Source organism: Balaenoptera physalus (genome assembly GCF_965194825.1).
Source record: "Balaenoptera physalus genome assembly, chromosome: 12".
Taxonomy (NCBI): Eukaryota; Metazoa; Chordata; class Mammalia; order Artiodactyla; family Balaenopteridae; genus Balaenoptera; species Balaenoptera physalus.
Window position 1 is genome coordinate 26,474,571 of NC_138897.1, and position 288,358 is coordinate 26,762,928.

At 41.4% G+C, this 288,358-nt stretch overlaps 1 protein-coding gene across 5 annotated transcripts; it reads left to right on the top strand.

Moving 5' to 3' along the window:
- Positions 1-5,127: 5,127 nt before the first annotated feature.
- On the top strand, positions 5,128-112,584 carry SMAD2 (SMAD family member 2). Of its 5 annotated transcripts, none has more exons than XM_082416618.1 (12): positions 5,128-5,522; positions 5,794-5,877; positions 32,310-32,598; positions 63,856-63,945; positions 64,998-65,191; positions 66,002-66,136; positions 68,519-68,593; positions 92,247-92,300; positions 93,486-93,698; positions 96,798-96,935; positions 97,119-97,263; positions 100,504-112,584. In XM_082416618.1, exons 3-12 carry the CDS (start codon positions 32,363-32,365, stop codon positions 100,625-100,627), a joined length of 1,404 nt encoding a protein of 467 aa, XP_082272744.1. In that variant the 5' UTR covers positions 5,128-5,522; positions 5,794-5,877; positions 32,310-32,362; the 3' UTR covers positions 100,628-112,584. The 5 variants fall into 5 exon arrangements, with proteins under 5 accessions (XP_082272744.1, XP_082272743.1, XP_082272746.1 ...); XM_082416617.1 differs by having other exon boundaries at positions 5,128-5,467; XM_082416620.1 differs by lacking the exon at positions 5,794-5,877.
- The last annotated feature ends 175,774 nt before the right edge of the window (positions 112,585-288,358 follow it).

Below are 288,358 nucleotides of genomic sequence, written 5' to 3' on the forward strand. Positions count from 1 at the left end.
AGGGAAAATTATCGATCCATTCAAAGATATGTATTGAGTACCTCCAGGTATGCTTGAAGTAGGGATAATATATATGGTGAACGAAATAGACATGCTCCAGTAGGAATATTCTGGTGAACAAAACAGACATGTTTCCTGCTCTTAAAGAGCTTACATTCAGCAGGGAGAAGTGACAAATAATAAGTCACAGTACAGAAATAGTGGATATGATAATTCTAGATAATGATAAAGAGTTTTAAAGAAAATTTTTAAAAGGTGGTATGATAGTGTGACTGGTATGTGTGTGTGGAGGGGGTGGTTCTAATCTAGACTGGGTGGTCAAGGGAACAGAGAAGAGGTAGACGAAAAAGCCTTTTCCAGAAGGAGGAGCAGGTCTTCCACAGGAAGTGGCTGGGAGAATAGATGTGGAGATAGACATATTTGTCTAGTGTTGGGGTTTAGGTGCAGAGAGGAAATTTGCCCCATTTTAACTGTGAAATAGTTGGTCAGGACATATGCATAGAAGGTAAAAGGGAGATTGAAGAGAGTAGCAAAGGCATAGGTGAGGCTGTAGATCAGGGACAGGTCAAAGAGTCAGTGGGCAGTATCAGAGCAGGAAAGGTAAGACACTATGTGTATAACCCCTGACACAAAGTGGTCATGGGTCTTTGGAAAAGCCTGGGCCTCGGTTTCTTTAGCTGCAAGGTAAGAGCTTTGGTCAGGCTCCATTACTGTATGAAGGCAAGGAGGAGCTGATATGAAACTTCTATGTAGCTATGTAATTCACCCCTTGAAAGCCACCATTGAAGTCTTTAGAACCCAGTAGTAATTGCCTCTCTCCCATCATTAATTACATTCTGGCCACTCATCAGCTAACACAATTGTCAGACTCTTTCAGCAAAATGTCTTTTTCATAGCTGAGGACTCCTTACAGTAAGGACAAACAATTGGGGCTCATTAATTCAATCATTAGGACACTGATTATGCATCTATTGTCTACTCTAGTCAGTTATGTTAAATAAGCTCTTCAGTCTTCATCAGAGCAATTATGCTAATAAGGCTGAAATTTTCTAAGAGTATTATACCTTCATACACTTATCCTGCCTAGCAGCCGCCTGGCTCAGTCAATATTGTCACACACAGACAATTATAATCAAGGCATAAGGCCCTATTGTTGACATCTGACTACCAAGTTATCCCTCTCACAATAGAACTTTAAATAATTTGTCCATTGTTCTTCCAGGGTTTAGACATTGGCCCCTGTTTAGTTTTCTCCAAGATATGGAGATCTCAGATACCATTTAAATGCCTTTATGGGAGTGTTCATTGCACTGCATAATTTTCCAAGTAGTATTTGAACAATCATTGGATTAACTATCCAATGATAAATTATCTAGTAATTTTTTATGCTTTTAAATGTACAGACAAGAAATATAATATTAATTATCAGATGCCTGGAGAACAATGAGAAATATAACTTGTTTTCTCCAAATGTTTTTCTCTCAACCAGAGCCAGCTTCTGTCCCAATGTCATTATCTTTAAACTAAAAAACCTATTTGTACGTTTTATTTTCTTGAGTGATTTTGGCCATGGAATGAGGACTTTCCACCATGAAAGACCAATGCTTTTATGATAGGTACGTAACAGATACCTGATAAATATTTGCTGAAGTTAATTCTTTTTTCTTGTATATGCTATATTCTTGTCTCCAGCATTTCCCATCAGATATTAAATATTTTTTATCTTAATAAAAATTACCATGTGAATGAGGACTGTGTGTGTGTGTGTGTGTGTGTGTGTGTGTGTAGAGGCAGGTGGACACATCTTCAACATAAGTTCATTTAAAATATCAAATTTCATTGTATTGAGATAAAAATCCAGCTGGTGTTGGGTTTCTTCATTTACAACAAAAGTAACCCCACACATTTGTTCTTTAAATTTTGTACTTAGGTTATCTCATTTAATCAGTTGCAAATAACTGGATCCTTCTTTAAGATGTAGTAATACTCACTGCAACTTAGTTCCACGAGGATGAGCACATATAGAGATTGGATGTTGACAAGATACTCAATAGTTGTACTGAGGGTAACTACAAACTGGAAGGATGGGGCAAAGCTACGTAGAATGCTTGCAGACCTTTGACACACATACAGCCTTTTTCTGCCATACAAATGCTGTATTTCACACTTCTTCAATTACGTGGTATTTTTTATCTTAGGTTGTGGGGAAACAACTGAGAGCAAGATGCTTGCCGTCCTTGTCCTTCAGGAATCTGCAATCTAAATGGTGAGACAAAACACATGAGAAGTTAAAAACCCGCTCAAGACTAAACTAACAGATCAAGACATTACTCAAAGCAAAGTCATGGTATGTAAATCATTCTGACCATGAGAGAACATTTATAGGTGAGCGATATCCTTTGGGCTGGAGTAACCAGGAAAAGCTTTACAAATTTAGCAGAGAGTTCTAGCTTTTGAATATGAGTTCTAGCTTTTGAAAAATCAATACATGGATATATATATGTGTACATATATATGTGTGTGTATATATAAATACACATATATATCTTCTTTAAAACTCTACAGAGGAATTAATGATAAAATTTAAGTTTTCCACTCATGACTTCAAGGTTCTCTTTCTAGAAGCAACCACCACTACCATTTTCCTGATATGTCTTTCCAGTATATTTTACTACTTTTAAATAGATTCTGAATTGATTTTGATTTGATTTTTCAGTATCATGCACAAAAAAAGGTTAAACAAGGTGTCTATCCACATAAACATAAGACTTACTCAATATAATTTATACAATAGGGACCTACTGATAGGTCTTGAGATACCCTAGTGGATTTCCAAGTTGATTGTTGCCACGGCAATCCCTGCTCCATCTGCCTTCAGTCTCTATCTTGACCCACTTTGGCTTAGATGCATTTCTAGCTGAGAAGGGATGCTCCTTTTCTAAGCCTTTTGGGGACTGCATTGGTAGCCAGATTGCCCCTCCTCCCCTTTCCTCAATCCTACAAACCCTGGAAGGCTTCCTAAATGAAAGAGTTAGGGATCCAAAGTCTGACACTTTGGAGAGATGGTCTTAGACCTCAAGCATATTATCCATTGAATTAATGTGCCCCTCAAAGTACCTAACTCCTGTACTGGGAGCAGATTCTTCTGGAATTCCAGCCAGATCTGCTTCTGTTTCTATTTCTACTCACCCACATAGACACCCAAATGCACACCCTGGTCACATAGGAGAAAATACTTGTGTGACCCAGGGTAGCTTTTTATAGGCCATTTCATATAAAAACTGTTGGCTTGTGTTAGTAGGGAGAAGGACCAAAAACCATAAACAGCCCTCCTACTTCTAAATCGAATAGCCTTTGCCCTAGAACATCCTCTCTGGTGGCTCTCGGAAGCGGAAAGAGAAGTATTAGGAGGTGAAACAGCTCCACCAATTGGCTTCCTAGATCCCCTTCACAAGCTGTTTTTAAAAAGGGGTGAATAGAGTTGCCTCTAAACTGACAATGGGAGACACCACCCTGGAGGTAAACTTTTGAAGGTAGAATTTCTGCTGGATGGGTTCATCTTAGCATATGTGATGCAGGCCACAGAAGGGAAGAAAGGATAACGATTATTGGTTTTCTTTTAACTTAGCTCTGTGCTAGTCACTTTCATAATTATTACTTTATTTAATCATCACACAACTATATTTAAGTAGCTATCATTGCAGGTGAGTTTCACTTGCCAAAGGTCACATATTTGGAGCATGCTCTTCATCACAAACTTTCGATGAGAAAAGTACTTCCATGTTTGAGGAGAGAGATGGAGGAAATGCAGGAGATTTTTAACGGATATTTGGAAAACCTGTAAGACTCAGAGGATGACCAAATATCTCTCCAGATTCAACTGAAGGTACCCTCCTCAGGGAAGCCTTCATTTCGGAAAAGAATATATTTCAAGAAGTCTTACTGTTTGAAGTGGTCACTTGGTACTTCCTGCTTACTGATTTGCATTGCTAGTGCCGCTTTACTTGAGTCGCAGGTTAAATCCACGAAGCAAGGAGTACATGAGAATGAGTGCCAGCCAGGGAACCAAGAAAACCGTGTTCTAGTCTTGTCTCTGCCACCAACTACCTAAGTGAGATCTAAGTTTCTTTTCACCTTCAGTTCTACGGTGCTCTCTGCCTAACACAGTAGGTGCTTAATAAATGCTTGATGTGATTGGTTGGGTTCAATATTTCGGCAGAGGCTCGGGTGTCTGTAAGGTATAAGTGACAAAGTTACCCGATGGAGGTTATGACTCCACCAGCTTTGGGAAGCCACCGGCTTAGCGGCTTGTCGTGCAGACGAGCGAGGATGGGGCCTAAGAACAGCGCCTGAACAGTGCAGAAATGCAGGGGAAGGGAAGATAACTCAGCAATTGAGGGGCATCGTGCCAGGCACTTATGTTCTAGATTTCACAAGACCATTCAGAGCATGCATTATTAGCACCATTTTTAACGAAGACAGAATGACGGTTCCGGTTAAAGAAAAATACCTGGCATCCCCTTTCCCTGGCCCTACATCCCAGAAAACATCTCAGCCCTGGGCTTATTTACATCTCGGACCCCGCCCCCGTTTACCACCACGAGGGCCCCGCCCACTCATTCGCAGAAGGGCGCGCCCAGTGTGGGTCCGGTACCCGAGCTTCTGCAGAACCCTCTTCTGCCCGTGGCTCGTCCCGTCCTCTGGGCATCCCCGGGAATGAGCACGTATCCACTCCCGGCTTGACTACTGAAGGTGGGCCAGGCGGCCCCCGACAGGCCCCACCCAGTGGCGCTGGCGAGAGACCGGGAGGGAGATCAGGGCCGAGGTAGTGAGGGACGGGTGGTCGCTAGCGCAGCAGGTTACGTGCCTTCCCCTCCCCTTCCCAGAGCCTCTCGAGAGACCGCGCAGGAGACGAAGCCAACCCAAACCACGGGCATCACACCCTGCCTACTCCTTCACCGCCCCGCCGCCCGCCGGCCACGCCTCGCCTCACGCTCTACGGGGGAGGCGGGACCAATCAGCGAGCGACGTCTCCCTTCCGATTCGAGGCCCCCGACGCGCGGCTCACACCCCGAGCACCCCGTGCGCTGATTGGCTGCACGCGCCGCCGGTCCGGCCGGGAGGGCGGGGCGGCCGAAGGGAAAGGAGGTGGGGAGGTAGTGGCCCGCGACTCTCTGAGCTCCGCTCGTGTCCCGGCCTTTCCCGGGCGCTCGGCCTCCTTCTTTCCCTCCTCCGTTCTCCTCGTCTTCCGTACGCGCCGAGCGCTGCGCTCGGCCGGCGTGCCTCGCGCCCTAACGGGCGGCCGGGGGCGCCAATCAGCGGGCGGCAGGGTGCCAGCCCCGGGGCTGCGCCGGCGAATCGGCGGGGCTCGCGGCCCGGGGTGGGAGGCGGGTCTACCGCTCGGCCGCGGCGGCGGAGGAGCAGCTCCCAGCCAGCAGCCAGCGAGCGCCGAGCGAGCCGCCCGGAGGTGGGTGCGCCGCGCCGCTGCGGCCGGCAGCGGAGGGCGCAGGGCGGAAGCGGAGGTGGGCCGGCGGGCGCAGCGGGGGAGGGCTCGGCCGTCCAGGCCGCCCGGGGTGGGGGCGAGGCGGGCGCGCGCCCGAGGGGAGGAGGGGCGGTGGCGGGACGCGCGTCCCCACCCCCTCCTTCCCGCGGGCGGCGGCCGGGCCCGCGCCCCCTCCTCGCGCGCCGGGGTCGACTGCCGGGCTCCGGCTGGGGGGCGGGGCGGGTGGCCTGGCGGCCGCGAGAGTGTTTTCAGTTCCGCCTCCAATCGCCCATTCCCCTCTCCCCTCCCAGCCCCTCATCCCATTCGGAAGAGGAAGGAACAAAAGGTCCCGGACCCCCGGCTCTGACGGGGCGGGACCCGGAGCCTCGGTCCAGGTAACGCCGCGGCGCCCGGCGGGCCCACGGGGCTGGGGTGTGTCAATGTGGGGCTCGGGTCGGTGAGGCTCGCCGCGTCACCTGGCCTCGGGGGCCGGGGGCTGGGGTGTGGCGAGGTCGGGGCCGCGGGGCGCCGGGCCCTCGGGGTGCGGGAGCCCAGGGCGGGGCAGCCGGAGGGACGGGGTCGGCAGCCGGAGGGACGGGGTCGGCAGCCGGAGGGAAGGGGTCGGCAGCCGGAGGGAAGGGGTTGGCGCCCGGAGCTGCTGCCCGCCCGCGGCCCGGGGCGGGGGCCGGCCGTGGCCCGTCCCCTGCGCCGCGAACACACTCGGTAGTTTGTGGTTGTGATTTGCAAAGCCCGGAGGGACAGAGCTCTGGTTTCGGGAGTTGTTGAGAAGCCGAGTTAGGAGCGTGCGATACTTTGCTTCCACTTTTTTTTTTTTTTGGTGCTGTAACCTTTGTTAACCATTCTGGTCTCGGGGTTCAGAATCGCTTGAGTGTGCTCTCACACAAACACGCACACGGCTGATACTCTGTCCAGGTCCTTCTCTACTCGCTTGTGAAAGTTGCTCTGTGAGCGGAGCCTATTTGTTTTTATCACACGCCTTTAGAAAGCACGCTGATTGATTTCACGTATTTCAAACTTGGTTTTCAAATCTGCAACTTTGTTTTGTTCTCTCCTGGGGGATACTGCCCTTGGGTTGAGTACTTTTGTCTTTTACTTACTTAACCCTTTTGTGGTTATGGTTTCTTTTTGATCCTAAACAAAAGAAAGACAGTACTTAGGTTGGTTTTGTTATTTCTGCCTCCTGACCCTTTAAAAGCTAAATGCTACCGGTTTGTTGTCAACTAAACCTTTATTTAAAAAGAAAAAAATTACCAGGTAAAACGAAAATGAAGTAGCATTTTCCATCTAAGTCCTGGCATGTTTGTTACAGTTTGGAGTATCCTAAATTTTGGTGTTTTAAACTTTTAAAACGACGCAGGTAAAGTAATTGTCAATAAATAAGTGATCACGCAAACTCCATTTTTCCAAAAATGGTCCCTGAAATTTGAATTAATTTCCAGAACTCTGAATGATTAGTTCCTTTTCTTCTGATTTCATGTGAATTGAACCTTCACCACTGATTGTAAGGGTGCTTTCCTTGAGACTAATAAGATAATACATTTTCTATTATTCTGAAAATACATTAGCTATTTTTCTAGTTTTGATCCCCTTTAAAAAAAAAGTTTTCCTCACATACATGTGTCAGGTAAATAGTTAAATTAAATTTGGGAAGTTTTGATGTGAATAAATAAGCAAATATACACAGAGATGGGAGAAATAATGTAAAATGGATTTCATAAATGTATCATGGTTGGAGGATTTTTTTTTCATTTGCCTTAAAAAAACCCATACAGAGTATTGATAGAATTTTCTCCACCAAAAGGTCATTTAGAAAACATTTATATTAAATTCAGGAAGTAACACTGATTTTATTTTTAAAGTTACTTTGTTGTTTTTTTTTTTTGCCGTAAAATTAGCTGTGGTAGTAAGTAAGAATAGTTCAAGTCTATGGGCATATCTAAGGTGATTACCCACTTACACTCTTAATGTTAAAATTGAGTTTAAAGTAGTTCATTGGTCTGTTTTAATTAATGTAATGTGATTGGTAACATCCATTTCTGGACTTGTTTTAGTAAGAAATTGCTGTTAGAACTTGGTTTTTATACTTTGTAGCTATACTTTGTACAGTGATTTCACATTATAGGTGTTCAACAAAGTTTGGTTTTTCAGGGTTGTAAGTTAACCTGTGCCTAGTCATAAATGGTCAGATCGCTACACACACAATCTGTAAGGTTCATGAAATAAGAATCTTGTAAGAAACTGTGCAGAGTAATTTCCTGTTGTTTGTGGCTTGTCAGGCTTGGTGTGTGCTTTAACTCTCAAGTAGGAATTTGGGGATAGTTTTGTATATTTCAGCAGAAATTCTCTTTAGTAAGAACAAAGGTGGTTTCTACTTCAAGATGGCAAAAGGTCCCCTTTTCATTTTCATATTGTAGATATTACAAACATGTTGTTAAAATTTTGTTACCTCATATTGGGGGAAAATCCGTGAGTGAAAAATAGTTTAGTTACGTAACCTGCTGATCAAAGACCTATTGAATTTTTACATTTTGCAAATATTTTCAGCTTTGGCTTTTCTAAAGGTGTGAAAGCACTCCTTATTCTTGTTTGGTTTTGATTTTGTTGGTTTTGTACTTTAGGACTTCTAAGGCCTCGTTTTGTAGCAGCTTTTTTATACAGGTGTTTTTGTAATGCATATAAAAGTCATATTTAGTGCAGTCTGGCAGATGGAGTCTCATTCTTATTCTTGGGACAAGAGTCATTTTTAGATGATGGTGAGGGGCATGTCTTTTGATGGGAGTAGAGGAGCCATTTTTATCTGTAAGAGGAAAGATGTTTTCCACTAAGTGTTGTAAAGGTATGTCAGAAAATGTGAAATAAAAAGATTTCAAAACCAGTTCAGGAGAGGTTATGCATTTATTCAACAACTAACTTGTATTTATTGAACAGGTAACATTTATTCATTTATTAAACAGTAAAACAGCCTTTTGCTGTGTGTCAGGCCCTGAACTAGGCAGTGAAGTAACAGGGAACAAGTGTATCCCTGTTCCTTAATGGGATTAGAAAAGTGGAAAATCTTCATATCTCCTTGTCCTGTCCTCCAGTGTTTAGAGTAGGAAAATCATGTTAATGTACAAATTCAGGACTGAGCCAATTCCTAAAGTATGCTTGCACGGCTTTCTTTTGAGTGTAGAGGACAGCACTAGGGAAGGTGTCACGTGTTAACTGATATCGTCACCGGGAACAGGTAGGGTATTTTTGGGGGGTGGGGGAACTTGTCACCATTTTTGCACAATCTCTACAAATTGAAGATATGACTAGTCTTTCAGAAATATATTTGTTGCTGAGCAGGTGAACACTTGTAGAGCTAAGCCTAATTTGGCCTTAGTTTGATTATCCATTGCCTTTTATAGAAACTGGTCAGGGAAAGAAAGCAAACCTGAATCGGTCAGGTTCTGCTGAGAGTATGAGAAAGTATAAAAGCAATGAGCTAAACCAAGAAAAAGGATTGGGCTGCAATCTTGTGTAGTGGAAAGGCCCTGGGTTTTGGCGTCAGAGAGACCTAGGCGTACAGTCAGTTTCTCAGTCACTGTATTGGGCAAATTACTTAACTCCTGAGCCTTGGTTTTCTGATTGAAAATGGAGGTAATAACACCTACCTCTTAAGGTTATTACATACAAAGAGTAAATGCTTGTGATGAAGGTACCTAAGAACAGTGCCTCAGACTAAGGGTCTTCTCAGAAGATCTTTGTTCTCTTCTGGTTGTAGCTTTCACTTGTTTTCTAATTCAGATGATTTTCCTACACTCTTCTCCTTGACCTATTATAAAATACATTTGAGAAACAGACACTTAGCGAAAAGGCCTAAGGTAGGCAAATTGTCCAAGTCCATACCTTTCAGTTCTAGTCATAGGAGAGCCATTGTGACCCTTAATTAGAACCTGTTGGCATTTATTTCAAATGTTTCTAACAAGCAAAGTTATCTTGCTTCTAAACCCACAGTAGATTAGAGACAAGTAGATTGTGGGTCATGTGGGAGGTTGAGGGGAGTCTAGTGGGGGGTGGGGTAGGAGGATGGGGAACTGTTAGCCTACTGTCTATTTTAAGGAAACACAGATAACAGTCTGGTGAGGATAATGGAGATAATCTAAAAGACGCAAAAACGAATACTCAGAGCCTAGCTAGCATGTCTGGAACCATTCAGTGCAGGACCAGACCTGAAAACATAGTAATGAAAGTTCATCAATTAGATTAAATCATATTTGGGAAAATCTATTTAAAGAGAGCGGTAATCTCCATAATATACTTTAGATTGTCATTCAGGATGATTAACAAATGTTCTTAAAGGGGTAGAGCATGGTTCTAATGACTTTCTTTATGACAGATCCAAAGTACCTGCTCTGACCAAGGTGCTTTTCATTTGTTTTGCCATTCGGAGTGCCGTGATTCCAGACTGAAAAATCTTTCATGCTAGGCCAGTAGTAAAGAAAGGTGATCTAAAGGGTGTCGCACCCCTGGCCACACCTTTTCTTTGGAATAAGTCAGTTTTTTGTCAATCTGCAGGGGTGTCGTGTACAACTTTTCACTCAGGTTTTAGGATAAAGTATGCTAGAGATTTCTAGGACTGAACAAGTGTGGACAGTTGGCTTAGTCTGTCTGTTGAGGGCTTCGTGCTTCTTATATGTGACTTCTCTCCAATATTAGCCTTGGTAATTTTTTTGGATCCTCCTCTTTTCTATCTCAGGGTTACTTTCTAAACCATCTACTCCATCAAATATTAATTGGTCACCTTGTAATTTATAGCCTTAGCTATTTGGAAAAAAAAAATGGACTTTTTTTTTTAAACCAGTAGTGCAAAAGTTATCCATCCTTTTTTGTTTAAAAATGCACAGTTTGAGGCTTATTGCTTATCTCTGATCAATTTTTAAAATTTATTTATTTCATTTTATTTATTTTTGGCTGTGTTAGGTCTTCTTTGCTGCGCACGGGCTTTCTCATGGGTTTAGTTGCTCCGCGGCATGTGGGAACTTCCCAGACCAGGGCTTGAACTTCACTGTGTTCCCTGCATTGGCAGGTGGATTCTTAACCATTGCCCCACCAGGGAAGCCCTCTCTGATCAATTTTGATCATTACTCCAGGTTGATATAATTGTGATGTGTTCAATTAGGACATATTTCAATGCTGATTATAGGTAAACATCTCAAGGATAGCTCTGAGCTTCAATTTCAGTAATTTCATGTAGGGAGAATGTAATTTTGCCAAGCCAGATGGATTTAGGCCCTGCCTCTGGTTTGGCTAGTTAGCCTGAAATATTAAGGTAGTTAAGGTAATTGTGGCTCACATATGTGCCTTACATTCTAGAGTGTGTACGCGTTCCTCTTAGATATGTGAGCCACACTGACAGGACAGATGCCTGGTAATTTAGATCTTTAAGTTTGTGCTTTTAAGAAAACAGAAATCCTGAAGTGATTCATTCTCATTAAAATTTGTGAGTTTACTGTCAACTTGTCACGAATTCTTCCAGATAGTTCTGTAATTTTCAAAATCTCAGAATTACTTTGGCCTCAAGACTAGAACAGTGGAAAGTGAGTGCAGACTTGAGTTTTGATCTGTTCAGTACACATGTCCAGTTTGCATCTGAAAACCTGTAGTGCCCTACTGTGACCTCCCTTCTCTTTTGGCGGGAGGGCATAGCTTCAGGTTTAATGTATTCAGCTTGTGAGGAAGAATAACTGGGAGGAGCCACTGGAAGTTCATCAGATTTATTACCTTGAGTCTTTCAGTTCAAAAACTCGATCTGAGGAAGTAGCATAGTGAATCTGTGATCTTGTAGTTTGCCCGTTGAAGATAAAGTACATTTGCATATGCTGCTTCAGCTTTTCCAAAAATTCTATAAAGAGATAATGGTTATGGACTTGTAAATATTAAGGTAATGCTCCGTCTTAATCATCTTTCATTATAAAACGTGGGGCGGTGAATCTGGTTTTCAAAGTTCACAGAATAAACTCCTGATAAATGGTGCAACGGAAGCTGGGCCCATGGGCTTTCTTCCTTGATTTGAATGAACTATGGAAACTTTTTTGTTGACTAGAGGCGCTCTATCTATGGCAGTGAATGCAAATTTTTCATGTTTAGACCAACCTTTTACTTTGTAGACAGGTGGTTTAGGCTGTAGTTCATGTAAGCCGGCCAATTAAACTTTTCTTTATAAAATGTTTTAAGTATCAGGAGGATTCCGCTTTGGCCTGAGGTTTGTGCATTGGCCATTTTTGCTCTAAACCCGTTTTCAAACCTAATGCACACAACATACCTGTATGCACACAGCAGCAGCCAGAGAGAAGGCTCCTACCAGCAACAGCAACAGCAACAGCATTATGCAGAATCTCAAAATGTAAGGAAAGCGACAGTTGCTGAAGCCCTGCCTGCTCAGTTTTCCTCTCATTCTTTGGCCCCCAGGAAGCCTTTGAAGCTCTAGAGGAGTAATAGATCGTAGAGAAGAAACTTTCTGTAGACCCACACCATTCAATATAGTAGACACCAGCCACATGTGGCTATTTAGCACTTGAAATATGGCTTCTGTGACTGAGGAAGTGAATGTTGAATTTAATTTTAATTAATTTTAATTTAATAGAAAGTTGTGTTGGGCAGTGCTACTCTAGCCTTTGCTTTAATTGCACTTTTACACACTGAGGACTTGTACCCAATTGATGGTGTAAGTTGTTGCTTTAGCAGAAGGTCAATACAGACTCTGGGAGTTTTAAGAGAAATTGGAGTACTGAATATTTGTGCTGATTTGAGTCTGGGCTTGTGTAGTCTCTTAATAGTTGGATCCTTTTTCACAGTCCAGGGATGATAAACTAGTGTGTAATTTTATGTTTACAAGCTGAATATAGACCTATGGATTCCACACAACTCATTAAAGGTGAAAGGAATGTAACTCAAGTAAAGAACAGATAGACTCTCTTTATACAGCAGTCCCCATATAATGGGGACTTTCACTGAAGTAATGACCTGCTTTTAGGGTTAAATTCAAGCTCTAACATTACGTTTTAACAGTCCATAAAACTGAACACATGAATGTTTTCTCTTTGCTTTTAAAAGGCACATTACCCATCGCTCTCCATGGGGCCAACTTAGGTTTCCAATTGGCAGTCTTTCCTTACTAGCGTACAACTTTGGAAAAAAAGCATAGTTACAGTGAGAATTGAGAAATCTGGGTTTTTTTTGGTTGTTGTTCCTAAAACTAGTTTTTACTTTTTTTTTTTTTTTTTTTTAATGCTTTCTATTGTTGGGGTTTCTTTGACTAAAACAATTGTAAAAATCCAGGTCATTAGTAAACGTGTGATACATGTTTGAATGTGGATTGCCAAAAATCTAATAGTGATTTTATACTATTTCAGCAGGAACTTAGGTGTTCTTTATGAGGCAGCACCATCACATTTCAAGTATTTTATGTTGAAATATCTAACTTGATTTTCTTTTGAAATAAATATTTATATAGGTATTTGGAGAATATTTTGTATTTGCAATTTGAAGATATTTGAAATTTACATTTACTTTCTATACTTAATGACTTCCTTTGTTCTGAACTTGAACCTTGTGAAGTGTTTTTTGCCACTCTTTTTCATATCCGCCTTCCTGCTGCCCTTTTAGAAGTCATCACTGAATTCTGAACTGCCAAGTTTAGCAGTCTTTTCTCCATTATCATACTGCTTTCTTCAGTGTTTGCATCATTGACTATACTCTCTTTATCTAGATTTCTAAAAAATCACACAAAGAGACATAGATTAGGCCCATTCCTCCTGCTACAAATGTTGGATAAAATGTAAAACATTTTTGGTCATATATAGCTGATCTAGAGAGGGAGGGGTGGGAGGGAGAGAAAAGTCCCCAGGTACCAGAAACTTAGAAAGTCAGTTAGTGTCAAGGAAAAGCTGGCCTTGGGGAATTTATTAGATAATTCAGTAGCTGGGGCTGGGGTTGTAATGCCATTTGGGGAAAGGAGATAAAATTCTGGGAACTGTATACTAAAATATATATATCTATATCTCTGTTCCGATATCATTGAAACTTCTGTGGCCTCTGAGAAAAACAAGCCTCAAGCTTCTCTATGGAAAAACTAGAAAAACACTAGTTTGTAGTGTTTTTGTAGAGGGACTTAAATAGCACATGAAGGCCAAGCAGGGTAAATAAAAAGCAGACACTAGCTAGATGTAGAATAGTGGATTTTTTAAATAGGTGATACATTATTGTATTCAAATTCAAAATTCAAAATTCAAAAGATACAAAAGGATATACAGTGAAAAGTCTCTTTGCCAGCCTGTCCCTGCCACCCAGTTGCCTTTCCAAAGGCAAGTAGCATTACTAGGTTTTCTTGTATTGCTCCAGAGATTTTATGCATATGTGAGCAACTTTGTGCATATATTACCTTTTAGTACAAAAACTGGTCCTGTATTTTGCTTAATAATGCATCTTGTAGATTATTCCGTGTCAGTACATAATGAATACTTTTTAACTTTTTCTTTTGGTTGCACAGTATTCTTCTGTATGGGTGTCTATATTTCATCAGTCCTCTTGTTGATGGACATTTATTTCCAGTCTTGTGGTATTAAAAATAGTGCTGTAATAAATGACTTTGTTGATACATCATTATACACATACATAGGATAGATTTCTAGAAGTAGGTCAGAGGATATCTACATTTGTATTATTTATTTTAGGGAATGTACTTTATTCATTTTTTGAATAGGTAGTAAGAGCACATGGTGCAAGATTCTAAAGGGACAAAATAGTAAATAATGAAAGTAACTCTCCCTCAGATCTCTTAACTCCTGCTACCCAGTTCCATGTCCTTCTAGAGCTGCTCTGTTCAATAGATAGCCACTAGCCACATGTGGCTCTTGAACAGTTGAGCTGTAGCTAGTCCAAATTGAGATGGGCTGCATTTGTAAAATACATACTAGATTTTTAATACTTAGTTAAAAAATAGAGTGTAAAATATCTCCATTTTTAATACTGATTACACATTGAAATAATATTTTAGAGATATAGTAGGGTATATTAATAAAATTATTAAATTATTAAAATGATTACTTTTAACTATTTTTACTTTTTTAATGTAGCTAATAGAAAATTTACAATTATATGTGTGGTTTGCATTCTATTTCCGTTGAATGGCTCTGGCTTAAAGAAATTCCATATATATATAAACAAGTCTGAATGCATGAGAATTCCTCTTATCAGGCCGGGTTTTTTTTCCTTTGCATTATAATCTGTAGCATCAGAAATCTCGACGTTGGTTAAAACATACCAGGCGGTTCTTTCCTGTCACATTTACTCTCAACATTTACCATGATCATAGTGGGTCTCATCAGTGAAAGCCATGCTTCCATTGACTTTTACGATGTTTGTCTACTTTAGAGAGAAGGCTGATATTACTTTTTTTTTTTTAAATTAATTAGCTTATTTATCTTTGGCTGCGTTGGGTCTTCGTTGCTGTGCGTGGGCTTTCTCTAGTTGCGGCGAGTGGGGACTACTCTTTGTTGCGGTGCGCGGACTTCTCGTGTTACGGAACACGGGCTCTAGGTGCGCGGGCTTCAGTAGTTGCAGCGTGTGGGCTCATTAGTTGTGGCTCGCGGGCTCTAGAGTGCAGGCTCAGTAGTTGTGGAGCACGGGCTTAGTTGCTCCGCGGCATGTGGAATCTTCCTGGACCAGGGATTGAACCCGTGTCCCCTGCATTGGCAGGCAGATTCTTAACCACTGTGCCCCAGGGAAGTCCTCTGATATTACTTTTGCTACATGTTTTTGAACCTGCTCCAGTCTGCACTGGTTGCCTACACCTAGTACACAGCAGTTGTCCTCGGATCCCCCTTCACTGTCATTTTATGGGGTTCCTGTCATGGGGTTCACTGTCATTTTATGGGGTTCCTTAGCCTTTCTCCTTTGTTAGATCTCCTATTCTTTTGCTCTCCTTTCTTTTGATGAAACATATCCTTCAGGACTTCCTTTGAGAGAGAGTGTGTGTGGAAAATATTTGGAGATGTTACATGTCTGAAAATACCTTTATTCGATCCTGGGTGGGTAATAGAATTCTAGGTTAAAAATAATTGTTTTTTAGAATCATGAGGGCATTGCTCTGTTGACTTCACTTAGTGTTACTGTTGCGAAAATCAAATCCATTCTGATTCTTTTCTGTATGACCTTTCAAAAAATTTATCCTTGGAGACTTTTGGCTCTTCTTAGCATTCAGAAGTTTCATAGCCACCAACCTTGATGTGGATGTGTTTCATCCATTGTTCTGGGGTCTTGATGGGCCTTTTCAATCTGGAAACTCCCATCAAAAGATTTTCTTGATTTATTTGATATATTTCTTGATTTCTTTGACTGATAATCCCCCCCCCCCCCCCCAATCATCTCTGATGTCTTTCTGGAAGTTCTGTTTGGACATTGGACCTCCTGAACTGGCCTTCTAATTTTCTTCATTTTTCTCCACTATTTTTCATCTTTCTTCTTGTTCTGCTTTCTGGGAGATTTCCTATACTGTATCTTCCCACACTTCTGTTGTCCCCCCGCCACCACCCCCCCCCCCCTCCGTTTCTGCTATCAAGTCATCCAAGAGCTCTTCTTTTACACTTTGAATGTTCCCTTTGTAAAGTATGTTTCCTTTGTAAAACATGCTGCTCTTGCTTCAGGGTTGCTATATCCTCTCTTGTTTCTCTGGGTATAATGATGATTTTGAGGATGTTTTCTTTCTCTGTATAGTCTCAAACTTATTGAAAGTTGCATTTTTCTGTTTTTGCTTGCATTTTTCCTCACATAAACCAAGTAATCGTTGATTAAGAAGGTGGGGTCTAAAAAGCCGATTGGAAACTAAGCATGTGGGTCTTCTTTCAGTTTCACTGTAGAGTGATCTGAGTGGACCGTTTGTTGGTAAACTCTCAATATTAGTATCTGTATGTTTTTCCTCCTGGGTTGGTCAGGTAACCTGGAGAGGAGTCTTGATCTGACTAAATGGGTAAAGGTCTGGCTGTTAGTATCTTGGGAGCCAGAACTCAGTGGAGGAAGGGGTTGGGGAGTGTCTGCTTTTGGCATGCTTATGTTCATTTACCCCCTCTCTTCTCCTAATGGGACCCAGGCCATCTCCTAGCACAGGTAGACTGTTTTACTCTCTGCCAAGAATAAACATTTAGTCTTCTGGAGAGGGAGAGGAGCAGTTACCCAGTGGCATAGAGTGGGGAAGTGGAGCTAAGTATCTGATTGCTTCTCAAATATCCCTCACCCAATCCTGCCTATTTTATCTCCTTCCTCCTTCTGGCCCTCAGTTCCTGCTATGACTGGTGGTGTCTGCTACTTAGCCTTTTGAGAATTCTGCTGTGTAGATCAGGATGTTTCTCCACAGGTAGCCTAGAGTTAGTAAGTAGTCTCTGATCTGTTCACAGTTATTACTCATCCATCCATTTTCCAGTTATCAAAATTTTGCTTGTTTTTGTCTTACTCTTCTCCCTATCTTCATGAAATTGTCTTTTCTTTTTTATTTTTAAATTCCTTTATTGTGTGTTGAGTTTGTTTTTGTTTGCTGTCTTCACCTGCAACCCACTGGTTAAAGTTTTCCATTAAAAATTTTTAAGGATAACCCTCTGCAAGAATTGGAATAGAATGTGTAACTCCAGATCAGTGGGGATGAGGTGGTGGAAATAAAGACTATGTGATCATTCAACTAGAAGGCAGGAAAGGAGAAAAAAGAAGCAAAGAAATTGCTTAGGAATTAGAAAACAAAATAAGATGATAGAAAATAAGCTTAAATGTCTCCATAAACCAATGCATAATTTCAGATTAAGCTTGCTGGTTAATGGAGAATGAAAAATTAAAAATTAACTAAATGCTTTTTATTAGTAGATACACTTGAAACTATGATGACACAGTTTTAAAGTAAAGGAAAAAGATGCAAAAAGATGTACTAGGCATAAACTCCATTTGGGCTGCTGTAACAGAATTCCGTAGACCGGGTGCCTTATAAACAATAGAAATCTATTTCTCACAATTCTGGAGGTTGGGAATTCCAAGTTCAGGGTGCCAGCAGATTTGGTGTCAGGTGAGGGCTCACTTCCTACTTCATAGACAGCTGTCTTTGCTGTAACCTCATATGGCAGAAGGGGGCAAGGGAATTCCCTGGGGTCTCTTTTATAAGGGCATTAATCCCATTCATGAGGGCTCCACTCTCATGACCTAATCACTTCCCAAAGGCCCCACCCCCAGATATGATCACAGTGGGAATTAGGTTTCAACATGTGAATTTGGGTGCAGGGCAGGGCAGGTGTGGTAGGGACAGTCTATAGCAGTCTATACGGTAACATTAGCAGAATTACAAGGATAAGTCAACAAATGTGTAATAATCATTGTAGGAGATTTTAACATACCTCACAGTAATATAAGAAAAGATAGGTAAAAAATAAGGTTATACAGCGCTGGAAATGTGCAGTTAGCAAGCATGCAGCAATTACAATTATATTCTTTTCCGGTACATATGGAATTATACAAAACTTGGTTATGTACTAGACCTCAGAGCAAATGTTGACAAATTCCTAAGAATTTGTACCTTAAAAATCATGTCCTTGGACCCTAGTGCAGTTAAGTTAGAAACATAACAGGAGGATAGCAACAACAGCTCCCAAATCCATAGTTGGATGCTGAAAAAACATACTTCTAAATTTAAGAGCAACTCATAAAAATTAGAAAATGTTTAGGATGATGAAAATACTGTCAAAACAAAACAAAACAGCAAAAGTTCATTTGTCTATCTGGGAAACTTACAACCTTGAATGTGTATTAAAGAAGTAAGAATGTTTACTTAGTAAAGAAAAATAAGTTAACTATATACAATGTAATGAGTTAGAAAAAGGAAGGAAATAAAGTTGAGAAATATTAATAGGGGAAAAATAGATATAACTGGAACAACTAAACCTAAGGTGCTAAGTTGAAAAGACTAAGTTTGATAGAGGAGGAAAAGAAGGCACAAATGTGTTAGAAATGAAAAAGGGATAGGACTGCGGCCAAATTGAGATTTCAAAACTAAGAACACTGAGCAGCTTTTTGCTTTCAGATTGGAAAACAGGTAGAATGGAAATTTCTAGCAAAATAAATTACCAAAATTGGCTTAAGAATAAGAAACTTGATTAAACTTGATTAGATTATAATGTTAAAATTTAAATTCATAGTTAGATATTACACCAAAATGAAATTAAATAAAAATCCCCAAGCAACCCAAACCCCAAGTGAAAATTCCAGATGGGCAAGTTCTATAAAACTTATGAAGAACCAGTAATTCCAGTGTTATACAAAATGTCATAGAAAAAATCATTTTGCTAGGCAACTGTAATCTTGATACCCTCCCAGCCATCGAGACAAGTGTAGTACCAGAAGGGAAACATGTAGGCTACATCTCACTAATGAACATGGCAATAAAATTTTAGGTAAAAATGTTAGTATTTGCTCAAAACAAAAAAAACGCTGTGACTATTTAGGGTTTGTCTCAGGAATGTAAAAATGATTAAACATTAGAAAACCTGTAAATGAAATTCATCACATTAACACATCAAAAGAGAAAAGCCGTATGATAATCTCAGTGGGTGAAGGAAAGCGTATGATAAAATTCAGTACTTATTCTTGACAAAAATTCTTAGAAAACTAGGAATCAGGGAACTTGCCTAATTTGAGTAAATGGTGTTGGTTTAAAAAAATAGAAGTGTACCTATGGCATGATTCCAACTATATGAATTTCCAGAACAGGTAAAATTACTTTGATAGAAATCATGGGCGTGAAGGGTAGATTGACTCAAAAGGGATCCAAGGAATCTTTTTGAGATGATGAAAATATTCTGTATCTTGACTGGGATGGTGGTTATATGGACGTATATATTTACCAGGACTCACTGAATTATATGTTTAACATCTGTGCATTTTATTGTATGTAAGCTGTGCCTCAATAAAGTTGACTTTAAAAAGAATACAGTTGACTCTTGAACTGCATGGGTTTGAACTGTCTGTGCCAGTCCACTTCTATGTGGATTTTTTTTTTTCAATAACTGTGTACTACACTATTCATGGTTGGTTGAATCTTCACATGCAGAACTGATACAGAGGGCTAACTGTAAAGTTATGTGCGAATTTTTGACTGCATGGGGGGTCAGCACCTCTAACCTCCTCATTGTTCAAAGGTCAACTGTATATAAAAACCAGTGCATTACTATATGCCAGCAAGAAACAAAATCTAAATTTTAAAAAGCCACCCTTTAAAATGGCAACACAAACTACAGAATACCTAGGAAAAAATAAAAACACGTGGGACCTTAATGGAAAAGATTATAAGACCCATATAATATTCAATTAGAAGAAGATATACTTGTGTTTATGAATAGAAGACAGTATCGTGTCAGTTTTCCTTCACTTATTTATAAATTGTGTCATTCCAGTTAAAATCACAGGTGAAAGAGAATTCACTTTATCAGATTTCAAGACATATTGTATAGCTTTAATGGTTAAGACATGATGGTATTTGTCTCAGATATAGACTAATGGAAGGAAAGAAAAAAAGCCTAGAAACACAAATAGGATTTGTAATCACTAGGGAAAAGATTCAGTATATGGTGCTGGTGTACTTGATTATTTCTGTTGAGAAGGGGAAGATGCCTACCTCACACCATACACACAAAAAAATTACAAGTGTGAAAAGCAAAACTTTACACTTTGACTTTTAAAAGGTGACAGCATATGGAAGGATCTTTAAGAAGGTACAAATATATACATATGATTTAAAATACTGATAAATTTGAGCACATTAAAGTAAACTACTTAAGTATAAAAAAGGCCATCAAAAGTCACTTGCTAGGTGAAGATACATGTGATATGTGTAATTAACAAAAGATTATTATCCAGAATATATAAATAATTCCTGTGAATTAAGAAAAAGATGGTGAATGTGAACAAATGATTCAAAGGAATAGGATCCTGAAAAGTCAGTAAATATGAAAATATTCTCAAACTTCTTAGTAGTTGGGGAAGTGCTAAACATCGACAGCCCTCTGTGTTGCACCCCATCCTTTTGACAAAAGTTTGAGAGACCAAATAATGTGTTAGTGATACTGGGTAAAATAGGAACTCATATTTCCCTGGTGGGAATGACAATTAGTATAACCATGTTGATAGTATTTGGTAAAGTTGTATACGTGCATGTCCTACTATGCAGCATTTCAACTCCTTGGTATCCTAAGGCAGTGGTTTTCATATGTTTTTTTACAAACCTATGGTGGGAAATATGTTTTACATGAGACACAGACTGAATTAAAATTTTTGAAATAATTGAATATGCTCTGTTTTCTACTGTATTCTGTTTTCTATTTTTTTTCTTTTCTGTTCTTCTAAAAAAGATACTTCTCAGGATCAACTAAGTTGATTCATATTCATTAATGGTTCACAACCCTCAATTTAGAGAAATGGCAGAGGATAACATATGGTAAAATGTCTCTTTTAAGAATGTATGTGTGTGTGTGTGAGTGTGAGGTTGCAGTGTAAAATTGTATTTCTCGCTGTGGGGCTTCATTTTTGATCAAGAAGTTCAAAAGTTTCTGTCCTTAAAGAGCTCTCATATACGAATGAGAAGATATATGCCAGACTACTCATGGCAGCTTGTGAGAGTGGAAAATTGGAAACTAAAAGGAGACTAGACAGTGAACTGTGATAGAGTCATGTAATGGAGTGGTATATGACAGCTAAATGAATGCATTAGAGTTGAGGATTATATATTTATAATATATGCTGTATTATAACTGTCAGCATGGATAGTTATAATACTGAGTGAAAAAAGCAAAGTTACATGAGCAGTGTTTAAAAGTTTGACACACATTTATAAAATGTGCAAAACTTTATTGTATGGATACCATATGTATCAAAACCCTTTAATGACCATGGGGGAAAGTCAAGATAGTGACTCTCTGAGAAACAAGAGGGAGGAGAGTGGGATCATAAATGTGTTCATAGGAGACTTCAGCTATATCCATCTATCATGTCTTATTTCTTATATCTGATCAAATACTGCAAAATGCTGAGAGTTGACAGAGCTGGATGGGAGAGCCAAGGGTGTTTCAATATATTGATTTTTTTGTATGACTGAAATATTTATTTTTTTAAATAAACGTTCCAGCCACAGTAAAACCCAAGATGGAGGAATAAGCAAATTTAATGAGATGTGCAGAAAATTAGACAACTTATTGATGGGTATTAAGTCCAAAGTAAATGCAAATATCTCATTTTCATACACAGGAATACTCAATATCATAAATTAATATAAATTCATCGGACTTCCAAAGTGCTATAAGGTTTTGGTGGAATTTGACAAGCTCAAATTAAAATAACTAACATAAATTTGAAAAATGAGGGAGGGCTCACCTTGTAGGTATCAAAACTTGCTTGAAAGCAGTAGTAGTAGTAATAGTGTAGATATGAACAAGCATACCAATGAACCAGAATATAAAGTCCACAATCAGACATTTATTTATAGGGATTTGGTATGTGACAGGAGTGGCATTTTGAATTAGTAAAGAAAAGATAAGCTGTTTAATAAATGGTGCTGATAAAATAGGCTGTCCTTACAGGAGATATTTAGATTGCCATCTCAACCCTTAAAAAGAAATTCCTGATAAGTTAGACACCTAAATGTGAAAGGCAAATCTAAAATATCTACAAGAATATCTAGAGGGGGCAATATCTTTATAAAGTCAGGGTATTTCTTTGTGTCTCAGATTCCTCACTGGTAAATAATAGTACCCACTCCACTGGATTCTTATGAGAATTTAATGAGTTAATGCTTACCAGACTATTACACTAACATGTCATTGAGTAAGCACTCAATAAATATTTCCTACTGTATTTGGGTGCAGAAAGGGATTGTTTTAAAAAGAAGCAAAGTTGTGTCATAAAAGATTTTAGATTAAAATATAAATTTGTATATACTAAAAGACAATGTAAGAAAATGAAAACATTCTAAGGATTTGGAGATTTTTTTTGTAATACATATTCAGTGATAGGGTTTATATCAGAATAAAAACAGTACGCAAAGAACAGCAAGTTGAAGACTCTGCAAAGAAAATGAACCATAGTTTAATAAGACATGTAGAGAATGCTATTTGCAAAACTATTTTACAATTATTAATAACTTGAAGGTTTTATTTGCTAGTTCAGGATAATCAGACCTCTTACTTAACTGAAACTTTCCGGTGAGTAATCTTGGAATCCCAATTTTACTAAGGTATCACTTGATAAGCTTTCTTACCTAGCTGTAAAGATGGTCTTCCTATTCTGTTGAAACTTGTATTGTGTAAGTATCAGTTATAGCTGGAATTACAAACAGAGTTAGTATCTGAACTTATTTTTCAATTCTTGCAGATGTTGGGAAAACATTTCTAACTTTAGTAGAGAGCTTGCTGCCACACTATTGAAGGAAATCTGTATATTATGTAAATGACTCACATCTTGATAACTTGATCATAAATCTAATTTTCTTATTTTCTTACTCCATTTTGTCTTCAACTTGGAACATGGAGAAATCGATACCTTGTAAAAAACCTAAACTCAGTCTGTTTACATTTCAAAACTATTGGCTAAATATGATACCTTAGCTATTTAAAATGCTCAACTAATTAAAGTGTATTATCAGCATTACTGAAAAGTATTTTATTGCATAATTGAAAAATTCTCCAGGGATAATTAGCCAGGAGTCAGCCAGCCATGATTACTAAAACATGACACGTTAAGGCTGGTAACTTTAAATGAACACATAGTTCCAAAGTGGTCATAACTGCTCTTCTAAGACATGGGACATTGAAATCATGTGGCAATACTAGGTCATGAGGTTATTCAGATGACCCAGAATAGGCGTAAACTTTTCATGTTTTCATTTCCATGAAGAAAAAAATTTTTAAGATTTTATAGAAAGTTTTCAGATCCCCAAGAATACATCTTAACTCACAAGAAACATTTCTCCTAATAGAAGTCTAACAGAGAACCTGTTTACTCAGATTCTTCCTAACACTGGGAATCCCTTTCATTTTTGCTGCATATATAAAAGTTTAATTTTTATTCATTTTCCTAGGCTGACTTCTCATGGGTGGATTAATTAAACTAAAGTTATAGGCACTTTTAGATAGAGTCTTGTTATATTTGCTTGTTCTGTCAGTTTTTCGCAAGGAACAGGGATCCCTCGTGTAATGCAGGAAGAGTTTTGTTTTAAGGATAAAATCGGTGTGGGGCTGAAACAGCGCCCGGCGGAGCCCTCAGAATCCAAGCCTTCTCCACAGGACTAGCTCTGCCTTGCTTGGGCGTGCTCTCTTGCCCTGACTACCCTCTCTCCTGAGCCTCTGCTGTATTTTCTGCTGCTCCCTGGTTATGTGATGAACACAGTTACTTACGTAAAGCCATGTATTAATACTGACCTTGTAACCTTAGCCTTCCGATTTGCTTCTGTTTCTGTGTTCTGAATAGGGATTAGTGCATCATTCCACACTGCTCAGTTACATTGGTTAGTGGCTGTTATCCTCGAATCCTCCTTTTCCCTAAACTGTCCACATCCACTTGGCCAATAACATATGTGAATTGTTTCTGAAATCACTGAAGTAATACTAACATTAGCACTAACTTGTCTTCATTTTTTTAAACTGGGCTGCCTCACTCTCCCCTCTCTCCTACCACGTTGCTTCCTTGTACTCTGAGTTCTTGTAGTACCTACATTTTTTTTGATAACTCCTAAAACGTTTCCTGTCTCTTGAAAACCTGCTGAACTTTCTGCCTGGTATTCTCTCTCTCTTTCTCTTTCTCTTTATTCGCACTTCTGCTGTGTGTTGCTTTTGTGATACCTCTCCCTTCCAAAGGTTGAATTAATAAGCATGTTCTCTGTGCTTGGATAAGACTGTCACATGGTATTGAGGTTTATATAGCTGGCTCCACTAGAGCGTGCTTTGTGACACAAGAGTAGGAATTCAGCAGAGGTCAAAGGTAGCCAAATACAGCTTTTGCTGCCTGGTAGTTGCAAATGTCTACTTTGGTGGATTATTACATGTGTTTGATGTAGTTTTGTGTGTTTGCTTTATTTTGTCAAGTTGTAGTTTCATATACTATAGTATTTTTAAATTATAGTATTCACTATAGTGTACTATAATATATGGCATTTTTATATATACTTATTTATGTGTGTTATTATAGCATCTCCCACTCTAGACAGCTTAATGGTGCTACCTACTGTCAAGTTCTCGTTGCTGTTCTTTACTTACCTTACAGTTCCTAACTGGGCAAACCTCACTTTCCCACCATTTCCGCTGTATTGCTAAAGAAAGTCACATAATCCTGCTTTTTGGCTCCTTTCAGATTTTTAGCATCTAAACCACAGTTGGGCTATCAGGGGTGCCAGGGCAGCATTGTTATGTGGAATTCCAGAGATGTCCCTATAAAAGGGTTACCATGGCCAAATAAATTTGTGAAATTTGGCATGCTATATTACCTTGTGGGAGACCCTTGGGACAGTCTCCTGAATTGCGGTTGGGACCTGTTAATTGTTTTTCCCTTTTGAGGGGAATGAATATGATTATTAATTAGGTTGTGACCATTATTTTCTAGCAAACTGTACCAAGGCCTAAGTATCTTCAGTTTGGAAGACTATTTTTGAGAATGGTCTTTTGAGAATTCAAAGTCCTTTTTTGAGAATTACACGAACTTTTTTTTTTTTTTTTTTACGTAAATGTATACCTCTATTGCAGCAACCTTGCCACGGTTGCCCCAGATAAGTTTGTGATTGGATGTCATTTGGGCTCTCACTGTTTGTTCTCAAATAATAAAAAAAATCCCTCCCACATCCCCAGCCCTGTTCCCCAACATATACCTAGATGTGCTTGCAGAGGCTCACCTCCAAGCTGTGGGCAGACACTTGTTGGCTTACTTAACATCTTTGGTCAATTGCCACCTCCTCCCTTCTGAAACTTACAGTATGCGTTGGCATATTGAAGGTCTGATACGTTCTTAAATAAAGAAGTCCATTTAACTTTGCTTGTTTGAAACTTCTTAGTGTATTTGTTTAGATCCTTTTTAATTTTTTTGAATTGTAATTTACATTGGTAAATGCCCAAACTTTAAATTTTCAGTTCTGTGAGTTTTGATAATTGTGTACTCACATGTAATTACTTCTCAAAATAAGATAGAAAACAGTCGTATCACCCCAGAAAGGTATTTGTGCCTCGGACCAGGCATTTCTCTGTGTGTCCCTCGCCTTTCCTGAGACAGTCATTTGACTTCTGTCCCTGTATTAGTTTCCCCAGTTGTTGCAAGTCATAAGTGGAATCAGTATATATTTTGAGTGTCTTTTTCCCAGCATGATTTTTTTTTTAACATCTTTATTGGCGTATAATTGCTCTACAATGGTGTGTTAGTTTCTGCTGTATAACAACGTGAATCAGCCATACCTATACACATATATCCCCATACCCCCTCCCTCTTGCGTCTCCCTCCCTCCCACCCTCCCTATCCCACCCCTCTAGGTGGTCACAAAGCACCGACCAGCATGATACTTTTGAGATTCGTCCATGTTGTGAAGTGTATAAGTAGCTCACTCATTTTTGTTCCTGAGCAGTATTCCATTGTATGAATATACCACAATTGTTTGTTTTATTTTTTTCAGTTTTCCTGAGATTTGGGCTCTTTCCAGTTTGGGGCCATTATGAGTATGGCTACTATGAACATTCTTGTATAAGTCTTTTTTTGTGAACTTAAGTTTTCATTTTTCTTGAATATGTCTAGGAGTGGAATTGTGATATAGGGTAGATGTATGTTTAACTTTTTAGGAACTTGCCTGTTTTCCAAAGGCACTGTACCATTCATTTTACGCTCACATCAACAGGGTATGAGCATTTCCAGTTGCTGCATATGTCAGGCTGAATAATGGTCCCCAAAGACATCCAGGTCCTAGTCCCCAGAACCAGTGAATATTATTTATATGGCAAAAGGGACTTTCCAGATGTGGTTAAGGATCTTGAGATGGGGAGATTATTGTGTAATATCTGGGTGAGCCCAAAATGTAATCACAAGTGTCCTTATAAGAGGGCAGATAGAGGGAGGTTTGACCTGAGATGGAGAAGGCAGTATGACAATGCAAGCAGAGATTGGAGTGATGTGCTTTGAAGATGGAGGAATGGGGCATAAGCCAAGGAATATGGGAGGCCACTAAAAGCTGAAAAAGGCAAGGAAGCAAATTCTCCCGTCAGACCCTCTGGAAGGAAACAGTCCTGAGTATACTTTGACTTTCTTTAATTCATTGAAACTCATTTTGGTAAATCTGTGGTGGTTTAAAGCACTGAGTTTGTGATAATTTGTTACAACAGCAATAGGAAACTAATATATTCTACATCTTCACCAACATTTGACAGTGTCAGAATATTTTTAAACCATTCTAGATGGTGTGAAATGCATTGTGGTTTTAATTTGCATTTTCCTGAAGATTGTTGATATTAAACACCTCCTAATGTGCTTATTGGCCATTCCTGTATCCTCTTTCATGCAATATCTGTAATTTGTCTTTTGCCTATTTTTTAAAAAATGGAGTTCACTTTTTTCTTTGACTTGCAGTTCTTTATGTATTCTGTATAGTAGCCCTTTATCTCAAATATTTATAGCAAATATTTTTTCTCTAGTCTGTGACTTACTCGTTCTTTAATGGTGTCTTTTGGTAAGCAGGCATTTAAGTTTTGATGAGGTTTGTGTTATTTATATTTCTTTTGTGGTTAGTGCTTTTTATGTCTTAAGGACATAAAAGTATTTTGAGTTTTCCTCTAAGAGTTAAGATTTTGCTTTCCTATTGAGGATGGTATAAGATAGTGCTTGAGGCTTACTATTTTCCATATTTTTGAAAAGCTGTCGAAAAAATGTTGAAAATAGATTGACTTGGCGCCTTGGTAGAAAATGAGTTGACTGTATATGTATGGGTCTATTTCTGGACACTCTTCTATTTCACTATCTTTATTTTTCTCATGCCCACTCTATACTCTTGATTACTAAGGTTTTTTCAGTTGAGTCTTGAAATAAGGTGGTATAAGTCCTCAAAAATCCTTTTTCTTTTTTCAAGATTGGTTTTATTATTCTAGATCTCTTTTGTTTCCATAGGAATTTTAGCATCAGCATATCAGTTTCTTTTTTAAAAATCCTGCTGGAATTTCAGCAGGGATTACATTTATATATCAAACTGGGAAGAATGGACATTTAAATAATATTGAGTCTTCTAGTCTATGAACATGGTCTCTCTTCATTTCAGTCTTCTTTCATTTACCTTAGCAATATTTTGCAGTTCTTAGTATAGAGGTCTTGAGTATCTTTCTTCAGATTGACCTATAGGTTTTTTTGTTGTTGTTGCAGTTTTAACTGGTATTTCTTTAAATTTCATTTTCCATTTGTTCTTTGCTTGTATGTAGAGATACGCTTAATTTTGTATGTTGACCTTCTATCATGAAACCTTGTGAAATTCACTTCCTAATCTTACTAGTGTTTTTGTAGGTTCTGTGCAGTTTCCAATGGAGACAGTCATATCACCAGAGAATATACTTCTTTCTTTCCAATCTTTATGCCTTTTATTTCTTTCTTGCCTTATTGTGCTGGCTGGAACATTCAGTGTGTTATTGAATAGAAATGGTGACAGTGGACATCCTTGTCTTATTCTCACTTGTAAGGGAAAGGGACTTAATGTTTCATCATTAGATATGTTGCTAGCTTTAGGTTTTTCATAGATGTCGTTTTCCAGAATGAAGAACTTCTTCCCCTTTTCTATTTCTAGTTCTCTGAGAGTTTTTAATCATGGATAGATACTAAATTAACATTGTCAAATGCTTTTTTTTTTCCTGCATCAGTTAAGAGAATCATAAGGATTTTCTCCTGTATACTGTAAATGAGGTGCTTGTTTTTTTTAACTGTTAAACCAGTTTTGCTCCTTGGGATAAACCCCACTTGGTGATGATGTATTATTTTTTCTACATATGTTACTGGGTGTGATTTGCTAATATTTTGTTAAGGATTTTTCCTTCTAGTAGTAGCAGACCTTTGCTTTGTATTAGTGCAGGATCTTGGGCCAAAGACAGTTTCTTGCTCCTGGCCCGTTGTCATATCGATAGCTTTGCTTTCTATTCATTCCTTAGCATCAGGGTATGTTTGTCTGCCACTGGTGGTGGCAGTGTTTCCTGCCTTCCTCTAAGGGTAGACTGTGGTTATGTTACATGGTGAAAGGCTTGTTTGTATGTGGGAGTGGGGCAAATAGGTTCTGCTCCCCCCACCCTCCCAAGTAGTACACAGCTTTTGCTTTACTCTTCCCTTTCAGGCAGGGAAACTTTCCTTGGGCCCTGGGTGTGGGAGGCTTTCCTGCATCTCCTCTCCTGGTTGAAGGCTTTTGCTTCATGTTAGGTGCCACTTAAAGGGGAGGAGCTCTCTCCCTTCTCTTGCCCCATGCCATTCTTTTTCAAGAGAACTCATTTGCGAGCCTTTGAAAAGAGCTTGTGAATGAGTGCAGATTCCCCTTTTGTCTGGGTTTTCCAGGGATTCTTAACTGCCATTCTAGCTGACACTCAGCCATTATCTTTATTTTTATCTTTAATATTCAGCAGATTGACTACTGTATGTTTCCTTTCCGTCTGTGGGTTGATATCTGCCATCATGTTTGAAATGTTTTTGGCCATTATCTCTTCTTAAGCTTTTTCTGCCCCATTCTCTCTTTCATCTCCTTCTGGGACCCCAATTACACTCCACTTAAACCCCAATTGACATTTGGTCTTGGATGTTCTGGGATTTTTTCCACACTTTTTTTTTCTCTTCATGTTTCAATCTGGACATTTTAATTTGGCCTGTCTTCACATTCAGAGCTTATTTCTGTCTGTTTTTAAATCCATCTAAAGAAATCTTTAATTTCTGATATTGTATTTTTCATTTTTAATGTTTCCCTGTGATCTTTTTTTTATAGCTTCAATGTCTGTGATTAAATTCTCCATTTCATTATTCATGTCGTCTTTCTTTTGCATCAGTTTTCATCATAGTTATTTTAAAGTATGTCTGATAATCCCCAAATCTAGGCCCTCTCTGATCTGATTATATTAGTACTTTCATCTTTTGACTTTGGTTTGCTACTCTCTCTGTCTTGTAATTTTTGATTGAATGCTGAATGTTTGTGTAAAATCAGTACAGGTTGAAGTATATATTATCTACTTCCCCAAAATGGCCCATCATTTCTTGTGGGGCTAAGTCAACAAGATGTGTGCATAGTCAGCTAGTTCTGGGCTTATTTGCAACTTTATTTTGATTAATTCAAGTGTTTTGAGAGTAGGATTAAGACTTTACTTTCTGCAGTATTTGTTGTCTTAGTGTAATTTCAGTTATCTCTTTATGCTTTGTATCTGAGCCATCAGCTTTCTGAACCGTGGGTGATTTCTCTGCTTTACAGCCTAGCTGCTGGTTTCCTGGTCATTCTGGAGTTCTTTTTGCTCTCTAGTCTTACCCCAGGTTTTTGTGCCTAGTGAGATCTCTCTGTATGAGTAATACCTTCCAGTGCTTTCTCTCAGCAATCCTTTCCTACCCCAGCCTTGGTAGTTCAATTTCCAGAGTATCTGCATGGAAGTTTCTGTCTCAGCTCTCTTGTCCCACCTCCGCCCTTGGCAGCTGAATGTCTGGAGTCTCTTGGATTGATTTCTCTCACATCTCACCACCCCCCCCCCCCCCACCGCGCCCCCAACCACCTCCTCAGGGCATTTGAGGAAGACCCTAAGCTTCTTAGGCTATCTCTTAGCTTTCCTGCCCTGTCTTCCAACCTTTGCCATATTTTGGCCAGCTTGGTGCAGATCTGTGGGATTGAGTGGTTGAGTGGTACAGACTTGCTCTGTGGAATCCTTGGAATTCTAACATGTCTTGTCAGCCTACACGTTACTGTTAAAATGTACTAAAATTTAGGCTGATTTCTCCTTACCTTCACTGTGGTGGGATTATTCCTCCTTAGCCACTCCACCAGGAAAGAGACCATCTGTGGGCTCCTCTTCTATCAAGACTCAAAACTTTCTGGAATTTAGTTTCACTTAGGTTACTTTGCATCTTAAACTTTCTGATGGGTTCAGAAAAACCATGATTTTATAGCTTTTCTGTCTTGTTTTGATAGTTAGGGTGAAAGTGATGGTCTACTGTGACTCTATACCTCCTGATTAGAAGTGGAACGCCTTCATGGAATACTTCCTGATTTATAATCTGGCAAATACCTGATAAAGTTTGTTATTTCACTTCACCCTACTTGATTTTCTACCGTATTTCTCAGAGCTAGTTTTCGAAATGTTTTCCATTCTTCTCAAATCTGAACTCTCCAGTTCTGTCCTCAAGGGTAAATTATCTTATCTCTTACTTTGAGATTAAAGCCATTGACATTAAATTTTAATTGGGCTGGTGGAGGGTGTGGGAAGAATTTGTAGTAGGTGCTTAGAAAACTAGGCAAATGAAAAACTAACATAATTAGCTCTGGGGAAAGGAAAGAGTTGTATAAAAAGGGAAACATGATTATACAGTAGTTAACTACTAATCTCATCAGGTACAAAACTACCTGGGAGATAATTATTTTTAAGGTTGGAGGAAAGCAAGTGGTTGTGGTGTAAATCCTCATTTTCTGTAGAAAAATCGATAGGTATATCTAAACTTGCTATTTCAAGGGATACCATTACTGAGGTATAAATAGCAAGAATAAAAGTTAAAAGATTCTCTTGGTGTGAGAAGAGGAGCTATACTTGACTTTACTCCCTATGCATGTTGTTACTTAGATATAAATGAAAATATTTTTTAAAAGAGGTTTAATTAAAAGTCTTCTCAAGGGGTGGTAAAAGTGAACCAAATCTTTTTTTCACAGACTCTCTTTACCTTTATTTCTTTATTTTTATATTTTTTAACTTTTTTTTTTTTCTTTGGCTGCGTTGGGTCTTTGTTGCTGCGCGTGGGCTTTCTCTAGTTGTGGCGAGTGGGGGCTACTCTTCGTTGCAGTGTACGGGCTTCTCAGTACGGTGGCTTCTCTTGTTGCAGAGCTCAGTACGGTGGCTTCTCTTGTTGCAGAGCATGGGCTCTAGGTGCGCAAGCGTCAGTAGTTGTGGCGCACGGGTTTAGTTGCTCCGCGGCATGTGGGATCTTCCCGGACTCAGGGCTCGAACCCGTGTCCCCTGCATTTGCAGGCAGATTCTTAACCACTGCACCACCGGGGAAGTCCCTATGTCTTTATTCTTCTTGTTTACTTCACACTTCATGCCTTTTCCCTTGTTATAACTTTACATTTTACTTTATGATACTTGGTTATGAAACTTTAAAACTTTGGGGATATTGAGCTTGTAAATTTTTAAAAGTATTTTTGTTACGTGTTTTGAGAATAGATTGAAATTCTAAAAAGTGAGGAAAACTTTCTTTTGGTGAAGATATTTTATTGATACTATTAAAAGTTAAAAATAAAGTAGTATGGGTAGTGATAAACTTGTCCAGTGTTGATAAAGATAAAAGATTTTACTTGCAAAATTATTATATTTGTCTACTTATAACACGGTCTTGTTTTTAGAAGGATTTGTTTCCACAGTTCATTTAAATTAGTAAAGTCATTTTCAGGGGTGAAAAAGATAACTTCTGAATGTCTGTTGTGAAAGAAATAATTTGAATTTCTATTGCATTCTGTAATTTGCTTTTGATACTGTGTTGAAACAAGTAGTTGATTGTAAAGTTAGCCTCTAAATTATCCTTTCCATATCTTTTCTAGGTTAGATTAAGGAGGATATTTTCTTAGAGTGGATCGCTGCCTTTGGTAAGAACATGTCGTCCATCTTGCCATTCACTCCACCAGTTGTGAAGAGACTGCTGGGATGGAAAAAATCAGCTGGTGGATCTGGAGGAGCAGGTGGTGGAGAGCAGAACGGACAGGAAGAAAAGTGGTGTGAGAAAGCAGTTAAAAGTTTGGTGAAGAAGCTAAAGAAAACAGGACGATTAGATGAGCTTGAGAAAGCCATCACCACTCAAAATTGTAATACTAAATGTGTTACCATACCAAGGTAAGTGTTGTTAGATCAGGAATTTGATGGCCATACTGTTGAAAATTGCTTAAAGGAATCTGAAGGGAAGTTATTGAAATTTTGTTACTTTCAAGTGACCTGTCAATAGTGATTTTTAAAATATGACAGCTATTTTTAACCTGTCATATTAATTTTGTTTGACTCGTTAAGACTTGTTTATTTTACAAAGCATTTTCTTGAACAGTGAGAAGGTTTAATCAAGCAAAATAAAATACTTAGATTGTATTTTTATCTTCACTGTCTTTATTTACCTTCATTGCCTAAATGCTTCATTGTATGTTATCCTAATTTCTGTGATTGAATGACATTTGAATAAAGATTCAAAGATTTTTCTATCATTAGTGCCGTAGTGACTGACAGTTTTCTTCTCCCTTGGTCAGAACTTCAGTAAGGAGTTAACAGAGGCTGCTAACATTGTGATGAATTTTATATAGTTTTTGCTTGAGTTGCAGCATTACTTCTAACAAAGAACGGTATGTGAGACAGCTTCCTAGGTGTCATAGGTAGTCAGAACCTGTCTTGAAGACCTACCTCTTGTATTAGAAGGACCTATTACTTAAGAGGTTGAAGTTTTATTAGTGTAAATTTAATCATTTACAGATCAGTACCACTGTCAGAAATACTGTTTTTTAAAATAAAGTAGCAAGTGGTTTTTAAGTGTTGTAATGTGTACTACTATAGTTGTGCACATTACAGGGTTTGCGGGAGTGTTAGTTTATAGCATTTTCTAAAAATGATTGTTTTCGGTGTCATACACATAGGCTAGCATATGGCACGTAAAACCATTCTACTTGACACGTTTCTAATGAGTTTTGGGAAATACACTCTGGATGCTTGTTGATAATAGATCCTAATAACACCAGCCTGTCTGCTTGCAAATACTAACAGTAGAAGGTTTCCTCCCTTGTTTGGTAGGTTAATTATCCATTTCTTTTACCTCACTTGTTTCATGTATTTCTTAAATAAGAGTCACTTTTCCTGGTTTATTCTTTCGTTTTAGAAGTGTTTATGAATGCCTGCTGTGTACAAGGCACTGGTTTTAAGCACATGGGATAGATACAGTATGAACAAAACTCACAGTTCCTGCCCTCCTCAGGGATAGATGTACACAGTAAACAAGTGGACAATTAATCTAATTTGAGATGGTAATGAGTACAAAGAAAACGACGACTGAGGGGTAAAACTGCTTTGGATGGGATTGTGACACTTAAGCTGAGCTTTGAGAAGTAGCAGCTAGCTGAGGGAGGTCTTCTAGGCAGAGGAAGGAGTGAGTGTAAAGATGCCAAGTCAGGACATAGCTTCTTGTATTGGAGGACTTAACTGTATCGCAGTAGAGACGGAGTGATACAAAATGAGTACAAAACTTGGAAAGGGTCAGATCGTAGAGGGCATCGTAGGGCAGTTTGAATTTTAGTGTCAGTGTAATAGAAAGCAAATAAGATTTTTAAGTGGATTTTCAGATTTTAATCCATTTTTAAAGAATTTTTTACATTTATATTTTTACAAAGATCATTCTGGCTGCCGGACACACGTGGTTGGGGCTGGGGGTGGGTAGTGGTGTAGTGGTGTGTGTGTGCACGTGTGTGTGTAGTAGACTGGTATGGTATAGTGGTCTGCAAGTGGGGAAATCAGGAGGCTATTGAAGCAGTCCAAAATAGAGATGCCAGAGGTTGGGCTGGCATGGAGGCTGTGCTGCCACCGGAAGTGGATGGATTTGGTTGGAAGTTGAACTGACAGGACTTGCTGATGAATTGGTTAAGAATAAGTCAAGTTTTTTGTGTTCATTTTTCATTGTATAGTGCCTGGTATTTCAGTTCAGTAAACATTTATAAACATACAGTCTTTGCTCGTGAGTTGCTTACTTCCTAGTAAGGGAGGTAAACTTTAAAAAATAAGAAAGATAATTTCATAATGTGCAGGAGGTGTTCTGAAAGCTGTATGCTTAGGGAGCTGTGTCCAAAGTGGGGACCCTTCCCTCCTCTGTGGCTTGTGGAAAATTTCCTCCTGGAGAAAGATTGGTGCCTGAGTTGGGTGGAGGTAAAGGAGGAATTTAGTCAGGAGAAACTCCATTCATCCAGAGTGACCCTGGGGTGTTGAGAGGACTGGTGATGGGGGTCCTGGGAGTGTCAGGTGGGAGGTGGGATATGGCAGGACTCAGAGGCTGTGTAGTAGTGAGGAAGCACCACATCCTGCGCTGGGGGGTTCACACTGAACATGAGTGTGATTGGGGTGATGGGGGAGTTGTCAAAGAGTCTTAGGTAAAGAAATGAGGAAAATGGTTGTGAGACTGTCAAGAGTGGAGACAGGGAGACCAGTTAGTATGTTTTCTCCTCATCCAAGGGAAGACAGGGGGCCATGCTATTGCACAGCTTCATCTAGGGCTCCGGTGCCAGTGCAGTGAGGTTGTTGGCAGAACAGAACTGAGAGGAGAGTCATGCAGTCCTGTCTCTTAAGGAGATACAGTAGGAAGCAGCCTCATGATTGAAATGTATAGACCTTCTATTTAAACTGTGGAAGTCCCTTTAGTCGAATTTCTTTTCCTTATTTTCCAGTCTTCGTTTTACAGTCTAGTTTTTAGAGATTTTTTTTTTCATATTCTAGGGCTTTTTCATGATTTAAAGATTTTTTTTCCCCGCACTTTTACCTGAGTAATGAAAGTGAAGTGGTGCTTGTCCAGTATCTTGTTTTTCACTCTTTAAAAGTTCCTTGAAGCTTAGGAACTTGATTGTCTAATTTGGTGGTCTTTTTTTTCTAATATTTCAAGAAATGTAGATTTGTTAATATTGGCTGTTTATCAAAAAACTTAAGTTTCTTGCACTATATTTTGGAGCCATATATTTTATAAAGTTTGTTTTTAATAATAGAACAGTTATATTGTGTCAGATTATTAGTCATCTCTTAACTACTAAATGTATTTAAACATTCAGTCAATTCTTAATTATATAGACTGTAAAAGGTGGGGAATGGGTGTGGAAAGGGTCCATTATGGAGGAATCTGAACCATAGCTTAAACAAAATTATTTAAAATGTAATACATGGTGGATTTACTGTAAGCTTATTAACTTAAAATTGCAAATAAGTTGTCAATAAAATACCTTAAGGTATTGATGTATTCATCATGTATTAATGAACATGAAACATGAATTACTTAATTTTTTAAAATGACAAATGTTTTCTGTTAAAAAAAACCTGTTTCATTGACTCTTCTTAACAGTTTCCTTTCCTCCAACCCCCATCTTCTAATGTTAGAGTGGGACTAAATTGCAGATAGAAACATAGTCCTGACTTTATGTCCCCCCGATCCCCCTCACATAATTAACTCTGCCTTCATCGCTTTGTCTCTGAAGGGATAGAAGCTACTACCCATATGTGTCACTGCTTCCTTCTTACTGTTTTATGTGGTGACACAAAGTGATTCATGGGTAGATCTTAACCTATTAAGCTACAATGAGCTGAATAGTATAAAGTTTCATGAAGCTTTTCCATCTCAATTTTTTGAGACTAACAAATGGAGGACAACTCAGTCATAAAATCAGAATGGCAATTGATATTTAGGTAATGAATCAGTCAGAAGAAGAAAAAATGACTTACAGTGCATTTAATCTACAGTAAAGCAAAATCCAAACAGCAGTGGGGATGGAGAGCTTGTAAAGTTTAAAACAAGTGGCTGTGAGGTCTGAAATGCCAATTTGATAATATCCATTGTACATAAATGTGTAAGAATGAAGAATTTATTTTCATAAACATAAATTATAAGGGCTTTCCTAAGGTGGTACTTTGACCATATAATTACATTTTGATCTTTCATCTTAAGGAAATAATCAGGAATATGGTCCAAGATTTCTGGTGTTCATTTCAGCATTGTTTATAATAGCAAAGAATTAGAGAAACCCAATCCTAACCCACAGTTTCCTTAACTCTAATAATAAAGGAAACTTACCCAACTCATTTTATACCAGAATTGAAAATGAATAGTAAAAGTAAAGTTTATATCAATCTTACTCATAAAAACAAATGTAAAAATTATAAATGAAAAAGCTTGAATTATAAAAACAAAACCACAAAATCATGACTAGGTAAGGTTTATTGCAGGAATGCTAGTATGATTCACCTACAGGAAATCCATTAATATAAGATACTCTGTGTTTATATTTATGAACACTCTGATCTTGGTGGATCTAGAAAGAGCTTTCTATAAAATTCAGTATTCATGTTAACAAATTAGAAATAGGAATTTTCTTAACTTGATAAAGCAGTACTTCCAAAAATGTTAACACTTAATCTTGAAACTTTAGAGAAATACATCAAATTGTTAATAGTGATTATTTATGGATTACCTAAAAAAAGAAATGTCCTGTAATTTTTCCCTAATATTTATCTATGAAAGTATGTTTTACTTTTGCAGTCAGCATAATTAAATGTTTTTTTTTATGGTTTGTTTTACTTTATTATTTTTTTAATAATTTTTAAAAATTTATTTTTATTTATTTTTTGGCTGCGTTGGGTCTTTGTTGCTGCGCGCGGGCTTTCTGTAGTTGTGGTGAGCCAGGGCTACTCTTTGTCGCGGTGTGTGGGCTTCTCATTGCGGTGGCTTCTCTTGTTGCGGGGCACGGGCTCTAGGCGTGCGGGCTTCAGTAGTTGTGGTTCACAGGCTTAGTTGCTCCGCGGCATGTGGGATCTTCCCGGACCAGGGCTCGAACCTGTGTCCCTTTCATTGGCAGGCAGATTCTTAACCACTGCACCAGCAGGGAAGCCCAATGAGATGTTTAAAAATAACTTTTGGGCAATACTTAGACTATTCTTGGCTTCGCTTTTTTTACCCTTTAAATTAAGTCAATTTTTCTGTTAAAGGGCAATTATATTTTCATTTTCTTAACATTCTAATAAATGTATTTATATTTTTTCCTTCAAAAAGTATGTTCCTTAAAACAAAGTAGTATATGTACATGATTCCAAATTCAAACACAGATTATACAGTGGAAAAATGTGTCCCTCCCCCTCTTGTTGTCACCCATCTCCTCACCCAGTTGTATTACTAGTGTCTTATATATCCTTACAGGATATGTTTCTTGTTAATGCTGTTACTAACATTTGGATTTTGTTTTTCATCTTCTAAATTTTTAAATATCAGAGTAATTGAAATAAACTTTATGCAGATTGTCAACTTTTATTTTTGATTTTGTATTACTACCCTTTTACTTCTCTGGATAACCCAGGAAGAATTAAAGAGAAGTCTTTTAAAACCAAACTATAGTATCCTTCAGTTCTTCTTAAATTAGTGCTTTTTTGTTATTTCAGAAGGGAATAATTCTCTCTCCCTCGTTCACACATAGATATAGACTGTGTGTGTGAGGGTGTGTGTGTATGAGATAATATATATGGAATACTATGACAGAAAGAACTCTGAAGTTTGATGACTTGTTTTTGAGTCAGCTTCTTCAGTACTGATGAATGTGAATCCTGAGGCATGTGATTATACTTTTGACTGTTTCTTCATCTGTGAAACGGGTGGTACTATTTGAGTTCTTTCACAGTACTATTTTTGGGTCCTTTGAAATAATGTTCAGTTTAGTTTGTAAGCTATAAAGCACTACAGCCATGAGTATGATTTGTTTGAAATATTCACAGATATTCCATGTCTTCATTTTCCTTCCAGGTTTTCTAAAAGAACTCACATTAAATTGTATTGTCTATCTTTGCTTAGTTAACATTTCTGCCAGACAACTATCATAATTTAGTATAACATTTATTTATAAAATCAATTCATCAAAACAATGAAACATTTTATAAATGCAAACTAGAACTTTGAGATTATCAGCCTCAGCATCCAACTTGTCATTTTCTTTCTATATGTTCTGTGTATAAGTTGTGAAGGCGCTTGTAATGAGCACTTCACTATGGTCCTGTGAAACACAATTTGAAAGACACTTTGCTAAGACCCTTAACCTTCATCTGGTGCCTACATTTACAGTTCTTTTTTATTGAGGGAGCTCATGCTCTAGGACCCTGGTATTCAGAGCCCTTTTGTGTATATGATATATTCTTCCGTAGGGCATTTTTATCATTTACCTGATCAGGGAAAACATCCACCTGCCCTAGGACCTAGGTTCCTTTATAAAATTATAGGATTATTACCCAGATTAATTAATATCTATAATTTTAAATTTAACGCTCGATGCAACAAGCGTCATCCCCACTTTTCTTGTCCCATTCACGTAACGTATTGGCTTTAAAGAATTCATTTCTCAACTTAGAATCAACCTAGCTAAAATAATAAGCATTTAAAAAATTATAACCATCTTTTATTTTCTCAGCATCTTTGGTATCTTTCCAGTCTTATCTGGAACCATTCCAGCTTGCCCAGACTATGTGACTAACCATATTCTAGGAAGATCATTATTATTGGGGACAACATTGAACTATATTGTTTGCTCCTTCTCCTGCCTGTCTTGTAGTAGAGTGTTTCCAGGCCTATGTCGTCCCCGCTGGTGAAACGAGTAAATGTACCACTACCATCTAAGGCAGGGGTCCCCAACTCCCGGGCCATGGACTGGTACCGGTCCATGGCCTGTTAGGAACCGGGCCGCACAGCAGGAGGTGAGCGGCGGGCGAGTGAGCGAAGCTTCATCTGTATTTACAGCTGCTCCCCGTTGCTCGTGTTACCGCCTGAGCTCCGCCTCCTGTCAGATCAGCGGCGGCATTAGATTTTCATAGGAGCGGGAACCCTACTGTGAACTGCGCCTGTAAGGTATGTAGGTTGTGTGCTCCTTATGAGAACCTAATGCCTGATGATCTGAGGTGGGGCTGAGGCGGTGCTGGGGAGCGGCTGCAAATACAAATTATCATTAGCAGAGAGGTTTGACTGCACAGAGACCATAATAAATTGCTTGCAGACTCATATCAAAACCCTATCAGTGAGTGTCAAGTGAAAACAAGCTCAGGGCTCCCACTGATTCTGCATTACGGTGAGTTGTATAATTATTTCGTTTTATATTACAGTGTAACAATAATAGAAATAAAGTGCACAATAAGCGTAATGCGCTTGAATCATCCTGAAAACAGCTCCCCCACCCCCCCACCCCGGTCTGTGGGAAAATTGTCTTCCACACAGTGGTCCCTGGTGCCAAAAAGGTTGGGGACCACTGATCTAAGGGACCTGAAATTGACAGTACCACACATAGACTGTGAAGATGGAAACTAGTAGTAAAACACCAGTTTAGGATATTCTTCAATCTTGTGTTAAATCTTACCTGGTAATTGGACTGAAATGACTGGGTCCACATGTCTCTTATGCTCTGTTCTTTACATTCTTTTTGTTTTTCCTCTTTCAGTTCGGATATTTTCTATTGACCTAAGTTTGAGTTTACTGCTCCGATTTTCTGCTATGTTCAGTCTTCTGTTAAACATATTCAATAAGTTCTTAATTTAAAATACTATATTTTTCATTTTCAGTATGTTCCTTTGATATTATAGATTCTGAATCTCTATTGAAATTCTTCACCTGTTTTTTCTATTTTCCTGAATTTTCTTTAATATATTTATAGTAGTTATTTTATAGTCCCTGTCATCTCTAATATCTGGATCATCTTTAGGTCTGCTTCTGTTATTGTCTGTTCATTCTTTTGATTATCATCACATTTTCCTGCCTCTTCATGTGCTGTGTAATTTTGATTGTACGCCATATATTGCATACAAGAGAATTATAGATGCTGCAAATGATGCTTTCCCCTGTCAGGTAGATAGGCTGGATCACCTTAATCTTCTCAGGGATTGAGCTGGATTGAGGCTTGGTTGCCATTTTAATTTGATTTAGTCTACACTGGCACGTACCTTTTCTGCAAATAAGATTCTCCTGGGATTTTGCTTAAAAGCCTGGCAGGTCTCTGTCATCCACTCCCTCAAACGCTGTGGGAGATTCACTTCTACTCTTCTTCCATAGTTTGAGTTTGGCTCTTGAGCCTCCTGATGCTTGCATTTTTAAAATCAGGCAGATGTCTTTGAGGAAGGAGAATCTTGTGATTGTCAAAAGTTTGACTGTGTTATTTTCTTCAGTAGAGTTTTTCTTCCCAGACCGAGCCTGATGCTCAGCCTGTACGTAGAATCTGCAGGTGACCCCAGGGAAGGAAATGACAGACAATTGTCAGTTCACCAGAAAGTGTTCTCTCTTCTTGCAGTCTTTGTTCATTTGGATCTCATTACTTTAATAGCTCTCCATTGTCTTTGAATTAAGTATTTTTTGTTATTTTTTCCCCCCTAGTTGTTGCAGTAGGGAACATTAGCCTGCTATGACCTGCTTATGTCTTACCTGGAAGCAAAATTGTAACAGCTTTTGAAAGTGGGACTCTTCTGATATTTATTCAGAGACCCGAAATCTGAGAACAACTGATTGCAAGTAACCTACACTGAGAATTGATGTGCTATACCATTCATGCAGGACTATATATATATATATACACACACACACACACATATACACATATACATATATATATACATATATATACATATATATATATATATATATAAAATCTATTTGGGTGTGACTAGAACAGCCATGGGGTCTTTTTGAAATTTAATGCAGAAAGGAGGAAAACAGTTTGACAGGAGCTTGCGTGAGGGTAATGATATGGGAAGACTCAACAAATCCAGCTTTTTAAATAAGCTGTCTATATTCTCCTTTTGAAAACTTGGGAATCCAAATTTAGTGGTGCTGGGGACAGGTAGACTATATGGGGAGAATGGAGGAATGTTACATCTGCATGAAGTATGTAGCATTTTAACAGAACTTTTTTTCTAAACAGAAACCATCTGACCATATACCTGTTAAATTATCCAATGATGCTTTATTTCCAAAGAGACAATTTTATTACAACTAGAGTCTTCTTCTGTTACCATCACATTTTTTTCCCTTGAACTGTTAGTTTAATCTCTGTTCTCAAAATCCAACATTACTTTAGCTTTGCTTTTGGGTTATTATGGGAAGCACTGTGAAATGGTTGTCTTGAGACTCTTACGAAACTATGATCATGAATAGTGCTTAAATTAGAACTAAAGTATATAAGTTTTGATTAACTCCTGCATCCCAGACTTTTTTCTTTTATGAACTTTGCTTATCTTTATCACTTTTTAACTTAATGTAAGAAGAGGATATAGTTTTTCGCTAACTTAGTTTACTCCATGTTCGCTAGGCCAGTGGGGGAGAGGAGGTTAAAGGGAGGCTATATTTGTGTTAAGGATGCTGTAAAAGTTCAGAGTCAGATACTGAACAAAAATTTATAATGAAAAGTAATTTAAGTAACTTAAAATAATTTTTCCCCATAGTTATTATGTGATGGCTTATATAATTTACATTAACTTTATAAAACATTTTAACTTCTTCATGTGAAAGCACATTGTCAACTTCAAAGTGCTATACAAATGTGAGTTAATTTTTATTTTGTAGGATGCTAATATTAAAATTGTCAGATTAAAAAACCTTTCCTTTATAAAGCAGAAACTAACACACCATTGTAACGCAATTAGATGCTTTACATCCAATAAAGCAATTTAACATCCAATAAAGATGTTAAAAAAAAAACACCTTCTTTTACAACCAACTACAACATTTTAAAAATGTGTGATTAATAAGTTGAGTTTTTACAGAACTCTATTCTGTAGTGTGATCCTTGTTTTATGTTTTATGCATTTAATTTAAGAGATTGGAATGACCATGTACTTATATTTTCTCTTAGGATTTCTTTTGTCTTTTAGGATACTATTTAATTGTTAAAAACAGAGAATATATATTAAAATAAATTTAGAAAATCCATCAGCTATATTATTAAAATAAATGTTCCTGAGCCTATTTTGGTGTTAGCTTTTTTTTTTTTTTCTTCTTAAGTAAAAGTTTCTGTTTTTTTGGAAGGACTTGAAATATTTTGAGCAACTATTTTTAGAACTGATATTTAAATCTTTTCAATGATAGGGACTATTTTATTTGTGTGGGAGATATTTTGTTATTTTTCAAAGGCAGTAGAAACATCTAGCAAGATCTCAAAGTAGTGTTTTCAACATAACTTTAAAGGGAAAGGTAAAAATTTTTTCCAGTCATTACTTGGTCCTTTCTTCTGCTTCTAAAAAGAGCTGTTCCAAACCGAAGAAGAAGAGTATCAGTTTTATCTTATTGGACTCTATGGAAATTTTATTGTCTCCCCCTATTTTAATTTGGGAGTGGCTCTACTAATTTCCTTGTCCAAAGAGTTTTTTTTCCTGAGAAATTATAACTCTTACAGTGAAATCTCTAGTTTTTATAATTAAGCACATTCTATAATGCTTTACTTATCAGAGATTCTATACCAAAGTTATTGTTTTAATTTTGTCTTGCTATGTTTTTATTTTTAGTAAACTATATGAGACAGAATAGTGTTGGTAATTAAGAATGCAGCCTCTCTCCCCGCCACTTGCTAGCTGTATGACCTTAGACATGTCACTTGATCTCTGTGCTTCCATTATCTCGTTTGTCAAATGGGGTAACTGCCTAAATTGTGGGTTGTTGGAAGATTAAGTAATTCAATATGTGTACGGACTTAGTGCTATACTTGATATATAGTATGTGCTTAATCAGTGTGAACTATATGTGGGGTGGATCCCTCCCCAAGTTTGATTTTGATGTGAGACTGATGAAGCCAAACATATACTGAAAGGGCATGAAAAAGATTATTGCTCATATGATGAGGCTTTCTGGGGAAAGCAGGGCAGGCCCCCAAAGTGGTCCAAAAATTACTTGAGAAAGGAGTGACAGGAGACGTGGGGCTGGGGTGATAATTCCTGCACTCCTGTGTGTGCCCAAACTTGCCTGGTTTAAAATTCTCACCAGCCCCAAGGGCTTCCTTATCAGCTTGCTCAGATTTGAGGCAGAGGGGATGAGGACATGATGGGACTTGAAACTCTTAACAGTCATATATCAAGAATGGAGTCAGATTCCTCATTAAACTCAATAAGGATAAATGAAAAGTAAACCACACCTAGGTGCATCATAGTCAAACTCATGAAAGAGAAAGTCTTGAAAGCAGCCAGTGAGCAATGACATGTTACATACCGGGGAATGATGATGTGAAGGACAGGTGACCTTTTGCAGAAGCGAGAGGGTCAGAAGATTATAAAACGATATCTCTGAGTAGCCATAACCATAAATGTATATCTACTTAATAAAAAAAAGCTTCAGAATACATGAGTAAAACTGGATAGAATTAATGGGTCAAAATGACAAATTTGTGGTAATAGTTGGAGAGTTCGATTAGACCAAAAAAGTAAGTAAAGGCATAGAAGATCTAAATCTAAAATCAGTATAATAACAGTCTTTTCAAGTGCTCTTGGTAACATCACCAGCAAAGACTATTTGCAGGGCACAAGTCTCAATAAATTTTAAAGGATTGAAATCAACAGAGTATGTTCTCTGCCAACAGTAGAACAAAATTAGAAATTAATAACAGCAAGACATATTAAAAATGGAAATTATTATAATTCTTTGACCCGTGGGTCATTTAGAAGAGAACCAGGAGCAAAATTAGAATATATATCCAACTGAATGATAATCAAGTTATACCATATCAAATAAGTGGGATGCAGCTAAAACAGTGCTTAAAGGGAAATTTATAGCTTTAAATAATTATACTAGAAAAGAAAAGTTATCTAAGACGTCACCTAGGGAACTAGGAAAAAAGGTCAAAGAAAATGGAAAGTAAGTAGAAGGAAGAAATAATAAAAATAAGAGCAGAAAATCAATGATTAGAAAAGAGACAACAGAGATGATAAATCCAAAAGCTGATTATTTAGAAAGATCAATAAAATTGAATAAACACCTATAATGCTGATGGAGAAAAAAAAAGAGTGCCCATAACCATAAATTAGCTATGTATGAAATGAAAGAGATATTATTATGCTAGATCCTACAGGCATTAGAAGCATACTATGGATATATTTTAAACAACTTTATGTCAATAATTTGTAATAGTCAAATTTCTTTAAAAACATGTTACCCTGGCTGGTGCAAGAGGACGTGGAAGATTTGGATAGCCCTATAATCAATTAAAAAACTTGAATTCATAATCAAAATCTTTCCCACAAAAAAAACTCCAGGTCCAGTTGGTTTTACTGGTAAATTCAAGCATTTGAGCAAGAAATAACATCATTCTCATAGAAACTCAGAAAAACAGAGTTATTTTATGAGGTCAGTATAACCCTGATAGCAAAACCTGACAAAGATGGCACCAAAAGGAGAATATTTAGAGACTAATACTTGTCATGAACATAGGTTTAAAAAATTGTTAACAAAACATATACTCCAGCAATATACAAAGAGCACATCATGATCGAGTGAGACTTAGCTCAACAATGCAAGGTTAGTTTATAATATTCAAAAATTAATCAGTGTAATGCACAGCACTAACAAAGGAGAGAAACAATCTTGATCACTTTACTTGGTCAGAAGCATTTAACAAAAATTCATCCATTCATGACAAACACTCCCAGCTAATGAGAAATACAAAGACGTTTCCTCAGTCTGATAAAGGACATTTAAGAAAAACTGACGGCTTAAGAATATACTTACTCGGACTTCCCTGGTGGTGCAGTGGTTAAGAATCTGCCTGCCAATGCAGGGAACGCGGGTTCGAGCCCTGGTCCGGGAAGATCCCACATGCCACGGAGCAACTAAGCCTGTGAGCCACAGCTACTGAGCCTGCGCGTCTGGAGCCTGTGCTCCGGAACAGGAGAGGCCGCGACGGTAAGAGGCCCGCGCACCGCGATGAAGAGTGGCCCCTGCTCGCCGCAACTGGAGAAAGCCCTCGCACAGAAACGAAGACCCAACATAGCCAAAAATAAATAAATAAAGTTAAAAGAGACTGTCAAGCTGTTTCACAGAGTGGCTAAACCATTAAAAAAAAAAACAAAACAGAATATACTTACTCACAATATGTTTTCCCTAAGATCAGAAGTAGGACAAGCAAGGATGTTCATTCTTGTGTCTTCTTCAATTCATTATTTTAGTAGAGGACCTAGCCAGTGCAGTGAGGCAGGAAAATGAAATATAAGAGGCATAAATATCTGAAAGAATGGGTCAAAACTCTTGCTTTTTGTAGATGATATGATTATGTAAGAAACCTTAAGGAATCTACAAAAACAGTCACTAAAGCAAACAAGTAAATTTAGCAAGGCTTCATTTTACAAGATCAGTTGTATTTTCATAAATATTCATAAATATTAACAGCAGACAAATGGAAGTAATATTAAGAATTCTATGAATAGTAGCACCAATAAAATTAAAATACCTAGGAATACAGTTTTTTAAAGACATAAGATCTGTACACTGAAATTTCAAAACCTTAATGAGAAAAATTAAAGAAGACTAAACAAATGGGGAGAGAATTCTTCTCATATAGCCAGATATGCTTTTATCAGACTTAGACTCCCTCAGATAACAATTATAAACTCTGCACAAAATAAAAAGAAAAAAAATAAGGCAGTAGAGAATGAACAAACAAAATAGACATTTTGAAGGAGAGTTGACCCTTGGAAGAAACAAGTGACATGAGGTGAATTTTCTGTTCTCATAGCTTTTATCCATGCAGAATGTGCAGGGTAGCTACAATTTCAATATGAAACCCGCCTTTTCTGTCCTGAAGAAGCAGAGATCAGAGTTTAGGACAACCACAGTTGCTGAAGAGTGAGAGGAGAATTCTGGCATGGAGAGAGCCACAGAAGGGGAGCCCCAGATTTTCCTTAAAAACTTTGCTGAAATCACTAGGCTGGTGAAAAACTAATTGGAATTGTTCAAAGACAGAGTTTGAGTGCGAACAAGTTAATTGCCTGCCAAAACAAGAACAGTTAACACTTAGAGGAATATAACAGAATCTAGCATCTCCATCATGTAATGTTCACAGTGTCCAGCATACAGACTTTAAGTTTCTCAACGCATGAAGAGCAAAGAAAATGTGACCCTTTCTCAGGAGGAGACCAATGGAGACCAACCCTGAGACAACCTTCGTGTTGGAACTACCATACAATAAATTGACAGACATACCATGTTTGTGAATTGGAGCACTCAGTAGTATTAAGTTAGTTCTCTCCCAGTTTAATCTGAATCAAATCAATCTCCATCAAACCCTAAAAATATATTTGTTTTTCATAGAATATACAAACTTATCCTAAAATTTAGGACCTAGAATGTCCAAAGCAATCTTGAAAAAGATCAACAAAGTTAGAAGACTTAAATTATCTGACTTCAAGACTTTCTGTGAAGCCACAGTAATCATACATTGTGTTTCTGGCATAAAAACAAACAAACAGATAAATGGGATAAAATAGAGTACCTTAAAATAGATACTTATATGGTTGTTTGATTTTTGACAGATTTGCCAAAGCAATCCAGTAGGGACAGGAAAGTCTTCAATAACTAATACTGGGAGAACTGGATTCTCCATCTGGAAGAATGAACCTTGGCCCCACCTTAAACCATTCAAAAAAATTAATTCCAAATGGCTCATAGTTCTCACCTAAAAGTTAAAACTATCAAGCTTGTATAGGAGAAGATGTTTGTGACTTGGAAGTAGGCAAAGGGTTTTTAAAGGATATGGAAAGCAATAAGAGGAAGTTGTTAAGTTAGACTTCATCAATATTAAAAAGTATTTCATCAAAAACCATTAAGAAATGAATAAACAAGTCATGGAGTGGAAGAAAATATTTGCAAAATATATTTCTGACAAGAGGATTGTATCCACACTTTATAAAGAATTTCTGTAACTCAGTAATGAGAAGAGGAATAGCCTGATTTTAAAAATGGGCAAAAGATTGTCCATTTACATCACAATAGAAAGGGCCACTGAGCAAATGGAAAGTGTGCAGTATTGTTAGTCATCAGGAAAATGCAAATTGTGAAGCAGTGAAACACCACTGCACAGCCACCAGAATGGCCTATCATGGGAAAAAAAACCACATCAGTGATTGCCTTTGGGGGTGGGGGAGGGGATTACAGGGATTAACTGAGAAAGGGGTAGGAGGGAATTCTTGGCAGGACGGAGGGTTACCCGATTAATGTATTTGATAAAACTAACAAAATGGTACCATTAAGATTTGTTTGACACTATGTAAATGTTACCTCAAAAAAAGAGTGAGCAGTGAGCTCTAGTTAACAATATACGCATTCTTTAAGGTCTAGATTGGAAGTATCTACGACTTAATTTTGAATGCATCAAAAAATAAGATGGATTGATAAATAGATATTGGGGCAAGGACAGCATGGCTCAGAGCCTTTATTGGAGTTTTCCAGGGAAGGAATGACAGTGCTGGGTAGATATGCTGAGTTAAGTTTAGGATTAGATAGTTTTAGTAATTTTGGCCAGCCTCTGGACTGTAGGGGTGGTTCCTAGTTGTCCAGTACCTAGCCCTAGGGTGATTTAGGGCAGGAAGAATATTGGCTTGGTGTGTGTCAGAGTTTGATTAAATAGCTAGGGGTGTGAGCTCTGGATCGGTTGGTTTGTATTCAAAGGTGAGTTCTCAAGGAAGTCCCTTGCCATCTCTAGACCTGGGAGGGGTAGTCTCTCCAGGATCAAGGCTCCAAATGCCAGAGTATCAAGGATACAGAAAATAAGAAAACATAGTTAATACATGTTCCTATAAAATTTTGAAACTACAGATTTTAAACCATCATTTTGCAGAAGTATACCTTGAAAAATTTAGGCTTTTAAGCCAGCCAGAAGTGGATGTAAATCCTGGCTGTTACCTCAATAGCTTTGTGACCTTTTGAGTTATTTAGCTGCTCATATTTATTTCTTTATATGAAAATAATGGTCATGTTAATTCACTTTATAGGGTTGATATGAGTGTAAATTAGATAATACATATGAAGCACTTTGAATAGTGCCAGGTACATAGCAGATGCTTAAAATAAATGTTGGCAATTTGCTTAAGTTTTCTGTAGCCAATGAAAATTTCTTAATTGTTCACTTGTATCCTTTGCTAATTCGTTAAGAACAAGGTTGTACCTAAAGCTCCTTTCTTGGTGATGGAGTGAAGGTTAAAAACCATCTGGAGGTAGGCATTTTCTTTTTTTCCATTGCCCATCCCTCAGCTGTATAATGGTGATGAAGTGAAGTATACAGACACACGCAGTACGTATACTTACAGAGACTTTATTTTTTTATTACAGCTATCAGCTCTTGATTCCTGAGGTGATATAAACTTTTAGTCTTGCTAGTCATATACAAAATGGAAGGACTGATCTGTTATAAGTAGAAATAATTTTGAATGGGTGGGGCTTTCCTGGTGGCGCAGTGGTTAAGAATCCGCCTGCCAATGCAGGGGATACGGGTTCGATCCCTGGCCCGAGAGGATCCCACATGCCGCGGAGCAGCTGGGCCCGTGGGCCACAACTACTGAGCCCGTGTGCCACAACTGCTGAGGCCCACGCGCCTGGAGGCCGTGCTCGGCAACATGAGAAGCCACCGCAGTGAGAAGCCCGCGCACCGCAACGAAGAGTAGTCCCCGCTCGCCGCAACTAGAGGAAGCCCGCGCGCAGCAACGAAGACCCAAAGCAGCCAAAAATAAATAAATAAATACATTTTAAAAAAATAAATAAAAACAGGAATGCTTTAAAAAAAATTTTTTTTTTGGATGGGTGGTTACAGATTATTCCGTAGAAGTCCGTATTTCATGAGTACATCAGTAATCGAGCTGGAGCCTCAAGTGAAGTTTCTTTTGTTGAACCCTTTCATTTTACTCAGTGTTCAGCATTGCTTATATGGGTTTCCCCGGTGACAGTCTAGATCCTACTCCTTTTGATTTGTAGAAGAAATACACTCTTTAGACAAGAAGTTCGTGAAAAATAATGAATTAGTAAAACATAGTGAGGCTTATTACTTTTGACACTGGTGGTTTAACTGCTGCAGTAAATTGTGCAAATACTATAGGGACAGTACAACTTGTTTAATGGTTTATATGCTTCTGTGGTATGAGCCTTCAAAGTCAGTGTTATTTTCTTGAGCTTAGTTCACATTACTTTTCTTCTATCTCCTGATAACAAGTATACAAATAAATATACGTCCTTAATTCAAAAAGTATATTAATTAACAAACAACGTCTGTTTGAACCAAAGTTCAAAATGTTAATGTAGATGTGTGTATAAAATACCTATACATATATATGGTTGGTAAATTGTACACTAGATTTTAAATTTTAACTTTTTTCAAAGGTTTATTCTTAGATGAAAAAAAGCTTTAATGTTTTGGTTTTGCTGATAATTATTGTAAAAGTGATTATTAGGGCAATTCTATAAGGATTTCTTCCAGGTTTACTACAAAGTCATCTGGTTAGTCCAGTGGTCAATTAATATACTATATGCCATAGAGTTGTTTTTTTTTTTTTTTGGCAGTTTAGTGTCCTGATGATTTTAATAGCTGTTCCAGCCTCTTTTTCCCAGATTTTTAAAATTCAGTCTATGTAAGCAAGAAAGTTTCACAGTTGATAATCTGCCTTTAAGAAATTGTGTTCCATACAAAGGATTGCAGGACTTTGCATGATATTCTAACATGGACATGCTTGCTCATCTGTCTGTGAATTGATGCAGGGACAGCATCGTAGATGACTTATGGTCTATTACGTCTTATTTCAACATAAATTTATAATATTCTATGTTAATTGCATTGGTGAACAATATCAAATTTTGATCAGGCAGGTAGAATTTATCTGAGACCAATTTTTGTTTTTAACCAATTAGCATGGTATTTTTTAAAACTAAAGAGTTTTTAGACTGTCCTGAAGTCAGATAGTCAAATTTAGGAGATGTTGAGCTAATGTGTATGGGATAGTGCTATCACTGTAGTTAATTTTGTAATTAATAAAGTGTAATACTTTCTTTAGGATATGTGGATTTCACCTAGCAGGTATTTTTATGAGTTTAATGTTTTCAGACCCATCCTTCTCTTCCTTACTACTTGTCAACAGCTTGGTGTTGTGCAGGTTGATACGTTTCACGTTCAAGTAATGTACAGACATTTCTTGTGGACTTCTCAATGTTGTTTAAATGCTTATAAATTTATTTATTTATTTATTTATTTTTGGTTGCATTGGGTCTTCGTTGCTGCGCACGGGCTTTCTCTAGTTGCGGCGAGCGGGGGCTACTCTTAGTTGCGTTGCGTGGGCTTCTCACTGCGGTAGGCACACAGGCTTCAGTAGTTGTGGCACGCAGGCTCAGTAGTTGTGGCTCGCGGGCTCTAAAGCGCAGGCTCATTAGTTGTGGCTCACGGACTTAGTTGCTCCACGGCATGTGGGATCTTCCTGGACCAGGGCTTGAACCCGTGTCCCCTGCATTGGCAGGCGGATTCTTAACCACTGCGCCACCAGGGAAGCCCTGTTTAAATGTTTAGAAACATAATTTAGTGTAAACTTATGCTTATCAAAAGGTTGATTTATACTGAGTTCTATAACCAAGAAAATTCTAACATCAAGTTAATGATTTGTTAATATTGATTTTCTGTTTCCATTGTGATTGTGCTGCTGAATGACTAAGGTTCTTTTGAGGCCAGCATACTACCATGTGCCCTGTGTTGCTAAATTCTCTACCTCTTTTCTCTATGAAACATAGAAAGACTACTATGAAACATAATTTATTTAGCACATCCTGATATCATTTGGCCTTTTTGGAGTGATCTCATCATTTACATGTTAAGTCAATCTCTCTACTTACCTTTGGTGCTGAGGTGATTGTCAAACCCAGATCCAAACCCAGACACCGAGATGATGCAGCAGAACAAGACTAGTGCTTACCAGGTTATCCAGAATATGTGTTTAGAAGATTTATGTAAAGTTACTATTTACTCAGAATAAAAATGTAACTTAAAAAGTTATTGTAGGAACCAAACAGACCCTTGACACAAGTACTATATTTGAGGTGCCCAGGGATCCCCAGGTTTTAGTCACAGAAATGCTGATGTAGGTGGTGAGAAAGTAAAAGCTCAGAGAGCTCTTGGTGGAGTGGACAGCATTGTTGGACAAGAGTGGGCTGGAATCCTGGCCCTGCCACTTGTTAGGAATCTGACCTTGGTGAGATAGTTTTACTATCCCGCTGAGGCTCGGTTTCCTCAAATTTAAAGTGAGATAATAATGCACAGCTTACAGGTGATTATAAGGTCCATAATATATTTAAAGTCTTACATAGTACCTGACATGTAGTGGCTAACTTATGAAGGTAATTGCTATTACATATTTCATTGGTTTTAAGATGCACATTTTTTCACTTTGAGATGCATCATATAAATAAATTTGGAAGTTTTTCCTTTTAACACAAGATAATGTTGCATTTTAGATTTATTGAAATAAGGAATGTGCAAAAGACTTTTATAAAATAGTTGTTAAAAATCAGTGCTATTTCTCTAACATTTTTCCTGTGTTCGTTTCTTTTAATATCTTTTAGGAACTGTACATACTTGCAGTTGTAACTTGCCACTCCTTGTGAACAAACTGAAAACCTGAGAGGTCATTTTCCCCACTGTTATTTAAAGTATTATGATTTACTGTGCCTAGGAACGTTGTGGTCCAGTTTTTATGCTATAAAAATATTAATTTAGTCACCAGATACCTTGCTTGCTAGGTAGTAGGTATACAAAGACCTTTGGCAGCTCAAGGTCTTATGGGGATTATTTTCCCCATAAATAAAAACTTTGGTTAGTAAGAATCTTTAAGGAAGAGGGAATGATTAAAACCACCTGATTTAAATCCCCTAGACTACTAGGTCTTAAAAATTGACCTGGTTTGCTAGGCATACCTAAAAAAGAATTAGTAGTTAAGTCAAAAGGTGGCTAGGAAGGGGCCGTTGACATAAATGCATGTGGAAGAAAATGGGTACCAAAGGCCGATGTTATATAGAGAGGACATTTTGCTAGAAGAGAATAAACAGGGCTCAGGCTGGCATTTTATTATCTCCTTTAGTAATGCCCAAAGTGAGCTGAAATGACGCAGAATAGGAAATAACAATCTGTACTTCTTAGTTATCTAAGGTTAGAAGCATATCTTTTAATAGAAATGTCAAGACGACTTGACTTACATTTTATTCTGTGGTAGTATTCTTTTGTTTGATTTGTTTAATTTGGTAAAAGGCAGTACATTCACGTGGTTTAAAAATCTGTATATATTTTATGTGTACATGCATACATAAAAACAGAACAAACAGACATCGAAAAATTTACCCTTCCCTCCCTCTCCCCACCTCAAGTAACTCCTGTTCATGGTGTGTGTGTGTGTATCTTTCCCATATGCATGTGCAAATACTTAAAGATAGTTTTTATTTTTTATTTTTTTTTTTAATTTATTTTTTTATTATTATTTATTAAGTAGGCTCTTATTTATTTTTTTTGGCTATGTTGGGTCTTCGTTTCTGTGCGAGGGCTTTCTCTAGTTGTGGCGAGCGGGGGCCACTCTTCATCGCGGTGCGTGGGCCTCTCACTATCGCGGCCTCTCGTTGCGGAGCACAGGCTCCAGATGCGCAGGCTCAGTAGTTGTGGCTCACGGGCCTAGTTGCTCCACAGCATGTGGGATCTTCCCAGACCAGGGCTCGAACCCGTGTCCCCTGCATTAGCAGGCAGATTCTCAACCACTGCGCCACCAGGGAAGCCCCTTAAAGATAGTTTTAATTGTCCTTTTTTACACGGAGTAGCTTACTAAAATATTGTACACTTTTTTTCACTTAATTTATATTTTAGAGATCTTTCCTTATCAATTCTTAGGGAACTTTATTGTATACTAAATAAACATGAATTTTTTTTTGTTGCTACTTTCCATTTTGATTATTATTTCATTGTCTGAAGTTCTTCTTTTTCCTTGTTTGTATTTTTAGGTAAAATTTTCAATTGGTAAAGTACACAAATCATAATGCTTAGTAGGATTAGATCTGACAAATGCATATACAGTGTATCAAGATACAGAACATTTCAATCACCCAGAAAGTTCTTTCATCCTCTTTCCCCCTAGAGGCAACCACTCTTGCGATTTTTTTCACTTCCAATTTGTTTTGCCCCTTCTAGAACTTTATGTAAATGGAATCATTCAGTATCTAGTCTTCCATGTTCAGCTTCTCTTCGTCAACTAAATATTTCTGAGATTCATCCATGTTGTGTTCTTTTTCCAGATGTTTTGCTTTTCAAGATCTTTTGCATTTCCATATACGTATTAGATCAGCTTGTCAGTTGCTATAAAAATATCTTGCTGAAATCATGATTGCAATGGATTTGAAAAAATAGAGCAAATATTATTGGGGAATTAGGGAAAATGGATATCTTAAGTCATTTAATCTAATATATTGTATTCCTTTATATATTTAGGTTTATTTAATATCTTTCAGCAAGAATTTTAGTTGTTAGTAAACAGGTCTTACACATCTTGCATTAAACCTTTTGTCTAAGCATTTTATGTTTTTGACACCACTGTAAATGGAATTTAAATTTTTAATTTTCAAATAGTTTATTGCTGTAATAGAAATATAATGGATTTTTATAAGTTGCCATTAAATCCTACAACATTGCTAAATTCACTAATGAGTTCTAGAAGTTGCTTCAGAGACTTTCTTTGTAAACAATTATGTCATTGTTCAGAAAAAGGGTTTTTATTCCTGCTTTATTGAGATTATTGACATGTGAAAAATATAAGTTTAAGGTATACAATATGATGATATGATACACATATATATTGCAGAATGATTACCACAATTAAGTTAGTTAACACGTCCATCCCCTCACATAATTACCTTTTTGTGTGTGTGTGGTGGTAACTTTTAAGATCTACTTTCTTAACTTTCATATATATGTTACAGTACAGCCATACCTTGGAGATACTGTGGGCTTGTTCCAGACCTCACAATAGGACAAATATCTCAATAAAGTGAATCACTAGAATTTTTTAGCTTTCCAGTCTATACAAAAAATTACGTTTATGCTATGCTGTAGTCTAAGTGTGCAATAGCATTATATCTTAAAAAATAAAAACAGTGTACGTACCTTAATTTAAAAATACTTTATTGCTAAAAAAAAATGCTAGCCATCATCTGAGCCTTTAGTGAATGGTAGTCTTTTTGCTGATGGAGAGTCTTGCCTCGATGTTCATGGCTTCTGACTGATCAGAGTGGTGGTCCCGAAGCTTCGAGCAGCTGTGGCAATTTCTTAAAATAGGACAACACTGCAGTTTGCCACATCGATTGACTCTTCTTTTCACGAACAATTTCTCTGTAGCATGCAATGCTATTTAATAGCATTTTACACACAGTAGAACTTCTTTCAAAATTGGAGTCAGTCCTCTCAAACCCTGCTGCTGCTTTATCAACTAAGTTTATGTCATATTCTAAATCCTTTGTTGTCATTTCAACAACCATCAGTGTATCTTCAGCAGGAGTAGATTCCATCTCAGGAAACCACTTTTTTGCTCATCCATCAGAAGCAAATCCTTATCCGTGAAAGTCTTATGAGATGGCAACAATTCAGTCACGTCTTCAGGCTTCACTTCTGGCTGTTTCCACCACATCTGCAGTTACTTCCTCCACTGGAGTCTTGAACCCCTCAAAGTCATCCACGAGGGTTGGAATCAAATTCTTCCAAACTCCTGTGAATGTTCTTAATGGCAGCTAGAATGGTGAATTCTTTCCAGAAGGTTTTCAGTGGACTTTGCCTAGATCATCAGAGGAATCACTGTCTATGGCAGCTACAGCCTTACGAAATGTATTTCGCAAATGATGAGACTTGAAAGTCAAAATTACCCTTTGATCCATGGGCTGCAGAATGGATGTTGTGTTAGCAGGCATGAAAACAACATTAATATCGTTGTACCTCTCCATCATTGCTCTTGGGTGACCAGGTGCATTGTCAGTGAGCAGTAAAAATTTGAAAGGAATCTTTTTTCTGAACAGTAGGTCTCAACAGTGGGCTTAAGTTATTCAGTAAACTATGTTGTAATCCAGGCTTTGTCATCCAGGCTTTGTTGTTCCGTTTATAGAGCACCGGCAGAGTTGATTTAGCATAATTCTTAAGGACCCTAGGACCCTAGAATGGTAAATGAGCATTGGCTTTAACTTAAAGTCACCGACTGCATTAGTCCCTAATGAGGGAGTCATTAGGAGAGTGAGTCAGCCTATCCTTTAAAGCTTTGAAGCCAGGCATTGACTTCTCTCTAGCTATGAAGTCCTAGATGGCATCTTTTTCCCATATAAGGCTGTTTCGTCTACTTTGAAAGTCTGTTCTTTAGTGTAGCCACATTCATTAGTTACCTTAGCTAGATCTTCTAGATACCTTGGTGTCCCTTTTACAGCAGCACCTTCACCTTGCACTTTGATGTTACAGAGATGACGCATCTCTTTCCTTAAACCTCATGAACGAACCTCTGCTAGCTTCAAACTTTTCTTCTGCTATTTTCTCACCTCCTTTGGCCTTCACAGAGTTGAAGAAAGGGCCTTGTTTTGGATTAGGCTTTGGCTTAAGGGAGTGTTGTGGCTGGTGATTCGTATCAGCAGTAAGGCTGTTTTTGCTTTTTTTTTTTTAATCATTTTTGTGTTCACAGGAGTAGCACTTTTAGTTTCCTTCAAGAACTTTTCTTTTGCATCCACCATTTGGCTTACTATTTGGTGCAAGTAGCCTAGCTTTCGGCCTATCTGGGATTTCAACATAACATTCTTCATTAAGCTTAATCATTTCTAACTTTTGATTTAAAGTGAGAAATGTACGAATCTTCCTTTCACTAGAACACTTAGAGGCCATTATAGGGTTATTAATTAGCCTAATTTCAATATTGTTTTGTCTCGGGATAGGGAGGTGGTGGGGGCAGAGATGGCTGGTAGGTGGAGCAGTCAGAACACATACAGCATCTTAGATGGGTGTGATTCATGGTTCCCCCAAACAATTGCAATAGTAACATCAAAGATCACAGATCACCATAAAAAATACAATAATAATGAAAAAGTTTGAAATATTGTGAGTATTACCAAAATGTGACATAGAGGCATGAAGTGATCAAATTCTGTTGGAAAAATGGCACCACTAGATTTTGCTCGACTCAGGGCAAATCTTCAATTTGTAAAAAAAAAAAAAAAAAAACCAAATACACAGTATCTGTGAAGCACAATAAAATGAGGTATGCCTGTATTGTTAATTATAGTCACCATCATGTTGTACGTTAGATCCCCAGAACTTTTAGTTCATCTTTTGACCTACATCTCCCCATTTCCCCCATACCCCTGGCAACCACCATTCTACTCTGTATTTCTTTGAGTTTGGCTGTAAAAAAGCAGTTTTATTTCTTCCCTTTCTAATATTCTTTCTTTTTCTCGCCACTGGCTACGACCTCCAGTACAGTGTTAATTAGAACTATATCATTGTTGACTAAAATTAAGTCATTAATTTAAAATATTTCTTCTTTCTAATATAAACATTTAAGCAATAAATTCTCCTTTAGCCCCCTTTCCCCAATTTTTTATATTGTGGAGTCCTTATCATATAAAGTATTTTCTACTTTATTTTGTCATTTCTTCTTTAACCCATGGGTTACTTAGATGTATGTTGTTAATTTCCCGATATTTGGGACTTTTCTAAGTATCTTTCAATCATTGATTTTTAATTTAATTCACTTATGGCCAAAGAACATAATCTATAGGATTTCAAAGTTTTAAAATTAACTGGCCTCAGCATGTGGTCTCTCTCGTATTTTTTTTAACCAAGGACGTCACAATATGTAACTCAGAAGTAAACTCAGTTTAGATCTCTGTAGATTATTCATTCATTTAACGTTCAGTTGATACCTAATAATGCAAACCATTTCTCTGAAATAGTTCATTGATCTTAGATCATTGGCTGTTGTCTCCAGATAATTATTGATCAGTTTCTCTTGGATCCCAGTGTTAAATAGAGGTGCCTCAGGCCTAAAGGGAAGGCAAAGGAAGTAGTACTCTTGTCTCACTCTTATTCTGTGCTTCTGTTTAATGCCTACAGTAAGCATAGAACCTTTCTACTTTTATCTGTTTTATATAAAGGAATTTCCCATAAAGTTCACTCATTTATCAAGTATTTTTTGAGACATTGTTATTGTGCTAGATCCTATCTTGTCCTTTGACTTTGTTCAAAAAACACTGACTATACCATAGGATCCATGGATGACTTCTCATTACATGCCATTCTTTTTTAAATACATAATGATGAAAACTGATAAGAGTTCCCTTGGGAGGTCTTGAACTACATGTCCCCATACACAAAGACTTAGAAGGGAAGAGAAAATTGTCCTAAGTTTGGTCTGGTTTTTTGAGTGATGTAATTTGAAAGCCATTTCTGGGAAGAAATTAGCATTTCTAGAAAAATTTAGGCAGTTTTCTAGCCTCTTCTAAAGAACCAGGCACCCACCCACCCACCCACCAGCTGATTGTCAGGCACTGTTTTGCTCTCTTTTTTAAATATTCCATGTGCACTTGAAGAGGATTCTATAAATGTCAGTTAGAAGGTGGTTGATAGTATTGTGCAGCTCTTATGTGATACATAGATTTTTTTTTTTGGGTAGTGTGACTGTCCAAAGAGTTACTGAGATTACTCTGATGGCTGATTTGTTCATTTCTTCCTTTAGATTTGTCAATTTTTGCTTCATGTATTTTGAAACTGTATTTTTAAATGCTTACAGGATTGTTAATGTCTTCTGATGAATTGTCCCTCTTAATGTCTCTTTTTACTTTGGTAATATTCTTAGACTTGAAGTCTTATTATTTCTGGTACTGTGCTTTATTAAACTTATTGCTTGTATGAACTACGTATTTCCACTCTTGTATTTTCAGCCCATCCATATATTATATTTAAAGTACATCTTTTTTTGTAGACATTTTGCATCCTGTATTCATTCTGACAAGTCTCCGGCTTATTGGAGTATGTGGTGTATTTATGTATAACGTTATCATTGATGGGTTGGACTTACTCTTTGTTTTACTCTTTACTCTGTTTTCGGTTATCTGTTTTTTGTTCTTTTCTCCTTTCTTTCCTTTGGGCTTATTTTTTAGTATTTCATTTTAGTTTTCTATATGCTCTTTAGTTACATCTCTTTTGCCCTTTGTGTGTGTGGGGGGGAGTTGCTTTCACAGCGACAATATGCATCTTTAGCTTTGCAATAATGTAGTGGTTTTTAAACACCTCTTGTTGCTTCTGCTGCCATTGTCATAAATTACACTACATGCTTTTAGAGTTACAGTTTTTTTCTGTAGTTGGTCATCTCCTTTTTGTAGAAATTAAGAGACGAACAGAATATTGTCTTTTATATTTACTTACATACCTATACTTTCTAGTTTTTAAAAAAAATTTCCCCCTGATTTAGAGTTTTCATCTGTTGTCATTTCTCTTTATCCTGAAGAATTTTCCTTTAGGCATTTCTTTGTGCAAAGTCCGCTAGAAGTCTCTCAGTTTTTGTTTATCTGAACACATTTTTGTTTTGACTTCTTTTATGAAGGATATTTTTGTTGATTATAGATTTTAGGTTGAGGGGTTTTTTTGTTTGTTTTTTCCTTGCAGCTCTTTAAAGCTGCTGTTCCATTATCTTCTGGCTTCCATTGTTTCTGATGAGAAATTGTTATTCACGTCTTTATGCCTTTACATGTATAAATTGCTCTGGTTTGGCTGCTGTCAAAGTTAAACAAAACTGCACATTGTTGGTTAAAAGTGGTAAAAACAGATTTTATTCAGTAACCATTCCAGTAGGGGTAAGATCTGAGCCCAATTCCAGTTTGCACAGAGGTGACTGGGAGAATGAGGGAGTAGCAAGGGGGTGATGAGTGGGGTCTGGAACAGAGTCAGGGAAGTGAAAAATTACCCAAAAAGTGGGTATGAGGTTTGGTCAGTGTCCGTGTGATTTAGGCCATCTGTGTCTGCTAAATGGCATTTATCAGAAGTTAAACTTCTGCCTTCCCTCAGAGGGCAGACTGGAAGATGGAGACCCCATTTTTTCCTGGTGATTGGTTACATTTCAAAGGAATGGTTTTCAGGTCCTCCACTCCTGAGTTTTAGGAGTCATGTATACATTTCAAAGAGACAGGAAGGATTTACAATTGTAAGCTTTTTAAATAGATGCGCTAGGAAAAGGAGGTCAGGGGCCTATGGACCAGTATTGGCCGGAGCAAATGGTAAATTCTTTTGGCAGCCTTGAGCTTTTCCAGGCAGGAACTCAGAAGGGTCTGGGTCACACCAGGGACGAGGCTTTAGGTTGCTAGAAACCATGTTAGAGTTTGGTCACGTCTCTAACTGCAGGGGTTTGGATGGAGTCCTTTGTACCAAGAGTTTTTATGCTTCTCACCAGCTTAAAGATTTTCTTTTCATCTTTTGTTTTTAGGAGTTTGACAGTGATATGCCCAATATGTTTTTGGTTGTTTGTTTTGTATTTAAACTGCTTGGTATTCACTGAGTTTCTTGGAAGTTTAAGTTTAGTTTTTCACTGAAGTTGAAGATTTTTCAGCCATTATTATTTCAAAATGTTTTTCTTGGTTGTTCTTGCTTCCCCTCTTTCTGGGACTGCACATGTTACTGAGACTGTTTATTTTGTTATTCAGTCTTTTATTTCAGTTCTGATAAGATAATTTCTATTGATCCATCTTCAAATTCACCAACTCTTCTGTCTTCTCCAACCATCAGGTTAATTTTTAATTTCTGATTTTGTAATTTTCAGTTCTAGAGTTTTCATTTAATTTGTTTTTATAGTTTCCATTACTCAGCTGAGATTCCCATCTGTTCATTAAGTCCACGAACATATTCATAATAGTTACTTTAAAATTCTTGTCTGTTAATTCATCTTGGGGGTCTGTTTTTACTGGGGGTAACATTTTCTTATTTCGTCACATGTTTAGTATTTTGTGATTTTTATACTGGATATTTGGGACAAAATATTTTAGAGGCTAAATTCTCTTATCTTTCTCTGAAGAATGTTGATTTTTGTTCTAACAGATAGTTTTGGGTGACCTCAGAGTCCAAACTGCCTCTTAGAAAAGGAACAGCTGAAATCTCAGCTTAGTTCTTTCAGACTTTCAAACCTGGTTTTCAGCAGGCCTCCACAGTCTCTCCCACATGCATAGTTTAAGGGTCTGGGCAGAGTTCATACTCCTATTCAGATTTTTTTTTCCCTTCGTGGCTTCCTTCATTATGGGATTTCCCTCTTCTCTTTCCAGCCTTTCCGGCAGCCCCAAATCCACCCTCTGATTCTGCAGGTCCTTAAAACTGCTGTTTTCTGCTTAAGGTCTAGTTGCCCTGGGTAGCTTACACTGTGGGGTGCCTTTGGATATAGAGCCACACAAATGCAGCTCTCATCCAGTGCAGTTCCCCCCTTACAAAGGCTGACTTCCCTTCAATTTGTATCTGTTTTTGGTCTCTCTCCACTGTTATCAAATAGTTGATTTTATTATATTTTCAAATAGTTAATTTTATTATATTTTGTTCAGAGGCTCTCATTTTTATCCAAAGGAAGATTTGCCTAATTGAGGCTACTCTACTGGCAGAACCTCTATTCTGTTTTGTTTGTGTATTCTTTTGTTAATTGCATACTATTTCTATTACTGAGGATTTATAATGTGTTTCAGGATCTGGTACAGCCAGTTTCTTCTTTGTCAGAGTTTTCCTGGTCATTCTTGTTTATTTTGATACATTATATTTCAGGCAGTTTTATCAGGGTCTTAAACAATTTTTTTTAAAATTTATTTTTATTTATTTATTTTTGGCTGTGTTGGGTGTTCGTTTCTGTGCGAGGGCTTTCTCTAGTTGCGGCAAGCGGGGGCCCCTCTTCATCGCGGTACGCGGGCCTCTCACTATCGTGGCCTCTCTTGTTGGAGAGCACAGGCTCCAGACGCGCAGGCTCAGTAGTCGTGGCTCACGGGCCTAGTTGCTCCGCGGCATGTGGGATCTTCCCAGACCAGGGCTCGAACCCATGTCCCCTGCATTAGCAGGCAGATTCTCAACCACTGCGCCACCAGGGAAGCCCCTTAAACAATTTTTTAAAATTTTTATTGAGTGCATCAAATATATAAATTTGTCAGAACTGATATCGCTATGATGTTATCTTCCTGTCTAGGAAGATGTATGTTTTTCTCTTTGCTCAGTTGATTTTTCTGTTCTTTAGTAATAATTAAAATGTTTCTTGGTATAGTTTTGACACATTTCTAATTACATTTATTCTAGGTGCTTTGTATATTTTGTTATAAATTGATTCTTTAAAAAAAATTTTTTATATAAACAAGGAAAAATTTTACTTGATAGAAGCAAATTTATTATTTTTAAATAAACCTTCCAATTTGTGAGAGAGAGATTATAATGATCAATAGAACTGGGGCTTAAATATACGCTGTGATGGCAATGGGAAAGTGGCCGAGTTAGAGTTGGGATTTAGGTCTTCTGCCTCTAAATTGATTGCATGTTTTTAACAACTACTGCGTATTGTTCTCTGATATATTTCAAGGCTTGAATAAAGCACAACTTAAGCTCTTCATGCCCTATTACATTCTGGTTCTCATGTCAGTTCCAGAGTTACTTGAGTGAAATGTTCATTTTAGTCTCATAAGAGCAGAATAGCCTCATTATCTTCTCTTTTATCAATCTTTTTCCTCAAATTATTTTCAAAGAGAGAAGAGTAAGATGCATACTGTTCCTTCTGAGGTTTAAATACAGATTCATGAGACTCTAGAATTTAGTTGATTTTATTGTGTTTTAAACTACATGGTGCTGTATGTTTCCAGTAGATATTTGATAAATATCCGAATTAAAGAACCATTTATGTCATGGTTGTTTAGTCAGTACACCTTTGGGAAAAAAGGAAAGGTCTGAATTATCCTCCAGTTTGTTTTTTTCTGACTTTTGTAGTCTGAGAAGTGGAAGTTAGAAGCCTAAAAACCAAGAGAATCTGTAAAATGTCTCAGAAAGCTGCTGGAAAGTGTCTGAAAATGTATTTTTAAAAACCATCCAGTATTATACTTACTGTAGCCTCCAAAGTATGGCGTGAAATGTTTCTGCAGCCCAGTGACTGTGCAAAAGGCCCTGTAGCGCTGAAGCCCTGAAGCCCTGAAGCCCTGAAGCCCTGAAGCCCTGAAGCCCTGAAGCCCGGCAGCCCACTTGATGTGTTGTCCAGCCACAGGAAGACAGCAGTTTTCACCAGTGCCCTTTGAAATGCTGATTGAGTTAGCTCATTAGCAAAGTATACATCTGGAATTTAACCAGTTGTTTAATTTGATTTTCAGAAGTTGTTTTGAAGTATTTCTTTCTCTTCCTTTAAATTTTGATGATTTTGTAATATGTAAGAAATGGAATAGAGTTTCAGAAATTATCTTTTGACTCTAATTTTAAAAGTATGACTTATAACTGAGACCCCTTTGGCTGTCATTAGTTCCATTCCAGACTGTTTTTAAGCTCCTGTTCTTTTCTCGTTTTCTTCTCTTCTCCCACAGATGAAGTGGTGGCAGGGAAAATAGGCAGACTTATCTCTGGGCTGCCCTTGTTCTGGAAAGAAATGTGGAAGAAAAATTTTGAGGTCTTTCTGGTGTATGCCTTTCAGGTGTATTAATGAGAAAAACTAGATATAGCAACTTTGTCATATTCATACTATCTTTTATGAATTTTGTCCTTTCATGTATCTTTAGTCCTCATAGCAATTTCTTAAAACTTTTAAGGTAGTATGCTGCGCTAGAATGACTTCAAAATCCATTTCCTTGTCCTTTACAGTAATAAGAGAGCAATAATAATTTTCAGTAAAACTGAATATATATGTATCTCAAACAAATAACCTGGAAATCTTAACTGTGGGTATATGTCTATTTCAATTGGAATTTTACCTATATTAAAAATACTAGTTGACATCCATTTTTAGATAAGTTTTTTTAAAAAACTGGGTTATAAAATGAAGCACTGTTAGTAAGGCTAATGGCATAGGATCCTTTGTTGTGAGTAGAAGAAATTGGAAAAGGCATAGGTATGATTTCATTAAGCCAGAGAGCATTGGTGTTCACATTTTAAAAACATAATCATAACTTATCTGGAGTCACATGTTCCATTTTATTGGCTTCCTTCATATAGAAAATATAGAAACCAGCACTAAATGCCTGTGAAAAAGTGAAGCAATGTATATTTTCTGGGTGAAGGAAGTATTCTGTACATTTTCCATGTTTTACATCATGGTAATTTGAATAACCATGCTTCCATGTTCACATCAATTTTTTGTTTTTCAATTTATGCACAGCACTTGCTCTGAAATTTGGGGACTGAGTACACCAAATACGATAGATCAGTGGGATACAACAGGCCTTTACAGCTTCTCTGAACAAACCAGGTGAATATTCTGCCCTCTATCGAATCCTAGAGATCTTGTGGGAGGGAGGGTGTTTTGGAAGACCTATAGTGGGTTGCTTAGTATAATTTTGCCTTGGATGTTTCCTTAATGTAAAATAAGGCATGGCATTTAAAATAACTGCTTGCCAGTATTAAAAATATATTAAATGTTTCAGCTGATGTTTTATCAATGAAATTCTAGTTTTGAATCTTTTTTAAATTATTGCATCCCCTAAAGAATAGAAACTTTGATAACTATATTCTCATTTTAGTGTGAGGTTAGATTATAGTCTGTTGTTGGCCTAATTTTTAAGTAGATACATAACCAGTTTTTGCTAAATTTCTTGCTATCATCTAAATCTCATCTGTATACTAATAAGTACGTACTTATTTACTGAACCCCTTATATCACAATTAATGCCAGGTGAACTCGTTTTTATGTTTTCTTTTTTTTTTTAATCACCTTATTCTCTTTTTTGAGCATATTGGTATTGGTCCATTTCATCTCATCATATTCATCACCATCAGCATTTATGTGTGAGCTGTATAGAAATATACCTCAGTACTCAAAACAGTCACAACTGGGTAATGAGTTACATTAGTTTTAGTAAGTTACTTTTACATCATTGTTGGTATTTATCATTCTTCACACTAGTTCTTTTTTTTGATAATTCTGTCACCTACAGAAATAATGCCCTTAAAAGCCTCCCTAAATAAGAGTTTGATTCACTAAAGATGGAAGTTGTTGACAGAAGTTTTTCAAGTATAGCTATATGATACTTTTTTTAAAAAATCACTTTTTCCCTAAGCGGTTACCTGTTCATTGACATTTGAGTCATTTATGTAGCATATTTATAAGAAACATACCCTACTGTTGCTGCTTACTTTTATATGAGATCCATTAGATAACACATTTTTCTTCCTTGTACTCACTAAAACTAACTAAACGTCTGTCATTCCTTTCTTTATGCTCTTACTGTACTAATTTATCCCAATTGAGTACATTTATTTTTTTTAAAGTTCCCACCTTTCTTTTCCCTTGCTTCCCAATAGGTCTCTTGATGGTCGTCTTCAGGTATCTCATCGGAAAGGACTGCCGCATGTAATATATTGCCGATTATGGCGCTGGCCTGATCTTCACAGTCATCATGAACTCAAGGCAATTGAAAACTGCGAATATGCTTTTAATCTTAAAAAGGATGAAGTCTGTGTAAACCCTTACCACTACCAGAGAGTTGAGACACCAGGTAGGAAAAGTAGATTTTTTTTCCCCTTGTTTTAATTAAATGCTTGAACTTAAGTTCAACTTAAGTGTATTAGGTACTCTTATACCTAATTGACCCAGGGAAATTTTGGTATAAAACTCTAATAAGTTACCTTAAATTCAGTATATTTTTTGGCAGTAATTAAAAATACTTTAAAGTTTTTTAACACATGTTATGGGAAAATATATCTTAGAGGGAGAGATCTCTTAGTTTCTTGGAATAGCAAGCATTTCACATCAAAGTACGTATCTAGGAAATTCTAATCCCACAGATACACAGTCTGCTTAGAACTGAGTGATATGTCTTATTACTTGTCTGCTGCACTACCTGTTTTCAGTAATTTTGCTCTTTGTTTTTTTGATGTACTTTAATGACATCATTTGCATCTAAGCAGTTCGGTAAAACTCATAGCAGGACTTTCAGTTTACTTAGCTGTATACTTGAAACTTTCTAAAAGAATACAGCTATATTTTCAAAAAATACCCCAAATCTGATTTTACAAATCTTTCTGCAACCTTCCCAATGAGGATTTATGAACTTCTATAGTTCTATAGTAATATAATATTACCAGGATCACTTTGTCCCCAAAAGTACAAGATAAATTGGGACTTGGAGATTTAGATTGTGGACTACATGACAAGTTAAAATCATAATCAGGTTTGTCAATTTCTCAATAGCCAAATAATACCAAGTAGGTGGATCCTAAACTTCAAAAATTAATGAAAACTTTTAATACAGGTGTCATCCTCCCCTTTGCTCTGCCATTGACTTGGATTTCTTTTACTCTTTTAGTTTTGCCTCCGGTGTTAGTGCCACGGCATACTGAGATCTTAACAGAACTACCACCTCTGGATGATTATACCCACTCCATTCCAGAAAACACTAATTTCCCAGCAGGAATTGAGCCACAGAGTAATTATATCCCAGGTATTTTTGCCTCAGAATCTCCTAAAATTTGGGATAGATACAAATTTTGTTCATAAACGTTCAAGTATTAATAAATTATGGTTTGGCTTTTTTAAATTTTTAGTTCTACAGACATAGCAACACGTATGTTGTGCTGAAAATCAGAAGACCTCTATTTTAGTTCTTTTTTCATCTGGGACTCAGTAATGCTGATAAATAAATGAACTGCATGGTTCTCACATTCTGCTCTATTATGTTATATGTCCAGTAATATTCCATGATATGGAAACTACTCTTTTAGTTTTCACTGTTTGTTAGGAGAACAGCTAATAATTTCTTCCTTTTTTGTCTGTTTCCTTTTTTTTTTGGTTTTTTTTTTCCTAGCACAAACTAAAGATATAAGACGGAGCATTTAGCTATACATTGGATTTTTTTAGTGTCTTTTTTCTCCTTGTGTAATATTTATCTATTCCACTCTTATGTTTATTTTATACAACTGAAAATATGTAAGGAACTTGGAGTTTCAACTGCATTTAAAAAATTGCTTTGTCTCATCATGGAAATAATGCTTGTTCATTGGAGATAATTTTGAAAACATAAGGAAAAGGAAGGATTTTTAAAAATAGCTTATTTTAAGGTTAGAAAGTGTTTTCTGATTATTTTAATGCCTTTTTCTTTTATTACTGTTTTATTCCAAAAGAAGATTTAAAGCTGTTTTTTGGGTAGCTGGGAAACAAACATTTTGAGAAGTTAGGAGGACAGGGCAAAGACGTTGTTGTGGAGAATGGGGGCCAGGGTGAGGGGAAGGAGGATGAACAAAGGGCATTTTGTAGGGAGAAGAATTTGACTGGAAGTGGTTACGTGTGGGTAGTGTTTTGAGTGAGGGGGTACTTAAGTCTCTGATGTGGGAATTAGTATAATTCAACAATACTTAGGAAACTGAGGTATAAGCATACACTCTTGTAAGACACCTACCCAATAATTATATGGAGGATGTTAGAATGTTTAGTGGCTTTCACTTGTGGAGATGTTTGGGCTTATTTTCCCTGTTATCTTTACTTGTTTAGATTTGGGCATTTTACAGAGTAGAAAATCACAAGTGGATTACACCTGTCTGCTTTTCTGGACAGTGGGGCTTTACCCGCTCCAACTGACAGCAAAACCTTGGGATTCACTTTTTATTCCATTCTCAAAGAAATTTTAACATTTCCTCCAAAACACTAGTACCTTTGTTGTCTATTATTTTATAGATAACTAATAATGGAGAAAAATGAAAAAGGATAACATATTTATCAGTTCAGTATTTCTTCCTCTTTAGACCTTTGAGAGATGAGTGGTTAAACGGGCAAAGTTTAGCTCTTTTTTTTTTATTTGCTTTAACTTTTGCAATAGCACGTAATGGTATGTATTATTCTTATTTTTGTATTCTTTGTTGTTTGAGTGTATGAAGGAATTTATTTTATTCTTATATTAAAAATTTGGGGGCACTGACACTTAAAATGAAAAGTTTGATACTTAAGTTAAAATTTATAGTTAGCTTATTGAAGAGAGATTGTAAAAAGTTTATGAAGGAAGCCTTTATTTAACCCACATCATTTAAACTTATTTTTTCCTCCTTGAAATTATAATTGGTAATATTGTATAAATGTTTTTATTTTACATGAAGCTTATTCAGATATTCAGATGCTTCCTGAATATAAACATTTTGTTCATAAACCATATTGGAAATGACACATTGGAATCTTAAGTATTTTCAGGAAGTAGTTTGCCTCAGTTTTGTGTAGTAGTCTGTATTTGAATTTAATTTTCTGCCTCAAGCATTCAGGATTTGCTGGTTAGCAATCATGGAGCAATACACTTTTTAGGTAGAATTCAAGTTAGACCATTCCTGAACTATATTACCATATTTTGCCCTATAGAACCTAATGTAAGATGTAAGCCTGTATTATTTTGTAATCCAAAATCTTGTGTGCCTGTGTTGTGTGTCCTTTAATCATCTCTAAGTACCCATCCATGATGGCCATTAGGTTAAAAAATAATAATAATTATGGGTACTACTTTCTTTGAAACATACCAATCAGAACTGAGGCATCTTTGAAGTTATATTTTTGGCTCTTGCCCCAGAAAATACACATATGACAATGAGCCAAATATGTAAATAATAGCTAAGAAAATATGCACAGAGAGCTCAATTATATTACAAGTAAGTTTTAAGGTTTCACCTATAAGGTTTGGATCAGAACCTGAATCATAAGCCCTCAGTATCCAATATTGCTTTTTATAGAGATGTTATATAACATTGATATGTTATTTGGAGTGACTTGTTGGTTGTCTTTGGTAGCTGGGAGAAAAGGCGATGAGATTAAATTGAACCTGTACGTGATTTGTTCTAAACTTTTTTAGAAACGCCACCTCCTGGATATATCAGTGAAGATGGAGAAACAAGTGATCAACAGTTGAACCAAAGTATGGATACAGGTAAAAATATTTTTCAGAATTCCTCAGTAATTAGATACACGTTTTTGCCTTGTTGGAAACTCACTAGAGTTATTCATAACCCTTACCTTTAGAGAAGTTGGGACATATCAAAAAAAAGAATCATCGTGATTTAATCATATTTGAATCTTCAGAGAGAGGAGTCAGTGAAAGATTAACGTATGCTACTCTGCAGAATAATTGTTAGAATTTTCTCTTATTAGAGTAAACAAATAAAAATTGGAGAACACTCACTTTTCTTTTTAAAATATTGATATTCTGTGCTTCTGTTTAAAGTTTTAGGTACTCTATGAATAAATGTCTTTGTGATGAAAGATTCTAATTAATTAGCCCAATAACAGGCTTTCAGAGGAACTTGGAAGTAAGAGATGGGGATCAGCTTTTCAGTGCTCTTTTAACTTACTAGTGAGTTCTGAATTATAGTAGATTGTTTATACAAAATACCTTGTATATTGTACCTGACCTAATGCAATTAATTTCTAATATTTAGCTACCAACTTCAAACACAATGAGGAAAAAATTGACGTGTAATAGATATTACACACATCAAAGCTTTAAAACAGTTGTTATGTAATAAAATGTATATAACCCATCAGAACTAATAGGTTACCAGTGAAATAGCTGTGATGTCATTGTAATTATATGTTTTGATCTATTCCACCCTGGTTATATCTTAAGGATTGGACACCTTAATATCACAACCTCCCAAATTATAGCATCCGCTTTTCTACACAGTTTATACTAAAGCATTCTGCAGTTATGATAATTTAAGTTATTTTTTGCATGGCGGGGGGCTGGGGTGGTTGGCTTTTACAATAATTCTGTTGTTTAAATTCTTCCATTATTTAGACTCCCAAGTGAAGAAGTTTCTGCTATAGCTAATCATACTTATAGCTTTTCGAAATAGTAGATAACCAAGAAAAGTAGATGATGATCATTAGAAATAACATATCGTATGTTTTTAAAAAACATTTTTTTTTTGGCCGTGCAGCTTGTGGGGTCTTAGTTCCCTGCCCTCAGCAGTGAAAGCGCAGAGTCCTAACCACTGGACCTCCAGGGAATTCCCCATATTATACATCTTAATGCAAATATCTTACTGCAGATGACGTTTGGATTTCCGAATATATCTTCCTAAGACATGCATGTGTGTCAAAGAACTGTATTCCTAAATCAGTCATGTTCCTTTTTACCCCATGATGGACAGTTGCTACTGTGACACTTAGAAATGAATGCCAATAAAAATACGCCCTAATGACATCATTAATCATCAGGGAAATGCAAATCAAAACCATAATGACATATCACTTCACACCCTCTAGAACGGCTATAATCAAAAAAGGAGGAAGTCTCAATGAAGATCAGAGAAGTTGGAGTCTTCATATGTTGCTAATGGGAATGTGAAATGGTTCAGTTACCTTGGAAAGATTTGCTATTCCTCAAAGTTAAATATAGTATAACAATATGACCCAGCAATTTCACCCAAGAAAATTGAACCCATGTCCACATTAAACTTGTAAACAAATGTTCATGTAAGCATTATTCATAGTAGCCCAAAATTGGAAACAGCCCAAACTATCTATCAAATGATTAATGGATAAATTAAATGAGTTATATCCATACGTTGGAATGTTATTCAACCATATAAAGGAATGAAGTACTGATGCATGCTACAACATTGATGAACCTTGAAAGCATTATATTAGGTGAAAGAAGCCAGGCGCAAAAGGCCATAAGGATTCCAATTAGTGCACAAATGCCTATTCTATAATATAGCTGAAACATGGGAAGAACAATAAGATGAATATAATCATTGGTTATGATAATGGTCAAAATCTAAAAGTGGATAATAAGCTGAATCAACTAAAATGAATTCAATGTTTTGGGGCTAGCTTTGAACGTAACCTAATATTTCTAATTCTGTTTCAGTGGGGGAAATGTTACTGTCTTTTTCAAAATGACACATTTAAAATTATTTACTGTAATGACAGTGACAGTGTGAATATTTGATTCATGAGATGCTAAAAGTTGGTTTAAATACCAGTCTTCTACCTGCTATCTATTGTTCTCTCAGTGCCATGGGGAGAATTTTCTGACTGATGCAGGGTCCCAATTTAGAACAAAATTAACCTGTTTTTAAACTCTGGTCCATACCTTCCCTGAGGGAAGGACATAATTAAATTGATCTTTCAAGCTCTGCTTGAAATAGAAGGAGTTAATATTTTTTAAAAGGGTAACCAGAGGGGCTACCCTGGTGGTGCAGTGGTTGAGAATCCACCTGCCAATGCAGGGCACACGGGTTCGAGCCCTGGTCTGGGAGGATCCCACATGCCGCGGAGCAACTAGGCCCGTGAGCCACAACTACTGAGCCTGCGCGTCTGGAGCTTGTGCTCTGCAACAAGAGAGGCCGCAACAGTGAGAGGCCCGTGCACCGCGATGAAGAGTGGCCCCCGCTCGCTGCAACTAGAGAAAGCCTTCGCACAGAAACGAAGACCCAACACAGCCAAAAAATAAAATAAATTAAAAAAAAAAAAAAAAGGGTAACCAGAGGAGAATTCTCTGGCGGTCCAGTAATTAGGACTCTGCTTCTACTGCAGGAGGTACGGGTTCAATCCCTGGTCGGGGAACTAAAATCCAGCTGCGTGACCCTCCCCCCCCCCAAATAAATAAATAAGAATAAATATAAACAAACAAACAAACAACCATAGGACAAATAATGCAGAATACAAAACTGTATGAACAAGTACCTGTTATTTTTTGCTTTGCTTTTTCTTTTTTTTAAAATTTCTCTGGCCAAGCCTTCATTCTTTAAAGTTTGTGGACATTAAGGAGTAGGCTGAACATCACAGGAAATATAAGTTTTATTTAGTTCTAATTTTTTTTTCTTGCAAGCCAGTCATTTTGTATTCCCGTAGACAAGGTTCATATACCCCACTTAGGAGACAGCTTCTCTAACCAAATGCATGGCGGCAGGATAGTATGGTTGGACTCTGAACTAGACTACCTGAGTTTGAATTGTCCCTCTACTATATACTAGCTAGATGACCTAGGCACACAGTTTCCTTATCTGTAAATTAGGAATAATTATAGTACCAAACCCATAGGGTTGTTAATAGTTAATTTTTGTAAAGAAGTTAAATGTTCCTAACTTACAGTAAATACTATGTGAGTATATTTAAAGAAAATATAAAAGGATGAATTAACCATTAAGAAAAAGGAAGAAAGTTGATTGCGTGAAAATTAGAAGTAAATTGAGGGACTGAGATCCAGAAGCAGAAGCAGTTTCATCTTCATGATTAGGATCTTCTAAATAAAATAGGAAAATAAGGTTATTTGTCAAGAACGGAGGGTCAGGTTTGAGAACTTTAAGGTAGTGGTCTTATTGGCTATGCCATCTGTGCCGTGTTTTACAGTTTTTAGCATAGATATATAGCATTTCTGTCATTAGATGCATTCTTCACTGTTTTAACCTTTTCGTGCTATTGTAAATGTTTCTTTTTCAATTTTATTTTTAATTGTTTTTTCCTAGGATATAGAATAAAATTTGATTTTTGTATATTGGTCTTTTTTCCTGAACTTTGCTAAAATCACTTTTTGTATCTAGTATTCTGTAGATTCCTAAGATTTTCTATATATGCTACCTTGTCATCTCTTAAATAAAGACAGTTTTACTTCTTGCTTTCTAATCTTTAAGCTTTCTTCTTTTTCTGTTCTGGATAAGACCTACAGTAAACTGTTGAATAGAAATACTAAGAATGGATATTTTTGCATTGTTTTTGATCATTGGGGGAGTACATTTAATAATTCCCCCAATAAGTAAAATGTTAATTATAGATTTTGAATAGATTATCTTTATCAGATTGAGGATTTTCCATTCTGTTCCTAGTGTTCTGAGTGTTTGTAATGAGTGGCTGTGGAATTTTGCCCATAATTTTTCTGCATCTATTGAGAGGATAATACAGTTTTACTCTTTTTGAGTGAATTCCACTAAATGATTTTTCTAATAACCAATTTTGACCTTATTTGGTTGTGATAAATTATACTTTTAAAATATTTACAAATTTAATTTGCTAATGTTCTTAAAAGGATTTTCACATCTATGTTTATGAGAGATTTTGGTCTTTAGTTTTCTTGTAATGTTTTTCTGTAGTTTCAATATCATAATTATGCTGGAATCAAAATATATTGGATGAGGTTTTCTAATATTTTCTGAAAGACTTTGCATAGGATTGGAATTAATTCTTCCTTAAACACTTGATAGCTTCTACCAGAGAAGCCATCTTTTATAGTGAAGGGTTTTTTAAATTGAGAGTTATTTAGATTTTCAATTTTTTGTGTTGGTGTGCTAACTCGTGTCTTACAAGATATTTTGTTCATTTCATATGAATGGTAGATTTTATTGCTATAAAGTTATTTCTAATATTCTGTTATCCTCTTGTCTGCAAGATCAAGTAAATCTTGATGACCCAGTTTTTACTTAAAATGTTGATAGTTTGACTTTTCTCTTTTATTCTTGATAAGTCTTGCAGGGGCTTTATCAGTTAATATTTTTAAAGAACCAGTTTTTGGCTTCTTAAACTTTTCTCTTGTGTTTGCCTTTTTACTGCTTGATTTATTTCTATTCTGCATTGTTTTCTTCTACTTATGTCCCATTTAATGTGGTCGTTTTAGACCCTTGTAGTTTAAATTTAGGTCATTGATTCTTTTGTATTTTTTTCCATTGATTCTTTTTTTTTTTGTCTGAGCGTCTATACATTATTTATTTATTTTATTTCATTTATTTTTTTTACACAGCAGTGTCTTATGAGTTATCCATTTTATACATATTAGTGTATATATGTCAATCCCAATCTCCCAATTCATCACCCCCTCCTGCCCCCCCCCCCACTTTCACCCCTTGGTGTCCATACGTTCTCTACATCTGTGTATCAATTTCTGCCCTGCAAACCGGTTCATCTGTACCATTTTTCTAGGTTCCACATATATGCATTAATATACGATATTTGTTTTTCTCTTTCTGACTGACTTCACTGTATATGACAGTCTCTAGATCCATCCACGTCTCTACAAATGACTCAATTTCATTCCATTTTATGGCTGAGTAATATTCCGTTGTATATATGTATCACATCTTCTTTATCCATTCGTCTGTTGATGGACATTTAGGTTGCTTCCATGCCCTGGCTATTGTAAGTAATGCAGTGAACATTGGGGTGCATGTGTCTTTTTGAATTATGGTTTTCTCTGGGTATATGCCCAGTAGTGGGATTGCTGGGTCATATGGTAAATCTATTTTTAGTTTTGTAAGGAACCTCCATACTGTTCTCCATAGTGGCTGTATCAATTACATTCCTACCAACAGTGCAAGAGGGTTCCCTTTTCTCCACACCCTCGCCAGCATTTCTTGTTTGGAGATTTTCTGGTGATGCCCATTCTAACTGGTGTGAGGTGAAACTTCATTGTAGTTTTGATTTGCATTTCTCTAATAATTAGTGATGTTGAGCAGCTTTTCATGTGCTTCTTGGCCATCTGTATGTCTTCTTCGGAGAATTGTCTATTTAGGTCTTCTGCCCATTTTTGGATGGGTTGTTTGTTTCTTTAATATTGAGCTGCATGAGCTGTTTACATATTTTGGAGATTAATCTTTGTTTGTTGATTCATTTGCAAATATTTTCTCCCATTCTGAGGGATTTCTTTTCGACTTGTTTGTAGTTTCCTTTGCTGTGCAAAAGCTTTTAAGTTTTGTTAGGTCCCATTTGTTTATTTTTGTTTTTATTTCCATTACTCTAGGAGATGGATCAAAAAATATCTTGCTGTGATTTATGTCAAAGAGTGTTCTTCCTATGTTTTCCTCTAAGAGTTTTATAGTGTCCGTTCTTACATTTAGGTCTCTAATCCATTTTGAGTTTATTTTTGTGTATGTTGTTAGGGAGTGTTCGAATTTCATTCTTTTACATGTAGCTGTCCAGTTTTCCCAGGACCAATTATTGAAGACACTGTCTTTTCTCCGTTGTGTGTCCTTGCCTCCTTTGTCATAAATTAGTTGACCATAGGTGCGTGGGTTTATCTCTGGGCTTTCTATCCTCTTCCATTGATCTATATTTCTGTTTTTGTGCCAGTACCATATTGTCTTGATTACTGTAGTTTTGTAGTATAGTCTGAAGTCAGGGAGTCTGATTCCCCCAGCTCCGTTTTTTTCCCTTAAGACTGCTTTGGCTATTCGGGGTTCTTTGTGTCTCCATACAAATTTTAAGATTTTTTGCTCTAGTTCTGGAAAAATTCCATTGGTAATTTGATAGGGATTGCATTGAATCTGCAGATTACTTTGGGTAGTATAGTCATTTTCACAATATTGATTCTTCCAGTCCAAGAACATGGTATATCTCTCCATCTGTTTGTATCATCTTTCATTTCTTTAATCAGTGTCTTACAGTTTTCTGCATACAGGTCTTTTGTCTCCCTAGGTATTTTATTCTTTTTGTTGCAGTGGTAAATGGGAGTCTTTCCTTAATTTCTCTTTCAGATTTTTCATCAATAGTATATAGGAATGCAAGAGGTTTCTGTGCATTAATTCTGTATCCTGCAACTTTACCAAATTCATTGATTAGCTCTAGTAGTTTTCTGGTGGCATCTTTAGGATTCTCTATGTGTAGTATCATGTCCTCTGCAAACAGTGTCAGTATTACTTATTTTCCAATTTGTATTCCTTTTATTTCTTTTTCTTCTCTGATTGCCGTGGCTAGGACTTCCAAAACTATGTTGAATAGTAGTGGTGAGAGTGGACATCCTTGTCTCGTTCCTGATCTTAGAGGAAATGCTTCCAGTTTTTCACCATTGAGAATGATGTTTGCTGAGGGTTTGTCGTATATGGCCTTTATTATGTTGAGGAAAGTTCCCTCTGTGCCCACTTTTTGGAGAGTTTTTATGATAAATGGGTGTTGAATTTTGTCAAAAGCTTTTTCTGCATCTATTGAGATGATCATATGGTTTTTCTTCTTCAGTTTGTTAATATGGTGTATCACATTGATTGATTTGCGTATATTGAAGAATCCTTGCATCCCTGGGATAAATCCCACTTGATCGTGGTGTATGATCCTTTTAATGTGTTGTTGGATTCTGTTTGCCAGTATTTTGTTGAGGATTTTTGCATCTGTATTCATCAGTGATATTGGTGTGTAATTTTCTTTTTTTGTAGTATCTTTGTCTGGTTTTGGTATCAGGGTGCTGGTGGCCTCGTAGAATGAGTTTGGGAGTGTTCCTTCCTCTGCAATTTTTTGGAAGAGTTTGAGAAGGATGGGTGTTAGCTCTTCTCTAAATGTTTGATAGAATTCACCTGTGAAGCCATCTGGTCCTGGACTTTTGTTTGTTGAAAGATTTTAAATCACAGTTTCAATTTCATTACTTGTGATTGGTCTGTTCATATTTTCTGTTTCTTCCTGGTTCAGTCTTGAAAGGTTATACCTTTCTAAGAATTTGTCCATTTCTTCCAGATTGTCCATTTTATTGGCATAGAGTTGCTTGTAGTAGTCTCTTAGGATGTTTTGTATTTCTGCGGTGTCTATTGTAACTTCTCCTTTTTCATTTCTAATTTTATTGATTTGAGTCGTCTCCCTCTTTTTCTTGATGAGTCTGGCTAATGGCTTATCAATTTTGTTTATCTTCTCAAAGAACCAGCTTTTAGTTTTATTGATCTTTGCTATTGTTTCCTTTGTTTCTATTTCATTTATTTCCGCTCTGATCTTTATGATTTCTTTCCTTCTGCTAACTTTGGGTTTTGTTTGTTCTTCCTCCTCTAGTTCCTTTAGGTGTAAGGTTAGATTGTTTACTTGAGATTTTGCTTGTTTCTTTAGGTAGGCTTGTATAGCTATAAACTTCCCTCTTAGAACTGCTTTTGCTGCATCCCATAGGTTTTGGATCGTTGTGTGTTCATTGTCATTTGTCTCTAGGTATTTTTTGATTTTCTCTTTGATTTCTTCAGTGATCTCTTGGTTATTTAGTAACGTATTGTTTAGCCTCCATGTGTTTGTGTTTTTTACGTTTTTTTTCCCTGTAATTGATTTCTAATCTCATAGCGTTGTGGTCAGAAAAGATGCTTGATATGATTTCAATTTTCTTAAATTTACTGAGGCTTGATTTGTGACCCAAGATGTGATCTATCCTGGAGAATATTCCATGCACACTTGAGAAGAACGTGTAATCTGCTGTTTTTGGATGGAATGTCCTATAAATATCAATGAAATCTATCTGGTCTATTGTATCATTTAAAGCTTCTGTTTCCTTATTTATTTTCATTTTGGATGATCTGTCCATTGGTGTAAGTGAGGTGTTAACGTCCCCCACTATTATTGTGTTACTGTCGATTTCCTCTTTTATAGCTGTTAGCAGTTGCCTTATGTATTGCGGTGCTCCTATGTTGGGTGCATATATATTTATGATTGTTATATCTTCTTGTTGGATTGATCCCTTGATCATTATGTCGTGTCCGTTTTTGTCTCTTGTAACATTCTTTATTTTGAAGTCTATTTTATCTGTTATGAGTATAGCTACTCCAGCTTTCTTTTGATTTCCATTTTCATGGAATATCTTTTTCCATCCCCTCACTTTCAGTCTGTATGTGTTCATAGGTCTGAAGTGGGTCTTTTGTAGACAGCATATATATGGGTCTTGTCTTTGTATTCATTCAGCAAGCCTGTGTCTTTTGGTTGGAGCATTTAATCCATTCACGTTTAAGGTAATTATCGATATGTATGTTCCTATGACTATTTTCTTAATTGTTTTGGGTTTGTTTTTGTAGGTTCTTTTCTTCTCTTGTGTTTCCCACTTAGAGAAGTTTCTTTAGCATTTGTTGTAGAGCTGGTTTGGTGGTGCTGAATTCTCTTAGCTTTTGCTTGTCTGTAAAGCTTTTGATTTCTCCATCAAATCTGAATGAGATCCTTGCCGGGTAGAGTAATCTTGGTTGTAGATTCTTCCCTTTCATCACTTTAAATATGTTATGCCACTCCCTTCTGGCTTGTAGCGTTTCTGCTGAGAAATCAGCTGTTAACCTTATGGGAGTTCCCTTGTATGTTATTTGTCGTTTTTCCCTTGCTGCTTTCAATAATTTTTGTTTGTCTTTAATTTTTGCCAATTTGATTACTATGTGTCTCAGCGTGTTTCTCCTTGGGTTTATCCTGTATGGGACTCGCTGCGCTTCCTGGACTTGGGTGGCTATTTCCTTTCGCATGTTAGGGAAGTTTTCGATTATAATCTCTCCAAATACTTTCTCTGGTCCTTTCTCTCTCTCTTCTCCTTCTGGAACCCCTGTAATGCGTATGTTGTTGTGTTTAATGTTGTCCCAGAGATCTCTTAGGCTGTCTTCATTTCTTTTCATTCTTTTTTCTTTATTCTGTTCTGCAGCAGTGCATTCCACCTTTCTGTCTTCCTGGTCACTTATCCGTTCTTCTGCCTCAGTTATTCTGCTATTGATTTCTTGTAGTGTGTTTGTCATTTCAGTTATTGTATTGTTCACCTCTGTTTGTTTGTTCTTTAATTCTTCTAGGTCTTTGTTAATTATTTCTTGCATCTTCTCAGTCTTTGCCTCCATTCTTTTTCCGAGGTCCTGGATCATCTTCACTATCATTATTCTGAATTCTTTTTCTTGAAGCTGGCCTATCTCCACTTCATTTAGTTGTTTTTCTGGGGTATTATCTTGTTCCTTCATCTGGTATATAGCCCTCTGCCTTTTCATCTTGTCTACCTTTCTGTGAATGTGGTTTTTGTTCCACAGGCTGCAGGATTGTAGTTTTTCTTGCTTCTGCTGTCTGCCCTCTGGTGGATGAGGCTATCTAAGAGGCTTGTGCAAGTTTCCTGATGGGAGTGACTGGTCATTAATTCTTTTCTAATGTAAGCATTTAAAACTAAATTTCCCTCTAAGCCTTACTTTAGCTTCATACCAAAAGTTTTAATAAGTTATTTTTCATTATTATTATTATTATTCAACATCTTTATTGGAGTTTAATTGCTTCATAATGGTGTGTTAGTTTCTGCTGTATAACAAAGTGAATCAGCTATACATATACATATATCCGCATATGTCCTCTCTCTTGCGTCTCCCTCTCACCCTCCCTATCCCACCCCTCTAGGTGGGCAAAGAGCAACGAGCTGATCTCCCTGTGCTATGTGGCTGGTTCCCAATAGCTATCTATTTTACACTTGGTAGTGTATATATGTCCATGCCACTCTCTCACTTCCTCCCACCCTACCCTTTCATGTCCTCAAGTCCATTCTCTATGTCTGCGTCTTTATTCCTGTCTACCTTCTTCTCTACGTTCTTCAGAACCTTTTTTTTTTTTTTTAAGATTCAATATGTATGTGATAGCATACGGTATTTGTTTTTCTCTTTCTGACTTACTTCACTCTGTATGAGTCCATCCACCGTGGTACAAATAACTCAATTTTGTTTCTTCTTATGGCTGAGTAATATTCCATTGTATATGTGCACCACATCTTCTTAGTCCATTCATCTTAGGTTGACACTAAGATGGACGCTTAGGTTGCTTCCATGTCTTGCCTATTGTAAATAAAGCTGCAGTGAACATTGTGGTACATGACTCTTTTTGAGTTATGGTTTTCTCAGGGTATATGCCCAGTAGGGGGATTGCTCTGTCGTATGGTAGTCCTATTTTTAGTTTTTTGAGGAACCTCCGTACTGTTCTCCATAGTTGCTGTATCAGTTTACATTCCCACCAACAGTGCAAGAGGGTTCCCTTTTCTCCACACCCTCTCCAGCATTTATTGTTTGTAGATTTTTTTGATGATGGCCATTCTGACCAGTGTGAGGTGATAACTCATTGTAGTTTTGATTTGCATTTCTCTAATAATTTGTGATGTTGAGAATCCTTTCATGTGTTTGTTGGCAATCTGTATATCTTCTTTGGAGAAATTTCTATTTAGGTCTTCTGCCCATTTTTGGATTGGGTTGTTTGTGTTTTTGATATTGAGCTGCATGTGCTGCCTATATATTTTGGAGATTAATCCTTTGTCAGTTGCTTTGTTTGCAAATATTTTCTCCCAATCTGAGTGTTGTCTTTTCATCTTGTTTATGGTTTCCTTTGCTGTGCAAAAGCTTTTGAATTTCATTAGGTCCCATTTGTTTATTGTTGTTTTTATTTCCATTTCTCTAGGAGGTGGGTCAAAAAGGACCTTGCTTTGATTTATGTCATAGAGTGTCCTGCCTATGTTTTCCTCTAAGAGTTTTATAGTGTCTGGCCTAACATCTAGGTCTTTAATCCATTTTGAGTTTATTTTTGTGTATGGTGTTAGGGAACGTTCTAATTTCATTCTTTTCCATGGAGCTGTCCAGTTTTCTCAGCACCACTTATTGAAGAGGATGTCTTTTCTCCATTGTATATTCTTAACCTCCTTTATCAAAGATAAGGTGACCATATGTGCATGGGTTTATCGTATATTCTTACCTCCTTTATCAACGATAAGGTGACCATATGTGCATGGGTTTATCTCTGGGCTTTCTATCCTGTTCCATTGATCTATATTTCTGTTTTTGTGCCAGTACCATACTTTCTTGATTATTGTACCTTTTTAGTATAGTCTGAAGTTAGGGATCCTGATTCCTCCAGCTCCATTTTTCTTTCTCAAGATTGCTTTGGCTAATCTGGGTCTTTGGTGTTTCCATACAAATTGTGAAATTTTTTAATTGTATTTCTGTGAAAAATGCTATTGGTAGTTTGATAGGGATTGCATTGAATCTCTAGATTGCTTTGGGTAGTATAGTCATTTTCACAATGTTGATTCTTCCAATCCAAGAACATGGTATATCTCTCCATCTGTTTGTATCATCTTTCATTTCCTTCATCAGCGTCTTATAGTTTTCTGCATACAGGTCTTCTGTCTCCTTAGGTAGGTTTATTCCTAGGTATTTTATTCTTTTTGTTGCAATGATAAATGGGAGTGTTTCCTTAATTTCTCTTTCAGGTTTCTCATCATTAGTGTATAGGAATGCAAGAGACTTCTGTGCATTAATTTTGTATCCTGCTACTTTACCAAATTCATTGATTAGCCTAGTTGTTTTCTAGTGGCATCTTTAGGATTCTCTATGTATAGTATCATGTCATCTGCAAACAGTGACAGCTTTAATTCTTCTTTTCCGATTTGGATTCCTTTTATTTCTCTTTCTTCTTTGGTTGCTGTGGCTAAAAATTCCAAAACTATGTTGAATAATAGTGGCCAGAGTGGACATCCTTTTCTTGTTCCCAGTCTTAGAGGAAATGGTTTCAGTTTTTCACCGTTCAGAACAATGTTGGCTGTGGGTTTGTCATATATGCCCTTTATTATGTTGAGGTAAGTTCCCTCTGTGCCTACTTTCTGGAGGGTTTTTATGATAAATGGATGTTGAATTTTGTCGAAAGCTTTTTCTGCATCTATTGAGATGATCATATTGTTTTTCTCCTTCAATTTGTTACTGTGGTTTATCACACTGATTGATTTGCGTATATTGAAGGATGCTTGCACTCCTGGGATAAACCCCACTTGATCATGGTGTATGATCCTTTTAATGTGCTGTTGGATTCTGTTTGCTAGTATTTTGTTGAGGATTTTTGCATCTATGTTCATCAGTGATGTTGGCCTGTAGTTTTCTTTTTTTGTCGCATGTTTGTCTGGTTTTGATATCAGGGTGATGGTGGCCTCGTAGAATGAATTTGGGAGTGTTCCTTCCTCTGCTGTGTTTTTGAAGAGTTTGAGAAGGATGGGTGTTAGCTCTTCTCTAAATGTTTAATAGAATTTGCCTGTGAAGCTGTCTGGTCCTGGGGTTTTGTTCGTTTGAAAATTTTTAATCACAGTCTCAGTTTCAGTGGTTGTGATTAGTCTGTTGATATTTTCTATTTCTTCCTGGTTCAGTCTTGGAAGTTTGTGCTTTTCTAAGAGTTTGTCCAGTTCTTCCAGGTTCTCCATTTTATTGGCATATAGTTGCTTGTAGTAATCTCTCATGATCCTTTGTATTTCTGCAGTGTCAGTTGTTACTTCTCCTTTTTCGTTTCTAATTGTATTGATTTGAGTCTTCTCCCTTTTTTTCTTGATGAGTCTGGCTAATGGTTTATCAATTTTGTTTATCTTCTCAAAGAACCAGCTTTTAGTTTTATTGATCTTTGCTATCATTTCCTTCATTTCTTTTTCATTTATTTCTGATCTGATCTGTATGATTTCTTTCCTTCGGCTAACTTTGGGGTTTTTTTGTTCTTTTTTCTCTGCTTTAGGTGTAAGGATAGGTTGTTTATTTGAGATTTTTCTTGTTTCTTGAGTTAGGATTTTATTACTATAAACTTCCCTCTTAGAACTGCTTTTGCTGCATCCCATAGGTTTTGGGTCATTGTGTTTTCATTGTCATTTGTTTCTCGGTATTTTTTGATTTCCTCTTTGATTTCTTCAGTGATCTCTTGGTTATTTAGTAGTGTATTGTTTAGCCTCCATGTGTTTGTATTTATTACACATTTTTTTCCTGTAATTGATATCTAGTCTCATAGCTGAATTCATTTAGCTTTTGCTTATCTGTAAGGCTTTTAATTTCTCCATCGAATCTGCATGAGATCCTTGCTGGGTAGAGTAATCTTGGTTGTAGGTTTTTCTTTCATCACTTTAAATATGTCCTGCCACTCCCTTCTGGCTTGCAGAGTTTCTGCTGAAAGATCAACTGGCAACCTTATGGGGATTCCCTTGTATGTTAATTGTTTCTTTTCCCTTGCTGCTTTTAATATTTTTTCTTTGTATTTAATTTTTGATAGTTTGATTAATATGTGTCTTGGCGTGTTTCTCCTTGGATTTATCCTGTATGGGACTCTCTGTGCTTCCTGAACTTGATTGACTATTTTCTTTCCCATATTAGGGAAGTTTTCAACTATAATCTCTTCAAATATTTTCTCAGTCCCTTTTTTTAGCTCTTCTTCTGGGATCCTCGTAAGTCGAATGTTGGTGTGTTTAATGTTGTCCCAGAGGTATCTGAGATTGTCCTCAATTCTTTTCATTCTTTTTCCTTTATTCTGCTCTGCGGTAGTTATTTCCACTATTTTATCTTCCAGGTCACTTACCCGTTCTTCTGCCTCAGTTATTCTGCTACTGATTCCTTCTAGAGAATTTTTAATTTCATTTTTTGTGTTGTTCATCACTGTGTGTGTGTTCTTTAGTTCTTCTAGGTCCTTTTTAAATATTTCTTGTATTTTCTCCATTCTGTTTCCAAGATTTTGGATTATCTTTACTCTCATTACTTTGAATTCTTTTTCGGGTAGACTGCCTGTTTCCTCTTCATTTGTTTGGTCTGGGGGGTTTTTCTCTTGCTCCTTCATCTGCTGTGTATTTCTCTGTTTTCTCATTTTGTTTAACTTACTGTGTTTGGGGTCTCCGTTTCGCAGGCTGCAGGTTCGTAGTTCCCGTTGTTTTTGGTGTGTGCTCCCAGTGAGTAAGGTTGGTTCAGTGGGTTGTGTAGGCTTCCTGATAGAGGGGACTGGTGCCCCTGTTCTGGTGGATGAGGCTGGATCTTGTCTTTCTGGTGGGCAGGACCACATCCAGTGGTGTGTTTTGGGGTGTTTGTGAACTTATAATTTTAGGCAGCCTCTCTGCTAATTGTTGGGTTTGTGTTCCTGTCTTGCTGGTTGTTTGGCATAGGGTGTTCAACACTGTAGCTTGCTCATTGTTGAGTGCAGCTGGGTCTTAGCATTGAGGTGGAGATCTCTGGGAAAGCTTTCCCTGTTTGATATTGCATGGGGCCGGGAGGTCTCTGGTGGACCAATGTCCTGAACTTGGCTCTCCCAGCTCACAGGCTCAGGCCTGACACCCGGCCAGCGCACCAAGACCCTGTCAGCCACACGGCTCAGAAGAAAAGGGAGAGAAGAAAAAATAAGAAAGAAAGAAAATAAATAAATAAAATAAAATAAAGTTATCAAAATAGAAAAAAATTATTAAAAATAAAAAAATTAGGAAGTAAAAAGAAAAAGAGAGAAAAAGCAGAGAGCAACCAAACCAAAAAACAAATCCTACAATGATAAAAAGCGCTAAAAAGTATATTAAAAAAAAAAAAAAAGGACAGTCAGAACCCTAGGACAAATGGCAAAAGCAAAGCTATACAGACAAAACCACACAAAGAAGCTTACACATACTCACAAAATGAGAAAAAGGAAAATACATATATATTAAAAAAAATTTTTAAAGGAAGAGAGCAGCCAAATCAGTGAACAAATCTACCACTGATAATAAGCTGTAAATACTAAACTAAGAATAACGTAAAACCAGAGACAAATTAGATGCAGAAAGCAAACCCCAAGTCTGTAGTTGCTTCCAACGTCCATCGCCTCAATTTTGGGATTATTTGTTGTCTATTCAGGTAATCCAGAGATGAAGGATACATCAAGTTGATTGTGGAGATTTAATCTGCTGCTCCCGAGGCTGCTGGGAGAGATTCCCCTTTCTCTTCTATGTTCGCACAGCTCCTGGGGTTCAGCTTTGGATTTGGCCCCGCCTCTGCGTGTAGGTTGCCTGAGGGCGTCTGTTCCCCGCCCAGACAGGACGGGGTTAAAGGAGCGGCAGATTAGGGGGCTCTTTCTCACTCAGGCTGGGGGGAGGGAGGGGTACAGAATGAGGGGCGAGCCTGTGGTGGCAGAGGCCAGCGTGACGTTGCACCAGCCTGAGGCACACCATGTGTTCTCCTGGGGAAGTTGTTCCTGGATCATGGGACCCTGGGCGTGGTGGGCTGCACAGGCTTCTGGTGGGGAGGTGTGGATAGTGACCTGTGCTTGCACACAGGCTTCTTGGTGGCTGCAGCAGCAGCCTTAGCGTTTCATGCCCGTCTCTGGTGTCCGCACTGATAGCCGCGGCTTGGGCCCGTCTCTGGAGCTCGTTTAGGCGTTTCTCTGAATCCCCTGTCCTCGTGCACCCTGAAACAGTGGTCTCTTGCCTCTTAGGCAGTTCCAGACTTATTCCCGGACTCCCTCCCGGCTAGCTGTGGTGCACTAGCCCCCTTCAGGCTGTATTCACGCAGCCAACCCCAGTCCTCTCCCTGGGATCTGACCTCCAAAGCCCGAGCCTCAGCTCCCAGCCCTCACCCGCCCCGGCAGCTGAACAGAGAAGCCTGTCAGGCTGGTGAGTGCTGGTCGGCACCCATCCTCTGTGCGGGAATCTCTCCGCTTTGCCCTCCGCACCCCTGTTGCTGTGCTCTCCTCCGTGGCTCTGAAGCTTCCCCCCCGCCACCCGCAGTGTCCACCAGTGAAGGGGCTTCCTAGTGTGTGGAAACTTTTCCTCCTCCACAGCTCCCTCCCAGAGGTGCAGGTCCCACCCCTATTCTTTTGTCTCTGTTTTTTCTTTTTTCTTTTGCCCTACCCAGGTATGTGGGGAGTTTCTTGCTTTTTGGGAAGTCTGAGGTCTTCTGCCAGCGTTCAGTAGGTGTTCTGTAGGAGCTGTTCCACATGTAGATGTAGTTTTGATGTATTTGTGGGGAGGAAGGTGATCTCCATGTTTTACTCCTCCCCCATCTTGAAGACGCCCCCCTTTCATTGTTATTTAATTATCATTTAAGTATTTTTGAATTCCTCTTGCGATTTCTTCTTTGATCCATGATTATTGAGAAGTTTGGTCTTTTAGAAGTATGGGGGTTTTCTAGATAGTTCATTGATTTCTCACTTAATTCCATTATGATTCAAATACATTATGATTTCAGTCCTTTGAAATTTACTAAAAATTATTTTATGCCACAACATGGCTTATTTATCTTGATGAGAGTTCCATTTATAGTTTAAAAAATGTTGTTCAATTGTAGTGTTACTCTAAGTGTCACTTAGGATCATTGATGGTATTGTTTAAATCTTGACTCTGTCTGATTTGTTTCTACTTGTTATACCACTCACAGAGAGGAGTGTTAAAGTCTCTTAACTGTGGCTTTGGATTTGTCTGTTTTTCCTTTTAGTCCTGTCAGTTTTTGCTTCATGTATTTTGAATCTCTGTTATTAAGTGGTGCACATTTAAATTGTCCTTCTGATGAAGTGACCCTTGTTATAAAATGTGTCTCATATAAACATCACCATATATTCTTATTTCACAGGTGGCATGGTATATTTACTTTTACCATCCTTTTACTTTTGGTCTACCTGCATCTTTATATTTAAAATGTGTCTGTTATGGATACCTTTTTATGTCTTTCTTAATCTAACAATCATTGTCTTTTAATTGGAGTATTTAGTTCCTTTATAATTAATGTAGTTCTTGATAATCATTGGGTTTGGGTTACCATTTTGCTATTTCTTTTTTGTCTGTGCCATCTGGTTTTCGTTCCTCTGTTCCTGATTTCCTGACTTCTTTAGATTAATCAAATATATTTATATTTGAATCCACTCTGTTTACTCTCTTGAATTTGTAGCAGTATCACTTAGTATTATTTTCTCAGTGAGTGTTCTCGTGATTACAGTGTATATCCCCTATCATCACCTTCTACTTAGAATGTTACTTAAATTGTAATATTTTACAACTTCATATGAAATATAGGAACTTTACAACACTATAATTCTATTCACCTACCTCTGTCGTTTGTGCTACTGTTTTCATATATTTTATTTATAAATATGTATAAACCCCCAAATGTTATTTTTTGCTTTAGACTTTGAGGTTTTTAAAAAAGTATTTTAAAGAATTGAAAAGTAATGTTTTTTATTTACCTACCTTTTTTTTCCATTTCTGCTCTTCTTTTCCTGTAGAAATTTGTCCAGTTGTTTTAGCACCGTTAGTTGAAGATACTTTTCTTTCTTCATTGATTTACCTTGGTTTCTTTGTTGAAAATCAAGTGATAAGGTATATGTGTGTCTAACTTTTGGTCTTCTCTATGCCAGTTCAGTGACTTCATTTCAGATAATCTGTTTTTCAGTTTCATAACTTCCATTTTAAACTCTTCATCTGATAAGTCCAGTATCTGGTTCATATGTAGCTTTGCTTGTGTTAACTTTAAAGTCTTGATTATGAGTCAGTTTTTCCTACTTCTTTGCATGTCTCATGTTTTTTTAGTTGGATGCTGGATATTGTATATAAAATAATACTAGAGTGTAATATAGATAATATTTTCCTTATGAAAGACTCACCCTTTTCTTTCTCTGGTTGCTAAGTTGGGGATCTAATCTCTTCCATATATTAGGAGTTGAGTTGAATAGGTGATGATTTAATCCTTGACATCAAATCACCTCAGGTCTGAAGGAGGGGCAGTCCCCTACCTCAGCAGGTCTTTCAGATATGAGTATGGTGAGACTGTAGGATCTCTCACTGCTTTGCAGCCTTTGCCTGAAACTTCCTGTGCTACCATGTACTACTCAGCTAAAGATATGAGGGTTAGAATTGTCTAATGAAGAAGACTGTGTCTGTGGTTGGGCTTCTCAGATTCCAGTTGCCAGTGTGTGGCCATTAAAATTTCAGCCAGTTTCTCCTTTGGCAAGTACCAATCCTACATGTGTCTATGTCCTAACTTGGCAGATACTCCCAGCAATGAAAATGGTTACCACTCTCTACTTAAATAGGAAGAGCTCATCCTTCTCTAAACTACTTCACTTAGACTTAAATGGATCTACAGTTTTGGGGTCACTTTTTGGTAAAAAATATAATTTTTTTTTAGTGTTTCTGATATTTTCTTATTGTAGGAGCAAGGTTTTTTCCAACAGTCTTCTACATTCTAACCATAAGGGGAACCCTATAGAAGGTACTAATAAAAACAGAAGAGCAACTGTATTCTCATTATGAACATAATTCATGCTTGTAGAAAATTTGGAAATACATAGAACATAATAAAGAAACATGAAGGAAGTATGTATTTTTAAACTGGAATTGACATAGTACCTATTTCTTTTATTTTTGCTTAATCTCATATTTTTACCATTCTATGTCAAATAAAAGTTAAACAGTATTTTACAGGTTAAAATTATGTTGCAACATTTTGAATTATGCAACAAGTGGATGTTCATTATAAAAAATTAAACAGGTAAAACAAGAAACTTTAAACATTATATATAATTCATAAAACACAGTACTGCAATGAACATCATAGAAAGATAGGTAGAAAGTGACAGAGGAATTTGCACCTAGGATCTCAGATTCTAGAAATTCTGTTCTTAACTACTGCACTAGACTTCCTCTGGCTCGTTTCAGATGACATGGGGAGAAATGTCTGCTTTTGCAATATATTGCTGAGGTAAGACTTGTTTGGTGATTAAGTAGGGATATGGTTGAAGGAATAATCCATCATGATTCTCAGTTTTTTGAAGGGTTTGTGAATGTGATTCGTCTGTGTATTCAGTAAATGAGATTTTTTTTAAAGCCTTTTTTGGTATAAAAACAAAATCGTAGATAATTTTAGTTCTTCGGGATTATCTCTGTAATATGAATGCAAAGATAAAACTAAATGATTTTAAGGCCTTTAACTTTCCTGTCCTTCCATATATGCCTTTTGAAAGAATAAGTCTATTTTTATTTTCTTATTTGAATGATAATAACTTATGGTTAGTTAACACACTGAAACTTATAAAAGTAAAATATACATTTCTTTGCCATTAATTTTGCTCAAGAAATTCAAAGTAATTTTAATATTTCTCAAAAAGTTATAAAATAGATACTAAACATGTAACATCTCATACCAAAATGAATTCCATTTGGAGAAAACGCTTAAATTAAAAAATGAGACTCTAATTTCTAGGACATGTGTTGAAGAATTTTTTAAATAATCTGAGCAAGAACTATGCAACATATAAAACCATAGAAGAAAAGGTTGATAAATTTGAATATATAAAATTGAAAATGTTACCACTGCACACCTGTTAGAATGTTCAAAATATGAATTCTGGCAAGGATGTGGAGCAGCAAGATCATTGCTGATGGGAATGCAAAATGAATGGTACAGCCACTTTGGAAGACAGATTGGCAGACTCTTACAAAGCTAAACATACTCTTACCATGCGATCAGCAGTCATGCTCCTTAGTATTCACCTAAAATAGTTGAAAATTTATGTACACACAGAAACTTGCACATGGATGTTTATAGTGGCTTTATTCATAATTGCCAAAACTTGGAAGCAACCAAGATGTCCTTCAGTAAGTGAATGAATAAATAAACTGTGGCATATCCAGACAATGGAATGTTATTCAGTGCTAAAATGAAAACTGCTAAATAAAGGCATGAAAATACATGGAACCTTAAATGCATATTACAAGTCAAAGAAGCCAGTCTGAGAAGACTGCACACTTTATGATTTCAGCTATGTGATGTTCCAGAAAAGGCACAAACAACTATAGAGACAGTAAAAAGATCAGTGACTGCTAGAGGCTAGAGGGCAGGGAAGGATGAACAGGTAAGCACGGAAGATTTTTAGGGAAGTGTAACTATTTGGTATGATACTACAATGGTGAATACATGTCATTATACATTTGTCAAAATTTGTAGAATGTACAGCACCAAGGATGAACCCTAATGTAAATTATGGGCTTCGAGTGATAATGATGTCTGTGTAGGTTCCTCAGTTACAATAAATGTACGTTGTGGCACGCGACACTGATGGCAGGCGAGGTTATACATGTATGTGTACATGGGTATATGGGAACTCTTGTACATTATGCTTAATTTTGCTGTGAACCTAAAACTCTAAAAAATAATGTTATACAAAATTTTTTTTACCTTGAAAGACCTACCAAAACAAACCAAAAAAACTTGGGGAAGTATTTGTAAATGTATGACAAGCCTAATAACTGATTTCTAAATTTAAAACCTACAAATAAAGAGGAAAAAGACAGTAGTTAATAGAAAAGGGACATGAAGAACATGAGTGCACTATTTATAACAAAATAAAAATAAGTAAAATTTTAAAAAATCAGAGTTGCCCCATTTAAACCTTTCAAATTGTTATATGTCAGAAGGTAGTGACATGGCATGAAGAAACACTAGTTCATAAATTGTTGGTGGGTCTAAACATTTTGGGAAGGTACTTTGGGACTTATAAAAGTTTAACCTCACGTTCCTTTTGATCTAACATTTCCTTGTTGAAAAAATGTATCCTACAAATATCTGCGAACTTGTATGCAAGGTTACGTGCACAAGGGTTTCTCTAGATGTTTTAGCTGCAAGTAATATAAACTAGCTTTAAATAGTGAGATTATTACTTCTCATAACTGGAAGTTCCAGACTTCAGTAGAAGCATGTATATACGAATAACTAATAGGTTAATCCTCATTTTACCTGGCTCTGTTCAAGAAAAAAGTTTCTAGAAAGTTCTGTTAGCTAACAAATTTTTAGCTTAATTTAAGTTCTAAAAATTTTATATATGATTATGATCAACTTTTCTTTTCATAATATATAGTTGTAACTTTTATCACATCTGACTGGACTCCTTTTAGTCTAAACTAATGAACTGTGACTCTACTGGTCACGTCTTATAAGTATTTAATAGAGGGAGTAAACAGTTAAAAGATATGAAAAATTGGGCAGTTTCCTCCATTTCTAATAGTGGCTTTGTTTATTTTATCTCAGCTTCAGGAAACAGCAGTGAGTTTTAGTTCATTGTTCTAAATATATTTTGACCTTTCATAGCTGTACCTGTTGTGACTTGCCAACAGATTTTTCAAACTGAGGAATAAAAAAAGAACATAAGAACTTTGTTATGGAAGGCTGTTCTGTCTTCTCAAAAATCATTATCACCTGTTCTTTATTTTTGATTCATTAGTTTATGTGGGAATTGCTGTTTCACCTGTGTTGCCTGGTATTTTAGGTCATGGTTATAGTGTGGAGAGGGGAGAGGTCTACAGGGGGCATCTGACCTTATTCTACATCTATGCCATTGCTATATTTTTAAAGCTTGGGAGCTGTAAGTCATGCTTTTTTGGGTAACATTCTCAAAATATGTAGAGAATAATGATAAGAAAACAAAATTTATCCTACAATTATAATATGATTATTTAACAACAGTTTACAACAAATATGTTTTAAAATTTAGTTGCATGAAATTGAGTGAAGTAATCTCTCAGTCACTGTTTTTCTTGTGTCTGTGGTTCTTCCTTCTTTTTCTTATTTTATGTGTTTGTGCCCCCTCCTCCCTTATTTTCTTGATTAGATTTAGCCAGTTTACCTAAAACTGGAAGAAATGAATACTTTTCTAAGAAAATATAATTTACTGAAACTGACTCCAGGAAATAGAGCTGTCTGAACAGTCAACCTTCATAAAAGAAATAGAGAAGTGTCTTAGAATAAACCCTAGAAAATTTTTAACTGCAAAGAATTTCACACGGGAATTCTACTGAAATATTAAAGAATATGTTATTCCAATGCTAAGTAGTTTAAATAAACTGTTACAGAGCATAGAAAAGACTTAAACCTTTTAGCTTGTCTTTATGAGACAGCGTAATATTTGTGCTTGCAACATAGATCTACAGACCAGTATTGCTTACGATTATTGATGCACAATTCCTAAATAAAGAATTTTCTCTCTCTCATCCTCACAGCCAGCGTCATACTTAATGGGCAAATACTAGAAGTAGTTCCTTAAAGTTAAGAGTAAGCCAAGAATTTCTGCTATCACCACTGTTTTATCAAAATGTGACATACCCCAAAATGATTGATAAATTATATCACATAAAAGTTTTTTTGACACTGCTTAATCAAAATTGGGATGAAGAATCATAAGCCAGATGACCAAATATTTGCATCCCATACCATGAAAGGACTAATATCACTAAAACATAAAGAGCCTTCTGTAAATCAGTGAGAAAAGTGATCAACACCACAATAGAAAACTGAGCAAAAGAAAAAAACAGACTATTCACAGGAAGGAAATAAAATATAAACAAGTATACAACTGCTCAATGTCATTTATAAGAGAAATACAAATTAAAACTATACTTGTTAAGACCTTGTTCTTACTTATCAACAATAGCACATGAGCCTCCCCTATTTATGTTGTTACTGGGAATGTAAACCGGTACAACCTCTATAGATGCCAATTTTGGCAAAATTTATCAAATTACAGATGGACAACCCTTTGATTTGGCAGTTTCTCTTTTAGAGCCTACCCTTCAGATACAATTGAGAATATGCATACTTGTGAGATTAGTTATTAGAGTCTTGGTTCTTAAAGCAAAAGATTGACGATAACCTGAATATCCATCAATATGGGATCATAATATTCCATAATGTAATGTTATGCAGCTAATAGATGGATAGATGGATGGATAAATAGATACGTAAGTAAAAGGGAAAGATGTCAACATCTCTGATAGAATAAGTAATAATAAAAGCAAAGTTCAGAACTGTGTTACCATTTGTACATAAAAAGCAGGAGGCACAGAACACAATATATTTGCTTATATGGTTTGAAGAATATTTCTGGAAAGGTACACAAAGAACTGGCAACATGGGATGCCTTTGGAAGAGGGTAGCTTGAAGCCAGGACTTTTTTGTATCTTTTATGTATTGAAGCTTCCAAAATTAAACTTCCATTAAGCAGTTGTATATTTTGAATTCTTGGTATGTAAATTATCTGTATTATCTGTGACCATTACAACCAGATACAATCAATTTTATTATTATTTGGTCAGAACTTATGGAAGTACTTTTACAGCTGTTTTAAAATTGAATCTTTTGTTTCAGGATCTCCAGCAGAACTGTCTCCTACTACTCTTTCCCCTGTTAATCATAGTTTGGGTAAGTTGCAAATACTTTTCCCCTACTGTTTTTATACCTTTTTAATTAAATGTCCTTTCTGGTAATTATTTTCCATATATATGAGAAAGAGACCCAGTGAATAATCAAGTGATTGTTCAAATTAGTGCTTTCTAAAAATGATACTGATAATGTGCCTCAATATTACTAAAACTCTTTTCTCCCGGCACATATAAGAAGTTAATAATCTTTTTATTCATGGAAATCATATTCATTATTCATGAAAAATTTTCTTATATGGCTAGATTTTTATGTATATATTTAGTTTCTGATATATTTTATAATAGCAATTATTCATATGAGATGTGTGTATAAATATATATAGACATATATCACTCACATATGTACATGTAGTATGGGAGATTATATATATGTGATAGCTAATACATACGTATATACATGTATATACGGTCTGTAGTTTATTCTTGGTCTTCATTTTACCTATTTCACGATTTCAGTTTCTACACATTGGAATTTATTCTACAAAATTGTCATTTTTTCCCCATGATATTGCTTATGATGCATTTTAATCAAAATTACAACACTTTAATACATGTGATCCTCGTTTTCTCATGAAATATGTAGATTCTTTTGATTTATATTGTTTCCACTTGCATGCTGTATGTTTTCTTTTTTTTTTGTATGTTTTATTACTTTCTGTTTCTTGTGTATATTTGGGTTTTCTATTTTTGTAACTAGGGTAACTCAGTGAGAATCTCATGTTAAAATAGACAAATGTCAAATATATGTCATATTTTGTATCCTATCATGACATTTTTTTTTCCCCTGTGGCTTTTGACTCATTAATCCTTGCTTCAGCTTTGTTCTACTCTGTCCTAGCCAAAATTAACTTTATAATGCAAATTGACTGTGGCACAAGCAGGGTAAAACTACTGTTAGAATAAATGATTCACCATAAAGTCTAAGAAAGCTGTTTGAAGATTAGAATAACTTAATGAGATAGGGGAAATTTGAGAAATTGAAAATCCGGAGTGATCTTTGGAATCTGGAGTTCGTGATGTAGATGTTAAATCTGTTTCCTGGGCTGTTGCCGGTGTAGGCTGGCATAGAACATGTAAAAGTGATGATATTCAGTCTATTCTTGGCTTGAGGTGGCTTGAATTATTCACACACATTTCTTTTATGTGTTTGTTTTTTCTGCCCCAGATTTGCAGCCTGTTACTTACTCAGAACCTGCATTTTGGTGTTCAATAGCGTATTATGAATTAAACCAGAGGGTTGGAGAGACCTTCCATGCATCACAGCCCTCACTCACCGTAGACGGCTTCACAGATCCATCAAATTCAGAGAGGTTCTGCCTAGGTTTACTCTCTAACGTCAACAGAAATGCTACAGTAGAAATGACAAGAAGACATATAGGTATGTTTTTTTTCCTTATGTGAAAAACCAGTGCCATATACTCATAATGTGAGCATTATGTGGTTTACCACATCAAGAGATTGTGTGCAAAAAAGCCTGCCTTCTCTCTCTCACCTTAAGGGCAGTCATGTTTAAGTGCACAGCTTCACAGCTTTTAGTAGATCCTGGTGATCATTCCATCTGCGAACTTTTATCTTGAGCTTCTGTTAATTTGGCACCCTCAATACTGGGAAGTCCTTCAATAAATACGTGTTAAAATAACTTTACTCTGCTGAGCCTCTACCAGTCATAAAATTGTCATGTTCAGATTTTAGGGATGTAATTTTAACAAATCATGAATTTTTTTTTTTCAGTTTGTTTACGTCTCCTAGTTTTTTCCCCCTTTCAGTGAATTCATATATCAGATCTGCACACTATTAATCTGAAGCAGGATATCTAAAACAAGAACTACCATTTAATTTGTTCAAAAATAATTCATAGAATCTGAAAATGTGGTAATCCCAGGCACCCTTTCAGCAAGTTGGTGAGGTGAAAACAATTTTCACAGTGGTACTAAGATGCTGTTTGCCATTTTCACTCTCGTTCTCTCTTGACTGTACAGTGAAGTATTCCAGAGGCTTACAAGGCTTATGATTTTGCAAGGAATTAAACGTAGACTCTGATGAGAATTCTACTGTCTTCTCTTAAGCCAGACATTAAGGATATTTGCAAAAATATAGAACATTGCTACTCTTCTCACTGATTTTTTCTTTGGTTTGCAAAATAGTTATTTTTCATAAACTTGTTTATGTTAATATGTAGTGGGTTTATTATTTTGATTTTCAAATGAATTAATAAATTTTTTTGAATCTCAGTTTTCACACATAATATGGTAAGTTTGCATAGATGTAATCCACATAAACAACAACTCTTTGGGTCGTCAGTATTTTTTTGACAATGACGTAAAAAATAGTTTGAGCGCCACAAAAATAACTGAACATAGTTCTCATCACCTTAAAGTAACTTCTTTTAATAATAATTAGCTTCTGTTCATTTAATTAACCGTCACTCGTATGAGAAATAATGCTGATCACTAAAGAGTCAGTGTGATATTGCAAGTACTAGTGACTTCAGAGGTCTGTTAGTTGGCTCCATGTGGAATTTCTCAAATCTTGCTTGATGTATAAATTTTATATAATCTTCCTAAGGTACTCAGGTATCTTATAGGTGAGGAAGGCCTCTGAATATCTGCCCTCTTTTAACTAAAACAGTTCTGAATTTTCCATGTTCTAATTAGGACTCTGCATAAAAATTTAACAAAACGTTTACCCTACCTTATTTACTTCTGTACAAAATTTTAGATTGCTGTAATTATTGGATCATCTCTTTTTACTTTTGATTTCTAGTTTATTGGGTGCTTTTGATCAGAAACTATAGCCTGAAAAATCTCTACTTTTTGGACTTAATGTTTTCCTAATGGTCAAGTGAACAACTTTATTTTTTATATAAGTATTCTGTAGTCATTAAGAGAACAGGGCACCAGTTTCCATATTTATGTAGTAAATCTGGCTTGTTGGTTTATATTAATTTTCTTTTGCTGCATAACATATTACCACACATTTACCAGCCTAAAACCACACAAATTTACTGTGTCACAGTTTTTGTGGGTTAGGAGTCTCCTCAGGGTCTCACAAAGGGAAATCAAAGGGTCAGCTGGGCTGTGTTCTCATCTGAAGCTTGAGGTCCTTTTCCAAGCTCACAGGTGATTATTGCAGAGTTCACTTCCTTGAAGTTGTGGCACTGAGATCCTCATTTCCTGCAGATTGTAAGCTAGAGGCTGCTATCAGCAACTAGAGGCTGCTATCAGCAACTAGAGGCCACCTGCGTGGCCCCCTCCATCTTCACAGTCAGCAGTGAAGACTCTGTTGTGTTGAATTCCTGTTGCTCACACTTTGAATCACTTTCACCAGGGCCAGCCCAGTCCCTTTTAAGGGCTGTCACCTGATTAAGTCAGGCCCACCAAAGGTAGTCTTAGTTTCTTATGGTCAGTTGATTTGAGAACTTAATTACATCCGAAAAATCCCTTTAAGCAGTATGTAGATTAGTGTTTGATTGAATAATTGAGAAGATAAATACACCAGGGTGAGAATCTTAAGTGCTATCTTAGAATTCTGCTTTTCACAATTTTTTCTTTAATCTTTGTATTGCTAATATTTTATGTATATTTGATCTGCTAATATTTTATGTATATTTGCTCTGTCAAATTCTGAAAGGGGTATATTAAAATCTCCCAATATAATTTTTTCTTATCTAATTCTGCTTATATAAATAGGGACCTGGTTGCCCCCATAATATATATAGTTTTAAAAGGGGCAGATGACTCTAACCTCTTGATAATTTTTATTACCTTTTTTCTTTTTTTTTTTTTTTTTTTTTTTTAAATTTTTGACTGTGTTGGGTCTTCGTTTCTGTGCAAGGGCTTTCTCCAGTTGTGGCAAGCGGGGGCCACTCTTCATCGTGGTGCGCGGGCCTCTCACTATCGCGGCCTCTCTTGTTGCGGAGCACAGGCTCCAGACGCGCAGGCTCAGTAGTTGTGGCTCACGGGCCTAGTTGCTCCGTGGCATGTGGGATCTTCCCACACCAGGGCTCAAACCCGTGTCCCCTGCATTAGCAGGCAGATTCTCAACCACTGCGCCACCAGGGAAGCCCTATTACCTTTTTTCTTAACCATAGTGGGCTCTTTAAAGAAATACTGTTTATTATAATAAAGGCATATTAATCCAGACATTAGTTAATTCCTTCAAATGAACTCTTTTATTTATTTAGAAATAACTATAATTTGTATGAAATTCTTTATTTTGCTATCCATTCACTTTTCTGCATTGCTTAAGTATTTTTGATAAGCACGTACTATCTTTACAAATCAATAAAATCATTTTTAAAAAATACTTGGAAAAGTGTACAGTGGTATGTTTCAAAGTTAGATTTCAGAAAAGCATAGCTATGGAAAAAGTCATCAAAATACTTTATGTCATTTTACTATCCTCTGAGAAGACTCTTTGAAAGTCATGCTGAAATAGTAAATGTTGTAAAACTAATTCCATATATATTTTGTTTTAGGAAGAGGAGTGCGCTTATATTACATAGGCGGGGAAGTTTTTGCTGAGTGCCTAAGTGATAGTGCAATCTTTGTGCAGAGCCCCAATTGTAATCAGAGATACGGCTGGCACCCTGCAACAGTGTGTAAAATTCCACCAGGTATGGATACAACAATGTAAATAAACCTATTGTATCAACTTGCTGAGTTTTTCTTTGCTATTACTTTTAGGAATCAGGAGATGATTTGCATGCTCATATTCTAATATCTGTAGCCCTTTTAAAATGATTTTCTAATAGTAATATTCTTTTTACATAATTTTTAAATCTTTTTCTCAATCGTAGGCTGTAACCTGAAGATCTTCAACAACCAGGAATTTGCTGCTCTTCTGGCTCAGTCCGTTAATCAGGGTTTTGAAGCCGTGTATCAGCTAACTAGAATGTGCACCATAAGAATGAGTTTTGTGAAAGGGTGGGGAGCAGAATACCGGTATGAAATACATATTCGGTTCTTAAATTTCCACAACGTAATTCTTTTTTCTTTCATTCTTTGTATCTTCTGAAGTTCATGTGTATTTATTTTCCTTGAGGTTTATAGAGTTAGCAGATCTTTATGTAAAATAACAAAAGAAAGTTGGGGGCCTCTGGATTCAAAACTATTGCAAATTCCTGTGCTGGCATTATGGAACAAAGAATTAAAACATGTATGGATGGGTACTGTAACAGAATGCAGAGTGTTAAGTACCATAAATGGCATATTGGAAGGCTTATGTCAGTTCATGGAAAGAGATGTTTCGCTGGGGCTGGGGGAGGTAGTGATGACACAGGGTCTGGGTTCTGAAAGATGCCTAGGATTTCAGTAGTCACAGGTTTGTGGGGTGGAAAGTGATGATCCTGGCAGTAGAGTACAGTTCAGTTTGACTGGAGTATAGAAAGTAAAGAAGAATAAGGCTGGGCAAATAAGTTGAGACAACTTCAGCATAAGGTTAAAAGGTGGAACTTCATTCAGTAATAGAAGGGAGTACTTGTTAGGTGCCAGGCACTGTGCTGTGTTTTAGGTGCAGTATCTCACGCCTTTCAACATGGCTAAGAATTACTGTTGCTGTTTTTATCCTTTCTTTATAAGGTTGCAATCTTTCTAAGGTAAAAAATGGTCCAAACTAATGTTTATTTGGAAATAGGCTTAGAAAAGATTTGATAGTTTGCCCAAGGACACATTCTAAGTGGTAGAGACGGGACTTGAGGAAAGCTCTCCTTGACTCTTAACCTCTTCTCTAAGGATAGTAAGTAGCAGTTACATAATTGAGTTTTACCAAAGCTAATCTGTCATCAAGGGATAAGATAGATTACGCTATTGATAAATTAAACAATTGGTTGGATTCCACAGCAAAGATAGGGAATACTTCATCAGCATATTAAAGAATGAAAGTATAAGTAAAATACTTAGTCTTTCTTCAGTTCACATTACTTACTGTCTGAATGTCTGCTTAAGAAGATATTCATATAGAATAGTAATAGTACTCCTGTTTGATTCAGCAGTTTGGGCCCTTCTTCAGAATTTATTTCATTGCATTTGAGCTTGATTCCCTGTCTTAAGTTTTGTGAGGTGTATGACTTTTGTGATGGTGAGATTTGAGATCTACTGGTTTGAATACTATTGTAAAAATATATTATGTGTTATATATGTATATCCTAGAATGAAGACTTGTCACTATTTTGTCCAAGTTATGTTAGTAGAAGAATTCACTTTTTGACTTTGCTGTAGCTCTCTTTTGTTTTAATCATTTCCCCTTTGAGATGTGATAACTTTAAAGAATGCTGAGCTTCATTTTCCCTTTGGACTTGGATTGAGTTGATATTAAAATTAGATTCAGATAGTACCATCTGATACCAATTTATTAGGTCAGACATTTTTTTTTCTCTTCAAAAGATCATAATGTTGAAGAACATGGTAGAAATTCAGTGGAATTAAATATGAATTGCATAGGTCAGGGAGAATTCCATGTGTATCTGTGGGTCTCCTGTTAAGACCAGTTTTGATTGGTAGAGAGAGATACTGCCCTTCATTCACTGTGGACTGTGCTGTTCTTTAACCCAGAGCTAATTTAAAATCTGTATGAGAAGCAGTAATATACAGTATGTTTTCATGGATAATGGAGTCAGGTACATCTACTTTGGATAATAAAGTAGTTTCCTTTAACATTTACAGATCAAAATAAATCAAATACCCATATATCTGTGAACTGTGGAACCTTTTATCCTTAATGACACTGGTGCTAAGGAGATAGATCTAATGGTTGGATTTCTAAAACTTATTTTTTAGTTTCTTTAGTGCCAGCTTGATTGCTTAGCATAAAAATCAGGACATGTAGTAAGCAGGAAATATAGATGTGTAAAGAATTCATAGTTAATTGAGAAATATGTCTCAGTTAAGTGAATTAGTACTGAAGTGAATTAACAGGTGGGGGACACATAATGTGTGTCTCAGACCCTGAGACAAGGGTTTGCATGCAAGAGGTTTATTCAGGAAATGGAGGGAACACTGGTCAGGAAGGAGGAAGTAGGGAAAAGAGGGAGGGAGGAAAGGCAGCCAGTACCATTCTTAACCCATCTACTCTAGTGGGTGGGTCACTAGAGCTATTCCCTTAGGAAAACTTTGGAAAACAGTAAAGAACACACAGAATTATCCCACCTAGAGAGAAGGGAAACTGGACGTTTAAATGCCAATTCCTGTGTCATTGAGGTCTGTTCCTGGGGATGTTAATTTCCTGGCACTTCTGATCTGCTATATATGTGGACAGAGCAGAGAAGTTCTCAGGCACAGAAATGCAGATGCCTACAATTGGAAATTGGCTAGAGAACACTGAAAATCTGAAGGGTATAGTGGGGCACTGACACCATCTGCTACAGAAAACCACATCCTTTGAAATACAGTTTTAAATTATATTGAGCATGTGTCACATGGAGGTGAAGAGTTAATAATGGCCTTTTCTCATGTTTGAAGGGCTGTCATGTTGAAGAAGCAAGCAGACTTACTGACTTATTGTATATAATAAATAAGAACTAAAATCAGTATGTGGAAGTGACAGGATGTCATTGAACAATTGTGATTCCCAGAGGGTAGCTCATTTTGTTTGAAGTACTAAAGGTGTTTCTTATTAAAAAGCCTGCATGATTTTGCTAAAAGGGATGTTGGTTGTTGGCTTTGTCAGGGAAAGTTGAACCCCAACTCTTAACATTCTGTGATAAGCTTGGGTCAGAATTCTCTTTTGTTTTGATATACTTTAAATTTGAATCCTGTTCCATTTGGACTTCATTTGCTATTTGAGTATCTTCTATTCTGTGGATGACTAATAAGTAGGGTGACTTTATATATTCTGGTTTGCTTGGGACAGTGCTGGTTTATGTCTCTTGCCCTGGCAGTGATTATTTATAGTGACTACATTCTCTCTTAAAGGTGTCCCATTTTGGACGGTAAATATAAGGTTACTCTACTAATTTTAATTTGAGGGGAAAACAGTGTTTTTTCTCTCTTTAAAAGAAAAAAAGTCACATAAGTACTTTGAGGATTAAACAGTTTTCAAAATAGTAGATATGCAAACTTGATACTCGTTCAGAAAAGAATCTAGGTTTTAGTATATATTGATACAACCTTTTGATTTATCTAAATTCTTCCATAGCCATGTTATTCTTTTAATTTCATAATTATTTTCTTGCATTCTTTTAACAGAAGGCAGACGGTAACAAGCACTCCTTGCTGGATTGAACTTCATCTGAATGGACCTCTACAGTGGTTGGACAAAGTATTAACTCAGATGGGATCCCCTTCAGTGCGTTGCTCAAGCATGTCATAAAGCTTTGTCACCAGTCAAGTCCCATCAAAAGACTTAATGTACCAACTCTTCTGTCATAGTATTTGTGTGTGGTCCCCGTGGACTGTTTACTATCCAAAAATTCAAGAGAAAACAGCACTTGAGGTCTCATCAATTAAAGCACCTTGTGGAATCGGTTTCCTATGTTTGAATATTAGATGGGAAAATTAGTGTCTAGAAATACCCTCCCATAAAGGAGGAAGAGAAGATTTTAAAGACTTACTGATGTCTTGTTGGGCATAAGACTGAGTGTCCCAAAGGTTGATTAATAACAGTAGTAGTTATGTGTACAGGTAATGTATCACGGTCCAGTATCACAGGATTGTGCTGTTTATATACGTTTTCAGTTTGCATAGATTAGGTGTGTGTGTGCTGCTTCTTGATTTAGGCAATCCTTTATAAAGTTACAGTACCTAATCTGTTATTCCCACTTCTTTGTTATTTTTGTGTGTCTTTTTTAATATATAATATATATCAAGATTTTCAAATTATCATTTAGAAGCAGATTTCCCTTGTAGAAAAACTAATTTTTCTGCCTTTTACCAAAAATAAACTCTTGGGGGAAGAAAAGTGGATTAACTTTTGAAATCCTTGACCTTAATGTGTTCAGTGGGTCTTAAATATTCATTCTTTTTGTGTTTGTTTACTTACTGCTAAAACCTTATGGAAATCTTTCCAAACCTCTCCTCCATTTCCACTTTTGTCCTGATACCAAAACAGTGTAGCGTGACATCCATCACCAATAATGGTTGCACTGATACCGCCAGCACCAGTTAATTCTGGGGTACGGTAACAAATCATATGGAGTAAGTCCCTTTGTCTTATACCAAATTTCAGTTTCAGCAGATGATAATAGACTTGTGTAACCTAGCAGTCTTTTGATTTATCTTTACACCTCATAAAAAATGCACAGGTGGCAGTATAATTATTTTCAGGGATATGCTACAATTATTTCAATATATTTATCCTTTTTAAAAATTCAGTCTATCGATATAAACACTCTTTAAAAAGGTATTTTAAAATATTTCAATAGCAAACCTAGTGCTCTTTGAGTTGAGTTTCATTTGATTTAGTTACCAGATTGTATTATGAAATGGACCTTTTGTAAATGTAATTACTTCAGCAAAATACCTAGAAAAGTAATGCTGAGGTATGATCAGCAGGTAAAGACCATCTGTTTTTAAGGTATGTTGTATTAAATTTATACAATCTATGTTATTTTACGTAATTATGAATTCTGAATTTTAAAATTTGGGGGAGAAGCAGTTTAGCAAGTTTTTTAGCTTATAATTACCTACAGTCTGAGCTGTTCTTAACTAATCCTGAATATGTGGTGACTATCAGAACCAACCATGCTTTATGCTCTACAGTGACAGGAGATGTCAGAAACTCTGTTGGAAGTCCACCCTGCAGCAGATAATCCTTATGTTTATTGTTAACTCATTGCAGTTTAAACATTTCTTGTTTGCATCTCAGTAGAAATGGAAAGTAACCACTCCTGGTCCCCTTCTAGTAAGTTTTCATATTTTTAAAGACAGATTATCTTTGGTACTTGTTTTTTGAAACCATATTCACCTTTATCTACAGGTGTTATTTTCAATACTTTCAGCATTGCTTGTTTTCTATTAGATATTCCCCATTTTTCTATATTTGTGTATGCATGTATGTGTTCATGTAAACGTGGTATAGTAATTTTTTATTCATTCAACAAATATTTATTGTTCACCTGTTACGTGTGCCAGGAACTTTCTTAGCCTTTGGGTAAAGGTGAACAAGACAGATAAGGCCCTTGCCTTTGCTGAGATAGCAGTTTCTATAATGCTTAATTAGCTTATTTGTCTATGAAGGAGATAAAACAGGGTACTGTGATAAAGCATAGCAGGGGGAATGCTTCTGTAAGGTAGTGATGCTTGAGCTAACACTTCGGTGAGAAAGGAGCAAGCCATGTGGAGAGAAAAATAGGCATTCTTGGCAAAGAAAATGGCATCAAATGCAAAGGCTTATTTTAAAGGAAACTCATAATTTACTAGGTGTTTATGCTTTATACAAAAACCTCTACACAGGTCCAAACTTGAGGATCAGATTAGTTCTACAGTTTATAATAGTTGAAGGTGGCCTTACTTTGTGATAGATTGCTTCATGTGTCATTCTCACTAATATTTCCTCTTCCTCACGTCCTTACTGTAAAAAGTTTACACCAGGTCAGTACCATTTAATTGAACAACCCTTTCTTCAGTTCTGCCTTGGACAAATTTTCACCATTGTAGTGACGGGCTGCTTGCTTCCAGATGTCCTGCTGCCCGATAATTATTACTTCTACAGCCCATCCTGTGGATAGAGTAAATGTCCCAGGTATTACCACCGTCAGACCTGTTGGAAATGTGGAGGCTCTGCCCTTTGGAAGTGTTTACTTACTAGAGGACTTGTAGTGATGTTAGGGAACACTGTTCTTTGTCTGGGGGTAAAGAACAACTTTGAAAGTGGTAGAACATCCTGGCAGTTGCCCTTGCATTGATATGTTAAGCAAAGCAGTACCATCTGTAACATTTCAGTAGTGGATCACATCTCTACAGTTATGGTGGGATTCTTCTGTACAGTATGAAACTGGGACTCACCTCTTTGGAAGCACCCATGTATTCAGTGGTTAGACCTGTCAAGCAGTTGACTTTGTGGTTGCAGTGGTTTACATTTGTATGAGTGTGTTCAGTGGTCTTCCTTGCTTTTCAGTGTGATGCTGGTTTTGCATTCTATTTTGGCCACTGTGGCCTAATTTTTGCTGATTGTTTTTTCCCTTTATAGGGTTTGTTTTCATTCTTGTAAGTGATAAGATCTCCTCTCTGTAGAATTTTGTCTTTATTTAGATTAGCAACATCATTTAGAATTTCTTCTACACAGTGCTGGTAATTTCCTCAGTTTAACAACATGAGAACTGAATGATCATGCTTTCTATCACATTTCTAAGATAAATGGTGATTTTCACAGTGGATTACATACACCTTAGGGCTGGTTTAGGGAATTGGAGGCTGGTGACATTCCCACTGACTTTGGCCTGGCCAGTGGCAGCATCATTTTTATTCTGTGTTGGAGTTCCACATAGGAACTCCAGTAGAATGATTTCTTTCTTAAAAAATTTGTACTGCTTAAAAAAAAAGTTTGACTTTCCTGACTAGATTTGAACTATACCAGTTAGTGTGCTAATTGTACATTATGATATATATTCATTCAATAAACATTTATTGATGCCTGTTCTTTACCTACCCAGTGTGATAGATGTTGAGTAATAAAAAGATAACTGGGATTTGGTACTGACTCTCAAGCCATCTTAGTCATGTGGGGTTACTTTCTCTCTCAGGACCTGTCACTTTGCCAGAAGAAAATCTGCCTAATTTTTCTTGAAAGCTATATATTCTTACTCTGTACTCTTATTCTGTATTCTAAGTATATATTTGCAAATTGTTAATATCTGGGGTTTTTTTAAACCTCATATCATATCTAGTTTTGCTTGGTTCATCTGTCCTTTAAACATTGCCAGATATTCTCCTTTGTTGAAATTATTTTATTGATAATTTCACTTTATTTGTGCCTTTATTGTCAGTTTCATCAAGACTAAGATTTTGAACTTGAAAAACAATCCGTCTAGTCTCTTGCTAGTTGAAATCAAATAAAAGAGTATATATACCCAGTTGGTTTCTCTACCTCTTCCAAAAATTGTCCAAATATACCTTTAACATCTTTCTTTTTTTAAAATAACTAAACACTTTGAGCATTTACTCAATAATCAGTGCTCTCCTGGTCTGGTTGATGGTGGGATGTAATGTAACGCAGGACAATCCTCACTGTACTTAACATCTGTCTTTATGTACAGTCTTTACTTTCATAGCTAAACATTCCAGCTTCACAGCTTGCCACCCCTCCACCATTCCCCAGTATCTCTTTAGATAACTAAGTAGACTGTGGACATAAGCAACCCGTGATCTTGTCTCTTACTCTGGTGCAACACGTTGAGGTTTAGACATAACACATTATTGCCCATTTTCTTTCCTTCGTGAACTTCATTTTGCTAAGTCCTTTATATTCATCAACTGAATTTTATTCTTCCTTCCCTTCTCTTGACAACATGTATCCCTAGTGGTTTTGCTAGTTGCCCTCTTCCTTGCCAACCATGTTGTTTCTGCGTACATCAGAATGTTTCTCCTTTGAACTTTACTAAAGACCAAAAAGGGCGGTGCTGTTCAATCCCAGGGTCCTAATTTCTTCACCACGAAGGTTGATGTTGTTCAGATTGGTCAGTCACTTAAATCTTACAAATGGCTCAGAAATTCTATCCAGTTAAATGTTTTTGTGACGATAGCATACGTTGTCAGATTCTGTTGTAAATTATGTTCAGGATTATGAACTTTTCCAGTAGTTTGTTGCAGCCAGTGATTTCCTCATAATACTAGCCCTGTTTCCACCTTGGGGCATATTGGGTGGTTGTATTTAGTACAATGAAGAGTAATAATGATAGTGTGTGGTGTCTAGAGGTTGTCAAGAGTCCTATTGAATTCCTTTTATATCTTCCTTTTCAAGTTTTCATAAATATTTTGTCTGTTCAGACTACCTTTTGTGTGTGGGGATTGACGGACAAATTATCTCTTGTAGTGGAATTCCTATGTTTGAAGCCTCAACCAGGAAATGTGAGCTATACTAGATATAGATAGCCTCATGATAGCTTTTATGATGAGAACTTGTCTAATGTGTTCACATAACTTCTTGAGTAGGAACTGTTTTATCTTGGATATTATAGCTAACTTTATATATAGCATAACTGCCTTAAATCTTTTTAGTAGGAAATAAATTATAGAATGTATATGTATGGATTTATATATACATATACACTCACAGAAAAATCTTAACAGTAGGGGTCATTTGCATACATTTTAACAGTGTTCAATGATTCTATTGTTTAAATCTCATATCAGTAAAAAATTCTTAAGTTTCTTGCAGACATTTTCCTTTCATGGACAGACCATCAGGGTAAATTTTTTATTCTGCCAGGGTCCTAATTTGGCGGTTCAGTTAGTATGCCATTTTTAGGCAGCTTGACAATTAAGAATCATAACTGGAACATCAAAAAAAAAAAGCTCTGAGTGGTCTCTGGAAGGTACTTGCTTAAGGTTACCTTTTTTTTTTTTTTTTAATAATGTTAGATTGTGTGTCCGCCACACCTGCTCTTCCCCCCACCACCACCCCCCCGGCATAAGACTGCTGCTTAAGATACCCTGGGAAGCACCACTACCAACTCAAGTTTTCCTGTATTGAAGGGTAGCCTCAGGATGACTTTCTTAGCTGTGCTCAACAGAAATGGATTTTCCAAAGTTCTTTGGGCCATTTCTGAGTCACAGAGTATCTGACCAGAGTATATATTAGCCTGAGTTAACTTCAGTGTTAATTGGTTTGCTGCCATGAGATCCATAATAGACCCAAAATTTCACCATTGATTGAGATGTAAGGGCCCTTTGAAAGAATAGTACCACTGATGTTAGGAGTGAGGATTCATTAACTCCACACAAAGGACTTTTAGATTTTTCTCCAACCAAATTTCCCCCCAAATTATATTCTTCTATCCTCTTTAAAAAAAAACAAAACAAAACAAAACAAAAAAAAAGCTCATACTTTCTATAGAATTTCCAGTTTGCTCTTTTGGGTGGGGAGTAGGGATTTACTTTCTCTTTCTAATTAAAGATGCTAATTTATTGAACCATGAAATCCATAATATATTGATTTAAGGACAAAAGTGAAGTTTTAGAATTGTAAAAGTACTTAACTTACATATTTTTCATTTCACACTTGACTGTTCTTTCTCCCTATGGCTTTAAAGCTTTTGGCTGTTTTACAGCGTTAGTCACTAGGTAACTTGCCATATTTCTGGTTCTGTTAGTCCTACCGATTACAATGCTGTGGCATAAAGTTAGTTCTCAGCATTTGTCTGTAGGAATAGAAGTCTTACTAAAGTCTTTTTCTTCCAAAGAGATTTTCCTTTCTCAGTAAGTTCCTAAGAAAATAATTGTTTGTCACTCTCTTTATTCACGTTCTTTGATTGTTCAAACAGCAAAAAAAAATGTTGGTGAAAACGATTAGGGTCCTTTTCTGATGAATGTATGTACCTGCATTAAGAATGTAGTCATTTATTGGTTTTATGTAACTAATATACACACAGATTAATTTTAATCAGGAGAAAGAATTACCACATAGCAAGTAGGTAACATGCATGGCTTTTACATTTTTTAAAAATACCCTATTTTTTGGCAAAATGTAGAACCCAAAATGGTCATTTCTTAGACCAACTTTACCTCAGGCTTCATTTTTGCTGTTTTGACCCTGGCCTTTAAGGCATTAATATTTATATCTTTTTATTAGTGATAGTGAAACTGTGACACTAACCATTTCTATACAAGACAGCAAAACAAGAAAAACTATAAAGATTAAGATGAAAGCAGTTGTGTGGTTGTTGAGCTAGATCACAGCATTTGTAGGCAAAATAAAAACATTCATATCTGAGAATTTTTTTTTTTTGCCATTTTTTCCCAAGGCCAGACCTTCTGGTAGAGCACAGTTAAAAGTAACATAATTCTGGGCCTTTGTAATCTGAGGGAAATAGCCCCAGTTGGCAGTCTTCATGTTAATATATGAAACAAGAATGTAGGAAATAGTTGGCGTGTTTTCACCTAAAAAGAAAAGAATATGAAAAGATATAAAACTATTATTTAGCTCACAAAATCTCAAAAAGAGACAGTAAAATGCTACACAACTGGACAAAACCAGAAGAACCTATAGAGGATTTGTGGGAAAACAGGTTTCAAGGATGAACGTTTATACACTGCTCACCAATTTGCTTACGTTCTACCAACTATTCTTAAAATTGACACTGTTAAATAAGATACGGACTTCTAGGAACTAACGATTAGCAAATGTCCTAAAAATATTTTTGAGCCAATTCCCTCATAAGTAGCCCTATATACTCTTGAAAATTCTTACCTTTTCTCTAGCGATACTAAGGGAGGAGTGAGTAAGTAGTGTTCTTAGGGTGACCAACTGCCCTGGTGTGCCTGGGACTGAGGCAGTCCCCTGGATGCAGGACTTTGAGTGCTAAACCCAGGAAAGCCCCAGGCACACCAAGGAGGAGCTGATAGCCTTAAGTGTTCTTGTGACTTACCCTCAGCTTAAACACTGTAATAGTTGCAATTAAATTCAGCTGCCCTATAGCATATGTGTCCTCCAATCACTTACTATTGTGTATGGAATGTGCGATGTATACCAGTAATAGCTAATGGCACCAACGTGGTAGTGAGACTAACACAGTCATCCAGGGAAGATAACTGGTGGTTTAATGAAACAGAAGAGGCAACTAGCTAGCAAAGTTCTTCAGAACCTGTGTGTATATGTAAGTACAGATCATGTCTTTATGGGGTTAAATTTAATCTGAAATTTAAATTTTCACAGTAAAAGAAAACTGAGTAATGCTGTGGATTTCTTCTCTCTTGAGGGAAAATATGGCCTTTGATGCTCTATCCTCTACTACATTCCCCAGACTATCCTGCTCAAGAAGCCAGAATGTGGCATTATTATGTTTATTCTCAGTGAATGTTGTATTGAGATTACTAAATGCATCAGCCAGTGGCAGGTGAAGGAGTCGGGTGTCCTGATCCAGACTGAGCAGCACCCTCAGTTCTGATGGCCTCCTACCCCTCAGGTGCTTACCAGCTGCAACACCGACCGCGGGAGGTGAGATTTTTCTAAGACGGCATTAATTTTGTAATGCAATATGCTGGATGCAGAGTCTGTTATTGTTTCCCTGTGGTAGTCCTCAGGCTGCATCCTCTGTGCACTGTGATGTAGATGGTAGATGTGTTCTTTGTAAGCTTTAATCCTATGATTGTCAAAATACGATGTGTTTCCTTTTTTTTTTAAATTAAACAATGAGCTGAGGCTTTATTTCAGCTGGTTTTCAAGTTAAAATTGTGAAATACTGATTTCCTTCCCACCACCCACACCAAATATTTTAGTCTATTTAAAGTACAAAAAAAAAAGTTAAGAAAACGTTGCTTAAATGTCCTGTGATTTCTGGTCAAATTTTATATATATTTGTGTGTGTCTGTGTATGTGCTTTCACTTTTTACCTTGTTGGCTCTCTACCTGTGTTAATAGTACTGTCACCATTGAAAGGTGAACATTTTTCCTAGCATTAAAAAAAAAGCGATTTGAGTTGTTTACCATGTTATTACGGGACTAATTTTTAATCGTTTTCATTGATTTTGATTTAGACTGATCTATTTTTAGAGGGGATTATATTTTGCTGACCACACTCTAAATTGTACAGAAACAAAAAAAATTTGTTGTGTGTGTTTTCACATAATGGAATTATGCTATTGAGTGCATCTTTTTATTTTTTAAGTTTGGTGTTACATAAAAAGATTATCCCACTCCCCTGGCAGACAGATACGCACTGCTTAGTATACATACACAAAACACACCTCATAGTGCTAGTAGGTTAGGCATTTTAGTTTACTTCAGAGCTTGCCTGTACCAAATAATGATCTAATACACATGATCTGTACTGTAAACGGACTAGAAAGTGAAATTCACATTTACCCTCAAAATGTACTCTTAGCAAAAACAGCAAATGGTATTCTTTTAAAGATTTCATTGAAAAATAATACATAAGACGTACTTATAATTAATATCATCATGAAATAATTGAAAAACAAACTTTTTAGATCAACCAGACTTTCTTCGTGCCTTGCAGGAACTCGGTTCCTAGGATGAATCAATACTTCTCTCGTTAGCAGACTGCTTTCATTAGACCATTTAAGACACCTACTTTAGGATGCAACAAAAGGGACCTCAAAATCTAAAATACACTCTGCTACTTGGCATTGAACAGCCCAGTGACTAGCTTGATGTCGTTTTGTGTTGGTAGGAAACCTACTTAAACAAGTCCTACTTAAATTGCTACACCATACAACTCTATAAACAATCTAAAAGGAGCCTTCCAGCATTGAACTGCAACATCACTTCAGTTGACAGATGACTAGAAGAGATCCTTTTCCATCGTCACTTCACCCTGGGAACTTTCCTGCTTGTTACCCTGCTGTTAGTGACACTGGTTATCTGCGCCGGAAGATTTTTATAGCAACCCCAGTGTCCATAATTGTGCATATTCGAGGGGCTGAAGGGTAGGAGAGAAGTATTATTTGTATGTTTGGACTTTCTCACCAGTTGGCAAATCCTTTTTTCCCACTTGCTTCAAAGTAAATTGAAAGCCCTAGTGTGGGAACCATGCCTATTAATATCAAACAGATGTACTCCAGTGCCCTCATTCTCAGCATGAGGTGTGCCCAAGAACTAGGGTGAAGATCATGTTCATCCGCTGCTCAATAATATATTTGCACCATGCAGTTATCCAGCTTCTTTTTAACAGACTCTCATCCTTTTCATCAAAATAATACAAGATGAGCCCAACCTAAAAATTAAAAGTTTGCAAATGTAGGAATCCAAAAGAAAAAGTCAAAGGCATACATAAGCTGTTTTCTGCTGCAATGAATATGAAAATACTTGTAGAATTGATCTGATGTTAGTTTGCATGTAGACTTAATTACATTCTTAAAGCGGACCCCATTAACTGAGGGCAAGAACATTGAATCAGACTTACGGGTAGCAAGTTCTGGGATAAGCCAACACGATCTTTAGGAAGCTATGAGAGGATAGAGTGTGTTACTGTGCTCCAGTCCAAGCTACATGACCTTATTTGAGATAGGGATTTGCCATAGTTTTTATAATCTTTGATTTTTTTGTACCTACTTTAATGCTGTGCAGCAATAAGTTTGTTTTAAAAGTTTAGAAAGTAGTTCAGGAAAGAGATAAGATCACAGAGGAAGGAGAAGTTGCTTCTGAACAGTGTGGTGCAGAACGAGGAAGGACAAGATACGATTTAAGCACAGTGTTCAAGGATGCATTGAATTTGGATAGATGGAGAGGACTTTTGGGGCCAAAATGAGGTCTTGGAACAGAACCTGTGGCTCTGAATGTGCATGAAAGCTGGACAACTTTACTGAGCTGCTATGTATGGTGAGCAGAAAACTGACAACCACAAGCTAGGTAGGTGCTACTGTGAAGCCCACATCTAATAATGGAACCTAGATAGCCAGGAGATAAAAGCCATACATAACTCTACACTTTGGGTCTTGTAATCTACACAGAGATTGTGCTACTGAGCTGGCTGGCTGGGGCAGAGGACATGAGAACACCAGCCATAACCGCAGCCGAGGATGGACTGCTTGTTTGGGGCGGGGGGAGTTTAAACATGTACATATACGTGTGTGTGTATTAAGTGAAATTTAACTTTCTGCTCACAGCTGGAGATGATTAATCTAGAGAACCCTCTGAAATTTTATGCAGAATTTTGTGTACTTGTAGACTCTTATGGTGAGAAGTAGCAATCATCAGAGAGGCCTTAACCACTGCCCAACAGTGATTCCATTGAGACCACCCATCTTGAACTTAAGCTAGAATTAACTCTGATTTTCGATCTTGTTAAGGTTTTTTCCATGAGAGATCTTATCTCTAAGCTATTTTAACTTGTTATTGGCAGTATTTGATCACACTATTTTAAATATAAATGCCATGTAAATAAGATTTTGATATAACTGATGACCCACTTTTAAATGGTTGCAGTTTTTAAGTATGTTTTGGCTGTAGTGGGAAAAAATGAAGATTTACACAAGCCTAGCCTAACATCTGGAATAAAAGTATTCTAGGTTGCCTTTTTATATTGAAAATATTTTTATATTGAAAAAACAGATTAATGTCTTTGTTTTACCCAAGAACCACAAGTTACTTCGTTCCAACTTTTAAATCAAAATCTTGAATAATAGCATGTGGTGTCACCACATTTTAAAAACGTACTTAGTCAATCATAAACACATTTTCTAAGGAATTGAATTTTATAGAGATAATTGAATGCTTTCATCTGTAACAGAATTAGCGGCCTGCAAACCACTGTGGTTTCTTGCTTTGCTCTGAAGTTGTTAAAGGGGGAATTTTCTGCTCCAAGTTACATGCATAAAGGAAGTAAGATGCAAAGTAAAATTCAGTTTTTGAATTCTAAAGCAACAGCCACTGACAAAATGTTATCCTCTAAAAGTTTAACTACTTTTTAACTAAACAGTTGTATTCCCCTCTTTTACCATTCCAGTATCTAGGTGCTTAAATTAACATAAGTATAAAATCAAATATGTTAATAAAATCAAGCTAGACTTGGTAAACTAAATTTGGAGTAAAGTTTCTAGCAGTGTCTATATAACATCTCATATGGTGTGATTTTCATTCACCAAAATGTTACTTAATTCTCTATGTTCTGCTTCCCCCTATTTCCATCCTACCCCTATAACCTCCTGCAATTAACCCTTAGAAAACTGCCTTATCTTAGAATATTTAATTGATTTGTTTCTATGTTTTTTAAAAGCCAAAATCACAAAAGGGAGAGATGGCTAAGAATCTGGCTTGTTATTACATCCTCCAGAAAATCACCTTTTAAATGGGTGCATATTTTGTGTATCCTCTCTTAATTTCTATTTTTGTGGGTGTACTTTTATTCTATTGAGTATTGCCATCAAGGAACAGCTAATCTTCAAATTTACAATTTACATAATTAGTGATTGGCTGAAAAGGGGTATTGAACATAAAATCTAAGATAAAACTGAGAAATGGGGGAAGATTTATATAATTTAGTCTCTTGGTTGTTTGGCTGTTTCTCAACTGGGAATAGCAATGTCTTAAAGGACATTTAAGCAACAAAAAATGCTAAGGGTGGAATGCTTGAAGAAAAGAGCCCTGTAACGGTCAACTACTTCAGTTATCTTGGATAATGGAATAAAACTCAGTTGCCTTTTTAAAACAAACTTTTTCTGTCTTTAATGACTTTGGACAGAATCACATTCTGCTAGTTTTAAGCCTTGGTTATCATTTCTGATGTAATGGAAAATACAGCTGAACTCAGAATCAGAGGTCTTCCGTTTGGACCCTGATTCTGCCAATTTATGGTGACTTTAGATAGATAATTTCAACAGTCTGCTTCAAGTTCCTCATTTCCTCCAATTCCCCAAAATGAGGGGTGGTTATGAGGATTAAATGAGAACACTTTACACAGAGTAGAAGCTTAGCGCTGGAGGACTGAATCCACAGTCGAGGGAGTGTCAGGAGGTGGTGGCAGCAAAGAAGGTCTTTGCTCCCAAACCTGCCTCAGAAAAGCGGCAAGAGATACCACACTGAGAGATGTCAAGTAAATGAAAACCTATGGGAGCAGCTATCCGTTGCCACAGAAGTAATGCATAACAACCATAAAAGCCCAGTGGCGTGCAAATTGTAAACATTCGTTTAGTTTACGAGTTAGGTCAGTGATTTAGATGGGGTGTCTCTGGGTAGTTCTAGTTTTGCCTGGCTCGCTGGGGAGGTGGCCTTGACTCAGCCCTTTTCTGTGTGTCATCCTCCTGCAGCTACCCCAGGCATGTTTCCATGAGGTGGCAGGAGGGAACAGCAGCCGAACCCAGTCCCGCAAGCCCCTTTCAAGTCTGCACCCTCCCTGCCGAGCGATCAGCATTCCCCAGAAGCAAGCCCCAAGCAAAGCTCAGAGTGGAAAGGCACCACACAGTGAAATGGCAAAGGAGGAGGGTACCAGGAGGGTGAAGAATTGGGGCCCTAACAGCAATCTATCCACCATGCCCACGCTTTGTTCTGTCTTACTGTTGTACTTGTTTGCCAGTGAAGAGTGGGAAATGTGGGGAAGCTGAGGAGATCCCAAGCTGGGATCTGTTTGGTTCAAGTGTTTTCAATCCATGGAGCATTAAGTAGAAGCCTCTTCTAACACACGCCATGAAGGTGAGTTAAAACCAAAGCAATGTATTTTCTGTCTACTCTAGGTTCTTCCTTGTGGTTGCCCCTGGCCATTATCATATGACCGGAATTAGCACCCTCTAAACTTTGAGCCTGGCTTGTACAGAACTAGGAGAGTCCACCTCACAAATGAGGTAAAAAGAAGCCTTTGATTCAGAGAAACCTTTTCTCTTAATGATGAACTTTATATTCATTAATGCCACTTCCAAAACCTTTCTGGGACTTCTTACGTGCAAAGAAGCTGTATACCTGCTGGACCTTTCTAGAGGCCTGAAGTGCTTTAGGAAAGATTCACCAATAATAATGATGGATCACGGTATGTTGTAACTCTGACACATTTTAAAAAAGAAAACACCACAATTATCTGTGTCCTGTTTATTACAAGTATCAAAATTGTCTGGAGGGGGCTTCCCTGGTGGTGCAGTGGTTGAGAATCTGCCTGCCAATGCTGGGGGACACGGGTTCGAGCCCTGGTCTGGGAAGATCCCACATGCCGTGGAGCAACTAGGCCCGTGAGCCACAACTACTGAGCCTGCGTGTCTGGAGCCTGTGCTCCGCAGCAAGAGAGGCCGCGATAGTGAGAGGCCAGCGCACCGCGATGAAGAGTAGACCCTGCTTGCCGCAACTAGAGAAAGCCCTCACACAGAAACGAAGACCCAACACAGCCAAAAATAAATAAATTAATTAATTAATTAAAAAAAAAAAAAGTTAAGCTCCAAGTCGCCCTTTGATGATATTTAAAAAAAAATTGTCTGGAGGGTCTGAGTCTCTGCTGTGGAAGTTGGGAAGCAAGCATTTTTTTTTTTAAATCATTTATTTATTTATTTATTATTTTTGGCTGTGTTGGGTCTTGTTTCTGTGCGAGGGCTTTCTCTAGTTGCAGCGAGTGGGGGCCACTCTTCATCGCGGTGCGCGGGCCTCTCACTGTCGCGGCCTCTCTTGTTGCGGAGCACAGGCTCCAGATGCGCAGGCTCAGTAGTTGTGGCTCACGGATCTAATTGCTCTGCGGCATGTGGGATCTTCCCAGACCAGGGCTCGAACCTGTGTCCCCCAGCATTGGCAGGCAGATTCTCAACCACTGCGCCACCAGGGAAGCCCAGCAAGCATTTCTTTGGTGACATGGCTAGGCTTGGTAGCCCTGGAAAGTGGAATTGACTTCAGCCTTCAACTCTTAGGTGCCCAATGTTTCCTTACCACATTTTTCAGAGAACTGAGTATATTTCTCCTCGAATATATGTTTAAATGAGCTCCCCTTCCCCATATTCCTCTTTAATGGTCACACAACTCCTTTTGTTTATCACATTCATGGAAATACACAAAAATACTCTGTGGTCTTTTACGTGCAGCACAGTGGATGAAACTCTTTATATTTAACTTCATAATATACCCATTATTTTTGTAAAATACAAAAGCACCAGCAAAAAAATCATCCAGATTACAACAACCAGAGAAAACCACTGTTTGGTGGTGTAATTTTTTCTTCTCCTTGCTTTGGATGTATATGTATTTTTAACGGGAAATGTTTGAAGCATCTCCAGCAGCACATTGAGTTAGAGAAAGCTATTACAAATCATAAGAAAAATCTCTAAAATGCATTAAGCCATTCAGCAAGCCATAATGGACAATTTTTTTTTAACTTGCTTTGAGCAACACACAAATTTGGTGTTTGAAATTAAATATAAACAGTTTAGACATTCTTTTCATGCATGATTTTTTTATGTGCCTTAAATTGACTATATACTTTCACTAGTATATTTGAAACTAAACGTTTCTTTGTCATGTCTGTTGCAAGTGTCCTAAAATAAAAGTGTGCAGTGGAACCAAAGAATTTTATTGATCAGCTAGCATTGTGTTCAGATATAATGAGCATAGAAAATGTATTGGACATACATAGTATTAAACATGCCAAGCTAATCAATTAGTAATATTAAACCATTCGTGATTACTTCCTTGTTCATGTTTTGGTAAATTGTTTAGGCAGTTATTAGATGAAGTTCTATCTTTTCTTATTATCCAACTTATAAATGTATTATCCAGAAGTATTATGCATTTTACATACAATCCAAAAATGTCATAGTGCGCTTTGGTATTTTTTTAAAAAGCTACATGGTTATATAAGAACATTTTATCATGAAAACCAAAACTTCTGAACAATACATAGATATAGTTAAAAAAAAAAAAAGAATTTCCTTCCATTCCAATCCACTTCCACAGCCCTCCCTGAAGAAAGCCTTTGGGTATTTTTGTCTTTGCTAAATGTGGTCTGGGAGCTAAAATTTGCAAGGAAAGTTGATCTTATCTCCAGGTTCTAAGAGGCCCCGCGGTGAGATGTATCTTTATCGTCCCTTAGGTGACCCCCCCTGCTAGTCCCACGGTGACTCTCCAGAACTTTCATTCTGCTCACCACCGGTGCCTCTTTCTCCCCTCCTCAGCCCAGTGGCAGAGAAAAAGTTGTCTTGTGTCAGGACTAAGCCATGGTCTCTGAGCCCAGCTGGTTCTGCGTGGCTTCTCTAGAAGGTTTCCAATCAGTTATTCCTTCTCAGATTTTCAGTTCTCAGTGGCCACTTGCCCTTTCCTACACTCCCACTTTAAAAGACAACAGGAAAATGAAGACAAACTTCCTTGCAACCCCATAACGGCTTTCTGTCCTGCTGTTCACAGCCAAGCATGTTGAGACCAGTTTGTACCAGCCATGTCGATTTTCTGTCCTACCACCTTACTGGCTGAAGTCACTTCTCCAATTACTGCACTTGCCGTTGGGTGCTGCACTTGTCTTTTCCCTCAGACTGGGAGGAAGTGACGTCCCGTCCAAGGCTAATTCTTGTACCAGTGCTTAGATAACTGGTTTCCAAAATGGAGTCACAGGGAGATCTTTTAAAATGCAGCATCCCTGGCCTCCCCTGAGGGATTCTGATTTAGCAGGTCTGGAAAGGAGCAGTGGGAGCTGCATTTTTAGAAAGCCCGAAGTGACTGTCAGCCAGCAAACCCCTGCTTTAGACCACATTTCCCTGTGAGCTTTCAGACCTTGCCCCGTCAATGCTATTCCATTTTCCCACCTCCCACACATTGCAACTTAGACCATGCAAAAGAAAGTTGCACTTTCTTTATTTCATATCATTAATTTAGAATTCCTCGTCAGCCCCATCTGGCTTTATTTAGGAGGGTGTGGGAAGAGGTAGATGACCTTAAACTTGCCAGTCAAAGATAACTCATTCTCTTATTCCAACAGTTTATCTTGGGCTTCAAATTGCCTCTTTGGAATAAATGCTCAGCTTTTCAAAGTGTCTTCCAATCTTCCTCCCCGAGATGGCTCTAGTGGATGGGGGAGTAGAAGTCACCTCTGGGTGACAGGGGAAGTGGTTCTCCAGTGAGTGTGCTCAGGTCCTTGGGCAGTCTGGCTCCTGCTGTTCCATCCTGCTGTCTCTGTTCAGTGGCTGCTGTCCTTACTGAATCTGCTGGTGCATGTGAGTGACTCCTTGGCTTTTGTTCACATGTTGGCATGTCCCGCTGCTGACCACAACTCTGCCATTGCCCGTGGTTTCAAGGTCTCCCCTTTCAACAGCCTTCATTTTCCAACTTTAGGACTCTTTATCTGCTGACTCTTGGAAAAGGAGGAGATTGGAACGTTGGGATGTCCTGAGCATCTTGCTCAAGCTTTGGGAAGCCAACAGAGTCTTCTCAGACTAGCTGGTCAGCTCCCTCTACCAATCATGAGCTAGTGCCCCTAAGCCATATTGCATATGCCTCTGAGTCGCAAGAAGGACTTCTCTGAGTGTCTCGCAATCTTCCCCAGGCTATGCCTAGGAAAGTGGTCCATTTACCCATCATGCAATTTCTGTCTCACCCTCCATCCCCATCATGCCCCCTACACACACACACACACGAGTATTGACCCTGAGAGGAAGGAAAGTGAAGTCATGGGTGTTCTTACTTCTTTACAACCTACTCTTCCTTTCTGAATCCTTCTCTCTCCCTACCCTAGGAGTCTTTCTACTTTCTCCCTAATGAAACGACTCTCCTTACCTCATATCCCAAGTTCCCTGTATCTATGGCTAAGAGTAAATCTCCACATTCAGTTGTCCCAGTTTGCTTTTGGTATGTGAATGGAGTTCTTAGAATTTAGAACTCCCTTTTCATTCTCAATAAAACCCGACTTGACTTTCAAGACTCCTTACTTCATCCTAGAGATGTCAAAGAATAATAAAATAATAAAATAAAGACTCTAAACGTCACAGCTGAGTAGTTACGATGCTATTACTCTAGTACATAGCCTTTTCTGTCCTGCCATTATTAAGCATCATGGCCTTGCTTTATTGGAAAGACTGCAGGAGGAAAACTGATGAGGAAGATGGAATCTTTAATATTATCAAAATATTGGCTCTACATAGACATTCTTACCCCAGACTTGCTCTCTCTGGCTTCAGTGTTTGCCTGTTCTGGTCCTAGTACCTTGAATGTCCTCTCTTCAGCCTGATATAATGTTAGTCATCCCTCAAAGCCCAGTTCAGATATCACCCCCACCAAGGACCTCTCTTTATTCTCTCCAAACTTCTTTGTCCCTTCTGAGCATTTCCTTTGTCATTTGTTTATACTGGTGGGAGGGCATTTATCATGTTATAATTAGACCTATGTACACTTAACTTCCTTGCTAAATCATGAGCTCCTTTCTGCCTTGGAAAGCTCTCCAGCTTTCACTCTGCACTTCCAAATTTATCCATTCTTCTTGACCCAGTTTAAATTTGATCTCCTCTGCAAAGTCTTCCCTAACCACCGCTATTGAAAATTCCCTCCCCCCATAGCAATAGCTGGCAGCAGCACTTGGAAGCTCGTGAGAGGTATATACACAAAATCTCATATGGAAGCCCTGGGAGAGTGACACGGGCACTCCTGAAAGAAACCTCGACAGCCAGTTTGTAAGTATCGGGGCCTTCAGGAAGAGTGGTTTAGATTTAATGAACGCCACTTCGATTATAAGCTCCTTGACGTCAGAGGCTAAAATCAGTTTTTCCCAAACATTTCTTTTTTATATACGCTACATCTTTGTGTCCACTTCAACATTCCCAGCAGTGCCTTATGCGTAGCGGGCATGCAGTAAATGTTTCTTGATCAACTGACAGGTGCTCAGAAAAACTTCCCTGATTGGTCCTCTTGTGATGTCTTCCTTTTCTGACAGCTCATTAATTTTTAAGTTGTTTTCCTTGAAATGCTTGGTATGCTTCTTTCCTCCCTCCACCTTTTTTTTTTTTTTTTTTTTTTTGCCTTCCACGGGGTCCCATCTTGATCAGCTGCTCTCATTTTCTCCTTTGTGATCACAGGTTTTGGCAAGCCCTGAAATGAGTGTGAGCTTGGGGTGGGAGCAGGGGGAGAGTTGGGATTGGGCACCAACCCAATCCAGCTCATAGAAGTAAATGGTACCTGGAGGTGCTAAAGCACTTCTCTGAGTTTCAGGGGTAGCTTTTTTCAAAACACTGGAGGCCATGAGGCTTGTGGTTCTCATCCTGTCCCTGGAAGCCAAGTGGACTCGGCTTAGTCCTTACCTTCCATGCGGGGCTGGGGGCTATGAGTTAGACTGGTCTCAGTTGAAGCTGTAGATACTGCAGTGTGGTCCTAATGAACACCCCATGGCACTCCAATCCTTGGGGGACGGTGGTGCTCATTCCAACAGAAAAACCTCTAAGTCAATAACTATGTCTTTAGAGAACTAGACAGGCACAGAAGTTGTTTTGACCTGAGCACACCAGGATTGGCACCCCCCAAATCAAGGGAATGAGGAAGATGCTGAATCTGGAAGACGGTGCAAGAGTGTGAAGGTTCAACCATGGCTGCGCCTGAGGATGCATGGGGCTATTTTATTTACATTTCTAAATCAAATATGCTGGTTGATCAACCAGTCTTTTTTTGTGCCTCGCACTGTGGGTGCTGTAGGAGAAACACCACCTATCTGGGAGAACCTTGATGTGCTGTCATGGATGTAACCAATTCTGATTATAAAGCAGAATGGAATCAGATCCAAAGCACAGTCTGTGGCATAAAGTGCTGCAGGGTCCCAGAGGGAGCAATGAGGGTGGGCCAAGATGGCGAGGCGAGGGTGGGTAGCATTTGACTTTGAGAACATAGCCTGAGCAGAGGCACAGTGGGGATGGTGAGCGTGGAGGAAGGGAGGTGCAGGGGACGAGCGGTAGAGGGGTGGGCAAAGGGAAAGTTCAGGAGGGTCTAGAACAGGGAAATGACTTGATTGGTGGCCATTTAGTTTATTTTCATATGTGTACAATTTGGAATTTGCTTGGTTCCTAGAATTCCTGGGTCAGGTTACTCCTTCCTAGGATGAGAAGCCATTCCACGGGCCCCGCGTACCTGGCTGTGGCTCCTCAGTGACCGCACTCAGATGAGCTGTCTAGGCAGCCAGGATAGTAGGAGCCCGCTGACTTCATGTCTGCAAGGGTACGTGTTTCCACCATATAATTACCAGCATGTAACAGACTTTTATCAGCCCTCTTTAGGATGGCTTTTGGCAAATGGGGTAGAAATCTATCATGCATTTAAATTATCAGACTCACAGACATAGAGAACAGACTTGTGGTTATCAAGGGGGAGGCGTGGTGGGGGAGGGATGGACTGGGAGTTTGGGGTTAGTAGATGCAAACTATTGCATATAAGATGAATACACAATAAGATCCTACTGTATAGCACAGGGAACAATATTCAGTATCCTGGGATAAACCATAATGGAAAAGAATATAAAAAAGAATGTGTATATGTGTATAACTGAGTCACTTTGCTGTACAGCAGAAATTAACACCACATTATAAATCAACTATACTTCAGTAAAAAAAATTATACCCGGTCTCCTCTTTAAAAGGTTTTCTGTATCAACTCCACTCCACTCCATATCCAAGTACGTCTCAGACCAGGAAGCAAAAGGAAGTAGGGAGTTTGTTCTTTTGGGTTGAGAATTAAGAAGAAATCTCCACCCAAATAACAGGTGTGTGGTGGGAAAAAAATGACATCTCCCTCACTATTTAATCATCAGGTAAGGAGAGGGGCAGAGGAGTGCTTGGTATGGGGAAACCTCAGAAGATTTAAAGAGAGTTACAGACAGACAAGGCTGAACGTTGGATGTCATCCAACAAAGCTCTTAAAAGATTGGAGTAACTGCCCCATTTTTGAGCTCTGACCTAGACCTGGAGGTCTGGGAGACCTGGCACAGACTCAAGAGTGCTTAATTATCTTTCTGGTTCTGGATCCTATTTAGCCCCCTGGGAAGGGGGGCCAGGTGTGGGCCATTCTTCATAAGAGCACATATCTAGACTGGCTAGTCTACTTTAAAATCCCCTGTGGGTTTCTTAACCTCTTCCTGGTTCAGTTTCCAGATTGAAGTGTGTCCCTCCCATCCCCCACCCCCCGACACTGCCTGCTTCTGGCCTGGAAAACTGACATCCCTTTACACCAACTGACATCTGCCATATGCTTTAGGGAACTGAATAAAAGGCAGGGGCGGGTGGAGGTGGGGTGACTAGAGAAGCTTCAGGCCTGACCTGCAGTGTAGAGACTGCCTGTTTCCATGACAGCACAGAGCTTCTCCCTCCCACTGACCACCAACTCCCACAAAGATGCCAGAGGACAGACTTGTTCCTGTGATGCTATTGTTGAGAACTTTACTGAGAATTCTTCCTTGAGCTCTGCCTGCGACACCTTTAGTAGTTCTTTACTATGGTGAGGTCAGTGGGCAAATTGTTGGAAGCAACTCAGATTATTCAGTTGATTATCAGGTAAGGGGCTGTTGAGCAATAAAAGCGGAACAGAAGCAATGGGAGTGCTTTTCTCTGCTGTTTGTAAATTAACTCTGATATCAATTCTTAAAGCCCAGAAATATTTCCAGCAAAGCAAGGCTCACGGAAATCCTTACAACCCTCCTAGTAACATCCCCATTTCACAGATGGCAAAACTGAAGCACACACAGGTCAGTGTCTTGCCCAGGCCACTCAGCCGGTGAGTGGTTGGGTGGGATTTGAGTCCAGGCCTCTGGGGGCAGAGCCTGAGCTCTTAACTGTGATGCCGAGTTGCCTCTCTCTACTTTAAAGGGCATCTCTCATCGGAACGTAACAGATCCACTGATTTAAGAATATTTACGTTACAGTGGTCCTCCGTTTTCTGCAGTTTTGCTTACTATGGTTTCAATTAACTGTGTCAACCGTGGTCCGAAAATATTAAATGGAAAATTCCGGGAATAAGCAATTCATAAATTTTAAATTGTGCCTGTTCTGAGTAGCTTGATGAAATCTCGCACTGTCCAGCTCCATCCTACAGGGCATGTTCAGTGTATCGCATTGTTTAGTCACTTAGTAGCGGGTTAGATTATCAGATCAACTGTTGAAGTATGGCAGGGCTTGTGTTTAAGTAACACTTATTTTACTTAATGGCCCCAAAGCACAAGAGTAGTGATGCTAGCAATTCTCTTATTGTACCTAATTCATAAATTAAACTTTATCATGGGTATGTTTGTATAGGAAAACATTTAGTGTATATGGGGTTCGGTACTATATGCTGTTCCAAGCATCCACTGGGGTTCTTGGAATGTATCCCCTGTGGATAAGGGGGACTACTGTATTTTATAGTCACATTTCCAGCGCTCCATGAGGGCAGGGGCTCTGTCTTCTAATTTGCGTCTCTACAGAGCTGTGCACTCAAATGTAAAGGATGATTGTAACACACAAGGTTGTCCTTGTTTTCCCAGTGAGGAAATAGAAGCTCAGCCCAGCTAACTCACCCGAGGTCACTTACTTTTAGACCTGGGATTTGAACCAGAAGCTGCCTGGCTCTGCTTACCCTCTTCAACACCATCTGTGGTAGTTTGATTCCTGTTTGCCATGGGAAAGAAGGAGGGTCAGAATCTGAGTTTTCCGAGCCATCCTCCTGTAGCAGCCCCTTCCCCCGTCTCCTTAGTTATGTCCACTGCTCCGCTGAGCCTTCTCCTGCTCTGTGGTTCCGTCTCCCTTGAGGAGGTGGGGTAGGTGGTGATCAGAGCAGCCTCCAGGTTCGGGGTGGAGGGCACATGATTTTGTACAGAGGAAGAAGAAGCAATGGTTTCTAGTCTTTTTGGACACAAGGGCCCTTTGGGGTCTTTGATGCTCTTTGATGTCTTCAGGGCACTGTCTCTGTGACTCTTAGGTTCTCTTCCGGGGCTGTAACTGACAGGAGAGGAATGCTGTGGGTAACAAACAATGATTGCAAAAGTCCTTCACAAACTAGAGAGGGGCCATAAAGTTTTAAAATGTAGATAATGTTATTCATTCATTCATTTGTTCATTCATTCATTTATTTTTCCCGATTGAGCCCTCTTGAGATTACCTCTTCTGAGTGTGCTATAGGCACAGATTTATTCAGTGAAAGCCAGAGAAAGATGTGTGAGACGATGTATCCCAGACTCATCCTGAGGGCTGGATGGAAATGTCGCATTAGTGCACCGGGTTGGTTGTGATTTTGCACAGCACATTGAACCATGCATTGATAACGATAGGCACATTAAACATATCAGGGAATGACACTGAGCACAGTGTGTGTTGAATTATCAGTAAAGCATTTATGATGTACAGTTGCCTGTGTCACTTTGTGGGCACACTGTGTAAAGCTCTGAACAGGGGAAGCTGGCATTAGCACCCAGAGCCAGGTCCCTGGGAGCACATGGGAGTTATTTCCACTTTGAGGTCTGTGGCTTCCTACTTGCCTACACTGAAGCCTGTGCACTCTATTTTCTTTGTAGTTGATGTGTGGTGTCATGGAGCCAAAGTGTTGACTGTACATGAACAACACGGGGTCTGTACAGGAAGGCTTCCAGAGGACAAAGCCAGAGACCCCCTAAAGCCCAGCAGCGTTCCAGGAAAAGAATGGAAAGATGTTGTGTCCAGTCTCTTTGGAATTAGGTGAAGGCCTATCCCAGAAAAATACCCCAGTCTGCCTGCCAAGTGGCTGTCATTCCAATGTTTAGTTGTTCTCGTTAGTGGCTCCCAGAGTCCCTGGCTCACATGCAGATGTTTATGAACCAGTGCAGGATTCATCCATTGACTTCTCAGTTTGAATGTTAGCATAAGAAGGAGTAGAATGGGGAGCATAAAGCCAGCACAGGATTTAGGGGCCTGGGTCCCATCCTGGGCACATGGAGGGGTCGTGGTGGTGTGGTAGGGAACACCCTAGCCCTGTACTCAGTGGATCTGAATGGAAGCAGCCTGAAATGCCTGCCCCTTAGGCCTCTCACCCAGGGCAGTGATGAAAGAAACACACTGTTACCAATGGCAGGTAGAATTGTTATTAATTAGATCAGTTAGAAAAAGGATTCAAAGGGGCGGGAACATAGGACCGGCAAGTTTTGAGCCTGATGGGTGGGAGAGGATGCCGGTGGGTGTATGCGAGAGAAGCCAGAGGTCTGAAGGGTCGTCCTGGGGTGGGAACTGCAGTGGTGGTCCTTGAAACAGCTTAGCCCCACGAGTGTGCACCTGTGTGTGTGTAGTGGGGGTCTCAGGGAGAGTAGGAGGGTGAGTATAACTGAGTTCCAAGGCAGAGGTGGCATCAGGCAAGAAGGAAGGCTAAAGAGAGAAAAGACCCCAGAAGCCACAGAACCTGTGCTGCTGCCACCTGTGGGTTCACAGGTGGGGAACAGAAAAGGTGGTGGCTTGAGAGCGGGGCAGGAGGCAGGTGGGGTTTGGTTTCAAGACTCTAGTAATTAGAACTGAGTCAGCACTGGGTTGGGACTCAAAAGACCTAAGATCTCATATCTACTCACCACCACCTAGTTATGTGGTCTGGGCAAGGCCCTTCTCTTCTCTGGGCCTGACGAGGGGTTTTTACTGGGAAGATTTCTTCTTCAGAAAAATCCTCTGAGAGAAAGTAACACACAGAGGTTCTGGAAAAGAAGGGGCTTCAGTGGTCTGGAAGATGTGCTAGCTCCCCCACTGCCGCCTGAGCTCAGGCACCACCAGTTCTCTGTGAAGGACCACACAGCCCCCCACACCCCAAATGGTCTCTCATTTCTGCTCTTTTCCAGTAGAAGCCAGAATGGTCTTCTTATTTTCATTTTCTTTTTGAATAGGAAATAGATTGATATAGTATAAAATTGAAAAAGTCTAACAGGGTGGACATTGAAGTTTCTCTCTTCTTCCTAAGAGGTAGTCAATATTACCAGCTTCTTTTATATCCTCCTAAGGTACAGTTCATGATCACCTATAGTTCCCATTTTAAATGTAAATATACTAGATCCACTGCTCTGTAAATTAGTCTTGTCACTTATTATTCCTTGGAAATTATTCCATATTAACAAAGAACAGTCTCATTTCTTTTTTAACAACTGCATAATATTCCACTGTATGGATACACTGTAATATATTTAATGCCCGCTGGTAAGCATTTAGATTGTTGCCAGTGTTTTACACTATGTTGCAATGAGTAACATTGTACTTATGTCATTTTACACAAATACAATATATCTGTAGGATAAATTCTCAGTGGTAGACTTGATGAATCTAATTCCATTTGCAATTTTGATTTATTGCAGTTACCTTCTATAAAATTTTTATCAGTGTACACTACCACTAGGTATGAATGAGAACGTGCCTTTTGCCACATACCCTCATCAACCCAATGTATTAATCAAACTTGTTCAACCTTTTCCATCTGGAAAGTGAAAAATAGTAAGAGGATTTGATCTTTTAAAAAGGTAAATCAGATTATGTCACTCCTGTGCTCAAGACCATCACTGTTTTCTCATCATTCTGTGAATCCCAACTCTTGGAGCATGGCCCAGTAGGTACTCCAGATCTGGCCCTGCTACCTCTTCGACTTTATCTCCCACTTCTCTCCTCCGATTCACTCTGCTCTAGTCTTCCAGGCCCTCTGGTTCTTTCTCAAATGCACGAGGCTTGGCCCATCCCCATAATCTGTGTATAAACTCTCCTTGAATCCTTGCTTAACTCCTTAACTAGGCATGTGGGGGTCAAAACTCCAAGGTGCCCAGAGGAAAAAAGCAACTGGAAGGCTGATAGAACTGAGCAGAGGTTGCAGCTTCCCACTGCATCTCCAGTGCTTCCAACGTACAGGGGCTTGGTGTCAGGCTTCCCACTGAAACTCCAGAAAGCCCACACTCCAGAAGTAAAGACACATCCCAGGACTCAGGGACTCACCCTACAACTAAGGACAAAACTGAAAGAGACTCATCATAACAGAACCTAAAATTAAGCCATCTGAGGATTAAGATGATCTGTCAGTTATTTAACAGTTTGTCAGAGCAACACACAATACCCTTCAGAGGAAGATAACAGAATCTAGAGTCTCTATAAGAAATCATCTATAATATCCTATATACAGTCCAAACTTACAAAAAAAAATTCAAAGAAACAGGAAGATGCAGACCATAGTCAAAGAAAAATCAGTCAACAGAAGCTAACACAGATGTTGCAATCAGCAGAAAAGAACTCTAAAGTAAATTTGATAAGGTCTTTTAAAGAATCAATAGGAATGATGGATTAATTGGTAAAAAGATAGGACAATTCAGGAGAAATATGGAAACTCTAAAAAAGAACTAAATGGGAACTCTAGAACTGGAGGATACAGCATATAAAAAAATTCAGAGGATTGGTTACAACCAAAGACTGCATCAATGAGCCTGAAGACAAGTCATCATCCAAATGAAGCACCCAGAGGAAAAGATATTGGGAAAAAATAGATAGAGCCTCAATGACTTGTATCAGAAAGTGTGGCCTGCATGTAACTGGAATTCCAGAAGGAAAAGAGAGAGAATGGGAGAGAAAAATATCTGAAGAAATATTAGCCAAAAATTTCCAAGTTTCCTCAAAAACAGCAACCCACAGGTCCAGGGATATCAGTGAATCCTAAGCAGGAAAAATACAAAGAAATCCAGTACTAATTACACATACTTAAACTGCTAAACCAGCATACCAAAGATAAAGAAAAAATATTTTAGAATATTAAAAACAGCAAGAGGAGAAAGACATACATATAGGAGCAAAACAGTGAGAATGATAGCCAACTCCTCAGAAAAATAAAAGTTAATAGACAATAAGTAAATCTTTGAAGTGCTGAAAGAAAAAAGATGTCAACATAGAATTCTATATCCTGTAAAAATATATATCAAAACCAAATGTGAAATAAAGACATTTTCAGATAAACAAAAGCCTAGTGAATTTGTTTCCAGCAGACTCACACAAGAAAAGATGCTCAAGGAAGTTCTTCAGGCTGAAAGGAAATGATACCAGGTAGAAAGAGATGAAGAACATTGGAACTGGTCAGTGTGAGGGTGTCTTAGTCAGCTTGGGCTGCTGTAACAAAATGCCATAATCTTGGTGGCTTAAACAACTGAAATTTATTTTGCACAGATCTGGAGGCTGGAAAGTCCAAGACCAAGATGCCAGAAGGATTAGTTTCTAGTGAGAGCTCTCTCCCTGGCTTGCAGATGGCCACCTTCTTGTTCTATCCTCAAAAGGTAGAGTGAGAGAGGGCTCTGGTCTCTTCCTCTTCTTATAAGGGCACTAATCCCATCTTGAGGGCTCCACCCTCATGACCTAATCACCTCCCAAAGGTCCCACCTCCAGATACCATCACATTGGGGATTAGGGCTTCAGCATGTGGATTTGGGGGGAACATCAATCCATAGCAGTGAGTAAATATAAAGTCATGGGATGAGATCTCCAAGGAAGTGGTTATGGACAGAGACAGAATTGCTTCTGAGTACTCCTATATCAAGAGGTTAGGAAAGTGAGGAGGAGCCAACAAAGGAGACTGAGGGGGAACAGCCAGAGAGGAAGAAGGAAAACCAGGTGAGTGTGGTGTTTTGGGGAAGGACCAGACTGTCACATACTGCTGATGCTGATAGGCCAAGTTGGAGGAGGACTGAGAAGTCATTGCTGGGTTTGGCATCCTGGAGTTCACTGATAATGGTGACAGGAGCTGATTTAGTGAAGCAATGGGGGTGAAAGGCTAATCAGAGTGAGTTTAAGAGAAGCTTAACAATGGAAAAAAAGAGGGATAGATGTTAGGAGATAACCAGCATTCTATGGCAGCCCCCCTTCTAGGTAAAATGCATGTAGCATGCTTGGCTCATAACAATGGCACATTACTACCGGGTTCTTCCTCCATCTCTCTCCAGAGGAGGCTGGCACTGACCTGGTCCCTACAATAGAATAGGCAGGGCTGAGGGGCCTGCTTTTAGATGTTCAGGGGAAAGTACCAGAGTTCTATTGTGACCTTTTCCCTCTCTCTGAGCTCCTTACCCAGGGACCCAGAGGCATGGGTGGCCATAGGTTTTGTGGTGCACTGCCAGCTTGGTGGTATATTCTGAGGCACTGTCCCACCACACTAGATGTAAACCTGGGGGAGAGGCCCAGGAAGCTGGATCAAAAGGGGCAGCTCCCTGACCCCATGCTGCTGTGGAAGGACGGCTGACAGGAGTCTCCTACTGGGGCCTGTGCTCTCTTGCTCCCAGCCAATTAGCCTGAATGGCAATGATTCATTTAGGATACTCTTGGCTGGAAAGAACAGAAACTCAATTGAAAATAGCCTAAATAGTGAAGAAGCTTAGTGTCTCACAAAATACATGTCTAAAATAGTGTTTTCCCTGTGTTGCAAGGGAGTGAGTTACTTCCTGCCTCTGTGCTCTGCTATCTCCCCCTTTAGTTCAGTCACACATTCATTCATTCAGCAAATATTTATTGGGTGCCTGCTTCATGCCAGGCACTGCTCTAGGAGCTAGAGCTACATCAATGAACAAAACAAATAAAATCACTTCTCTTGGTATTTACATTCTATTTTGGAGAGAGAGACAAAAAAAGGCACATGATGATAAATAATACGAAAATAAATCAAGCTGGACAAGGGAATGTAAAGTGTCAGAAATTGGATCCTATTTTATATAGAAGGTCAGGGAAGACCTCTCTGATAAATGACATTTGAGCAGAGACCCGTGGAAGCAAACCATGTGGGTCTCTGGGAGAAGAACATTCCAGGTGGAGGGAAGAGCGAGTACAAAGGCCTGATGTGAAAGTTGCCTGATGAGTTTGGGGACACAGGCATGGAGGGAGATGAGGACATAGAGGTAGCAGCAGTGGGCCAGGTCACATAGGCTTTCGTAGGCCATGGTGAGCGCACTGGATTTTACTCTGCAATGGAAGCTTTTGGAGGATTTTGAGAAGACAAGTGCCTTGATTTAACTTAGTCTTAAAGAATCACTCCATCCTGGAAGAGGGTAGGGGCAGAAGCAGAGAGCCCAGTTAGAAGTCTCTGGCAATAATCGTCCAGGTGAGAGAGGATGATTGTCTTGGATCAGGGTGGTAGCAGAAATGATGAGAGATTTTCAGATTCTGTGTGTATGTTGAAGGTGGGGGGAACAGGGTTGATGAATTGGGTGTGGAGTCAAGGCATATTCAAGGTTTTTGACTTGAATGACTTGAAGAATGGAGTTGCCAATAACTGGGACGGGAGACTGGGGGTCAGGGGTAGTAGGTTTGGGGGTTAAAATCAAGAGTTTAGTTTTGGACACCTTTTACTTGTGCAAGTGGAGCTGTTGATTTGGCAGCTGAATGTACAAATCTGAAATTTAGGGGCAATGATTGGGCAAAGATGTAAGTGGAGACATTGGGACACAGGTGATGCTCAATGCTGTGTGCCTGATGAGCTCACTGAGGAAGTGGGTGTGGGCAGGAAGGAGGTATCAGGATTAATCCCCAGATCCTCCAAAGTTTAAGGGTTGGAAAGATGAGTTGAAAGTAGTAAGGAGATTGACAGGAAATGACCAGTGAAGTAGGAGGAGAACAAAGGAAAAGCGTTGTCCCTGAGCGCAAATTTCAAGGAGGACTGAATGATTGTCTGTGTCACATGCTGCTGGCGATCAGAGCCACACCGACTTGCAGTGAACCTCCTCTCTGTTGGCCTTGGTGTGGTGCCCCTGAGACCTGGGGTTGTTTGTTACTGCAGCATAACCTATGCTGACTGATACAGCATGCTTTTCTCCAACTATATTCCCTTTCCTGAGTTCAGGTCCAGAGAGGATGGACTCTTGGTTTAACAAGCATTGGGGTTTGGCTAGAGAGGCATGACAGAGGGAGCAAGGGACAGGACATTGAGGGTGTGTTTAATGAAGCCTGAGCTGGACAAGGAGGGAGGTAAGGGAGATGCTACATTCATCCTGAGGGTCCTCCCCTGATAGTTACGAGATGGTGGCCAGAGGCAGTCAGGACAAAATGCTTCCTCTCAAATCCCTGGGGATAACGTGCCCCTGTGTACAGGTGGAGCTTCTGACAACAATGAGAGCCACTGAGTTTTCTTTCTACAAGGGCTCATTTTAATTTTTCTTTCCAGCAGAGCCTCTGCCACAGTTATTCTAGGTACCTGCTTTTGTGTTGTCCTTTTCAGATTGAAGCTGACTGGAGGGAGAGAGAGAGAGAATAAGAACACAAATTCCCTCCCCACTTTGCCCTTTGGGAGGCTAGGCTTTCTGCTTCTTACAGATTCTCCATGTGCTTGGGTGAGGATGGTCCTATGTGGTCTGCCCACACCCTCCAGGTCCTGATCACTGGCTGTCTATTCCACACAGGGACAGGGTTCCAGTCACACATTTTGGAAGCTGGGCCGGCTGGAACCTGGTCCTTCGACTCTAAGCCCACCTCTCTCTGTACCTTACTGCAAGGGGCTAGAAGGCTCCCCATTCCCACAACCTCCTTTTCCTTATTAGAGAAGCCAAGTGGGTCTGCACAGCCATGGGCTCTGCCCCCAGAGACGATCTGCAAGTTCTGGCCCCAGCCTGCGGGCCCCCTGCCCGGCCGAGCTCAGGAAGGAAGCAGCAGTTACGACTGGATGCCTCTCCCAGCTGCCCCCCTCCAGCCCAAGACGCTGGCCAAGAGCCCACACGCTCTTTGCTCCTCAGCCCCCGCTCAGGCACTGGCACTTAAAAAAGGCTACATGACGAAGGGCAGGAGTGTCCAGACAGGCCCCGTTTCCCAAGCTCGCAGGGTGCACAGCTTGGCTGGGCCGAGCCACGCGCCTGGCCGGGCACTTCTTCCACAGGACTCTGGCCTCCCTCCAGGTGGGCTCTGTGGGCCTTCCTGGCACCCCCATCCGCCCTCAGCAAAGCGCCCCCTGAAGGAAGGGGCATGGAGATGCCCCGACAGCCGGGGGTGGTGGGGGGTGTGGCAGGCGTGACAAGTGAGGATGTGTTTCACAGAGGGAGCCCGCTCTCAGGGTCACATGGCCCGTGACACCACGGCCATGGTTCTGTTTTAGATCTCCCTCCCTCCCAGGGGGAGGACTACTAGGCCTTCAGTCTGGTGTTAGCTAGGCCACCTGAGCCTCCCCTGTGACACCTACTAGGCCAACTGGTAAACCTTGCTGAAGGCTCCGGGGTGGGCTCGCTCAAGGAGCGCGGGGGCAGGGGTAGGCGGTGCCCTGGACGGAGGCTGGGGAGGAGAGGAGAGCAGGAGAGTCAGGGCACGGGGGAGGGCCGGCCCCGGCCAGGCTTCTGTAGGCTTTCCCAGGCTCTCCTAAAGGAAGGGCTCGACTTTCGTATTTTATAGGAGGCAAGTGTGTTATTTGCTCAACGACCAAAATTTAACCTCAGGTCCCTTTGAACAAGCTCTGGGCTCTTGGGTGAATCACCGGTCCTTGCCTCGGTTTCCCTCTGGGTTTTGGATTCAGTGCTCAAGCACAGTGACTTTGAGAGGCCAGGACACAGGCCTGTTAACAGGGGCCCTATCCTGCCACAGGGGTGGAGCACATTGTGGGCTGCCTGGCTGGGTGGGGAGGGTCAGTGGTGGGCGGTGTCGACAGTGCCTACCAGAGAGGCACTGACTCACCGCCCTGGGGCTCTGGGCAAGTAGGACAAGCCAGCCTCAGTTTGCCCAGGTATAAAATGGGTGTCGGGCAATTTGCTTCCATGGGAGGGCCTGGAGGGCTGTAACCACGCAGGGGTGTGTAAAACCCTGGGAGCCTGAGGATGGGGTGGCCTGAGGATGCTGGCAGGACAGCCAAGGGTTCTAACTGGCTGAGGAATTAGGAAATTCCTTTAGAAGAAAGAACAGCGGGGGAGAGTGAAATGGCGACCCTGGGAGAAATTGGTGCCCTTGGGAAGCCATCTTAGCGCCCAGCAAAGCCCTCTCTCACAAGGCAATCAAGTTGTTGCTTCTGTTCATACCAAAAGGGCCTTTTTAAAATACAATTAGGCTCTGTTTTATTATGTGTGACAGACGAGGCCATTAACCATTCCGACTATTAAGTCAGACTTCATTAAAAAAAAATGGAAGTAACTGTAAATTGCCTTGGGTCACGATCGTTTAGAGCTGAGACACTGCAAAGGAAAACATTAGGGAGCTCACTACCATGAGGAAGTTAATCAATTTGACACCCCTGGTGGGCTGCGCCCCCGGGGAAGAGCTAGCTGCACGCTCGCCTCTCCCAGTGGTGGGCTCCCGGTGGGTGTGGGGTCGCCACCTCTCCCTCCCCAGAGCAGAGCCAGGAAGGCACGAAAATAACTTGAAAGTTTGGGGGAAATGGGGATTTCTTTTCCCAGAGAGGTTTTGCTAGTTTTCTTTTCTGAAAAATTACCTAAATATATCAAACGTGATACCAAGTCATACATAATACATGTTTTATGTTTTTGCACCAAAAAGTGACTTGAGAGCTATAAGGAGCAGTGCTGTGTCAGTATGATGTGTCTCTCCTACCTCCAGGCAGGGTGGGTGGCATCTCTGGACGTGCTGATTTTCAGAGTTTGTCTCCCTCCTCAAGGCCTGGCGTGGGCTTGCTGGTGGGTCCTGAGGGGTCCCCTATGTGGGGTGCATCTTGCCCTCCTCCCCTGTGTGTGGGTGGGAAGGAGGGGTGGAGAGGGCAGTGGAGCCCAGGGGGCCCACGAAAGACAGAAGCCGGGAGGAGACCCAGACCCGGCACCGCTTACCCCCAGGCCCCCTTATCCCAGAGAGACCCAAAGCCCAAGCCTCCTCCAAGGGTGGGGCGGGGATACAGGGGAGAGGGGGAGGGGTTTGCAGGGGTGCAGGGTGGAGCCAAGGAGGTCCAGAGCAGGGTGAGGGGCTGAGAGGTGTCTGGGTCGGGTCCCCGGCCTCGGGCTGGCACCAGGCGACGAGGGTGGGCAGAGGACACTCAAGGCCGCCCCAGGCGGGGGATGGGGGCTGTTGGGAGACTTGGCCTTGTCCACGTAAGCGTTTCCTGGCTGGATAATTAGCCTAAGTCCACCCAGACTGTTTGGACGAACGTGTTGGTATTCACGGGGGGAGGCAGAGGTGGGAGGAGTGGGTGCTGTCAGCCGCTGAGAGCTGGCCCTGGCACCCTGCCCTCTCTTCCCCCTTCCTGCCACCCTGGTGTGGCCTCCAGAGCCCTGCGCAGGGCTCACCTCCTCCATGAAGCCTCCCAGGCCCCACCCAGGCTGCACTTGGGGACACTCTGGCCCCCCGGAACTTGCTTCCCTGCTCTGCTGGCACAGTCTGAAAACTGCTAAGTCAAGTAGTCCGTGGCCGTCAAGCCGTCCTCCATTTCTCCCGGCTCCAGCACACCCTGCCCTTCCTTGTCCTCTGTTTAACTACTCTGGACCATTCCCTACAGCCCAAGGTCAAGGCCCTGACCGCTTTGCGGCCTCAAGGCCCTTCAGGAGTTGTCCCCAACTACCTCTCTGGCCTCCCCTCCTTCCAGCCTCCTTAACTCTGTAGGTGCCACTCCCTTTGCCTGGTTGCCTGGGCCTCTCTCTTCGACCTGGGGAAAATCCTACTGTAAGTCCTGGCCACCTCCACCTGGAAGCCCTCTCAGATCTGTCACATTTGGTGAGTCACAGCAGTTTCCCTCCCTCCTTCCTTTCCTTCTCTCGGCAAATATTTACTTCGCAGCGTCTGTGCCAAGCCCTGTATAGGACCTGAGAAGTCCAAAGAGAGCAGGACAAGGTCTCTGCCTCCATGAAATTGACATTCTGGGCAAGACAATCGATACATGTGAGATCAGGAGGAGGTAAGCGCCTTGAAGAAACATAAGGCTGGGTCAGGGGACAGGGAGGGATTGGAGTGTGGCCAGGGAAGGCCTCCAGGACAGAGGAATTTGATCAGAGGCCTGAATGAAGTGAGGGAGCAGATATTCTGGCAGAGTGGCCTGGAGGCCAGCGGGGGGAGATGCTCCATGTGTTCCCACAGCACAGCTCTGTGGCCTGTTTTGCATTGTGTTGCCACAAGTGTAGTTACTCAAAGCAAGGACTGTCTCATTACTCTCTGAATCTACCCAGGAGCCCGGCTCTGTACTGGGCACAAGAGGGCCATTGGCACATGCCTGCAGGACGGCAGATGAATGAATGCGTGAACCAAGGGAGAAATGAGTGAATTCCTGGACCTGTGCTGGGCACTGTAGAGAGTCTGTCCCCAGCTGCCCCAGTAAATGTGGACAGAGCCTTAAGTTCCAGCCACAGTGCTCTGCGGCCCAAGAGCTCCATCCCTGGACTCCCATCCCTCAAGCCGGAAACTGACCACCTGGAAGCCTCTAGGGAGCCCGCCCTGCTGGCACCGTTGTTCTTCTTTCCTGGCTATGCCAACAGCGAGAGGCAAAACGTGCGTTCAGGTAACATTTTGAGGGTCTGGGACAGGTTTGGTGGGCTCTGGCAGTAAGAGTTGGGTTTGCATGTCCTCGTTGTTTCCTTGTTTGCATCATTACGTTGTGTGTTATTTGCAGCAAAGATGGAGTTTCATACAGAGGAGAATCAGGCCTCAGACTTTTCTCTTGGTAAGAAGTCCAAAATGACAGTCCTTAAAGATGTTAGCCTGGGGCAGGCAAAATCTAACGATTCTCTCCACAGTACCACACCTGTGGATGTGATAGGTTAAATACTCCTGGCCTGTGGTGGTCGACGGTCCACGAGCTTGTGCTTGTAGCAGCAGACAGGGCCCTTTGGGTCCAGCTCTGTCCTTGTCCAGCCATGGCTGGGAAGCTGGCTCCCCAGTGCAGCCGAGCCTGCGCCCCTTCCCTCACTGTCCTTCCTGCACACCACTCACCAGATGCCCCCGGACCCTGGGGAGCAGCACCGTTGCCAACCGTGATGATTTCAATGGTGTTTTTCCTTCCTGGAGACCAGGACCTGCCTGAAGTCCGTCGATACAGAGCTCCTCCCGTGCGCTCCTGGGCCGTTTCCTCCAAGGCCGCACCCTGGGGAGGAGTGAGTCACTAGAGCCATCTGCAGAGGGGCTGGGGGCAGGGGGCTGGCTTCTAGGGGTGGGGGTTCCCTAATTGTTTTCTTTGGCCCTTTGCTCATGGCTCAGTAAAAGCCAAGTTCTGTTCTGGCCTGGAGCCGTCTAAGCAGAGGCCCGAGCTTGGCAGGCCTCTAGTTTTCTCTGGCATCAGAGGTGCTTTCCACAGTTTTCTGCCCTGAGAGGGCTGCTGTCTTTGGAGAAGACATCCTGTTCATACACCGGGCACCAGGAGAGGGCGCCCAAGGAGTCGCCTGTGTGCCCTGGAGACAGCTCTCGTCCTGGTGTCCTATCCGTCACCGCCAGAGTCCCCAGCCTCTCATCCCTCGGACCCCAACACTGGGAGCCAGAGATGATGGGCTCTAGTTGAAACTCTGCCTTTAACAAGCTGGGTAGTCTTTGCAAATCACATCTCCTCCAGGACCCCCAGCTTCTTTGTCTGTTAAATGGGGATTAAAAGGAAAAAAAAATTGAAAACCACCACTGTCTTGCCAACCTCACGGAGCAGGAGCCTGTACGAAGCTCCAGTTAGGCAGACTGAAGACACGGCTTAGAAAGGGCAGGGCAGATGCACGGCAGATACTCTGCAGAGCAAGCTGGTGGCTATTTTTATTGTTAACATTGTAGCCCTGTGCTTCTCTGGGCAATGCTAGCCTGGGGACAGACAGCCGGTGAGGGGTTGAGAAACCTTTAAAAGGAGAGGTAATGCAAAATATTTAAGTTAAGGTTAATTTTCTTAAGCAATAAAGAAAAATCGGGAGATACGTACTAGTAGTAGTAGTTAACCAAAAAATATCAGCCACCTTTTTTTCTTCTGCCAATATTATATAAATACTCACTTGACGGAAAAAGAGAATATAGTAAAAATGTTTATTTGTGAAATTAACAGAAAGCAAATCACTGAACTGTTGAATCAAGCCTATCATCATTGGTACTTTACCGTTCAATGTCTTCTCTGCAGAATGAAGGCATTTTCACACAGGAACATTAGTCACTCCTGGGTCCTTGTCTCGGGTCCTTCTGACCCTGACTCTTATTCAGAGATGGCCTCCAGCTCTGAGGGAGATGGGTCCCCTCTCTTCAGTGTCTCAGGGACTTCCAACTTGAGCGCAGGGATGCCTCACTTCATGGCTTCCTCATCTGGAGCTCTCCTGCAACATCAAAGAACAGTCAGGACTGCAGAGTTGAAAATAGTATTAGAACATGTGTTCACGAAGTGGTGACGGGGAGGTGACAGTCTTTAACAAGCTCACCCTCCCATTCCCCACGACTCTTTCAAGCCAGCTTCAGTCTCCTCAACTTTCCTACATGACCTCCCCCCCGGGCATCTGATGACCAAGTGTCCTGCCCCAAGAAGAGGGAGGAACAGCCATCAGATGGGCACTGGCCTCCAAGCCGTCCAGCCTCATCTGCACCAGCTTCCCCCCTCCCTCCTGTGACAGTGGATGGTGGGTTGCTCGGAGCCTCATTCCAGGGTTTCACGGCCCTGCCCTTGCACTTCTCTCTCTCTCTCTCTCTGTCTCTCTGTCTCTCTCTCTCGGATCTAAATGCGCTGTCTCTCCCTTTGTGGAAGAAAACCCTCCCTCAGCTCTTTGCCCTCTGCTCTCATTCACAGTCAAGCTTGTCAAAAGAGGAGTCCACACACCCTTCCGCGCTCCCTCAGTTCACTCCGGGCAGATTTCTTTTATTTATTTATTTATTTATTTATTTATTTATTTATTTATTTATGGCTGTGTTGGGTCTTCGTTTCTGTGCGAGGGCTTTCTCTAGTTGCGGCAAGTGGGGGCCACTCTTCATCGCGGTGCGCGGGCCTCTCATTATCGTGGCCTTTCTTGTTGTGGAGCACAGGCTCCAGACGCGCAGGCTCAGTAATTGTGGCTCACGGGCCTAGTTGCTCCGCGGCATGTGGGATCGTCCCAGACCAGGGCTCGAACCCGTGTCCCCTGCATTGGCAGGCAGATTCTCAACCACTGCGCCACCAGGGAAGCCCCGGGCAGATTTCTGACACTGAACCTGCTCCCTCAGCACTGCCTTGTGGAGATCTCCAAGGACCTCCATGTTGCCAGATCCATTGGGTGCGATTAAACATTCATCGGCCTTGCCCTCCGAGTCCCTAACAGGCCAGTTACCATCTCACTCCTTCGTCAGCCTCTCTCTCTTGTTCGGAGACCCTGATCTGCTGGTCATGCTCCTTCGCTGCCCCTCTGGCTACTTCTGTTTCCACTGCAGGTTTTCCTACCTCCTCCATCTGACCACTAAAGGCTAGAGGTCTTCTGGGCTCTGTGTTAACGTCCTTGTTTTCCTTTAAATCCTTTTAGTATAGAACATTTCAAACATACATTAAAAATAGAAAGAATAGTCTAATGAACCCTTATGTTCTCACCCATTTTCAACACTTACCAAATTATGGCCTAAATATTCATAACATTCGTAAATATTCATTCCTCTCCCCTGGTTTATTTTTAGGCAAATTCCACACTTCATATTATTTTATATGTAAACGTTTCAGTATATTTAAAAGACAAGGACCCCTTTAAAAACATAGCCTTGATAGCATTAACACACTTAAAGGCTGTGTAACTATAACTGGTTAGTCCTCTTTGGTTCTGTCTCTTTAGAAATCTCATTGACACCATGGGCTTAAATAGCCTCCATAGGCCAAAGACTCCCAGGCTTAAATCTTCAATCTAGACCTCTCTTTCAGCTCTAAAATCCCATTTCTAATTCTCTGCTTGATATTTCCACACGCTGGGCTCAGAAGCATCTCAGATTTAACGTGTCCAAAACAGAACTCATGATTTCTACCCTAACCCAGCTCCTGCTCTGGGAGACCCTATCTTGGTAAATGGCATCAGTGTCTGCCCGGATGCCCTCATTGTTCTTCACATCTCCTTCACCCTCACACCCTCCTCCAATCCAACACCAGGTCCTGTGACTTCTTCCACCCAAATATACTTAAAATATGCTGACAATCCACTTCTTTCTATCTCCACAGCCAAACCAAGCCACCACCTGCTCTTGCCTGGGCTGCAAGAGCCTCGTAACAGGTTTGTGTCTCTCACTTGCACCTCTGCTGACACTCAGCTGCACAAGAGCAAGTCTGCGCTGGACAGTAAAATATCAGAATACTTTCCTGCCAGTTAGTAAATAATCACTCTTCTTGGCCACTCCCCACACCAGGGCTCCACTCCCCCCTCACCCTACGCCCTCCCTCTGTCCATCCAGTAAACCAAGCCTGGCCAAGCAAGGGGCCTCAGAGACCTTGCTATAATTTGGGTCTATGTGCTCAAATACTTAAAAATTCACATGGTATTGTGATGACCTAAGACTTCAGGTAACTTCCCTCATGAGAGTCAAGGGAAAAATCCAGAGAACTTCTGCTCTCATACTCTTCAACAGCCAAGATAATATATTAAAAAAAAAAATATGTGAACTTGCCTTTGAGGTGGGGGAGTAGTGACTGGGAGGGGAGATGAGAGGAACTTTTGGGGTGTTGGTAATATTCTGCTCTAGATCTGGGTAGTGGTTACATAAATATGTTCACTTTGTGAAAATTCAGCTGGGCTGGGTTCTTACAATTTGTGTACTTTTCTATCTATCTGTTATATTTCGATAGAGTTTACTTAAAATATGTCAGACAGAATTTTCCTGTGGTTTGGGCCCAAGAGGGCAGTTGTCTCTTGGTCTTACCTTTTCTCTTGCTCACATCCTCTCCAGAGGCTTCTGCAGGGAAGAGAGCTCCTGCCATCCAGGACCAGCTTTGCAGCAGTCATGCCACAGGTCACCACCAGGGGCGCTGTGCAGGCCTCCAGTTGTTCGGTGGATGGATAGGGTAGAACAGGCCTCTTCCCCCCTGTTACTCTCTCCCTTCAGCCTCCACGAGATCAACCCCTCCAGTCTATTCAGGCAACAGTGAATTTCTTACCCAGGAGTTAGGAGAGCTTCTGGAATTAATGAGCTCCAGGACTAAGATCTGAGTTCTGGTTATTCTGCACTTCCCCTTGAATCTCACTGCGGGAGACACCGAAAGACTCAGGCCCATAGAATAAAGCCATGAAAAGATGCTCAGTCTCACTGCTAATAAAGGAAAATGCAAATTAAAATCTCAGAGAGACACCATTTCATTTTGCTTGGCAAAAACTTAAAGGCTGATAATACCAAGTGTAGGCAACTATGTGGAGAGTTCAAAGTTCTACAGGTGGGAGTATAAATCGGTAGAACCAGTTTGGAAAGAAGTTTGGCAACAGTCTGAAGAATTGAAGATTCTCCTGCCCCATGACTCAGGCATCCCACTTCCAAGTCTAGTACTGCAGAGGAGTGTGGGAGCCTCGCTGGTACAAGAATCTTCTTACAAGGTCATTTCTAACGTTAAAAAATACAAAACAACCAGAAAATAAAATTTTTAAATTGTGGCCTTTTTATATAGAAGTTAAAACAAATGAACTGCAGTTCACATGTATCAACATAGATACAAACAAAGGCAAAATGTTGAGTGGAAAAAACAAGTGCACGAGGAATGTCCAGTGTGATTCCACTGGGACAAAGTTTTAGGACATGCAAATCAGTACTGTAAGATGTGTATGGATGCAGACATGTGTATTAAAAGTATCAAAATGCTCATGGGAATGATGACACCAGTTTCATGAGAGTGGTTTCTTCTGGGGAAAGGGGAATGGTACGCAGGAAACTTCAGCTCATCTGTCGTTCCATTTCTTAAAAGTGAAAATCTGGAGGAAAGATGGTTCAGCATTAAATTTGATAAAGCCAGGTAGTAGGTACATTTTTCTTTTCTATCCTAGTCTGTACGTTTGGTATGTTTTCCAATGGAATCAATCAATTAATGAAAAAAGCTACTTAGGCCTCCCGGGGGAAGAGGGCATGAAGGCTCCCTCCCACTCCAGATGGTTCACCTGTCCCACGGTTGAGCCTTTGCTCCCAGCACTGTCCTCCCTTCTTCAAGGCACTTAGGTGGAAAACTCCAAAGCACAACGTGGAAAATTCTACCCTTCCCCCAGGCCAAGCTTCTCTCCCAGAGTCCTGTCCTCAACACCGCATCATACATCCGAGCCTTTGGTCTGGGTAGTGGCCCAACTTCAGCCTGACGTAAGGAAACACGGTGTTTAGGAGCCAGACTACCTGGGTCTGAGGGCTGCCTCTGCCACTTGCCTGAGGGGCCTTGGATGAGTTACTCCGATTCTTTGCGCTGTAGGATGGAGGGAGCACGGGTGGAGGAGAGGGTGACCAGGCGGCTGGCCAGGTGAGCAGGGGCAGCTCAGGGGGCTGGCGACCCTCATCCTATGTGGAAATAGGCTACTTCCCACAGGGTGACCAGATCTTATTTATATGTGGCAACAGGAAATGGCAACCCTCTGTCCACCCACCCCAAACCACGGGGGAGATTGAATTATTTTAGCATCAGTTCTTTCTATTTCAAGACTAATATGCAAGTAATGGAGTGGGGGTGAGGCACCGAAAGAGTGCCACTTAAGGCAAATTTGCTGTAGATGGCAGCAGACCCTTGGATGGAGCAGGAAAGAACCCACCGTTTCCTCAGCCAGTCACAGACCAACCAAGAGGCCCTGCCTCTATGAACATCCTTTCCTGGGCTTGCCTTTTTATACCAAGCATTTTACGGAAACATGGGTAACCGGCCACCCAGGCTGTCTGCCAGACTCTCCGGAACAGCCATGAACCCCTTGCGCCTCCAGGTTCCTGCTTCTTGTGTTATAGCCACATCTCAGAGGCCCCATGTCCTGAAGAAACCACACAGCCTCAGTTGATTCCCAGTACCTCAGAAGGTGACCTTCTTTAGAAATGGGGTCACTGCTGATGTAATGAGTTAAGTTGAGGTCATTAGGGGGGGCCCTCATCCAATATGACAGATGGCCTTATAAAAAAAGGAAATTAGAGACAGATTCACACGCGCGCGCGCACACACACACACACACACAGAGAATGTCATGTGAAGAGGAAGGCAGAGATCAGGGGGATGCATTTACAAGGCAAGAAACATCAAAAATTGCCAGCAAACCACCAGAAGCTAGGACAGAGGCAGGGAACAGAAATTGTCTCACAGCCCTTAAAATGAACCAACTCTGTCGATACCTTGATCTTGGACTTCCAGCCTCCAGAACTGAGAAAGAATACATTTCTGTTGTTTAAGTCCTCCGTCTGTGGTACTTTGTCTCGGCAGTCGTAGCAAACCAACACAGGGACTAATCTTACCACTTTATGACACTGAGGACCCCTAAGAAACAGCTCAAGGTCACACAGCTACTAAGAAAACTGGGCTGACATTTAGCTTCTCTGACGGTGTCACAGGCTGGTTTGACGCTTTATCTGAGAGTGTCAGTGATTTCATCAGGGGCTGGGAATAAAAACATATTGCAGTTTATTCTTCTATTAAGCGTGACAGGTTACATCTACTTTCTGGGTGGTCTGTTCCTGAGTTAGATCTAGATGGTGTTTGGGGAAAACAGTACTTTCACTTATCACCCTTACGAGATCATCTAAAAGCCAGCTGAATGTCCTGGGACCCGTCCTAAAGACTGCAGGCTTCAGACACATCGTCAGCTTGCTGGGTAATTATAACGAGTCTGGCGTGTTTGGCTGCGTTGTTTATGGCACCCGTGGCATTTTGGCATAGGCTTGGCTTTCTGATCCAGGCGTCTTTGCTGCTTCATATACTTGGGTGTGGATGATTCTCCCTTCTTTGGGAGAAACCCCGCTCTTCCCTGTGACTCTGCTAAGCGGGTTCCCACACTGTGCTGTCAGGCTGTTGGTTGGAGTTTGGGGGTTGAGCAATTGGGAGGGTGTAGAAGTGGGAAGCACGGTGGCCACCAATCCGGAGGTCTGTGGCTCGTCTCTGCATCCATAGCTGTGCGACCTTGGCTGAGCCATTTCCCCTCCTGGGCTTTAGTTTTCCCACCAGTAAATTGAGGAGATCGGATGGGAAGTTTAGCTCTTTCCACCTTGGGAGGAGCCCGGAGACCAGCAAAGTTGCCAAAAGATGCCAAGAGTGGGGCTGGCTTACCAGGTTTGTCGGGTGTTTTTCAAGCTCCCGTCCAAAGTGATGGGTTTTTCTCCAGGCTGAGCCTCAGTGGGAGGCAAGTGTCCGGCATCTGGCAGCTCAGCTTGGTCCTGTTGTTTTGCTCATGTTCATCAGGCCCTCTGACCAGCAGATATGTGTCTTAGGTAAAAAACACAGGAAACGTGAATTAATTCTTTATTTGTACAATTTAATTGTCAAGAACTCTTAAAACAGAAGTCTATTGGGCTGATACTTTTTAAAAGGTGTCTTTGATTTTGAAAATGTGGAGACCTACTGGGCCAGGGGGTCTCCAGATTGCCTCTTGCTCTAAATGCCAATGATCCCAGCCCTACCCTGAAGTGGTGCCCCCAGTCTCAGTGGTCCAAGTGGGCGGTAATCCCAGCATCTGTAACCCATCTCTGAGGTTGTCAGTGTCAGTGCCCCATAACTTCCCTCCCTCCCCTGGTCATGTCACATCTTCCCTCTTCAGAATATAATTCAAGGTCATTTGACGTAAGATGGTTTCCACTTCCAACTTGCTGGTAGCTGCCAAGACCATCCTTGGCAATTTTTGTGTACGTCTTCATGTTGTGAATGACTTTTGTGTGTGTCTTTGTGTTGGATGTGGTGTACCTTTCCTATAAGATGTGAAACTCCTCAAACTTCAAGACAGAGTTATCAGAGCCCATAACTCAATCTGGGGCCATGGATTCTTCCATCCCATGGCCGGGACCTCTGCCTTTGGCATGGTGGTGTCAGGTTCAATGAGGAAGGGTCTCTGAAAGTGAACCAGTGATGGCCAGCACAGCTGAAGAGGGGCAGAGTTGGAAAGCCCACCCAGGTCTGATGCCTCCCCAAGCAATGCTCTCTCCTCTATAGCAGTGCTTTGCCACTCCACAGTCCACTTAGCACGGGGGGCCCTGTAAGAGATGGACTCAGGGGGCAGGGCAGGTTTAAGGGGCCCAATAACAAGATGTAACCTTAGTAGGGAGAGAGAAGTGCTTTCCTAAGCTCAGAAGGTGTGCAGAGGAGCTGCAAGGTCAAGGCCAACTTCAGAGGCAGGTGGAAAGGTCAGCTCAAGGCCTGGGTTTGGAATGACTTAGGTGGTTCACCTAAGGTGAATCTTGGAAGAAGATGGGTGGGGCATGGAGAATTGTAAAATCACAGAGATTGCTATTGTCTATCCATTTTCCTCTAATAACAGAATCCCCCCTTCCTTTTTTTAAGCTAGGCACTTGGCTGCCCAACATAAAAACTACATTTCCCTGTCTCCCTGGCTATGTGAATAAGTTCCAGCCAATGAGATGCAAGCCAAAGTGGAGAAGTGTTCTCAAAGAGAAGAGGTATTCCTTTTTCTTCTTTTTTTCTTCTTTTTGTTCCCTGGAGAGCGGAAGTGATGGCTGGTGTTGGAGCAGCAATCTTGGGCTTTGAAGTGACCATGTAAGCTGTACTAATGGGACCACAAGATAGGTGCCTCTTCACAGCACTGTGGGGTGTCATACCAGCCAGTCCTCCTACCTGTGGACTTTTGTGTGAGACAGACATACTTTCTACTTTGTTTAAGCCACGGTTCCTGTGGGGTTTCTGTCACCGAATCCCAAAATTACAAAGAAGACTACTTTTTTCGGTTTTTTGGTAATTCTTCTGCTTGCCTTTTGGTGCTGGTCTGTCTTGGAGAGCTTTCCAACCTTTGCTACATTTTCCCTGTTTTAGCAAAGAGAGAACAGAACTCACTCAGGCTCAGGCCCTTGGCAGGCAGCAGCATCTAAATGTAATCTATTGACATTGTTTTGTTTCTATGGTATTTATTTTTAGGTTACCATTTAATTAAGGTAAAGGACACTGCTTTCCCATTTACAATAGTGACATGAGGTCACTTTCCTTTTTAAATAATTTACTTAAGCAAAAACAATTGAGTCGATTTAAAAGGTATGAAGTGACTAAGAGCACAGGTTATATCAGCTACGGCAGAAATCAAGGAGGTAGCTGGAGGATGACTAAAGCTTGGAAGACAAGGGTATAGATTTTGCTGCTTCAGAAAGAACTATCTAAACATTTCCTCCTCCAGTATGTTTTGGTTCTCAGTTTGGATGATTCAAAGTATTCTTGTAATGGGGTTTCCTAATTCCTCAAGACAATAATTTAGTAAACACTCCCACAGACCGTGCATAGTAGTTAAAGAGTCTGAGTGCTGAAGTCACACTCCCTGGGTTCAGTTCTTGGCTCCTGCAATTACCAGCTGTGTGACCTTGGGCAAATTACTGTAATTCTCTGTGTTCAACATCTCACCTGTAAAATGGAGTTGATGATGTTATTGGGAGGATTAAATGACACACTGTATGTAAAATTCTGAGCTGAGTATCTGGCCTACATTAAGATGCGATAAATGGCTGCTGTTATTATTACTGTTATGTCTGACTTGAACACATCAAGAAATCAGTGTTGAAAGCTTTATATTAAGCCCTTGGGAGTTGAATAACTCTGTCCCGATGCTCAAGAAGGTTTACATTTTAAAGGGAAGGTTTATCTCAGTTTTTCTATTAATGTCCGTTTTCTGTTCTAGGATCCAATTCAAGACACCACGTTGCCTTAATCTTCACATTTACTTTAGTTACCTCCAATCTGTGATAGCTCCCTACTCTTTCCTTGCCTTTCATATCCTTGACACTTTTTAGGAGCACTGGTCTGATATTTTGCAGAATATCCTGCAATTTGGACTAGTCTAATGCTTTCTCACAATTAAAGTGATCATCTTGGGGAGGAATACTACCGAGGTGACTTGTCCTCATTGCATCATATCAGAGGGTACATGGTGTCAATGTGTCTCACTACTGGTGATGTTAACCTTGAGCAATTGGTTCGGGGGTGCCTGCCAGGTGTCTCCACTATACAGTTAGTATTTTTCTCTTTTTATACTCTATTTGTTAGATGAAGGTCTACATCCAGCCCACACTCACAGAGAGAAAAATTAAAGTCTCCTTCCTGGAGGGAGACGTGTCTGAGAATTTGTGAACATATTCCACCACAGGAATTAATAAATATTTGAGGAAGATATTTTGAAACTATACTCTGTTTTGTCTTAGACCTTCACCCACAACTTTTAGCATTCATTGGTGAATCTTGCCTGCAAGCATTGTTACTGTGATGTTCTCATGGTGGTTTTCTATTGCCTTCTTTTGTTCTACATTGATTAGTTGGAATTCTTATGAAGGAGGAGTTGTCTCATCCCCCACCCCATTTACTTATTTAGTCAACAATTAATTTATATCAGTATGGAACAATCAATATTTATTATATTATTTGGGATATAATTCAACACTAATGTATTAGGAGCCCTTTCACAGTGGCTTGTGTCCTTTGGTAAGCCCCCATAATTTTTTTTGAGCACTTCCTTACTTTTTGATACCACAAGATGCTCAAAATTCATCTTTTATTTCCTCTGCCCTAGCCCCCTTGGGATCAACCATTTCTCCAAGGACCCCTGTTCCTTTCATTAGAGAATGGTATTTAGAAACCAAGATCTGGGCACTAGGTGCACTCATTGCTATGGGAGTGTCATTGTTTCTAAATCCTCTCAGTGACTAGAGTTAGGAATATATGTATGTACACTAACTCATGTGAACCCATCTATTTCTATCTCTCTCTCTCTCTCTCTTTCTCATCATCACAATAAATGAGTTTCTACTGATCTCCAACACTAATCCAATGCAATGGGGGTTCATTCTAGCCTTCCTCTCTTGCTTATTTGTAACTTCTTTCTCCAATAGTGAAAAGCCTGACCCTCAGGATTAATATCAAAAGGGGATGACAAGAAAAAAAATCAGTGAATGTAAAGGTACATCAATAGAAATTATCCAATCTGAAGAAAAAGAGAAAAAAAGATTAAAAAAAAAATGAACAAAGCCTCTAGCACCTGTAGGACAATATCAAAAGTTCTCATATAAATATAATTGAAGTCTCAGAGGAAGAGGAAAGAAAGAATGGATCAGAAAAAATATTCGAAGAAATAATGACTGATATTTTTCTAAATTTAGTGAAAGACATAAATATGTATAGATTCAAGAAACCTAGAGTATAAAAAGTAAGATAAAGGCAAAGAAAATCACATCTAGGTTCATTATAGTCAAAACACTGTAAACTAGACATAAAGAGAATATTTGAAAGCAGCCAGAGAAAAACAGCACGTGACATACTGGACAACAATAATTTTAACATTCACCAAGTTCTTAAGAGAAAACATAGAGGCTAGAAAATAGTGGAACAACATCTTTAAAGGGTCAAGAGAAAGAGTTATCAGTTTAGAATTCTATATCCAGTAAATATACTCTTCAAAAAAGAAGGCAAAGTAAATATTCTTTTACATTGCCTGCAGAACTTCACTGGAAGAAAGGCAAAGCAATTTCTTCAGGCTGAAAGGAAGTTATACCAGAGGGAAATTTGAACCGCCTGGAAGGAATAAAGAACATTAGCAATGGTAAATATCTGGGTAATATATAAAACTATTTTTTTCCTCTCAATTTCTTTAAAATACATATGACTATTTAAAAAAGAAATTATAATATTTCTTATGGATATAGATATAATACACATGGCAATTACAGCATAAAGAATACTGTGAGTAGAGTAGTATTAGGGATAAATGGGACAATACAACTGTAAATTTTCTACATTTTATATGAAATGGTACAATATTAACTTCGTGAAAAATCAAGGGTGTGTAGTATAATCCCTAGTGTAACCTTTAAAAAATGATGCAAATAGTGCTAGTTAAAAGGCCAATATGTACATTAAAGAATTCTAAAATATATATAAATAGTCTAAATTAGGAAGGAGAGGGGAACAGAGGAACAAAAAAACAAGAAACAGATAACAAATAATAAAATGGTAGACTTAATTCCAATCGTATCATTAATTTAAATGTTAACGAACTAAGCACTCATAATAGTAATTCTCATTAACATCATTATGACTTAGACTGCAGAAAAGTGGCGTCATTCTTTGATTTGACTCATCTTTTAGATTATCATTCAACCCTTGAGCATCCAGGGTTTGGCTTTGAATTATCTGCTGCTTTTGGAAAAACCTTCCTTGTCTCCCTAGCATGCAGGATGCCCTAAGGAGAGAATCTCTATGCTCTTTCTGTCTCCCCTGAGTTCCCAGGCCTGAGCTCACCTTGGATGCTTAGACCACGGTCCTAACCACATGTGGGGCAGCGCAGAATCAGCCCCTGGGAGGGTATAGTGATTACTGAATCCATCCTGACAAATGCCTCAGTTTTCCTTAATAGAAATCTCTTATCTGAGATTAGTTTTTAAACAGATTTTAAATATATATATATATTTAAATACTGTGCAGAAAGATTTACAGTGAAAAATCAGCCTCCCTCCTATCCTGGATCCTTGAATCCATCAGCATGAAGTTTTTATGTGTTCAGCCTGAACCTCCTCTTGAGGGACTGGTGGAGGTTGTGGGTACCGACAGAGACACCAGCAGTAGGAGCAGTTGGATTTTACATTCTTCTGTGTTCAAGCAGATGTCTGCCTCATGTTCTTTTTTTAGCATTTGAAACCAACTTCCTGGAATCTATGTCCTCACCATGGGCAAGGAACAGTGTTCCAGAAAGCTTGTTTTTATGGAGGAAAATCCAGCTAAGCATGGTGTTCTGGTCCTGCCAGCTTTATAAAATACAGAATTTGAGGAAAATACAGATTAAGAGGAAAGTCCTTCATAACTGAGAGTTGAAGGGGTGGGGGAGGGGAAGTATACCTAGAAATAATCTCTGCTGGTTAAATTTAGGAATTTGGAAAACATAAAAGCCATCAGGAAAACCCTATTTGATATTCAAATGGCTTGGGATTGTTTCTCTTCATAGGACAGGAAAATAGAGTGGAAAAGTGAAAAGGTTGTGGGCTGTGGAATCTGATAGAATTTGTTTCATTCTCATTCTGCCACTAATAGCTTTGGCAAGTCCCTAAACCTCTCTAAGTTTCAGTTTTGCCAAATGATCCTGGTACATGGTAAATGTTCAATAAATACAATTTTCCTACCCAGCCCTCCCCTCTCCCTGTGTTTTGGTGTTTTCTGGTTATCTAACACTGCATAACAAACCATCCCAAGGCTTAGTGGATTAAAATAACAAGACATTAATTTTGCTCAGTGTGAAAGCCTTTTCTGATATGGCTCCTGGTATTCTCTCCCCTGTGTAATCCTCTCCCCTTTTGTGGCTGGTCCTAGTGACTTGCTTCTAATAAACAGAATATGGCAAGAGTGATGGGCGGTAGCTTGTGTGATTAGGTGGTAAGACGGTGATTTCCATCTTGCTCTATTTTCACTCGGTTGCCTTCTTGGCCTGAGTGAAGTAAGCCACCATGTGACGTGAGGCCCACATGACAAGGAACTGAAGGCGATAATTCAACGGGCTTTAAGGAACCGAGTCTTGCCAGCAACCCTGTGAATGAGGTTGGATGTAGAGACTCCCCAGTGGCACCTTGAGATGATTAAAGTCTCAGCCGACACCTTGATTACAGCTCTTGAAAGACTGACACAGAGAACCCAGCCAAGCCATGCCCAAATTCCTGATCTACAGACGGTGTGGGAAAATAAACGTTTCAAGCCACAAAGTTATGGGGTAATTTGTTACGCAGTAATAGATCACTAATACATCAGGAATCTGCAATTTGAGGAGGACTTCGTGGGGATAGCTCGTCCCTCTTCCACTTGTCAGCTGGTTGGGTGTGGAAGCTGGGAACTGAAATCAGGTGAAGGCTCCCTCCTCCCTCCCTCCCCCCTTCACTTGTGTAGCAATCCATGCTGGCTGTGGGCTGAGACCTCAGTTCGCTGTTGGCTGAAACATGCGTGTGGCCTCTCCATGGGGCCTGGGCTTCCTCATAACAGGAGGCTGGGTTCCAAGGGAGAGAGAGAGAGAGAGATGGAAGCCTTCTCACCTCTTCTAACCCTAGCATCAAGAACCAAACAGCATTACTTCCTCTGGATTCAGTTCATTAGAAGAAAGATTCTGAAGCTAAGCAATATTCAAAGGGAGGGGAATCAGACTCTATCTTTTGTCAGAGGATTGTCCAAGAATTTGCACGAGCATGTGGGATCAGAACTATTTCTGTATCCATTTTTGGAAAATGCAAACTTCCACCCTTGGGGAACTCATTCTTCCTGTTTTTGTCAGGTCTCCCCTCTGTCGTTATTTGCCTTACTCTAGTTGGTCCCCTTTAGAGGATAGTGTAGCTGGGTAAGAGATTTCAGAAAAGTCTGTTTCCTAAACTGTTCCACTTCCCAGGGAATCAACTTGGCCAGAGGCTCTATCTGCCTTAGGGAGCTCCCCCCGACTCCACTCCCTGCTTTTTTTTTTTCCTTTGAAGACACAGTCTATGTGATGTGCAAAAATATACTTAGGTAACTCATAACTGTGACAAGGGGAAAACTGTGAAGTTCACTGGCTCAGTGGAAAGCCACTAGCTCGGTGACTTACAGGATCTCTGCATGAGCAAATCTGCAGAGGCAGCACTTCTGAGAATTTTCTGGATTCTTGAGGAGAAAGAAATGAAGTGGGGGGGGAGCTAAGAGAGGGAGGAGAGAGAGAAAAAGAGAGGGAGAATATCAGAGATAAGAGACATAAATCCAGAAAGATGAGTGGGATAAAAATACGGAAAGAGGAAAAGAATGGAAAGCATGAAATGTAAGAAAGCAATGACCCAATCCTACCCAGGATAAGCAAGTGAGAATTAATGCTGTTTTTAAAAAACAGATTTAGTGAGATATAATTTACATACCACACTATTCACTTGTTTTAGTTCAATGTTTTTAGTATGTTCACAGTTGTGCAACTATCACCACAGTCAATTTGAGAATATTTTCATCATCCCCAAAAGAAATCTTGTACCCTTTAGCTGTCACCCTCCATCCTTCTCCACCCTCTCAGCCGTCGGCTGCCACTAATCTACTTTCTATTTCTATAGATTTGCCTGTTCTAGATACTTCATATAAGTGAAATCATACAATATGTGGTCTTTTGTGACTGGCTTCTTTCACTTAGCATAATGATTTCATGATTCGTTCACATTGCAGCATGTATCAGTCCTTCATTCCTTTTCATGGCTGAATAATGTTTCATTGTATTGATATACCACATTTTACTTAGCCATTCATCAGTTGATGGGCATTTGGGTTGTTTCTATTTTTTGGCTATTATGAATATGTCGATATAAACCTTCATATACATTTTCTTATGCTTTCATTTCTCTTGGATCTATAACTAAGAGTAGAATGGCTGGGTCATATGGTAACTCTGTATTTAACATTTGGAGAAACTGATAAATTGTTTTCCAGAGCGACTGCACCATTTTACATTCCAAACAGCAATGTATGAAGGTTCCAGCTTGTTCACATCTTTGACACACCCTCTGTCTTTTTGATTCTAGCCATCCTTGAGGGTGTGAAGTGATACTTCATTTTGGTTTTTATTTGCATTTCCCTGATGGCTGATGACGTTGAGCATCTTTTCATGTGCTTATTCGCTGTTTATAAATCTTCTTTGAAGAAATGTCTATTCAGATCTTTGCTCACTTTTTATTTGGGTTATTTGTCTTTTAATTGTTGGGTTGTAAGTGTTCTCTATATATTCTGGACACAAGTTTCTTATCAGATATACAACTTGCAGATATCTTCTCCTATCCTGTGAGTTGTTTTTTCCATTTTCTCAATGGTCTTGTTTGCATCACAAAGTTAGTAATTTTCATGAAGTCTATTTAATCGTTTTTTTCTTTTGTTACTTGTGCTTTAGGTGTCATATCTAAGAAGGTTTTGTTCAGCCCAAGGCCCCAAGGCCATGAAGATTTATTCCTATTTTTTTTAAGAGTTTTATTGTTTTGCTCTTACATTGAAGTGTTTGATCCATTTTGAGTGAATTTTTGTGTATGTGTAAGGAAGGGATTTAACTTCATTCTTTTGCTTGTGGTAATACATAACATTATTTTTTTTTAAATGATAAAACTTATAAATCCACTTTTTATATACTGCTTTCCTGGACCAAGCAAGAGAAAGTGGTATCTGCTTGCCCGTAAGTTCAACCTTATTTTAAACATGAGATTTCTATGACCACTGCTACGTCTTTACTCTCTACTTGTGTGTAATGTGAATATGGGTACATTTCTAAGATAAATAATTGTGGAGAAGGGTCTTAGTTGTTCCATTTGTTTTTTAAAAAGGATTGCACTAGGATAGTGATTCTCAACCCCGGCTGCTCATCAGAAATTAGAATCATCTAGGAGCTTTTGAAAGTCCCCATGACAGAGTCCTGTGCTCAGATATCCTGATTTACCACCGGTCTGGGATAGGGTTTGAGCACAGGTGTTTTTCCGAGTGTCTCAGGTGATTCAGTTGTGCAGCTGGGATCATAAACCCTGCCCTAGATGAACTCTTTGGGGTTCTTCAGGACTATTATTCTGTGGGTCTCTGGTGGTTCTGAATAGCAGAAAGCTGACAGAATATGGTTCTCTTAACCCAGGTGAGTCCTGTTGCCAGCTACCCCCATTGGGGAGCACTCCATGAGTAGCTGGTGTCTCTCTGGGGTTTGACAGGGCAGATATCTGTCCATCTCTTCCAAGAGCAGGTGGTAGTGTTTCTACCTCGTCACTAATGCCTATAATGCCTTGAGGGTACCTCTGAAACAGTGCAGACTGATGACCACTGTTAATGGGACCGCTGCTCCAGCCAGCATCACTTTTGCTGTTCCTTCTGCCTGAAAGTTCTGTCCTTCCCCTTTTCTCCACCTGCTTCCTCCTACTCTCCCCCTCTGATCTCAGCTTAAACATCACTTCCTCAAAGATGCCTTTTTTCCTCCCCTTTCCTTTGGATCACCTTTATATATTCCCAGAATACCATATTCCTTGGCCTCTGTGTCCCAACTGTGATTAATTATGGATATAAGTATTTTCTGGAATGTCTTTCTCACTATGTTGTAAGACAGGGTCCATGTCTGTGGACAGTGGCCTTTGGTACACCCAGAGCCCAGAACAGTGTCTGCCACATAGCTCTCACCCAGTAAACAGCTGCAGAATAAACAAATGATCCTGGGATGTCAAGAAAAATCTTAACTCTGTTCAGCTTCCTCTTTATAAGAAGACAGAGCTGTGTACAATTCATTTGGAAAGGGTTTCTGTCAAGAAGACTTAACATGGCCACCATTCAGATGTTTCGTGAGAATCTTTGCTTATCTTGGGAATGGGTTCATCAAGAACTCCTCATTCCCTGGCTGTGCAAGGTTGAGGCAGCATCATACTGTGACTTTGGGAAAATGACAGTCGCTCCCATGTAAGTTTATTATATGAATTGCCGTTTATGAGCTTGACATGCATCCTCTCAATCCACTGGATATTCTGATTGATGAATGCCCTTGCCAAGTGCTCTATGATTCCTTGAATTTAATCATGAATTCAGTAGGCAGGGCACCATCCGACTTGTACCTTCATTGCCTCTGAAAAATGAGAGGTTGGACTAGGTCTCCCAGGGCCCCCACTGGACACCAGTCACTTTGCCGTCTGCTCCAAATTACTTCTCAACGCCGTCCACGAAGTTGTGTTAGGACTTATTGTCTCATCCCAATCTCAGCTACTGATAGGCCCGGTGGTGAGCACTTTGACTCAGGTTGGACCCAACGGTTCGTCCCCTCAGCTGATAAACTGAGGAGTGTGGGAACCTGAGAGGGAGTTGGGAACAAAGATCTAACCCTAAGAAGCTCTTTGCCAGAACAGATGAGGCATGACGTTTCCCTTTGCCCTGCTGTGTGTCTTGTGCTGCGAACGGTGCCTCGAGTGGCGCCTGGCACGTGGTGGATGCACATGAGAAACTTACAGCGTGAATGCGAGATGGGTTTGCTCCCGTCTCCTCCAGGGTAGTGGTGCCAAACACATGCGTTTGTGAGGGGTATTGGTGGCTGGGGGAGGGGGTAGAATGGAAGATGTGGACAGAAATAAAGTCAAGGTTCTATGGTGGGAAGATGCCCATGGGTGGCTGGTGACGTGGAAAATGTTCTATGTCCTGTCCTGTTGCTTCCAGGCGCCCTCAGCCCCTCACTCGTGGACCTCGTGTATTCTGGCCTCTGCGCCATCATTCCGTAGTCTCACTCACCATCCTCTAAGGATCTTATTTCCTCAAGTCCCGCTCCCACTGGGATGGCTCACTGACACCCCAACTGGAAGGGATCCTTCCCTCAGCACGGCTCACACTGCATTTCTTTGCTAGCATCTGGCTTCCCTGCTCGGCTGGGAGCTCTTGAAGGACAGGACAGGGTCCCTGACACACGCCAGCACTGAGGGCCTGCTTGCTCATGAGCTGACTCCTGGGCCAGGTTACCTGCCATAGAAGGTGCCGAGGAGAAGGAGGGGAGGTGACTGGGACCTCTGTTTCTACTGGTCTTCCTTCACTTGTGTCATCTACCACCCTCCCAGGGTTTAATTTTTGTTTTGCTTTTTCCCTTCTCCTAGACTCTTAGTCGGTTTACAGTTTCTTTAGGGATAAACCAGCCAACCTGGGGTGGTGGTGTGTCTCAGAGGACTTGATGCATTTAGGGGCTGTTCTCTTAGTGCGTCACCTCCCTGCGACCTCAGGATACCAGAAAGGGGGAGTCTCTCCCATGTCCTAAGCTCTGCCTCGTCTCCTCCCTCCCTCTCCAATCACCATCCCCCCTGCCCCGCATCTCTGTGCCCTAATATGCAGGTGATAATGAGGCCATGATTTCTCTTGGGAAAAGGAGCGTCAGTTATTGATTAAAAAAAAAAAAATTCATGCCTGGGGCTCATGGACAACCAATTAATCCATAATTCCTCAAACCACAAAGTCCCTCCTCATTTTTATAAGCCCCTCCTTTCAAATAGGCTAAGCTTTGGTGACTTTCTTTTCAGGCTCCATTGGTGGAGCAGTTTGCCCAGGTCTCACCAGGATAAACATGGGCATGGGTCTGATCACAGGGAGAGGGGGCAGTGGGACACATTTATCACCTAGATCATGAGGGAGGTGGCCGAGATTGGGGCAGAAATCCTAGGCTGAGTTACAAGAAGTTCTACTAGATCCATGGATGTGTTCAGGGTGGGGTGTGGTCCAAGGGTGTTCTGAAGTTGTATGACAATACTGAGTATATGTGCTGGGGCATTTTCCTGGGTATTGGTCAGTGGTTTTCATCAGTTTCTTTAAGAGGTCTGTGGCCCCTAAGAAGTTAAGAAGCCTGGCCTGGATACTCTCTCTTGAGATCCCTTCTGCTTTAGGCTTCTGCACTTTTGAAATAAGAAGCTGTCTCAGGAGCCCCAGGAGGGGAGATAAAGGCGGCGGCTGATTTCCTGGGGCCACCTGGTGGTGCTGGGGTGCATAGCATCCTTTGGGCAATAGGAAAAAGCCTGGGCGGGCTTCCTGCTGGACAAGTCCTAGGAAAGGGTCCAGAAGGAGGTTTTGGAATCTGGGTGCAGCTGCCTTCTCCCTCAAAGGAGTGAGAACAGTGCTGGCCCAAAGCTGGAAGGGAAGGGCTGGGTGGCCGGATCACCTCCTCTCCACCCACTCTGCACTCAGCTTCCTCTGAGCCCTCTTGGGAGACATCTTGGGAGTCCAGAGTCGGGAACCAAGTGAGCCTGGGACTGGTCTGGGTGGAGGGTATGCCAAGAGTGGCCCTGGGTGGGAAGGGAGGAGCTTCCGGCTTAAGTGGGGATAGAAGGGCTGAGGAACCCTGGCCAGGCTTGAGAATAAAGGCTGAGCTTTGCGTCTTTCAGAGGACTTCACTTGAACCAACTCTTTCAGTCTACTCTATCCTGAGAGGCAGGCTCTGTTTATATCCGCTCCACAGGCGAGGAAACTGAGGCCCAGAGGGTGACATGATTTGCCACAGACCACACAGACAGCTGTGGAGCTAGTCTCCCCACTGGAGACGAGCACCTCTGCTTTCCCAGCCTCCTTGTGGCCCAGCTCAGCAGCCCAGCCGTCCTTCCTCAGCCTGGAAGCCGGCTGCTTTAGGACAATCCGAAGCAGGGTATAATCCTCTGTGTGGTAGGACAACCCTAAAACACAGTATAAAACAACAGGGTTTATCACCCCAGGTTGAATATACAGCAGGAGCCAGGAAAGGCTTCATCTTTCTGTGGCAGATGCATGAAATGTCACTGAAGCTAAGTCAGGTTAAAGCTGGGAGGAAGGCATCACAGAACCCTCTGCCTCCTCAACTTAGAGATCACTTCTTTTGGCCGGGGTCCCTGATCTCCACTGAGTCCAGAAACCGTCTTCCATCTTCTCTTCTCATGCACAGAGCTCACATCTTCATTGCATTGGACATTCTCTATTGCACTTGCCCATTTGCTTGTCTGCAGTCCTTTCAGGCTCTCAGCATCTGAGGGTGGGACCGTGTTGGTCCTGTGATACTGTGATACCATGTTGGTATCCCTAGCCAGTAGTCCATGGTCTGGCACACGGGAGGTGTTACCAAAAAAATGTATTAAATGAGGAAGTGACTCAGTCATATAGTATCACATAGGATTGTGGGGAAGTTTCTTACCTGGACAGAAATTCTGAGATGACCACAGTGGAGCTGACATCTGTCAGGGTCACTGAAATGGCAAAAAGGAGCAAGGTCTTGGTCTTGCCTTAAGTCCCTGGCATGAGTAGGTCTCCTGGCTGCAATGGTCATTAACAGTTCTGTGCCTTTGTCAGGCTGTGTCAGTGGAGACTTGACCTTGTAGGATGCTACAAGTTGGTGTTAGCGATGTTCATGGCAATCCCAGGGGAAGGCCTCTCTTCTCATGGTGCCATTGCTGTACCTTTTCTTTGGGTCAAGAAAACAGTAAGCTATCAGGTTTTCAGTACATTTTATTTTATTATTATTCTTTTTAATATGGAACGCTTCACGAATTTGTGTGTCATCCTTGCCCAGGGGCCATGCTAATCTTCTCTGTATCGTTCCAATTTTAGTATATGTGCTGCTGAAGCGAGCACAGTAAATTTTAAATAGTTATTGGATTTTAAATTCATTTGAAAGAATACACATATGAACATATAAAAGATATAAAAACATAAAATGAATATATATCTACTGTGCATTAAGGTTAAGAAATTTTTACATATTGCACTTATTATTTTATTCAAAATATTATCAAATTTCCATTGTAATAACTTTGAAACTTCCTGTGCATTCCTTCCAAATTCCTTTCCCATCTCCAGGGAAAATTTTAGGTTTATAGTTTCCTTTTTTCCTTTATAATTTATCACATATGTATGTATCAGAAATAATATATTATTTAGTTTTGAATGTTTTTGAAATTTATTTAAGTGGAATCATATTGCACACATTCTTTTATGACTTGATTTTTTTTTTTTTACTCAACATTTTTGTAGCTTTTGTCCGTGTTGGTAAATGCAGCTGTGGTATACTCATGTGCACTGTTGGACGATATTCCATTTTATGACCAAATCACAATATATTCATCCATTCTCCTTTCTTCTGAATAATAGTTTGATGGTATATATATTTATATATTTTTCATCCTTTTACTTTCAGCCTTTGTCTTTATGTTTTAGGAATGTCTCTTGTAGATAGCTTATAGCTAGATTATTTAAAAATTCAGTTATATGAACATTTTTAACTGGTAAGTTAATTAATCCAGTTATGTTTGTTCTGATTACTGATAAATATAGATTTATTTATATTATCTTATTTTGCATTTTCAATTCCCCAATTTTCTTCATTTCTTTTTTCGTCTTTCTTGTTTTCTTGTGTACGGAGGACTCCCCTGCCCCCCACCAATATTTTGGAGTTACAAATCTTAGTTCTAGCATTCTAGTGGTTGCCCTAGAAACCTTGATAAGTGTACTTAATCTAATAAAATTAAAAGCTAATCGGTATCTTTACTCTCCTGTTCAAGGCCCATAGATTTAACCCCAGTCACTTCCTGTCTGACTTACTGTGGCAGACACATCCCAATGATCCCTATTTTTGTATAATCCTCTCTTCTAGAGTATGAGTGGGACCTGTGACTTGCTTCTAATCCAAAGAATATGGCAAAGATGATGGCATGTCACTTCCATGAGTATGTTTCTTTATATAGGACTCTGTCCTAGCAGACTGAAGAGAAAGAACTTCCTGCCAGTCTTGAAGAAGCAAAAAATCATGTGTGTTCACATCTACAGATAGGGCCATGTGGCAGGGAATGGTGGGAAACCTCTAAATACTGAGAGACAGCAGGATAATGGGGACCTCAGTTCTACAGCTTTGAGGAGGTGAATTCTGTTGACAACCCGAAGGAGCCCAGAGGCCCATTTTTCCCTGTCGAGCGTATGATGAGGCTGCCTCCTCTGACACCTGGACTGCAGTCTCGTGAGACCCTGCTCATAGGACCCAGTTACGTGCCTGGACTCCTGACCCCTGGAAATTGTGAAATAATGAATGGGTGCTAAGTTGCTATGTTTGTGGTAATTTGTTATACTATACAGCAATGGAAAACAAATACATATGTATAATAATTTTTCCAATGTTTTACTTAAATTTGCTGGTAAAGCCTCTTGAACCTGTTATTTCCTTTGTGTAAAAATTCTAAATTGTAGATTGAGTTATTACAATAGTCATAGGACTACTCAGATTTCTTATTTCTTCCTGAGTCAATTTTAGTAGTTGTATGCTGCTAAGAATTTATTTCCTGTAAACTTTAAAATATATTGGCACAAAGTTTTTCAGTACATTCTTTTCACCTTTTTCATATGGGTAGGATCTGTAGTGATGTATTCATTCCTTATATTGGTTATTTGTTCCTTCTCTCTTTTTTCTTAATTAGTCTCACCCAAGGGTTATCAGTTTAATTTTTCTTTCTAAAGAACCAATTTTTAGCTGTATCATCTATACTGTATATGGTTTTTATTAAATTAATTTCTGCTCTTTTATTATTAAACTCTAATTCTTGTTTTTGGATTTTCTTTGTTATTTCTTTTCTAAATTTTTAAGATGGGTTTTTCTTTAGCTTTTCTTTTTTTGGTGATAATATATGCATTTAAGCCTATTAAATTTCCCTCTGGTGTTTTAGCAGCATCCACCAAGTTCTGGTGTTAAGCATTTTATTATTACTCAGTTAAAAATATTACCAAGTTTCCACTGTAATTATTTTCTTTGACTCATGGGTGTTTTAGAAATGTATTTCTTTAATTTCCATGCACATGGGGACTTTTCAGTTATATTTTTATTATTAATTCCTAGCTTAAGTTAATTGTGGTTAGAAACATACTCAGCATAATTTGGTTTTCTTTTTAAAATTGAGTTGTAATTTACATACAATAGATTGATGAGTTTGGGCAAAAGTACACTCCCATATGACTGGTAATGCAATTAAGATATAGAGCATTTCCATCACCTCAATGAAATCTTCATGCTCCTTTCCAATCAATCCACCTCCATCCCGCTCCCCCTCTGCTCAAGGCCACTACTGTTTCAATATCTATCACCAGCATCTAATTTTGTCTGTTCTATAATTTTATACGAATGATGTCACATAGTACACATTCTTCTGCATCTGGCTCTTTTCACACAACCTAACAGTTCTGAGATTCATCCATGCTATTATGTGTTTCTTCTGTTTGTATTGCTGAGTAATATGTCACTGTATGCCACAGTTTTTCTATCCCTTTTCCTTTGATGGACATTTAGATTATTTCCAGTTTTTGGCTATTATGAATAGCAAAATGAAAATTCTTGTACAGGTCTTTTTGTAAATACATGTTTCTATTTCTCTTGGATATATAACCATGAATGGAGTCCCTTGTTCATAGTATAGGTGTATACTTAGCTTTATAAGAAACTGCTAAACTGTTTTCCAAAGTGGTTGCATCACTTTACAGGCTCACCAGATAGGTTAAAGAATTCCAGTGGCTACATGTTTTGTCCCATGTCAGTCTATTTAATTTTAGTTGTTCTGGAGTGGCTGTACCATTTTACATCTCCACCAGCAAGGTATGAGGGATCCAGTATCTCTGCTGTCACTGTTACGTTAGCCATCCTGTTAGGCATGTGATGATAACTTATTGAGGTTTTAATTTTCATTTCCCTAACAGTTAATGATGTTGAACATCCTTTCATGTGCTTATTTGCCACCCATATGACCTCTTCAGTGAAATTTCATTTTTTTGCCAATTTCTAATTGGATTTTTAAAAAATGTTGAGGTGTAATTGACATACATTATATTAGTTTCAGGTTTACCATATAATGATTTGATATTTGTATATATTATGAAATGATTACCCAGATAGATCTAGTTAACGTCCATCACCATACATGGTTATATAATTTTTTTCCCCTTGTGATGAGAAAGTTTAAGATCTACTCTCTTAGTGACTTTCAAATATGCAATACAATATTATTAACTATGGTTGCTATGCTGTACATTACATCCCCATGGCTTACTTATTTTATAACTGGAAGTTTGTATCTTTTGACTTCCTTCACCCATTTTTCCCACCCTAATGTTGAGTTTTGAGAGTTTTTGTACACCTTTTGTTAGATATGTGGTTTGCATATATTTTCTCCCAGACTGACACATGTCTTTTCAGCCTCTTAACTGAGTCTTTCACATAGGAAAGGTTTTAATTTTGATGAAGTCCAATTTATCAACTTTTTTCTTTTACGAAACATGCTTTGATGTCATGTCTAAGAACTCTTCTCCTAGTCCTAGGTCCTGAAGATCTTCTCCTATGTTTTCCTATAAGAGTTTTATATTTTACATCTAAGTCCACAATGTATTTTTTTAAATTAATTTATTTATGGCTGCATTGGGTATTTGTTGCTGCGTGTGGACTTTCTCTCGCTGCGGTGTGCGGAGGCTACTCTTCGCTGCGGTGCGCAGGCTTCTCATTGCGGTGGCTTCTCTTGTTGTGGAGCACGGGCTCCAGGTGTGCAGGCTTCAGTAGTTGTGGTGTGTGGGCTCAGTAGTTGTGGCTTGTGGGCTCTAGAGAGCAGGCTCAGCAGTTGTGGTGCACAGGCTTAGTTGCTTTGTGGCCACAATCCATTTAAAATTAATTTTTATATGAGGTATGAGGTTTAGTTTGAGGCTCTTTTTTGTTTGTTTGTGTGTGGCCTATGGCTGTCCAATTGCTCAAGCACCATTTGTTAAAAAGGCCATCCTTCCTCCATTTGATTTGGCACATTTGTTAAAAATCAGTTGGGCATATTTGCGTGGGTCAATTTCTGGGTTCTCTATTGTGTTCCATTGATCCGTGTGTCTATCCCTCCACAAATAGCACACTTTCTTGATTACTGTAGAAATACAGTAAACCTTATTTTGGCTAGAGTAATTACTCCCATTTTATTCTTCTTTTTAAAAATTGATTTAGCAATTCTAGGTCCTTTGCCTTTCCATTTAAATTTTAGAATGTATGAAATAAAAACATAATATTTCACTTTAATTCTTGAAGGATACCTTCTGCTGGGTATAGAATTCTAGGCTGGCAGCTGTTTCTTTCAACACTTAGAAGATATCTTCCCATAGTCTTCTGGCTGCCATCTTTCTATCAAGAGGTCCTTCAAAGATAATCTTCCTCTTCTTTCTGGCTCCTTTTAAAGATTTTATCCTCGGTTTTGTTTTTCACCAGTTTTACTACATGGCTTTAATCTTTCATTGGCTTTTGAAAAATCTCAATCATTTGAGATTTCAAATATTGATTCTGCTTCATCCTCTTTTTTCTGGGATTCCACTTGCATGTGTGATTGACATCCTCATTGTATCTCTTATTTCTCTTACACTCTTATGTGTATTCCATCCTTTTTGTCTCTCCATGAGTCATTCTGATTAATTTTTCTGATGTTTGTTTCTTTTTACTAATTCTTTTTTCACCTTTATCTTTATCAGCTGTTAAAGTCATCCATTGAATTCATTTTTATTTTTTTAAAAATTATTTATTTATTTATTTATGGCTGTGTTGGGTCTTCGTTTCTGTGCGAGGGCTTTCTCTAGTTGCGGCAAGCGGGGGCCACTCTTCATCGCGGTGCGCGGGCCTCTCACTATCGCGGCCTCTCTTGTTGCGGAGCACCGGCTCCAGACGCGCGGGCTCAGTAATTGTGGCTCACGGGCCCAGCTGCTCCGCGGCATGTGGGATCTTCCCAGACCAGGGCTCAAACCCGTGTCCCCTGCATTGGCAGGCAGATTCCCAACCACTGCGCCACCAGGGAAGTCCCCCCATCCATTGAATTCTTAATTTGGGTTATTTTACTTTTCATTTCTAGAATTTTTATTTTAAAAATTTAAAATATTTTTCAGTTTTTTTCTCCTGATGTCCTAAATCTTGTCTTTACCTTATTGTACAGTAAAAGCATTCTTGTCTTTCCCACGATTTACTGGCAAGTGTGTTCTCTATCACATTGCACTTACACTGTTAATGTTCTGAATATAAAGCATATTAAACATATATTTAGTATTTTATATTCTGTTATTAGTTTTTGCTCATCATTCTAAAATTTTCAGGTATTTTGCAATCTTTACTTGACCCATTATTGTATAAGTAGGTCAGGAAGTCTGGAGAAAGGACCCTGCCTCAAAGAACCATCACCTTTATTCTCTTCTGACACAAGCTCTGAAAAATAACTGTAGCATGGCATCCAGGGATGGTGCAGTCTTGGTGGGAAATCCATGAACTGTAAATTCAGCATATAAGAGAAAGTTCCTGCCCATCAAGGAACTTATCATCTAACTTGGGGGACAAAAGGACACAGATTAAATGATTAGTGGGGCATATTAAAAGTATGCAGCTGGAGGCTAATAATGAAACACAGGTTCTGATGTACTTTGCTTTCTAGATGAAGACTCTAAGGGCTGCAGTTGTTGTGAAAGGCCTTGTGTGCTCTTGCCAGGCCTAAGAAAACGGGTCCTACAATGAGTTATTTTCTTAAAGCTTTAATTAATTCATTCATCCACTTGACAAATATCTTTGAACACAATATATACCAGGCGCTGAATTCTGTGCCTGCCCCATTGGTGAACAAGTTGGAACTTTACATTCCAGGCATAGTTTCTGGACCAGAGCAGGGAGTGGAGGGTGCCAGTCCGGGGAGGACCTGCAGGCGAGCGGCCTGAGAGGAAAGAGCTGGGCCTGTGACCTGATGATGAGGTGCCATCTGATTTCCCAAAACACCTGGACCTTTTGGGGGGTGAGACCCTGGAAGTTCTGCCTGCTGAGGACATAGTACTAACAAAGGCCCTCACCCTGGCCTTCCGAATTTGGTGTGGGTCTTGGGGTGGGATTAGAGGATGGTGTGAGGAAGCCCACCACCTCTTCTCTCTGTGACATGAACCAGATTGCGATTTTGAAGTGAGTGACTATCTTTTCACCTCCGAACCCCCAAAGCCTGGCACATAGTAGCTGTGCCATCTGTGTTAATCGCTGAAAGATGTTACCCCAAGAATTGTCTGCTTGAGTTCTCTGCCTCCAGGTACTTATCTTATCCCCACTTGAAGACGAGGTTGAAAGAAGTTTACTGACTTGCTCATGGCCGCAGATCCTGCATTTCCTGAAGGCTGATTCAATGCTCTATCTCGTCCATTAAGTTCTCTGTCATAATTCCAGATCATAATTGGGTTGACCTTTCCCTGAATTCTTACAACACTTAGCCTGAATTAATCATTTTATCATCTCAATAATAATAGCAACCACTTAAAAAGTCATTTACTGTCTGCCAAGCACTGTGCTAAGTGCTTTCATCCTTCAGCTCTGTTCTTTACAACATCCCTTTGAGAGAGAGACTTTTATTATTACCGTTACAGAAGAGGAAGTTGGGGCTTACAGGAGTTAAACAACGTGCCCAGGGTAGCACAGCTAGTAAGTGCTGGAGCCAGGCTTTGAACCCCTGATGTCTTACTCAGAAGCTTGCACATGGAACCATCACACTGTACTGCTTTTACTGCACTGTGTGTTAGGCTCAGTTCCCCACTGCGAGGCAGGCACCTTCAGGTGCAGGGAGCATGGTTTAGCTGTTTGTTTATTTGTATGTCTTTGCTTTTCTTTTTGATCTTCTGCCCACCCCCGATGGCCTGGCATAATGCCTTTATATGGTTGACTTTCCATGAAGACTAGTTGACTCCGAATTTTCGCTGTGGCACTGTCAGACAGCCGGCTGCCGCTAGGTGGTGCTACATTCCAGAGAGTGGACGAGGCTGTGTCCAGTTCAGCTTGAAAGAGGCAAGCTTCCTGCAGCTCCTGGCAGTGGGAAAGTTCAGAAGTGGGGAGGCTGGGGCAGGTGAGAAGGGGGGACTCCACACCTGCTGTGGAGAAAAGGGAGGAGAGAGAATCCATCACCTTAGCTGGTACCTGATGCTTCCTGCCAGGAAGCAGGCAGTCAGAAGAAGGGGTTCACCAGCGAGTGAGGTGGAAACGAGTCAGGGCCACAGGCTATCAGGAGAGCAGCGTATAGAGCTCTTGGTAGAGAGGGCCTGCCCAGTCATGTTTTGGTGGAGAAACACGGTCAGTGCCCAGGACTGGGACGGCAGAGCTCAGATGTGGGCTGTCCAGGTCAGGGAGGGCTTCATGGAGGAGGAAGGTGCCAGTGGGCAGATGAGGTCTGATTCTGTGGAGCTGAGTGCCAGGCCTTGGTGCTTGGATGGTTCAGTTTAGCAGGAAGAACCTAGGACATCAGGAGACCCGAGCGCGACCACGGATGACACTGTGGGCGCTGACTGCCTCTCTCCTGTCTCCTCTTCTGCAGGCGACCATAGAGTGCACTGTCCACACCAGGACAAGTAAAAGGGAGTATTATTAACCATTACCCTGGGACAACAGGGGGAAACTGGGACAGCTAGCAGGGCAAAGCAGGACCTGTGATCACCTATCATATCTGAAAATGAATTTCCTTCTAAGGACCATCTTACTCTGAGTCATCTGATGTTTGGCTATAACGGAAGCACGAGGCTGGGACACAGAAATAAGGCCAGGTGTCCTGGTTCTGTCACATTGTGAGATGCATAGAAGCTTTGGGTGGAGCTCACTCATTGATCCCTGGTTCCAATCCATCCATCCATCCATCCATCCATCCATGCATCCATTGATCCCCGGACTATACAGATCCAATATATCCATATGAAGCACCCCAGGTCCTGGTCCTTGGAGAGTTACACAGACACACCCCTGTCCTCAGAGGAGAGGTACGTCTCGTCTCCCTTTGCCTGGCCGGGGCTCTCTCGTGCACTGGTTGGGCCCTGTCCCCCTCCCTGATCCTTTCCAGCTCTGCCCCTGAGGAGCCCTGCCCTGTCCACACTCTCTCCCTTGGGCTCCTGGTACATGGAGTGGGCCTTCCCTGGGAGGATTTCTAGGGGGGACTTTTGAAAGCCCCCTATTCTGTCTGGCCCTGCCTTGCCCCCTCCCCTCCTCATCCCACCCCAGCTTCTCCATCCTAACAACCTCATGACAAATTATCCCACAACTAAGTTAAATTGGCCGCTTCATCAAATGCCGTGATTGTAGGGTAAGGAAAGTACATAGCTCATTAATTCAAATCCAGCCCCTCCCCCAGGCCTCATCCTTCCTCCCTTCACTTATTTCTGGAGAAGGGACTTGGCCAGAGAACAGCTGCCTCTTTCCTTCAAGGACTTCTTGGGTGAGGGAGAAACTTGAGGGCAGAAGACAGTGTGGTTTGGACAGTCAGTCAGGACAGGGCATGAAACCTGCAGTCCTCACACCTCCTGGGATCCACCAGCAGAGGGCGCCACGGGGGAGAGCCGCCCCTTTCAGCTCAGGCCCAGTCCTGCAGGACTCCTGGCGGATGAAGAAGAAGCTTGGGGGAGGGCGCTTCCTCCCCAGGCCTTTCCTTGTGGAAGGAGGGGCAGATCTCTTCTGGAGACCCTTTCTGGAGCAGGGGAGGGAACAGCCCTGCCAAGAACCAGGGTCCCCCCCTGCGAACCCCAGAAGTCTTGCTCAGCATCAAGTGTTGTGTGTGGAAGGAAGGCGAGTTCCTCTGGATGCTGGGGTGACCTTGCCTTGACCTGATGGTGGGGATTCTGGTTTCAGCCAAACTGCAGGGTTGGCATCTCTAAGGGGAGGAGATTCAGGGAGACCTGTTCAAGATTCAAGAAAGGAAACTGGCTGGTTGGAAGATAATGTCATTCTCCATTCAAGGGCCCACCTGTGGCCAGTGATAGGAGGGGCCTGGGGGAACCGCCCTTTCAGAGGGTCATGAAGAATTCATCAGGCTTTTGTGTCTGCCTGCCTGTGTGCTCGGAGCAGAGACAATAGTGGGGCTGGGGGGCCTTTGTCTCCATCCCTACAGAAGCAGTGTCAAATGTTGGCACTTGTGGGTGGGGAACCCACCTCTCTTGGGAGTGGGGCAATCCTGTAACTTGATGAGGGGCACCAAATTCAGGGCTAATTAGTTGGAAATTAAATTTTCCGTTTGACTTGTCCAGGCACCTAAAGTCAGGAAAGTCCATTGGGAGGAGAGATGGTGTCAACTGTGTGTGCTTCCTTGAACCTCACATGGGGAAGAGAACAGGGAGTGCCCCACAGGTACTCATGGTCAGAAAATCAACCAACCAAACAACCAAACAAACCAGCCAACAACAACAAAAATGGTAATTATATATTGAATGCTTTCCTAATGAGGGGGTAAGCCAACCACTTGCCTTAAGATGGAGAGAAAGGGTGCTTACAGAGACATCAAGAAGGCACATTATTCTACAGGTTGTTTCAAGCACCTACTATGTGCCCCGTACTATGTTGTGTCCAATAGCTATTCATGTACTGTCTGAAATTACACCATTAGAAATTCATTTCTTTGTGATTTTATGACTGTTTAATTAATTTAGCATTTACCAAGCATTAACTGAACTCACCCTTTATGGCAGGCACTATTTCAGATGTGAGGCTACATCTTGGTCCTCAGGTTTCCTTCAAGACTGAAGTACTGCAGGTGCCAAGCTTGAGGGAAGGAGGCCGGAGGGGAAGACCCTCGGGGACTAGCGATTGGTGCCGGGACAGGTGGGAGGGGGCAGCGTGCAGAGCGTCTGTGGCATCAGCCAAGGTGGCAGGGTTGGCTCCCCTTCACGCCGCCTCCCCCTCGGCCTGCTTTAAAAACAGAAGACGTTGGGATGGTTCTGGTGATAAGTGAGGGCTGGGGAAAGGGGAGCGGTGTCCTGGGTTTCTTTGGCGCACACCCCTCCCGTTCCCCGTGTTGAGGGGGAAGCCGGTACCAGAACCTCGCGGAACCCCTGGGCCCTCACTATCCACCTCTAGCATCAGCGGCCCGCTCCTCCCGAGGTCTTCCTGACCCCCAGCTGTCGGGGTCCTCTGTCCCATGAGCTTCGGAGACCCCTCCCCTGCTTCTGGCCGGAAACCTTGGTTACAGGTTTACAGCGGAAGGCCCCCTCTTCCCCTCCACGCTGGCGTCCAGCCTGTTCACAGAGCGTCACTGAGAGGGTACCGCAGGCTCTGCGCAGCGGGGAGCCGGCCCTCCAGCAGCCCCAGTGTGTGTGGGGCGACGAGGGGACCGAGCAGAGAGCCTGACCGCACAACAGGGCCTGTGGTTTGGTCTGAGGAGGGCTGGGAGACACACACAGGCTGAGGTCCCACCTCACTTGGAAAACTATATTGACCCCAGGAGCGCTTTAGGCAGGGAAGGGCATGATCTCTGAGGGAGCCCGTCAGGGCTCCATAAACCCACGGGAATGACGCTGCACCCTTGTTAATTTCAGGCCAGATCAAAAGCAGTCCCGCCCATCCAAGGTTCTCCAAACGCTCACGTGGGGCTGGGCTCTCAGAAGCTGTCCTGGCCCTCTCCCCTAAGCAGTCCATCTTCCCTGTAATCCTGAGCTCCCACCTTGAGGAAGGCCCCCCCCTTCCTTGGACTTTGTTCCAATCCCATTCCCAAAGCAATCCCCCAAATCCGCACTATCCTGAGAACTCTTTAGAGGTCCCTTCATTCCATTATTATTTTGACCTCGTTTTCTCTTCCTTGAGTGCAGCCAAGGTGATGTTGGTTCCTTGTCAGCCGTCCAACGGGAGAGAGGAGGGCGGGCGGAGGAGAAAGCCGAGGAGCCGTCTTCGGGTTCTCGAGCCTCCGGCCCGTCCGCAGGTCACCGCGGCAACTCGGACACCAGGGGGCGCCCGAGCGCCGGGGTTCGCACGGCCGCTCCTCCCGGCCAGGCTGGTGCGGCGCGCGGTGGCCACCAGGGGGCAGCAGAGCGCGGAGTCGCGGGCGCGGGGCGCGGGGCGCTGGCTGGGCGGTGGCAGCTGCGTTCCCGGCTCCGAGCGCAGTTCTCTGTTAGGAGGGTAATTTAGAGCAATTACACCGATTATTATTGCTTTTCTAATTAGCGCTTTTCCTACAGAATTAGCCGAGTGTTTATTAGGAGCTGCTTGTTGCCAGCAGCTTAACTGCTTCGCTGCCGGCGCCGGGCGCCGAGAGCGGGGAGGGGCAGCACCGCCCTCGCCGCCGCGTGAGGCCGGTTGGTTATGTGGTTTCGCATAAAAGCACGGATTAAATATTCATTCTGCTTTGTTACATATAGCATTAAATTTTTATCAGCTGTATGTTTTCCTTGAAGTTTCCCCTGCGTGTTAACATTCAGGCGGGCAGCAGAAAAACTCCTGGGCTTTGGCGGGTGGGGAGGACAGACGGGGACCCCGGGGGCGTTGGGGCCGGAGGGACTGGGCGAAGGAAGGATGGTCACCTCTCTGACATCTGTGACACCTCTAGTCTTTTCCCAAGCCTTGTGTTCCCGGATCCTCAGAACCCGCCTACGAGGTAGGCGGGGAAGGAATGATTCACCCCTTCTGATGGGTGAGAAAACTGAGACCCCCGCAGTGAGGCGTCTTGAGTGACATCCCCAGGGTGACACAAGGCCAGATTGTGGAGTCAGGCTTGTCTTCTCCAGTCCACTGTAATCTTTGGGAGCTTCCAAAACCAGGCCCCTCTGGCCCCCGGGACACCGCCGAGGTGCCCCACCCAGACCTCCCCTCCCACAGGGGAAGGGCAGGTTGGAACTTTCCTAGGCTCAGTTCCAGCTAAAGCCGGGCGCCAGGAGGCAAACATGCCTACATTGTGCTCCTGGATTCGGCCACCTCCTGTACAGTTGCTCCTCTGGAGCCCTTAACCAGGAGAAGCAGCTATGGGGTGGTGAGAGGCAGAGGAGAGAGATGTCGGGCTTATTGGGTGCACTGCCTTCAAGTTGGGTAGCTGCTACTTACCTCCCCTCGGCAAGGGGAGGGGCTGCCCTCACGTCATGAGCCTTGCGGACCCCAAGTGAGAAACACTAAACACACACATGCACCTATAGCAGAACCAGAGGCTGCTGCTTGTGTGTCTGTGTGTTTGATCCACTATTCAAAAGGCTTCTTGGAAAAACACCCCCCTCCCGCATCCAAGTGTTTGTTTACAGCTCATTAACCACTTGATGGAAAGGCTGGGGTGGGGCGAGGCAGGGAAATATTGACAGAAAACCAATCAGAAATGAAGATGAACGATCTCCAAGGTGTTCCTGTGGGTCAATAGGGAAATGGGATTTGAGTTTGAAAAAAAGGGTCTGATAAGCTGAGATTTCATTCCCCCGTTTGTCTCTGCACAGAGCGCGGCCCACCAGAGTTAAGGCACCCTCCTGCAGATTCGATTCGGGGGACGGGGCTCCGACTGGAACCGGTTAGCCTCCTGGCCTTGGTTCCTCATCAGCCCGGGGAGAATGGAGGAGAAATTCAGGCTGATTCACCTCCCCACCACTGTCTGACTGGTCAAACTGGGTCCAGGACATGCTCCAAAGGGCCTTCCCTACGTCCCACTCTCTGCCTGTGTTTCATTCATTTGAACAAGATCAAGTTTCTCTGGCGGGAGTGACAGGGGAGGCAGGCGGGTAGTTTTAAAGAAGTCCCCAGGTGCCAGAGGGTGAAGAACGCGCCTGCCCCCGGGGGCCCCGGAGGCCGGGCAGCTCTGGAGTTGCTCTGGCCACAGGGGCTCCAACCACAGGGCGGAGAGGGCCTGGCTCAGACGCTCTCCCCATTCTGCTTGCAGCCTTCCTGCTTTGCCTTCACGCTCTCCCAAGTGCCTGCCTGGCAAGTGGGTCAGACGGGGTAGAAAGGTGCTTTAGCTACTGCCTCTTACCCTGAGCACAGCTGGGTGCCCCCCACCCTGGCCAGAGTCCCAGGGACCCAGTACAATGCCTCCAGTGTGCCCTGCTCCAGGCTGCTGTGGCCACCTGGGAGGGTTCCCTGGTCCCCCTGCCCTGGAGGCCTGTTTGGGGCCTGGGCACGTTGGGCAAGGCTGGACCGCCAGGCCTAGGGGCTGGCCTCTGCAGGTGCACCACACAGCCGGGTGCCCCCCTGCTCTGCCCCCCTCCCTTAGGTACTGCCGCTTCCAGCCACCTCTTCCTGGGTCTTTTTCTACTTTCCACCCTGCAAGAATCCTTGGGGCCAAGAAGCAGATCAGGGCATGGCTGCCTGTTTGAAATGGAGAGAAAGAAGAAACAAAGGTAGAAACCCCAACACGTAGTCAGGGTCTGTGTTATGTCTGACAGGGCTTTATGCAGGGAGTGTCAACTTGGTGCTAGGGGGCTTGTGTGGAGGCTAGGGACCTCTGGGGACAGAATCTTGGGCCACCACAGCTCTCTGGCACAGGAGGGACATGTCTGTCACATGTCTGTCTATCCTCTCATGACAGTGGTGAGCCTGGGCCCATTCAGCTCTTCACTTACCACTGACATTTTGAACTAGTCACCCACGGGCTCACAGGGCTCTATGCCGGGGTGCCTCCACCTTGGCTGTACTGACACTCGGGCCCACATCATTCTTTGGTGTGGGGCTGTGCTGAACATTGTAGGACGTTTAGCAGCACTCCTGCCCTCTACACACAAGATGCCAGAAGCACCTTCCTCTTGTCCCCCGTTGTGAAAATCAGTAATGTCTCCAGACATTGTCAAGTATCCCCTGGGGACCAAAGTCATTCCCGGTTGAGAACTACTGCTGTACACTAACCTTCTTTAACAAACGCCAAACTGATATCTAGAGATGGGATGTGACATATGAAACATAATTTAAGGCAAAATAATAGAGTGGCCAAGTGCTTGGATTCCGGAGTCAGCCATACCTAGATTCAAATTCCATCTGACTACTGACTAGGTTGACTGAGATCAGAGGCAAGTAACCCCTACCTGCCTTAGTTTGCACATCTATTAAATGGGGATATTAATATTTCCATCCTTATGGGTTGCTGTGAATATTAAATAAGATGATTATATGCTCAGCAAATTCCCTGGTTCCTTGCAAGGGTGCAATTAACGGCAGCAAATATCAGAATCAGAAGATAAGTTCTGGACTCTTCTCCTGACTAGAAATATGAAGGTCTAAAGAAGGTACCAGATGATGGCATTCTGAGGACACACTATAGCTTTCTTCCAACCAAAAAATATTATCTAAAAGATGTAGAGGCTTTTGGATTTATATAATCAGAAAACTAGAGATCACGGAAATCAAAATTTTGTTAGTTGAAATTTTAAAAATCTCAAAATTGTTGGACTGAATTTCAAAATGAGCGCAGATGAAGGAAGAATAATTGCTGAAACATCAAGGCAAGGATTTTTCCAGGGATGCAGTGCAAAAGGTAAGGAGATAGAAAGTGTGAAAGAAAAGCTCATCAACACAGAGAACACATAAGTGAGGAAGGAGTACCAAGAGGAAAAAAAATAGACATAATGGAGGAGAGGCAATCCTCAAAGAAAAGAAGAAAAATTTTCCGGAACCAAAGAAAGACACAAGTCCTAAGATTTAAAGGGCTGGTGCATGGCCAGCAAAATTTTAAACCCACAAACATAACCATGTTATAGTGAGATTTTAGAACACTGAAGATGCAGGGGAAATCCGAAAAACCTTCAGAGAGAAAAAGAGTGACATACATGTGTATTAGTTTCCTAGGGCTGCTATAACAAAGTCTCACATCCTGGGTGGCTTAAGACAACAGAAGTGTAATGATCACAGTTCTGGAGGCCAGAAGGTGGAAAGCAAGGTGTTGGCAGGGTTCGTTCCTTTTGGAGGCTCTGTGGGAGAATCCCTTCCATGCCTGTCTCCTGGCTCCTGGAGATCCTTGGCGTTCTCGGCTTGCAGCTGCCTCAGTCCAGCCTCTGCCTCCATCTTCACGTGGCTTTCTTCTCTGTGTTCTCTCTTCTTCTTATAAGGATGCTAGACTATGGGTAGGTCCACCCTGAAGGATCTCATCTCAAGATCCTTAACTTAATTATATCTGCGTACACTCTCTTTCCAAATAAGGTCACATTCACAGGTGCTGGGGGTTACGACACCCATAGTGTTGGCGGGGGGACACTATTCAACCCACTACGCATAGGAACAAGAATTGAATTGATATCATACTCCTTATCAGCAAAATTGGATACAAGAAAATAATGAAGCAATATTTTCCAAGCTCTGAGGGGAAATGGCTTTGAACATAAATTATCATTCAAGTGTGAGGTAAAATGAAGCCATATCAGACAGGTACGGACTCAGAACATTTACCAGCCTTCCAATTCTTCTTTGGAAGAATTATTGTATTTGGCTAGCATGTAAGATGCCTTCCTTTCCCCATCACCTCCCCAGCCAACAAAGAAAAAGTAACCCCAAAGTGCCTGGCATTAATATATTTATCTAAATAGATTTGATTTATATTGTCTAGCAAACTGTCACATTCATATAGACAAAAAGTATTGCTAGGGGTAAAAGAGCAGTTTGCTACCCTGTCTCTCTCCATTCTAAATTTTTACTCCCCAAAGCAATAAAACTCTCAATGGTTCTGGCTATTTCTTCGCTGTTTACTTCTATATTTCTCAGTTTCTTGTGTATGTGGCTATTCTTGATTTCTCAGTTTTAAGAATTACCTATTGACTTTCAATATGGAAAATTAGATTTTAGCTCTCTCTGCCCATTTTCTCCCTCACCAGACACATGTACTTGTTCTTCCCCCATCCTCCAATATAGCTCTATCACAAGTTTTGGTTAAAATCACTACTGGGTGCTTATGTTAGCGTGATTATTATAATATTATTCACAGCTAAGTCATGTAGGGTGTTATGATTATAATTCTTTTTTCTTCCCTCTGGATTAGTACTGGTTTTCATTTCTATTTGCTTAGTTTATATACCTGTCAGCACAGAAGAGCTAACCCATACTCAAATTCTGCTACAGACAAGAAAATCTCTCTCTTCTCAGTATGTTCAAATGTGGTAACTATTGTATCAGCTAATACCCTGGAATTTTTCTTCACCTCTTTGCTAGGTTGGGTTCCTGTTTCTTGGATCCCATGTCTTTCTTTTTCTTGGTTTACTTCTTCATTTTAGTGAACTGCATCATTCAGTAGTCTCCTGTGAATGACGAAAAAAAAAAACCCTCTCACTGAAGGGTATGATTGGATAAAGAATTCTCAGTTGGAGAACATTTTCCCACAGACTCGTTTTTTCAAATTGAAGAATAGTTGATTTACAATGTTCTGTTACTTTCAGGTGTACAGCAGAGTGACTCAGGTATATATATATATATATATATATATATATATATATATATACATTCTTTTCAGATTCCTTTCCATCATAGGTTATTATAAGATACTGAATATAATTCCCTGTGCTGTACAGTAGGTAGGTCTTTGTCCCCACACTTTTAACAGTATTGCTCTGTTGTCTTTTAACTTCCAGTATTGCTGTACATATTTTTTTAATTAATTAATTAATTATATTTATTTATTTTTGGCTGCGTTGGGTCTTTGTTGCTGCCCGTGGGTTTTCTCTAGTTGCGGTAAGCGGGGGCTACTCTTTGTTGCAGTGCGCGGGCTTCTCATTGCGGTGGCTTCTCTTGTTGCAGAGCATGGGCTCTAGGCGCCCGGGCTTCAGGAGTTGTGGCTCGCGGGCTCTGGAGTGCAGGCTCAGTAGTTGTGGCGCACGGGCTTAGTTGTTCCGCGGCATGTGGGATCTTCCCAGACCAGGGCTTGACCCCGTGTCCCCTGCATTGGCAGGCAGATTCTTAACCACTGTGCCACCAGGGAAGCCCCTATTACTGTACATTTTTAATTCCAAGTCATTTGAATGTGACCCTTTATTTTTTTTTATTTTTATTTTTTAATAAATTTATTTATTTATTTATTTTTGGCTGTGTTGGGTCTTCGTTTCTGTGTGAGGGCTTTATCCAGTTGCGGCGAGCGGGGTCCACTCTTCATCGTGGTGTGCGGGCCTATCACTGTCGCGGCCTCTCCCCTTGAGGAGCACAGGCTCCAGACGCACAGGCTCAGTAGTTGTGGCTCACGGGCTTAAGTTGTTCCGCGGCATGTGGGATCTTCCCAGACCAGGGCTCGAACCCGTGTCCCCTGCATTGTCAGGCGGATTCTTAACCACTGCTCCACCAGGGAAGCCCACCCTTTATTTTTAATGTGATCTTTTTCTACTCTCTGCAACCTTTTAGGATTTTCAATTGATTCCTGCTATTCTTAAATTTCACCATAATGTGCCCTAATGTAGGCACATAGTCATCCAGTTAAAAACATAAAACAACACCTCATTTCTTAACCTCCTTGGCAGCTAGGCATAACTTATAAACATAAATAGAGTTATTGTGTTCCAGGACATCTCCTTGAAAGGATGGGGTGCCCTACATTTTCTGCCTTCTTCTTTCCTGCTGCCTTGATGGAGATGTAATGGCTGGAGTCCTAGCAACCATACTGAACCATGAGGTAGCTTTGGGGACAGAAACCATGTTCTGTGAAGCAACAAGATAGAAAAAGGCTAAGTTCCTGACACCATGCAGTGACCACACTAGACCTGGACTGATTCCCTCTGGGCTTTCTTTTACATGAGAGAAAAATACATTTCAATGTTTTTGTGGATTTTTGGTTGAACAAAGCCAAACTTATCCCTAAATGATAAAATGGACAAAATAATATATTTTCCTTCATGAAATCATTTTTTAAACACTCTCAAATAACTCTCAATGTGTGTAGGATAAAAGCATGTAATTATTTTCCCTCAAAATATATCTGAATGAAATTGAGATGGGCCTCATACAACTGAATATCTCACATGCAACCAAATACCAAATAACAAATCTATAGGGAAGACACAAAAAAGTGAAAAGAAAGTAGTAAAACTTGTGGCTTATTCTAAAAAATGCTTAAAAAGTAAAAACCGGAACAAAAATTTCAGATACTATCAAACATGGGAGATACCAGGGTGAAGGTGATGAGGGAAGGAGGGAGTGGCAGGCATTCTGTTCTTAGTTTGAGTTATGGGATGAATATAGATACTGAACATTTGTAGGTATTATAGAAATGCAAGGGATTGCTGACACAATTTTAAGGGTAGGCACTAGAAAATTAGAAATAGAGGGTATAACTTTTAAAATATTAGAAAAAATGGAATTAAATGAAGACAGCTCAAACAAATTACCAAAAGGCAGAAAAACAGGTAAAAACCAAATCAGAAAGCATGATAAATAGAATATACCCAGAGACATGCACACACAGCATTGTTAGAATAACTCTAAATGTATCAGCAGTCACAATACTTGTGAATGAGTTATATTCTTAAATTGAGTGTTTAAAAACCCAGTGTCATGAAGTTTTCCAGCAAGATACACATATAAAGCTAATGGAAAAATTAAAAACAAAAGGAAAGGTGTAAAGATGTGTATCAGGGAAGACTCATAAAATGGAAACAGAAAAAGCAATATTAACAGCAAACAAGGGTTTCCCTGGTGGTGCAGTGTTTAAGAATTCACCTGCCAATGCAGGGGACATGGGTTCGAGCCCTGGTCCGGGAAGATCCCACATGCCGCGGAGCAACTAAGTCCATGCACCACAACTACTGAACCTGTGCTCTAGAGCCCACGAGCCACAACTACTGAGCCTGCGTGCCACAACTACTGAAGCCCACGCACCTAGAGCCCATGCTCCGCAACAAGAGAAGCCCACGCACTGCAGCAAAGAGTAGCCCCCACTCTCTGCAACTAGAGAAAGCCAGCACACAGCAACGAAGACCCAGTGCAGCCAAAAATAAATAAATAAAATAAATGAATTTATTAAAACTAAAACAGCAAACAAAATAAAGAGAAATATTTTATGTTGTTGTAAGGAACTCCTTGTTAAGATGATATGTAACAATGATGAACCATTATGCACATAATAAAAAAACTTGAAAATATATAAAGCAAAAACTGATAGTACTGCTAGAAGAAATAAATACAATATCATAGAGACTAACTTCTCAACAGACAGACCAAGAAGACAATCAAGTAAAGATATAGAGGATACAAATAATATGATTAACAAGGTGGATGAAATATAAAATGTATGATGTATACTGAACAAATAGAGAATACAAATCCCTTTCAAACATATATGAAACATTCACATAATTGTCCATGTGTTAGGTCACAAATAAAATATCAATACATTTTATAATATGACCATGATACCTAAAGGTCACATTCACTAATCACAATGCAATAAAATGAGAAATCATCAACAAAATGATAGCAACAATAAAATCTGTGCATCTGTCATTTAAATAACATAGTCCTCTAAATAATTATCATGTTAAAAGGTTGATCACAATGGGAATTACAATTGTTAGAATAAATACAAGAACACAATATATGAAAATACATATGGTGTGGGTATTCAGAAGATAATTTAAAGCCTTAGATCCATTAATTAGAAAATACCAAGTCTAAAAGTAAATAATCTGAGATTTCAACTCAAGAAATTCGATAAAGAGCAACAATAGAAAACCAAAGACAATAAATGAAGGAATTAATAAACATGAAATCTCAAGTGAATTGAATAGAAAACAAAGAGCAGAGTTAATTCATAAAATCAAAAGCTTATTTTCTCTTTTAAAGACCATTATAATAGACAATCCTTTTCCAAGATTGACAAAAAACAAGAATTAATAAAAATAAGCAAGAGTAGGAACTAAAAAATATGTCTAATTCCAACAAAAGGAAGATAGAAAAATAAATTATGATTTGCAAAAAAATGTTCACATTATTATTTCCACTCCCACCCTCAGCTTTTTCATGTCTACAAATATACTATAAATACATTAATAAACTGGTTACTTTATTAGTAAAATTTCATGGTCCACATTAATGTTCCTTACTTATGTATCTTTAGACTGATAAAGGGTGTTGTTGTATTTTGTATGTATGTCAGAGTTTTCATTCTTCTTCTTTTAAAGGTCCCCTCTCCCCCCATGGTTTCATCCATTGTGGAAAAGTCACATGTCAACTGGCACCTCTTATGATGCTCTGTCTCACTCCCAATTGACTCGCACCATGGATGTTTGTTTGGTGGGTGTATCCACGCTAGACTCTTTTGGTTGTAAGAGACAGAGTCTGACTCAGGAACAAAAGGTCTTTGTCAGGTCACGGTTGAACTAGATTGGGAACAGGAAGCTGTCAGGACTCAGGCAGGAACGGTCTCCCACCTTTCTCTCTCTGCATTTCTAAGCCCTCTCCAGTCTTCTCCCTCTGCCAACAGCCTTCCACATCATGCATGTTCATGGTTGAACATGGTTCTGACTCACTCCACCTCCCTCACGGGCTGCCTCTCACTAGTCTCTGGTTTAAAACCTTAAGAGAGGGTTCCTCTCATCTCCTCACACCAGGCCTTCACAGGTCACTGTCCCCCCCCAGGGCAGGCCTACCCTCGAGCTGGGTGCCCACCACTGGTTCAGTCAGGCAGGACCAGGGGTCCCACAGCACAGAGCAGGCAGTGTGGGCAGCAGGGGCTCTGCTGGTCAGTTCTCCTTGGAAGAGGGCATGGAGGTGTCCAGTGTGACTGATGAGTCTGGCATAGGCTGATGTGCCAGCTTGGGAGCATGGCCACAGTCTCCCTGGCAGGTCATTCAGAGGGTCTGGGTCTCTGCCTCCCTGTTTGATTCCAGCCTTGGCTGTCCCCTCCCAACCCCTGGGAGAGGGACGTGAGCTCTGAACCTCTCAGAATGTGAGTACTGTGTGACAAAGCCCTGCCTCATCCTCTGAGACTAGGCATCCTTGGGCTGGGATGGAGCTAGTGACTCTCTACCGTCTGACTGGGTAAAGCTGCTGCTTCTTCCCTCCTTGGACATGTGGAAAATGCATAGCCCTCTACAAGGTCTCTGGGGACACCTCCCCGTGGTCAGGACCCAGCACAGGCAGCCGTCACCTAAAGGCACACTTTTGGGCTCTGAAGTAAGTCACCCATCATATTCCACTTAGCTGAAGTGCTGTGCCCCTGACGGATCACCAGGGCCCACGGTGTTCTGCTATCACAGCGTCTGGGGTCATTCGTTCTGTGGTTCGATGTTTGCTCCCTCCCTCCCAGGCCATCCTGGGACCTTTGGGAGGTGATAAGGTCATGAAGATGGAGCCCTTGTGAGTGGGATTAATGCCCTCATAAGGAGAGACACGGGAGCTTGCTCTCCATCTCTCTGCTCTTGCCCTGTGAAGATGTAATGAGAAGACAACCATGAACCAGGAATGAGAGGAGGACATTTCTGGCTGCCTGATAATAGGTTGGGCCAGACCATATGCCTGGGACAATGAAATGAGGGTAGAAGTGGCATGTGTCACTTCAGAGCAGAGGCTTCCAAAACCCTCTTGTTGCTCTGTTATTTCTCTTTTCTCCCTGCCATGGGCCCTTCATGTCTAGAATGGTGGCTGCTCCTTCCACCTTGGTGATGAAGTGAAGAAGGTCACATCCAGCCTGTGATGCTCATGAATGTGGGTAAGAGGTAAAGCTTTGCTGCTGGAAGCACCTGAGGTTTGGGGTCACTTATCACAGCAGCCTCCTTAGCCTGAGCTGACTGATAGAGCACACGCCCTCCTGCTCTGTGGTCTCCCATTTGTTTCTGCCTCCTGCATTAGACTTGAGAGCAGGGGCTGGGCCTTTCGTTTACTCAACAACTAGTTGACAAGCATTGTGCTAGACCTTGGGGATGCAGAGACAAAAAGATAAATCCTTGACCTTGAATTGTCCAGTCTGTTATGGCTGAATGCCTGGTCCCCAAAATTCATATGCTGAAATCCTACTCTCCACTCTGATGGTATTAAGAAGTGGACTTTTGGGAGGTGATAAGGTCATGAGGATGGAGCCCTTGTGAATGGGATTAGTGCCCTCATAAGGAGAGACACGGGAGCCTGCTCTTCATCTCTCTGCTCTTGCCCTGTGAGGATGTAATGAGAAAGCCATGAACCAGGAAGCAGGCTCTCACCAGACACTGGATCTGCCAGCACCTTGGTCTTGGACTTCCCAGTCTCTGGAACTGTGTTTGTTGTCTAAGTCAGCCAGGCTATGGTAGTTTGTTATAGCCACCAAAACCAAGACACCCACTAAAGGAAATGTGCCCAAGGAGCAAAGGAAACCAGGGGAAAGGGATCCATGGGGATGGGGAGGACCGGGACAGGTGACACATAAACCATGTTTACAAAGTTAAATAGGTCTGTCTACACTTCTCAATTAATTTATTGATTTGTGCCCCATTTCATTCCAGAAAGGTCTTGAAGGTGAAGCAGCCATTGGGTTTTTTCCTGTGGCTCCACTGCTAAGCAGAGAGCCTGGCACATGACGTCCGCCAATAAACACTGCTGAGTGTCGAGTGTCCCTTTCCTGCCCTTCCTTCTGCTGTTGCAGACCAGGCCTCCTACTGCTCTCTCCCTTCCCAGGTCCCAAGGATTTAGGCTTCCTCCCGTCAAGCGAGAAGCTTTTCTGACCCACATTAACATCTGCAAGCAGAGCCACTGGCCTCGCATAGCAAGAAGGTGGGCGTTTGGGGTGAATGTTATTCCAGAACACATATTCGGGATCTTTGGAAATCCTCGTACACCTTCCAGGTTTGATGACTCAGACTGAAGGTAAGAGAGAGACAATGTATAAATGGCATTTAAAGTAAATTATTAACGTTAAGAACCTCTTTATTAGACAGTCGTCCACAAAGGAATTTTATTTCAGATCCTCTGACACATGACAAATGGCTGCTTCAGATGGGAAGTAAACTGCGTCCTCTGGCAAGCAGAACAGAGGGCTGTATCAGCTGGGGGAAGAAAATCCAATTTGCTTTTAAATGCCATTTACAGACTCTTTCTTTCATACTAACAACCCAAGTTGAGAACATAAAGTTTAGACGTTAAGAAACTTTACACAGACTCTGCCTAGGCAAGGAGCCTTCCTCAGCCGAGGCTGGGACGGTGTGGGCATAGAGCAGCCCTGTTTTTCATGCATCTTCTTTATCTCTGATATGCCAGGGTTTTGTGGAATAGACTATTTTGCCAGACAGTGAGCAGAACACAAAATCCTCTGAATTACATCCTACTTAGGAGTTTCCAAAAGGCAGCTTTGAAACAAATTCCCTAGGATAAGTAGGCTAGGAAACAGTGTAGCTAATATGTGTACACACACATAGTCAACAAAGCTTGTCTTCTAACTGTTTAAATAGCCAGAGCTGGGAGGAGAAATGGAAATCGTAGTCAACAGCCCATTCTGCTGGCTCTTTTTCTCCCTACCCCCAACCCCTGCCGGAGCAAGTGGAAGATGGCAGGCTAGTTTCCGGTTCCCAGGCTGGGTGAGCAGAGGGGTGGCAGAGGGGTGTCATATTGGATGGAGGGCTATGTGGGCAACTGGCTGGGGAGTCAGAGCTGGCGGAGTTGAGACAAGGCTGGGAGCAAGGCCAGAGGGACAAGGACCTGGAGGCAAACAGCCAAGACATGGGCAGGGGCTCTGAAGCCCAGGAGGACTGATGGGGTCAGTGGACACACAGCAATGAGAGATCACAGGGGTTCTTGGGAGTGATGTGATGGTGGTGGGCATTCAGTGGTTTGATGGTGGTGGGTGCTGGTGCAGGTGGACATAAGGGAGAGATGAATGGGACAGAGACTTAGGGACAATGTGAGGCAAGGCACGTGAAGAGTAGGGAGTGCACAGACTCCTGAAGTCAGGGCAAGCAGTCCCCACAACTGCCTACGAGAGAAGACAATGAGCTCACGTCCATCTCAGCCTCAAAGGCTCTGCCTGAATTCTGTCACTGGCAAGAGTCAGTTCGAGGTCATGCTTAGCCTGGGCTCTGCAAGTGGAAGCAGGTTCAAGACAATAAAGCCTTAACGGCTTGTGAATGGTGACTGTGGGTTTGGAGTCAGGGCAGATCATGACGGGGGCGGGAGTGGAAGTGGTCAGATATGCAGCCCCCCAGTGTCGGGGAGAATACAGTGGTCCAGCATGTGAGTGCTGTGAAGATGTGTCTTGCTACCAGCGCCGGGGAGTCCAGGGGCTTGTTACTATGGTGTTGCTGTGAATGTCCCCACTCTTCACTTGAACTAGTTGCAAACCCAAGGAACCAGTTTCCTCCAGCCTGTCTTGTAGATAGTGTGGGATTGGTGGATTGGAAGAGAGGTTAGTGAACAGGAGAGATAGCACCCAAACCTGCCCAGGACCTTCGCAGGTCTCTCTGCGTCTACAGCACAGCTGGGAACCCATGACAGTCTTTGTGTCATGGTCTCAGGGAATGGCCCTCAGCTCTGTTTCCTGAGCCTTCTTTCTGCTCTCTTGGCTGCTCTGGCTAAAGAGTCAACTTGGATCATGGTCTGTCTCTCCACCTGTGGTTAACCAACTGCCCCTTACATCCCAAAGCCGCTCTCATAAAGGATGTGGACTTCAGTTCTCTGTCCTCCAGCCCGAAGGTAAGGGACTGGCTCCTTCTTCCCTGCACCCCAACCTGTGCCAGAGATGCTGTCCTTACTTGCTTGGGGTAGAGACTGGTTGGCTGGAGACAGAGGTGGTGCATCCCTCAGGTGGGAGGATGGGAGAGGGAGTTTGGGGTTCTTTTTTGCCTGTATCATTATGTGGGAGTTAAGGCCCCAGTATCCTAATTCCAGCTTTGCTAACTCTATTCCATTCCATTCCCTCCAATCCATCCATTTCACCCATTCTTTTCCATTCCATTCCACCCATTGGATTCCATTCCACTGGAGGAGCACCAGCTGGAGGGGCATGGGTAGACACTGTCTGGGGATTCACAGACCTTGGCTTGAATCCTGGATCCATTATGAAGCTTGGGAAATCCTGCAGCTTCCAGGGGCTTGAAATCCTTGTCTGTTGACTTGAAGCCTTAACCGGAATAATCTAATATTCCTTCCCAGCTCTGACATTTCTGTTTTTAAAATTTACTTTATATTTTGCCTGTTTATTTACTTATTTCTGCTTATGCTAGTTCCCAGAACAATTTGAGGCGGTTGCCCAACTCCAACACTCTTTCCTCCAGGGCACACAGTGTCTCCCAGTATCACAGTGGGATAGGCACTGGGGGGAAGTGGCAATGACAGCCATGGGCCTCAACTGTCCCCTCATCCAGGCCTGCTCGTGTCCCTGCAATGCGTTCCTGCCCAGAGCCTCTGTACTTATCAAGCCCCATTGCTGATTCCTGCCCGAGGCTCACAGCTTCCCAGTCCTCACTCAACCCTGACCTTCCCTGACCTTTACCCGTCCATCCAAATGTACTTGTCCCCTCAAGCATGGACTTGTTCTTGGTTGACCTTTGTGGCCTATGTACACCCAGAAATCTACTTTTATAATGGCAAGTACCCCACTCATTGTAGGTAATAGTAATAATATTGGAGATAATTATGATATTGAAAATGATAATAATATTGCAGATAGTAAAAATAATGTTGGAGAGCATCGTAATATTGGAGAAGATAATAATAATAGAAATAATAACAGTATTAGAGATAATAATGCTAATGGAGATAATATTGGTGATAATAATAATATTGGAGAATCTGATATTGGAGAATATAACATAACATAACATAACATTACATTAGTATAAAATACTCCACCCAGATGCAACGTGGAGCGGCTACTCCTGGGAAGCCCTAATGTGTGCTGATACCTAATAATCCCAAGGCAGGAAGTGGTGGGCCTTGGGGAAGGGGGCTGGGCAGGGAAGTGGTGTTGAGTCGTGTCACGGAAGCTGGGTGGGAGGCTTATGAGAAACTGGATAGGACCTCAGGGATTAGAGCTGTGGGACCAGCACAGCCTGTCCTTGCATCTGTGCTAAGTTGCTGAGCCACAAAACACTCCAGACCCCAGTGCCACGCCCTCCCAGTTCTGGTCAGTAAACATTGATCGATCTCTCTGGGGCATCACCTGAGGCATGAGAACAGGGATGGAGACAACACTGGAGCTCCCTGCAGCTACCACTTCTCCCACATCCTGGGTTCTCTGGAAACCTTGCTGTGCGGTGACAAGGTGTGGGTGTGTTTTGGAGAAATGTGCGGAGGGAGCCAAGCTCAGCAGAGAGCACTTTGAGCCTCGTTTCTATCCCTCAGGGTTCCCAGAGCCACTTGGGAGGCCCTTGGTTGCAGTTGGTTGGTCCTCCTCACCTTCACGTGTCCTCCTGTGGGGTCCTGCCTGTGGGATACTTTGGACCCGGTGATGCAGGTTCTGGTTCTTCAGTGATGGGGGTGGGTGGTCTTCCACTAGGGAAGAAAAGACACTGGGGACAAGCCCATCATCTCTGGAGACTTGACCTGGTTAGAAGGTGAGTTGGAGGATGATCTGTGTGTCCGTGTCTATTTCCAGCACTTCTTCTGTCCGGCAGCCGCCCCAGCTTCCAGGCCAGTCCTGAATTTCAAGCCTACCCAGCATTGCCTTCATCTTCTTTCAATCAAGAGATATTTGTGGGATGGCTTCACATCGTGTCTTAACTGGATCGTTAGTTCTCAGAGGGTGATACCACATCATTTTATCTTTCCCGATTCTTAGCAGTTACCCCAAAACTATTTATAGTTACACCAAAATACTACAATTATCCAAACACTATTATGATAATTTATTTACTTTCAAAAGGAAAAAAATCAAACAGTCCCACCCACAATACAATTATTACTAACTGCTTTCATTTTTCTAGGTTGTCATTTAATTTTTGCCCTTATTCATGCTCACCCTTTGTAGTTATAATTGTAAAACAAGTTTTATGTTCTCTCTGAAATACCCTTTAAATGTTGTGTCAAGAACATTTTTCGACACCCTTTCCTCCCGCTTCAGTGTCCGGCGTCCCTGCGAAGGTGTGGAAATTGGATGGAGATGTGTGGGTAGAGATTATTCAGCAAACCCTTGGAGGAAGTGGGTATGGGGGCTGCCCTCGGTCTCCCCTCTCTGTATCTCCCTTTGTCCCTCCCCTCCTCCCCATCTCTCCCCCCCACAGGCTGCTGTTTGGTTAAACGTATTTCTGCTTTGGCTGTTTCTTCTTGCTAAGGCTTGGGGAATAACTACATCGCAAACTATCTAGCAGAGGCTGAAATCCACGCATGACATCCTACTTAGGAGTTTCCAAAGGCGGCTTTGAGATAGATTCCCAGGGATAAGTAAGATAAAAGAATACAGCGGGTAATATTTGTACACACACAGAGCGAACAAAGCCTTACAAACTTGTTAATGGGAAAGATGGGGGAGTGCATTTTATCGGCTGGGGCTGGATCAACCAGCCCTCATCCGAGCCGGGAGTGGGGCGAGCCGCTCTGGGAGGGAGCTGCTGGTCTTGGGCCTCCTTCAGGACACGTCCTTTCCTGACCTGGTTTTTGTTGTCGGCTGGTATTGTTTCTTAGAAGCCCGTGGCCATGTTACTGAAAATGGACTCTCTGGAGCTGTGGGAAGCTGGGCCTCACCAGCAAGGGGACCTCTGTGGTGTAAGGTCTGATATTAGGGTCTGACACCATGTGCTGCCTTGACAGCTGTGAACTTGGGAGGCCCCCAAATGCCCTGATGAGTCTTCCCTTCCCCCACTGTGCTCACACAGATAGGGCTTCCCACCCAAACAACCCTCATCGAGGGGGGGGGGGGTCCTGCAGTTTCTGCTTATTCCTGTGAGTCGGTTTCAGTCCCCCATCAACCTCAGAATTATTCAACCAAGCCAATCACATCTTCCTGTGGGAACCAGAGGCCATCTCACCCTCTTGCTACTACAGCCTGCCACCCACCAGCCCTGCTCGTTCACTGTGTTCCTGAGTGCATCCCCCAAGTGGCTCTGTGGGGTGTGCCCTGTCTTCCTCCCCTGGGCTTTGAACATCCAGGACTAAGAAACTGCTGCCTATCTCACCTGTCCAGGGTTGGGTGTTGTGTACCTGGTCATCCCCATAACCCTAGGGCAGGAATTCCTCCCTCATCACCAGGGGGGCAGGAGGGCATTAAAACAGTCGCAGAGACATCAAAGGCAGGGAGAGGTTCAGAGTTACGCACAAGCAGGGTGACCTCGGACGGGCACCGGGACCTTCTGGGTCTCATTTTCCTCACCTGCCCATCGGGGATGACACTTTCTGCCCTTCCTTATGGGGTTGCCCATGTATAAGATGACGGCATCTTGGCTGTCCTGACAAGGGGCTGGGGCGGGGGTGGGAGGGGTGGAGAGCACAGGGAGACGGCAGGTGCTTGTGTGTGTAAAGTATGAGCGTCCTCATTATCCTTGCACAATTGGATTCCCTGCTCTCCGAGCACATTCCCTTTATTTTCATTGTTTACCTTTTTCCACTGGAAGCAGCTAGAGACATTTTGTAAGTCTCTCTGTCAAGCGTCCCAGCTTCTCCATCGAGGAGTCGATGATCTGTAAACAAATGCTTCCACGCACAGGGGAGCACTCCCATTTAAAGGCACCTTAGGGGGGACCCTTTACAATGAGAATTATTGCCCTGTAATGTCTCTATTCAGGAATTTGGAATTTCGCTTAGCAACTTATTTTAAAATGGCGGCAATTGGTCCTGGGCAAAGCCAACCAGTAGCACGGTGGATGAGACTCTTCCAAATGCAGTAAGATTGTCCCAGCCACGGGTGCAGCCAGGGAGGCTTGCTTCTGTTAGGAAGCTTGCTTTCAAGGACTCAGAGGCTAATGAAAAGTGATGCTGGGGAGATAGTGAGATGTGTTGCAAAGAGCTCAGCCTCTGTCTCTTTCTATGTGACCTTGGGCTGGTTTCCTCAGTCCTCCCACCTGTAAAATGGGTATCGTAATTCCTACCTTAACTGTTACTATAAAGATGAAATGCAATGTTGTATGTGCCAGGCATGAGATCTGCAAACACAAGATACTGTTTGGGCTCTGAGGCCACTGTCTTTTCATTTCTTCCCTCCGCTGACAGAGAGTGCCGAGGGAAAGATTGGTTGGTTTTGTCAATGTCTTGCTGCTCCAGACTCATCTGGGGACTCCTATGTGAGCCTGTTAGCATCCTTGAAGCTGGGGCTGCTGTGGGAGTGCTGTGTTCTCGTAAAAATTCTTTCTGGCCTGAGTGCAAAGCAGTCACGAAGGACCCCACTTCCAGGAAGTCCTCTCTGATTGATCTCTCCTTTGCCTTGATGGTACCATGGCCTTTTCTTTTCAGTCCTCACCCTCTTCCCCCTGATTTCTTCCCTCTGCCTTCTGGTTCATTTCCTCCTCTCCGTACTCTATTTGCTTCTTCTCTCTATGCCACTACCTTCTCTTGGGTTTTCCCTCCTTTCTCCCCTTCCCTCCCCCCTTCTTTCCTGCTTCTCCCCCACCCCTGCTTTTTCATTCCCCTAACTCCACCCTGAACCCCTTAATCTGTGTCACAGAGTTGGGAAGGCAGCTCAGTGTCCTCTCCCGCCGCGGCCTCCCCTGAGTGCCACCACGTGGAATTGCCTACGGTCCTGTCCCATTTTGCCCTTCTGGGGTCAGGATTTGCACAAATGAACCCCTGGCCCCAGCTTGGGGGCCCGGGGCACTGAGATCTGGAGTGTCATCTTCCAGCCCAGCCTGCAGCCCCCTGGAAATAAGCTGCTGTCTTGCCCAAATGACAAAAATAAAAGACATCACGGGGAAAGGGGCTGTACTGACAGGCCCAGCAGTACTGAGTGAGACTTTGCACCCGCCCGCTCACCAGCTACTGTGAGCTGGGCTAATTAGAGGGGCCTGCAGTCCCCGTGGTAATTTGCTTAAATGAAAGAAGTTGATTTTCTCTCCTTTTTCTGTTCTTAGGAATTCCAGTTTTAGGCTCTGGCAGTCTCTAACCACCACTCCCTTCCGCTCTCTGGGGAGGTGTTTGCTATGGAAATATGCAATTAATATTGCAGCGATCATAATTGCTAATTATTAAAACAATGCTACCCCCTTTTCCTGGCCTAGTTTCATGTTTAAAACCATTTAAATAACAGGGAGGAAGAAAAAAAGGAAAAAAGTTAAACACCAGTGCTGAACTTGTGCAAAAGCCAAGTGAGAGGGTCCCTGGGCTGCTCGGGGTTTGTCCTCATGCCTGGAAGGACAGTGTTCTCTGAAGTCCATCAGTTCAGCTCCCCTGGAGCCATGTGCTAGATAAAAGTGAGGTACAAATTGCATTTTGGTCACTGGAATCCCATTTTCACAGTGACACAGAGCTCTTTTCTCCTTGTTTTGATTGATCTCCAATAGGGTCCCAGATCGCAGGGATTCACAATGTCCAGGCTCAGTCCATCTGTTCAACCTTCTCTGACACTACTCACCACCCCAGCCAGTCTGGCCATTCCCCAAATATTCCCAAAATGTGATGCTTCTGCAGCTATGTAGAATGTCCTTTTCAGCTTTACTCAGCAAGATCAATTCCATCCTTAAAGATCCCCCTTCAATCTCCCTCCATCCCAGGACATGACCCTCTTCTTAGAAGGACTCCCTTGTCCTCTGAACTCTCCTAGCAAATATTTTGTCTCTTATTACACACTGCTTTGTACTTAGGCCATTTTCATATATACTAGTTAGACTAAATCCTAAACTTCTTGGGGATGTAGATTTGTACTTACTGACCTTGGTCATCTTTGCTTCTCCAGGGTCTGGCCCCATGTTTTGCATATAGTAGGAACTCACTTAATGATTAAGAAAAAAAAAATGGATAAAACCCAAGAAACATTTCAAAGAAAAAAAATGCACATGGTCACTGTATTAATTTCCTAGGGTTGCGGTAAAAAAGTACCACTAAGTGCCTTAAAACAATGGGAATTTATCCTTTCACAGTTCTGAAAGCAGGAAGTCCAAAATCAAGGTGTTGGTAGGGCCATGCCCCCTCTGAAGGCTCTAGATCAGGATCCTTCCTTGCTTCTTCCAGTTTCTGGTCGTTCCTGGCAATTCTTGGCAGTCCTCCAATCTCTGTCTCCATCATCACATGGCCTTCTCTCTGTGTGTGTGCCTCTGTGTCCAAATTCTCCCTCTTCTTGTAAGGACACAAATCACTGATTAGGGCTTGTCCCTGTTCAACCCAATATGATCACTAACAGGACAATGGAGATGGATAAAAGGGCTTCACATCTTTTAAGGTGGAGAATCCTGGAAAACGGTGGAGCTGTAGACCAAGAACAGAAAGATTACAGGACCCTCTGCTTTTTGTCATGTGTCAGGTGGAAGTATTCATCCAGAAGCTGGAGTTATAATAGGATAGAACTGATGGTGATAATAACTTGACAGTTACCAACTAGTTATCAATTAGAGTGGAAGATCTTAGCAGAATCCAAGTTTTGTGCTTTATTCAATAAAATATTTTTTTAAATAAAACACACTTATCTCCTCTACCTTAAAATATTCACTACGATGTTAGTAGAGAAATATAGAAGGATGTTAAGTCACAAGTACACATGAAACGAGAGAGGAGACAGCAGTGCACAGAGGGTTTTAATGATATTTGTGGGGATGCGGGGTGGAAAGCAGACTAAGGCAGGTGCTTCAGATACTGCAGTGGAGGGTGTTATAACCTAGGAGTCTGCAGAGGAGAAGGTCTGGAAGAAGTGAGCCTGTCCCGAAGGACCTCGGAGGGGCCCGTGCAGAGATCCAGGTTACCCCAAAAGGTGAGAATGAGGAATGAGGCTGCAAACAGGCGATTGGTGGAAAGTCTGTTTAAAAATAGTTGGAATCTCTAGGATGCCTCCCCTCCCTGTGCAACCAGACATCCCTGTCTGTCCTCTTCACCCGCGGAAACAGCCCAGATGGGTGGGGAGAAGCCCTCGGCTTACATCTGACTTTGCCGCTTAGCACCGTGTTCACTATGTTTGTCAGTTGTCCTCCCCAAGCCTGCATCTTCTAGTCTGAAAAATGATACTATTTGATAAGGTCTGCCTCCGTGGGACTGAGGCGTTGTACACGAGGGCTGTAAACTACAGAAATGTGCAGAGTTAGGGCAGGGCTGGAATAGGTCAGAGATTTTGAGTGTGGGAGCCACGTTTCCAAAGCCACGACTACTCCACCCCTCCAGTTTGCCAGGCAGTGTCTATCTCACCCCATCATTTCATCAGTTCCTGAACCTTTCTTTTTAATGAAGCTTCTCAGATTCATTCACTCATACAACAGAGTTTGAGCATCTGTCACGTGTCAGGCACTGTGCTAGATGCTGCGGGTAACATGAGGAGGGAAACACACAGCACTTGCCCTCTTGGGGTTTACAGTCCATAGGAGGGCAGACTGAACCAAATAACCAAAAAACCAGTCAGATTACAGTGGTTGTGATGGTTACAAGGGAGAAGCAGGAGGTCCTATGAGAGCGTGCAGGAGGGGCCCGATCTATTCTGGGGCTCAGAGAAGGCTTCCCGCAGGGACACAGACCAGAGCTGTGATGTGCAGGGTGAAAGTTAAGGGGCGGCTCAAAATCAGAGTGTGGGGGGAACTGGGGGCCCGGACAGAGCTGGTGTGGGAGGAGCTAGAGGATGCTGGGTGGGGCTGGAATGCACTGAGCTAGGGTCCGTGGTGCATGAGGAGGCTGGAGGGGGCAGGACAAGGCCAGCCAGGGTTTTGGTCTTTATCCTAAGAGCCCTGGGATCCCTTGAAGGGTTTTGAGCAGGCAGACGATGGGACCCACTTTGCGTCCCGCAAGCTCGCTCTGCCTGAAGCGAGGGGTGAGAGCTCGCCACCCTCTCTGGCTTCTCCCTAGAACCAGGGGTGCTGCCCTTGATCTGGGTCCAGTCCTACAGTTACCCTTGTCCCCTGTCTCTAAAACGCTTTAGCTGCAGTTGTTATTTTTGGAGGTTCTCTCAGGCAAGTCCAGTTCTTCATTTACCCTTTATGGGAACACAACCCTGTTGGTCGGGGAAGGTCATTGCTTTGTCCACTCTCTTAGCTTCCAGAGGCACCGACGTGGAGCAGTGAGGCCTGGGGGACACTGGGGAGGTCACTGGGGCTGATAACACAGTCCTGTGAGGTCCCCCTCCTCGCATTCGAGGCAACCTGGAAAGAGTCCGGGCTTTAGACACCGGGGTTCAAATCTCTCCTTGGCCACGTGGTGACCATGTGATTGGGACAGAAGATGTACTGTGCAGGAGAGCATGTGATTGGGACAGAAGATGTACTGTGCAGGAGAGTCAAGGGTGAGCTGCAGAGGCTCTTGAAACTGATCATAGGTGATACAAACAAAAGCAGAACCTGGCAATCACGCGTGGTTTCATAAACGTTAAATGGCTTCATCACTGCCAACACGTGGAGATTTGACCAAGGGCTTTGCCATCGCTGGTCCCAGTACAGGGGATGGGAGGCCGAGGGCCCAAGCCTGGCTACGCGGAACCACCAGCTGGTGTCCCAGCGTCCTGGAGGTTCTCCTCTGAGGAGCCCCCGCTTGCAGAGGGGGAGAAGGTTCATGTCAGAGACGATTCTCAAGCCAAGTTATGAGGAGTGAGCTTTCTGTGGCAGGAAGCTGGATGGTGGTTGTGACTAGGAGTATGGTTTTGGGAGGCAGGACAGAAGCTGGGCCTGGGCTACCACGCACCACGCCAGGCTCTGGTCCAACAAAGACGGGAGACGTGGCAAGGAGCAGGGGACACAAGCCCTTCATGCTGCTCTGCATGGAGGAGGACAGGTACAGGCTGGGGATCCTGCCACCCTTGGGCCCCTCGGGGGCTGAGGCCCCTTCACAGCAAATGCCCTGGCATCAGCAGGACGATGGGTTCCAGGCTTCTGCTGGCTGCTGGGGTCACGGTGGCTGGGATTTTGCTAGTGCAGCTGTGAGTGGGCTCAATGTCCAGGCTGGGAGGGTTGGGGTAGGTGGGGGCCCCCCGGAGCGCTGGTGTGTGGCTGCATTTGCTGATTTCCCCATCGTGCTGAGATATTGGGCAGTGCTGGTGATGCTGCTTTGCTCTTGTATGTGAGCCTGGGGGGCAGGGTGCACTGTTCTGTCCCAGAGGGTCTGACCCTGGGCTGCGTGTGATTGGGTTCTTCCTGCTTCCGGGTGACACTGGGGAATGGAGAGTGACCCCTGTCTTCGCTACTTGAGCTGAACCTGAATTCACAAACCTGAGGCCCAGGGTTTGTTTTCTACAAAGCTGCCCTTCGACAAGTAAAAGATGCCTGTGAACGTCCCCTCCTAGAACCAAGGGTCCATTTTCTTCCCCACATAAAAGGAAATGAAATGTGCAGAGCTCTAATAAAACATGAAAGGCTTAGGTGTAAGCCGGGAAGCAGGGCTTTGAATGGGATTCGGTGGTCTCAGCTGGTTGGAGGTGTATCTATTATATGGCAGCAATTAGAAATAGGTTTCTATTAACTGGCCGACTTTGTTCGCAGCTACCAGTGAAATGGACCACTTTCTCAGGGACATCCGCCAATCCCTGCACGCCCTGGAGTCAGTGCCAGGTGTTAAGCGGTTGTAGGTCTTACATCTGTGTGTTGAACCTGCGCACAGTTTTTGCAAGGGTACTGGGGCCTTAGTTATAATGCTGAGAGCAGATGGTTTCATTCATTCATTCATTCATTCAACCATGTGTGCTTACAAATACTGCATGAGTGTGAGTGCGTGTAGACGAAAACAGGTAAGTAATTTTTTTTCTTTTTTCTTTTAACATCTTTATTGAAGTATAATTGCTTTATGATGTGTTAGTTTCTGCTGTATAACAAAGAGAATCAGTTATATGTATACATATATCCCCATATCCCCTCCCCCTTGCGTCTCCCTCCCACCCTCCCTATCCCACCCCTCTAGGTGGTCACAAAGCACCGAGCTGATCTCCCTGTGCCATGCAGCTGCTTCCCACTAGCTATCTATTTTACATTTGCTAGTGTACATATGTCAATGCTACTCTCTCAGTTCATCCCAGCTTCCCCTTCCCCCTCCCCATGCCCTCAAGTCCATTCTCTACCTCTGTGTCTTTATTCCTGTCCTGCCCCTATGTTCATCAGAACCTTTTTTTTTTTTTTTAGACTCCATATATACATGTTAGTATACAGTATTTGTTTTTCTCTTTATGACTTACTTCACTCTGTATGACAGACTCTAGATCCAGCCACCTCACTACAAGTAACTCAATTTCGTTTCTTTTTATGGCTGAGTAATATTCCATTGTATATGTGTGCCACATCTTCTTTACCCATTCATCTGTCTATGGACACTTAGGTTGCTTCCATGTCCTGGCTATTGTAAATAGTGAGGCAAAGAACATTGTGGTACATGACTGTTTTTGAATTATGGTTTCCTCAGGGTATATGCCCAGTAGTGGGATTGCTGGGTAGTATGGTAGTTCTATTTTTAGTTTTTTAAGGAACCTCCATACTGTTCTCCATAGTGGCGGTATCACTTTACATTCCCACCCACAGTGCAAGAGGGTTCCCTTTTTTCCACACCCTCTCCAGCATTTATTGTTTGCAGATTTTTTGATGATGGCTATTCTGACTGGTGTGAGGTGATACCTCACTGTAGTTTTGATTTGCATTTCTCTAATGATTAGTGATATTGAGCATCCTTTCACGTGTTTGTTGGCAATCTGTATATCTTCTTTAGAGAAATGTCTATTTAGGTCTTCTGCCCATTTTTGGATTGGGTTGTTTGTTTTTTTGATATTGAGCTGCATGAGCTGCTTGTATATTTTGGAGATTAATCCTTTGTCAGTTGCTTCATTTGCAAATATTTTCTCCCATTCTGAGGGCTGTCTTTTCGACTTGTTTATGGTTTCCTTTGCTGTGCAAAAGCTTTTAAGTTTCATTCGGTCCCATTTAAAAAATTTTTGTTTTTATTTCCCTTTCTCTAGGAGGTGGGCCAAAAAGGATCTTGCTGTGATTTATGTCATAGAGTGTTCTGCCTTTGTTTTCCTCTAAGAGTTTTATAGTGTCTGGCCTTACATTTAGGTCTTTAATACATTTTGAGGTTTTTTGTTGTGTATGGTGTTAGGGAGTGTTCTAATTTCATTCTTTTCCATGTAGCTGTCCAGTTTTCCCAGCACCACTTATTGAAGAGGCTGTCTTTTCTCCATTGTATAGTCTTGCCTCCTTTATCAAAGATAAGGTGACCATATGTGTGTGAGTTTATCTCTGGGCTTTCTATCCTGTTCCATTGATCTATATTTCTGTTTTTGTCCCAGTACCATACTGTCTTGATTACTGTAGTTTTGTAGTATAGTCTGAAGTCAGGGCACCTGATTCCTCCACCTCTGTATTTCTTTCTCAAGATTGCTTTGGCTATTCAGGGTCTTTTGTTTCAATACAGATTGTGAATTTTTTTGTTCTAGTTCTGTGAAAAATGCCATTGGTAGTTTGATAGGGATTGCATTGAATCTGTAGATTGCTTTGGGTAGTATAGTCATTTTCACAATGTTGGAAAACAGGTAAGTAATTAATATAAGGAAGTAGATAACATTGTCACTCATGTGGCACTGAAAAATGTCATGGGAGTTTGAAACAGGAGGATTGTTTCTGGGGGCCTCCATGGAGGAGGAGGCACCTGAGCTGCACATTGGAAGATGGGCATAGATGGAGTGAGGCATGCGGGGTCAGAAAATGATCAGCCACAAGGTGGACCCAGCCTAGGGAACAGTGAGGGGACAGTGAGCTAGGTGAAGGGGTATATGGGGGGAAGAGAGGAAGACAGGTTTGATAGGGAGGCTGTAGAGGCAGAGTGAGTCCAGAGCTCCCAATACCTGCTCTCTTCTGCTTATTCTGCTGTCCTACCCTACTTGGGCATGGCCAAGTGATGGATTCTGTGGGGTCACACTCAGGAACACATGAGTCCCCAAGCTAAGCCTCTGAAGCAGAACCCAGGGCTCTCCACACTGGTGCCTTTGGAATCCTGTTTCGAAAGCAGCCCTGTCTGCTGGTGGCTGGGAGCTCTGGCATCCTGGGCTGTGTCCCCTGTGGAATCAGAGCAGGTCTTGGGAGCTGCAGGAGCTGATGGCAGCTCAGCACGGTAAAACATTTCCAGGGCAGGGTGGGTGTATCTGGGCAGGAGCTGGGAGAGCATCTCTTGGGTGGAGGCACTTGTCATGTTGGCTTGACCAGAGGAAAAAATCCCAGTTTTCCTTGACTCACCCGCCTTTGTCCTATAGAAGAGTGAGCAGCAAAGGGAGGGAAGGTCCTGCAGGGACTGAGAGCAGGGTTGCCTCATACAGCTGCACAGGTATCTACTGCCCAACGGCAGAGAGACCTTTCACGTAGAACAGCACCCCTGGAGCAGTGTTGGGGCAATCCCAGTAACCTTGCACAGCCTGGGGGAGACCTTCACGGCCCGGGAGAGGAGGGCTCCTGTAGTCCCAGAGGAAAGGCCTCTTTTAGGGCATACATCTCCCAGGGTAACCTCACCAGCTGCCCAGACACATATTCTCTCCTCACTCAGGTTCCTCTTGTTGGCATTTGGAATCCGGTGGGGCGTGGCCAGCCTGTTTCCAGGTTTTTCTGGGAGAAGGCCAGTGGCTTTGACCTGGGATAACCTTCTGGGACCCTTCTTCCACCAGGTGAGTTGCCGGCCCAGGCAGGGAAGAGGTGGTGAAGGGGTTTGGGGAGAACAGCAGATGGCCCAGCAAACTAGACAGTTAATCCAACCAAATTACGGCAACAGATGTTTGAAGATGTTTGCATTCAAATTCAAACTGTTAGGTCTCTTGGAAGAGCCAACCAGAATGGGGAGGTTCGGTCTCCCTCTTAATTAAAGCAAAACAAGACTAAACAATCATTTTTAAAAATCAAGCCCTGGTACCAAGATGTCAGGGATCATCCACCGGCAATGGTAGAGACTGTGACCGCCTGTCGGGGTGTTGGGGCCCAGCCCTCTGAAAAGGGCCCCCCTGTGGGAGTGGGGCATTGAGGGAGGTGGTCAGCTGCCCCGCAGGTGGGGGAAGAATGGGAGGGTGGTAATGATGTGTGGCCCGGGAATGCCCACCAGCGATGGCCGGGCCTGTGTGCGGTGTGGGGGAGGAGCGGCATCTCGAAGAGGGAGCATTATTGATGCTCTCGCCTCGGGGAGGGAGAGCCGATAATGGATGGTGGATGGGGGATGAGCTTTGTCATCAAACAAGGGGGCTGAAGGATGGTCCGCTGGAATGTTATCAGTCATGCCTTGATCAAGATGTAAGACTCTCAAGGTCTTCCGTCTTCTCTCTCCTTCTCTTCCTCCTGCTGTCCCTCACCCCTCCTAGGCTCCACTTCCTCCCTCTACCTTGATTCCACGCTCTCCTCCTCCTCCTCCTCCCCCTTTGCACCCCTTCTCCTGCCTCTTTTCTTCCCTTTGCTCTCGTTTAGTCGATTGCTTCCTTTGTCTTTCTCTATTTTCCTCCATTCCCACTCCTTCCTTCCTCTCCCCCTCCCTCCCTCTCTCTGCCTGTCTGGTATTTTCTCTAACTCAGGGCCCTTCTCCTTGTCACACCTTGGCCCCGCCTGGCCCATGTGTTATGTGGGTAAGATTTTTATTTCAAACCAAACTACTTCAGTGATGCTTTTATTCTCAGTTGTCACTTCCCCCTCTCCTCACCCAGGCCCCACAGATGTCACTGAAAGGATCTTGGAAGTGATGGGGTGGGTTTAAGAAATTCAAACTAAAGTTTTGTATTTTTAGCAAATTCTCAGCCAACCTGGGTCGCCGCACAGCCCATGCTGGCCTTGAGCTGCTTCCCAGCTGCGTGGGTCTCTGTCTTCAGATCCCCCGCCCTCTACTGCCCCGGACTGAGTACTCCCCAGAGTGGGTGTTGCTGCTATCCCTCCGGACTGGGCTTTTCTGAACAAAACTGGGACACTGTTCTAGAGGCCCCCTCCTCCCTGGCCTCACTTTTCTCGGCACACTATCCCCTACACCTGGTGCCCTCCTCTGGCCAGCACACCTCAGGAGACCCCAGGATCACTGATCTAATGCTTTCATCTTGATGCTCACCCACCCCAGAGAATCAGTGCAAGAGGACAGATCAGCTTTACGATGAAGCTGCAATGGCAGAATTTTAGGTGTCATTGGGCAGGTGTGAAAGGAATTATTTGGGACAAGAGATATTCTTGGTGCCCTTGAAACCACAAGGTGTAGGAGACACAGTCTTTATTTGAGAGTGACCTTTGTTTAAAGATTAGACACCTAGACATCTAGCAGTAACATCTTTCTGATCGTAAGACAAAGGGCCAGCCCCAGTCTAATTCTCAAGAGGTATGTATGGGGACAATATGCCAGGGTCTGTGGCAGGTGCTGGGTCTCCTTCGGTGCTTGCTTGTAGAATCCTCAAACAGCAGCCTGCTCTTGGTTTCACTGCCCAATACTGGCTATGTTTGTTGAGTGCTTATTAGGCAGGCACTGTGTTAAGTGACTTACACACAGAATCTCATGTAATCCCTACATGTCTCTGATATGAGTGATATTAACCTTATTTTACTGATAAGGAAACTGAGGCCCAACAAGGTTAAGCAACTTGCCCAAATCCATCCACCTTATTAAACAGCTGAGCTGGGGGATACTCCGAGATCAGATTGACTCAAAGGCCATAACCTTAACAGCCCACCTGGGCTTCAGAGAGGGGCCCGCCTTCATGGACAGGAGACTCTGATGGAGAGAACAGCGCCAGGCTGAGGGGGCAGCTGGTCGCCGCAACGCTCTGTGGTCAAGGCCGCGCTGGAGCTGGCTCCTATGACATCTCCTCCCAACTCTGCATTTAGTCAACTGGTAACTTGCAATCAACCATGGGGCAAGGGGTATTTACACCATGGAAACTGGCAAACTCCATAAACCAGAGCTTTTCCTCCCAGAGAGCCAGTTGTTAAATGTTTACCACCACCACTGATTCTGACCCACCCATGGGAAAGGTTAGGGCAGCTGCATGGACATGCGTCCTAGCCTTTGCAAAGTGGGGAGCAGGAGAGATGGAATGGTCCATCATTTCAGGTATTCACTCAGCAACAGGGGCCTGGTGCGGGGGTAGCGTCAGGGAGGTGGTACAGGAGGGCCAGGCGAGCTGGCTTCAGAGAGAACAGGTGCATTAGCATTCCCCGTGGAGCCAGCAGGCAGCTGATGCCCATACCTAATGCCTGATTGAGCTTAGCCCCGGCTTACATAGGTGGGATGAGAAGGAGCCAGGGGCATTGGTGATTAGAAAACCAGTGAGGATGGGAGGGGGCGAGGGGTCAAATTTAGCCAAGGGAGTAGCCCGACTGGCTCCTTGCCCGCCCCTCTCTGCCTCTCTACATCTGTCTTTCCAGACCTTTCTGGCTCTGAGCAGGCAGATAATGAGGTTGGGCAGGCACCTGTTCTGCGCCATGCCCTGTGTGGTAGAAGTGATGCCCAGGACTCCTCCTTCAAAGTTGCCACCTGTGTGGACTGTTGACAGGGGACAGGATGATCTCACCAGGTGTAGCCCGTGTGGTCAGGAGGGAGGGTCACTGAGGGCTGGATTCATCCTCACCCCAGCTGCCCCCTTCGCCTGAAATGCTTCCCAGTCCCTGGTCCAGCTGTGTGAACCTCCTGTGAACTACCACAGCCCCTCCATATCCTTCCCTGAAAAACTGCCTGATACCCACCCGCCCCTCCCACTGTGATGGGAGGTCCTCAGCTCTGAGCCCCGGGTCCCTGCGTTCTGCCACTGCATATCCTTATGGATTAAATATGCAAACGGTGAGAAAGGGCGCCCGGAGGAGGCGAGACATGGGTGAGGAGTGGAGGGTGAGGCGGCTAAGTGAGGCCCTGAGGAGAGCTGTGCCTGGTGGGGGACCGTGAGAGGGCTGCCCCCGAGGTCCCTGGGGAGTTGGGGAGTCTCCTACAGGCCCGAGTCAGGCAACAATGGGGTCAGACGGCCTGAGGGAGGCTCCCTCTGTCGTGAGGTAGAGGTGGGGGCCTTGAGGGGGAAACAGCTGGGGTTGTGATGGTGGAGGGCGTCGGGGGTGGGAGAGTGGCAGGTCCAGGCAGGAGAATTCTTTGCTCCACAGCTGAGCAGGGGACTTCAGTCAAGGTGGGAACAACACCCCTGGTAAAAGAGGTAGCTCTGGCTTGGGGTATGAAGTTATAATTTTACTTCAGAGGGCCCTGGAATCTGCAAGCCCTTCTCAGCCCCTGCCAGCCCCAGGTGGGCCACAGACACCATCATGATAGAAAGAATAATGGCCTCCAAAGACATCCATGTCTTCATCTCCAGAACCTGTGGATATGTTACCTTACACGGCAAGAGGGACTTAGTGACAAGATTCAGTTAAGGCTCTTTACATGGAATATTAGTCTGGATTATCTGGGTGGGCCCAATGTCATCACAAGGGCCCTTATCAGAGGAAGGCAGAAGGGTCAGGATCAGAGAGCACAATGTCCTGAAGGAAGCACGGATTGGAGGCATGGGACCAGGAGCCAAGTAATGCTGGCAGCCTCTAGAAGCTGGAAGAAGTTCTCTCCTGGCATTTCCAGAAGGAACCAGCCATGCCAATACTTTGATTTTAGCCCTTACCACTCATTTTGGACTTCTGACCTCCAGAACTATAAGAGAATAAATTTGTGTTGTTTTAAACCACTAAGTTCCTGGTATTTGTTACCACAGCAACAGGAAACTGACAGAACCACAAAGCTCAGGTGGGAGCAGAGTGCTGTTTGGGCACAGCCATCCTGGCTCCCTCCCACCTCTGCACTATAATCTCAGGCCATTCCTCATCCTCTCCAGACATCTGGGACCCTCCTCAGTGCCTCTGATCTTCGGAACTCTCCCCGCTGCAAGGGTTTGCCGTTGTCTGAGACATTGCCTCTCCCTTGACTGTTTGTACATCTGGCTCCTTCTTCATCTTTAGTCCTTGGCCTACATGTCACTGCCATCTAAGTGACGTTCCCATTCTATTCTCTGTCAAGGCACCCTATTTATACCCCTCACACACATATTTGATCTGGTTGTCATTTATTGTCTATTTCTTGTCATTAGCAGGCAAGTCCCTTGAAAGCAGGATGTCCTCATCATGCTATTCTGACTCTGCTATATCTTCCTTCACAGCACTTATTCTCACCTTACACATGATATTCCTTTTTCAGCTCCATCAGGCAGGGGCTCAGCATTGTGCTCCTGCGCAGTGCCTCGCACAGAGGGGGCCCCAATGTATATTGGTGAATGAGTGGATGGATGGGTGGATGGATGGGTAGTGATGGGTGGGTGGGTGGATGGATGAATAGATGAATAGGTGGATGGGTGGGTGGTGGGATGAATAGATGAATAGGTGGATGGATGAGTGGATGGATGGGTAGATGGATGGGTAGTGATGGGTGGGTGGGTGGATGGATGAATGGATGGATGGGTGGTCTCAGAAAATGTCCTGAGGTTTGTTGGCACCATGGGTATGGATATGAGGGCTTGGGTTCTCTCTCTCAGGAGAAGTTGTGCCTCTCTCCTAACAGATTTTCAGTCTTGAGCATTTTCTCAGTGCCAGCCCTTCTAAACAAGCCAGCCATGTAGACATCATTATCCCTGCTTGTAAAAGGAGAAATCTGAGCTGTGACAAGATGAGTGATTTGCTAAAGGTCACAGAGTCAGTGGGTGGTGGGAGTGTTTTAGACCAAAAAACAGCTCCTGCCCTAGGCCACAGGCCTCAGTGTGGTTGGAAAGCTGGACCCAAGGGAAAGGGATTTTAAACATCCCCAGGGTAGGATGAGGAGTGCTTTGGGGCAAGGGTATGTGGGGAGAGGTTTCCAGGGGCTCTTATAATCATATCTGGAGGGTTCTGTCTGTTGGGGCGCCACTCAAAGCTTGGGCCCAGGGGCCAGCATGTTCAGGAGGGCTCCTTCACAGAGATCCCCACAAGTTGCAATTGATCAATCGTTGTCTTAACTTGGAAGCCCTCCTGCACTTCCAAGGAGGGCTGATGAATCCACTCCATGGCCCCTTTCTGGCACCGTAGTCACATGGCCATGGGGTTTTATGGTTTGATGAGCCGTAAAACACCCTTGTGCAGCACACCTTTTATTGACTTCAAGTTGCCTCTTGTCATCGGAGGTCGGGGATCATAAAATGCTGGCCTTATTAGTTTTCCTGCAGTGGGAGCTGCTCAGAGAGAGGTGTGGTGTCAGCTGGAAAAAAGAAGGTAGCAATCCTTTCCCCCTCCCCTAAAAGCAAGGAGCACCTTCTGAACTTGGGGTTGGAGATGGCTGGCTCTGTCCTCATCTTACCAGCTCAGTGAGGACAGCAGGCCGAACCCTAGAGTAACCTATTGAAAATGCTCATCTAGAAGACTCCTGCACTGACGGCTCTAAATGTGCTGCCCCCTGACATGTTGTGTATTTATTTGTGTGTGTGTTTTAATGAACTTCTTCTATCCACTAGAATGAAGTTTCTAGGAGGGCAGGCACTATCTGTCTTGGGCACTGCTGCATCCTTGGTACCTAGAATGAGGCCTGGCTCAGTATATATTTGTAGAATAATTGACAAATTGAGGGCAGAAAGGATCTGACCCTGCTTTCTACCTCAGTCTCAGCTCTCATCATTCTCTGCCTAGAAGGCCAAGCCCCAGCCAGTGGACCCCCAATAGCCCATGGTGTTTCCGGTCATCCTGCCTTTGCTCTTGTACTGCTTCCTCTGCCTGGAAATCCTTCTGCCACTCTCCCTATGCCCAGCCCTTATGCCCGGGGAATTGCAGTCCATCCTTGAAGACTCGGCTCAGGTGTCGCCTCCTCCAGAAAGCCTCTCTGAGATCCCCTTGTCTTGGTGGACGCCCCCCCTCCCCAAACTTCCCCAGGAGGAAGTTTGGTCAGGTTTTAAGGGAGGAATGGGGCAAGGCTTACAAGAGGGGAAATCAGGCAATCCAGCTAATGCACCATTTCCCTCAGAGCCATACTGGGGTTGCAGGTTGGCTTCTTGACTGCTTTCTGTCCTTGGCCCCGGTTTCCTGACCCGCAGAGCGCGAGCTCTCAGACCTGCAAGCCCAGGAGGGTTGCCGTGGCACTGAAGTAGGGAGCACGACCGGCGTTGGAAGGGGTGATGAGATGCAGGGATGGGAGGCTGGAAGGTTGTCCTTCTGGCACAGTGATGACCCAGCGGGCAGTGCGGTGGGGGCCAAGCGGACAAGGCTGACTAGTGCTCAGACGCTTCTGCAATCCTCTCCCCAGCAAAGCTGCTGGGCCAGGGAATCTGTCCAGAGCACCTCCCTGCTCCCTCCTGGGCCTTCCTCTCTCCGCCATGGCCCACCCAGGTCCTCTGAGAGCCTCGACCCCAGCTAGGCTGCCACCCTGGGTGGCAATGAGCAGGATGCAGAGGGGGAAGAAACAGTTCCCTTCTGGCCACAGCCTAGACCCTGCTGGTTCCTACCCCTCAGCGCTCCATGGAGAGAGGGCTTTGCTCCAAAAGGAATTTGAGAGCATCTTTGACCATTGAGCATTCCATCTGCAAGGACATTCAAAGCTCCTTCCTTCCTAAGGCTGTTCCGTGGGTCGCTATGGTGTAAAATCAGAAACTGACCGCATGCACTGTTCTCGGGGGCGGGGCTTATTAGCTCCAGCAACTTGCCGTCTCCCGTTCAAATGGCAGAGCTTTATGACTAACCACCCAGGCTGCAAAGGATTCCGCCACCTTCCAAAACTCGATCCCGGGGGCTCTGGAAAGGGACCACGGATGGGTACACCCTCTGACCCTGTGCGCAGCATTGTCTGTCGGTGGGCTTCTGTGCGCATGTGCAATGGTCCAGAGTTTCGCCCAACACTCAAAGGGTTTTAGCGGCCAAAGCAACAACAGAGATGGGGAACCGTCATGTCAAGCCTAACGGAGTATCTAGCTTGCGGCAGGCACCGCTCCTCTCTAGGAGCTCACAGTTCAGTGGGGGTGATGCCTCTGAGACGAGACGTGGCCTGGGCAGCAGGGGAAGCCTTCGGCAGAGGTGGGGACTTGAAGAATGGATCGGAGGTCAGCTACTCGGAGGCCATTACTCCACCAGGCAAGGTCATGAGGCAAGGCGAGGAGGAGAGAACGTATAAGCCGCAAGGCTGTGGACAGTGGGTTGGCTGGAGCAAGGTTTAGGCAGAATCTGTTTCTACTGTGGTCTGTCAGGGGCTTCAGGAGACTTTGTGTAAGCTTTTCCAGAAACCTCCCTTGCCCCATCAGTTACAATGAGGCCCCATTGGACACACTGTTTAAACCAGGCTGCGGCGGGGGGGGGGGGGGTTGGTGGCTGAGAACATACCCGGGTCATTCATCGTCTTTACTCGTTTAACTGGCCCCCAAGTTCCCCCATGGCCTTCTTCCCCTCCCTTAGCCCTGCTCCTTGCTGCCCCAGAGCATTAAAAGGATTTTAGAATGCCGAATGATTATTGATATACTAATGAGTCTGTCCAGTGGCCATTAGCCTGCAGACTACTTGGATATTTTTAAACTACTAAAATCAGATCTTGCAACATCCATTATGCCCTGGATGGTACATTGCTGCTGAGGCCCCAACATGCATAAACGCAGCTGAGCCTACATTATCAAACATTTAAGCCCTTAAAAATTGCCCAACCTCTAAAATCTCCTCTTAGGACCCCACTCTAGTATTGCCCAGCAGACACTAATCTCCCCATTAAGACCTCTCCACCTATTCCCCACTCGGGGCCTGGGGTCTGCTTTAGACCAGAGCAGCAGCTTTCAAGCGCATTAAAGGATCAGGCTGAAGCAAAGATGATTTTCTTTTCTCTTTGCCGGGAGGTGGGCTGAGCAGGCAAACTGACCAGTCACTTTCTAGGACAGAGCACTGTTGAACATAATTCTGAGTGTGTCTGTGTGTCTGGGGCGGGCTGGGCTGGGGAGTAGTACAGAGCTAGCGTGCTGACGCCCAGGTGGCTTCTTTGTGACCTCCGGAGAGCCTAGGGCTCTTCATGGACAGTGGACAGGGTTAGGTCCCGGCAGGAGGCAAGGTCTGACCTCAGTGTCACCAATGCCCTCTTCCCTTTTGTCAACGTGCTGTCCACCTTGTAGGGGGAGCCATTCCAGAGATCCCACTTGGGCCCAGAGAATAGGGGCCCCCAACATCTAGAATATTGCGGACGGCGGCCTCCACGGGGGGAAGGCTGGCTCAGTTCTCTTTCCAGCTCGGCCACATCCCGGTGGTTTAGGGTTAGGGACCCTCTCCTCCCTGTGGTCGGTTTATAGAGGCAGGTCCAGCCTGGGCGGGGGAGAGGCCCATTGCTATCCTGGGACGAGAGGACACTGTCTAATTCAGGAGTCAAGTATCAGGGAGCTAGTGGTTCAGGTCATATTTCCAAACCCGCTTACAAAGGACGCCGTGATTTTGGATTCCCTCTGCCTGACCCCCGGGTCTTATTTCTCAGTTGATGTAGAAACTGAGTGGAAGAGGAGGGGGTTTCTTTTTAACCCCTTGATCTCGTTATACCTACCTAGGGTCTAATACTTCAGCTCCCACTGAATGGCCTCTTGCATCTTCCCTCCTAGGGCCTCGAGTTTTCTTACACACTCAAAACACCCAACACTTTCTTGCCCCTTCCCCTGGACCCTAAACTCAGGGCTAAGCTGATGAAATGACTCCACGTTCAGCCCTGTGCCGGGCAGCGGGTGGGGAGAAGAGAGTTGCAGAAGATGCAGTCCCTGCCCTCAGGCTGCTCACGGCCCAGCAGCACAGACTGCTGCAACCCCAAAGGTCCCTTCCATTGCCCCACACTTACAAAGCCTCCCCAGCGTACTGACTGCCTTCATGACTCTTAGCTCATGAAGCTGGGTGCTGGCGAGGTGGGTGCTGGGACTGGAGTCGGCACCGATTCTGGCGGGGGGAGGGGCACCCACCGTTCTACCTCCAACCAGCTGTGTGGCCGTGAGCAAAAGATTTCATATGTAACTTATCTGAGCCTCATTTTTTGGTCCCTTTCTGATTCTAGGATTCACGAAGATTCTAGTGAGGATAATCCACAAAGAGCATCTGGTACGTCATAGCCTTTGGATAAATGTTAATTTCCTTCCCCGCCCTTTTCTTTGCTGAGTGACCTTGAAAAGCCATTGGGCCGTTCTGAGCCTCGGTTTCCACCTCCCTTTCCTTCCTTCTCCCCACCCAGTCTTGATACTTTTATTAAAGTCCTGACATAAAACTCTTTGCGCATCTTTCTTCATCCATAGACTTTCCTGTTCACTCGAGTCACTGTCTGGAAAGGGTTGCAACTCTTTGGTTGCTGATTTGCAATTCTCTCAGGACCTGAAATGTGGCCTTTGCTGTCCTTTCTTTTCTGCTACTATTTCCCGCTGTGACATTGGGCCATTTACAGAGGGAGGATAGCAGCAGAGGAGGAAAGAAAGTGTGCGGGAGTTGAAAGTCCAGCCAGCACACCGGCCTCTTCTGCAGACAAGCCTGCCTTCGGATAAGCTGAAATGTGGACAATTTGCAAGGGCACTAATCTGCCCGGTGGATGTGGGAAGTCGGCAGGCTGAGTCCCCTCTTGCTGCGGCTCTGTCCTCCCACGGTTATTATGCTTAATGCTGCTCTGGGCAGAAGGAGGCCTGGGTGCTGTGGTGTAGCTTCACCCAGTGTGGTTATCTCAGTAGGGCCTGTCTGTTTGGTGCATGCCAAGCCCCTCGGTCTGCTCCAGCCTAGTCTCAGGGTTTCTGGGGCAGAGAAGGAATGGGGGCCGGAGAAGGAAATATCTGTGCTTGGTGGTCAATACCCCGCCGTGTGACCTTGGGTGCGGAGCTCCCAGGGGCGCGGGCATGCTCCCTCCTCCCAGCTTCCCGCCAAGTTCTCCACCATTTCTCGTGGCTCAGGCCTCACGCTGGAGTTAAGCCGGGGTTTAAACTACCCACCTCCTAGCAGTGTGACATCTGTGAATGGATTTCTAATTACTCATATAAATCAGCATGATTGGAAATTCTTGAAATTTTATTGGGAAGGAAATTTATAGTGATTAAAACCAATTAATTTGGGCCTCCTGTTAATCCAGGCAGCAGGGTTGGGTCTGCCGTGCTCCTCTGCCACCTGAAAGCCACTGGGTGGGGATGGGCTCGATCTGGGGGCCACTGGGGGCGTGTGCTCATTTTCCAGGTTACAAATGCTCATCCCATGTTTTAAATTACACCCCTGCCCCTGGCCACGTAGCTTGTTTTGTGTCTAAAAATAGAGTTCTGGGCTTTCACTAAAGATTCAGAAACACTAAAAGGAATCTTTTTAATCAAAATAAAGAACCCTTTTTAATTACTCAGCCTCCCTCACAGTTGGAGGTAATAACTGTCGTGTGCTCTTAAGTAGGGCTGTTATTAGATTTCCCTGGGGCTCCTCTATTTTCTAGAAGTCAGCAATGCTGGCTGTTGAATGCCAGGGAAGAAAGAATCTACTCTTGTCTCTTTAAGTCTTTAATGTCAAGACCCCCTTTAAAGTCAAGATCAGGTTAGGGAGCTCCCCAGGTTACATGGAAACAGGCAGGAGAGGCATGGGCTGTGGTAGACACTCTGTCTGTCTTGGGAAGAGCCTTCTGGTGGTCCCACACTGAGGACGAGATCAAGTTCAAATCTCTCCTTGGCCAGCTCCCAATTCCCCATTTAATATCTTTTTCCAAAGACCCCAACCAATACCCCATCCTGCTTTGCCCAGTCCAGGAGCTTTCCTGGTCTCCATTCCTACCAACTCACCCCAACTCTGGGCAGATGAGAATGGGCCTGGATTAGTGTCCTGAGGCCGCCATGAGAAAGTTGTACGAACTGGGTAGCTTAACACAACAGAAATGTATTGTCTCCCAGTTCTGGAGGCCAGCAGTCTGAAATCAAGGTGTCAGCAAGGCCACACTCCCTCTGAAATCTGTAGGGAGGGTCCCTTCTTTGGTGTGGACTGAAAGTCCCAGGCATTCTCTGGATTGTTGACGTAGCGCTTCAATCTCTGCCTCCATTGTCACATACCATCATTTTCCTGTGCGTCTCTGTCTTCTGCTCTTCTTATAAGCACCCACCAGTCATGTTGGAATGGGGCCCACCCTAATATCTCATCTTAACTTGATTACATCTACAAAAACCCCACTTCCAAATAAGGTCACATTCACAGATACCATATCTTTCTGGAGTGCACAATGCAACCCATAACAAGGGCCTTTGTTGACAGATCTCTGAAGTTACAGGGCTACTTCTGGTTCTAGAGTTAGCAGTCCTTAGAACTTTAAATAGTACAGTTAAACGCCTGTTTCTTGTTCCTCTGGTGTTCATCAGAGTCTTTTGACTCTGCACTTTGGAAGATCTGGAATTAGGCCTCTACTCTTTCCTCCAATTCTCTCTCTCTGGCACTTGTTCTTTGGCATCATGTGGCAATGTGAGATGAAACTCCCATTTCCTTTTCCTCCTGGGTACACAATAAACTGCATTTTCCATCCTCCCTATAGTCTGTTGAAACCAAGTGGTTGAGCCTGGTCAAAGGAAGGTAGGGAGAAGTGTGTGTGTCACTTCCGGGCCTGGCCTCTAAAACTTCCTGTGTGGTCCTCTGCACATTCTCTTTTCTAGTCTGCAGGATGGTGTGGACAATTTGGTGGAGGACTTGGAGACCTTAAAATGAAAATATCATTATTAGAGGGAAGGACCCTGGGTCCTTGGGTCACGTCATAGAGCAGAAACCCCATCTTCACTTCCTTATTACCACTTGCCTCATTCACTGTAACATGAGCAAGACATCAACCATTATGGTGATAAGACACCAAGATTTGAGGATTGTTTAATAAAATGATTAGGCTATCTGACTAATACACAAAATCAAGGGTGTTTACATTTCCACCCTGCCCTGCAGACCCAACTGAGCCTTTCATGTAGCTGAAACCTGGCACTAACATGGAAAACAGCATTTACATAATTATGATCATGCACTCTGCTGGGCCAAAGAAGGGCCAGGATTACATCTCTCCTGGCTGGCGTTGAACTCACATGGATTCTCCATCAATGCATTAAAATTGTGCTACAGGTTAGATTACATCTCATTTGGAGCATTACTCTCTTGTACAGCTTCCCTCCAACCCCCTGAAGTTTCTAATTGCTACCTTTAATTTTTCTTGTAAAATATAGCTTTACTATAGCCTCAACTTTTCAAAAATATTCTTAATTACATAATCTATTGCAATCTATTTCTCCACCTCCACTTCCCAGGTTTCCCTCCCAGGACCATCCCCTGCTCTGAGACGTCCTGTCAGCTGCTATTTAGCCATCATCTAAAAAGTTCCAGTCACTTTTTCCTGGACCCCATGTTTTTCTCTTTTTATTTCAACTTCAAGCTATAGCTTTTCCTTTTTCGAGTGACCTCTTTAGGAAGAATATTTGGGAGGCAGGTTTTCTGAGTCCTTACTTGGCTGAAAATGCCTTTATTCTACCCTAACTATGGAATGATAGATGTTTGCATACAGAACTTTAGGTTCTGACTAATTTTCCTTCAGAGCTTTGCTGTATTGCTCTGCTGTCCCTCAGTGTACAGTGGTGCCTGAGCTTTTTACCTTCATTTGTTCTTTTTTGTAAGCTTTCAGTATTATCTTTTCTTGGTCCTTGGTGTTCTGAAATTCCAAGAGGGTGTATCTAGGTGGGAGTTTTTTCATTCATTATGTGGAACCTGTGGTCTGAACACCAGTGTCCTGCTTCAGCTCTGGAAGTTGTTTTGTATTATGTCTCTGATATTTCCTCTCCTCCATATTCTCTGTTCTGTCTTTCTGGGAACCTACTAGTCAAATGTTGTACCACCTGGCTCAGTCCTCTAAGTCTGCCATCATTTCACTCATAATTCCTCTCTCTCTAGTTTGTTTGGGGGTGGTCTATATTCTGAGAATTTTCCTTAACTTTATTTTTTGTGTGTCTTTCTGTTAAAAAAAAAAAAGAAATGATACAATTTACATTTCTAAGAGCTCCTTCCTTTATGATTAAAAAAAAAATCCATCCTTTTTCATAGTACTCTGTTCTTTTCAAGTTGATAAAATGTGCTCTGAAATCTCTGTGATGATTTTTTAATTTGAAAAAGTTAAGGGTTTTCTGAATCATTGTGATTTTCCCAGGGAGTCAGTGTTTCTGCTTGCTCTCCTCCTCCACACTGCTCATCGTCCCCATGCGCTGGTTGCCCCTGGGCAGTCCGTTCATAAGGAAGGAAGGCTGGTCAGAGTTTCCCCTGCTGGGAGTAGGTCTTTTCTCCTCACCCAAGGGTCTCCCTTGAGAGGCGAGTATGACTTGGAGCTCCTCAGTGTGTCTGCTTGGCTGGCACATTTTAATTTAAAATGCATGAGCTAAAACACATCAATCAGGCCACCTCATCCTCAGTACCCACACAGATGCACACACAGTGGCAGAATGATCTTACTCTATGGTCCCCATAGGCCTTCCTGAAACCTTGGTATTCTCCCGTCAGTTGGTTCAATTCCCATAGAAAAGAGTTGCTACATTGTTTTTTTTTGGAAATATAGTTGATTTACAATATTGAGTTATTTTCAGGTGTACAGTAAAGTGATTCAGTTATATATATATATATTTTTTTCAGATTATTTTTTATTATAGGTTATTAAAGATATTGAATACATTTCCCTGTGCTATACAGTAAATCCTTGTTGCTTATCTATTTTATGTATAGTAGTTTGTATCTGCTAATCCCAAATGTCTAATTTTACCCTCCCCCTCCCTTCCCCTTTGGTAACTATAAGTTTGTTTTCTATACCTGTGAGTCTGTTTCTGTTTTGTATATAGATTCATTTGTATTATTTTTTAGATTCCACATACAAGTGATATCATATAATATTTGTCTTACGTCTCTTACATCTCTTAATATGATAATCTCTAGGTCCATCCATGTTGCTACAGGTGGCAAAATTTCATTCTTTTTTATGGCCGGATAATGCTCCGTGTTATATATGTACCACATCTTCTCAAACCAATCGTCTGTTGATGGGCATTTGAGTTGTTTCCATGTCTTTGCTATTGTAAATAGTGCTACTATTAACACTGGGGTGCATGTATCTTTTCAAATTAGAGTTTTCATCTTTTCTGGATATATGCCCGGGAATGAGATTACTGGATCATATGGTAGCTCTGTTTTTAGTTTTTTAAGGAAACTCCATACTGTTGTCCACAGTGGCTGCACCAGTTTACATTCCCACCAACAGTATAGGAGGGCTCCCTTTTCTCCCCATCCTCTCCAGCATTTATTATTTGTAGGCTTTTTGATGAAGGCCATTCTGACTGTTGTGGTTTTGTTTTGCATTTCTTTGATAACTGAACCCTGACATCTTTTAGCATAGAGATACTTGCTGGGCATCCACACTCAGGAGGTAAATGGAGGTGGGTGGGGAATATGCAGAGATGGGGTGCCAAATGGTACATTGTTCAAGATGGAGACCTTCAGCTAATCTCCTTGTTTTCAGTCCCATTTCTTGCTCCTGCCATCACCATCATCAGAGGGACATGGAGAGGCCTGGAAGATGTTTCCCCAGGCCGACTGGAATCTACTCCTGCAGCGTCTTTGTAGCTTTCTCGGCCTCTTTCCTCCAGCAACAAGCTTCCGTCTACTTTCTGTCTTCTAGAAATCTATTGAACTTTCTCATTAATTTGTCACCCCACTCTACCCCACTACCAGTTTCTTCAGTGTTATAGGTTTGTTTCTTTTTATTTTTCTATACTTTAATTTCAGTGAGATTCCAGGAGGGCAGGAAAATGAATATATGTGCTCAGGCTGCCATCTGAATCAGAAGCAAAATATATTCTTGTGTGAGGTAACTGAAGGGGTCTGTTTCTTGTAACCAAAAGAGCCTGAGTAATGCACCAAACCTTTTGCTTTACAGATGAGAAGAAGACGGACGCCCAAGGGGTTGAATGGTTGGGGTCATACCTCTGCTTTCTATCTGGAATCCTGATCTCTTGGGGCTAGAGTTCATGGCAAGTGGAGAAAATGGTCTGGATAAGGGAAAATTTGAATTAGAAAATAAGTTGGAAGAAAATACAGTAGGACTATTTTCAAGTACACATCAGGTCAAATAACTAATAAAGTGTTCGGATTCCTTGGGGATTTGCCATAATGCAAATTTCTAGAAACCAGAATAATTTGGAATGACCATCTATGCATTTTTTTGCAGGTAAATGAAGGCTTTTAATGTGCTTCAAAGTACTTCATTTTCTTGGGTCAGGTAAGCCTACCCCATGCAATCTTACTTCTACCATTTCCTGAGCATGGCTGAGCATAGGCTATTATCACTGTCTGTTGGTCACAGACTTCCATGGGATGGGTGTGGACATGTGTTGTTTTAGCCTGTTTGTTAACCCCCAGGGTTAGCAAGGCAGGAAGAGGCCTTGGGTTTGCTGTGGTCTGTAGGACATAGAGTTCCCCTTCCAGTCCAGGAAGATAGGGAAAGGAAAAGTGGGGGCAGTCAAGATAAAAAGATGGTCTTTCTTCCCCTCACCTTCCTTTTCAATGCCTTTTAACCCCCCTTTCATGAAACCCAGCCCTATTTATCTTTTGCCCTATAACTGGGAGGCATTTATTCACCCTGAAGTAGTAGGGCCTTATTATCTCACTACCCTGGGGGGTATGCAAGGAAAGAGTAATATTTCACAGAAGTGAGTGGATAAAGGTGAAATTTTCAGGCACCAGTGAGGAAGATAATGTGGATGTAGATGCCTCCCCAAATCACGCCGCTTCCTCTGTAGGTGGGCAAGGCCAGGTCCCCTGGCAGACTTGAACCCATTCTTGATTTTCCCCTAAGTAATGAAAAATCCCACCAATCAGTGGAACAGCTTTCATCAAGCTCTCTTTGGATTCAGTCCTATGGGCATTTGACTTGGAAGCATCCAGGAGGGTGGGAGCTGTGTGTTTGTTATCCTCGTGTTCCCCATGGTGTGTGTATGAGAAGAGAGGAAGATCTAACATTTGCTGAAGACCTAACGTGTGTCAGGCTTTGTGTTAGATGTTTTATGTATGTTATTTAATCCTTCCTAACAACCTTAGGAGGTGAATATTATCCCATTTTCTAGGTGAGCAAACTGAGGTACAGAGAAGTTAAATAACTTACCCAAAGTCACAAAGTGCTAGGACTTAAACTCATTCTATCTAGCTTCAAAGTTGGTGCTCTTTCTAAAATACCTTACACATAGTAGGTTCTCAGAATATTTTTATTAAACTAAATCTAGCCAAACACTTCACAAATCCTCATGAATGAGGTTTTGAAGCTGGATAAGGCTCCAGATAACTGGCAGAGAACCATCCCTCAATCCTGGTTCCCTGGCCTCCAAATCCCTTTAAATTGGGCTGGTAATTGCTCTGGGTTTGCTGCAAGGCAGTGCATTTAACAAAACAAACACAGGTTCCGTTTCACATGCAAGTGAATATTTTCCCCAAGTGATTAGCACCCAGATAGCTAATAATTACCCCACGTGACACTTTTAAAAGCTGACTATGCATATTTATGGAAAATGATTATTCACAATATTAGGAGCTCATTAATCTACAAGAGCACATGTGACAACATTCCAAAGTCAATGTAACATTTGTGCGCCATAAATACCCATCTGCTTTGAAAGCTGGTGTGGCGAGTGCTTGAGCATTCCACAGGTAGGGAACCCCTCTGAATGACGAAATATACACTCTTGTTTGAGGTATGGCTTTGAACACCCTTGTTCTTACCAAACACAGCACCTAATGTGTATACACACACAAACACACACACACACACACACGCACACACAGGCATGCCCCTCCCAGCAGGATTAAGAAGGACTAAAGTGCCTTGCTTTCCCCCAAATGTCTGTTTCACCAAGAGCTGAAGTTCCTGCCCTTAGAAAACATCCTCAGGTTAATGGTCAAATCACTGAAGGTGCGGTTACAGTGCAGTAGGCCCTGGGATACACTGGCACAAAATTCATTAATTTTGTAGTGAACAGGGCCTTAAGGGGTCAAGATGCAGAATGAGTGTCTGGAGGAATCCAGCTAGAACAGGCTCGTCCAAGCCAAAGGCCAAGCTGGACAGGTGGGGTCCTGTGTCAGGGGGTCTTGGGCACACAGGGAGAATGAGAGGCAATGGACAAGCTCTGACCCAGAAGTCAGAAGTCCCAGGTTCTACAACTAATTTGCAATGAGACCTTGAACAAGTTGTTTAATCACTTTGGACCCAGTTTTCTCATCTGTAGAAACAAAGCATTGGATTAGAATGACCTCTAAACATTACTTTTCCTGTTTTGATCTTTTTTTTTTCCCATAAGAGTAAAGGGAGAAGAAGGAGATGCTGCTGAAGATAATTTAGAGGCAGGGCATCCAAGCCTCCCGCACTTCTCAGCTCTACAAAGGAGAACATGCATCCTCAGACGTGCCCAGCCTCCTGTCTTGAACACAATACCCCCGACTTCCCTCACCAGTCTCTGCCGTGTTTCTCTTCTCTTCAGAACTCAGCTTCTGAGAAAAGTAACCCCATGTCCCACTCATTCTTCAGTTCACCCTTCACCTCATTGGAACTGCTTTTCCCAAGGATAAGGTGACCTCCTCGTGAATACATCCAATGGGCCCGTTTGCAATACATCATTCTTGACCTCTTGGCAACATCTGGTCCTGCTGACCTTGACCCCTTCCTGTAGCCCTCTCTTCCCTGGGCTTCCATGACTTCATTTCTCTTGGTTTCCTACCACTCAGGCCTCTCTTCCACTTTGGCTCCTTTCCTCTGCTCACTCCTTAGGCTGGTCCTCAACACAATGGTTTTGAATTAGCCCTTTGTCCTGTCCTCCACACTGTCTGCCTGGGAGAGCCTATGTACATCTTTAGCTTTACATCCTCATGACCCCCAAATCTGTATCTTCAGCTCATGTCACTCTCTTGAGCTCCAGACCCAATATATACAACCAGTTTCTGGATCTTTCCACAGGCAGGTTCCTTGAGCCTCTCAAACTCCACATTACCTGGACAGAATTCATCTCTCCTCCTCTTGACTGACACTACTCTTGTAAGCCTCCACGTGTAGGTCTCTGTGTTCTATTGGTTTCTACTTCTAAGTATCATTTCTCTTCAGTCCACTGCACCTAGCTTCTCATTTTGTCACTTCAGTAGCCTCTTACTGTTCTTCCTGTTTGCAGTACGTCCCCACCCACTCTCCCCATTGCCACAATGGTGTGGGGTTGTTTGATGGTTTGTCTTAATTACAAAGCAAATAACAAAGTCACTCCTTGCCAAAAATCTTTCTGTAATGCATTTCTGTTTTTGTTTTTGTTACCTGGTATCTATCCATCTATCATTCTACTGGTAACCAACCTCTGGATGCTGGAATGATTGCTCTATTGGCAGAGCGGGTGTTTAATTAAAGAGATATAAATGAACAGTAATCCAGTGAGCGGTGATTAGTGTGTGAAGCTGGGCAGTGGAGTGGAGATGGGAAAGGGGGGCAGACTGAGAGGCGCTGAGGAAGTAGGAGGGATTAAGAGTTGGGGATTGACCGAGTGTAGGGGCTGAGCGAGGAGAAATTGAGAAAAATTCCCAGGTGTTTGTCCTGGGTGATAAGTAAGTAATGGTACATTATGAGGAAAGATTCCAGAAAAAGAGCAGGTTTTGTGGGAATGTAGGTTGATAGCTTCAGCCTTGGATATTGTAAACTTAGGTGCCTGTGGGGGAACTGGGTGACGCTGTCCAGTGAATTGTAGGATGTGCACATCTGGGGATTAAGAGAGGAGTTTGGGCTGGCACATGTATAGACCAGATGTTCTTGGTTCCCCTAAAGGTCAAAGGATGAACCTGAGGGGGCTGATGAATCCCTCAAAATTTATAGAAACATATGTTTGAATGTGTTTAGTATATTTTTCTGGGGAAAGGGTTCTCAGCTCTCCTCAGATTTTCCAAATGGTCTATGGGCATTTGAGAGGCAAGAGGGCCAAAGAAAGAGTCCTGGGAACAGTGACATTTCTGAGGAAGAGGAGACAGAGGTGGAGGCCCTGCAGGTGGCTAGGGGGAGTGAGGAAGTAGGAACAGGGAGAGAGCAGCAATGGAAGGGGGATGGAGGAAAGTGAAACCATGCAGCAGCATGGTCCAGCAAATGGACACTGGCCCACAGGGTTTAGTCATGAAGGATTGGTGACTCTTGCCAGATTTGTTCTAGTTGGGTGGAGATTGGAAAGGCTGGGTGACTGAATGGAGGGAGAAAGGAGGAGAACACACACAGACCTGTAAGAAACTTGATTGGAAAGCATGGGAGGAGAGAGGAGTTTTCACCTCCTAAATGTCCAAGAGCAACTTGAGCATGTTTGCACCCTGAGGTGAAAGAACCAGTGGAGGGAGAGTGGTGGGTACACACTGAGATAAGATACTTCATGGATGAAGGTGTCTGGTAGATGAGGAGGGATGGTATTGTTTTAAAATATTCATGTAGTACATTAATAGAAGATTTGAGGTATCATAAGGCCAACAGAACAGGAGACAATTGTCATTGAAAATATAATTTTTTATATTCAAGAGTTTAGCTAAACTATTCCATGGTACTGCTGCCTCGACATGCATTTTGTTTGGGTAAGTTGCTTGCAAGGACCTTAAACTGACACTAGCCCCCTCATGCAAGCACAGCCCTAGGTGGCAGCCACAGAGTCACAGGCACATGTGAGTTCCTGGTATGAGTTTCCCAACAACCTCCCCTGCCTCCAGTCCCTATAGGCCTTATACACCCCTTAACTAAGACCGTGTGGGGCTCACCAAGCCCCACTCTTTTGGTCTGAACTGACCAATCCAGCCCTAGCCCAGGAACCCCAAAGCACTCCACCCACAGACCCTAATAAAGATAAGTACTCCAGTTCTGCCTTTCTCTCTGTCTGCACCTTGCCTTGGCCTCCCCATATGGCCCCTTGAAGTATGCCATGTACTTCCTCCAGGACCTGTGAATAATAAACTTCTTATTTTGATTCATCTGTGGTCTGTTGCTGAACTGGGGGACTCATCATCCTGCAACATGTGCTCCACTTAACAAATGTTAATGTAACAAAGTTATATGGTTTCTCACAGTTCCCAAGAGGAGGGTCGCACCGGGCCATGGTGGGGGCCACACAGGGAAGCACCAGGGTCAGTCAGGAGGCAGAAGGAGTGAGGGGAAGACATGGACAAGAGCCTTTATTGTAGTTTTCATGGGAAGGAACAAGTGAGGCCAGGTAACAGACTTAGGAATGACTAGTTTGAATGTTTTCTGCTGGCCCTGGGCAGAGGGTTGTCCTTATTTATCTGCAACATGGCCCTGGAGTGATTAGGGCAGGTGACTGGTGGCCTGGATTGGCTGGTTTGTATTTGAAAAGGTGCTCATGGGTGAGTTGTTTATTATCTCTAGGGATTGGCTAACACTTGTGGGAAGAGTAGTCAGCAAAGCCCCAGGTGTCAAGGCATTAGAATACAGAAAATAAAAGACCTGGTTCCTATAGGCGTACAGAACACAAATGGATGGATGGGTCTTAGAAGAGAAAAGAGTTCCTCTTTCTTAGAGGTGAGTCTTTGGTAAGACTGAGTGTGGATGCAGGGGTGCATGTGTGTGTTCGAGCTCTCAGGGGTCAGGGATGCTGGTGAATTTGAGAATTTCACACTTTCTTTGCCCAAAACCATGTGACCATGAATTCCAAGTAAAAAATTGAGCCATGAGGCCTGATGGTACAAGCAAACTAACAAGGTTTTCTGGAGAACATAGGATTTCCTGGAAAGCTAGATATGGGTGACTAAGGGGACCGAGCCCCAGAAATGCCTAGACTTCTATTCATGTTCTGACTTTGAAATTCCTCAGGTGACCTTGGCCAAGTAATGTCCTTTCTCTGGGTCACTGTGTGAGGGGTCTCATGATCCAAGAGGGAGGTGGTTCTGAGCAAAGTGGGGCTGGACGTGAACGAGGACTTGAATGTGGCTGAAGGTCTCATTTCAGATCCTTGCCATCAAGGGCCATTGCCTTAAGTAGTTCATGCTTTCAGGGACCCCCATGTAGAAAAAGCCCTCTTTAATTCAAGTGACAGATTGGAAGGGAACTGTTCATTGTACAGAAGAGCCTTTCAAGTGAGTGTTTTTATAGATAATCAGCAATTGACTAAAGTCTCGGAGACAGAAAACATAAAACTGAAGAGTTAGGAGCCACTGACCGTGGGAAATCAATGAAAACAAAAACAAAGCATCTCTGATACAATAATGTAAGTCAAGGGGGCAAAGTGGGCTCCATTTACCAGCTCTGGCTTGCACACATACTGCAAGAGCACATGTTCAGTAAAAGCTTTTTCAAAATTTAACAAGCAGATGTCTCTTGAACACTTACTGGGTGTCAGACATTGTGTACGAGGATTTATATTTGAATGATATAACCTCAGAACTCAAGAACAGAGATTCTCCAACTTAAATGGATTTAAGATCCACCCGGTGAGTATTATTACTGTTTTCATTTTAACAGAGTTTCCCGAGCCCCATTTTAGGGGGTTAGATTCTGAAAGTCTGGGACGGGACTGGGAATCTGCGTGTATAACAAGCATCCCAGGTGATTCTGATGGAGGAGGTTCAAGACGGCACACTGAGAAAGTCAGCTAAGAGGTCACAGTCGGTCAGTCCTGTAAGTCTAACTTGAGATCAGCTATCTACACAAGAAACAGGGGAGGATGGTGGAGGAACAGATCAAACTGTCCTTGTCATTGGTACACCACATCTTTACTCAGAAGGTAAGTAGCCGTTCTCAGCAACCACTTCTACGCCAGAAGACGTAGGAAGGGGCCTTCCACAAGGAGCGTGATGCTATGGCTCCAAAGGTGGGTCTAGAGCTGGGGTTGACAAACATTTTCCGTAAAGGGCCAGATAGTAAATATTTTAGGCTTTGCAGGTCATATAGTCTCTGAAGCAACTATTCAGTTCTGCCCTCGTAGCATGAAAGCAGCCATTGACAACTGGATGTAAATGTTCCAATGAAACTTTATTTACAGAGATGAGTGGCCAAGGGATTTGGCCCCTGGGCCATAATTCGCCACCTGTTCTAGAATCTGAGACCCCAGTTTCTAGCTCTGGGTTCTTTGAAGGTGTCACGATTCCCCAGTCTCTGGAGGAAGGACCTGCTCTTCTCTCTGAGCAGGAAGTCAGGGGGGTGGGTAGGGATGCCAGGAATTTAAGAGGGTACAGGTGAGGACTGTAAATGTACAGACATCATTCAATATTTCCTGGCCAACAGTTTGTACATATAAGACATGAAGGAAACATCATGGATTAAAAAGATTGCTATGACTGGGTCAGACACCTCTAGTAACAATAATGGCATCTGTTTATTGAATACTTTCTGTGCCCCAGACACTGTGCTCATAACTTCCTGCTCTCAGTTCATCCTCTCAGCAACCTTATCAGGTAGGTAGCATTATTATTACCCTTTTACAAATGAGAAAACTGAGGCTCAGAGAGAATAAATAACTTGCCCAAGATGACTCAGCTAGTAAGTAGAGGAGCAAGGACTCAAATCCAGGAAGATTGACAGCAGAATCCCACTCCTAACATAGCATAACTCATGGAGGTTGGTAGTCGATGTTATAAGAAACTATGCATAGAATGTGGACTATAGGAGGGCTAAGTGTGCTCACTTTCCAGTTGCTTTGGAAACTCATGATGATGGAGGTGACAGAGGAATGGTGTCTGAAGGTTTAATAAGTTATGCTTATCCTTGGAAAGCCTTGGCAGGCTGGAGTTACCAAGGCATGATCAGAAAGTGCTTGTTAAAGTCATCAGAGTTAGAGAGGTAGAGATAGAAATGGGAATCTGAAGTTGCCTCTGGATTATTTAGTGAGGGATTGACTTGTCATTTTCTAAAAATTTCTGGAAACTTTGACTTTACTCCTCTGCCTTCAACCTAGAAAAGCTGCAGTTTTAATCTGAGGGAACAAATTGATTCAGCCTCTAGGTTTTATTCTGCTGGCCAAGCTATCCAGGGGCAACCTCAGATTTGCATTTCTATCACTGCTTTGCTAAGCCTGATTAAGACCACCTGCACCGGTTTTCAAAACTACCTTTAGCTTCTTAAAGTTTCTAATCAAACTTTGTTTTGAAAATAGCCATTTTTTCTCCGGGAACCTCTGAAAGGCTTTCTATTTTCTTCCTGTATGAAGTTTTAGGGTAATATTCTGATTTTCTTTCCAGATTTATTCTGCTCAGCTGAAGACGTCAGAGACCTGGCAAAAGTCTCTGTGCTTATCAGCCCCTTTCCAAAGTGCACTGACCGTCTGGTTAAATGTTTGTACTGCCCAGCTTGTTTAAAGGGAGGCTGATGGGAGCAGATATCAGAACAAGCAGATATCAGAAACAAGCAGATATCAGAAACAAGCAGATATCAGAAACAAGCTTTGTTCCACAAACAACAAAGTGGAACTTGAGCTCTATGGAAGTCAAGGTTGTGAGTCTCATGGGTGTTCCCTCTCTTCCGCTTTCCAGTGGTCTGTGGCTGGTACTCCTGAGCCTTACCCTTTGGATGGAGAGGCAGGACAAAGCTGCCCACTTCTAGTTTGAGGTCTCCTTGAAGTCTCATTTTCAACTTATAAAAAGATGTATCTTGTTGGCTCCTCATGATGTATCCATCTTGTTTTTGTAGGAAAATGATTTCACCTGCCCCTCTTGCTCCCCACCATTCTGTAACAATCTTTGAGTAGATTTCATGCTCCAGGAAGACACACCAGGTTTCCACAGTGGCTCCAGGTTTCCTCTGGCACATCTGTCCTGTTTGAAATCACATAGTTAGACTTAGGGGAGGTGGACCTCCAGAGTGAGAAATGATGGAATAATTATGTCCTAGGTAAATCTTGGAATGAAGGAAATCTTCATTGGAAATCTTTGGAATGAAGATGCTCTTCCCTTAGAGGGTTTAGAGCCATCTGCTTGGATTCTGGTCCAGGAGTGGTTAAGAATGCAGGCGCTGAGATCAAATCTACCCAAGTTCACGTCCTGCCTCCCCCATTTACTGGCTGTGTGACCTGGGGCAAGTCCCTTAGGCCTGTAATATATCCACGTGCGGAGGTCAGGCAGGCAGCTGGAAGCATGAGACTGGACAGAGCTCAGGGCGGAAGTTAGGATGGGAGAAATAAATGAGGGCATCTGTAAATGGATAGTGTGGAAACCATGGGACTGTATAGTTTCACCTTATGAGAATCTATAGACAGATAAAAGAATGAAACCCAGGTCTGAGCCCTGGATTATGCCAACACTTAGCAGTGGGGTTGAGGGGAAAGGGGGTGGGTGAGCTTGTGAGTAGGAGCGGACAGCAAGGAGGAGGAGATCCTGGACAGGGGTTACCATGGAAGCCAAAGGCTGCAATGCTTCTAGGAGGGAGGATAAGCACAAGAGGTAGAAAAATGACACTTGTATATTGCAACATTGAAGCTTTTGGTGACACTGACAAGTTTTGGTTTTGGTGATGTGCAGCTGGTACCCTAGCAAAGTGGATTGTGGACATAGTGTGAGGTGAGGGGGTGGTGATAGTGATGACAAGTCAGCTTGCCCACAAGTTTGCTGGGAAAGGGAACTGGCAACCTGGGGTTATAGCTGGAGGGGCTGAATGACAGGAGAGAGCATTTAGCAGTTGGCCCGCTGAGTGCTAAAATATGGTCGCTAATATGACCATCTGGCTTTCAGGCTGTCTGCTCATCCTCAGAAATACACCCACATGGGGGTTTGCCTTTCACCTAGCTCTGAAGGACCCAAAGGCCCCAGACACAATTGAATGAAATTTCATTTGGGGTGAAACTTTAGGAGAACTGGAAGGTTTTTCTTTGGAGAGATAGACCTGTTTGACTTCCTGTGAGCAGGGCTGCCCCTGAGAGGTCTGGAAGACCCCTGGAAGCTTCTTCTCTGACCATCCAGTTCATCTGCCTAGGTGCGGAGATCTACCAGCACTCCTGCTCACAATTCACACTTGAAAGTAGAATTTGCTAATGTAATCTGTGTGTTGTGGTTGTAGAAAACCAGTGTATGTGTGTGAGTGTAATCTTTTTTAAAGAGCAGAGTAAATCTTATACAAATCTGATAATCATCCAAAAAACTCTGGGCCTTTCCATTTACATTCCCCAACTTAGTCTCCCTTCTATATCAAGGACAAAAATAATGGTTTGTGAAGACTTAATGGCTTAGGGATGGAAAACTTAAAACTGGTCAGATTCTGCCCAAATCCTATCAGATTTTCTTGCTTCTCATAAACCTTTAATCAGCATCAACTCTGTACACACACATGCACATATGCACACTCTCTGTTCCTGTCTTCTCAACTTTGACAATGTACCAATGGTGTAAAAGACACACACACTATCGACTGGAATTGTGTGAGAAATCGGCTCCAATATTGGCCACCACTGATGTATCTGAAGGTAAACTTACTCCCTGGCTCTGGGCTGGGGATAGAATAGAGGGTTGCCAGGCTCCCCTGCTCTCACGAGCTGAAGCCCTAAGCTCTCTGCTCACTGCCATTCAAGGCTGCACAAGGCCATGGACAAGTGGAAGTCTGTTTGGGCCAAAATATCCATAACTAAATATCTTCCTCCTTCTCCCAGCCCCACTCTACATCTCAGGTAAGGAAGTTCTGAGTACTTTCAGTAGATAACTCTTCAATTATCTTAGACTGGGCAAAAATCTCTTTATTCCATGAAATACCTATAACCAATCAACCAAAGTACCTAGCAGGTGTCTGCAATATTGAATATTATTTTACCAAGAAAACTTCACTGAACAGAACCTTCAAGTAACCAGACTGTAGTTAGCTCTTATCTCTAATGATATCCCTAATGATATCCTCCATATCATTTGGGGGAGGAATAGACAAATCAAACCACAAACTGGAAAATAATTAGGTGTTTATCACAAATACAACTAAAAATAACCTGATAATTTTCCAGGCACATCAGGAATGAATACCTGTTCAAGCTAATCTCCACCTCCAGCCTGGACACTGAGAACTGACCTGGGGTTCTGGGCTCTGTATTAGTCAGCATTCTCCAGAGAATTTCTTCCTTCTCAGGGAACTTAGTCTTTTATCTTAAGTTCTTCAACTGATAGGATGAGATCCACCCATATTATGAAGGGTAATATGCTTGAAGTAAACTGATTTAAATGTTAATCAGATTTTAAAAACACTTTCACAGTAACATCTGGAGTGGTGATTGACCAAACAACTGGGCACCATAGCCTAGCCAAGCTGACACATAAAATTAGCCACCACAGGCTCCATACTTCTCAGACAGGAGAGATGTCTTTAGAGTCTATTTTATTTTTCTGTCATTATCAAAGCCAAGAAGTGGATACAAACACTTAAAAAAATTTCAACACCAAAGGTTAAAATTAAAAGAAATTTTAGTTTAGTAATATGAACAAGCTACAATTAGCAACCCTTTCTCACCTTCTCCTTTCCCCATCTTAGTCCTCCATCCTTCTATAAACAGCCCAGCCATTTCAGTACACAGACCTGATAAAGTTTGCCATTGTAAATATCAAGTACAAATCAATGACCTCACCTAGACACTTGTTTTCTGAGAGGGAGACTCAGAAAGCAGAGGTAGACAATCAGCCAGAATGAGAATTGTGCCCAAGCACTTGGACAAGACATCACCGTGTGAAGCTGGCTCTGTTGTTGGCTGATCCAACTTCAACTTCCTTCTCTCTAGCCTCCTGCCAACAAGGGTGGCCAGGGGCATGGGACATAATCATGCTAAAGAGATTTTGCTTGTTCTCTTGAGTTTCTAGAAAAGCCTTTGCTTCTCCTTCCAAAGAAACAGATTGGGCACCTCTGGATCCAACTAAGATGAAGTAAGCACACTCCACCCTACATCTCCCACAAAATATCATGAAAAACTCTGGACAAAATACATAAAACTATCAGAGGACTTTGAAAAGTAAATAATAGTAGGTGAGCTGAAGAGCGAAATAAAAACCCAAAGAATGATCCGTACCATGGTAAATTCTCCCCCTTTTATTCTCTCATAGGATCTTGGCACATATTCTGGTGGAGCCCTAGTCCCAAAATGGCACAGACAGAAAAAGCTCCAAGAAAAACTCTTTCTTTCTGGCTAATGGACTAGGAAGGAGGATCCCGCAGGATAGAAAATGGGGTGGTAGTGGTGGTTTCCATTTGTTTTTCTTTCTCTTATTAATCTTCTGGTCCTCCTCCAAGGCAAACCTAAGTCACAAAATGCACTCCTGTCATAGTAGCATCAGAAAAGATGACAGGGCTGACCCCACAAGCACCTAAAACTCTGAGACAAAATCTCTTTCTGACCAGAGAAACTGGAAAAAAGAACTCCCAAAGTCTGAAGAATGTACGTGAGAAGGAATGCCCATTTTTTCCCTCTATTTTCTCTTGCCACTTCATTCCAAGATGGACCTAATCATGGTAAGTATGTGATAGCTAAGACTCTGGCTTCCTAGACAAAGTGCCTGGGAAAAGGGACCTTTAGAGCCCCAAAGTAAAGGGAAATCACAAAGAGGAGAAACTTAAGAAAGGGATCTTTTAAATCTGTGTGTGAAGCCTTGGGATCATCCTTGAGTTGCTCATGTATGAAACTGACCCAAAGCAACAAAACAAAGGCTTTGAGAAGTGCATATGGTAGGTGGACCAGTTAAGTACTACAAAGGCTTAGAAAAGAAGACTAACATTGGAACCACAGCCCAAAGAAGGCAGGTCAGGACTTTCATTCTGAACCTAGGTGGGTTAATTTTATGTTAAAACAAATTACCACCACCAACATTCTCCAAAGCATATTAACAGGACCAAAAGTCTCATAATATTCAAGACATCTAGGACACAATTACTTGATATACAAAGAACAAGGAAAATCTGAACAGTTCTCAAGTGAAAACATAACAGACACCAATCCTGAGACGATGCAGATGTAGAATTATCAAAGACTTAAAACAACTATTATAACCATGCTCCATGAAGTTAGATCAAACGCTATTGAAAAGAATGGAAAGAGGAAAAGTTGTCAGCAAAGAAATAGAGCCTGTAAAAAAGAAACAAATGGAAATTTTAGAACTGACAATTATAATTGAAAATTCATTGGAGAGGCTTAATAGGAGAATGGATATGACAGAGGAAAGACTGGTATAAGAAAACTAGAAACCAATGTCCCTATGAACAAAAACATAAAAATCAAAATATCAGCTAACAGAACCCAGTAATGTAGTAAAAGGATGTTATATCATAAACAGGTGGGGTTTATTCAGGGAATGCAAGGCTGGTTTAACATTAGAAAATCAAAGTAATGCATAATACAAACAGACTAAATAGGAAAAACTGCATGATCATATCAACAGATGCAGAAAAAGCATTTGACAAACTTCAACATTCCTTCATGATAAAAACTTTCAGCAAACTGGTGATAGAAGGGAACATCTCTCACCCAAAAAGGAGTATTTACAAAAAAAACAAAAACAAAAACCTCCAAAAAACTAGAGCTAACATCATAATTAATCATGGAAGACTGAAGGGTTTCCCACTAAGATCAATAACAAGGCAGTGATATTCACTCTCACCAGTCCTCCTTCTGCAATATAGTACTGGAATTTTTAGCCAGTGCAACAAGGCAAGAAAAAGAAATAAAATGCATATAGACTGGAAAAGGAGAAAGAGGATTGGTACTATTTTCAGATGACGATTGTCTATACAGAAAAATCTCAAGGAATGTATAAAAATTTTCTAGAACTAATTAGTTACTTTAGCACGGTCACAGAATACAAAGTCAATATGCAAAAAAACCCAGGCATATTTTTATATAATAGTAATGAACACTTGGAACCCCCCTCCCAATTTTAAAGCACAATTTACAATAGATTTTAAAAATACATGCAAATCTAACAAAATATGTGCAAGATATTCTAAAAACATGCTCCAAAAGACAAAACTCTGATAAAAGAAATTAAAGATCCAAATAATTGGAGAGCTATCCAAGTTCATAGGTTAGAAAACTCGGTATTGTTTATAATGTCATTTTGCCACAAATTCATAAGTAGATATAACACAATTTCAATAAAAATACTAGCAGGACTTTTTTATGGATATTCCCCAGAAGATTATAAAATTTATGTGGAAAGTCAAAAGAACTACAGTAGCTAAAATAATTTTAGAAAAGAAGAAAGTTGGAGGACTCACAATATCTGAGTATGAGACACACCATGCAGTTACAGTAAACACAACAGTGTGGTGTTGGTGTCAAGGAGACACATAGACAAATGGAAGAGAGCAGAAAGTATAGAAATAAATCCACACAAATAATGCCAATTGATTTTTGACACAGGTGTACAAGTAATTGAATTGAAAATAGTCTTTTCAACAAATGATGGTGGAATATTGGACATCCATATGCAAAAAATTGAACCTTGACCAATCCCTCACATCTTATACAAAAATTAACTCAAAATAGATTATAGACCTAAAGGTAAAATATAAAACTTTTAGAAGAAAACATAGGAGAAAATCTTTGTGAATTTGGGTTAGACAGCTAAACACCAAAAACATGATCCATAAAAGAATAAGTTGGTAAATTGGATTACAGCAATGAAGTTTTGCTCTGATCGGTGTGAGGAGATACCTCATTGTAGTTTTGATTTGCATTTCTCTAATGATTAGTGATGTTGAGCATTCTTTCATGTGTTTGTGGGCAATCTGTATATCTTCTTTGGAGAAATGTCTATGTAGGTCTTCTGCCCAGTTTTGGATTGGGTTGTTTGTTTTTTTGATATTGAGCTGCATGAGCGGCTTGTATATTTTGGAGATTAACCCTTTGTCAGTTGCTTCATTTGCAAATATTTTCTCCCATTCTGAGGGTTGACAGATGAATGGATAAAGAGGATGTGGCACATATATACAATGGAATATTACTCAGCCATAAAAAGAAACAAAATTGAGTTATTTGTAGTGAGGTGGATGACCTAGAGTCTGTCATACAGAGTGAAAAAAGTCAGAAAGAGAAAAACAAATACCATATGCTAACACATATATATGGAATCTAAAAATAAAAATAAGAAAATTGTTCTGATGAACTTAGGGGCAGGACAGGAATAAAGACGCAGATGTAGAGAATGGACTTGAGGGCACAGGGTGGGGGAAGGGGAAGATGGGACGAAGTGAGAGAGTAGCATGGACATATATACACTACCAAATGTAAAATAGATAGCTAGTGGGAAGCAGCCGCATAGCACAGGGAGACCAGCTCGGTGCTTTGTGACCACCTAGAGGGGTAGGATAGGGAGGGTGGGAGGGAGATGCAAGAGGGAGGGGATATGGGGATATATGTATACATATAGCTGATTTACTTTGTTTTACAGCAGAAACTAACACAACACTGTAAAGCAACTATACTCCAATAAAGATGTTAAAAAAAAAAAGTTTTTCTCTGTAAAAGAGAATGAAAATTTAAGTTCCAGGCTAAGAGAAAATATTTGCAAATCACTTATCTGATAGAATATATGAAGTACCCTCAAAATTCAACAATTAAAAGACAAACAACCCAATTAAAAATAAGAAAAGTTTTGAAGAGACCCTTCACCAAAGAAGATATACAGATGGCAATAAGCACATGAAAATATGCTAAATATCATTTGTCATCAAGAAAATACAAATTAAAGCCACAATGAGATAACAATACAAATCTGTTAGAATGACTAAAGTATAAAAAAAACAAAACCAAAAAACTGACAACATACCAAATGCTGGTGAGGATACAGAGCATTTGGGATTCTCACACACTGCTGGTAGGAATACAAAATGGCACAGTCTCTCTGGAAAGCAGTTTGGCAGTTTCTTATTAAGTTAAACATACTCTAATCATATGACTCAGCAATCCCACTCCTAGGTATTTATCCTAGAGAAATGAAAACTTTTGTTCACACAGAAGTCTGCATGTGAATGTTTACAGCAGACTTACTCATGATTGCCAAAAACTGGAAATGACCCAAATGTCCTTCAGCAGGTGCTTGAATAAAAAAACTATGGCACGTCCATACAATGGAATAATATTTGAATGAACTGTTATGTGCAGCAACTTGAATGCATTCTACAGAGTGAAAGGAGTCAGACTCAAAATGTTTCCCACTAGTTGGTTGCATTCATATGATATTCAAGAAATGGCAAAATTATAGTAAAGGAGAACGAATCTGTATTTGCCAGGGCTTAGTGCTGTGGTGGAGTTGTGACCATGAAGGGGCAGCAAAAGGGAATTTCGGGGGAATGAGTGAACTGTTCTGTATCTTGATTGTGGTGGTGGTTGCACAATTCAGTGCATTTGTCAAAATTCACAAAACCGTACCACAATTATCAAGTGTATTTACTCTTCATAATTAAAAATAAATTACGAAAATGGACCAGTTTGACTGGTACTGTCCTTTGCCTTAGCTCCCTTGCCTGCCCACTTTGTCCTGGCTGGACTGTGGAGGTGATGGTTGGAGGTGCAGCTGCCATTTGGTGACTGAGGGGAGAAGCTTGAGGATAAATGCCAAAAGACCAAGGCTGATGGAGGGATGTGGACAGAATCTCGGCCTTTTAATGCATTGCTGAACCTTAGACCATATTCCTCTCGAGTAGTGGCTCACCAAGGGTGGAAGGTAATCCACATGGCATGCAGGCAATAAGGGGCTGCATTGTCTGTAGAAAATTTAAAACAATAATAAAACTGACTGGAAGTCAGTCTGCTTTTCCTGCCAGTAGTTCTAAACAATGCCAGGGACAAAATATTCCTCCTCCCCCAAATAAATCTTTTGTTAATCCAACTTGTGGACAATTGTTCCAGTTACTGAGTTTTAATAACATGTATGTAAGTTACAGTCAGTCAGCTACAGGATGCATATGGACTGAAATACATGTATTTGTTTAGAGAGTAAACCAGAGAGGTTTCCCCTAGATGCAGATTCGTTTGGGTTTTTCAGTGATCACTCCAGCAAGTCTGTTTCATTCTTTTAAATTCTAAATACACAATTAGAAATTCTGGGTGGCAATAGAGAATGACTGAATTGAAGTAACTCAAGTTCGGATTCTCTATTTTAACAATCATTGTGCTACCATTGTTTATTTCAAATCTGCTGTTTAAACAGATATGTACAAGACTTGGATATACAGAGTGCACTCAAAGCAAAACAAGATGATTCTGTTACCAACTTATTGGGGGTTCTCTGAATTAACTTCTATGCCGAGTATGATGTTCATTAAAAAATATGTAGTAAAATATGCTAATTTGTTGAAAATAATTTTGTTGTAAAGAGGAGATTTAAAAAATGATTCATTGAGGCAAAGGAAACCAGAGGAGAAATGAGAATTCAACTGTGCTGTTTCCTTAGAAGAAAACTACACTTTAAAGAACTTGGCTCTATTGGAGATTAACCAAGATGGCGGAGTAGAAGGACGTGCTCTCACTCCCTCTTGCGAGAGCACCAGAATCACAACTTGCTGCTGGACAATCATTGACAGGAAAACCCTGGACTTCACCAAGGAGGATACCCCACGTCCAAGGACAGAGGAGAAGCCATAGTGAGATGGTAGGAGGGGCGTAATCAGAGTAAAATCAAATCCCATAACTGCTGGGTGGGTGACTCACAGGCTGGCAAACACTTATACCACAGAAGTCCACCCACTGGAGTGAAGGTTCTGAGCCCCACGTCAGGCTTCCCAACCTGGGGGTCCGGCTACGGGAGGAGGAATTCCTAGAGAATCAGACTTTGAAGCCTAGTGGGAATTGATTGCAGGACTTTGACAGGACTGGGGGAAACAGAGACCCCACTCTTGGAGGGCACATACAAAGTAATGTGTGCATCGGGACCCAGGGGAAGGAGCAGTGACCCTGGGGGAAACTGAACCAGACCTACCTGCTGGTGTTGGGGGGTCTCCTGCAGAGGCGAGTGGTGGCTCTGTTTCACCGTGGGGATAAGGACACTGGCAGCCGAGGTTCTGGGAAGTTCTCCTTGGCGTGAGCCCTCCCAGAGTCTGCCATTAACCCCACCAAAGAGCACGGGTAGGCTCCAGTGTTGGGTTGCCTCAGGCAAAACAACCAACAGGGAGGGAACCCAGCCCCACCCAACAACAGTCAAGTGGATTAAGGTTTTACTGAGCTCTGATGCCACAGCAACAGGGAGGGAACCCAGCCCCACCCATCAACAGTCAAGTGGATTAAGGTTTTACTGAGCTCTGACCGCCACAGCAACAGTCAGCTCTACCCACCACCAGAGCCTCCCATCAAGCCTCTTAGATAGCCTCAACCACCAGAGGGCAGACAACAGAAGCAAGAAAAACTACAATCCTGCAGCCTGTGGACCAAAAACCACAGTTACAGAAAGATAGAGAAGATGAAAAGGCAGAGGGCTATGTACCAGATGAAGGAACAAGAAAAAACCCCAGAAAAACAACTAAATGAAGTGGAGATAGGCAACCTTCCAGAAAAAGAATTCAGAATAATGATAGTGAAGATGATCCAGGACCTCAGAATAAGAATGGAGGCAAAGATTGAGAAGATGCAAGAAATGATTAACAAAGACCTAGAAGAATTAAAGAACAAACAAACAGAGATGACCAATACAATAACTGAAATGAAAACTACACTAGAAGGAATCAATAGCAGAATAACTGAGGCAGAAGAACGGATAAGTGACCTGGAAGACAGAATGGTGGAATTCACTGCTGAGGAACAGACTAAAGAAAAAAGAATGAAAAGAAATGAAGACAGCCTAAGAGACCTCTGGGACAACATTAAACGCAACAACATTCGCATTATAGGGGTCCCAGAAGGAGAAGAGAGAGAGAAAGGACCAGAGAAAATATTTGAAGAGATTATAGTCGAAAACTTCCCTATCATGAGAAAGGAAATAGCCACCCAAGTCCAGGAAGCGCAGAGAGTCCCATACAGAATAAACCCAAGGAGAAACACGCCGAGACACATAGTAATCAAAGTGGCAAAAATTAAAGACAAAGAAAAATTATTGAAAGCAGCAAGGGAAAAACGACAAATAACATACAAGGGAACTCCCATAAGGTTAACAGCTGATTTCTCAGCAGAAACTCTGCAAGCCAGAAGGGAGTGGCATGATATACTTAATGTGATGAAAGGGAAGAACCTACAACCAAGATTACTCTACCTGGCAAGGATCACATTTAGATTTGATGGAGAAATCAAAAGCTTTACAGACAAGCAAAAGCTAAGAGAATTCAGCACCACCAAACCAGCTCTACAACAAATGTTAAAGGAACTTCTCTAAGTGGGAAACACAAGAGAAGAAAAGGACCTACAAAAACAAACCCAAAACAATTAAGAAAATGGTCATAGGAACATACATATCGATAATTACCTTAAACGTGAATGGATTAAACGCCCCAACCAAAAGACATAGACTGGCTGAATGGATACAAAAACAAGACCCATATATATGCTGTCTACAAGAGACCCACTTTAGACCTAGGGACACATACAGACTGAAAGTGAGGGGATGGAAAAAGATATTCCATGCAAATGGAAATCAAAAGAAAGCTGGAGTAGCTATACTCATATCAGATAAAATAGACTTTAAAATAAAGAATGTTACAAGAGACAAGGAAGGACACTACATAATGATCCAGGGATCAATCCAAGAAGAAGATATAACAATTATAAATATATATGCACCCAACATAGGAGCACCTCAATACATAAGGCAACTACTAACAGATATAAAAGAGGAAATCGACAGTAACACAATAATAGTGGGGGACTTTAACACCTCACTTACACCAATGGACAGATCATCCAAAATGAAAATAAATAAGGAAACAGAAGCTTTAAATGACACAATAGACCAGATAGATTTAATTGATATATATAGGACATTCCATCCAAAAACAGCAGATTACACGTTCTTCTCAAGTGCGCACGGAACATTCTCCAGGAAAGATCACATCTTGGGTCACAAATCAAGCCTCAGTAAATTTAAGAAAATTGAAATCATACCAAGCATCTTTTCTGACCACAACGCTATGAGATTAGAAATGAATTACAGGGAAAAAAACGTAAAAAAGACAAACACATGGAGGCTAAACAATACGTTACTAAATAACCAAGAGATCACTGAAGAAATCGAAGAGGAAATTAAAAAATACCTAGAGACAAATGACAATGAAAACACGACGACCCAAAACCTATGGGATGCAGCAAAAGCAGTTCTAAGAGGGAAGTTTATAGCTATACAAGCCTACCTAAAGAAACAAGAAAAATCTCAAGTAAACAATCTAACCTTACACCTAAAGAAACTAGAGAAAGAAGAACAAACAAAACCCAAAGTTAGCAGAAGGAAAGAAATCATAAAGATCAGAGCAGAAATAAATGAAATAGAAACAAAGAAAACAATAGCAAAGATCAATAAAACTAAAAGTTGGTTCTTTGAGAAGATAAACAAAATTGATAAGCCATTAGCCAGACTCATCAAGAAAAAGAGGGAGAGGACTCAAATCAATAAAATCAGAAATGAAAAAGGAGAAGTTACAACAGACACCGCAGAAATACAAAACATCCTAAGAGACTACTATAAGCAACTTTATGCCAATAAAATGGACAACCTGGAAGAAATGGACAAATTCTTAGAAAGGTATAACCTTCCAAGACTGAATCAGGAAGAAACAGAAAATATGAACAGACCAATCACAAGTAATGAAATTGAAACTGTGATTAAAAATCTTCCAACAAACAAAAGTCCAGGACCAGATGGCTTCACAGGTGAATTCTATCAAACATTTAGAGAAGAGCTAACACCCATCCTTCTCAAACTCTTCCAAAAAATTGCAGAGGAAGGAACACTCCCAAACTCATTCTATGAGGCCACCATCACCCTGATACCAAAACCAGACAAAGACACTACAAAAAAAGAAAATTACAGACCAATATCACTGATGAATATAGATGCAAAAATCCTCAACAAAATACTAGCAAACAGAATCCAACAACACATTAAAAGGATCATACACCACGATCAAGTGGGATTTATCCCGGGGATGCAAGGATTCTTCAATATACGCAAATCAATCAATGTGATACACCATATTAACAAATTGAAGAATAAAAACCATATGATCATCTCAATAGATGCAGAAAAAGCTTTTGACAAAATTCAACACCCATTTCTGATAAAAACTCTCCAGAAAGTGGGCATAGAGGGAACCTACCTCAACATAATAAAGGCCATATATGACAAACCCACAGCAAACATCATTCTCAATGGTGAAAAACTGAAAGCATTTCCTCTAAGATCAGGAACGAGACAAGGATGTCCACTCTCACCACTATTATTCAACATAGTTCTGGAAGTCCTAGCCACGGCAATCAGAGAAGAAAAAGAAATAAAAGGAATACAAATTGGAAAAGAGGAAGTAAAACTGTCACTGTTTGCGGATGACATGATACTATACATAGAGAATCCTAAAACTGCCACCAGAAAACTGCTAGAACTAATTAATGAATATGGTAAAGTTGCAGGATACAAAATTAATGCACAGAAATCTCTTGTATTCCTATACACTAATGATGAAAAATCTGAAAGAGAAATTATGGAAGCACTCCCATTTACCATTGCAACAAAAAGAATAAAATACCTAGGAATAAACCTACCTAGGGAGACAAAAGACCTGTATGTAGAAAACTATAAGACACTGATGAAAGAAATTAAAGATGATACCAACAGATGGAGAGATATACCATGTTCTTGGATTGGAAGAATCAACATTGTGAAAATGAGTATACAACCCAAAGCAATCTACAGATTCAATGCAATCCCTATCAAATTACCAATGGCCTTTTTTACAGAGCTAGAACAAATCATCTTAAAATTTGTATGGAGACACAAAAGACCCCGAATAGCCAAAGCAGTCTTGAGGGAAAAAAATGGAGCTGGAGGAATCAGACTCCCTGACTTCAGACTATACTACAAAGCTACAGTAATCAAGACAATATGGTACTGGCACAAAAACAGAAACATAGATCAATGGAACAAGATAGAAAGCCCAGAGATTAACCCACACACCTATGGTCAACTAGTCTATGACAAAGGAGGCAAAGATATACAATGGAGAAAAGACAGTCTCTTCAATAAGTGGTGCTGGGAAAACTGGACAGCTACATGTAAAAGAATGAAATTAGAATACTCCCTAACACCATACACAAAAATAAACTCAAAATGGATTAGAGACCTAAATATAAGACTGGACACTATAAAACTCTTAGAGGAAAACATAGGAAGAACACTCTTTGACATAAATCACAGCAAGATCTTTTTTGATCCACCTCCTAGAGTAATGGAATTAAAAACAAAAATAAACAAGTGGGACCTAATGAAACTTCAAAGCTTTTGCACAGCAAAGGAAACCATAAACAAGACGAAAAGACAACCCTCAGAACGGGAGAAAATATTTGCAAATGAATCAACGGACAAAGGATTAATCTCCAAAATATATAAACAGCTCATTCAGCTCAATATCAAAGAAACAATCACCCCAATCCAAAAATGGGCAGAAGACCTAAATAGACATTTCTCCAAAGAAGACATACAGACGGCCACGAAGCACATGAAAAGATGCTCAACATCACTAATTATTAGAGAAATGCAAATCAAAACTACAATGAGGTATCACCTCACTCCTGTTAGAATGGGCATCATCAGAAAATCTACAAACAACAAATGCTGGAGAGGGTGTGGAGAAAAGGGAACCCTCTTGCACTGTTGGTGGGAATGTAAATTGATACAGCCACTATGGAGAACAATATGGAGGTTCCTTAAAAAACTAAAAATAGAATTACCATATGACCCAGCAATCCCACTACTGGGCATATACCCAGAGAAAACCATAATTCAAAAAGACACATGCACCCGAATGTTCATTGCAGCACTATTTACAATAGCCAGGTCATGGAAGCAACCTAAATGCCCATCAACAGACGAATGGATAAAGAAGAAGTGGTACATATATACAATGGAATATTACTCAGCCATAAAAAGGAACGAAATTGAGTCATTTGTTGAGACGTGGATGGATCTAGAGACTGTCATACAGAGTGAAGTAAGTCAGAAAGAGAAAAACAAATATCATATATTAATGCATGTATGTGGAACCTAGAAAAATGGTACAGATGAGCCAGTTTGCAGGGCAGAAGTTGAGACACAGATGTAGAGAATGGACATATGGACACCAAGGGGGGAAAACTGTGGTGAGGTGGGGATGGTGGTGTGCTGAATTGGGCGATTGGGATTGACATGTATACACTGATGTGTATAAAATTGATGCCTAATAAGAACCTGCAGTATAAAAAAGCAAACAAAACAACTAATACTAAACTTTCATTGGGTTATTTGTATGGAAATATGTTAATATAAATGTTTCAGACATTACATGAAATTTCTAAAAATCTTATATTTGTATTTGTATGGAAATATGTATGGAAATATGTTAATATAAATGTTTCAGACATTACATGAAATTTCTAAAAATCTTATATTTGTATTTGTATGGAAATATGTATGGAAATATGTTAATATAAATGTTTCAGACATTACATGAAATTTCTAAAAATCTTATATGTTCTGGTATAATGTTATAAGTAATAATCCTAGTTATTACTTTAAAATGTATATCTCAGAAATAACTAATTTTCTTGTCAACTGCATTATTATGAACTTTCATCAAATCTTTTACCGTGGTCATTTTTAAGGCTTTTGTCATTTACAGACAGTTCTGGGTGTACTCTGATGATTTTGCAAATATGTTCCTATAAAAGGGTTTCATCTTCAAGAAATTCATGGAAAAGACTCTGACATGTACAGGTTTCTGGTAACTGACTGTACTGCTGAACTGAATGAATAAGCATTTTCAGAACTCTGATGAAAAACTGATGAACTCATAAAAGTGCTAACAAAAGATCAAGATGAAAAAAAACAATTAATTACATGGGACTGAGTGAACTGATGAGGATGAGTATAATTTTTGTGACTTTCTGTCTGAATTAAAAAAAAAAAAATCCCACAAGGACTCAGAGGCAAAGAATATACAAATCAATTTTCACTGCAAAGTAAAGGAGCTGTTACAGTGGAGGTTTACTGGACTGAATGTCAATATTATGACATAGTATGAGTGTGTTTCATGTTTGGTAATGGCAATCATTGTTGCTTTTGTTGTGGTCATCCATGTACAATGCTTGGTGTCAGTCTATTTATCTCTTGTAAAAATAAAATACAGTGTGTGTGTGTGTGAAAAAAAAAAAAAAAAAGAACTTGGCTCTAGAAAATGTCTCCACTGAACTTCCAGATATATATATATATATATATAATATGCAGCCATATCTAGCAGCTGCATGCAAAGCCCAGTGGGTAATTCAAAGATGGACAAAGATGGGGGGAGGGGAGACTTTCCTTCTACCCTCCTAGGTTCGATAGCCAGATCTTCAAAATAAACTGAGAACAGGCAGATTAACAGGAGAAAAGGTCTACAAATTTATTCATTTTTAATAGTACACACATGGGGACATCACAGGAAAAATAAAGTGACTACCCAAAAAAAAAAAAAAAAAAAAAAAAATGATTCATTGCAGTTGTTGTATATGCTGGGTAGGCAATTGCTCTTGACTTCTTGTGAGATAAACACACAGATATGTAAGCCACATTAAACAGGTTTTCTGCTACTTGCAGGTGAACTCAAGCCCATGTTTCTTGTTTTCATATGTGGTGTTAGAGGTCTTGGGGAAAAACAGCACAAAAATAAAGCCCATTGAAAGACTCCACACCATCAAATCTTTGATTTCATCTGGACTCATCCCAGAGCAGTTCAGGGCACATGGGCTCTCTCTGGTTGTGGGATGGCTGTATGCACTTATCCTCTGTTCAGTTTGCCTTTGCAAATGGCAAACGTTAATCAGAGGAAGAGTTTTCTTGTGGGGAAATTGATCTCTATGATGATTAAAGTTGAAAACAATTCTAATAGAAGAATTCAGTTTGCTTTTTAAGTATGTTACTTTTTATTTCACAGTGCTGGGAATGGAGCTATCCTTTGGCACTGCTTCTAGGGAATGGGCCAGGTGGCCACACTGGGCTGCATGGCCCTATGTCATGTTAACTGTGTGTATCCTGGCAGGAGATGGTTGATCCTGGCCACATCCTGTTCTTCCTCCATCTGCTATTGTCTCTGTGAAGGCCGGGCCCACCCCTTGTTCATTCATTCCTTCTTTCTGCATCATCCGTTGGGCTTCTTCTTTGCTAATTTCAGTGGTGCATTGATGAGTCAAAGCACATGTAGCCCCTGACCTTTGGGAGCCCACATTCTCATGGGAAGAGAGAAAAGAAGCAAATATTCCCAAGAGTCCGTTTATAATTATTAGCTGTGCTAAGGTAAGTGAAGGGAAGTTAAATAGAGCTGGGAAAGAATAAAGGAGGCACCGGTTAATCTAGGGGTTTGGCAAAGCTTACAGTGGAAGTGATGGTCTTTATGGGACCAGGCAGCTCTTGGTGTCTGGCTGCCCCAGAAGTTACTGCTGCACCCCCATCTTGCTTAGGGAAGTCTGAGGGGATTCTGTCCCTTGCAACCAACGCTAGAAAGGCGATTAAAAAACAAAACCTCTTCTGAGTTCAGAGAAATCCACATCAAATGAAGGAATCCCAGGCACCAGGAAAGAGTGTGGTGGGAGATATTTTTGAGGTGAGGGGCCTTCTCATTGCTTTTCAAATAATCTTGCCAACTCTAAGGCCTTCCTGAGTAAGAAGGTGCTTGTGAAATTTGAGCAGGGGAGCAGTGGTCCTGTGGTTGGTGGGAGGGCTGCCCATCGCGGTGGAGATGTTCCTGAAGTCTCCTGGCCCAGGAGGGAACCATGGCATTAATTCCAGGCCTGCAGAAGTACGGAAAGCTGTGCTCTCAGGAGCCCAGGCACAGCCCTCTGGCTTTCCTGGGAGTTTCGCTGTGTTAAAATGCATTGGCTGTGAGTCAACATTTCCCTCGCAGTGGGGGGCTCTGCGCCTGAGTTCCTTGGCCTCATTTCCTTCCCAGGACCTGGATGACTGGCAGGCAGCTGTGAATGACAAGCCCTGAAAATAAGAGAAGGGGGTTGGCAGGGGGCAAACAGCCCTGAGTTGGCAACAAAGCTCTTAGCTCTGGGGCCATGTGAATAGCATCTAGCCACATCCAGAAAGTGCATCTCTGGGTAGGTGCGGGGGGAGCCAGTTGTAGGTCCCAGGGAAAGGGGAGCCAGTGGAAGAGGCTGTCAATGCAGACAGAGGCTCACACGGGGCATGAGGAAGAACGAGACTGGCAAGAGTGTCCTGGATGGCTTCTTAGCTGGGCTGCTGGTACCCTGTCTCTCAGGAGACTGTTGGATGGCCAGGACACCACCTCACAGTCCCTGCTGGACATGAGCTTTTATTCTGACCCCTGCGCTGGGAATTTGAAAATCTGTGTCCTGGTCCCAACTCTGTGTTGACATGCTGTGGGACACCTGGCGATGCCTGAGCTCTCTAAGCCTCAGTCTCCTTAACCAAAAATGGAGATTCAGCGCCATGAGCTCCAAAGTGACTTCCTGCTCTATTATGATATCTTGTTAAAGGCTCTTTCTTCTTACGCATTTTACCCGCTATTGACTCATCTTTATCTTGTCTTTATGACATCATAGAAGAGGTGGGAAACAAGATCCTTTGCTATTTGGTTGACAGGCTTCCATGGAATGAGAAACCTCCACATTTTGGGGTGATTTATGAGCATAGATTCAGATTCTTTCTTACAGTCTCATATGCAACCCCAAATGTACTTAGAGTTGGTATTGCAACCATCTTTTCAGCCCAGGGGGCAGAATTTGCCAAACCATGGGCAACTGAGGTTGAGAAGAAAGATGGGATTCTGTGACTGTTTGCTAAAAGCTTGTGAGATTCTGCTGTTTCAGAATTTTTTGTGAAATTTTGCAAATGTATTTTAAAAGCTTCTTATTTTAATAAAGTCTAAATAATCTAAAATGCTGTAAAGAGAGTACAGAGGGGGCTCCCTTATACTGCTCATCCAATTCTGCTGACATCTTATGTAACTGTGGTACATTTATCAAAACTGAGAAATTAACATTTGTATGCTACTATTAACTAAACTATAGGCTTCATCTGAATTTCCCTAGTTTTTCCAGTCTTTCTTGGTTCTAGGACTCAACCAGGATACTATGGGACATGTAGTCATCCTGTCCCCTTAGCGTCTTCTGATCTATGACAATTCCTGTCTTTTTTTCCTCCATGACCTTGATACTTTTGAATAGTTCTGATCATATATTTTGAGGAATGCCCCTCAATTTGGATTTTTCTGATATTATCTCATAATCAGACTGGGGTTTTGGATTTGGGAAAAAATACCACAGAGGTGAAACACCCTTTTCATCATATGATATCAGGGGTATGTGATATCAACGTGAGTTATCATTGTTGATGATAACCTTGATTGTTCCGTTGGGGTGATATTTGCCAGGTTTCTCCATTGGAAAGTTACTATTTTCCTCTTTACATTTGTTAGAGGTGAGTGTGCATGTTTTTTTATGCTTTTAAATTTATTGGGGGTTATGATTTCCAAGTCCAGGTCCTAGTCAAAAAAATTTCTTCCTGTCCTAAGGAATGTAAGTCTCCGAGATTAAAATGTAATCATTGTTCAAAGTGCTTTGGGAGGTTAAAGATAGCAGGTTTAACTGGGACCTGTGCAAATTAGGGGAAAAGAGGACACCATGTGACTGAATGTCTCCCCACACTCTCTCCTGCCAATTGGCTCCATGAGGCACTCACCCAAGTTATGGATGTAGACTGTGGCCATAAAAGGGAGGTTGGTTGGTTGGCCTACGTGGCTCTTAGGCCCATGACTTTGACCTCATGGTCAGCATCATGGCCCTAGATGGCCAGGCACCCCATTTAGGCAACTGTCAACCTGCAAACGGTCTGCTTTGGGTGATTGGCACATCTGGCCCCATTTGCCTGGGGTCTAAGAATATCAGTACTTGCCACTGATCAGAAGGTAATCTCACAGCCACTGCAAGTAAGGGGCCTGGGGAGAGCAGGCTGTCCAAATGTCTGCTGGGCGTAGGTTCATAGGAGACTTTGCTGGGGGCTCATCCCTTGTATTGCCCCACTCTGTTCATCAGGGGCCAGCCATTGAGCTATTGTTCCAAGAGGAAGCCTCTGGGTCACTTTTGCTGCCTTCCTCAAGTCACAATGACTTTAAACAGGCAACATCTGACAGTGCAGGAGCCCCTTGCAGCCCTGGGTGAAATTATGATAACAAGAGAAAAAAGCTATTACTGCCACCATGCTTTCATTATGCAAATGATATTAAGATAGGCTGTGTGGATCGCCCCTGGCTATGCTATAATCTCCATGCAGTGATTATAATGTGTCAAACTTAGTCATTTTGATTATGACATGTTAATTACATGCCATCCTCATGTAGACATGAATATTACTTCCCGTCAGACAAAACACAAATTGGGCCATTGTTAGTTGGTTAGTTGTGTGTATGTGTTTTAACTTCTTTTTTTTATTAAATGGATTAAAATATTTACAAGATATGTAATATTGCAACCTAATTAAATACTGGCCTACTCCTCCATGCTCTGCTGGGTGGAGAGGGGAGATGTGGCTCACTTGGATTGCTTGGGTTGCATTTTTGAGCTCTGGGCGCTGTTGGCAAAATGGGGTTTCCTGGGAAACAAGAAGGCTGAATTATTGGGGAGGGGGGTGGGGGGGAGTGGGTAAAGGGTGGCTGGGTGGGATGTCAGGAAGCATTTAAAAACTCCAGGCCCAGTGTGGATTGGGAGAAAGAGCAGAGCATCACGATCACATGGCTGATAGGGATGCCTGAGAAGGATGCCTGATAGGTTGGCTGATGGGCAACCAGAAGGGTCCCTGCAGACCCTCAAGCCCACTTCTCCTTTCACAGAGAGGATATTCAGGATCCAGAGAGGTGAAGGAACTTGTCCAGGGTCACCCAGTCAGGCTGAGAAAGAACTAGGACACAGCATCGCGCCACTGTGACTTGAGACTGCCATTTCCTTGTGGCAACAGAGGGGTTGGTCTGGCCTTCACGGGAACCACCATGTTTCCTCCAAGTGACCACTTAGAAGGGGCTCTTTGATGCGTACATTCATGGGTTGGAATCAAGTCCAAGCCTCCCAGCTTGGCATCCATGGTCCTCCACAATCTGGCTCCATCAGGCTCAACTGCTAGTCTCATCTACCATAACTCCTTTACATCTGTAAAAATATTTTCTACTGCATTGTTCTCCAATCTTGAATCTTCATTCCTTTGGGCTAACACAAAATCTGAAATAATAATAAGAACAGTTATTTATTTAGTATACTTTTACTGGTATTTATTTACTATGGCCTAGCTGCCTGCCCCCACCCCCACCCCAGTTTATTTGTTTGAATTCATTTAGCTTCACAGCAACCCTATCAAGGCTGTTTTAATAGTATTACCATATAACTGATGAATAAACTGAGGCACAGGGTGCTTAATCCAGGGCAATCTGCCTCCTGAGCCCATTCTTCTAACTTTTAGAATACGCTGCCTCTCTGAATTAATGTTTTCTTTCCTTTCTTCTTTAAATTGTATTTGTCTTTCAAGACCCACATCCATTGCTTCTTTGCTAGGAAGCTTTCCCTGCTGTAGGAGATTATATTATTATTCACAAATACTTTCTATCTTCCCTGGGGAAGGTAATATCTCCTTGTTCCATTTGATGGTGCCGTGGCCATGTGGCTTGCTTTGGTCATAATGTGTAAGCAGGATGACAGCGTGGAACTTCATGACATGTGAATGGGAATGACAAGTATCACATCCAAGCAGAAGCTTTACCAGCCAATTCTCTCCTTTCTGGTTGTCATCACAAACAAATGTCCTAGACAGAGACCGCTGTCCTGCCTGGGTTCCAGAATGAAAATGACATGGAGCAGTGCAGCTGGCCCACATGCAGAGAGTTAGAGACAAATCAGATAGGATCTGTTGCTGTTGTGAGACACAAATAGTTCAGGGTCCTTTGTTACTCCAGTAGAACTTAGTCTATCCTGACTGATACACCTGCTTCCCCAAGGAATCTCAATCCGCCCCGGCCCCCTGGCCCAGCACTTACTCTCTGTACCTCTTGGCATGTCCAGAGCCACTTGGTTAGCTAAATTGTCACACTTCTCTCTTCTCCCTAACAGGACTGTCATATTTTAAGGACAAGCCATGTGCCTTACACTTGTCTGCCTCTTCCTTCTCCCATCTAGAACAGTCTAGATACATAGTAGTTTCTCAGTACATGCATACCTATTGTTTTTGATCATTGGGGTTTTTTTTGTTTTTTTTTAATCAATGAGGACGTTTTACTGAGATCCCATGCAGCCAGTCCAGGGGCTCTAGTGACCCTGTTTCCATCCTTCCTCACCCCTCTTAACATCCAGTCTCCTCTCAAAGCCACCATTTGTACCCTCTCCTTATATCCATGTGCTGGGGACCTAGGAGAACAGTAGGCAATCTTGCCTCAGGGTGGGTCTTCTTAGGGCTCGGAGAGGGGTTTTAAAAGTCAAAGAGCTCTATCAGCAAGCCCAGCCTGAATTCCCTCCATGTTCCTCATGACACCCCTCGAGACTCAACATCTTGGGCCCTGGCTGATGGGCTGGACCAGTTGATCTCCCCAGGTTCCTCCCAGCTTGAATAGCCATGAGTTCAGGCTCGGTGTTTAGAGTAGCGGGATAACTAGTTGGAGGAGAGGACAGTGGGATTAATATCTCTGCCCTCTCCCTTGGTGCCACTGGGCAGAAGAGGAGGGATCTCTTGAGGATTGAATGAGCAAGAGTAGCAGTCAGAAGAAGGTAGGCTGGCATCAAGGTCAATAGCCGGGACAAGAGGCTCTTCTGAGACTAAAATGTCCAGCATCAGAGGAGGTCATGTCAGGTGTCCATGCTGGGTCCATCCATTGGACCTTTCTCCTCCCTTTCTTACCCATTCCTGTTCTTTTAGGGGAACAGCCCATCTAAACCTACCAGCCATCAGCATCAGGATCTGAAGCGGGGGCTTTTACCAGTGGGCATTGGAGGTGAGCTCATCTCCATAAAAGCCCCTTGGAAGTCAGCTGGGGTTATACAAATGGAAGGGATTATCACTGAACTATAATTTCAACAAAGGTGGCACAATGCTCTGTTCTGCTATGATGAAATGTGTCATTAAATATAGAAATAGATCAAACACCTTCCCACTGAGATCCTCTGGTACCAAGTATCTAGGTGAAAAGCTGAATATCTGTGAGAGCTCACAAAATGTGAAGGAGGTGGAAGAAAAAAAAAAGCCCTCACCAGGGAGATATACTTAACTAGACTTATAAATAGCCTGATCACAGCTCATTTGATTAATTTGGGGAAAAAGAGTAGAAGTGTTTTGCCAATTCATCAGATTTCATGCTTTCAAAGCAGTTGCTAATGTAAATATTAGCATCCAAAAATGAACGAATTGTCTTTGGTAATTAAATGCCCTAATTTACAGGTTCCATTAATAGAGAAGAGAAATAATTTTCCCCTTAAATTAACTTTTCTCCCCTTCTCCCCTTCCCTATTTAAACTTGATGTTATACATCAGTGGATATCTTTGCGGAGAGGATGGGAAGGAGTCTGGGGTTTTCTCTTTCATGCTCTGAGTGTGGAGGACTGACTTTGTCCCTGGAGATAGAGCTCAAAATGAGCAGAATGAGGGCCTGCCCCCAGAGAGCTTAACCTCCACTGGCTGTGGCAGGGTGAACTCAACCCTGAAAAATGGCTGTTCTGGGACCATTGGCCTTGGCCTGTGGCGTGGGGTCAGGAGTTGTCCCAGTGAATGTGTGAGATATACCTTCTTCTGCTGTCTCTTCCTAGATTGGGATGCACCCCTTAGGAAACTCACACTGAGGGGAGGTGACCATTGACCTGGCCCCAGTTGTGAAGTCATCATGTTCGGTCTTTGCAGTATCTCTCTCTTTTGCAATCTCTCTTATCCCACAGGGCTCCCCTCAGGAGCCCAAGACTGACCTATTGCTCAAACCCCTCAGATGACTACTATCCACCAGGTACTGTCTGGTAAGAGCGTTCCCATCTTTATAGGGAGCTGAAGATTCAAGAGCTGGCACTAGCCAAACAAATCAAGCTTAAGTGGGTAGCCATTCCATAGTGTGGCAGCTGGGGGGTGGGTATGTTTGGACAGGAGGGCCTTCATCCTTCATTTCACACCCCATTTTCTATGATCCTATTTTATTTATTCAATGGCAGCCCTATGTCTCCTATTATCCCTTCATATGTTGGGCCTAGGATGAGGTGAGTGAGGCACCAGGGGTGCCAAATTGAAGAGAGTTCTGGGTCGGCCTTTGCAGGACCCTGAGAGTGAGTTCCTCCTTCAACTTGTGCCCTAAGCTCCTCACTCACTTACCCTAGTCCTGGCCCTGGCCCTTCAACACCCCCAAAGGAGGTGGCAGAGGCATCAGTGCCTGCCAGCCCTCACTGGTTATTCCACTAATATAAGCACAGAGCCTGGACTTATGGGTCACAGAGGTGGGAGGAACTGGAGAGCAACTCTGGTCCTGTCCAGGACATTTGGGGATGAGGCAGCAGCAACTCTGGTCCTGTCCAGGACCTTTGGGGATGAGGCAGCTGGGGCTCAGCGATGTTAAGAGACTCACTTAGTTTCCTACATCTGAGTGGGGGTGAGGGGCAGAGTCCCAGCTGTGGTGCCCTGTTGTCAGGAGCCCCACCAGCATAGAGGAAGGGTTTCTACATGATGGATGCGGCTGACCCTTGTTTAGCAAGGCTCACTTCCCTTTGAGAAGCTGTCACTATAGTCATGGTTACCACCATCCTGTTTCCCTGCTTTATACTTTGCTCCTAGTTCAGTCACACAAATCTTCTCTAATTTCCAGGTGAGTCCAGCTGGAGTATTTAGATGAGACTTTATTAAAGGCACATGGATAACAAAAAGGAAACGAGAAACCAGAAATAAGATCATGTAGATACTAAAGCTCGGCTCGTTCATCTTCACTTGGGATCCTCTTTGTAATGTGCCTATCTAAATTTCAGAGTCTTGGAAAGCTAAATCCTACACTTTTAAGACGCCCTTGCAGCTAGGGTTCTGGCAGAGAATTAAATTATTTCCACTAGATATACTAGATACATTGCGTGAGATTTGGATGGGAGAAGTGAGGCCAGGGCAATTTTCCTGAGAGTTTGGCTATTGCTGTGGAGAAGCATGGTGTGATCACCTTGGGTTTCTGCAGCAGAGTTTTGGGTACAAACACTAGCTCTGAGGGTGTTGAGGGGCAGCTGTAGTGAGAACAGCGAAGGCCTCCTTATTTCTGGATTACACTGGGGTGAGGGGGCAAGGGAGGATGCTCTTCAGTTAAATACGTCTCCTGGGGGCTCCCAATCCCCACCTTCTGTGGGCTGGTTGTACATGCTTGGGTGTCATTCTTGGAGGGCCAGGCTGCAGCACATTCATTCAGCCCTTCCATTAATTTTGTAAGGACCAGTTTCTCATGTTAAATCATTTTCTGCTTAATATAAATGGAACGATTTTTGTTTCCTACATGAATTTTGGCTGATGCTCCCATGTCCTTGGCTAAAGCCTGCTTGTCTGTCTCAGGTCCCTTGTCTCCCGTATCCAGTCCAGGAAATGTGTATCATCTTCAGAGGACTGCCTCCCCCATCTATGGGGTATTGCTTCCCTCTTTGACTGTAACAGATCGCACATGTCAGAACCGACATATTTATCCCGAAATAGCAGCAGGAGAGGGCAGTGGGTGGGATTGGGATCTTGGTTACAGTTTCTCCTTTAGTAAACGGTTTCTGTCCCATGTTGCCCCAACCAATTATAATTCCTCATACACGTGCGCACAAAGTCCAAGGCCCAGCAGCCACCATGTGCTAGGAATTGAGACATCCTTTAAGCCCCAGGGTCTCTCCTGTCTGGAGAGCTGATGTCCTAAAGCACCAGGCCCAAAGCTGCCAAACACCCCGTGCCCCATAAGTAAAGCCACTGTAAAGCTTCGTGGAAGGCCGTGCCCTGAGCAGAATTTTCAGGGAGGCGAAGGAAGTAGAGGCTTAAGGGTATTATCACTCCAAGGCATAAGAGGGCAGAAATGACCCACGGTGACCATTCCATTACACCTAATACCCTGTCTACATGATTATGTTCTAATTCAGAATTTGACATATTTTCGTATTTTGAGTTACCTGCATATTGCTGTGTAAGACAATACCCCCAAACGTACCATCTTAGCATAACAATCATTTATGATAGCACACAGTTTCTGAGGGTCAGGAATCTAGAAGCAGCTCACCTGGGTGGTTCTGGCTTGGGGGTTGCAGTCAGGATGATGGCAGAGGTGTTGTCATCCGAAGGCTTGGCAAGGATGGAATATCCATGTCTAAGTTCACTCACGTGGCTGTTGGCAGGAGGCTTCAGTTACCCACCATGTGGGTCTCTCATGCCAGCTGGCTTCCCTCAGAGCAAACGATGAAAGAGAGAGAGAGAGAGAGGGAGGGCACAAGACAGAAGCTGTAGTTTTTTTGTAAACGAATCTGGCGGAGCTCCATACCATCACTTCTGCCATATTCTATTGGTAACAAGGACCAACCCCTGGTATAATATACGAGGGGACTGACTCTCCAAGGGTGTGAATGTAGGAAGCAGGATCATTGGGGACCATCTTGGATACTGGCTACCACACAGTTCTTTCTATTTTTTACCAGAGTGCTGATTTTACGCACATTTCTTTCTTTTTTTAAAAATTTATTTAATTAATTAATTTATTTTTGGCTGTGTTGGGTCTTCGCTGCTGCGTACGGGTTTTCTCTAGTGGCTGTGAGCGGGGGCTACTCTTTGTTGCGGTGCGCGAGCTTCTTGTTGTGGTGGCTTCTCTTGTTGCAGAGCATGGGCTCTAGGTGCGCGGGCTTCAGTAGTTGCAGCTCACAGGCTCAGTAGTTGTGGCGCACGGGCTCTAGAGCTCGGGCTCAGTAGTTGTGGTACACGGGTTTAGTTGCTCCATGGCATGTGAGATCTTCCCGGACCAGAGTTCGAACCCGTGTCCCCTGCATTGGCAGGTGGATTCTTAACCACTGCGCCACCAGGGAAGCCCCTGTGCACATTTCTATACATAGCAAATGTTGGTGGACAGCACACCTTAGCCACAACTCCAATTTTGACCCTAAAACAGACCAAGAGATCCAAATGTAGGATTTGGAGCTTGGGGGTCTAACCAGATTAGAGATATTCCCATTCTTTAAATATTGCAGTGGGTATTTTAAATGCTTTGGTGATAGGAAGAAAACATTTTCTCCATCTGCAAGTATATTTTACATACCTTTTTGATCCCAGGAAGTGAATTGCTTACTTTTAGCTTGACCATGGTGATGTTGACTGCAACACCCCCCGACCCCCATCCCCAGTGCACTTGGATCTGTCTCCACTTGCTCCTCACATCAGCTCTGCTCTCTCCTTTAGCTTCTCCAGGAGACAAAGCACAAGCTACCAGCCCATTAAGATAACTTTGGAACCACTTAAGATGGGCTATTTCAAAAGGTACCAAATTCCCTGATCTTATAACTGCACCATTTAACTAGATCACCCTGTAAAGAGAAAATGCGTTAAAAATACCAGTTAATTACTTTTTTTTAATTCCCGAGGCACAAATAAGTCCTAGTTAACCATCTTTGCACATTTATATATTTAGACATCAGGGTGTCACAGAGAGCCAGAAGTGGAGGACAGCTGACTCTAAGTAACGAGACTGTCTTCCTTAGTAACTTAGGGACACGTGCCATCAGGAGGTCAGGCTGAAAGACCCCGGGAAGAAAATCCTCCAACCAAGGCCTTGTTAGCCATTCGTTTATGGGGAACACACACTGTTGGCCTGAGTCATACGGTGTGCCTTGATTAGAAGTGTCGATACTAAGAAATGTTAATTAAGCCTAGTCCTTGCTTGATGTGCCAGATGAGTAAGATCCAAAAGCAGATTCAATTTACTCCTCAGAGGCAATTAGCATTAAAGAAATTCCAAGGACTAAAAACTTTAATAAAATACAGTTTTGGAGCTGAAAAATGATAATCTTTTTCCCTCTCTCCATTTGGACTTTAGAAATGACAATTGACAAAGGCCTGTATTAGGAGGCCCTCTTAAAATCCAGTCATATCACATCAAGGATGTCAGATAGAAATGGTTTTTATGGACTAGTACAGCACCTACTTCACTTTTAGAGTGACTTTTTTAAAAGAAACTTGGCTATCCAGTGGTCCCAAATGTTTGGAACCAAATATGTATTGAATTAATGAATGAGTAAACAGTAAGTCCCAGCCAAAGTAGGTTTTGCCTATTGATACACAGAAACTCAAGCCCTTTATCAATGGGAGAGCTTCTTAGGCTCCATCTCAGAGCCCAGGCACCTTTACTTTACCCAGGCACTGCTGAAGGGAGATCAATTATCTGGTTTTTGGATAACCAATAGATCAGAATTGGTGAAGTTAAAAGAGAAGTTGCTGCCAGAGGTTGGCACTGACTGTAGTAAAACACTACAGGTGAAGCCCCCAAAGGATGAAGGGACCGGAGGCTTACAGAAAGCAGACACGAACTCAAAGATGAATGGTACTCGGGGTTATGAAGAGAGGGGCAAACAGCCCTAAATACTTTCTTAGCTTTTGAGGGAATTAATGCATTACAACTCAGTACAAATTCATCTATTCATTCTTTCATTCGAAGAACATTTAAGTGCCAAACAGATGCCAACAGAGAAAATGGGGCACTAAGCTGGGTTAAATCACCAGTGTTCTGGCTTTATTGTTGTGCAAATATTGATTGAGCATTCACATGGAAGGTCCACGCTGGGCATTCTACATTCTCTAGTCTATTTCCAGGTGCCACAAAATTAAAAGCCCAACTCATATTCAGTTTACTCTCTAAAGAAGGCAGGGAGACCTAAACTGCTTTAGGAAGATTTCATCTTGATGGATATAACCAAGCAGATGTTGGTGTTCATCTGGGATCAGCACCTTCTGGAGAGGCAGGGAATGAAATACGACTGTATATGTCTGTGGGCACATGAAGGAGTGAAGGCTGAGTAATCTAGTTTCTATCTTGGGATTGGAGCACAGGTACATAGTGGGAGAGTCAGAGCCTCCTGGGAAGACGAGCAAGAACTTCCCAGAATGATGTGGTCACAAAGCAAGCCCTTGTGCAGTTTGGTGGAATCAAGAAAGTGGCAGTCGTGAGTATGGAAACACCAATAGGGGAGCCCTCTTCAGTGTCAGGGAGGACACAGGATCACCTTCCATCTGCTACTATTCCAGGCAACACAATTGCATCTGCAGAACTTTGAATGATTAGAAACAATGTGGTGACGGTATGCTCATGAAGGGTCTAGATTACTGAATGCACTTTGGGTTTCCTAAAAGATTTATGCCCTCCTGGGTCCTCAACAAATGCCAGGCTTCTCCTAGAGCTATAAGCTCTTTAAATTAGAAGAGACTTCAATGAACCATTTTATTTGGGGCTTCTTCGTGTGCAACTTGTTCACAGTGCCTCCACGGGCATGCGTGGGTGCAGTGCCATGGCGCTCTGCCTGGTAGAAGGAGACTTCAAGCTGCACCGAGTGATGGGTCCAGGGTGGAGAGGGTCTAGGATGCGAAGACCAATGGCAATGTTAACATACAACATAAAGGAACAGCACCCCAACAATGTGAACCATTTCACAGACAATGGAGCGTGTTTGTATGGGAGGACTTTTAGACTATTAGATTATTATTATGGACTATATAGTCCATATAGGGTATAGAGGATTATATCCTCTTTCTGCAGCTGAGGGTGGGAGGGTCAGTGAGGTTCAAGAATGTTTCCTGGCCATATGGGAAGTTAGAGGCAGAGCTAGACCTGGGCCTTGGGTCTCTTCTCTCCTAGACCGAGCTCTTTCCCACTGCCCCTCAGTCCAAAACTGACCACACAGGGCAGGCAAGATGATCCTCATTTCCTGGATGGGGGACCTGAGGCTCAGAGCAAGTTAATGACTCTTCTAAGGACACACATGTGATGGTTATTTAATCTTCTAAAGAATAGTTCTTTAGTTTCAAAGGTGGAACCAAGAACTGATTCTTTCCTTCCAACCAAATGGGTCCTTACAGAGAGAACACCAACACATCAAATGGGAGTAAAATCAACTTTTGTTGCCTTTTCTAAAATCCTGAGACCCTTTTAGAGGAGGAGGAAGCAGTGTCAGGATGGGGTCCACAGCATAGATGCTGGGGCCGCATGGCCCCTCATATGCTACATGGCCTTACCACTTAGTTCTAAGTCCTTTAACTTTCTCATCTGGAAAATGGGGTCAGCAACAGAGTATATTTCATAAAGGTGTTGAGAGGGTTAAATGAGTTAATACATGTCAAAGGCTTTAAGACAGCACGTAGCACAGAGTTAATTGTTAGCTGCCAAGCTGTCACTTAGGTGAGAGGAAGGTAAGAGTTAAAGCTTTGGGTTTTCTATGCAGGATATGGTACCCGTTTCTCTCCTCATGACAAGGGAAAAGGAAGTGCAAATTGATCTTCTTGGTCCAAATGTCCACGGCCTAAAAAGTTCCATACAAGTGACAGAAAGTCCAAGAAATAAGCAGAACCAGTAACCCTCTGTTAGCTACTTGCATTCAAATTCAAGACAATTGACTTGAGTTTGGCAAACAAATTGAGCCTTTGATGACATCAGGCGTTAACGCCAGAGCTGTGTCCTATTAACACATGATGCATTCCTGCTAGTGGCACTGGCTTTACAGGCTACACTGGTCTACACTTGACCATGGCAGAGATGAGTTTTCGATGAAGAAAGGAATTGAGAATTATACCTTGTTTATTACAAGCAGAAAGTTTTCCCTCCAAGATCTAAAGCAGGTCCCAGAGTTCAAGGCTTAATGTGGATTCCATTCAGACAAGTTGCTATATATTCCTTTCTTTTCCCCACCAAATTTTACCCCTCTGTAAATCAATCTGACTACGCTCAAGTCTGTACTTCAATTTAGCAAATATTTGCTATAGTTATCGTGTATTAGACACATTGATAGGACTCAGGGACTCAGAGATGAATGAGATGCACTTCCTGCCCTCAAGGAGCTCACAGCCTGTTTGGGGAGGTAGGAATATGAACTCAGGGGAGGGGCATTGAACCAGCCAGAAGGAACGAACCCCCTCCACTTCCTCCTCCATCTACTGCCCCATCTCTCTTTCCCTCTTTTTAGCAAAACTCTTCAAAAGTCTTCTACTTGCTGTCTGCAATTCCTCTTCCTCCATTCTCACTTGAACCTGCACCATTTAGGCTTTTACCCCTTCCTCTCCAATGAAACTGTTCTTGTCAAGTCATAGTATTTCTAGATCTAATAGCCAGATCTAAGTCCTCATTTATTCTAATTCTCAGCAGTATTGAACAGAGTTCATGACTCTCCTAAAAACACTTTCTTCACTTGGCTGCCAGGGGACCCCATACTCCTGTTCTTCTCCCTTCTGTACTGGCTGCTGCTTCTCAGCCTTCTCGTCTCATTGACCACTTGACCTTGGGTCCTCTGGGGCTCAGTTCTTGGAGCTCTCCTTCTCTAGCTACACTCTCTCTTTTGGTGGACTCATCCAGTCTCAACTACATGCTGAGGACTCTAAAAATTTTAACTCTAGCCTGAACTTCTCTCCCAATTTAAGATTTATATATTCAACTACTCTCTAGATATCTCTACTTGGATGTTTAATATGCATTTCAAACTTTCCATGTCCCATACAAGGTACTGAGGTATTGATCTCCTAATCCTCAAACCTGCCATCTTCTTGTTTATTCAGGTAATGGTAACTAACAGCATCCTTCCAGTTGCTCAGGTCAAAAAACTTCTAGGTTATCCTTAACCCTTCTCTTTCTCTCATGCCTAACATTCATCAGGAACCACATTTGTCTTTGCCTGAAAATTACATGTAGAACCTGATCTCTTCCTATCACCTCCATTGCCACCACCAAGCCATTGTCATCTCTTGTTCATAATATCGCAATGGTCTCCTCTTCATTTGTCTCTCTATTTCCATCCTTGTCCCTCTTTTATTGACTCTTAACACAGAAGCCTGTTAAAATGGTCAAATCATGTTACTCTCCAATTCCACCCCCTTCCCCCACATGACTCCCATCCCAGAGTCCAAGCCAAGATCCTTATGGTGGTCTGTTGAGTAATATTCCATTGTATGGATAGACCACATTTTGTCTGTACATTCATCTATTGATGGGCATTTGGATTGTTTCCACATTATGGCTATTGTGAATAATGTTGTTATAAACATTGGCATACAGGTATCTGTTCAAGTCACTGCTTTCAATTCCTTTGGGTATGTTCTTAGGAGTGGAATTGACGGTTCACATGGTAATTTTATATCTAACTTTTGAGGAACTGCCAAAAAGTTTTCCAGAGCAACTGTACCATTTTACATTCCCACTGACTATGAAGAAGGGTTTCAATGTCTCCATATCCTTGACAACACTGGTTATTTATTTATTTATTTTTGAGAGTCACTCTGTTTCTTGTTTTTCCTTGAAGGGGTCAATCAACCTCTGGTCTTGGTGCCTTGCACTTCCTGTACCTGGAAATACATCTACACAATTGCCACCTTGATATTATTTGTTGTTACTATTATCGTCAGTACTGAATAAAGGAACTTTTAGCTCAAGGCCCTTACACAATGCTGCTGCCTCCTGTTGCCCCCTAGTCAAGGTGGAGTGGACTGGAAATACCCCACCCTCACCCCATTTTTATCAGCACTTGAATTTTTTTATATATATATATATTTTTTAACATCTTTATTGGAGTATAATTGCTTTACAATGGTGTGTTAGTTTCTGCTGTATAACAAAGTGAATCAACTATACATATACATATATCCCCATGTCTCTTCTCTCTTGCGTCTCCCTCCCACCTTCCCTATCCCACCCCTCTAGGTGGACACAAAGCACCGAGCTGATCTCCCTGTGCTATGTAGCTGCTTCCCACTAGCTATCTATTTTACATTTGGTAGTGTATATATGTCCATGCCACTCTCTCACTTCATCCCAGCTTACCCTTCCCCCTCCCCGTATCCTCAAGTCCATTCTCTATGTCTGCATCTTTATTCCTGTCCTGCCCCTAGGTTCTTCAGAACCACTTTTTTTTAGATTCCATATATATGTGTTAGCATATGGTATTGGTTTTTCTCTTTCTGACTTACTTCACTCTGTATGATAGTCTCTAGGTCCATCTCCATCCACCTCACTACAAATAACTCAGTTTCATTTCTTTTTATGGCTGAGTAATATTTCATTGTATATATGTGCCATATCTTCTTTATCCATTCATCTGTTGATGGACACTTAGGTTGCTTCCATGTCCTGGCTATTGTAAATAGAGCTGCAATGAACATTGTGGTACATGACTATTTTTGAATTATGGTTTTCTCAGGGTATATGCCCAGTAGTGGGATTGCTAGGTCATATGGTAGTTCTATTTTTAGCTTTTTGAGGAACCTCCATACTGTTCTCCATAGTGGCTGTATCACTCTACATTCCCACCAATAGCAGTACTTGAATTTTCCTCAGACCACTGTGGTGTCTGCTCTGTGCTCATCCCCACGCTCTGCTGTTCCCAAGGAACTTGGATCCTCAGAGGGAGACATGTGAAATCATGACAATGTGAGCCAGGGTCAGAGTAAATTGAGTACTGCTGATGCCTGGTGCTGAGGAAGTTTTCCTCCTCTCTACTTACACCCTTTGCTTGCAGCTCCACAAAGTAGCAGCTGGTTCAGGGAAGGGCAGGTGGAAAAAAGGGGAAGAGGGGGAGGGAAAACGAATATTTCTGGTCTGCTTTCTAAGGCCAAGCCCAACTGGAGGAGCTCTCTGGGCCCCAAAGGTACTGTCTGAATATAGCTTCTGTAGATAGAGAAGGAACACTTCCTACCACACCCAAAAGCAGCTGTCCCCCAACCCCATACCTCCATCGACAGGGGGGAACATGGATAGCGTATAAGCAAATCTGAGGGAGTTATTTGCAGCAACCGGCAGCCACCCCTACTTCTGGCCTGACCCATTTTCTTCAACTACAGTGTGGCTCTAATAATCCCTGCTCTGCTCTCCATTTTGCCTAGAGGCTGCTAGAGTTCATTAGATTAAAAAAATCTATAAACTGCTTTGAGCACCTTGGAGGTAAGTGCTCTATAAGTACAATGTAATAATAATAATGCTACAATAATTACCTTGATTAATTTATGCATACGACAAAAAAAGATTCTTAATTAAGAGACATTCCAACAGCATGAACACAGGCCCCATATATTGGAAAGTAATATCACCAGCAGGGATTCTAACTCTGGGCCAGATCAACAAGGATAATGAACCGCTCACCCTCGTTTTGAGGGCCCTCTGAGTGTTCAGTGTTACAGGCGATGACCAGGCTCTGGCCAACAGGCTGGAAAGGCAAAAGATGAAAGAGAGGAGTTTGGTGTTGTAATTACATAAAGCACAAACCGAATTAACCTGAAGGTACTCTTATTGAACTGCAAGTAATTAAGAACCAATGGTGGACTTCCCTGGTGGCGCAGTGGTTAAGAATCTGCCTGCCAATGCAGGGGACATGGGTTTGATTCCCTGGTCCGGGAAGATCCCACATGCTGTGGAGCAACTAAGCCCGTGCGCCACAACTACTGAGCCTGCACTCTAGAGCCCGTGAGCCACAACTACTGAGCCCGCGTGCCACAACTACTGCAGCCTGTGCACCTAGAGCCCGTGCTCCGCAACAAGAGAAGCCACCCCAACGAGAAGCCCACACACCGCAATGAAGAGTGGCCCCCGCTTGCCGCAACTAGAGAGAGCCCATGCACAGCAACGAAGACCCAACACAGGCAAAAATAAATAAATAAGTAAATAAATAAATTTATATATATATAAAAAAGAACCAATGGTAAGCTAATCAGTGACATCAATAAAATGAATTAGCTGTTTTTTAAAATATAGTCCATACAAGATTTTTGAAATTACCGCGGGTGGACATAGATCTAGGGTAGAAACAACATTTTGTGACCCTTCCCTTTCTCTACCATCAGGTTCCTAAGTGCTACTAGGGAAGAGATGTGTGTTTTGGTGCTGTAGGTGCGTTGAAGGATACCCTGGAATGTGGAATTGCTCCAGATATGTCCTCAGTAGCCATAAAGTTCTCCCAAGACTCAACAGCTGTTCTAAGACTAAGATGTGCCTCATACTTTACAGAGAAATGAAAAAGGAGTTTAGTATCACTCAGGAAGGCAATCACACATTCTGTGATCTGCCTTCTCTTTGTTCAGTCAATATTCACTCTTCTCAAAAAGACTATTTAAGTGGGCCAATTTGCAGCATTCCATGTGGCAGAATATAAGCCAGGCTACCCTAGGGTTGCTGGATGCCTGGTCATATGTGGTTGCTCCAGGTTGTGCACTGGACCTGGTTCAGCTTTGCTATGGCTAGAGTAGCAAGGGTGGTTTACCCAACGGTGTGCTGCAGGAGTTCTCCTAATGCCTTATTTTGTGAGAAAGAGGCTGGAAAGCCACCTTCCTTGAAGGTAACCGTGTATGTATGTGCTAAAGCCCCTCCTTTAGCCTGTCCTTGATAATTTCCAGCCCCATCTCCTGAGGGAAGCTATAGGATCATTGAGAGGTATATATATTGAATATATACCGCATCTTCCTTATCCATTCATCAGTCGATGGACATTTAGGTTGCTTCCATGTCTTGGCTATTGTGAATAAGGCTGCTATGAACATTGGGGTGCATGAATCTTTTTGAATTAGAGTTTTCTCTGGATATAAGCCCAGAAGTGGGATTGCTGGATCATATGGTAACTCTATTTTTAGTTTTTTAAATAAATCTCCAAACTTACGGTTACCAAAGGGGGAAAGGCAGGGAGGGATAAATTAGAAGTTTGGGATTAGCAGATACAAACTACTATACATAACATAGATAAACAACAAGGTCCTACTGTATAGCATAGGGAATTATATTCAGTATCTTATAATAAACTATAATGGAAAAGAATATATATTATATATATGACTGAATCACTTTGCTATACACTAGAAACTAGCACAGTTATAGTTAATTGTAAGTTAACTATACTTCAATTAAAAAAAAAGTAACATTGCTCTTTTAAGAGCTAAGTAGAAATAGGAAAGTCTACCTCAGGCAGTCAGAAATGGCTGGAGCAGGGTTACAGAATCAGGGAAGCATGTGTATGGATGTGGGCATAGCCTGGTAGGTGGAGTGAGACGAGGGTAAACACAAAGCTGCCAAGATAAGAAATAATGTTCAGATATGTAAATGCTGTTTAATTTGATTGCTTTCCTAACTTTTCACACTGAGAGAACTGGCAGTTCTGTAATAAGGAAACTGGTCGTTTTGGAGCCAAGAGAACTAGCTGGGAATGGGCTAGAGCAGAATATGGCAGTGGGGGAACTTTCACAGATAGGGAAGAGCAGGAACACCCTGTATGAGGGGATCAAGGGACACCATCAGAGGCTAGAGGAACACTGAATGCAAATGTGCCATAGAAAAACTTAGCGTCTTGAAATTTAGTTAAGTCAATTCTCGCCCCCCTTGATTACTCATTACCCATAGTAAGTTGGCTCCATGGAAAGGCTGAAGCACATAGGAACTCAGTCTGGCTCTGCCTGCCGTTCACTGGGATTGGGTGTTTATACTGAGCACACACATCAGCCAGTCCAGCCGTCAACACACTTCTTCCACGCCAGGCACTGTGCTAATGATTAGGTTACAGAGATGAACAGAACACAGCACTGGGCAACACATATTTGAGGGACACAAGCCGTGGGTGGTAGAGTGCAATGATGTTCCCATTTCTTTTCCCCTTTCCTGCAGCCACCCCCTTTCCCGTATAACTTGTAGTGCTCTCTCATCATGGACAAGTGAACCTTGCCCCACCACTTGGCACTAGACTCAGTCATGGGCCCTGTGGGCTAGGATAGGCAGGAAGGCTTCCCATCTCCTGGCCTATGGTTTGGACTCCCCCTGAGGAGGGAGTCTGAGTCTTGGCCTATGACGTACACAACACTTTGGTGCAAAACGAGGCCCTGTGACTGGTGTGACATTCTGGAGCTATGCTCATGAGCTCTGCATCTTCTCCATTGTTCCCCTGGTTTCTTCTTTTGCCCATGTCTGTCTGACCAGGCCTTGATGGCCTTTTCCCAGGCATCCTCTTCTCTCTAAAGCCTTTCCCACCTGCCCAACCAGCCCAGTCTCTCCTGTACTTCCCCACACTGCTGTGAGTCTCCACGCACTTCTAGTTGAGTCCTGGATTCTATAATGTTTTGTCTCCCCAGCTGGACTAGAAGCTCTTGCGAGCAGGAGCTATTTCTTCTGTTTCTCAGACGCCAGCACAGCAGCTGGGCATAGTTCCCGGGCAGTGGTGGTACCGGTGCCTGCCCTCAGAACACTCTGACGTGAGCAGCTTGCTTTCAGGCTCCCCTCCCACCCGCTCGAACAGCCTCCCCACTGCCCAGTCTTCCACTGACCCCAGCTGTCATCCAGCCCAGACTTTCCTTTCCTGGATGGTAGCTGAGTTCTGTCCTATTCCTTCCCCTCTTCTGCTGTAAATTCCTGCAATCTTCAAAGCCCTGTGTTAGGTGACACAAGAATTGATTTCTAGCTAACATGTTAATGACTAATAACAGTGATGTCTTCCCCTGATTTTTTTTTCAACATCTTTATTGGAGTATAATTGCTTTACAATGGTGTGTTACTTTCCGCTTTATAACAAAGTGAATTATTTATATATATACATATGTCCCCATATCTCTTCCCTCTTGCATCTCCCTCCCACCCACCCTCCCTATCCCACCCCTCTAGGTGGTCACAAAGCACCGAGCTGATCTCCCTGTGCTATGTGGTTGCTTCCCACTAGCTATCTATTTTACGTTTGGTAGTGCATATAAGTCCATGCCACTCTCTCACTGTGTCACAGCTTACCCTTTCCCCTCCCCGTATCCTCAAGTCCATTCTCGAGTAGGTCTGTCTTTATTGCCATCTTGCCCCTAGGTTCTTCAAGACCATTTTTTTCTTTTTTAGATTCCATATACATGTGTTAGCATATGGTATTTGTTTTTTTCTTTCTGACTTACTTCACTCTGTATGACAGACTCTAGTTCCATCCACCTCACTACAAATAACTTAATTTCGTTTCTTTTTATCGCTGAGTAATATTCCATTGTATATATGTGCTAAATCTTCTTTATCCATTCATCTGTTGATGGACACTTAGGTTGCTTCCATGTCCTGGCTATTGTAAATAGAGCTGCAATGAACATTGTGGTACATGACTCTTTTTGAATTACGGTTTTCTAGGGGTATATGCCCAGTAGTGGGATTGCTGGGTAGTATGGTAGTACTATTTTTAGTTTTTTAAGGACCCTCCATTCTGTTCTCCATAGTGGCTGTATCAATTTACATTCCCACCAACAGTGCAAGAGAGTTCCCTTTTCTCCACACCCTCTCCAGCATTTATTGTTTGTAGATGTTTTGATGATGGCCATTCTGACCGGTGTGAGATGATATCTCATTGTAGTTTTGATTTGCATTTCTTTAATGATTAATGATGTTGAGCATTCTTTCATGTGTTTGTTGGCAATCTGTATATCTTCTTTAGAGAAATGTCTATTTAGGTCTTCTGCCCACTTTTGTTTTGGGTTGTTTGTTTTTTTGATATTGAGCTGCATGAGCTGCTTTTTAATTTTGGAGATTAATCCTTTGTCAGTTGCTTCATTTGCAAATATTTTCTCCCATTCTGAGGGTTGTCTTTTCATCTTGTTTATGGTTTCCCTTGCTGTGCAAAAGCTTTTAAGTTTCATTAGGTCCCATGTGTTTATTTTTGTTTTTATTTCCATTTCTCTAGGAGGTGGGTCAAAAAGAATCTTGCTGTGATTTATGTCATAGAGTGTTCTGCCTATGTTTTCCTCTAAGAGTTTGATAGTGTCTGGCCTTACATTTAGTTCTTTAATCCATTTTGAGTTTATTTTTGTGTATGGTGTTAGGGAGTGTTCTAATTTCATTCTTTTCCATGTAACTGTCCAGTTTTCCCAGCACCACTTATTGAAGAGGCTGTCTTTTCTCCATTGTATATTCTTGCCTCCTTTATCAAAGATAAGGTGACCGTATGTGCCTGGGTTTATCTCTGGGCTTTCTATCCTGTTCCATTGATCTATATTTCTGTTTTTGTACCAGTACCATCCTGTCTTGATTACTGTAGCTTTGTAGTATAGTCTGAAGTCCAGGAGCCTGATTCCTCCAGCTCTGTTTTTCTTTTTCAAGATTGCTTTGGCTATTTAGGGTCATTTGTGTTTCCATACAGATTGTGAAATTTTTTGTTCTACTTCTGTGAAAAATGCCAGTGGTAGTTTGATAGGGATTGCATTGAATCTGTAGATTGCTTTGGGTAGTATAGTCATTTTCACAACGTTGATTCTTCCAATCCAAGAACATGGTATATCTCTCCATCTATTTGTATCATCTTTAATATCTTTCATCAGTGTCTTATAATTTTCTGCATAAAGGTCTTTTGTCTCCTTAGGTGGTTTATTCCTAGATATTTTATTCTTTTTGTTTCAATGGTAAATGGGAGTGTTTTCTTAATTTCACTTTCAGATTTTTCATCATTCGTGTATAGGAATGCAAGAGATTTCTGTGCATTAATTTTGTATCCTGCTACTTTACCAAATTCATTGATTAGCTCGAGGAGTTTTCTGGTAGCATCTTTAGGATTCTCTATGTATAGTATCATGTCATCTGCAAACAGTGACAGCTTTACTTCTTCTTTTCTGATTTGGATTTCTTTTATTTCCTTTTCTTCTCTGATTGCTGTGGCTAAAACTTCCAAAACTAGGTTGAATAATAGTGGTGAGAGTGGGCAACCTTGTCTTGTTCCTGATCTTACTGGAAATGGTTTCAGTTTTTCACCATTGAGGATGATGTTGGCTGTGGGTTTGTCAAATATGACCTTTATTATGTTGAGGAAAGTTCCCTCTATGCTTACTTTCTGGAGGGTTTTTATCATAAATGGGTGTTGAATTTTGTTGAAAGCTTTCTCTGCATCTATTGAGATGATCATATGGTTTTTCTCCTTCAGTTCATTAATATGGTTTATCACATTGATTGATTTGCATAGATTGAAGAATCCTTGCATTCCTGGGATAAACCTCACTTGATCATGGTGTATGATCCTTTTAATGTGCTGTTGGATTCTGTTTGCTAGTATTTTGTTGAGGATTTTTGCATCTATGTTCATCAGTGATATTGGCCTGTAGTTTTCTTTCTTTGTGGCATCTTTGTGTGGTTTTGGTATCAGGGTGATGGTGGCCTCGTAGAATGAGGTGTTCCTCATTGGACACGAGTGTTCCTCCCTCTGACATATTGGGAGTGTTCCTCCCAATACAGAGGAGTTCCTCCCTCTGCTCTATTTTGGAAGAGTTTGAGAAGGATAGGTGTTAGCTCTTCTCTAAATGTTTGATAGAATTCGTCTGTGAAGCCATCTTGTCCTGGGCTTTTGTTTGTTGGAAGATTTTTAATCACAGTTTCAATTTCAGTGCTTGTGATTGGTCTGTTCATATTTTCTATATCTTCCTGGTTCAGTCTCGGAAGATTGTGCATTTCTAAGAATTTTCCATTTCTTCCAGGTTGTCCATTTTATTGACATAGAGTTGCTTGTAGTATTCTCTCATGATCGTTTGTATTTCTGCAGTGTCAGTTGTTTCTTCTCCTTTTTCATTTCTAATTCTATTGATTTGAGTCTTCTCCCTTTTTTTCTTGATGAGTCTGGCTAACGGTTTATCAATTTTGTTTATCTTCTCAAAGAACCAGCTTTTAGTTTTATTGATCTTTGCTATCATTTCCTTCATTTCTTTTTCATTTATTTCTAATCTGCTCTTTATGATTTCTTTCCTTCTGCTAACTTTGGGGGTTTTTTGTTCTTCTTTCTCTAATTGCTTTAGGTGTAAGGTTAGGTTGTTTATTTGAGATGTTTCTTGTTCCTTAAGGTAGTATTGTATTGCTATAAACTTCCCTCTTAAAACTGCTTTTGCTGCATCCCATAGGTTTTGGGTCATCGTGTTTTCATTGTCATTTGTTTCTAGGCATTTTTTAATTTCCTCTTTAATTTTTTCAGTGATCTCTTGGTTATTAAGTAGTGTATTGTTTATCCTCCATGTGTTTGTATATTTTACAGATTTTTTCCTGTAATTGATATCTAGTCTCATAGCATTGTGGTCAGAAAAGATACTTGATATGATTTCGATTTTCTTAAATTTACCAAGGCTTGATTTGTGACCCAAGATATGATCTATCCTGGAGAATGTTCCATGAGCACTTGAGAAGAATGTGTAGTCTGTTGTTTTTGAATGGAATGACCTATAAATATCAATTAAGTCCATCTTGTTTAATGTATCATTTAAGGCTTGTGTTTCCTTATTTATTTTCATTTTGGATGATCTGTCCATTGGTGAAAGTGGGGTGTTAAAGTCCCCTACTATGATTGTGTTGCTGTCAATTTCCCCTTTTATGGCTGTTAGTATTTGTCCTCCTGCCTTTGAACTGAAGTTTTTGATGTTCTCATCCATAGGAATGACTAGACATGGTGATCCCTGAGACAGGCTGCTGGGGTAACATTTTTAGAGCATGGACTTCATGGTGTCCCTCAGATCACACTGCCAAGCCATTTGACATCCTAGGATGTTCTACAAGTGGTCTTGGAGAGGCTGAGAGACAGGACAGGCACACAGCTTTATAGCAGCATAACCACTTTAGGCTGTGGTTCATGTTTGAACTTCATGTTTTCTAAGTCACATATAATATGCAAATCTGTGAAATGGATTTTGATTTCAGAGCTGGTGTGCAAGCGTGTGTGTGTGTGTGTGTGTTTGTACCTCAAACATTCTTTGTCTTATGCTTGCTGTCAATGTTATAATGCAGTATAATCAAATCCTATAGCCTGAAGAATCCCCCTAAATCATGTGGTTCAGGATCCTGCCTGTGGTCTGCTAAGTTATTATTATCAGCATCTCCGTTTTAAAGATGGGGCAAGTGATGCTCAGAGGGGATGCAGGACTGCCCAGCTGTTACAGCTGTTAAGAGAAAAAATTGGGACCAGAACCTAGGACCACTTCCTCTGTTGCAGGACTCTTCTCAGTCACAGAGATATTGTATTAAAAACCTTCATATCACTCTCGATCTCAGATTTAAAACATTAGTACCTGCCATTGCCCGTGAATTGTCCTGGCCCGTGTAGAACCTGATCATTAGGCAGTCACATTCAGGTGCAGCTGGTTTTATGCAGTAGGTGTCATGAAAAGAGTTACATATAAGTTGCACCTTTATAATCTGGCTTTTGTCTACACAACTGAGAGAAGACAGCTAAACGAATCTTTTGGTGACAACCTTAATATTCTCATGCCCATACGGTTTGGAGTGGTTATAAGAAACACACTGTTCTTAAACCCATATGCTCAGTTTTAGGCATATTCACACATGCTGTTTAAAGTCTCGGTTACGTGGCAAGGATGAAAAATCACGTGAATGTACAAGACTTGGGAGCCAAGAGTCTGTCGGTGTAGAACGTACCCCTGCAAAGGATGCCTGGTTGCCTAGAAATCAGGACACCTGTGCTCTCTTTCCACCTCTGACACTGACCAGTGACTTAGCTCCCTTTGGGCCTCAGTTTCATTACCTGTCAAATAAAAGGGCAGCATTGATCAATTTCTAGGTCCTGGTTTGCATTCTGACATCATAGGACGCTATGCATATTCATGCACACAAAATGGCCCTCAGCCACACAGGAAGTGTGACCCTGGATGAGGCGATTTGCATGGAACAGAAATCAAAGCCATAAGCCACAGAGATGAAGCTCCAGCAGTGGAATTTCTGGTGTTATCATTATAGGAAGGATGGGGACAGTGTTGGCACCGAGAGCGAGGTCTGCCAGGTACCCCTGAAAGCGTATGCCACAGGTGGTGCTTGGTCAGTGCAAGGCGAAGGTGTTCCACTGCTCACATGGATATCTGTGCCTTGGGCCCCGGCAGGCCTCCAGTACCCACCTCCTTAGGCTCCAGGTATAAACTTAGGCAGTCTGTGGGCTCACTGTTGGCTGGATATTTAGTTTTAATGCCCCAAACCAATTTTAAATAAAATAAAGGAATCCCCCTAAATATTCTATATGGGGCTTTGTCTTTTTTTAGAGGGACATTTCTAGACTAGTTTCACACAGGTTTAGCCGAAAGGGAAATTAAACTCTACATTTAAATGGAGATTACGCACAAAGGAATCCATTAGTTTCAATATTTCTCAGCAGGAGGGCTCAGAGTTATTTAAATAAGTTTAGATATTAAACCTAAAGTAGCCATTAAAGCAGTGTGGATTTGTTTGTCTGGTTTTTTTTTCCCCAGAAAATCTTTTTTTTCCAGCTGACTGAAAAAATCCATTGCTTAACCAAAGGAGGATATTTTAATGCATTAAAAAAAATCCAGGGACTTTTTAATATAGCACTTCCTTTGAATTTTTAAGTACCATATTACGGTGTATTTATTAAAGCCAAGTGTCATACTTTGGACAGATTAAACTTCAAGCGTTTTCCCTCCCCCACCCCCACCCTGGGCAGAGCAGCGCTAATATAAACACCGACATTAAACCATATTGGCTATGGAAGAGTCTTTGATTGTCATTGAGATTATTTTAAAAGTTATTTAGGTCCCCCTGTTACATCTCTGCAAACCACTGAGAAAATGTTGCGCTGGGTTTCTCTTTGAGACATTTCTTTGGGGATTCATAAATATTGATTGTACCGTAAAAAATTGATGGAATCTTGAAACAGACTGCAGTTGAGGCAGCTGGGGAATTTACTCAATTTTTCTCAATCGCTGCAGTCTATAAAAAGAGGAGATTTTGCAAATTGTTTCTCACCTTGTCTTTTTAGTATTTAATAGCTCTCAATTCTATAGCCCTCTGAACCATGCGCTGGGTGTGTTTTCTATCAAAATGGAATCAGGCCTATTCAATGGGAATTAAAAGGTGGGGGCAGGTTATGAATGGGTTAAACTCTGCCCTGTTCTCCACCCTTTCTCTTCCTTTTCTCTTCCCACCTTCTTTCCGTTTTTGGTGTCCTGCTGTTTCGGTCATATTAATCCTACATCTATTCCACAGATGCCCATGTTATGCCTAGGATCACCCCTTCTCCTCACTTCTCAGGGCCACGATGGAAATAAGGTCAAAGAAATGAATGCCAAAGGCTCTCTGGGGTCTTGCCTTTTACCACAACCTTGTAACAATTAAACCACATTCCCATCAAGGCACCCCCTGCTCCCTCTTGTTTATATAGCAAAGCTCTTCACCATCCTGGCATTCAAAGCCTTTCACCCACCATCTGCCTCCAAACAACCACTTTAGTCTTATTCTCACAAGTCTCCTTCTGGAACCATAGTTTCTTTGCCCATGAGTCCCCTCACTGTCCCTCAAACATAAATCATACATTTCTTCTTCCAGACATTGGCTTATACTTCTCCATCATACCTGGAATATTCTCCTTACTATCTCCTTCTGTTGTAGGCAGAATAATCGCCCTCCTCCCCGCCCCAAGATGTCTGTGTTCTAATTCCCAGAACTTGTGAAAGTTAGATTACAAAGTAAAGGGGAATTAAGGTTGCTAAAGCTGATCTTAAGATAGGGAGGTTATCCTGCATTATCCCTTTGGACCCAGTGAAATCACAAGGATACTTAAAAGTGGAAGAGGGAATCAGAAGGGGGCATGAGAAGAATTCAGCCCAACATTGCTGGCTGAATGTTGGGGCCACGAGTCAAGGAAAGCTGGAAAGGAAGCTAGAAAAGGCAAGGAAACAGATTCTCCCATAGACCCTCCAGAAGGAACTTAGCCCTGCAAACACCTGGATCTTATTCAGGGAGACCCATGTTGACCTTCTGACCTACAAAACTGCAAGGGAATATATTTGTCTGGTTTGAAGCCCCTAAATTTGTGATAATCACATCTTAAAAGTAATCACCCTTAATCACACCTACAAAGTGCATTTTGTCATATAGGGTAACATTACCAGGTTCTAGGAGTTAGGACCTGGATATCTTTGGGGGCCATTATTCAGCCTAGACACTTGGTAACAAGAGTGAGGTGGCTCTGCCAGTTCCTGGGCAACAAAGAACCTAAGGCTAGAGAGTAGTTGGGAGCTGTCCATGGAGGGTTTGAGTAGCCACCCTAGGAGGGAGATTGTGACCAATGTTAAGGGGTCTGACGGTATTGAGGAGGGAGGGCTCTGGGTGGGATACAGATGGCCTCATGGTGGCAGTAGGGCCCATGGGAGAAATGATGGGTAGCTAGAAAAGCGTGGAGTCATTTGGAAGGATAGCCCAGGCAGGAAGAGCAGAATAATAAGCAAAGAAATAGAATGGAAACTCTCATGCCTATGAGGGAAGCCAAGAGGAGTGCAGTCTGGGGATAAGAGGTAGGGCTTCAGGTCTCTAGATTTCCCTTAATCATGGCCTCCAACACCTGGCCTAGGTGTGGCCCATTTCTGCACTCAACTCTCCTCTTGGGCTCCCAATCCTGACCCTGACCCTCACTCTCTCATTCAACCAGAACAGCTCTGCTACCTCTAAGGCTTTCCAGGACTAATGTTACCCACCTGAGCTCCAGGGAAAGCCGGCCAGGACAGAAGACAGAATCCAGCCCCACCTTTACCTGGGCCATGGCATCTGGCATCATGATAAGGATGAGGAAGCCAAGGCACTACTTGGTAAGAGAGATTTACTTGAAAGAAAAATAGGCCATGAGATCGAGAGCCCTCATATTTCCACCAAAATCTCTGCTGGTTTCTCTGGTCCCCACCAGCAGCTGTTCGCTGGTGAGAAGCCCCATCCTTAGACTCCAACTGGCTGCAGAAGTCGGCTCACCTCTCTCAATTTCCTTCCTTGCCAGAATCTCAGCCTCTCCAGTTCTCATTTCCTCAGCAGATCTCCAATGCCCTCAAATGAATGATTTCTCTATTTATCTGGCCCTTTTACTTGTTCTTGGCAGGAATGCTGGTCTGCCTTAAGCTACTGTATCCCATCAGGAAGCAGAAAACCTTTCCATCTTTGCTTTTGAAGGATATAGTCATTGTAGGAATTTTATGTTGGCAGTTGTTTTCTTTAGGACTTTGGATATATTATTGCCTGTCTTCTGGCTTCTGTGATTTCTGCTGAGAAATTAGCTCTAAGTCGGCTATAAGTCTTACTCTTGCACTTTGAAGGCAATATATCTTTTTTTCTCCTGCTACTTTAAAGATTTTCTCTGCTCTGGTACTCCAGTTCCAGTGAATTTAATTTTGTCACCATGTCCCAAATGGCTCCTGTGCTCTTCTCTGTATTTCCCATCATTTTGCTTTCCCATGTTATTGTCTGACCTATAACCAGGCCCTCAGGCCCTTGCGACCCTTCATTTGGATCCCTGCTAGCTAAGCCCTTGCACTAGTCTTCCTGCTTCAAGGCTTGCTCTTCTCTAATCCATTCCTCCATCCTCTAGCCTCATGAGCCTTCTAACACCAAATCTGACCATCCCACTCCTCTGCTTAAAATATTGAGTGATTTCCCGTTTCCTGCAGGTAGATAAACTCCAGCTTCCTAACATGGGATTTAGGCCTCTACAGATCTGCCTTTAACTTTGTACTCTAAGAACCCTGATCAGTTTCTAGTTCTCCCATGTCCCTGAACATACACACACACACACACACACACACACACACACACACGTGTGTGCACATACCCACGCACACACACACACGCTTCCCAAATTGATCATCTACCACATGCCTTTGTTCACCTTCTGTCTGGAAAGCTCTTCTATCCCCTTTTGTCTGACGAAGCCACACTTATTTTTGTAACTAATCATCATAACCTCTAGGAAGCCCTCCTGTCTCAGCTCTGGTCCCCACTCTCCCACTCCCCAACTACTGTTGCTCCCATAGTACACTTGGCATATCTCTAACACAACACTGAATACAAATGATTCTGTGCTTAAACATCTATCTTCCCCTCTAGATGGCAAGTTTTTGAGTAACTGTGTCTCATTCATCTTTATATTCCCAGTGCCCAATACTTTGCTTGAGACGTAGAAGGCACTCAATAAATGTTTAAATGATTGATGAATTGATAAGTAAATAAACTTGTATGAAAATTCCCTTAGTTTCACATCCTTGTATGAGTCAATATTGTTAGTCCTATTTTAGGTGTGAAAAAATACAGACCAAGTCCCCTGTCTCTAATTGCACAGCAAGTGAAAGCCCCAAAGATCTCTAAAATGGCATCTGTCTGATCCAGCCCACACTGACGTCTTCCTTCCTTCTCTTAACTCTTTTGCAATCAGAGTCCTTAACATGTGATCTAGCCTTTGATAATATGTGGGTTTCTATTGCTCTCTGTAACACAGATTAAAAAATCAATTGACCAAGTGTTTGCGATGACATTTTCCATCAGTTTAGTTCAACACTAGGACCTTATTAGTTGATTAGAAATTAGTTGTTAGAAAAGACTGTTTGACTAAATATTACTGCCCAGTTGGTGGTCTAGACTGAATCAAACCTGGGGACATTGAGGTGTACACCACCCTGGGGAGGGACTCGGGGTCAGGGAATAACAGCAATTGCAGCCGATGGGAAGAAGGCAGTGTCAGAAGCACATATGGAAGAGCCATAGGCCAGTCTGTGTCTGGGCGGCCCAGGAGGGGGTGGGATGTTGGAGAGGGCTTACCTGGTTGGTTGATGAGCAACAGGAGATATAGCAACAGCATTGACAGGAAGCCCCGTTGGCAAATGGCAGGGCCCTGAATGCTTAGCTGGATCCAGGCCCCAGAGTGGGGCTTAGAGGGCCATGGCGGGACCCACGGACCAGAAGAGCTAAGGTTCTGGTCAGTCATTAGGACTGAGAGTAAGGAGAATAAAAAAGGGCCCAGTTATCCAAACTGGAGCACAAAGTGGGACTCAGCATTAGGAAGAAAGTGTGACTCATCACCCCAAGGTCTTCCAGACACAAGCAGCCGGGCTAACCTGGGCCAAGGGCATTGGTGACTCCTCAGTTAATACATTTCTGACTGAAGACAGCCTGGCTCGATGTTGAATGTGGCAAGAAGGGGAGACGTGTTGTCAAATGACCCAGTTAGAGAATCGAGGAAGATGTGACTGCTCTGGGCAGACGCTGACGACGGCAGGTCTAAGGGGCCGCAGGTTGTGAAAGCAGATGAGGAGCCAGGAGAGAAGAGATGGGGGAAGGCAAAAGGCCAGAATACGAGCTCAAGATGGGGTAAAGTGGGGCTGGGAGAGGCTGGAGGCCTGGGGCAGAGGTGGAGCTGAGGGCTTGGAACTGGGTGAGCGGGCAGTGAGTCAGATTCTATGCAGCCAAGCCAGGTGCTGATGCCCATGGTAGGCCAAGAAGGTAGAGTGGGCAGCAAGGGTCAAGGAGCCATAGATGGTAATTGGACATCAGAAAAAGACTGGATAGGATGGAGATAAGACCTGGGTTTGTGGTCAGGCTCCCAGAAGTCCTAGAGGCAAGGGAGAGGTAGGCAAAGGCTGCATTTAGGGTTCAGGTGAGAGGGTGGTCAGTAAGCTCAGAGGATGGTCAAATCCAGGGAAGCCACAAAATGCAAGTAGGCAGGAGCGCGATAGATAATGGGCCAGGTACAGGTGCCAAGGTACAGGCACCAAGCCCTTGCTAACGGAGGTGGCTCTGCCTCACACCCAGAGCTCTCAATTTACCCAATTTCCCTTTGGAGCCAGGGCAGAGACCAGGCCCAGAGGGGTTTTTTAAGGTCCTTCTCCCAGATAGTAGTAAGCAATCTGCGGCAAATGGCACCTGCATGTGGCTTTATTGGTCAGGGTTCTCAAGAGAAACATAACCAATAGAAAGAGATTTATTATAGGAAATTGGCTCATGTGATTCTGGAGTCTGAGAAGTCCCACGATTCACCTTCTGCAGGCTGGAGGCCCAGGAAAACCAGGGGGATAGTTTGAAGGCCTGAGAGTTGAAGAGCCAATGGTATAGATTCCACTTCGAGTCCGAAGGTCTGAGAACCAGGAGGGCCAAAAGCAGAAAACTGTTGTCCTAGCTCAGTCAGACAGAGCCAGAGTGAATCCTTCCTTTGGCCACTCTTTGTTCCATTTAGGCCCTCAGTGGATTGGCTGAGGACCACCCACATTAGGGAGGGCAATCCACTTGACTGAATGTACGGATTCAAATACTAATCTCTTCTGGAAACACCCTCACAGACACATCCAGAATCATGTTTAACCAGATACCTGGGCACCCCTGGTCCACTCAAGTTGACACTTAAAATGAACTCTCTCACGGGGGAGTAGCACAGATCCTGCCCCTGCCTGTGGTTCAGGGACGCCCAGCACAGTCTCCTTGGAGACCTATAGCTGATATTGACTCCACTCTGGTTGGTTAGGTGGCCCCAGGACATTCTACAGCTGGGAGATCAGGAAGTTGAATGCTTTTGGATAGTATCACTTGCCGAAGAGACATCAGAAGTGTGGCTTCTTGATTACATCTTATATGGAGCCATCCTGCACGTCTGACCAATTTGCTAATTCCTGGCCTCCACTTGGGAAGCTTCCAGATCGTTTTCATGCTACGCTGTGCAGTTCTGCCTTCTTAATGTAGTTTTAAAGTTGTATTAAATAAACAATGGGTATAAAATAAAATTAATTATTGGACACTCCATGCTATTTAATTTTAAGGCTCCCATTTTGCCAGTATTTCTTCTGAGGACAACAAGGCGTGGAGTGCCAGGCATCTGGGCTGGTCCTCCTTGAGCATCCCTGAGGAGGAGAAAGAGAATGGAAAGGAGGAGAATTAAAAACTCAAGGACGAATATAGGTAGAGAGAACTGTGCTCTTTACTATGGGGAAAAGATTTTGATCCAATTTCTTGGGTTCCCCCAATTTTCTGGGTAGCCAGGTGGGAGCAGGTCAAATTGATGAGGAAAAAGTCAGATGGGGTATTCTGTCTCAAGAGTCCTCAGGTTGTGCCTGCTAAAATTCTTTTCCTGAACAGGCAAGACCTGGCCTCTTACCATCCTGTACTTTCTCCCAACTCCTCCCCAGGACTCAGATTCATTCTTTAATTTTTCTCATTGGATGAGCTCCTCTTCTGTGCCATACTGGGGAGTTGGGTGAATGGACCGACCCAGCCCCTACTGCCTGGCTTTCCAGATCAAGTCTCAGCCCTGTCACTATACTCACAGGACCCTCGGCTCTCGTCTTCACTGCACCGATCCTAGCTGCGATTTCATGTCTATTTAATTAATGTCTGTCTCCTCCCTCTGAAATAAATTTCCATTAGTGTAGAGGCCATTTCTCTTTTCACCCACTGTTGTGCACCTGGCCTCCAGTACATTGCCTGGAATGGAATGGGCACTTAATAATTGTTGGATGGATGGGAGGAAGGATGAATGCAGTCAAAAGGGAAGAAGGGAAGAAAAAGGTCTTCCTCAGTTGCTGAGGGGTTCTCAGTCCTTGAGACCCCACCCTCATCAGAACCCTGGAACTGGAATTCTACAGGAGCAGAGCAGAGTTTTCTCCAGGAGGAGTCTGGGAGAGTTTGGACCGGCCATTTCCAGCATTTCCCTGTGGATGCCTGGCTTCCTTGGGATCCCTGCTGGCTGGCCTGGCTTGACCATTGACCTTTCTAACAGCACCTCTGCACATGGGCATGATTCTGTCTTCCTCCCACAAGGTTCTAAGCTTTAGGGGCAGGAATTGTACCTCCTCTTTCATCTGAAGTTTCTACAGGTTCAACTCTCTCCTATGTACATTGCTCCTCTGCTTCTTCCACTTGGAGAGGCTCTACCCCCTTATCCAATCCTCCCATCCTCAAGGGCCCAGCTTAAGCTCCACCTCCCCTTCAAAGTCTTCCCAAGACACTCCAGCCAATAGTGCACAGAGAGTCTTTGCACAAGCTTTACTGCATCTCACCTTTGATTGCACTCTGTCTGATCGACTGTCTTTGCTTGTGGAGTCAGGTGTCTCCCCTTTCTAGGGTGACCAACTTTTCCTGGTTTGCCTAGGATGCTCCTGATTTTGGCACTGAAAGTCCCAAATCCCAGGAACTCCCTTGGTCCTGGGAAAACCAGGACATTTGGTCACCCTAACCCTTCCGCCAGCCTGGCCTACCCACCCCAAGTCTGTTAAGCTACTGTCAACTTGAAATTCAAGACTCAACTCAAGAGTCACTTCCTCTAGAGAGATGTCCCCTCCTGGGCGCAGGAGAGGTCTGCTCTGCCAGTGTAGGCACTACTCTCCTGTGATCCCCACAACTGTGGGTCTCTCCAGGTCATGCATTTAACAGCCCCCGTGTTCCCCATGACAAACACAGGCACTCAGGAAAGATTTGTCACACAAGCAGGAATGCTAGGTGTTATGAGTCAGGTTGAGTCCCCTAAAAAGATGTTGAAGTCCTAACCTGTGAATGTGACCTTATTAGGAAATAAGGTCTCTGCCAATGATCAAGTTAAAATGAGGTCATGAGGGTGGACCCTAATTCAAAACAACTGGTATCCTTATAAAAAAGGGAAAATTTGTATACAGAGACAGACACACATAGTGAAGATGATGTGAAGAGACATAGGGAGAAATGGCCATCTAAAAGCCAAGGAACACCTGAGGTTACCAGAAACCAGGAGAGAGGCCTAGAACAGATCTTTCCCTAACAACTTCTCAGAGAACACCGCCCTGCCAACACCTTGATTTTGGACTTCCAGCCTCCAGAACTGTGAGAGAATAAATTTCTCTTGTTTAACACCCAGTCTGTGGTACTTTTTACAGCAGCCCCAGGAAACTAATTCACTAGGGTTCAATTAGGAAATAATTATATTCTCCATTCCACCTTCACCCCATTACAGGCACAAACCTGCTCCTTGGGGCTCAACCCTCAGCTGCCCCTGGATGAAACCTTGGAGGCCCCATAGACTATCTGCTGGCTCCCAGATAATAAACAGTCTTCAGGTCCAATTCAGCCAGAAGAATAATCTCATATTAGTAACTAAATAGTAAAATAATGTTTAAATACTCCAAATCTTTGCCCCTCCCATAGCCCAGGCTTCTCTGGCAGCCTGGATTGGCGGGGCTGGTGGTGTGAGTGGGTTGTAATCAGCTTTTTCTCCATTTTTCCTCCCTGCCCCTGCCCCTGGTGCCAGAGGCATGGACTGATCCCTAAAAGCATGGAGAGGGAAGGGGAGGTCTTATATAACCTGACTTTGATTTTTCTCATCTGGAAACTGATGTTTCATACTGACCTTCCCTGAGTTGGCTGAAGTTCTGAACTGATTATTCTTCTCAGGGACACTTTTGTGAAGGTTTCTACAGGGAACGCTTGACGGCACTTCCGGCGAGGGGTGATGCATTTGCTTAGGTGGTGAGGTGGGCTGGGGGCACCTTCCCCATGGCACTAGGTCTCCAGAGTCCAGCTCTCCTGGGCTTGTCTTGCCTCAGGAGGTTCCAGTGCAGCCAGGTGGCCTTCTCACCTCTGTTACCCCAGGCCAGGAGCCAGAGCCTCTGGCTCTGAGATCCCTTGGGCCTGTGTCCCACACTAGCCGAGAGTGCCCCCAACTCCAGGGCACCCAGCATGCTCTCCAGGCATCCTCCCTAAATCCCTTCTCACTAGACTAGAGGTGAAGGGGAGGCCATCTCCTGCCTTTCCCATGAGATGTAGGACTCATAACACAATCACAGCCCTCTCTGCAAAAAATCTTTCATGACTTTGCCTTCAGCCCTCTAATACCCTTAAAGTGTGTTAGGCTAAGTACTACGTAGGTGGTCTGCATCTCATTTTTTGATGTGGAGGAATAGCTCCTATTCAATTTGTTTTGCTTTGTTTTTTTTTTTTTTTGTTCCACTAAAAGGAACTTGGGCTGGGGTATGGAAAAGGAGAAGATGTATAAGATGAGCCTGGAGCATCGGGCTGTGCCAGAAGGTAAGGAAGTTCTCTAAGAATGAAGGCGACAGGTGAGAAGACAGAGGAGACAGCGTGAAGGGTCCCAGGGGTCAAATCTGGGACGACGTGAACATCACAATAAATAGTGAAAGGGACAAATTTTAATCCATGGAAGGAAAAAAGAATTCTTGAGTCCATACAGAAATCAGAGGTGTGTCTAGTATTTTCAATTTTTTCCCTCAACTGCTTTCACAGACAGGAACTCTCACTTGATCCCATCCTGCCCATTATTCAGATGGAGACACTGAAACTGGAAAGATGCAGTAATTTTCCAAGATGCTGAGTGGTCTATTCAGTGACAAACCCAGGACCAGACCCAGGGCCAGTGCTCATGACTCCCCCAGCTGGATGGAAGACCATGAGGGGCCACTGCTCCAGGTGTGCCTCTGCCCTGGGCGGGGCAGCTCCATCTCCTCCCCTGAGTCTGGCCACCTCTTTACTCTCCTGGGTGTAATGCCCTTGGAGCAACCCTCAGAGGATCCCACCACTCTCCCATCTCCCAACCCCCAAGCCAAAAACTTATTAAGCAGCTGCCTGTCACCTCTACCTTAATAAATAAGAATCTCTTTTCAGCTTCTTTGTCTTCCTCACCTCGGGGCCCACCTCTGGTAACCACACTGTCAATTACACCTCATGTCTAGCAAGGCCAGAGCTAATGAAAAGCAATAGAGAATTCACTGCCTTTTAATGAGGGAAACATGGCTTTTTACAGGGAACAATTTATTGGGCCAAATCCCCCCGTCCATCACCCAGGGGAGTTGCTGCCTTTTAGTACCCTGCGTTTGTTACCGTGTCAAGCACTGTGTAAAATTGCCAGCCAAGCACCGAGGTGAAGGCTCTGACTCAATTTACAGGGTGACATCTCTAATTTCCCTCCTCAGATCAGTAAGTGATCCTGGCAATGATATGCATAGAAATTAATTACTCCATCCCTCCTGCTCCTTGGCAGCCAGGAGTGGGGCATGGTCCCCAGCCAGAGCAGCTGGGCCGACAGGCCACTGACCTTCAGCATTTCTAGCTGTTTGTCCTGGCAGGAGTTTAGAGGGGAGACAGGACCACACTGCCAGAAAAGGAAAAAAATACATGAGAGGAGAGCATTTTGTGTGCTCAGCCTTGTTGAAGGTCAAGAGCAAATACTAGGTCTATCACTATTTCCAGGGGAGAGAGGGAAGCAGGGGATGCAGGAAGAGCATCCCAGGCTGAGATTCAGGGAATGTCTAATCTGCCACTAATTTTCTTTATGACCTTGGGCATGCCACTTTATCTCTAAAGTAAAGTGTTTTAAACAGAGTGATTCCTCGATGTTCTGCAAAAATAGACCTCCCCTCCCCATCCTCCTCCCTGCCCTTCTCTGGATGATATATTAGGCTACTCTCAGTCATTGGGTTTTAGGCTTGGTTGAGCTGTGCGACCTTGGGCAAGTCCCTTCACTCCTCTGCACTCTAAAGAGTCTTCTGGTTCATTATCTACTTCCAAAGATGATTTTGGGAGTCAAATGAAATCAAGTTGCTTTAAAATATAAGGTCACATAATTTAAATTCTGATCTAAGGTTAGCTTGGAGGAATTAGGAAAAATGGCTATTGTGAGGAGCACTGACCAAGTGTTCCTGTCTTAAAGTATCTTCCACACTTGTTGTCATATCTGAAATTCCATCATTAGAGATTCATTTCTTTGAGTCTTCAGATATCACTTAATAATAAATTAGTTTTTATCAAGGATTCGCTCACTCTGTCTCAAATAGCATACTTAGATCGACCACCATCACACATACATAGATAATCACAGCAAACCTGTAAAGAAAATATTATTGCCATTTTATTACATTGGGGCTCTGAAGGATAGATTGATTAGCTGGCCTAGGTCACTATGTAAATAAAGAGGACAGAATTAAAAAAAAATCAACTTACTGAGATATAATTTGCAAACAATGAAATGCATACATTTTAAGTGTATGAGTGATGAGTTTTGATACAGGTATACACCCAGGTAACTGTTACCACAATCAAGGTGTGAAACATTTCCGTGACTCCAAAAGGTTTCCTACTCCAGTCCCAGGCAAACACTGACCTGCTTTCTTCACCATTCATTAGATTTGTCTTTCTTTTCATTTTGCAAAAACAAAATCATATAATATACACAATTTTGTACCTGGCTTTTTTCAATCAGCATAATATTTTAAAAAATGTATCCATATTTTTGTATGCATGAGTTGTAACTTTTTATTGTTGAGTATTTGTTATCCATTCACATATTAATGGACATTTACATTTACCCCAGTTTTAGGCAACTATGAAAATAATTATTATGAACATTTGTGTACAAGATTTTGTGTGGATGTATATAGCTTTTTCATAGATTTCTTAGGATTTTCTAAGTTCCTGACCATGTTCTCTGCAAATAAAGACACTCTTACTTATTGCTTTCTAATCTGTAAGCCTTTTATTTCTTTTTTAAATTGAAATGCGTAGTTGATGTACAATATTATGTTAGTTTCAGGGGTACAACATAGTGATTCAACATTTAAATACATTACAAAATGATCACCGTGATAAATCTATTAACCATCTGCCCCATACAAAGTTAGAGTATTATCAATGTATATTACATTCTTGTGACTTATTTATTTTATAACTGGAAGCTTGTAGATCTTAATTCCATTCACTTATTTTACGCATTGCCCCACCCCCTTCCACTCTGGCAACCATCCATTTGTCCTCTGTATCCATGAGTCTATTTTCATATTGCTTTGTTTGTTTGTTTTGTTTTTTAATTCCACATGCAAGTGAAATCATATGGTATTTGTTTTTCCTTGTCTAACTTATTTCACTTAACATAATACCCTCTAGATCCATCTATGTTGTCACAAATGGAAAGATTTCATTCTTTTTTATGTCTGGATAATATTCCATCTTCTTTATCCATTCATGTGTCCATGGAATGGGCACTTGGGTTGCTTCAATATCTTGGCTGTTGTAAATAATTCTGCAATGAACATAAGGGTGCATATATCTTTTTGAATTAGTGTTTTTGTTTACTTTGGGTAAATACTCCGAAGAGAAATTGCTGGATTACATGGTGGTTCTATTTTTAATTTTTTTTAGGAACCTTCATATTGTTTTCCATAGCAGTTGCACCAATTTACAACCCCACCAAACAGTGCATGAGGGTTCCCTTTTTCTTCACATCCTTGCCAACACTTGTTACTTGTCTTTTTGATGATACCCATTCTGACAGGTGCAAGGTGATATTTCATTGTGGTTTTGATTTGCATTTCCCTTATGATTAGTGATGCTGAGCACCTTTTCATGTACCTGTTAGCCATCTGTATATCTTCTTTGGAAAATGTCTGTTTATGTCCTCTGCCCATTAAAATTTTTTTTTTGTATTGAGTTGTATATTTTGTTCTTTCTGTTTTTTGGATATCAACCCCTTTTTGGGTATGTCATTTGCAAATATCTTTTCCCATTCATTAGGCTGCCTTTTGTTTTGTTGATGGTTTCCTTCACTGTGAAAAAGCTTTTTGGTTTGATTTAGTCCCATTTGTTTATTTTTTATTTTGTTTCCCTTTCCTGAGAGACAGATCCAAAAAATATTGCTAAGCCTGATGTGAAAAAGCATACTGCCTGTGTTTTCTTCTAGAATTTTAATAGTTTCAGGTCTTACGTTTAAGTGTTGAATCCATATTGAGTTTATTTTTGTATGTGATGTGAGAAAATGGTCCAGTTTCAATCCTTTGCACATAACTTTCCAATTTTCCCAACACCGTGTATTAAAGAAAGTCTTTTTCCTATTGTATATTCTTGCTTCCTATGTTGTAGACTGGTCATTTAAGCACAGATTTATTTCTGGGCTTTCATTTTGTTCCATTGATCTATGTGTCTGTTGTTGTGCCAGTACCATACTGTTTTAATTACTGTGGCTTTGTAGTATAGTCTGAAGTCAGGGACCATGATACCTCCAGCTTCGTTCTCTTTTTCTCAAGATTGCTTTGGCTGTAGGGGTCTTTTGTGGTTTCGTACAAACTTTGGGGTTATTTGTTCTAGTTCTGTGAAAAATGCCATTGGTATTTCAATAGAGATCGCATTGAATATGTATATTGCCTTGGGTAATATGGTCATTTTAACAATATTAATTCTTCCAATCCATGAGTATGGTGTATCTTTCCATTTGCTTGTGCCATCTTCAGTTTCTTTCATCAATGTCTTATAAGTTTTCAGAGTAGAGATCTTTCACCTCCTAGGTTAGATTTATTTCTCAGTACTTTATTATTTTTGATGCAACTGTAAAGGAGTTTGTTTTCTTAATGTCTTTTTCTGATAGTTTGTTATCAGTGTATAGAAATGCAACAGATTTTGACATATAAATTTTATATCCTGCAACTTTACTGAATTCATTTATTCGTTCTAATAGGGGTTTTTTTTTGGTGGAGTCTGCAGAATTTACTATATATAGTATCATGTCATCTGCAAACAGTGAGAGTTTTACTTTTTCCTTTCCAGTTTGGATGTCTTTTATTTCTTTTTCTTGTCTGATTGCTGTGGCTAGGACTTCCAGTACTATGTTGAATGAAAGTGGTGAGAGTGACTATTTTTGTCTTGTTCCTAATCTTAGAGGAAATGCTTTCAGGTTTTCACCCTTGATATAAAGTTGGCTATGGGCTTGTCGTATATGGTCTTTATTATGTATTGCCCCTCTATACCCACTTTGTTGAGAGTTTTTATCATAAATTAATGTTGAATTTTGTCAAAAGTTTTTTTCTGCATTGATTGAGATGATTGTATGATTTTAATCCTTAATTTTATTAATGTGGTGTATCACATTGATTGATTTGCAGATATTGAACTATCCCTACATCCCTGGGATAAATACCACTGGTCATGGTGTATGATCCTTTTAATGTATTGTTGAATTCAGTTTGCTAAAATTTTGTGGAAGATTTTTGCATCTATGTTCATCAATGATATTGGCCTATAATTTGTGTGTGTGTGTGTGTGTGTGTGTGTGTGTGTGTGTGTGTGGTGTCTTTGTCTGGTTTTGGAATCAGGGTGATGCTGGCCTCATAGAATGAGTTTGGAAGCATTCCTTCCTCCAATTTTTTGGAATAGTTTGAGAAGTATAGGCATTAACTCTTCTTTAAATGTTTGGTAGAATTCACTTATGAAGCCATCTGGTCCTGGACTATTGTTTGTTAGGAGTTTTAAAAATTACTGATTCAATTTTACAACTAACCAGTCTGTTCAGATTTTCTATTTCTTCCTGATTCAGTCTTGGAAGATTTTATGTTTCTAGGAGTTTATCCATTTCTTCTAGGTTGTCCAATGTGTTGGGATATAGTTGTTCATGGTAATCTCTTATGATTCTTTGTATTTGTGTGGTGTTAGCTGTAACTTCTCTTTTATCTCTGATTTTATTTATTTGGACCCTCTCTTTTTCTTTATGAGTCTGGCTAAAGGTTTGTCAATTTTGTTTATCTTTTCAATGAACAAGTTCTTAGTTTCATTGATCCTCTCTATTGTTTTTTAGGTCGCTATTTCATTTATTTCTGCTCTGATCTTTATTATTTCCTTCTTTCTACTAATTTTAGGTTTTGCTTGTTCTTCTTTTTTTAGTTTCTTTAGGTGTAAGTTTAGATTGTTTATTTGAGATTTTTGTTTGTTTGTTTGTTTGTTCATTTCCTGAGGTAGGCCTGTATCATTACAAACTTTCCTCGTAGAACTTTTCTTGTTGGAGCCCATAGATTTCAAATGTGCTTTCATTTTCATTTGTCTCCAGGTATTTTTAAAATTTCCTCTTTGATTTCTTCAATGACCCATTGGTTATTTAGTAGCATATTTTTTATACTCCATGTGTTTGGGTCTTTTTCTGTTTTTTCTTGTAGTTACTTTCTAGTCTCGTACCATTGTGGTTGGAAAAGATGCTTGATATGATTTCAATTTTCTTAAATTCCTTAAATTTGTTTTGTGGCCTAGCATATAGTCTATCTTATAGAATGTTCCATGTGCACTTGAAAAGAATTTGTATTCTGCTGTTTTTGGATAGAATGTTCTGTATATAGATATATATTAAGTCTATTCAAGGACAATGGTTCCCTACTGATTTTCTGTCAGGATGATCTGTCCATCAGTATAAGTGGAGTGTTAAAGTCCCCTACTATTATTGTGTTACTGTCAATTTATCCCTTTATGTGTGTTAATATTTGCTTTATGTATTTAGGTGCTCCTATGTTGGGTGAATATATATATTTACAAGTGTTATATATTGTTGTTGGATTGATCCTTTATCATTATGTAATGCCCTTCTTTATCTCTTGTTACTGTCTTTGTTTTAAAGTCCATTTTGTCTGACATAGTATCATTATCCCAGCTACCTTTATGTTTTTATTTGCATGGAATACATTTTCCATCCCCTCACTTCCAGTCTCTGTGTGTCTTTAGATTTGAAGTGAATCTCTTGTAGGCTGTATATAGATGGGTCATTTTTTGTTAAATCCACTCAGCCACTCTATGTCTTTTGATTGGAGCATTTATTCTATTTACATTTAAAGTAATTGTTGATAGGTATGTACTTATTGCCATTTGTTGTTTTCTGGTTGTTTTTGTAGTTCTTCTCTGTTCCATTATTCTTCTCTTGCTCTCTTCCCTTATGATTTGGTGACTATCTTTAGTGTTATGCTTGGATTCTTTTCTCTCTTTTTTTGGTATATCTATTATAGGTTTTTTGTTACCATGAGGTTCATAGATAACAACACACATGTGTATACATATATATATATATATATTTTTTTTTAAGTTGATGATCTCTTAAATGTGAACACGTTCTAATATCCCTATATTTTTACTCCCTCTCCCAACAAGTTTTATGCTTTTTCATTATATTTTACATCTCTTTGAGTATCCCATAACTATTTATTGTAGATATAGATGGTTTTACTGCTTTTGTCTTTTAACCTTCCTACTAGCTTTATAAGTGGTTGATTTACTATCTTTACTATATATTTGCCTTCATCAGTGAAATTTTTCCTTTCATAACTTTCATATTTCTAGTTGTGGTCTTTTCTTTTCCACTTAGAGAAGTCTCTTTAACATTTCTTGTAAGGCTTGTTTAGAGGTGATGAACTCTTTTAGCTTTTGCTTGTCTGTAAAACTTTTTCTCTTTCCTTCAATTCTAATTGATAAACTTGCCAGGTAGAGTATTCTTGGTTACAGGTTTTTTCCTTTCACTCTTTGAATATATTGTGCCACTCCCTTCTGGCTTGCAGAGTTTCTGCTGAAAAGGCAGCTGATAGCCTTATGGGCGTTCTCTTGTATGTAACTAGCTTTTCTCTTGCTGCTTTTAAGATTCTCTCTTTATCTCTAATATTTGACATTTTATAATGTGTTTTGGTGTGGACCTCTTTGAGTTCATGTTGTTTGGGACTCTCTGTGCTTCTTGGACTTTTAATGTCTGTTTCTTTCTCCAGGTTGTAGAAGTTTTCAGCTATTATTTCTTCAAATAAGTTTTCTGCCCCTTTCTCTCTCCCTTATCTTTCTATTACTCCTATAATGTGAATGTTAACATGCTTGATATTGCCCCAGAGGTCTCTTAAACTATTCTCATCTTTAAAATTTTGTTTTCTTTTTTTCCATTCACCTTGGGTGGTTTCCACTACTCTGTCTTCCAGATTGCTAATCTGTTCTTCTGTAACATCTCATCTACTGTTGATTCCCTCTAGTGTATTTTTCATTTCAGTTATTGTGTGCTTCAGCTCTGATTGGTTCTTTTTTTTTTTTTTTTTGTATTTTCTAACTCTTTGCTGAAGTTCTTACTGTTCATCCATTCTTCTCCCAAGATTGATGAGTATCTTTAAGATCATCACTTTGAACTTTTTTTTGGGTAGATTGCTCTACACCTTGTTTCATTTAGTTCTTTTTTCTGAGGTTTTTTTTGTTCCTTTGTTTGGAACATATTCTCTGTCTTCTCATTTTGCCTAATTCTTTGTGTCTATTTCTATGTATTAGATATGTCCATTATATCTCTTGGTCTTGGAGAAATGTCCTCATGTAGGAGATGTCCTATGGTGCTCAGCAGCATGCTCCCTTCTGGCCACCAGAGCCCCAGGCTCCAGGCACGTCCCCTGTCTGGGCTATGTGAAACCTTCTGTTGTGGCAAAGTGAATTACTGTTGGTGCACTGGTGAAAGGGTTGGCTCCAAATAAGATAGAGGGAGGATTTCAAAATCGAGCTTGCCAGCACCAGTGTCCCCAGATGAGATCTCCAAAATGGCTGCCACCACTGTCTCAGTCTCCAGGGGAGTCACAACTGCCTCTTGGTTCTCTGGGAGGCTCTCCAAGATCAGCAAGTGGGTCTGACCCAGGTGTCTTTTAAACTCCTGCCTCTGAACTGGGATCAGAGCATTTGAGATTTTGCTTACACCCTTTAAGAATGAAGTCTCTGTTTCCTATAGCCCTCTTGAATGTGAGCACCACTGGTTTTCAAATTCCAACTTTCTGGGGATTTGTATTCCTGGTACAGGACCCCCAGGATGGGCACTCAATGTGGGGCTTGGACACCTCACTCCTAAGTAAGGACTTCTGCAGTTATGGTATCACTCCTGTTTGTGGGTCTCCCCTGGGGATGTGGGTCCTGACTTGATTACATCTCCTCTCCTCCTACCTGTGGCTCCATCTTTATATCTTTAGTTGTGAAAATCTTTTCTACTCACCTTCAGGTCATTTTCATAGATAGTTGCTCTGTAAGTACTTGTAATTTTGGTGTGCCTGTGGGAAGAGGTGAGTTCAGGGTCTTCCTACTCTGCTATCTTGATCTCTCTCCTTTTATTTCTTTTTCTTGCTTTATTGCACTAGCTAAGACCTCCAATACAATGTTGAATAGGAGTGATGGGATGGGAATGGATGTACTTGAAATGTTTACAATATTAAGAGAAAAGCATCCAATATTTTGTTATTAAGTATGATGTTAACTAAATTTTTCATAGATACCGTTTATCAGATTAAGGATTTCCCTTTCATTTCTAGTTTGCTAAGAGCTTTTTTTTAAAGTCATGAATAAGTGTTGAATTTTGTCATATGCATTTTCTACATCTGCTTAGATAAGCGTATGGTATTCTTTCTTTATTGTGTTAATATGATGAATTACATTGATTTTTGAATGTTAAACTAGCCTTACATTTCTGGTACATTTTTGGTACAAATCCCCCTTGGCCTTTGTCTATTGCCCTTTAAGAAAAAAATTTTTTAGTATGCTACTGTATGCAATTTATTAATAATTTGTTAAGGATTTTTATGACTATATTCATGAGGGATAGCCTGTAGTATTCTTTTTTTGTAGTGTCTTTGGTTTTGGTGTCAGGATAATTTTGTCTTCATATTTTGATTTGAAAAGTATTCTTTCCTCCTTATTTTCTGAAAGAGTTTATGGAGGATTGGTGTTATTTCTTCCTGATATTTTCTTTGTGAGAAAGTTATTGTTATTATTATCATTATATTAGTAATTAAATCTCTTTAAGAGATATAGGAATTTTTAGATTTTCTATTTCTTCAGTAAGTTTAAAAATTTTTTAATTTAATTTAATTTTTATTTTTATTATTTTTTTATTGACATATAGTTGATTTACATTGTCATGTTAATTTCAGGTGTACAGCAAAGTGATTCAGCTATATATACATACATACATACATACATATCTATTTTTTCAGATTCTTTTCCCTTATAGGTTATTACAAGCTATACAGTAGGTTCTTGTTGGTTATCTATTTTATATATAGGAGTGTGTGTATGTTAATCCCAAACTCCAAATTTATCCCTCCCCCACCTTTCCCCTTCACTAAGTTTGTTTTTCTATGTGTGTGGGTCTATTTGTGTTGTACATAAGTTCATTTTTATCATTTTTTCAGTAAGTTTTTATCATCTGTGTCTTTCAAATAATTTTTCTACTTTATCTAAGTTGTTGAATTTATTAGCATCAAGTTACTCTTAATATCTCCTTATTAGTCTATTGATGTCTGTAATATTCGAGCCAGAATTTTAACACAATTCTGTCTGACTCCAAAGTTTATGTTCTTTCTCCTATGCAATCCTATTCCTGTAGTGAAATGCAGTCTTCCTGGGACTTCCATTTATGACATCCTCAGGAAGAAATACCTTAAGAGCAATTGAAAGCCAGGTGAGAGCCAGGTTTGCTGGAAGAAAGTTCATGTGTGTGTTTAATAATGAATTAGGGTCAAAGAGTCCAGGGAATTAAGCTGAGGAGCCTCAGGAAAGATAGGACTCTGTGCTTCTAATGCAGGGGGCGTGGGTTTGATCCCTAATTGGGGAACTAAGGTCCCACATGCCACATGGCACAACCAAAGAAAGAAAAAAAGAGGTAATCAAGGCACAAACTTGGATTGCATAAGCATACCAGGTTTTATATGCTACAAAGGGTGGATGTGTGGGTGGGTGGGGGGAGCAGGGAAAGAAGAGAAAATGCTGCTTAACTGAACGTATGCACAGTATTTTGAGTTGGGCTTGTCTATGGCAACATTTCCTGGATGATGATTGAATTTCTTTCACAGTTTTCACTACTTATTCCACTGCAAAACTGTTGCTTTCATAGTATGTGTTGACAGCATGTAGCTTTAACTTGGCATAAATTTACTTACTGAGAAGCCACCCTCCTCTCTTTCTATCAAGCTGGTGGAATTTGCCTTTTACCACAGAGACTAGGATGCCAGATATTTACTTTCCCAGCTTCCCTTGCAGCAAGCAGTGGTCTTGCAACCAGTTAGAACATAAAGAAAAGACTGTTGGAGGACTTTGAGAGGAACACTTTTCTCTTTTCCTCCTGATGAACACTCTTACAGTCCCACCCTGGCTTCTTGCCCTTTAACTTGGTTATATGAAGATGGGATGCCTGGGGCTTGGAGCAGTTGTCTTGAGACTATGAGGCAACAAAACTGGGTTTGGAAAGCCAACATGCACCAGACAGCAGAGCAGAAGGAGAGAAAGAACCTGGATCATTGAGAATATCCTTGAATCTCTAACCATCTCTGAAACCACCTATTTCCTGGCTTGACACAAGATAGTAAATGTCTTTTTTAAAAAGCCACTGTTATGTGAGTATCTGTTATTAGAGCCTTATTATCTTAACTGATGAACCTATTAGGTCTATGTCCATTCTGTGGTCTCACTTGGCACCAAGACATCTGTAAAATCAGAAAGGTAGGCACTTTAATCACATAGCTGTACTAAAAAAATAAAAATGGCCCAGAAAATGCTTATATTAATATAATTTTAAGATTTTGAACAAAACGAAGACATGAATTTACATTTTTCTCCTAGAGAACTTCAGGACCTTATAAGTATATATCCATGGTGCTGGTCTAAAGACCCCAGGATGGGAAATCTTTTCTAGAGATGTAGATTTTGAAAGTAAGAATTTTGTGAGATTGTTGGAAATTCATAACTTCCTTCTTTTATTCATATCATCTCTTGCCACTTTCTCCAGAGCAGTGGCATAGAACCTGCAAGCCACAAGGGGACATAGCACTTACAGCAGGGTGGGGAGAAAGAATAACGGCTTTCTCTTGCAAAGGCAGCCTTCTTAAAAGAAGACCAGCTCAGGGGGATAGAGGACCAGTGAGATGAAAAGGGAGAGTTGCTACTACATAGAGGAGGAAACCCAAACAGCCATAAGTCTATGAAAAGAAAGTTAATCTCTCTAGTAATCAGATTAATCAGAGAAATGCTGGGAATGAAAATTAAAACCACATTTTGATAGTATTTCAAAATATTATCCAATATATTATTACAGAAAGAAAGAAGTCTTATCACACCAATGTTTGGTGAGGATATGAAACCATTCTAACTCACAGTACATGGCCAGTGAGAGGGTAAAGTGCCAACACCACTCTGGAGAACAACCTGGCAATATCTAGTAAAGCTGAAGATATGTAAACACTTATACCCAGTAATCCACTCCTAGGTCTATGCTCTACAGAACCTATTTCAGATTGTACATGAGGGCAAATGTACGAGAAGCTTCCTAGGAACACTGTTTGTAATAGTGAAGAATCAGAACTACTCTAATTATTCATCAAGAAAGAAATGAATTAATAAACTGTTGTGTATTCACTTAGTGAAATCCTACATGGCACTAAACACAGATGAACCAGTGCTTCACCACTGTTGAGTGAGGGAAAAGAGCTGCAGGAGACTGGTACAGCATATCACTGTTTATATGAGTTTAAAACCTGCAAAACTAAACTGTATGCCCATGTGGGCACATGCATTAATAGTATAAAGATTTACATGGGAATTATAAAGCCAAGTGTAGGATAGGTCCTGCTTCTCTGGTGGAGAGAGGCAAATGAGATTTAAAAGCAATACACAGGGGACTGCAAATGGTTTTGTCATGTTTTATTTCCAAATAGGGTGGTGGTGTATGAGCCTTCATGACCTCTATAACTTTTTCAGGACTGAAAAATTATACTAATACTTTTTTTAAAAAGAAAGAGAAGCAAAGAAGCAAAGAATATTTGCATGGGGAGAAGTCCTGAGGGCTTGATAGCAGAAAGATCAGTGGTGAGGGCTGGTGCCTCACTATCAGAAACCTGTGTCTGAATCTCAGCTCTCCTGCTTACCAACTGCGGTGTGATTTGAGGGGCAAATTAATTAACCTCTCATGAACCTAATTTTCCCAGATGCAAAATAAGAATAATGACATTTACTTTTACATGAATATGGTCAGTTCATTAATTAAATAAAATATTTAAGAACCAGTACAGTGCCTGGCACATTTTTAGGGAGATTACACATTCTGGTTTATCTGGGACAATTGGATTACACCTGCTGTCTTAACTGAAAGGTCCCTTTTCAACCTCAAAACTGTTCTGATTTGGAGGATAAATGATGCTGTCACCTTACACATTGTAAATACTCAATGTACTAAATTCGTGGTAGTCTCCTTTCTGGTTTCCAAGTCCTTAGAACCAGCAAGCAGTCACCCTTCCTCTCTTTTCAAATGTCTTTTTTACCCCAGCTGTGTGGTGGAAGCTTTAGACATCCCTCCATTAGGTTCAGGGTACCTAATCTACTGGATTGAATTGCTGTAGGATTCCTGCTCAAATTCCATTAAGCACTAGGATTGGAATAAGCTGTAAAGTTCAGAATTGTTAAGAGCAAAATGTGAGGAAACATATTAATGGCAAAGAGCAAACAAATTGCTGAAGAAAGACAATGAAAACTTTTATTGAACACTTAATGTGTGCCAGGCATTTTCTAAGTTTTTTACATGTATTGATTCTTTAATTCTTACAGATGAAGAAACTGAGGTCAAAGCATGACATGAACTCAGGCCATCTGACCCTAGAGTTTGCTATTAGTCACCGTGCCCTACTGCCAGAGATTCTGCTATAAAGTAACAGAATCAAGTTTTTTAAAACAATTAATCTAAAACACGACAGTTCAAATGGATATTGTCCTTCAAAGTGGCCTGTTTGAAGGCTCTATGAATGTTCCCACTGTGTGGGCTCTGCTCAGCATGACTGGAACCTCCTTTGGGAATTCCTATCGGAATTTGGGCACAAGTCATCAAATATCTTCAGTTTTCTTGTCTTTTAAGGTGGCTGTGATTTTTCCAAAATAGTCAAAAGTCACTTAGAAATGCAAATTAAAATCATAATAAAATACCACTGCAAACCCACTACATGGCTAAATTTAAAAGACTGATAATACCAAGTGCTGATGAGGATGTGGAGCAACTAGAACTCCATATCCACTGGAAGGGGAAGTGACCAAAACTGGTGTGGACATGCCTGTGTCCCAGGTGCTTTAGGTGGGACATGGAAGTAATTTAGGGAGTGGCTTTGCCATTTCTGTGGCTGGAAGGAGAAATCATCTCCAACTAGAGAAAGGGAAGCTTGCGAGTATCCGCAGTTTCACTGAGCTTTCACAATAGTGGAAATAGCAGGTTCAGGACCTTGGTCAGGCTATATGGGAAGTTTTGCATCTTTGTCCAGGAAGATTTACAAATGAGCACAAGTTCAAAGGAGAATGACCATGTATGGCCCAGGGTAGGCCAGGCTGGGCAGCAGTCTGCCTTTCTGGCCCATGAATTATCCTTGGACATTCCTCTTCCCACACATAAGCACCACCTCATCCTGGTGAGACAACCCAAAGTCCCATCCAATTACTGAATCTAGACTCAAGACTAGCACCTTTGGGTGATGGACCATCCTTGCCACATGTCTGAATGTGATTGTACTGAGCTGATGGCAAATCATCTCCTCCCCACTTCCACATACTCACAATATATAATAAAGAGCAGAGTACAATAGAAACTTCCATTCGAGGAGGGAAGAGTGGGCAGCATTCTGCTGCCCAGGCAGTCCCTGGTCTGTAGCAGTGGTGGAGTCCTGCTGGGTGGGCCTGGAGAAGGGCTTTTGTCCTGGAGGAAGTTCCCTGAGTAGGTCTTGGTTTGTCTTCTTTGTCCAGTGTTCTTCATGGTCCCTGACCGCACGTTCTAAGATGTTCCTTCTTGTTCATTATCCCCCATGACCACATCTGAAGTGGGCGTGGGTGTGAATGCATCCCTTCGGTGCTGTCCAACTTTCATAGCCCTCATTCTGATCATGCAAGTTTAGAGATCCTATTATAGTATTCATGCAGTCAGTGCCCTTTTTAACAGTTCAATTTCCTTAAAAACTTCTGGTCTATTTGCTTCCACTCAAATTTGAATGCTAAGAATCACAGCCAAACTTCTACACTGGACAGAGTTCTTAGACCTCTTTCCATGCCTCTCTTTCCCAAATTAAAGGGGGCCATATCATGAACCTCTCAAAAATAGGTTTCAGTGGAAGGCAAAAGCCTATCTCTTGCTATTTTTGATCAAGGAGAAGTTGACTTTTCCAAATATGTGAACTCTCAAATTTCTGAGTTTTTGGGTTTTTTTAACATCTTTTTTGGAGTATAATTGCTTTACAATGGTGTGTTAGTTTCTGCTGTATAACAAAGTGAATCAGCTATACATATACATATATCCCCATGTCTCCCCCCTCTTGGATCTCCCTCCCACTCTCACTATCCCACCCCTCTAAGTGGACACAGAGCACGGAACTGATCTCCCTGTGCTATGTGGCTGCTTCCCACTAACTCTCTATTTTATATTTGGTAGTGTATATATGTCCATGCCACTCCCTCACTTCGTCCCAGCTTACACTTCCCCCTCCCCGTGCCCTCAAGTCCATTCTCTATGTCTGCGTCTTTATTCCTGTCCTGCCCCTAGGTTCCTCAGAACTTTTTTTTTTTTTAGATTCTATATATATGTGTTAGCATATGGTATTTGTTTTTCTCTTTCTGACTTCACTCTGTATGACAGTCTCTAAGTCCATCCACCTCACTACATATAACTCAATTTCGTTTCTTTTTATGGCTGAGTAATATTCCATTGTATATATGTGCCACATCTTCTTTATCCATTCATCTGTCAACGGACACTTAGGTTGCTTCTGTGTCCTGGCTATTGTAAATAGTGCTGCAATGAACATTGTGGTACATGACTTTTTCAATCATTGTTTTCTCAGGGTATATACCCAGTAGTGGGATTGCTGGGTCATATGGTAATTCTATTTTTAGTTTTTTAGGGAACCTCCATACTGTTCTCCATAGTGGTTGTATCAATTTACATTCCCACCAACAGTGCCAGAGGGTTCTCTTTTCTCCACACCCTCTCCAGCATATACTGTTTGTAGATTTTTTGATGATGGCCATTCAGACCAGTGTGAGGTGATACCTCACTGTAGTTTTGATTTGCATTTCTCTAATGATTAGTGATGTTCAGCATCCTTTCATGTGTTTGTGGGCAATCTGTATATCTTCTTTGGAGAAATGTCTATTTAGGTCTTTTGCCCATTTTTGGATTGGGTTGTTTGTTTTTTTGATATTGAGCTGCATGAGCTGTGTGTATATTTTGGAGATTAATCCTTTGTCAGTCGCTTCGTTTGCAAATATTTTCTCCCATTCTGAGGGTTGTCTTTTCATTTTGTTTATGGTTTCCTTTGCTGTGCAAAAGCTTTTAAGTTTCATTCGGTCCCATTTGTTTATTTTTGGTTTTATTACCATTTCTCTAGGTGGTGGGTCAAAAAAGATCTTGCTGTGATTTATGTCATAGAGTGTTCTGCCTATGTTTTCCTCTAAGAGTTTTATAGTGTCTGACCTTACATTTAGGTCTTTAATCAATTTTGAGTTTATTTTTTTGTATGGTGTTAGGGAGTGTTCTAATTTCACTCTTTTCCATGTAGCTGTGCAGTTTTCCCAGCACCACTTATTGAAGAGGCTGTCTTTTCTCCACTGTATATTCTTGCCTCGTTTATCAAAGATAAGGTGACCATATGTGCGTGGGTTTATCTCTGGGCTTTCTATCCTGTTCCATTGATCTATATTTCTGTTTTTGTGCTAGTACCATACTGTCTTGATTACTGTAGCTTTGTAGTATAGTTTGAAATCAGGGAGCCTGATTCCTCCAGCTCCGCTTTTGTTTCTCAACATTGCTTTGGCTATTTGGGATCTATTTTGTTTCCATACAAATTGTGAAATTTTTGTTCTAGTTCTGTGAAAAATACCATTGGTAGTTTGATTGGGATTGCCTTGAATCTGTAGATTGCTTTGTGTAGTATAGTCATTTTCACAATGTTGATTCAACCAATCCAAGAACATGGTATACCTCTCCATCTGTTTGTAACATCTTTAATTTCTTTCATCAGTGTCTTATAGTTTTCTGCATACTGGTCTTTTGTCTCCTTAGGTAGGTTTATTCCTAGGTATTTTATTCTTTTTGTTGCAGTGATAAATGGGAGTGTTTTCTTAATTTCTCTTTCAGGTTTCTCATCATTAGTGTAGAGGAATGAAAGAGATTTCTGAGCATTAATTTTGTATCCTGATACATTACCAAATTCATGGATTAGCTCTAGTAGTTTTCTGGTAGCATCTTTAGGATTCTCTATGTATAGTATCATGTCATCTGCAAACAGTGACAGTTTTATTTCTTGCTTTCTGATTTGGATTCCTTTTTCTTCTCTGATTGCTGTGGCTAAAACTTCCAAAACTAGGTTGAATAATAGTGGTGAGAGTGGGCAACCTTGTCTTGTTCCTGTTCTTAGTGGAAATGGTTTCAGTTTTTCACCATTGAGAATGATGTTGGCTGTGGGTTTGTCAAATATGGCCTTTATTATGTTGAGGAAAGTTCCCTCTATGCCTACTTTCTGGAGGGTTTTTATCATAAATGGGTGTTGAATTTTGTCAAAAGCTTTTTTCTGCATCTATTGAAATGATCATATGGTTTTTCTCCTTCAATTTGTTAATATGATGTATCACATTGACTGATTTGCATATATTGAAGAATGTTTGCATTCCTGGGATAAATCCCACTTGATCATGGTGTATGATCCTTTTAATGTGCTGTTGGATTCTGTTTGCTAGTACTTTGTTGAGGAGTTTTGCATCTATGTTCAACAATGATATTGGCCTGTAGTTTTCTTTTTTTGTGACATCTTTGTCTGGTTTGGTATCAGGGTTATGGTGGCCTCATAGAATGAGTTTCAGAGTATTCCTCCCTCTGCTGTATACTGGAAGAGCTTGAGAGGGATAGGTGTTAGCTCTTCTCTAAATGTTTGATAGAATTCGCCTGTGGAGCCTTCTGGCCCTGGGCTTTTGTTTGCTGGAAGATTTTTAATCACAGTTTCAATTTCAGTGCTTATGATTCGTCTGTTTATATTTTCTATTTCTTCCTCGTTCAATCTCGGAAGGTTGTGCTTTTCTAAGAATTTGTCCATTTCTTCCAGGTTGTCCATTTTATTGGCATATAGTTGCTTGTAGTAATCTCTCAAGATCCTTTGTATTTCTGCAGTGTCAGTTACTTCTTTTTCATTTCTAATTCTGTTGACATGAGTCTTCTACCTTTTTTTTTGACGAGTCTGGCTAACGGTTTATCAATTTTGTTTATCTTCTCAAAGAACCAGCTTTTAGTTTTATTGATCTTTGTTATCGATTCCTTCATTTCTTTTTCATTTATTTCTGATCTGATCTTTATGATTTCATTCCTTCTGCTAACTTTGGGGATTTTTTTGTTCTTCTTTCTCTAATTGTTTTAGGTGTAAGGTTAGGTTGTTTATCTGAGTTGTTTCTTGTTTCTTGAGATAGTATTGTATTGCTCTAAACTTCCCTCTTAGAACTGCTTTTGCTGCATCCTATAGATTTTAGGTTGTTGTGTTTTCATTGTCATTTGTTTCTGGGTATTTTTTTGATTTCTTCTTTGATTTCTTCAGTGATCTCTTGGTTATTTAGTAATGTATTTTTTACAGATTTTTTCCTGTAATTGATATCTAGTCTCATAGCGTTGTGGTCAGAAAGGATCCTTGATACAATTTCAATTTTCTCAATTTACCAAGGCTTGATTTGTGACCCAACATATGATCTATCCTGGAGAATGT

Excerpts from the sequence above, each read along its gene's own strand:
- SMAD2 (XM_082416618.1), top strand. The coding sequence starts at position 32,363 with ATGTCGTCCATCTTGCCATTCACTCCACCAGTTGTGAAGAGACTGCTG. Across the intron at positions 92,301-93,485 it reads CCCTGTTAATCATAGTTTGG|ATTTGCAGCCTGTTACTTAC; the intron begins GTAAGTTGCAAA and ends TTTCTGCCCCAG. Across the intron at positions 97,264-100,503 it reads GGGTGGGGAGCAGAATACCG|AAGGCAGACGGTAACAAGCA; the intron begins GTATGAAATACA and ends TTCTTTTAACAG.